Raw genomic sequence first — 288358 nt, 5'->3', positions numbered from 1 at the left:
TTGCTAACTGGGCTGCGGATTTCCCAGATCCCAATCTAACAGACAAGATCCTGTCTGGTCTGCAGAAAGTTCTCCAATTAACACCCAACAAAATTTGTAGAGAAACTCAACTCAAAATCGCCCACCGGGCTTATATCCCTTTCCTCTCCCCCAAATCCAATGAGGATGGAGCCTCTTGCCCTCTATGTAAGGTCTCCAAACTTCCTCTTTCTCACCGTTTTTGGTCCTGTTCCTTCATCTCTTCATTTTGGGACCAAGTTATATCCTTCGTCTTCAAGACCACTTTGCTGAAACTGCCCAAAGACCCTCTACTCCTCATCTTTGGTTATTGGGACCCTCTACTGCTGCCCTGGTCTCTGTCCCCGCTGCTTCAACCTTCTCCGGGACTACCAAACACCCTTCCTCAAAAGACTAGATTTTGATATGACTGCTTATCGCAAGGAGACTCATTCTTAGGCACTGGATTTCACCTCAAGGCCCTTCTATCATTCAACTTAAAAAGGACTGCCTTAACCTTTTGTATAGAGAACATTTCTCACAGACTTCAAAGAACCCAGATCTAGAAATCCTTCATCTCTTCGGCCCTCTCAACAGCTGATCAAGTGGCTCTGAACAAACTTTCATTCTCCTATGATGAGCCACTCTCAAAGGAACTGCGAAAGGCACTGGCACTTCCCAGACTCTGCTTCCCTATTGGAACTACCATGGCTGTTCGCCCTCTGGATCCACCATATTTTGGAACTTATAATGGGCACTGATAGGTGGCACTGCTGGGCACTGGTAGATGACACTGATGGGCACTGATATGTGGCACTGAGGTGCAGCACTGTTGAGGCAGATTGTGGGCACTTATAGGTGGCACTGTGGGTACTGATGGGTGGCACTGTGGGCACTGATGGGTGACACTGATAGGTGGCACTGATGGGTGGCACTTTTTTAATATTTAGGTGCCACTGGTAGGGGGCAGGTGGGCACTGATGAGCTGGGCGTGATCGGGACTGAAGTCCCTCTCACGGCCGCCGGTGATCGGCTTTTCTTTTTCTCCTCATGCTGTCAGCACGAGGAGAAAAAATAGCCAATTACCGGTTCTGTTGTGCCACATGATCAGCTGTCATTGGCTGACAGCTGATCACGTGGTAATGGGTCGGGATCGACCCCTTGCTCCGATCCATGATCAGGCGAGTCTCATAGACTCACTGATGACAGGGCACACAGGCCGCTCGTGCACGGGATGACGTCAATAGACGTAGTCCTGGCAAAGCAGGTCCGCGCTGTAGCCATCATTCGGCTATAGCGCGGATCTCCAGTGGTTAAACTAAAACAATAAAAGTATAATATTCCTTTCAATTTTGTACCTGGGGGGTGTCTGTAGTATGCCTGTAAAGTGGTACATGTTTCCAGTGTTTAAAACAGTCTGAGAGAAAAATTTAATTTCTAAAGGAAAAAAAGGAATTTAAAACTACTTGCGGCTATAATAAATGGTCAGTCCCGGAAATACACATAAAAGTTCATAAATAAAAATGCCATGGGATTCCCCAATAGGGTGACCCCATCCCCTTTGAGAACAGTCTATAGTCTACATAGTCAGAACTAAGAGGTGGAGAGTAGTAGTTAGTTACTGTGTGTGTACTTTGTTAGACATACAGCACAGAGTCATACAAACAAGAATCAGAGTCCTCATCTTGAGAAAGTTACCATGGTAATGAAACATGAAGGAGGTGGAGCGACATTGCTGGGAGGAAGCAACCCGCGCCAGAATTTAGGAGCTGCTACATACATGGAGCAGCTATCTTTCCAACCCAATTGTGTTCCAGCAGTGGGGGGTCAACAGTACAGTGATAATATACTTTTTATGTCACCAGCACACAAAAGATCTCCAGAATGAGTCCAAAGCTTTATTCAGTGATCACATCGTTACAGCAGATAGCAATGTTTTGGCGCCACATAGGACCTTTTCATCAGACATATGGCCATAGGTCCTGCGTGGCTCGTAAATGTTGCTATCTGCTGTAGGGATGTGATTGCTGAATAAAGCTTTGGACTCATTCTGGAGATCCTTGGTGAGCTGGTGACATTCTCTTGATCTTACTATACATGGGTCCAGCTGGTGGTCGCTTCTGCACCCAATTATATGCACAGCCATTTTCAAAGAAAGGTGTGCATTGGGAATAGTCTGTTGGTGTCAGAAACCATGAATCAGACTGAGACAGACGTACAGTTAAATCACACTTGTTTATTAATAATAATAATAATAATAATAATAAAAAGGTAAACATAGTCAAAACATAGCCAGGAACCAGAGGGAACCGGAATGGATAGTGAGACAAGCCAAAATGTCAGGGAGCCAGAGATGAGCATAGTAGAACAGCCAGCGGGATCTGGAGCCAGAAGACATGTCAGTCAAGCAAGTCTTTAACAGGAACACAGGAGAGCGTCTCTAGAGATGTGACCAAGGCGAAGGCAGAGATCATCTGGGCTGGATGGCTTAAGTAGGCAGGATTGACGAGCAGGATCATCAACAGGTGAGTCACTGTGGAGAGAAAGGAGGTGGCAATTAGCCGACAGCTGAGTGACCAGCTTTGAGAAGGAAGGGCTGAGCCCAGCCCTTACAGCTGATCTCTTTCTGGTGGGGGGTTTTACCATCTCAAGATCCTGGAGCAGACTGAACATGTGCCTGGCAGCAATTTAAGCCCTTTTGCCCTTCCTGAACAAGACAAGCATTCTGAAGTGAACAAGTGCTGGGTGGAAAATACTTAGTATTTATTGTCACTGAGAGAATTAAATGGACAATGCAGCTGTTACTATTTAATGCCACTGAGAGATTTAAATGGACGATGTGGATGTTTATTGACACTTTAATTAGGTTTATCAAAGAGAATGTAGTTAAAGTGTTACTAAATCCACAACCGTAAAATCATATGCAGTAAAGCATGCTTGTTATACTCACTGAGGAACCTAAGGTGTTAATCCTCTGCATTGTGTAAAAAGGCTGCTTGATCCTGCTCTTCTTCCACAGACTCCAAAAGATGTCCTGATAAGACAGAGCCTTTGGATTCAGGCTGCACATGTGGTGTGTTTTGCTAGAGAGTTTTTCTTGGGAGGATGCATTTGATCAGCACAGGGCCAATCAGCACTGTCGAGACATGTCCAGATAGAGGGTTAGGAGCCCTGCAGCCTCATAGGACAGCTTAGTGAATTATGAAAACTCCTCCTACAAGCTTCACCAGGAACTGATAGAAATCACAAGACTATATATTCCTGATGATAAAAGGTATTTAGCAGTTTATATTTACTAAAATAATTGCATTTCCATGTTCTGTGTACTGTGACCAGCTATAGTGAATGCAGGGTCCTGGGTTTAGCGTTTCATGTAGTCACTGTATAGAGTTGTTATTTATCTATTTGTTTGTTTGCTTATCACTGATTACACTCACTTATTACTGATGAGCAATCCACTTTTTCTTTTTTTTTTTTTCATTACTGTTTCTATTGCTTTGAGGAAGATTCAAATTCTTGGGCACTGGGCTGGATGAAGTAGATACTGGCTTCATTGGTGTATTATAAACCATTTGAAAGGCTTACAAGCTTTTTTTTTTTGTAGTTCAAATAGCTTGTAAACCAGGAGCAACCTGACGGCTCTTGCACCTGTGATATTCAAACAATTACATTTTCAAAAATGTAACATATGTTATAAATGCACCAGTGACCTCATTTTCTGATATTTTTTTATAGATTGTTTTGGAAACATAAGATTGTTATGCCAATACATTGTTTCTACTGGCACGATAATTCATCCATCTAAACGGAATACAATTTGTGTTATATATGAGGAAAATGGTGTGCTGTATTCATGTCTCTGTATAATCATCACTATTGATGGCTGATATTGCAAACTCAACAACAAATATGGCTTGAAAATCCTATAAATACAGCTCTCTATATACATTTTTTTTGTATACAGTAACAAATGTATGTCTATTCCTTGACTGTATTATTCAGAAAGCTAGTATTAATCAAAATATCAAAAAAATAGACATTAGACACAGCACTGGGAGGATTGCAACCCATTGGTACAGGGAATGATAACAAATGTATGTCTCTTCAAAGAAAAAAAAGGAATTATTAAAATAGGCTCCATTTTAGAGACCTGTATTGTAAAGACTACAAATATATGTTTAATATAATAATATGTTTGTTTATATACTTTATTTTTACTTTGAAATCTTGTGAATAACAAACTTCCTGTCCCTTCTTGTCTACACTTCTTTTTTCTTGCATCTCGCATTAAACCTCGTACACAAGATTGTATTTTCCGCAGACAAAACGTCAGACTTTTGTCCAAAAGGGTGTTGGCCATGAACTGTCTTGCATACAAACGGCACACAATTGTCAGCCAAGAAACATGAATGTAGTGACGCACTACGTGGCTTTTCAGCTCTTTAGTGCCACCCTTTGGGCACCTTCTGCTAATAATGTGTTTGGTGAGCATTGATTCGAAGCATGCATGTTTGTATTTTGAACTTTTGTCTGATGTACTTGTGTACACACGATTGAAAAAATTTGTACGTGGAAAATTTATAAGCCTGCCATCCAACATTTGTCTGTGGAAAATCCAACAAAAATTGTCCGATGGATGGTCGGATTTTAGGCCAACAGTCTGTCATCACACAATTCCTGGCAGAAAATGTGATTGTGTGTATGAGGCTTAAGAGGTCAACTATGCTTGTCACACACCCAGGACTTCAAACATATCTGACTTAGTTAATCTCCATGATATGAGGAACTCGTTTAACAATAAAGATAAGGTGTTTGTGCTTTCTGTAAATTTTTCTGTAAACCTCACAGGAAGTTACAAGGACAGATTACTGGTAGGATCAATGGGTGATTTCTGAATTTGCTGATAATGTTCTTAGCTTAAAAAAATTAAAAAGGACAAGTTCACCTTTATGACCCCCCCCCCCCATTATGACAGTGGGGTGGGGATCTTCTCCCTGCACCTGCTGTCACAATTTGAAAAGAACGCAGCTGTGCAGGGCTTCGCCCACACAGCCACATCATTCATTCCCAGAGATCTGTGAATGAATGAACTACAAGGACTGACAGCCTTTGCAACTGCCAGCTAGTAGTTCTCAATTAACTACTGTACCAGGGTGCTAGTGAGCACTCTAGGTAGTTCATTGGGTTTTCCTGTCATTGTGTATCTGCCTGCCTATACGTGCAGACAGATACACTAACAGTTTGCAGGAGCCTGAGATTGCACCCATGATCTGCTGATCGGGGGGGGGGGGGGGGGGGGATGCTTTACAGGCTAAAGAAAAAAATTATAATTTTTATAATTTTTTATAATTTTATCATTTTTAATTATATAATAATTTTTTTACCTGCACAGAAAGCTGAACATATTCTTTAAATGGCTGCACCCAAGACATTTAAGCTCTGGCAAGTTGCAATATATACATGTTGGTTTTGGGTTTGTTCTAGGATTCCAGTTCTAAAGACCATGAAATAGGAGAAGGCAGTAGTCAGTTTCATAGACCACTAACATACAGTGAGCACTTTCAATAATATTTACAGTGCAAGGGTATTTTCTATATTTCTATCATTCACAAATTGCTTGCTTACCTTGTGCATTATATCTATGCTTCTGAGTTTAAACCAAAGAGAGGTCAACATTAATCATAATGTAAGGGTGTATGTACATAAATGCTTCCATTTGTGCATGATGTGTTTGTAAAGCAGTATGAAAGGATTTAAAGTCTAATTTAGATCATACACTTTTTGCTGTATTTGCTTTACAATTCTGTAAACACAGCATTTTCTATTTTGCTGCATTTGAACCTATTTTTTTTTACCATATAACTAAATAAGAAGTGCAAACAAAAACAAAACAAAACCATCTCAAACACAAATATAATACAGGGATTTTTTCCTGAAAACATGACTCCCACATGCACTTGGCTAATATAGACACCAAATGGTTTAAAAGAAAGATTTATTTTGAGTTAATCTAACAATTATTATTTATACATGGAATGTGCATTTCCTGTAACTGGAAGCATCATTTTTATATTATCTGGCTTAATCACATGTTTTTTTGTTAATAAACAAGGTTTTCAATAGATTATATTATCAGGCTCCATGCACACTAAACACTTAAAAAAACGCCGGGTAAAAAAACGCAAATATTTAGCGTTGTTTGCCATTGTTTAGGAGCATTTTCAACCATGTTTAGGATCGGTAGCGTTCTTTTGATAAGAATCGGGCGGATATGTGAAGACTAGCTGGTTGGTAAAGAGTTGGCTGGGAAGCCAGCTGCCACATCCTTAACAATTGGTGACTCATCAGCTGTCAGCGAGCTTCCCTACTGACAGCTGATTGTAAACACACACAAACACAAGGAAAAAACAGCGTGGGGGTCCCCTCCCCCCAATCCATACCAGGCCCTTTCAGGTCTGGTAAGGATTTTAGGGAAACCCCATGCTAAAAATAAAAAAATGGTGTGGGGTCCCCCCAAATCCATACCAGAAGTCTGGTGTGATTTTTGAGGGGAACCCCCACACCAATATGTTTTAAAAACGAGGTCCCTCCCAAAATCCATACCAGACTCTTATCCGAGCATGTAACCTTGAAGGCCAAAAAGGGGGAGGACGAGTGCACTCCCCCCACCCCCTCCTGAACCCTGCCCTCAACATGGGGGGGTGCTGGGGCATGCTGGGTGGCCTCGCCTCATTGTTTATTTCGCTGCGGGAGGCGGTAGAGCTGTCAAACGTCTGTAGCTTCGTCTGGTGTGGACCTTTTTTCAGTTTGGTCAGTGTTCATCGTGATTGATGATAGATCTACACTGGGGGACATTGTTTTTTTTATATATACATATATAAAGAACTTGTATGTTTGTATTGACACTTTTTGGTGAATGCGTAATGCACCCCCTTCTCATTCACATAGGGTGGGTAGGATCTGGGGACCCCCTTATTAAAGGGTTTTTCCAGATTCTGATAAGTCACCCCCCCAAAACCACCGGGCCATGGTTGTGGGAAAGAGACCCCATGTTGAGGGCATGTGGCCTGGTATGGTTCAGGGGGATGCTCACCTTTTCCTGGTCTGACAGGCTGCATGCTTAGACAAGGGTCTGGTATGCAGTCTGCCAGGTTGAGTGCTCAGATAAGGGTCTGCTTTGGATTTTGGGGGGACCCCCACACCATTTTTTTTATTTTGGCACGGGGTTCTCCTTAATATTTATGCCAGACCCAAAGGGCCTGGTAATAGACTGGGGGGAACCCAGGTCATTTTTTTTAGAGCCTGCAATCCGCACAAAAACAGCTGCACAATTGTCTGTAGTGTGAAAGCCTGAGCGCTTTGACACTGCAGCGGTGTGCTGGCAGGACGTCAGGAAAAGTCCTGCCAGCAGCTTCTTTGGAGTGGTGAAGGACCGGTGTGTTTACCGCTGCTCCCCATTGAAATCAATGGGGCAGCGCGGTAATACCGCTGGCAAAATGCCGCTATTGCGGCGTATTGCCATGGGTTTTAACCCTTTCTCAGCCGCCAGTGGGGGTAAAAGCGCCCCGCTAGTGGCCGAAATGCACCGCAAATCCAATGGTAAAACGCTGCTAAAAATAGCGGCGTTTTACCGCCAACGCTATGGACGGCGTGGTGTGAAAGGGGTCTTAATTGTTTGTTTATGTATATTTCCGGGAACCGGCACTACATTACAGCCGTGAGCAATTTTAAATTACATTTTTCCTTTAGAAATGTAATTTTGCTGCAGGACTGTTATGAACATGAGTAAAATGCGCTACTTTACAGGCAGACTAAGGAGACGCCCCCAGGCACGATATTTAAAGGAATATTTCATTTTTATTGTTTCACTTTAAGCATTAATAAAATCACTGCTCCTGAAAAAACTGCCATTTTTAAAACTTTTTTTGTCCCCTGGGGCAGGACTCAGGTCCCCAGACACTTTTTATGGCAATAACTTGCATATAAGCCGTTAAAATGAGCACTTTTGATTTTTCACGTTTGTGTCCTATAGACTTTAAGCCCTTGTACACACGGTCGGACATTCCGACAAACAAATCCGTCGGATTTTGTCCGACGGATTTTGTCCAAAACTGTTGCATACACACAGTCGGACAAAGTTGTCAGAAAATCCGATCGTACTTAACGTAATGACGTTATTTCATTAGGACGGGACTACGTTCAGGCTAGTAGCCAATAGCTTTGGTCTAGGAATTTGATCTGAGCATGCGTGGTACTTTGTCTGATCGGAATTCTCTACACATGATCGGACAAAGTCCGAACGGATCATGTTGTCGGAAAATTTTATAGCCCAGCTGGAAAACTTGGTCCGTCGGATACTCCAATGGAAACAGTCTGATGGAGCCCACACACTGTCGGATTATCCGACAACACGGTCCTATCGGACATTGTCCATCGGAATGTCCGGCGTGTGTACAAGGGCTAACAGTGTTTGCATGTTCGCACAAATTATTTGTCTGTTCGCATGTTCTGTTTTGCATTATTTCTTCTAAATTTGCACCTGTTTGGTAAACTGAAAATCACACTCTGATCATTCAGCTGAATGCTTAATTTGTTCTACTTCATGAGGTAAGATAATATTGATTTGAGAAAGATGAAATAGAGAATAGAGATCTTCACTAATCAGTGTCCTTCACAACCTCCAGCATTAATCCACCTGATATTCCTTACATACTTTCTGGATGTGCACTGTGGCTATATAAAGTGACATCATTTCCTTCTTAACCACTTCAGCCACGGAAGGATTTACCCACTTCTTGACCAGGCCATTTTTTATGATACTGCACCGCGTCACTTTAACTGACAGTTGCGTGGTCGTGCAATGGTATTTGATCACCTCTGCAGTTTTCATTGTTTATACACCAGGGCCACCCTGCCACAGTAAATGTACATAGGGCGGTGTGGAAAAGGTTAAAAGGGTTGTGAACCTTATTTTTTTTGTTATTTAAGTAATAAATAGGTTTATACTTACCTGCTCAGTGCAATGTTATAGCACAAAGCCGCTGGCACTCTAGGTTCCTCCTCTTCTTTGTGTACCACCATAGGAATCCGCTTTCTCTGATGGCACATATGTGGGTGCACTTCAGAGCCCTGCTATGTGTGTTCATAGACACACACAGCACAGCTCTGTTCTCTATTTGATTGACGACAGCAGGAACCAATGCCTCCCACTGCTGCTTTTCTGTCCTATGAGAGAAGAAAGCTCCTGCAGACAGTAAGTATTTAAGGGATGAGGGGGGCAATACAATTACTGGAACTTTTTACCTTAAAGCGGGATTCCGCTGCTTTTTTTTTTTTTCTTACCTGTGTCACAGATGGGCGATTGCTACCGTCGGTTAGCATCCACGATCGGCGTGTTTTTGACCCCCGGCGCGACGATTCTTTTGCTTCGGATAAGTTTAAAAAAAGTACTCAGGCGTTTTCCATTTTAAGTGTGGGCGTCTGAAGCCCACAGGCATTTACTTCCTCTATTCTATGACGCTCGGCTCCCAGCATGCTCCAGTGGTAATGGCAGATACAGCTGCCTGCCCACTTTAAAAATGGCAATTTCGAATACGCCCTCGTCACGTGACCGGCGTCCTCCCGAAATCTCACGAGATTTCGCAATTTCATTGTCCCCCATGGATTCTTGGGAAATAGCTTAGAAATTTCCCAGGGACCATTGCGAGGATGATAACCACGCCTACTCCCACGGGAGGACAGCCCGGAAGTCAGCACAAACATCTGAAATATAAGGTAAGTAATGAATATTTTTTTTTCAGGGTTCATTTAGGTAAGTATGCTATCATGTGCTTTTAATAATATGAAGTTACATTTTTAGGTACAAAACCGCTTTAATGCAGGGAAAGCATTAGGGCTGGTTCACACCATAAAAACACACTCCATTCCGGATGTGTTTCTGCATGCACATGTTTTCAATGCGTATCAGGTGATTTTTTTCTACTTTTCTCTGGGGGGGGGGGGGGTTTCTTGGGAGAGTGCATATGATCAGCACATGGCCAATCAGCACTGTCCATAAAGAGGGTCGGGGGTCCTACAGCCTCATAGAATAATGAGAGGAAAATGAAAACTCTCCCTACAAGCTTTAACCAGTGCTCAGCTAGACACTGATAAAAGTCACAAAACTGCTCTAACTGCTGATGAGAAAAGGTATTTAGCAGTTTATATTTACTAAAACTATTGCATTTCCATGTCCTGTGTACTGTGGTTGACCAGATATAGTGAATGCAAAGTCCTAGGTTTAGTAAAACTTTAAGATATCTAAATTGGAATTAGTTTAAAGCGGTTCTGCACTCACTTTTAAAAGTTGATGCCACTGCCTTTTAAATCCTCCAAATAGTGCTCTATGGACTTTTTTTATTTATTTTTTAAATCGTCCGTGCAATCGGTGGCCCTGTATTTGTCCACATTCTCCTGTCTCTGTGGCTGTGGGCAGGGATTTTGCGGGGATCTACATAATTTCCTGGGATTGCCGCACTGTCTCCTGGGATCTGGTGTTATTCATCCCAGGAGTCAGTGCGGTAGAGCCGTCGCGAAATATAGCGTGATTTCACAGACCACATCCCAGCGGGGACGGGAACTTCCGAATACGCCGCCCATTGTGATGGCAACATTTGTGTTGAGCCGCTCGCCACTGAGCATGCGCGGGAACCAGCAAGGAATGCTGGTACTTCCAATGTAGGGGAACTAGGAATTGATTGCTTGTGGGCTTCAAATGCCCACAAGCAAAATGAAAATCGCTATATAAGATTTTTAAAACTGGTGATTTCAGATTAAAACTGACATGAATACCGGAAAGCCACGTTAAAAGTGAGTAGAAGGTTATTATACTAGTAATTTGAAAGTTAAAAAATAAAAATAAAAAATTACTTGTGTGCAGATCCGCTTTAATTCCCTTGTAATCACCTGTACAGCAGCATGCAGACTATCAGAAGGAGAGATAGGACCATTCATATATCCTGTATTTACAGAGAGAGAGATAATATGCTTTTAAAAGAGAAGTATGGGAAAAATATTTTTTTAAGAATTATACTTATCTAGTGCAGCATCAGTCCCATACTATATCTGTCCCCTGCGAGCTCTAAGTCTGAGAACAGAGCGATCAAACACTGCTCCCTAAGCAGTCACCCCTCTCTGCTCTGCCCCCCTACACACCCCCCCCCCCCCCCCCCCCCCACGCTCACTGGAGTTCTGGGCTGTGGAGAGGGCAGGTGTGGCAGGCTCAGTCTCTGAGTGGCTCGCTGAGAGGCTGAGCTGGGTGCCGGTTCAGGCATGTGGGTGGATCCCAACCATATTGTCACGATCTTCCCCTAGCCAGGACGGAATCTGTGACATCAGCCGACAGGGCTTCAGCCTCCTGTCAGCTGAAAACAGGTTACAGGAGTGCAGAACAAACTGCACTTCTGTGAGCCACAGAAGTATAGACAAATGGGCTTTGGCTGTACTTCTCCTTTACATCTACTGATAGTGCTTCATTGTCTAATTACAGGCTGGGAGGTGACAAGCTGTATTGTTTAACTGCAGCAGAAAAATGTAAGATCGCCAGGCTGCCTGTGCTGTCTATAAGAGCTGTTTAAATTCTAAGGAGTGTAAAAAAAAAAATCCTTTGATACGTAAAACAGCTCCCATATATGTATTTCAATGGTGCATTTAGCAGCTGCTTGCCTAATTTAAACAGAAAAGGACTTCACACATACACATTCATGGCAAATATTTCTCTTGCAATGTAATGACTGAGAACTCTTGCATTAAACGTGTGAATGAACTCTTACGTCTTTCTTCATTTTCCTCCAACTACCAACCATTATTTGCGTGTGAAATATCTCTAGCTTTGGATGACCCCACTTGTATATGTTTCTCTTTGCCGTCCAGCATTTTGTTAGCAGTATTTAGCTGCTGACCCTTGTTCTGTCTGCTCCAAGAAATAATCAGCTATACAGTGAAATATTCATGGCACTGCTGTAATCCAACATAATAATAATGAAATTCAGTAGATAATTATAAAACTGACTGCATTATCTGACTCACATGAAAATATACTGTAACACACTTGCATTAAATAACCTGAATATAAATGAAAATCTGGTTAGTTAAGATGTTCTTACTGTGGAATAAAGAAAACATTAGTGGCTTAAGATCTCCACCTACTGTTAGTGAGTCCGCACTTCAACACTTCATAAAGTCGGTAAGAATTTCACACCATTAATAGGTTACAGAAGAATGCTTTGAATGGTGATACAAAGAATACTGTGGATGTGATACTTTTTAAAGGCTAATTAAAAAAAAATGTATAAAGCAAGATTTTAAAAATCGATGGCTCTTGGTAAGACATCCAGGATTTAAGTCCGTTTAATGTCAGTATATTATTAATAGTTCTGATAAAGAGACTTGTGTTTCTTACAATATTATATCATTTTTTTTCAGTCATTGTGCCTGGGTTCACACATGCATTATGCCACGCGCTAATATGTGTTTCGCAAATGTAGTCCATTCATTTGAATGAGCTGCCTACTGCAGCAAAATGCATCAAAAATGTCTGCATAATGCAACGCACAGTAGTGCTTTAACATGCATAGTGCTAATTCACATGTTGCTGCATAGTGAACCCAACCTAAAGGTTATGACTTTGATCTGACTTTGCCTGCTCTTAACTGAGGAGTATTTTTCACCATATATCAGTTTTTTCTTCACACAGTACAACATTCTTGTAATTATAAAATATTGATTTGCTAGTTTATTGAAATGTACCCAAGATTTAGTTGGCTAACCTGTTAAATATATCCAAAATCATACAAAAATAAAATTATACCTTTTTGACAAAACATACTCTTCATACGCGGATTGTCACATTGCCACCATTTGCCATGTCTCCTGCCACTATTTGCAGATTGCCACGTTAACTGCCACCATTTGCAGGTTGTCACTTTCCATGTCACCTGACACTAGATCTGGGTTGTCACTTGCTAGTCGCCTGGCACCAGATGTGGATTGTCACTTGCCAACTGATGTGGATTGTAACTTGCCATGCCAGCCAGTGCCACCAAATGTGCATTGTTGCTGCATTGTGGCAGGCTGGCAGTACTGGTCCATTTAGTGAGGGCAGGAGAGCAGTGATTGAAGAGGCCCGGGTGTGAAGAGCACTGATGTGGAGCGGAGAGAGGTGATGTCATCTCTGCTCATCTGCCCACGCTCATTCGGGGCTATGGAGCAAATAGCCACCCCCTAGCGATGCCTCTGCTGACCAACATATCAGTCTGGATGTTACACAACTTCCTCAATCTCAATCTATCTAAAAGAGATATCACCCAAGTGTCCCTTCCCCTGACTGCTCCGTCAAGATCAATCACATAACCATCAACTCATTCCCCCATGCCAGAGTGCTAGGTGTAATCCTGGACTCTGAACTCTCCTTTCCGCCCCACATCCAATCACTGCCCAAACCTTGAGGCCCCTCAACATTTCCAAATTACACCCCTTCCTAACAAACAACACCACAACGCTTCTACTTCACTCTCTGGTGATCTCTCGCCTTGACTACTGCAACTCCCTCCTCATTGGATTACCTTTACATAGCCTATCCCCCCTTCAGTCCATCATGGATGCTGATGCCAAACTCATCCACCTTATCAACCATTCAGTGTCTGATACTCCTCTCTGCCAATCCCTCTATTGACTGCCACTCATCCAACAAATTAAAGTCAAAATACTAACAAGAATTTAAAGCGGGGTTCCACCCTAAAGTGGAACTTCCGCTGATCGGAACCCTCCCCCCCTCCGGTGTCACAATTGGCACCTTTCAGGGGGGAGGGGGGTGCAGATACCTGTCAAAGACAGGTATTTACACCCACTTCCGGGCATAGACTCCCGTAGGAGTACATATAAAATACAATATCTTCTTATATGATAAACAGAGCTTATTGACCAAACAAATCATCAGATGTCATCCATCATTAGCAGCGCTCCTGTCATTCCTATAATGACCAGGTTAAATTAATGTCCAATATAACAGCAAGGATATTAATTATATTGAAACTGAACACTCAGCACTAGACAGCAGTTTCAAATGGTGATAAAATAAGAAGAAAGAGAGTCCAGACACAGATGGTGATTTTTATCTGTTAGTTGTGAACCCTTCCACCAGATTCCTCCACACCTGCGTCACACTCCCCTCTGGGGTTCAAACTCACCACAATTCCGAAATTATCAAGCCTCACTTTAGATATCCCGGAACTCTGCTTCCTTGTGCCTTTAATACATCCCAGCTTCCAAATGGTTCATCCAAAACCACCATATGGAAAAGAAGAAAAGCTCCACATAGTCCAGTTCCGTTTACAACTTTTATTAAAATTCCACGATGTATCAGATAAAATAAAATAAAATAAACTTGTCCTCTTTAAAACATTGCCATAGTCCTTGTTCAGATTTGGCCAAATACCTTGTTGTCATATAGTATTTAATCGCCACTCGCTGAGAAAGCAGAAGGGTAATCGTGCAAACAGCTATAGGTACAGTTCACCTCTCCCCACGCCGTCCGATACCACTTCCGGTTATTTTCCTCAGTAATTTAGAACGCAGGGTGTCTGGGTGTCACTTCCGGTTGTCGCTAGGTCACGCCCCAAGGGCGTGATGATTTTTTTGGTCAATAAGCTCTGTTTATCATATAAGAAGATAATGGGTTGGCATACATAAAAATTCTCAAAAATATAGGCATCCGTACTGTGTAATGGAAGCAGGGAGCCGGTGAATGTCAGCATGCGTACCACCTACACTGGAGGTTATGCACCATGCATTCCAACTTGAAGCATTTCGTCACCACGTAACGTCTTCAGAAGTTGGGGGTCACGGTACGTTCCCCATTAATATACACAGACCCTGCTGCCCAGTATTGTGCCCATTCCCCCGTACATAAAAAGCATGATGTACAAATTAAATGGTGATATCGGAAGTCTTTAACTTATACAAAATGTGGGGGATCAATTTCAAAGTTTATAAAGATATATTATACAGGCTTTTGTGTTTCCCTTGACAACCCTGTCAGAAACCATGAAACAGACTGAGACAGAAGTACAATCAAATCACTCTTGTTTATTAATAAAAATAAAAAGGTAAATAGAAAAAAGCGTAGTCAAGCATAGCCAGAGTCCTGTAGCCAGATCGGGTAGTCAGCCAGTCCAAAGTTCATAAATCAGATCGGGTAATCAGCCAGGCCGGAAGTCAGGGATCCAAGGAGAGCAACCGCAAGCAGGATAAGAAACCAGGTGGGATGTCAGCAAGCCAGTCTCGAAACAAACAGCAGGAGATGGTTCCCTGTGATGTGACCAACACGAAGGCAAATGAAAGAGTGAGCTGGAAGGCTTTACATAGGCAGGTCAGATGAGCATCATCGTGAACAGCTGGTGACTGTGGAGAGAGAAGAGAGCTGGCAATTAGCCGACAGCTGAGCGGCCAGCCCAGAGGAGGAAGGGCTAAGCCAGCCCTGACAAACCCTTAGTGCTAGCCCAATTTTGTGGTTGGGAAGAATAATACGTATGTAGCCTCTCCAGGCCTAATGGTGACCTCCAGAGTTACGGAAACATGACAGCCTTCTGTGTAGAGTGGGTTACGAGGAATGGTGGGTGCAATGTATCATAGATTAATGGCGCGCCAGACACTTCTTGAATGCAAAGAGATTTATTGTCTCTTAAACAGATCTGTGGGAGAGAGGGTTTAGGGCCAGGACACCCTTTAGTAGTTGCAATGTTAATTAGCAGACGCCAAGAATTCTATAGGCAGACAGCCATGCAGGGAAAGGCACCCATCTGCATGTGTAGACACGTCTCTTATAGCAATCTTGAACAGTTTCTAACAAAGGTTGCAATGAACTCTCTAACTTTTTAGACAATCTCCTCTTTCGATCTTCACTCAACTGAGCTCCCAGTCTATCACCTAGACCCGCTGATCCACTTCCATTGGATCTCCTGAGCTCTTCCAATCCTCTCACAGAGTATCTTCCTCAATCGCCATCCCCATGTCCCTGCTGGGTCCCTAGCTTGGCACTCACAGCTTGGCACTCACAGATACTCCTCCAGGGCCACCCCACTGGCCTGCTTGGTCCCTGGCTTGGCACACAAGACTGCTCTGCAAGCATCACCTTCGCTGGCTGGGTCCCTGGCTTGACACCTGCTGAAGCTTCCCAATGGTGTAGTGGCGGCACAGTGGTGTAGTGGTTAGCACTCTCACCTAGCAACAAGAAGCGTCACTGGTTCAAATCCCAACCACGACGCTACCTGCCTGGAGTTTGCATGTTCTCCCTGTGCCTGCGTGGGTTTCCTCCGAGTACTTCGGTTTCCCACAAACCAAAGACATGCAGGTAGATTAATTGGCTTCTGTCCAAAATTGGCCCTACTATATGAATGGGGACCTTGGATTGTGGGTTTTCTTGAGGGTAGGGACCAATGTGAATGTGTAATGTACAGGGATAGGGACAATTGTAGACACTCACTCAGGTTGAACTGGATGGACTGGTGTCTTTATTCAACCTTAATAACTATGAAACTATGAATTCTGTACAGGGTAGTTTGTTCACCTGGAGCTGTCTAATAAATTATTTTAAAAACTTTTTTCACCAGGTGAATGGGTAGGGGTACATCGTACCCCATACTCATTCACATAGGGTGGGGGGCCGGTATCTGGGGGGCCCTTATTAAAGGGGTCTCCCGGATTCCGATAAGCCCCCCGCCCGCAGACCCCGACAACCAATGGCCAGGGTTGTCGGGAAGAGGCCCTTGTCCTCTTCAACATGGAGACAAGGTGCTTCGGGGTGGGGGGCCGCAGCTCGCTCGTCCCCACCCCCTTTCCTGACTGATCGGCTGCGTGCTCGGATAAGGGTCTGGGTTTTTTCGGCATAGGGCTTCCCCTTTAAATCCATACCAGGTGACGGGGCTAGCGAGGTGTCAATCTCGTCGATGGAGGCGGCGACATTCACTTCCTTCGCAAGTCCTGGAGCTACGTTCAAAATGAACAGACTTTTCTCGATGTGTGGGCAAGTCCGTTCATTTCAAAAGTACGACTCCCGCCATAGTCCGGCGGAAATCGAAGGAAAAGGTAAGTGAACCAAAAATGCACTAGCTTAAAGGAATCTAATTAGAAAATAAAAAACAAACCTTTACAACCTCTTTAATAGCAGCCTATACACATATTGTTTAGGAGTTGATTGACGGGGTGCTAGTTTGAAATGTATGCTCTGACCCGTATGACTATGATACTATGCTATAAAAATGGATTAAAATTGGATTGAAATAAAATTGAAACTAATAATTAAAAATGTATAAAACTAATTAAAAAGGACCCTATGCGGGTGCCATACCAAGATGTATGGCTCTAATCTCGACACCCACATTTCTCCCATGAAGTGCTATATGCAATGTATAAACCCAAGAGATAGCTTTATAAATAAATGAAGCCTGTGTAACAGCTACATACTACTTATTACAGTATGACATGATCCACATGGGAAAAATAACAACTCCTGATATGCCATATAATCTGTACAGTACATAAGTAATTTGGTATTAAGCAGTTAATGTCTAAATCAATGTTCATACCCTGAGTGCACATAGTACATAACTCATATATCCAGTGTGTCTCGTTTTGCAACACTTTTGTATCACTTGACCTTCTTTTTTAGATTGTAAGCTCTAACAAGCAGGGCCCTCTGATTCCTCCTGTATTGAGTTGTATTGGAACTGTGCTGTCTGCCTTCATGTTGTAAAGCGCTGTTCAAACTGTTGGCATTATATAAATCCTGTATAATATTAATAATACATTTTAAAAAGCCCATGAATACTATTGGGATATATGACATTAGTTTGGCCTAGGCCAGAAAACATGAAGCAACTAAGGAAATATAAAAAAAAAGTTTACAAGTAAATATAATATATTATCCCATCTATCCATTAAAGCTAGCAGCAGGATTAGAAATAGTTAAAGGAGTTGTCAAGTCAGAAGTTTTTTTTGCATTAAGATAAAAAAAATTCTGTGTGTAGCAGCCCCCCTAACACTTACCTAAGCCCCATCTCTGTCCAGCGATGTCAAAGTCAGCCAGCCAATCAGGATTGAGCGGGGGAGGGGTTGGGCCACAGCTCTGTGTCTGCATGAACACAGAGAGCTGTGACTCGGGTGCCCCCATAGCAAGCTTCTTGCTGTGGGGGCACTCGACAGGAGGGAGGGGCCAGGAGCACAGAAGGGGGACCCAAGAAGAGGAGGACCGGGCTGCTCTGTGCAAATCCACTGCAACAGAGCAGATAAGTATAACATGTTTGTTATTTTTGTAAAAAAAAAAAAATGAGACTTTGCAATCACTTTAAATATGATTGAGAGAGTTTAGTTCAACTTTAACGGATATACACACACATAAACACACACTGTTACATTATATATCAGTAAATTGTCATGCCAACATTTTAAAAAAAATTGCATTTAAACTTTTTGAACCAAAACCTCACTAGTATTTTATTTTTTTTGTCTATACCTCTTTCCATGCAGTTTTATATGAGGTTCTACTTGACATGTAGTCAACTTAAAAAAATAGGCATGGTAAACTGTTTAAGCCAACTTAAAATAATTGAAATCTAAACTTATTTGTGGGAGGAGAACATGGCATCTCATAAAGCCTACATACCCTGTACCTCTGAGGTTTGGCACTTTTTCCCCATACCATACTGATATCCAATTTTTGTTTGTCTGTAGGCCCCCAATGACAAAAAAGCAATATAATAAGTGATGAGCTCCAGAAACACAAAATTTGAATAGCACAAAACTCTCAAAACTATGTTCACTCATTAAAATTAGAAGAAAAGAGGTTTAACCTTAAACTACGTAGAGGGTTTTTTACTGTAAGAGCGGCAAGGATGTGAAATTCCGTTCAACAGGTGGTGGTCTCAGCGGGGAGCATCAATAGTTTCAAGAAAGGTAATACTGACATATAATCACACACACAGGTTGGACTTGATGGACTTGTGTCTTTTTTTCGACCTCACCTACTATGTTCAAACAACACAGAGACAAGCCTCAAACCCTCTGGCACAAATTCATTTGAAGTGATGAGACCAAAATTTTGCTTTTTGGCCACAACCATCAACACCACATTTGGAGAGGAGTCAACAAGGCCTATGATGAAAGGTACACCATTCCTACTGTGAAACATGGAGGTGGATCCCTGATATTTTGGGGATGTGTGAGCTACAAAGGTACAGGAAATTTGGTCAAAATTGATGGCAAGATGAATGCAGTATGTTATCAAAAAATACTGGAGGAATATTTGTATTCATCAGCCAGGAAGCTACGCATGGGACATACTTGGACATTCCAACATGACAATGATTCAAAACACAAGGCCAAGTCAACCTGTCATTGGCTACAACAGAATAAAGTGAAGGTTCTGGAGTGGCCATCTCAGTCTCCTGACCTTAATATCATTGAGCCACTCTGGGGAGATATCAAATGTGCAGTTCATGCAAGACAGCCCAAGAATTTACAGGAATGGAGGCCTTTTGCCAAGAGGAATGGGCAGCTTTACCATCTGAGAAGACAAAGAGCCACATCCACAAATACCACAAAAGACTTCAAGCTGTCATTGATGTTAAAGGGGGGTAATACACGATATTAAGAACTGGGGTATGTAAACTTTTGATCAGGCTCATTTGGGTAGTTTCTGTTGTGATTATGATTTAAAAAGAGTAAACACAGTTGATTGATAATAAATGGCTTCAGCAAAACACTAACCATGAGTGAAAGAAAAGTTTTTGTCTTATCATTCATATTCTGTGAAAAATGGTCAAGAAATAAATTCTGCTAGGGTATGTAAACTTATGAGCATAACTGTATATTTATACAAGTTTATGGTTGATATTTGATTTTGAGTAAACATAGTTTAAAGAGAGAGGGGGGGGAGAAAATGGGTTTTTTTATTTTTATTTCCCATGTACGTCCAAATGAGGAATAGTTTATCCAGATATGTTTATATTTTTGCTTTCATATTCATTCATTCTTTGTTTGGTATGTTGTACATTGATAGTATATATTCTGATGACACTATTTCCCATATTAGATTTCTTGTACAGTGAGGGAAAAAAATATTTGATCCCCTGCTGATTTTGTACGTTTGCCCACTGACAAAGAAATGATCAGTCTATAATTGAATGGTAGGTTTATTTTAACAATGAGAAACAAAAAAAATCCAGAAAAATAGGATTTTTTGTACTCACCGTAAAATCCTTTTTTCTGTAATTCACTGACTGACACAGCTTCTCTCTTTAGACCATTGGGTTGTTATGCCATCTTCAGGAGAGGACTAGGCATTAAATGTTAACATGTGATAATAAAACTAGAACTTTCTAGTTCTGCCCAAGGGGCGGTCCCTTAGGTAACAACCCGTCAGCATGCTACTGCAGCCTCAGTACATCAACAAGCAGTATAATGTAAAGAAAAATATGAGGGGCGAGTGCTGTGTCAGTCAGTGAATTACAGAGAAAAGTATTTTACGGTGAGTACAAAAAATCCTATTTCTCTCATATTCACCGACTGACACAGCTTCTCTCTTTAGACCATTGGGACGTCCCCAAGCAGTGCCAAAACGAGGGGTGGGAAAACAGCAAAAAACTTCATCCACCATGGCATGTGGGAGCTAGTACAAACTTTACCCACAAAAAAACTACAGTGTGTCAAAAAACCCCACAAAAAACAACAGAGTGCTCCTCAACAGAGAAGCAATACCCTCAAACCAAAACTGCGGCAACAAATGCAACAGTGCATTAACTTAAAGGTACTACGTTTTTAAAAAAAACAGGAAAAAAATTGTAAGTGCAATTGCAATTATACAGCCGCCTGCAAAACTTTGCGGCCAAAACAGGCCTCAGCCGATGCACTGACATCTACCTTGTAGAATTTTGTAAAAGTGTAGACAGACGACCAAGTCGCCACTTTACACACTTGAGCAACAAACGCTTGATGTCAGAAGGCCCAAGACGTTCCGATTTTCCTTGTAGCGTGGGCTGTGACCGGAAAGCGGGCACCTGCCCCTTCAAGGCGTAAGCCTGTACAACAATGTGTCTAATCCACCTGGAAAAGGTGGCCGACAAGACCACCGTGCCTTTTTTCGGACCAGCCACCAAAACAAACAAGGAGTCTGACTTCCAGAAGGGAGCCGTGACAGAAAAATACCCCACAGAGCCCACACCACATCCAGGGAATGGAGGGCCACCTCCTTAGGATGTGTTGACTTAGGACACAGAGATGGTAACACAATGACTTCATTGATGTGGAATGCCAAAAACACCTTCAACAGAAAAGAAGGTTGCGGACGCAACACCACCCTATCCTGTGGATAACCAGATAGGGTGACTTGCAAGACAAGGCCGCCAGTTCCAAAACCCTCCTGGCCAAGTGATGGCCACTAGAAAGACCACTTTCTGTGAAAGAGTCAACAGGGGAAGCTCTCTGATATATTCAAATGGCAGTTTCTGAAGCACCACTAACACCAGATTCAGACCCCAAAGGGGTAACGGTGGATGCACTGGAGGAACTACACGCCGGATCCCTTGAACAAAAGTGCTCACTAGAGAGTGAGACACCAGGGGTCGCTGAAAAAAGACAGCCAAAGCTGATATTTGTCTTAATGGTGCTTAAAACCAATTTCTGGACATAAAGAGCTGGGGAAATGGCTGCCGGACTACAGGCACACATGCTGTCTCTAGAGAATGCTGAAAAAACTTGCTCAGGCTTCAAGAAAATGGCCACCAGGCGTCCAGTATAAAGGACAAAACCACAGGGAAAATGGCCGCAGAGAAACAGGAGAGCATGCTGTCCCTTGCCCATACCTAAGATGACCGCTGACACTGAAAAATCATGAGGTACAGTAACTGAAAATGGCGGTGATCAGCGCTACAGAGATCACAGACGCAGCCTCAGAGGCACCTCCAGGGAAATAAAAAAACATATCACAGGACACAGCCAGCCATCGCAGCCCCCCCCCACAGATGAGAGCCCCCCCGGAGAGCCCCTGTGCAGACACACACACTGCTCAGCACCCACATGCAGCATCCCCCACAGGGAGGGGAGGGAAGATAGGGACAGGGAGAGAAGAGAGGGAGGTGAGGGACCCCCTAATAGACTTCCTAGGGAATGCCCAGCTGCTCAGCCCCACCGAGGCAGGGAGAGCTGTACTTACCAGTCCTGAAGTGCTGGGAGACATTCCATCACAGAGCCACTCTCTGATTAGTACAGGGTGGCTGCTGGCCTCGGCACAGTGTGATGCAGACATCAGTAGCCCGGTCATATGTGCGCCCCGGAGCATAAAAGCTCACCTACCACCTCTGGAGCTAAGGTACGTCGTGGCCGGCCTAGCGCATAGCTGCTACCTGCACACGCTCGCTGGCCAGGCTCGGGAGACTACAAGGATAAGGGTATCCAGCCTGTAACCCAGCCGGCTGTTGATAGCAGATCACAGGATCATTCATCTTGCGCAAAAAGCTGTCAGGTCACCTAGAGGCCAGGTGACAGATGCACACCATAGGGATCAGGAGTGCACCGCAAGGTTGTGGACCCTACGGCTGACTGTTGCGGATGGGAGTCAAGGTGATAAGGAAGGCAGGGCCACCAGAACACCAAGACAGATCCCACCGGGGTTAGAGAGTAAGATTCCCTGGGGCGCGGAGTCTAAGAGCCAGCAGGTGTTCACCAGGGCCTCTAGTGGTGAGGATGGACTGGGCTGCAACTGGCTTCAGCTTGCGACCCCCTGGGTCCCCCAGCTCACACCCACAGTAGGCAACAGGAGGATAGGAACAGTGAGGGATAAAGCCAAGGGCGGGGCCACAAGCAGACAGGGATAGTTAAGGACACGCCAAAAGGTCAGGATCACAGGCAAACAGGGATAGTCAGGGACACGCCAAAGTCGGTAACAGAACAACAGAAGAGCACACGGCAGGTAACAGGAAGCCAAACACACAAAGGTTGATCAGCAGGGTTGGCCTGCAGTGCACAGGTTAATATAGATTTCTCTGATAGGAGTTAGGGTGGAGCCATGCCAGAGGATGGATTACAAAAGCAGTCAGGTGAGAGTCGGCTGGTCTCTAGAGATGAACACATGGAGACAGGTAAGCATACAAACTCTATTGCATAACAAAAGCAAAGCTTCTGCAGAAAAATCCACGGACCAATGGGCCCCTCAGGGTTCCTAGGTCCTTCTCCTTCACTAGGCAAAATAAAACTGAGGCTGCAGAAGCATGCTGAGGGGTTGTTACTTAACCAGTTGCCGACCGCCGCACGACGATGTACGTCGATAGCATGGCACGGGCAGGCATATTGGCGTACATGTACGTCCCTTGCCTCCCGCGGGTCGGGGGCCCGATCGGGCCCCCGCCCGGTGCCTGCGGCGGTCGGTATTCGTGCGGGAGCGATCCCGGACGAGGGGACGGCCATTCGTTCATGGCCACCCCCTCGCGATCGCTCCCGACGAATAGGAATCCCCCGTGACATCACTTCCTCTCCTGTAATGTAAACACAGGAGAGGAAGTGATGTATTCTCTCCTCCGTGTCGGTATTTTTCGTTCCGACACGGAGGAGAGCGGATCGGTGAGTTGCACCAACACTCTACACACACAGTAGAACATGCCAGGCACACTCACACCCCCCCTTTACCCCCCGATCACCCCCCCAATTACCCCTGCCCCCCAGTCACAGTGACACCAATGTCATTTTTTTTTTTTTTTTTTTTTTTTGCATTGGTGTCATTTGTGACTGTAATAACTGTTAGGGCAGTTAGAGTTAGCCCCCTTTAGTTCTAATGTACCCCCCTAACCCCCCCAATAAAGGTTTAACCCCGTGATCACCCCCCGTCGCCAGTGTCACTAAGGCTGGGTTCACATTGCAGCGGTTTATGAGAACGAATGTGATTCGCACCGCACTGCAGTGCAAATCACATCCGATCTCTGTGCGATTCGAGTTCAGCCATTCGCCGCACCCGCCACACCCGCCGCACCCACCGCAAATTCGCACGGGACCCTTTTTTTGGCCCGCAGCAGAATCGGATCGCATGGGTGTTCACACCATGCGATCCGAGTTTGCAGATCGCACTGCGATATGCGAACTGATCTGGGGGTGTCAGTAACATTTCACTGACACTCCCAGCAGTTCGCATAGGGCAGTGTGAACTGCCGCCGGGAGGCATGCGATGCGGGAACCCGCCGCGGATTTGCGGCGTTTCCGCATCGCTCCAGTGTGAACCCAGCCTAATAAGCGATCATTTTTCTGATCGCCGTATTAGTGTCACAGGTGACGCTAGTTAGGCAGGTAGGTATTTAGGTTCGCCGCAGCTTTTTATAGCGCCAGGGACCCCCATATACTACCGCATAAAGCCCCCTGATTGCCCCCTAGTTAACCCTTTCACCAGTGATCACCATATAACTGTTACAGGTGACGCTGGTTGGTTAGTTATTTTTTATAGTTTCAGGGCACCCGCCATTTATTACCTAATAAAGGTTTAACCCCCTGATCACCCGGCGGGTGTCATTTGTGACTAATAACTGTTAGGGCAGTTAGGGTTAGCCCCCTTTAGTTCTAAGGTACCCCCCTAACCCCCCCAATAAAGGTTTAACCCCGTGATCACCCCCCGTCGCCAGTGTCACTAAGGCTGGGTTCACATTGCAGCGGTTTATGAGAACGGATGTGATTCGCACCGCACTGCAGTGCAAATCACATCCGATCTCTGTGCGATTCGAGTTCAGCCATTCGCCGCACCCGCCGCACCCGCCACACCCGCCGCACCCGCCGCAAATTCGCACGGGACCCTTTTTTTGGCCCGCAGCAGAATCGGATCGCATGGGTGTTCACACCATGCGATCCGAGTTTGCAGATCGCACTGCGATATGCGAACTGATCTGGGGGTGTCAGTAACATTTCACTGACACTCCCAGCAGTTCGCATAGGGCAGTGTGAACTGCCGCCGGGAGGCATGCGATGCGGGAACCCGCCGCGCATTCGTGGCGTTCCCGCATCGCTCCAGTGTGAACCCAGCCTAATAAGCGATCGTTTTTCTGATCGCTGTATTAGTGTCACAGGTGACGCTAGTTAGGCAGGTAGGTATTTAGGTTCGCCGCAGCTTTTTATAGCGCCAGGGACCCCCATATACTACCGCATAAAGCCCCCTGATTGCCCCCTAGTTAACCCTTTCACCAGTGATCACCATATAACTGTTACAGGTGACGCTGGTTGGTTAGTTATTTTTTTATAGTTTCAGGGCACCCGCCATTTATTACCTAGTCTCACTAGTGTACCCCTAAATTTAGGGGTGTCTACTTTCCAAAATGGGGTCATTTGGGGGGGGTTTGTGCCATCTTGGCATTTTATGGCCTTCAAAACTGTAACGCCCTTAGAAAGCCTGAAGGCGGTGCTTGGTTTTCGGGGCCCCGTACGCGGCTAGGCTCCCAAAAAGTCCCACATATGTGGTATCCCCGTACTCAGGAGAAGCAGCAGAATTTATTTTGGGGTGTCATTTCACATATGCCCATGGCATGCGTGAGCAATATATCATTTAGTGACAACTTTGTGAAAAAAAAAAAAAAAAAAGTTTGTAATTTTCCCGCAACTTGTGGCAAAATATAAAATATTCCATGGACTCAACATGCCTCTCAGCAAATAGCTTGGGGTGTCTACTTTCTAAAATGGGGTCATTTGTGGGGGTTTTGTGCCATCTTGGCATTTTATGGCCTTCAAAACTGTAATAGGTAGTGAGAAGTGAACTCAAAAATTTACGCCCTTAGAAAGCCTGAAGGCGGTGCTTGGTTTTCGGGGCCCCGTACGCGGCTAGGCTCCCAAAAAGTCCCACATATGTGGTATCCCCGTACTCAGGAGAAGCAGCAGAATTTATTTTGGGGTGTCATTTCACATATGCCCATGGCATGTGTGAGCAATATATCATTTAGTGACAACTTTGTGAAAAAAAAAAAAAAAAAAAAAAAGTTTGTAATTTTCCCGCAACTTGTGGCAAAATATAAAATATTCCATGAACTCAACATGCCTCTCAGCAAATAGCTTGGGGTGTCTACTTTCTAAAATGGGGTCATTTGTGGGGGTTTTGTGCCATCTTGGCATTTTATGGCCTTCAAAACTGTAATAGGTAGTGAGAAGTGAACTCAAAAATGTACGCCCTTAGAAAGCCTGAAGGCGGTGCTTGGTTTTCGGGGCCCCGTACGCGGCTAGGCTCCCAAAAAGTCCCACATATGTGGTATCCCCGTACTCAGGAGAAGCAGCAGAATTTATTTTGGGGTGTTATTTCACATACGCCCATAGCATGTGTGAGCAATATATCATTTAGTGACAACTTTGTGTAAAAAAAAAAAAAATTTTTTTTTTTGTCATTATTCAATCGCTTGAGGCAAAAAAATAAAATATTCAATGGGCTCAACATGCCTCTTATCAATTTCCTTAGGGGGTCTACTTTCCAAAATGGGGTCATTTGGGGGGGTTTTGTACTGCCCTGCCATTTTAGCACCTCAAGAAATGAGATAGGCAGTCGTAAACTAAAAGCTGCGTAAATTGCAGAAAACGTACCTTAGTTTGTAGATGTGACAACTTTTGCGCAAACCAATAAATATACAATTATTGACTTTTTTTTTACCAAAGACATGTGGCTGAATACATTTTGGCCTAAATGTATGACTAAAATTGAGTTTATTGGATTTTTCTAATAACAAAAAGTAGAAAATATCATTTTTTTTCAAAATTTGCGGTCTTTTTACATTTATATCGCAAAAAATAAAAATCGCAGAGGCAATCAAATACCATCAAAAGAAAGCTCTATTTGTGGGAAGAAAAGGACGCAAATTTTGTTTGGGTACAACATTGCATGACCGCGCAATTACCAGTTAAAGCAGCGCAGTGCCAAAGTGTAAAAAGACCTCTGGTCATTTACCAGCAAAATGGTCCGGTCTGAAAGTGGTTAAGAGAACGCCCCTTGGGCGGAACTAGAAAGTTCTAGTTTTATTATCACATGTTAACATGTAATGCCTAGTCCTCTCCTGAAGGTGGCATAACAAACCAATGGTCTAAAGAGAGAAGCTGTGTAAGTCGGTGAATATATGAGAAAAAACACATTTCAAAAAAGTTATGAATTGATTTGCATTTTAATGAGTGAAATAAGTATTTGACCCCTATTCAAAACATGACTAAGTACTTGGTGGCAAAAACCCAGTTGGCAATCACAGAGGTCAGATGTTTCTTGTAGTTGACACATCTCAGGACATTTTTTGTCCCGCTCCTCTTTGTAGATCCTCTCCAAGTCATTAAGGTTTAAGGCTGACGTTGGGTAACTCAAACTTTCAGCTACCTCCATATATTTTCTATGGGATTAAGGTCTGGAGACTGGCTTGAGCCAACAGATATAGACATGGGAGTCCCGCTCAAAGTATAGATCAGTGTAGTACTCACCTAGTAATACTAGGAGGATGTTGTCTAAATATAGTAACAGCAAAAAAAAACACAAAAACAAAAAAACGGGAAAGACTCAACAGACCCAATCAGAGGAAACTAACACAAAATGTAATGAACATCAATTGAAAAAACATGAATCAGCATAGGAACACCAAGCAAATCCCCCCAAAACATGCAAAACTCCACATCCCCACCTTGCATAAAATTTTTCCCTAAAACACCCTCCCCAAAACCCACCCCCAACTAGAACCACCCCTCATCAATGTAAAAGGGAGGAGGTAGAGGATGCAGCCCCACAAGGGAGCTGGGCCTACCCTCCCCAACAAATAAGCCCCCCAACAAAATGGACTCTACCAACCACTCAACCAGGGACCAGAAGTCTGGTCTAAACCCTGCTGTGGATAGTGCTACACCACTTAAGGACCGAGCCTCTTTTTGAGATGTGTTTACAAGTTAAAAACATTTTTTTTTTGCTAGAAAATTACTTCAAACCACCAAACATTATACATTTCTTTTATAACACCCTACAGAATAAAATTGCAGTCGTTGCAAAACTTTCTGTCACACCCTATTTGCACAGCGGTTTTACAAGCGCACTTTTTTTGGAAAAAATAAATGTTTTAATTAAAAAATAAGACAACAGTAATTTTTTTTATATTGTGAAAGATAATGTTACGCCGAGTAAATTGATACCCAACATGTCACACTTCAAAATTGCGCCCACTCGTGGAATGGCGACATACTTTTACCCTTAGAAATCTCCATAGGCGACGTTTAAAAGATTCTACAGGTTGCATGTTTTAAGTTACAGAGAAGGTCTAGTGCTAGAATTATTGCTCTCTCTCTCTAACGATCGCGGCAATACCTCACATGTGTGGTTTGAACACTGTTTTCATATGCGGGCACTACTCACGTATGCGTTTGCTTCTGCACGCAAGCTCGGCGGGATGGGGCACGTTTTAAAAAAAAATGTTTTTTCTTATTTATTTTACCTTTTATTTTTACACAGTTTTTTTTTTTTTTAATTATGTTACTTTTATTTATATTACAGGGAATGTAAACATCCCTTGTAATAGAAAAAAGCATGACCTCAGATCTCATATTTACACTTAACCTCTTCCCGCCCGCCCTATAGCCGAATGACGGCTATAGAGCAGGCGCTTTCGTCCGGGAGGCCGTCCCTGGACGTCCTGTTGCTTACTTCCTCAATGCACGCTGCCGCGGGCACGCATCGGGGAAGTTCTTGTTTGCCGTGTCCCCCGGAGACAGGCAAACACAGATCGCTGTAAACGGCCAATCACAGCGCCCGTTAACAGTGCGATCGGCGTGTCCAATGTGAGATGATCTCATATGTAAACATATGAGATAATCTCTCAGCGCCGCTCTCCCTCTTCACACAGACAGCGTGTGAGAGGGGAGAGATGAACGGCTGCAGCGGCCGTAAGTGTAAAAAAAAAAAAGTTAAAAAAAGTGCCATCCGCCCCAGTGCCATCCTCCCCCAGGGCCATCCTGCCCCAGTGCCATCCTGCCCCAGTGCCATCCACCCAAGTGCCATCCGCCCCAGTGCCATCCGCCCCAGTGCCATCCACCCCAGTGCTACCTGCCCCCAGTGCCACCTGTTAGTGCTATCTGTCCCCAGTGCCACCTGTTAGTGCTATCTGTCCCCAGTGCCACCTGTTGTCAGTGCCATTTGTCCCCAGTGCCATCTGTCATCAGTGCCACGTATAAGTGCCATCTGTCATCAGTGCCATGTGTCATCAGTGCCACATAGTGCCATCTGTCATCAGTGCCACATATTAGTGCCATCTGTCATCAGTGCCATGTATCAGTGCCATTTGTCATCAGTGCCACCTGTCAGTGTCACGTGCCATCTGTTGTCAGTGTCACGTGTCATCAATGCAACTTATCAGTACCATCTGTCACGCGTCATCGGTGCCACGTATTAGTGCCATCTGCCATCGGTGGCACGTATTAGTGGCACGTATTAGTGCCATCTGTCATCAATGCCACGTATTAGTGCCATGTCTCATCAGTGCCACGTATTAGTGCCACGTGTCATCAGTGCAACGTATAAGTGCCACGTGTCATCAGTGCCACGTATAAGTGCCATCTGTCATCAGTGCCACGTATTAGTGTCATCTGTCATCAGTGCCACGTGTCATCAGTGCCACGTATAAGTGTCATCATTGCAACGTATCAGTGCCATCTATCATCAGTGTCACATGTTATTGTCCTGGTGCTCCAGGGCCTTCAAATGTGTAATAGGTAGTCAACAAGTTAGATGTGTAGTAATTTATACTCCTAGAACACGTGATGGCGCTCCCTGCATGTTGGGCCTCTCTATGTGGCCAGGCTGTGAAAAAGTCCCCCACATGTGGTATTGTAATACTCAGGAGGACTAGCAGAATTTTTTTGGGGTGTCATTTGTGGTATACACATGCCACGCGAGAGAAATAACCTATTACAATGACAATTTTGTGGGGAAAAAAATGAAAAATCTTAATTTTGCAAAGAATTGTGGGAAAAAAATGACAACATCAAAAAGCTCACCATGCATCTTACTAAATACCTTGGAATGTCTACTTTCCAAAAAGGGGTCATTTGGGGGGTATTTGTACTTTCCTGACTTGTTCGGGTCACAAGAAGTGAGATGGACCACCAGTACATCAGATGTGATCAATTTTGTGCGATTCGCACCACAGCTTGTAGACTCTCTAACTTTCACAAAGACCAAATAATATCCACTAATTTGGGTTATTTTTACCAAAGATATGTAGCAGTATAAATTGTGGCCAAAATTTATGAAGAAAAATTAATAATTTGCATAATTCTGTCACAGAAACAAAGAAATATGCGTTTTTTTTCAAAATTTTCGGTCTTTTTTCATTTATAGCGCAAAAAATAAAAACCCCAGAGGTGATCAAATACCACCAAAAGAAAGCTCTATTTGTGGGGGGAAAAAAGACAAATAATTCATTTGGGTACAGTGTTGCATGACTGAGTAATTGTCATTCAAAGTGTGAGAGGACCGAAAGCTGAAAATTGGTCTGGGCATGAAGGGTGTTTAAGTGCCCAGTAAGCAAGTGGTTAAATGCAATAAAAAAATAAATAAAAAAATTGTCATTTAAAAGAAATAAAATAAAAAAATGGCCCTTTAAGCGCTATTGGCGGAAGTGACATTTTCACGTTGCTTCCGCCCTGCACTGTTATGGGGACAGGTGGGGGGAATCTTCTCCTCACTTGTCTCCATGCCCAGCAAGAGTGAAGGTCCAATTGTCTCTGCTGCTGCCGACGGCTCCAGTAAGCGGTGGAAGGCACCAGAGCCCGGTGGGAGGGGGCCCCTCTCCCGCCGCCGATAAAAGTGATCTTGGGGCAAATCCCCACAGAGACCACTCTTATTGGAAACTGGACCGCTGGCTGAAGAAGAGGATACCAGGATTATGGCAGCTAGCTGCTGCCATAACAACGATATCACCCTTCAAAGTAAGGACGTACATTGTCGTGTGCCGGTCCGAAAGTGGTTAAAGCCACAATTGGCGAATGGGGCAACTCACCAAAGCGCGGCACCAACCCACAAAACCAGCCTGTCTCAGCCTGGTTTAATCCAAAAACGAAATAACAGAGGACCAAGTAATGTCAGTCAAATGATCAGCCATAAGGTGTTCGTCTGTGACATATTACCCTAAATGAACCAGTAAGGTATAGTCAAATTTGCCTCATAGGGGAAGGTAAGTGCTGCTAGTCTGTGCTGGGGCATGCGATAAAAAAAAAAACACATGCAGACACATGCTGAGAGCTGGACTGTCCATCCGTAATGTAATGTGACCAGCAACAAATGCAAATAGGCAGTGATTGACAAGATTCTCCCGTGTTGGGCTGATTCTTCACCGTTCTCATGGTCACTGAAACTCCACGAGGTGAGATCTTGCATGTAGCCCCAGACCAAGGGAGATTGACAGTTATTTTGTTTCTTCCATTTGTGAATAATCACACCAACTGCTGTCACCCTCTCACCAAGCTGCTTGGTGATGGTTTTTCAGCCCATTCCAGCCTTGTGTATGTCTACAATCTTGTCCCTGACATCCTTGGACAGCTTATAAGGGCAACACAGTAGTATAGTGGTTAGCACTATCACCTATCAGTAAAAGAGTCACAACACTACGTGCCTGGAGTTTCCATGTTCTCCCTGTGCCTGTGTGGGTTTCCTCCCACACTCCAAAGACATGCTGGTAGGTTAATTGGATCCTGTCTAAATTGGCCCTAGTATGTGTGGATGTGAGTTAGGGACATTAGATTTTAAGCTCCCTGAGGGCAGGAACTGATGTAAATGTACAATGTATATGTAAAGCAAAATTGATGGTGCTATATACCTATAATAAATTAATATACAGACTGATTTTATTGTTGTGGGTTTAGTAACACTTTAAAGTGGTAGTAAACCCACTGATATGTTTTTTGTTTTTTTTTCACACCTGCAAGGCAAAAGGCATAATGAGCTAGTATGCACCACATACTAGCTCATTATGAAATACTTACCTTAGAACGAGCCCCCAAAATCTCAATACACGCCGAGGGAGTTGACATGTTCCCTCGGCGTGTCTTCCAGATATCGCGGCTCCGGCGATGTGAGTGGCTGGAGCAGCAATATTGTCACTCCCGTGTATGCGCACGGGAGATTTCTTTCCGGAAGGGTCTGGCGTCTGCCGGGCTTCAAGCCGAGAATCCCCTGTGCGCATGCACCGCTGCAGTCAGCGGCGCATTGCCAGGGGAATATCTCCTAAACCATACAGGTTTAAGAGATATTTTTTTTTTTACCTACAGGTAAGCCTTATTATAGGTTTACCTGTAGGTAAAAGTTCAAATTAAGACTATACAACCGCTTTAATATGTTGGGTCCCCTGGATAACATTTTCTTTTGCATCAAACACACACATAAATGAGTCCAAAGTCATTTACATTTTCAACCATAACAAACCTGTGAAATGTCACTGTCAAGCAAATTTCTTAACGTGCAGAACAGCTTGATTTTATTGTAGTGTTAGTTTAACAATTTACACAAACAGGTTTCGTATTTGCTATTTTAGATTTAAATGTGTACTGTGTGGATATAAGGAGTCAGGGAAGATGCTGGGGAGAAAACACCTCAAATGCAAACATTCTAGAAGAGCACTGGCTTATCAAAAAGAAAAAAAAACGCTTGTACTATTTTTTTCTATAATGCTAATAAATAATAATACCACATTTACCATAACAAACATATTGTTCAGCCCTCCAGACATTTTATGGACTGCATTTGAGGCCTTCTATACAGTATTTATTCAGTTGATCACCACTGGTTTAAATAGAATGCAAATAAAATAACACAATAACACCAAATGGACACTAGATGTCAATATTGTACTTTGCTATTACCTATTGTCTGTGATCCCAAATGTCAAGCAATGGCTAGGAATCTACTCCAAAGAATCATATCAGCATAATGTTTGATTTAGGCAATAAATTGCTTGTTTATGTTAATCAAACTAAAATTTTGATCCAAAAAGTCTATTGCTTACAAATTCATTTATATTACCTTTTTTTCTAGTTCCTAGCATTGCTTTATGTTTGTGATTGTAATGTAAATTACCAATCAGTGTCCTAAAATAACATTGAAAGAGAAAAGAGAAGTGATTTCTATAGATCTAGAGATCCTTCAAAATGTATGAAAACAAAAATATTTAATTATTTGCTCAGATCTTGCAGTCTTAACACCACAAGCACCTATCTATAGGAAAATAAAGGCTCTGATTAAATTCTAATAACATTGTAAACGCATATATATATATATATATATATATATATATATATATATATATATATATATATATATATATATATATATATATATATATATACACATGCTCAGTTGAGCTGAGCTCATACGTTTACATACCCTGGCAGAATTTATGATTTCTTGGCCATTTTTCAGAGAATATAAATGATAACACAAAAAACTTTTCTTTCACTCATGGTTAGTGTTTGGCCGAAGTCAATTATCAATCAACTGTCCTTAATCTTTTTAAATCATAATGGCAACAGAAACTACCCAAATGACCCTGATCAAAAGTTTGCATACCCCAGTTTTTCATACCGTGTATTTCCCTCTTTAACATCAATGACAGCCTGAAGTCTTTTGTGGTATTTGTGGATGAGGCTCTTTATCTTCTCAGATGGTAAAGCTGCCCATTCCTTTTGGCAAAAAGCCTCCAGTTCCTGTGAATTCTTGGGCTGTCTTGCATGAACTGCACGTTTGAGATCTCCCCAGAGTGGTTCAATGATATTGAGGTCAGGAGACTGAGATGGCCACTCCAGAACCTTCACTTTATTCTGTTGTAGCCAATGACAGGTCAACTTGGCTTTGTGTTTCCGATCATTGTCATGTTGGAATGTCCAAGTGTGTCCCATGTGCAGCTTCCTGGCTAATGAATGCAAATGTTCCAGCAGTATTTTTTGATAACATACTGCATTCATCTTGCCAACAATTTTGATCAAATTTCCAGTGCCTTTGTAGCTCACACATCCCCAAAACATCAGTGATCACTTTTTTAAACGCTTTCTTTAAAATTGTACATGACTATCTCCTGTCCAGTAATCTATCCCTCAAGGCATCAACCTCCTGCTTAAAATGTTCCTTACTTGAGCAAATGCTGTACACCCACATGAAGTATGGTGTTTCCCACAGTCAGTTTATGGTAGAGTGTAGTGCTGATTATACCACCCTCCTGTATAAAAATTTGTATATCCAGGAAGGATATCTGTCTGACATTATATTGCATGGCGAATTTCGAATTAAACTCGTTTGTACTCAAAGCAGTCATAAATTTTGAAAGTTTCTGTACAGTCCCTGTCTAAAACAAAATTACATCATCAATTTAACAATGCCATAACAAAATACATGTCCAAGTTCTTGCATATTGATAATCCAAGAAAAGAAAGCACCCCCAGGTACTGACTGGCGAGCAAGGGCACACAGCATGTGCCCATCACAACATCCTGTACCTGGAGATAGTGGGGGCCATCAAAAATAAACACATTTCTGGAAAAAGTGCCAAAACAAATTGGCTGTAATTCATGGGGCCTTAGTTACTCAATGAACAATGAATAAACATTACCACCAATCAATGTAGCAGAGGTGTACAAACAGCTGGGTGACCAGATTCATAAATAACAAATGGCAAACAGAAACAAATTACCTTACTAGGTGGAACAAAGACATATTCACATAGTTTGGGTGCAATAACAACCTCAAAATGAATATCCTTTCAACCTATCTTTTTCAAATCATGTCTGTATGTCTGTTTACCTGCCACCATGTTTCCTTACAGACCTATGCACTTCTTCCCTACAATCCCTATGGGCAGGAGAGAGAGTGAGACTTTAATGTAGTTGTAAACCCTTACAGACCACTTTTACCTACAGGTAAGCCTAGATTAAAGCTTACCTGTAGGTGCAAGAAATATCTCCTAAACCTACACGGTTTAGGAAATATTTGCAAAAGACAGGCAGCGCCGTGCAGGCGAACTGAGCGTGCAGCTGCTAACTGCGATCATGCCGTTAGTGGCGGCTCCCGCACGCATGCATTGCAGCTCCGGCCAATCACAGCGCCGGAGCCACGATACCTGAAAGGAAGATGGACGTTTCGTGGAAGAGGGGACAGCAGTGACATCGCTGGCTCCTGTGTCAGGTAAGTGTCAGGTAAGCAATGCATAGTAGCCCATTATGCTTTACCTTTGCAGGGAAACAAAGAGGAAGTAAAACCCATCCTCTTTAAGCTCAACTACTTAATTTTTCCACACAAAGTGGTGGGATCAGTTTACCAGATTCTTGCCACTATTATTACCACACTTTGCATCTTATGAAGATCATGTATTGGTGGTCCTCCTATTCTCATAAACCCTGGGTTAAGCTCAGACAGGACCTTTACCCCTCAAGCCCTCTTTGAGTATCTGCCCAACTCTCCTCAGAAATTAGACAGCACCCCTTGATGGAACCCACTAGTGCAGCAGCCGGGAACATTTTTCATACAGCAAAAACATCCTCAATTACAGCCCTTCTCACTCCTCAGGCTTTCCCTGGGTTATTCGGTATTCATGTAAAGTTTCTCAGTCTTGCTCAGACTGGGACATTCCTGGGAATTACACAGGGAGTGGGCTTGCCTCCTCTATCCTCAAAGACTCCAAGCTTAACTTGGATCAACTCTAGGGGCCTGGTGAATGCTCCAACTATCTAATTTTCTCCATTCCATGCTGTCAGGACTGGGCTCAGGCCTTCCTTCTCAGAGATGGCCACTTATTAGCCTGTCGGCTAATTGCCAGCTCCTATTTCTCCACAGTTACTCAGCTGTTGATGACATCCTGCTTGTCAGTCCTGCCTACTTAACCACTTGCCGACCGCCGCACGACGATATACGTCGGCAGAATGGCACATGCCAGGCACACTCACACCCCCCCTTTACCCCCCGATCACCCCCCCAATTACCCCTGCCCCCCCAGTCACAGTGACACCAATTGCTTTTTTTTTTTTTTTTTTTTTTTTTTTGCATTGGTGTCATTTGTGACTGTAATAACTGTTAGGGCAGTTAGGGTTAGCCCCCTTTAGTTCTAAGGTACCCCCCTAACCCCCCCAATAAAGGTTTAACCCCGTGATCACCCCCCGTCGCCAGTGTCACTAAGGCTGGGTTCACATTGCAGCGGTTTGAGAACGGATGTGATTCACACCGCACTGCAGTGCAAATCACATCCGATCTCTGTGCGATTCGAGTTCAGCCATACAGATAGTATGGCTGAATTCGTGTCGCACCCGCCGCACCCGCCGCAAACTCGCACGGGACCCTTTTTTTGGTCCTCAGCAGAATCGGATCGCATGGGTGTTCACACCATGCGATCCGAGTTTGCAGATCGCACTGCGATATGCGAACTGATCTGGGGGTGTCATTAACATTTCACTGACACTCCCAGCAGTTCGCATAGGGCAGTGTGAACTGCCGCCGGGAGGCATGCGATGCGGGAACCCGCCGCGGATTCGTGGCGTTCCCGCATCGCTCCAGTGTGAACCCAGCCTAATAAGCGATCATTTTTCTGATCGCTGTATTAGTGTCACAGGTGACGCTAGTTAGGCAGGTAGGTATTTAGGTTCGCCGCAACTTTTTATAGCGCCAGGGACCCCCATATACTACCGCATAAAGCCCCCTGATTGCCCCCTAGTTAACCCTTTCACCAGTGATCACCATATAACTGTTACAGGTGACGCTGGTTGGTTAGTTATTTTTTTATAGTTTCAGGGCACCCGCCATTTATTACCTAATAAAGGTTTAACCCCCTGATCACCCGGCGGGTGTCATTTGTGACTGTAATAACTGTTAGGGCAGTTAGGGTTAGCCCCCTTTAGTTCTAAGGTACCCCCCTAACCCCCCCAATAAAGGTTTAACCCCGTGATCACCCCCCGTCGCCAGTGTCACTAAGGCTGGGTTCACATTGCAGCGGTTTGAGAACGGATGTGATTCGCACCGCACTGCAGTGCAAATCACATCCGATCTCTGTGCGATTCGAGTTCAGCCATACAGATAGTATGGCTGAATTCGTGTCGCACCCGCCGCACCCGCCGCAAACTCGCACGGGACCCTTTTTTTGGTCCGCAGCAGAATCGGATCGCATGGGTGTTCACACCATGCGATTCGAGTTTGCAGATCGCACTGCGATATGCGAACTGATCTGGGGGTGTCATTAACATTTCACTGACACTCCCAGCAGTTCGCATAGGGCAGTGTGAACTGCCGCCGGGAGGCATGCGATGCGGGAACCCGCCGCGGATTCGTGGCGTTCCCGCATCGCTCCAGTGTGAACCCAGCCTAATAAGCGATCGTTTTTCTGATCGCTGTATTAGTGTCACAGGTGACGCTAGTTAGGCAGGTAGGTATTTAGGTTCGCCGCAGCTTTTTATAGCGCCAGGGACCCCCATATACTACCGCATAAAGCCCCCTGATTGCCCCCTAGTTAACCCTTTCACCAGTGATCACCATATAACTGTTACAGGTGACGCTGGTTGGTTAGTTATTTTTTTATAGTTTCAGGGCACCCGCCATTTATTACCTAGTCTCACTAGTGTACCCCTAAATTTAGGGGTGTCTACTTTCCAAAATGGGGTCATTTGGGGGGGTTTGTGCCATCTTGGCATTTTATGGCCTTCAAAACTGTAACGCCCTTAGAAAGCCTGAAGGCGGTGCTTGGTTTTCGGGGCCCCGTGCGCGGCTAGGCTCCCAAAAAGTCCCACATATGTGGTATCCCCGTACTCAGGAGAAGCAGCAGAATTTATTTTGGGGTGTCATTTCACATATGCCCATGGCATGCGTGAGCAATATATCATTTAGTGACAACTTTGTGAAAAAAAATAAAAAAAAAAAGTTTGTAATTTTCCCGCAACTTGTGGCAAAATATAAAATATTCCATGGACTCAACATGCCTCTCAGCAAATAGCTTGGGGTGTCTACTTTCTAAAATGGGGTCATTTGTGGGGGTTTTGTGCCATCTTGGCATTTTATGGCCTTCAAAACTGTAATAGGTAGTGAGGAGTGAAGTCAAATATTTACGCCCTTAGAAAACCTGAAGGCGGTTCTTGGCTTTCGGGGCCCCGTACGCGGCTAGGCTCCCAAAAAATCCCACACATGTGGTATCTCCGTACTCAGGAGAAGCAGCAGAATTTATTTTGGGGTGTCATTTCACATATGCCCATGGCATGTGTGAGCAATATATCACTTAGTGACAACTTTGTGAAAAAAAAAAAAAAAAATTAAAGTTTGTAATTTTCCCGCAACTTGTGGCAAAATATAAAATATTCCATGGACTCAACATGCCTCTCAGCAAATAGCTTGGGGTGTCTACTTTCTAAAATGGGGTCATTTGTGGGGGTTTTGTGCCATCTTGGCATTTTATGGCCTTCAAAACTGTAATAGGTAGTGAGGAGTGAAGTCAAATATTTACGCCCTTAGAAAACCTGAAGGCGGTTCTTGGCTTTCGGGGCCCCGTACGCGGCTAGGCTCCCAAAAAATCCCACACGTGTGGTATCCCCGTACTCAGGAGAAGCAGCAGAATTTATTTTGGGGTGTCATTTCACATATGCCCATAGCATGTGTGAGCAATATATCATTTAGTGAAAACTTTGTGTAAAAAAAAAAAAAAATTATTTTTTTGTCATTATTCAATCGCTTGAGGCAAAAAAATAAAATATTCGATGGGCTCAACATGCCACTTATCAATTTCCTTAGGGGGTCTACTTTCCAAAATAGGGTCATTTGGGGGGGTTTTGTACTGCCCTGCCATTTTAGCACCTCAAGAACTGAGATAGGCAGTCGTAAACTAAAAGCTGCGTAAATTCCAGAAAACGTACCTTAGTTTGTAGATGTGACAACTTTTGCGCAAACCAATAAATATACAGTTATTGACTTTTTTTTTACCAAAGACATGTGGCTGAATACATTTTGGCCTAAATGTATGACTAAAATTGAATTTATTGGATTTTTCTAATAACAAAAAGTAGAAAATATCATTTTTTTTCAAAATTTGCGGTCTTTTTCCATTTATATCGCAAAAAATAAAAATCGCAGAGGCAATCAAATAGCATCAAAAGAAAGCTCTATTTGTGGGAAGAAAAGGATGCAAATTTTGTTTGGGTACAACATTGCATGACCGCGCAATTACCAGTTAAAGCAGCGCAGTGCCAAATTGTAAAAAGACCTCTGGTCATTTACCAGCAAAATGGTCCGGTCTGAAAGTGGTTAAGCCGTCCAGCCCAAAGGATCTCTGCCTTCTGACTCCAGATCCTGCTTGCTGTTCCACTACATTGATCCCTGACTTCTGGCTTGGGTGACTATCCGTTCTGGTTACTGAACTTTGTCTATGTTTTGACTATGTTTGTTCTTTTTACTTGTATTATTAAACAAGTGTGATTTAACTGTACTTCTGTCTCTGTCTGATTTCATGGTTTCTGACACATGCCCAGGGATAGAGGATTTTTTTTTAGAAGCATCACCCCCTTCTTGAAGTTATGCTTATCTTCTACCCCTCACAGACATACTTTTTCTTTAGCCTGCTCTAATGTGAGCTCACCCCCATCTTATATCACAGCATGGGGAAAAGAACTGGACTCCCCATTACAGAAGCACAAACAGAGTATATTCTCATCTTAGCACAGAAGGCATTCATATACAACAAAATTCCAGAAGTGGGTCACAAGCTGCTCACGAGATGGTACAGGATCCCTGACAGCCTACACAAAATATATCACCAGAGATACCTGTTGGAGTTGTTTTCAGCATAGGGGTACACTTCCTTTATGCTGGGACTGCCAGGTGCGTGACACTTTTTGCTCTGCTTTCAAATCAATATGGCACAAATTGACTGAGGTGCCCCTCGATAATGTTCCCCTGGCCTTCCTGCTACATCTTAACCATCTCTCTAATAAATGGTATAAAAATTCAGTTTTAAATGCCTGGTGTGCACCCCTGCCCTTTGGAAGCAGACCCCTCTACCAACTCTGTCTGAATGGTTCACCTGTGAGAACAAAATCATCCAGATGGAGGACCTGACAACCTCCTTGTAACACATAACACAGCGAAGAAAGCTAAAAAAACTGGTTTTGTTGGTGAGATTTTTGCACTACACCAGATTATAGTTTACCTCTCCTACAAGACATTGATTAGAATGTCATTGTCTCATTTTCTCTTTCTGCTACAGCTCTGTCTTGTAATTATCTGTAATGTTATGTTCCAGTTCCCCTCTAGCTGCAAGCTATAGGGGATCTTTGCCAACCTCCTCCCCCCAATTTACCTTTTTTTTCCTTTTCCTTTCACCTCTTTTTCTGCCCCCTACTCTACCCCATCCCTTCCCTGTACCCCACTGTTTGTCATTCCTCATTAATATTATTGATAAAATGAAGATTCTCAGTCATCAGTACCCTCAAGGGCCTTTACTGGACTGTTTGGAATAACGGGAAAACTGTTTTTCTTTCTTTTTTTTTTTTTTTTGAAAAAGCCCATGGCGTGCAAACACACCCAAAAAACTTCCACCCGGTGCATAAAAAAAGTGCACACACATAAAGAGTGACACACTAAAAAGTGCAGACGGGTGCCTGATGTCCTCCAAAAGAAGGACCATACCCTGATCCCCCGGGGCGTTAGGCTCCAGACAGGGACTGAGGTACCAGACTCAACAAAGTGGGACCCGGACGAAACCGGAATCCCTCCTTTCCCCGGGAGGACTGCCGAAACAGAACCTCCTAGGTACTTGGTACTGTAGGGGGCTTCCCCGAAGGTAGGCCCCCCCTCATGGAGATTGGACCAAGCCAGAAGGCCTATGTCCGCTCTCCCACAAGACGTTCAGGATTGGTCCGAGGACCGACACCCTACTAATCAAACGTGAAGTGACACACAGTGACAAACACACAAAGATAAAATAAATAAAAAGTGGGGAAGGGATAGTGAAGAGGAGAGTGAAAAGTGACCATTGTGAGATACAATGGCCGGCCCTCCGGCCAGGAATCAAAAATTCCTCTGGTCCTAGCCAAAAGGCCGGGCCCTAGAGGCAGGTGTAAAAAAAGCGTGTAATGGTGACGTGACCTAGGTGCCTAAATCAAAGTGCTGACGCACAGTGAAAGAAGGCACCCCTGGACTGCCACTCCAGGGGCACATCACCATGGGCTTTCCAACAAAAGCATCCCCGACAGCCCAGCCCAGACCACAACAGCCCCCACCCCTATCAGGAAGGCATGGAGATCAAGGAGCTTAGTGAGACCCTTTACCATCAGGTCCCACCCTCACTCCCGTCACTCCCACCTAATTACATCCAGGACGTACTGACCGTTCCCCCCTCCAGGCTAAAGGGGAACAAGCGTTCCAATCCCGAAAAACTGACTGGGGCTAAAGCTGCCACAATCCAAGCCGGTCTGCCAGGGTCCCCTCCCCTGGCTTCGACCCAGTGTTTCTCCGCCCTCACCAGGTGCATCCTTCCAGATGGCTCAGACTCGACCATGCATCGGCCCCCAGTTTACTGTCGGGCGGCACGACGTGGCCCCTACCGAAACCATCCTTCGGGATGCAAATTACACCATCGGAGAGCGCCGCCCAAACCCTCTATAGGGATGGACCAGCGCCTCCTTTGGCAACTGATAAGAACAGATACTACACTTGATCTTAGCTCTTTATCTACAATTAGGTGACCTATATGCAGGTCACTGTTTATGCAATTGTCTTCATTTGATTGGCAGCCTTGTGACTGCATTGTATTCAGGTTACAGTGATTTACAGTACATCTTGTCTGACACATGTTAATTTGCTGAACCAATATATATATTTATTTTCCATTGTCTCTGTAAAAGAAATTTCTTAAAATAAAGAGCATAATAAAAACAAACAACAAAAAAAAACAACATCTCTATGTGCAGAATGATTAAAGTGGTTGTATAGTCTTTTTTTTTACCTTTTACCTACAGGTAAGCCTATAATAAGGCTTACCTGTAGGTAAAAAAAAAATCTCCTAAACCTGTATGGTTTAAGAGATATTCCCCTCGCAATGAGCCGCTGACTGCAGCGGCGCATGCGCACAGGGGATTCTCGGCTGAAAGGCCAGCAGACGCCGGACCCTGCCAGGAAGAAATATCCCGTGCACATACGCGGCAGTGACGATATCGCGGCTCCAGCCACTCACAGCGCCAGAGCCGCGATAGCCGGAAGACACGCTGAGGGAACATGTCAACTCCCTCTGCGTGGATCGGGTGAGATGTCGGGGCCTCGTTCTAAGGTAAGTATTTCATAATGAGCTAGTATGTGTTGCATACTAGCGCATTATACCTTTTCCCTTGCAGGTCTGAAAGAAAAAGAAAATGTCAGCGGGTTTACTCCCACTTTAAGCACTCATTTTAAAAGCAATAAAGATGCTCATGGCTGGCTAATGCATTCCTTGCTGTTTAACAGTCCTGATGACAAGAGGCTTTCACATACTTTTATTATCTCTAGAAGTCACTGGAGAAATGCAGTCCTGATCCCATGTTCTTCTAGAACAGAGAGACTTCATAAAATCAACAGTCTGTCCCAGGCTCAGAGTTACTTGTTTATGTTTGACATACAAACACCAGTTTTGATATTTATGCACAGACTATAGCTGAGTATACCCGTTCAGTTTTTTTTTTTCATTCCAGCAAGACCCTTGGACAGAAGGTGGTCAGAATTTGACCAGCTTCTTTTGAACAAACAGCAGTAAACACATACGAAAATCATCCTGAAGCAGGCAACTTTCGGTACGTGTCAAGCTTAGACTCCATGCACACTAGCATTTTTTTAAGCTCCTAGAAGCTGTTATTAGCATTTTTTTCTACTCCTAGAAGCTAAATAGTGTTATCCAATGTGTCCATGCACACTACTTTAGGCTACGAGATTGCATGCCACAGCCTTCCCAAAAACGCTTCTTTCCCCAGATACAATATATAAAATAAATCCAAAAGATACCAAATTTTTGGCCAAATAAAATTGCCACGGCACTTTATTGGTTTTTCACATAAAATACATACATACATACATACATACATACAAGACATCTTGAATTCAAATAAACCTCAATTCTCGCTGCTCAGTTTTTAGAACTCGAGCAGCAGTACCACATATTTTTTTACATAGAAAATAAACAGTTCCCCCCACATTCCAGGGTGACCCAACCACATAAAGTGCTCACGACTGGGGAGGGAGGGAGCTTTCTTCTTCCATTCTTGCCGCCAGCAAAGAGGGAGAACTCTATCTCCCAGCCCTTTAACAAACTTTCCCAAGTTTTCCAGAATATTCCCTGGCTTCCCATTGGTCCGCTAACCTGGACCTTAAAGGGGACAGCACCCTAATCACCTGCTGGTCTGAATGCTGTAATCCCAATATATATATATGAAATAATGGGACAGGGTGGCCACAATCTCAAGCAAGTGGGCCCATATTGAGCCCCCTTTATACATTAGCGTTTTTTGCACTTCAGAGTATAGGAGCAGAAAAAAAAGTTTCTTGGAGAGTTTTTCTTAATGTACTGCAAAAACAATAATAATAAAATCTACTAAAATGCTCCCAGAAGCTGACACAAAAAAAATAGTGTGCATGGAGCCTTAAAGCGAAAGGTACTGGATGAGATTTGCAAAATTGTGCGTGAAGATACAGATGAGGGGGCCTCAATAGGAATGCTGTTGAGGAAACAAACGCAGAAAATCAGTGTGCATATAAGGCTACCACAGATCGAAAACAGCCTGTCTGTGATTTGTCTAATGTGTCTCGCAAGAGATATATGTAAGACACACAGGATGAGTGTTTGGGATCACGCTGCCTGCTAGTCTAAAACGCCCTTGCTTCCTGCATATGTGAGTAGATTTATTGCTTTCAGAGGTTCTGGCCATCCTGGTAAGCTCTTTGTTATTATTTCTGTAAAGCTAACAGTCTTCTTAAGGCTAAAACATCCCAGATAATCTCTTAAGATAAAAAGGGTACCAGAAAGAGCCTCTGTTATGGATTCTTACAGAAAACCCCCAAATTTTTTTTTGTGGGCTCACTCTTATAGTCCATGTAGACCAGGGGTGCCCAACCTTTTAAAGAGCGAGGGCCACTTAAGCGTCTTGGTAATTGATCATGGGCTACAATGAGCGTAGGGGGCAGATGACAGGTCCGTGCCAAATCTGCTTATGTAGAGCAGACACAGACATGGACAGAGTCTGCTCTACTTTACTCTATTGACCCTTCGATCCACCCATACAGAAGGGGATGGATCCCCTTCTGTTTTTTTTTCAGCTGATCAGATTGGAGGTAGGCAGGTGTAAATGGACACAAGTCCGTTTAGATCTTCTGCTCCATAGAGATAATTGAAGGGTCCGATTGGGTTGAACTGATCATGTGAAAGGAGCCTAAGCCCTTGTACACATGGTCGGAGAATCCGTCGGAATGTGTCCTATCGGACCGTGTCGTCGGATAATCCGACTGTGTGTTATATGCATCGGACTGATTCTGTCCGAATATCCATCGGACCCAATTTTCCAACATGTTGGAAATATTTCCCGACCAACTGGTTTGATCGGACATACTCCGATCATGCGTAGCGAATTTTGATCGGACCAAGTGCCACGCATGCTCAGATCAAATTCCTACATCAAAGCTATTGGCTACTAGCCTGAATGTAGTCCCATCGTAACGAAATTACGTCATCACGTTCTGAAAGATCAGATTTTTCGAAAACTTGGTCCGACCGTGTGTATGCAACAGTTTCGGACACAATCCGTTGGACTAAATCCGACGGACAAAATCCGACGGATTTGGTTGGCAGAATCTCCGACCATGTGTACAGGGGCTTAGGCTGCTTTCACACTGATGCTCTGTGGTTTACCCACACCGAGGGTACAGCGCAGTGCACTTGTGGCTTTCCTGCAGGTTAGCTGCACTTTGCCATCGACTTCTATTATATCCTGCAAGTGCAATGCACTTTCTGAAAGTGTACTAAACCTGCAGGTAATAACAGAATGCATTTGGTATCACTCCAATTGTAACAGAAGCCTGTGCTATACAGGAAGCGTCAGCTTATGTGGCTCTGTTGTGCAGCCGCTTGCTTTCTTTACCGCTGACTTTATTCACAACACTGATGCTCTGGGATGGCAGGTCACCAACCGTGATCTGGGCTTGCCAACCCACCATCCCAGAGAAGGAGGTCCTGAGCCACATCAGAGGACTCATTGAGCCACATGGTTGGGCATCCCGGATGTAGACCCTTATCTATGATATGGGTGTGGTATGGATATTGAGACAAAGGTCAGCCACTTTGCTTATGTAGCAGCCATAACCCGTTGCAAGGCGGCCTTGACTGAATGGGCTTACCACTTACCTTCTTCTGACCTGCTCCTCCACGTCTAGGGGTTCCCAGGGTTGATACCCAATGACTTGTACACTGACACAGATAAAGTCCTTTCAAAAGGTTTTATTTTGCAGTAGAACTTTCACAAAACACAGTCTCTTAGGGAACAGAGGGCACGGGTGAAGAACTCAGGTACCTTGAACTGTAGGTTTAACAAGTCTCTACTTCCACCCAGAGAGTAGCCACTCGCAGCTGGGCACTTCAAGGCTGAACAGACCTCTAGCCAGAGATCATGGCAGTCAGCACATTGAGTCAAAACTCAAACAATCAACTGAAGATGAACAGGAACCTTTTTCCAACCGTACCTGGAACATTTCCCACTTCCTCTGAGGTACTGGAAAAGTGTGAACTCATCAATGTCCTTCCTAATTCAGTAACCAGGCACTTCTCAGGATACCACTTGTCGGCCCTCCTCCGAAGAGTCCTCCCCCGGTCACTTCCAGGAGCTGTGGTGCCCCTCCAAGCCGAGAGGACACCCGGACACTTTGAATCCTCCCTCAGTTACAGCTCCTCGGACCAGCAGGTTCCAAGACTCTGGAACAGACGGATCCCTACCCCAGACCAGGCAGGTCTATCAGGGGCCACTGACAGGAACATGCTGCGGGATGTCGAACACCCCGTGACCAGGACCCCTCACGGGGATACCCTGGTCCTGGAACCAGAACAGACCACACAGGTCTCACAAACAACTCCGTAACCCCGAACACGTGACCCACACCTGTTTAAGTACCCCCTCCCAGACTCCTCAGCGAGCCCGGCACTCCCACTGATTGGCTCCAAGAGGGCCAAACCCAAACATCCAACCAGGCCAGGTTCTAGCCTGTCATGTGCACCTCATCGCTCACATGACCGGGCAGAACTTCAAACATGGCCTGGCCAGACTGGTGTTAAGGCCTACCTACACAATTAACCCTCAGAACTGTAGGGTCCTGAGGCAAAGACTAAATTTAAACTACACTTACAAACAGAAAAAAAAAGGAAATGTCTCTTAGTGGCAATTGAAATTGTATTTTTTTCTTTGTAAATACCACTTTCACTTTAGTACATTGCACAGGTACACCACTTCACAAGCAGGTTTAGAGCTTCCCCCAATGATATTTAAAGGCCTTGTATATTTTTAATATTGTCCTTGTATATTTTTAATATTAAGCCTTATATAAATGTGCTCTCCCAACTGAACAGTATTTTAGTTATTGGTATTTAGTTAGTATTTATTTATCGGTACATGTCCTCCAGGGCAGTTCACATATCCCTATCCTCTTTGTTTCACAATTCCTTGCCTTTTAGCCTCGAACATGGCTTTGTTTACAAAAAGAAGGAGGCAGGACAGGATTTTTTTTTTTTTCTAAATGTCACTTTTGTTTTACAATATTCTGCTACTTCGCAGGTAGGTTTAAAGCTAGAGCACATTTTTTACTGGCAACCTGAAAAATTACAGAACTCAAAAGTTTTTAAAAACTAAGACTATCAATATTTAAACAGTATAAACACAATATGGAAACACTGGCAATACACATAAGTCATTTGCATGGTTTACACTTAAAAAGTCAACACAGCATGACAAATTATCAGCCCCTGATATTTACAGACTGTTGTAAAAATAAAATCACATATTTTTACAAACTGTCCGAAAATTTACTGAAGATTGGCAACCCTGACTTAGAGTGTTAGAATAGATTTAAAAAAACACTGTACTCCCCTTTGAGCACTACGAGGTAAAACAGATATGTTGCAATTTTAGGAACTTATTTACTGCCAATCTTGGGGCACTGAAAGCTGCACTTTCTTGGAGAAAAAAGGAGGACTGTTTTTATAAACGATGCTATCGTTTAAGTCCTATGAGCCGCCCTTTTTGGAGAAGTTATAGAAAATGAGAAATTTGATAAGGGTAAAACAAATGAGGAGGAGGTACAACAAATTGCACACAAAAAAAGGGGGAAAGGCAAAGAGGTTTCCTGAAGTGGTTGCCTCTGGCACTAATCCTACAGCTATTAAGGGTTTATGTTGATGGGCGTTCTAGGCAAGCATTGTGTTTTCAATTCAAATGCATGCAGCTGCTCTGACCCTTCATGTGTACTGCTCAATTAAAGTCAATAAGATACCTGGAAATATGATAAGGTATGGGCTCCTTGGCCCTCCACCTGAGACCATTAACTGTTACTTTACACAATATTGCCCTATGCATAATGTCTAAGTTGCATATTTGGGCTCTTTATTTCCCCAACCCCTATTTCTTTTTGCATCACTCCTCTTCCCCCCCCCCCTTTTTCCCTCCACGCCACCCCTATGTAACCCCCTCCCGCCCTCTCCCGTTTCTTTCTCCTTTTTTATTGCCTCACCTTCTCTGCTCCCCCAGGAGTTGATTGATTTACTGGTTGCACTGCCCTTCGTGTTCAACTGTCAATAGTATCTTGATCGCCAATATAAGCTTTTTCTGTATGTGTGTGATTACTTTGTCTGTTTTAATTGCTGTACGATACATCAAGCATTGTATTATGTCATTTTGTATACTTGATATTATCTGTTGAGATACCAATAAAGCACCTTTGTTTTGTAAAGAAAAAGTCAATGGGATTTTTGCTAATCTGCCTTTAGCATGCATTCCAAATATAGGTCAAATGCAGAAAAATAATACCCGTCAACATGAGCACTAAAGATCGTGGTTGTGCATGTAAATGTAAAGATTTTAAAGCAAGACTACAGCCAATTATAATAACATAAAATGTACCAATGTAAAGATAAAATAAACGTTTGCTGTAATACTCACCTTCAACCCAGAGCTGTTCTCCACGTTACTTCTCTCCATAATTTATGTTGAATGATGGCCACCATCATTCCACCCACTTCCTCTGAGCTCAGGTCATTTTGGGCCCACACCAGCCTGGGACTAGGCAGTGAAGCAGAAACAACACAGTGATCCCTTTGCCACCCTGCATTCTCTTATTACCATGCTTTTGAAAGCACATGAACTGATTCGTTATTTTGCTGTTGCTTCCTTTCCTATTCAGTTCTGCTGTATAGTATACTGCTGATACCAAGCCAAACTCACAATACACTGCTTGCCTTTGAAAAAAACACATTTACTGATGTACTAATTTCTACATTAATTTGTGTCTTTTATATCTACCTAAAGTTTTACTTTCACTTTTTTTATGTTTCAGTGGGAGACAGCTCTGTCGCTGTTTGCAAGTGAAGTTTAGTCATGTATCTGATGAGGCAATTTTTACATTTTTCATACACTGCAATTTTGATAAAACATTACCTTAAAAGAGAAATACGGGATTTTTTTTTATTTCAAATCCTACTTACCTAGGTGGATGTAGCATCAGTCTGATGCTGCTTCCCAAACCAGTTTTAAGGCTGAGAACTGAGTGATCAAACACTGCCAATCGCTTGGTTCTCAGAGCTCCATGAGCACAGAGCTGGTGACTGTCAATAACCGCTGTCTGCTCTGCCCCTCCAGCACTCACTGGAGTGCTGGGCTGTGGAGGGGGTAAGATTGGCCAGGTCAGGCTCTCAGCGGCTCGCTGAGAGGCTGAGCCAAGTGCCAGTCCAGGCATGTGGGCAGATGCTGACCATGCGCTCGCGATTTTTCCCACGACTGGACCGGCTTTGTGAAAAAGGATCGCAGGAGTGCAGAAAAAACTGCTTTGCTTTAAATTTCAAAAATGAATTAAATAGTTTTTAGTCTGTGGTGCTCAGATGCAGTATAGTTCTGCTTTAAATTTGCATGCTGTGTCAGAGTACCTGTATATCATGTAATGTAGTTTATTCTTGCACTGATGTCTGAAACAAATTTAATATGCATAATTGAATATGAACTGATTGCCTATAATGTGGTCTTCATTGCCTCATGCTGCGGAAACTTTTCCTTCAATTACTTGTTCTCAGTACTCTTTGGCTTCCCCTGTTAGACCCTCATACAGTGTATATAATGTGACTCCTATCTATGGTCCATACACCTGCATCGGCAGTCCAATTATGCTTTCAGGTGTCCTGCATACCTACAGGAATGTGTGCGGTGCAAGCATATTTTATATCACCTATGTTTTTTTCACTTGTTTGTCCTGACCTCACTTAGCCTTTACCTGCTTTAAACTCCTGCATTATTTCTGCTCTCTGTGCTTCTTTTTGCAACATTTAATTCAGGTTATCACTGTCAATGACTCCTAGCTACACTTCCTAGTTACATTTTGCCTAAGCAGCCTTTCTCAAACTTTTTTGTAGGAACACTTGAAATTCTTTTTTAGATTTATGGAACCCCTGCTAATAAGTATTAAATTTACAGCTCACAGTACAATAGTGTGATTGTCAGTGTGAATAATGCTCCTTACATTTTTGGTCAATGGGAAGAATTCAACCCTAACAGATAGGATGAAAAGATCATTGATATCAGCGGTTACTCATCTGAGAGGTAGAAATCACTTATTACCCAAGGAACTCCAACTTCTGAAGGACCCCTAGGGTTTCATGGACCCCTGGTTGAGACACCCTGGTCCAAACCTTTGATACGATCACCACCAGTCTGGATACTACGTTAGACCTGACCACAAATGTGAATTTGCTTAATGAATGGTGCTCTGCCTACTTCTATAGAGTTACTACTAGGTACTTTCAGTGCTTACACCCTAAAGAGCCTGGTCCGGAGCCAGCTGAGACCATCTGAATGCCTACTAGAGTGTGATTGGACAGGTCTGGTGTGTGTCGTGTGATGTCATTGTAAAACGGAGCCCAGCAGAGCAGCCAGGGACTCGTGTGCAGGTCTGTGTTATGGGAGCAAGGCAGGCTAGGACCGTCAGTGCTGTTTAGACTGGAGTAGACTGGATAGATCACTTGGCTTGGAGAGAGACTGTCACTGTGACAGGATGAGACGGGTCAGTGAGGTCTCATTATCATCTGTGCTACTGCACACTGCTGCCAGTGTCACTGTGAGAGTCAATTTTATGTGTGTGTGCCGCCCATTATACCTACTTAGTATAATCAAAAATAAAATAACAAATATGTATTTTGCCTTATTATCTACCTTAAATAATATTGCTAGTTGTATATTGTATTTGTTTGTAGTCTAAATACTCAAATTTGCACTTAAAACTGTAATTTTTTTTTTTTACTTTTGGAAATACCAGTAAAAACTTGGCTGTGACAGTAAATTTCAATCTGGTAGGTTGGTAACACTGCATAAAATTCATAGGAAAAAACAGACAAAATTTATTGAGAACGTCTCTTATAAATTCATCTTCACCAGCCACACTCATATATTTTCTTTATGGGCAGTCTGCTTTGTTGGAGGTGGGGGGGTTAGAGAAAGTTGAACATAACCTGTACATCATGCTTGATGCCCAATGAAAGACATAGATGTTCCTCCTTTGAACCCCCCTCTCACACCATCAGGGACAACTAGAACTACCGTGTTTCCCCAAAAAATAAGACATATCGTGATTGTCGGTGATGGCTGCAATATAAGCCCTACCCCCCAAATAAGCCCTAGTTAAAGTCCTTGTAGGACTTATTTTCAGGGCAGAGCTTATTTTCGAGGGAAACAAGGTAGGGTTTATTTGGGGGGTAGGGCTTATATTGCAGCCATCACTGACAATCACGCTAGGTCTTATTTTCAGGGAAACAGGGTATGTGTATAAAGCTAACATTGTTTATAGCACAGGAAGGCAGGCTACGTTACATAAAGGAAGTGAAATATAATACACATGCAGATTTTTTTCATTCTATACAATCTAGCACAGTCTATCTTAGAAAAAAAAAAGGAAAAAATAAAAAGGAAAACTATTGACCAAACATTTCATTTGGAATAAAAGCTGGCACAAAATTTAAATCAATAACCATATCCCCTTGATTTGTTTGTTTGGGTGACATTGTACAAACAGTCCAAGTGAATTAATAATAACCAAACCCTTTTTTTCTGTAAAATACCAAAACATGTAACAGTACAATACTGCTATCAACATTAGGACAAACTGTGCTTTGGCAGCTTGTCTGTGTTTTAAGAATGATGACCTCAAATGAAATCTGTATCATTTGCAATACTTACAAGTTACTTATTAACATGTACAGAAACTGGACTGACTTGTATTCAAGCCAGTAGCATATACTGTTTCCGGGGCTGTAAAAGTTACTGCTCCACGGCATTCCTCACTGCAGCATACTCTCAGCTTTTAACCTTGTTAACTGCTTTCTCTGGTGTTTTTATACGTCCGCATCAAGTGCTATTGCTGGTGTTTTTATACATACAAAAAAAAAAAAGATGAACAAAATGGAAGATTCTGTTTTCTTAGATGATACTCTAGCAAATATTCCGAGCTCAAGCGATTGCTCTCCTCTGAGTCCTACAGACAGCATTGGCTCAGTCTTCTTAAAGTGAGTAATGTTTTATTGATTATAAGCATTCTGCACCTAAAGCTCTTAGAAGAGTCTAATAGCAACAATATTATTTAAGCCTGTGATACGTCCCAATAGAGCAAACTACAAGCACTAGCAAGTGAAACCGTTGAATGATTATGCTAATCAAAATAGTACTTTTATTCATGATAAACTAGCTGCTTTGGATCGGTTATTTTCTACTTGAATGTCTTGTTTGAGTTTTAAAGTTTTAAATGTAAGTGTACTCCGAAGCTTGTAATCAAATGTACACTATAGTTAACTAGTAAGATTACATAATATTCAGATTACGTGTTATTCTTACATAAGCATATTGTAGTTTAAAATCTAAAATTATTTCCCTAATCTCTCTAATAAAGTTCAATATGCATGCAAATTCCACAATGCTATAAGTCGTTTTAATTACATGTATACAATTTCTAAACTGTAATTAAGGATAATGATCTGGTTCACAACTACCAAGGGTTTCAGATGAGTCTTGCAGGTTTTGCTGTCCCTGTGGATTTATGTTCAGATTTGACCAGGAGAATTTTTTTTTAACTATAATGCATGTCATGGCCTTTGAACCATGACCAGCAGGCTTAAAAGGGCCAAAAAGGGAAGCTTTTGAATAAGCCAGCTTCCTCGCTATAAAATATGGAGGCAAGAATCATTCACTGAATCTGTTGTACGGAATGCTGGCAGAGAATAAAGTCATTTAAGAAACTTTATTTTCATTGCGATTCCTAGCAATTTGGCAATTAACCCCATTAATGCTTTCTGTTTTTTATCATATTATTACAGTGCCTTTGAAAAAGTATTCATACCCATTGAAATTTTCCACATTTTGTCATGTTACAACCAAAAATGTAAATGTATTTTATTAGGATTTTATGTGATAGACCAACACAAAGTGGCACATAATTGTGAAGTGGAGGGAAAATGATAAATGGTTTTCAACATTTTTTCAAATAAATATGTGAAAAGTGTGGTGTGCATTTGTATTCAGCATCCCAGAGTAAATACTTTTCTTAATCATACATCACGGGACACAGGAGCTCATTACATAGTGGGTTGTATAGTCACCTCTGGTGATTGGACACTGGTTAACCCCAATTAAGGAGACTTTCTCCCCTATATAACCCCTCCCATATGGGAGGCATCTCAGTTTTTTCGCCAGTGTCTATGGTGGTTGGTCACTTAAAACATGTGCTATGAAGAAAGCTCTGTGCAGGTCCCTGCGGGGGCCTAAGGGCTACAACAAACCGGATCCATATCTTGGGCCGATATTTGACTCCCAAGATGGTATGGTACCCAGGCCTCGTCAGCCGAAGAAGCGAGGTTTGGCCTGTAAGTCCTCTCCTATTGGAAGACTGGGCTCTGGGAAAAACAGACTTGGTGTACTGTTTACACAGAGCGCACAAAAGTTTCTGGCAGAGTCTTTTACAAGGTCCAGGTAGGAGGCTCTTCTGAGAAAGAGCCCCAGATAAACCTGAAGGTTGGCTAACACTGCCCGCCGTGATGGGTGAAGGCTGGAATTTGTCTGTTTCAGCAATTCCTGCGGCGAGGACAGGTAAGGGAAGTTAATCCTATATATAATTATATGATGGATTTCTTCATTTTGAGTAGTTGTATGTCTTACCTGGTTTCCACCACTAGAGGGAGTAAGAGCAGCCTGATGCATACTTACATGCCTTTCAGTACACACGCTCAGTGAAGCCTGGTTCTCCAGAGGTCTCACGTCTCCACTGCAGTCCCTGCCACAACAAGGTAATACAGAGGTCCCTCGTAGTCTGGGGGTCCCACGCTGCTCTGATGAGACTCATTTTCCCCCCTGGATTCCAGCGGTCCTCGTGCACGCGCGCGGGCGCGTGCACGCGTGCCGCGCGCGCTTCCGGGCTAATGGAGGGGGGGGAGTGTGGTTGTGAGCCATGCACGTTGGTGTGCACGGCGCTGTACTGTGCAGGCGCCAGGCGGCAGTTTTAAAAGCCCAGAGCATCAGGGGACTGTAAGTGAGAGACACAGGAGCTGTGGGCAGTAAGCATCCCAGGGGATTGGATCCAGGCAAACCTTAGATACCTACTCAGCATCAGGTTGTGCAGTATTAAGCATATATATGTTATTGTGAGACTTTTAGCACAACAGTGATTGCACTTTGTACTAGTACCTCTGCTTTGTAGCTTAGGACTATGTCTCCTCGTAAGAGGGTCTCAGGGGGAGGTAACAAGGGCACTGGTAAATCACCGCCTAGGTCCAGGGGTTCTAAAAATGCCTGTAAGTTACCATCCCCCCCTGCAAGACTGGAGCCAGCCTCACAGGACGAGTCAGTGCCCCTGTCAGGTTTTGCAGCCTCTCCTAATGTCCCAGCCCCGGTATATGTCACTGAGGACTCCCTTAGGGCTACATTGGAGGGTTTTGAAGGGAGAATCATGAATTTTATTTCTGCTTCCCTGAAAGATAGCAGGAAAAGGGGTAGATCCCCTCCCTCTGCTGAGATTCCTCTCTCAGATGATTCTTCTGACAATGAGGGGAGATCCCTATCTTGGGACAGGGATCTTGAGCAGTCGGAGGAATCAGAGGAAGAGGAGAGAGTCCCCTCCTCCCAGGCGCTCAGAAAACAGGTGCAGTATTATACTGAATTGAAGTCACTACATCCTCTGTTTCTTCCCTAGGAGTCAGGAAAATCCCACAGACTGCTTTTTCCTTCCCAATTCACCCCTTAATGGATAAATTGATGTATGAGGATTGGGGGCATCCTGATAAACTGTTTACTCCTCCTAAAAGGTTTTCTATGCATTATCCTCTGGAGGAAAGTTTCACCAAGAAATGGGGGGTCCCATCTGTCGATGCGGCTGTTTCTTGTGTGAATAAAAACCTGACCTGTCCATTGGATAATGCTCAGGTATTTAAAGATCCAACTGATAAGAGGTTGCAAACATTATTAAAAGCCTCCTTTTCCATGACTGGCGCTGTAGTGCAAACCACAGTCACAGCCGTGGGGTTGTGTCAGTTCCTCAAGGAACAGGTTAAGCGGATGCTTGGCCTCCTTCCCAGTGCGGAAGTGGAGAATTATGCAGAAATACCTCAAATTCTGTGTTTCATGATTGATGCGATTTTGGATTCTGTCCAACAAGCATCTCGTTTATCTCTCCTGTTGGTACACATGCGAAGGGTCCTATGGCTAAAGAATTGGGCAGCTGAGCTATCGTGCTGTCCTCCTTCCAGTCAAAAAGAGCAAACGTCCGTCATTTAGGCGTTCTCTCTCTCCCGGAGCATCAAGCTCTAAGCAGTGGCGACGGCCCTCTCAAACCTCCTCTACAGGAAAGGCTCAGGGCCGGGCCCAAGGGCAGAAAAAGACTTGGGGGCGGAAGCCTGCCAAGCAAAGCCCGAAAGCTTCCTTGTGAAGGGACGCCCCCGCTCGGCCGAGTGGGGGGAAGGCTTCGGCAGTTCGCGAAAGCCTGGCGGGAAGAGATCCGGGACAAGTGGGTGATCTCTTTGGTGTCTCTGGGCTACAAGCTAGAGTTTCAGGAGATTCCACCTTCTCGCTTTCTAAGGTCAAGGATCCCCAGGGATCCAGTAAAGCAAAAACCTCTATTTCTGGCCTTGGATCACTTACTATCCCAAGGGGTGATAGTAGAAGTGGACCCAAAAGAACAGGGTTCAGGGTTTTACTCGAATCTCTTCACCATTCCGAAGCCAAATGGAAGTGTCAGACCTATCCTGGATCTGAAGGATCTGAACCGGTTTTTACGCATCCGGTCCTTCCGAATGCAGTCAATTCGCACTGTGGTCTCCTCCCTGCAAGGGGGAGAGTTTATGGCATCAATAGACATCAAGGATGCATATCTCCATGTGCCAATTTTTCCCACACACCAAAGGTATCTAAGGTTTGCGGTAGAGCGGCGCCATTTTCAATTTGTGACCTTGCCGTTTGGGCTCGCTACGGCCCCTCGAGTCTTCACAAAGATTCTGCACCCTCTCTTGGCAAACCTAAGAGCTCAGGGTATAGCCGTCATGGCTTATCTAGACGACTTGCTTCTCATGGAGAAAACAGTAGCGTTCCTGAACCACAGTGTTTCCAGAACACTAGAACACCTGGAACGCCTAGGTTGGATTATAAGCCTAGAAAAGTCGTCCTTACAGCCTGCTACCAGGTTGGAATACCTGGGTATGTTTATCGACACCGCTCAGGGCAAGGTGTTTCTTTCAAGGCCAAAAACCTTGGCCATCGGGGATCTGGTGCGCCTAATTCTGGGCAGGAGATCTTCCCCCATTCGGTTATGCATGAGACTGTTAGGGAAAATGGTCGCCTCCTTCGAGGCCGTTCCAGTTGCCCAGTTCCACTCAAGGCCTCTGCAAAGATGCATCCTTGCGGCCTGGAACAGGAAGCCCCAATCCTTGGATCTTACTATGCGTCTATCCCCAGGGACACGCAGGAGTCTCGTCTGGTGGTTACAAACTGAGAATTTGCTGAAAGGCCAAACCTTTCTTCCTCTTCCATGGAAGGTTATTACGACAGATGCCAGCCTGATAGGCTGGGGAGCAGTGTTAGAGGAGTCATGCTCGCAGGGGAAATGGCCTGCGATCGAGAGGCTATTGCCCATAAATGTCTTGGAGATCCGGGCAGTTTATATGGCTCTCATAAGGTGGTCTTCCAGAATACGGGGTCTTCCTGTTCAGGTTCAGTCCGACAATGCCACAGCAGTGTCCTATATCAATCACCAGGGCGGTACCAGGAGTCTGGCAGCGCAAAAAGAGGTGAATCGCATACTGGTCTGGGCAGAAAAGCATGTTCCATGCCTTTCTGCTGTCTTCATTCCAGGAGTGGAAAATTGGCAGGCGGATTTTCTGAGCCGCCAGCAGTTGTGCCCAGGAGAATGGGCTCTGCACCCCGACGTGTTTTTGGACATATGTCGCAGATGGGGTACTCCAGACATAGATCTGTTTGCGTCCAGGTTCAACAGAAAACTGGACAAATTTGTGTCAAGAACAAGAGATACACTTGCTCAGGGGTCAGATGCTCTGACAGTTCCCTGGGATCAGTACAATCTGATTCATGCTTTCCCCCCGTGCCCGCTTTTGTCGCGGTTCCTGGGAAGAGTCAAGAGGGAAACAAAGTCGGTCCTTTTGGTAGCCCCGGCTTGGCCCAGGCGACCGTGGTACGCAGAGATCATGAAGTTGGCCATAGGCAGGCCATGGATCCTCCCTCTCCGGCCAGATCTGCTCTCACAGAGTCCAATCTACCATCCTGCTTTACACAGTCTGAATTTGATGGTTTGGCTGCTGAGACCCACATTCTGAGAGACCGTGGGCTTTCGGGGCCAGTCCTTTCTACTCTGGTTAATGCCAGAAAGCCGGCCTCCAGGCTTATTTACTACAAAATCTGGAGGGCATATGTTTCCTGGTGGGAACTCAGGGGATGGCATCCTAGAAGGTATGTCATTAGCAGGATCTTGGCCTTTCTCCAGTCAGGCCTAGAAATGAATTTGGCCGTAAGCACTATCAAGGTGCAGATTTTGGCCTTGTCAGTATTTTTTCAGAAGCCACTTGCATCGCATTCCCTGGTGCAGGCTTTCATCCAGGGGGCTATGCGGATAAGGCCGCCAGTCAAACCTCCGGTATGCCCATGGGATCTAAATTTGGTTCTCTCGGCTTTGCAGGGGCAATCTTTTGAACCTTTGCATCTGGCTTCATTAGTTCTTTTGACCAAAAAATTGGTTTTCTTGGTAGCCATTTCCACGGCTAGAAGAGTGTCAGAACTAGCAGCTCTCTCCAGCAAAGAGCCGTATCTAATTGTTTATAAGGACCGGGTGGTCATGCGCCCCAACAGGTGGTTTCGGGATTCCATTTGAATCAAGATGTAATCCTACCATCCTTTTTTCCGGACCCACAGTCCGCAGAAGAAGAATCCTTGCACACTTTGGATGTGGTTAGGGCAATCAGTATCTATCTTCAAGCAACGGCTCAGATAAGGAAAACTGATTGCTTATTGATTTTGCCGGAAGGCCCTAGAAAGGGCCAGGCGGCATCAAAATCCACTCTCTCAAGGTGGATCAGACAGATTATTTCTCAGGCCCTATAGTGTTAGAGGGAAAATCCCTCCTTTTCAAGTGAAAGCGCACTCTACTAGGGCTGTAAGTGCTTCTTGGGCAGTGCATCACCAGGCCTCCCTGGCTCAGATCTGTAAGGCTGCAACTTGGTCATCAGTCCACACATTCACCAGATTCTATCAGGTGGATGTCAGAGGGCAAGAGGATATCGCCTTTGGGCGCAGTGTACTGCAGGCTGCAGTTTAGGTCCTCCGGCCCATGGCGGTCTATAATTATGATCTGTGTCTCCCTCCCCTCAATCTGAGCATTGCTTTGGGACATCCCACTATGTAATGAGCTCCTGTGTCCCGTGATGTATGATCAAGAAAATAGGATTTTTATATACAGCTTACCTGTAAAATCCTTTTCTTGAGAGTACATCACGGGACACAGGGCTCCCGCCCCTCTTGGGTTTTACGTGGTTTCCTATTGCTTTGATACAAAACTGAGGTGCCTCCCATATGGGAGGGGTTATATAGGGGAGGAATTCTCCTTAATTTGGGTTAACCAGTGTCCAATCACCAGAGATGACTATATAACCCACTATGTAATGACCTGTGTCCCGTGATGTACTCTCAAGAAAAGGATTTTACAGGTAAGCTGTATATAAAAATCCTATTTTTAGAACAACATTTTGCTGCAATTAGTGCTGCAAGTCTTTTGGTGAGGTCTCTACCAGCTTTGCACATCTAGAGAGTGACATTTTTGCCCATTCTTCTTTGCAAAATAGCTCAAGCTCTGTCAGATTGGATGGAGAGAATCTGTGAACAGCAATTTTCAAGTCTTGTGACAGATTCTCAATTGGATTTAGGTCGGGCTTTGACTGGGCCATTCTAACACCTGAATATGCTTTGATCTAAACCATTCCATGATAGCTCTGGCTGTATTTTTAGGGTCGTTGTCCTGTTGGAAGGCAAACCTCCACCCCAGTATCAAGTCTTTTGCAGACTCTTCCAAGATTGCCCTGAATTTGGCTCCATCCATCTCCCCATCTACTCTGACCAGCTTCCCCATCTCTGCTGAAGAAAAGCATCCCCACAACATCTGATCAGAGCACCTTCTTCCACATATTTGCTCTGTCCTCCACATGGCTTCTTGCAAACTGCAAACTTCTTATGGCTTTCTTTCAACAATGGCTTTCTTCTTGCCACTCTTCCATAAAGGGCAGATTTTTGGAGTGCATGACTAATAGTTGTCCTGTGGACAGATTCTCCCATCTTAGCTGTGGATCTCTGCAGCTTCTCCAGAGCTACCATGGGCCTCTTGGCTGCTTCTCTGATGAATGTTCTGCTTGCCTGTGCCTATCAGTTTAGGTGAACGGCCATGTCTTGGTAGGTTTGCAGTTGTGCCATACTGTTACCTTTTTCGGAAGATGGATTGAACAGTGCTGCATGAGATATTCAAAGCTTGTGATATTTTTTTACAGCCTAATGCCACGTACACACGAGCGGAATGTCTGACAGAAAAAGTCAGACGGGAAGCTTTTTATTGTATATTCCAATCGTGTGTATGCCCCATCAGACTTTTTTTTTTCGAAAATTCTGACGGACCTAGAAATAGAACATGTTCCAAATATTTCTGACAGAACCAATTCCTATCGGGAAAACCGCTCGCCTGTATGCTGTTCCAACGGACCAAAAACGACGCATGCTCTGAAGCAAGTATGACACGGAAGCTATTGGCTACTGACTATTAAACTTCCTTTTTCTAGTCCCATCATGCGTGCTGTATGTCACTGCGTTCTTGACGATCGGACTTTGGTGTGATCATGTGTACACAAGACAGTTTCAGCAGAATTCTGTTGGAACTCAGTCGGAAAAACCTTCAGAGTTTATTCCCGTCGGGAAACGGGTCATGTGTACAGGGCCTTACTCTGCTTTAAACTTCTCCACAACTTTATCCCTGACCTGTCTGGTGTGTTCCTTGGCCTTCATAATACGGTTTGTTCACTAAGGTTCCCTAAGAAACCTCTGAGGGCTTCACAGAACAGCTGTATTTATACTGAGATTAAATTACACACAGGTGGACTCTATTTACTAATTAGATGACTTCTGAAGGCAATTAGTTCCACTAGATTTAAGTGGGCTGAATACAAATGCACTGCCCACTTTTCACATATTTAATTGAAAAAAAATTGTAAAACCGTTTATCATGTTCCTTCCACTTTACAATTATGTGACATTTTGTGTTGGTCTATCACATAAAATCCCAATAAAATACATGACATTAATTGCATTTTTGGTTGTAACATGGCAAAATGTGGAAAATTGCAAGGGGTATTAGTACTTTGTCAAGGCAATGCATTATTATTATTAGCTTTTTTTCTTTAAAGTGGTAGTAAAGTCATTACAAAAGAAAACTCCGGTCCCCCTGCAAGGCAATATCATAATGTGCTAGAATGCACCGCATACTAGCACATTATGAAAGACACCTTAAAACTGCTGACAGGGCTTCTATCTTTACCCAGTCTTCCTTCCAGGTTTGTGGGCTACAGCCATTTGAATGGGTGAGCCATGATGGCATCACTTCTGCACATGCATGTGGGAGTCACAGCTGCAGCACAGGGCTCTGAAGGAACGGTATGCCATTTCTTCAAAGCACATGCATCAGTGGCATTAAAACAAGGGATTATCTCCTAAATGGTGCACGTTTAGGAGATATTGATTTTACCTACAAGGGACCTTTATTACAAGCTTACCTGTAGGTAAAAGTCACATCGTGGAGTTTACCACTGCTTAAAATTTGTTTTGTGGTTTAGTTGAGGTCAGTGTCCTCTTTTAGTTGCAGTCTCATCCTAAGCAACCATTTTTTTGCTACCAGGTTTCTCTTCTAGAATAAAATTGTGCTTTTTTAGGGGTAGTATTTTGGGGTTTTAATCTCCTTTTTAATTTTGAAGTGTTCAAGGTATTCACTTGTTACTGACCTTCTGTTCTTGAAGCTGCCTTTTGCCCATTGCAGCATAATTTAAAAGAAATAAATATAAAGGAGAAGTACACCCAAAGCTCATTTGGCTGTACTTTTGGGGATCACAAAAGTACAAAAGTACAATTCGTTCTGCGCTCCTGTGACCCATTTTCGAAGCCCGCTGTCGGCTGATGTCACATAGCTGGTCCAGGCTTGGGCAAGATCACGACAATGGAGTCGGGATCTGCCCACATACCTGGACCAGCACCTGGCTCAGCCTCTCAACGAGCCAAGCACTTCAGTGACTGTGGGGGGGGGGGGGGGGGGGCAGAGCAGAGAGCTGCTGACTGAATGGAGTCTCACAGAGCTGTGAGAAATTAGTCTCATGAAGATGTGAGAAACGAGCGATTGCCTGTGTTTGCTCGCTCAGTTCACAGTGCTAGAGACAGATGCAGCATCGGTCCACCTAGGTAAGTATGATTATAAACAAGAACCCATATATCTCTTTTAAAGCAAAAACAGAGTGCACCTAAACTACCTCACATTATAACATTCACATTCACATTCACTGCACCCCCACATCCCCATAAATAAAATTAATGTTAGGCATACACTGGTTAGGCTCATTATCAATGAATATACTGTACGTGAATGTAACAATAAAGTATGTGGGATTTTATGGGCAGAAAAACTATAACCTCACAAGTGTCATTGCTTAAATAAATATATTCTTATTAACAAATCATATTAACAGTACAAGTTTAACCCTAGCATTATTTTACAGCGAATCCTGTATATTTTAATATACTTCATACAGCAATGAGTTGTCAACACGTTTTATGTACCAAGGGTCCAATTCATCAGGAGAATGCAGAAAGTAAAGATTTGAACATGATGTTAAAACACACATTTAGGCTCCATGCACACTGAAGCTCAAAAAAGCTATTTCTGGACGCCAGATTGCTGGCAGAAAACGCTGGTTGAAAAACCTGCTTTTAACAGCGTTTTATACTAGCGTTAATGAGCGTTAATGAGCGTTTTACAGCGTTAGCGTTAATGGGCGTTTTTTATAAAAATACACAGAGGACACTCCAAAAATCCCACAATGCATTGAAAAATAGAATGCCGAACACTAATAAACGAGCGTTAATGAGCGTTAATGAGCGTTTGTCGTTTTTTGCCGCTGAAAAACGGCACTTTGAACGCAAATTTCTGGCGTTCAGAAAAAAGCCCATAAACTCCACTGCTCATTAAAGCTGAAAAACGTCCATGTGTGCATGGACACATAGGCTAACATAGAGTGGAGTTTATGGGCTTTTACAAAAAACGCCCAAACTCCAATAAACTGCAGTTTATCAGCTTCAGTGTGCATGGAGCCTCAGGAGGAGCACAAGCAGGATTTAATGGATACCATTCAGCCCTTTTTTCATTAAACATTGCTGTTTTGCACACAGACATCAGCAGCCTATGTTGTGCACATGCATGATGTCACACTAGGGGAGTCATCCACCTTGAAATCCAAATGGTGGAATATTGGGGAATGTAAGGGGGTCACTAACTGTATGCTCCTGTATACTGTGGGTGACTCTATCTATGTGAATTGGCTGCTACCACCTGGATACTTGACCTGTGACTACAAAAATAGGTAGTAAGGAAACTTTTCCTTAGCATTTTTCTCAAGGAGAAAGATGTTTTAGAGGTTGGATCTATTTAATAATTATATATTTTTGTAGAATGATACAAGTCATGTCTTCCCACCTTAAAGCAGAGTTCCTTACAAAAGGGGAAGCTCCGCTTGTTTGCACCCCCCCCCCCTCCACTGCCACATTTGGCACTTTTTGGGGGGGGGAGGGTGGAGTAGGTACCTGGTTTTGACAGGTACCTGCTCCCACCTCCTGCTCAGATTGCTGTTATGATCTATGATGATGTCCAGGCTCTCTTCCTCCCCCACAGCCTTCTCGGACACCCACCTTTCCCAAAAGACTGTGGGACCCTTTATAAAGCGTAGTGTGACACGTGCATGTGCAGTAAGAAACCATCTGTGAAACCAGAAGGCTTCACTGACAGTTCACTTTACCTAAGATCCTCGGCCCCTGCACCCAAACACAATTGAAAAATCACCCTGGGTGCCAACATTGCTGGATCTCTGGATAGGTAGGTGTCCTTATATTAAAAGTCAGCATCCTAAATGAGCTCCTCTTTAATGAGATGTTATTGGAACCAAAATGCCCCACTATTGGTCCATAATTTCGGAAGGAATTTCGAACTTTATTCCTCCTTGGATTTGAGATAGTGTGGACACTTAAGGTTCATTTAACAAAGGTAAATAGACTGCTGACTTCGCATTGAATTCTCACTTTGAAGGGACTCTCCCTGAGCTTATTGAATTATTATTATACAGGATTTATATACCGTATATACTCGAGTATAGGCCGACCCGAATATAAGCCGAGGCCCCCAATTTACCCCAAAAAAACTGGGAAACTTATTGACTCGTGTATAAGCCGAGGGTGAGACATGCCTGTCCATCCCTGTGTGTCCGTCCATCCCTGTGTGTGTGTCCGTCCATCCCTGTGTGTGTGTCCATCCATCCCTGTGTGTGTGTCTATCCATCCCTGTGTGTGTGTCCATCCATCCCTGTGTGTGTGTCCATCCATCCCTGTGTGTGTGTCCATCCATCCCTGTGTGTGTGTCCATCCATCCCTGTGTGTGTGTCCATCCATGCCTGTGTGTGTGTCCATCCATGCCTGTGTGTGTGTCCATCCATGCCTGTGTGTGTGTCCATCCATCCCTGTGTGTGTGTCCATCCATGCCTGTGTGTGTGTCCATCCATGCCTGTGTGTGTGTCCATCCATGCCTGTGTGTGTGTCCGTGCAGCCTTGTGTGTCCAGCCTACCTGTGTCCCGAGCCTCCGTCCCGTCCCGAGCCTCCGTCCCATCCCGAGCCGAGCCTCCGTCCCGTCCCGAGCCGAGCCGAGCCTCCGTCCCGTCCCGAGCCGAGCCTCCGTCCTTCTGCCATGCCAGGATCGCCGCTCTTCGTCGGCGCCTCGGCGGCCATTCCACTGTTCAAAAGCCGCGCCTCCGTCTGTGATAGGCGGAACACTCAATTTCCCAGCAGTCTGTGTTCCGCCTATCACGGACATCCTCTCATCCTCGTCCGTAGTATGAGGATGAGCGGATGTCCGTGATAGGCGGACCACTGACTGCTGGGAAATTGAGTGTTCCGCCTATTACAGATGGAGGCGCGGCTTTTGAATAGTAGAATGGCCGCCGTCTGTCTACTCGACACGCTGATCGGGCAGGCAGACGGCGATGACTCGAGTATAAGCCGAGGGGGGCACTTTCAGCCTCAAAAAAGAGGCTGAAAATCTCGGCTTATACTCGAGTATATACGGTAGCGCCAACAGTTTGCACAGTGCTTTACAATGTAGAGAGACACTACACCAACAGTACAATTCAAAACAGGAGGGTTAGAGGAGTCCTGCTCCTGCAAGATTACAATATAAGAGGGAGGGGCTGGTGAAACAAAAGGTAGGGACTGTGTGGGATGATCTGATGAGGGGAGCAGAATATTCGGTTGTTAGCTGGAGGAAGGATAGGTCACCCTGAAGAGATGAGTTTGCAGGGATCACCTAAAAGTGGACAGAGTAGGAGATAGCCGGACGGATTGGGGTAGTGAGTTACAGAGGATGTGAATGAGTTCAAGCTTTGCTGACTTCCTTCATCCACACATGTGCAAGCAAAATACTGTATTTTTTATTTTAATTGCATGTGACTGTGTACTGACTATAATTTTTACCACATTCACCCAGCTAAAGAAAATTCCCTTGAACATTTACTTGCAAAGTCAACAGTAAATAGTAAATAGTAAATCAACCCCTTTGTGTTTTTTAAAGGATATATTTACCTATATGGTTTAGAATTAGATTGTATTACCTGGAACATTAGGGCTTGAACTGATCCTTTCTGGGTTCCCCTCCATGTTGGTGGAGACAGCTTACAAGTTAAATGGACTTTTGTTTGTACTCATTTGCCTTATATTGGTATGTCTTGGGGATAGATTAATATGCTTTGGATACATTTCATTGGCTATAATTTTTACATAGAATATTGAGTGGGATACTCTTTACTGGGGCCAGTAGAGTTCATCACCTCAGATCTCTTCAATCAGACAAGCAATGTTGGTTAATATTGGTGTTGGTTACTGCCTTGCTGGTCACTTGTATCGAAAGTGGTCTCACAGTTCTCCGTGAGAGTATTTTCAGCGGCTGTTGTGTGCAGAAGGAGCTCAGGGGAACTGCTAGAGCAATCAGAAATGACAGGAAATAATAACAGTTTTGGTAACTGTAACAGGGAAGTGTGTAAACCCATGTTGAAAGTTGTCTCACAGTGTGCTAGGTTGCTTCCTACCGATGCTGTGTATGAGAAGCACTCCAGAAGACAGTTTGACTGGTATTGGCTGAAGTACTAATTGAAACATAAATGGTTAAAGCGACTTGTGTACAAAAATGTGTTGAAAAAGGTTGTTTGGTAGAACAGTTGCTTATGGAGTGTTGGACAACAGGGGGCGATGTGAAACTGTGGGAAGCTCCCATGGGGAGTAACTGTTTGCCTGTAGGTGGTCCCTTCTCCTAGCAGACAATGGGACAAGTGGACATTGACAATTAAGTGTGTAATTCATGGTGAAATGTGCTGTTAATATCAGATGGTTTGGTTGCCCAGGGTAGCCACACAGGCATTAGTAGGATCCCGAGACCAGAAGATAAAAGGGATAGTAGAGATTGCTTGTGGAAGCACACCTGGAAAAACATGTGGGTGGAGTCCCCCTTTAAAAAGAAGGTTGGACATGCTAGGACTCCTGTTGAGGATAGTTGGCACAGAGGTGCCAGGTTAAAGTGATTGGGAAAACATACCTGGAAAAAGAGTTGGGCCTACGCAGCTAATGGCTGGCACAGAGGTGTCCCAACTACGCTGACAGGTTTATTTGTGTCAGAAACCATGAAATCAGACCGAGACAGAAGTACAGTTAAATCACACTTGTTTAAACATAAAAGTAAAAAGAACAAACGTGGTCAAAACATAACCAAAGTTCAGTAACCGAAACAGATAGTTAGCCAAGCCAGAAGTCAGGGATCAAAGTAGTGGAACAGCAAGTAAGATCTGGAGCCAGAAGGGATGTCAGGAAAGCCAGTCTTTAAACAGGAACATAGGAGATGTTTCTTGTGATGTTGACCAAGGCTAAGGCAGAGACCCTCTGGACTGGATGGCTTAAGTAGGCAGGACTGACGAGCAGGTTATGAACAACAGCTGAGTAACTGTGGAGAGAGATGGGAGCTGGCAATTAGCTGACAGCTGAGTGGCCAGCTCAGAGAAGGAAGGGCTGAGCCCAGCCCTGACAGTACCCCCCTCCTCATTGACCCCTCCCCCTCGGAGGACCGCCAGGCTTGAGGGGAAAAAATCGAGGAAAATAATGGAGGAGGACAGGGGCATGTACGTCCGAGGATGAGACCCAAGAGCGTTCCTCAGGACTGTACCCCTTCCAATGCACCAGGCAATGTATGCACCCACAGAACCTATGGGAGTCAACAATGGACTGTACTTTATACTCCTCATGCTTCTCAACCTGTACAGGGTGAGGATGTGGCACCAAGGTGGTAAAGCGGCTGCAGACCAAAGGTTTTAATAAGGAGACATGAAATACATTCGAAATACGCATATGGAGGTTGCGAGATGACAGCCAGACCCTGTCCCCAACTTGGTAGGAAGGCGCATGCAGGCTGCGGTCAGCATGGAATCTGTACATATCATTAGCATGATGCAAAGCCTCCTGGACTTTTGCCAAGTGGAACGAAGACCACAGTTATGCTCCTCTAATGCAGTAATACCCTGCGGAAAACAAACGAGTCAGGCAACATGGAAGGTTGGAAACCATAATTCGCCAAAAACAGGGATAATCGGGAAGCAGAATTCAAGGCATTGTTGTGAGCAAACTCTGCCCATGGTAAGAGGTCAGACCAGTTGTTGTGATGGTCAGAAATATAGCAACGTAGGAATTGCTCCAAGCACTTATTGGCTCATTCTGTGCCCCCATTAGACTGCGGATGATATGCAGAGGAGAAAGCAAGCTGAATTCCCAACTGTTCACAAAAGGCTCGCCTTGAGTAGCCCATGTAAGTGAAAGATCTCCCGAGCAAAAATGGAGGCCAGTTCCTTAGAAGTGGGCAACTTCTTAAGTATAATACAACGACACATCTTTGAGAAACGGTCAACCACCATAAGGATAACTGTGTTGCCCAATCAAATCCATAGACAGGTGGGTCCAGGGGCTCTCTCCATTGGGTATGGGTTGTAGGAGGCCCTCTGGAAGGTGTAGTGGAGTCTTACTCTGAGCACACATGGAACAGGCAGCTACAAAGGCAATTACATCAGCACGTAGACTAGGCCACCAGAATTGTTGTAAAATGGCCCAAACAAGTTGATTCCTCCCAGGGTGGCCAGCAGCCTTGGGAAAAGTCTGGAGCACGGCAGTATGGAGACTCTCTGGGACAAAGCTCTGGTCACAAGGTTTCTCAGGAGGAGCATGGACCCGAGCAGCAAGAATTTTGTCACCCAAAGGAGAAGTGAGACTGGTGCGAACCGTAGCCAGAATACGATCAGGAGGAATCACAGGAACCGGAACCGACTCCAACTTGGAAGTAGAGGAAAATTGTCGGCCTTACATTCTTAGTACAGGGTAAGAATGAGACAATGTAATTGAAACTTGACAAGAAAAAGAGCTCATCGCGCCCTTCTGGCAGAGAGGCATTTAGCCTCACACAAGAGATTCTTATGATCAGTAAGAATGAGAACTAGTGGTACCTTCAAGGAGATATTTTTATTCTTTCAGGGTTAAATTGATCGCCAAAAGCTCTCTGTCACCAATCTCGTAATTGCACGCCGCAGGTGACAATTTCTTGGAAAAGTAGCCACAAGGATGCATAGCACTCTCAGAGGTAGGACTTTGAGACAGAAGGGCGCAAACACCAGTCTCAGAAGCATCAACCAAGAGTTAGAATTTCAGTTGTTTGCTTTTTTTACATCAACTTCCTTTAATTTTTAATTGTCTGCATATCCATTAAAAATACTGTTTAGGCTATACAGTCCCTTTTCAATGGTTTTGACTTTTGAAAAAAGATATTGCATATAAACATAGTGGCATATCATTCCTGTTTAAAGTGGAGGCCACCCTGAAAAAAAAAAAAATACATTAAAATTTTTTTAAAAATCTGAAAAAAAAATGTTTTTTTTTTTTTAACTTACCAGAAATGCCTGTTGCTAGGCACATCGTCCTAATCTGCCTCTTCCTCCTCCGCAGAGATCTTCTGTCTTCTCTCCTCCGTGCGGCGTCTTCTGGGTAATGGGTCGCGCTGTGTTCTGGGAACTGTGTGTCCCAGAACACAGCGCGCCCCATTCACAAAGCGCTGCATGCGCAGTAGGAAACGGGCAGTGAAGCCGCAAGGCTCCACTGCCTGTTTCCCTTAGCCAAAATGGCGGCGCCGGGACCCGAGAGCCGAGGGACGGGTCAGCCTCGGGCGGCCGACATCGCGGGCGCCCTGGACAGGTAAGTGTGCTTATTAAAAGTCAGCAGCTACAGTGTTTGCAGCTGCTGACTTTTACATTTTTTTTTTTTAAAACCGCCCCTCCTCTTTAAGCACCGCCGTACACAGTGTTGTAGTGTGCCAAAAACAGTATAGTAATAAAGAACATCCTACTTGTTTTCACGTCAGTTGTGTGAACTGAACACATGGCACACAAAGCAAATTGCCCTGTCTATCCGCTACACATCACAGCTCAATGCAGGGTGGTGTGGATGGGCACTATGGTTGGCACTAATGCTTGCATGGGTGCCTCTCTGCATGCTCTTGCGCATAGGACAGCCCATTCATTTTAATGCACTCCTACATGTGAAAAACACAGAAAAGAAGTCCCCAGTCTTTTCTAAAAACATGCTGCATAGAACCGCATTCTGCTGCAGCACCATTCAGTTTAGGATGTGTGCTTGCAGATGCATGGGGGGGGTGCCATTGACAATTAGTGCCCCCACCCCCCCTCTCAAGTGCAGTGCATTTCCCTGTGTGTTGGGAAAGCATGCAATTTTGTGGGCTTTCCCAGCACACATAGATGCCACTGTTATTGAACCATCACCTGTTCATATTCTCCTGACAGGGTATGAGTATTAGTGTCATGGTTGCCAAACAATCCAGAATAGGCTGTCGATAAAAAAGAGAAAAAAAAAAACCTTATTTACCCAAATTAAATAAAAAGTTGAATGCTTTTAGATTTTAAGCTCTTCTGAGCAGGGCCCTCCTAATCCTCTTGTATGCTATTGTATTATAACTGTATTGTCTCCCTTTTATTTTCTAAAGTGCTGTGTAAACTATTGGTGCTATATAAATTCTGTATAATAATAATAATAATAATAATAATAATAATTATAATTATAATAAATGTTCTAGTACAGGGGTAGGCAACGTTTTGAGCACAGTGTGCCTAAAAATGTTTTCAAAGAAATTAAGAGTGCCGATTTTATAACAAAAAAATGTCAACTTCACACTCTCAATCACAAAAGGATTTTTTATAAAGTAAATGCTGTAAATTACTTTAGTGGTGAGAAGTTAACATCCTGCACTCTCACACCTCAGATCAGCCCCAATACATGCATCTCCACACCTCAGATCACTGTACCCCCTGCTCATCTGCCCCACCACTGTAACCCCCTGCTCATCAGCCCCACCACTGTAACCCCCTGCTCATCTGCCCCACCACTGTAACCCCCTGCTCATATGCCCCACCACTGTAACCCCTGCTCATCTGCCCCACCACTATAACCCCCTGCTCATCTGCCCCACCACTGTAACCCCCTGATCGTGTGTTCCACTGATGTAGCTCCTTTCTCCTCTGCCCCACCGATGTAACTCCCTGCTTTCTGTCCCACCGCTAAATCCCCTTCTCATCCCTTCCACCACTGTACCTCCTGCACATTTGTCCCACCACTGCAACCCCCCTGCTCATCTGCGCCATCAATTTACCCCTTTTTTCATCTGCCCCACCACTTTACCTCCCTGCACATCTGCTCCACCGCCTTATCTCCATGCTCTTCTTTTTCACTACTGAATCACCTTTTCATCTGTCTTAACAATGAACCCATCTGCCCCACCAATGTAACCCGCTTTCTCATCTGCCCCACCAATACACCTCTTTTCACATCTGCCCCACTGCTTTACACCCCCTGATTTTCTTCCCCAACACTGTACCTCCTGCATGTATGTCTCACCTCTGTACCCCCCTGGTCTTCAGCTCCACCTCTGTACCCCCTGGTCTTCAGCCCCACCTCTGTACCCCCCTGGTCTTCTGCCCCACCTCTGTAAAGCATGCTGGGACTTGTAGCCCTATCACAGGCTGTAATGCTCCTGCAGAGCATAGTGGAACTTTTAGTTCTATCATAGGCTGCAATGAAAGTGCAGAGCATGCTAACACTTGTAGTTCTATCATAGGCTGCAAGAGAGGTGCAGAGCATGCTGGGACATGTAGTTCTATCATAGGCTGCAAGAGAGGTGCAGAGCATGCTGGGACATGTAGTTCTATCATAGGCTGCAAGAGAGGTGCAGAGCATACTGGGACTTGTAGTTCTATTACAGGCTGCAAGAGAAGTGCAGAGCATGTTGGGACTTGTGGTTCTATCATAGGCTGCAAGAGAGATGCAGAGCATGCTGGGACTTGTAGTTCTAGCCCAGACACACAGGAACCTAGGCTACAATGATATTGCAGATCATTCATGCTGGGACCTGTAGCTCTATCACAGGCCGCAATAGAGGAGCAAGGCATGCTAAAACTTCTAGTCCTATTACAGGCTGCAAGGAAGGTGCACAACATGCTGAGACCTGTAGTTCTATCACAGGTTGCCATGGAGGTGCACAACATGCTGGGACCTGTAGTTCTATCCCAGGCTGCACTGTATGTACAGGCTGTACATTGTTTTAGTTTCCTCCTTCCCAATCCCAGCCACTCTCTCCCCCTCCTCCCTGTCTATCTATAAAGCATAGAAAAGTTTGTACAGAGCTGAAGTCAGCGTGTGTTCCTGCTCCCCCTCCTCTTGTGTGTATACAGAGTTGAATGAGAAGAGGGAGGGGGAGGGGGAGGAGCAGAGCTTCATTCTGCTGTGTGTGTGTGAGGCTGCAGGGATGGGAGACATGCATCTGAAGTGTCTGAGGTGATATGAAGGCGGGCTGTGTGTGTGAGAACAAGTTAGAAGAGCAGTAGAACACTGCCAATATGCACCCCCCCCCCCTCGGCCTGCTCCCCTGGCGGGCGCCAGTCTGGACATCCTCTTTATACAACCCTGCGTAGGATCAGGTTGTACCAACACAGGGGCAGAAACAGAGGCAGCCTTGAGTCTCTCAAAGAGCTTAATGGACTCTGGAGACCAACTCTGTGGGTTACTGTCCTTTCTGGTCATATCAGTCAGGGGCTTGACCAGAGACGAGAAACTAGTTGGTAAAGCCCAGAAAATGCTGCAGAGGATGTAAATCCCTGGGTCGGGGCCACTGTAGGGCTGCCGAAAATTTCTCTGGGTCCATTAAAAACCAGCAGTGGAAATTACATAACCCAGGAATTTTACCTGTTCAGGATGGAACTCACACTTCTCCAGTTTACAATAGAGATTGTTCACTCTTAGTTTCTGAAGCATACAACAGACATCTGTATGGTGGCTCTCCAGGGACTTGGAAAATATGAGGATATCAACGAGATAAACCACCACACATAACTGCAACAAATCTCGGAGGAAATCGTTAATTCCTGGAAAACTGCTGGGGCATTACAAAGGCCAAAAGGCATTATGAGGTACTCATAATCTCCTCTTCTGGTATTAAACACAGTTTTCCACTCGTTGCCCTCCTTAATTCTCACGAGAGGTGGTCAAATAACTCCTATAATCCCCTATAATCAATACAAGGTCTCAGTTCACCACTCTTCTTCTTCACAAAGAAGGAACCAGTAGGAGACAAAGATTTGCTGATGAAACCTCAAGAAAGTGCGTCTGCAACATACTCCTCCATGACCTTATCCTTCAAGACCGACAAAGGGTAAACCCGGCCACGAGGGGGTATGGCCCCAGGTTGAAGGTCAATTTCACAATCATATGGCCGTTGTGGAGGCAAACTACTGGCTTGACCTTTGTCAAAGCCATCGCTAAAATCACGGTACGCCTCTGGCAGGGAGGAGACTGAAGAGGTGCTCAGAACCTTGGCTACCTTCTGGAAGCTATGTCTTGCTGCATTGTGGTGAGCAGGACAGAACCTCAGCACGGAGCCAATCAAAAGATTGGTTGTGCCTCTATAACCAAGAATAACCAAAAACCAGTGGAAACTTGGATGAGAAAATAACTTGGAATTGGATATATCTCATGGTGAAAAGCCCCTATGGCCATGGACAATGGAACAGTCTCATGAGTAACATGGGCAGGCTATAAAGGTGTCCCATCAAGAGCCTTAATGGCAAGTGAAGTGTCACGCAGCTGCAGTGGAATTGAGTGCTTCAATACAAAGGCAGCATCAATTAACAGTCCTGCAGCCCCAGAGTTGATTAGAGCCTGCATCTCGATGGATGACTCAGCCCAAGAAAGGGTAACAGAAACCAGGGGCTTATCCTACTGGATAACTGGGAACGAAAAAATGCCACCTAAAGTACTGCCCCAGTCATTTCCCATGGACAGAAGCAAAGTAGGTTTCCTGATATCTTTGCTTTCTGAGAGAGCCTTGGCCTGGGCAAAACCTCTATGGGAGACGCAAAAACCTGTTGTCTTGAACTACCCTGAGTTTGTGTCTTCGTTTAAAAGGGTATTTGATGTTCCCACACACTCCTCTTCTGCTGCCAAGTGCCGCATGTCCATTGAACAGAGTACAAAAACTGTTGCCGACTACGCCATTGAATTCCGTGCTCTGGCAGGAACAATGAGGCCCTCGTGGCTGCTTTTTCTCATGGTCTCTCGGATACCATCAAGGATGAGATAGCAGCCCGAGATATACCCACTGAGCTGGAGAAGTTGATCACACTTGCCATCCTCATTGACTCCAGACTTAGAGAAAGACTCTCTTTTAAGGAGCACTTGCGGAAGCCTCCTGTCTCCGAGCTTTGCAGTCCCAGACAAAAAGATGTTTAAGATATGCTTAAATAAAGCTGTCCCACTGCGGACCCATTTTACACTGCTGTATCTTAGTTCTTGTAAGTTTTTTGGCATTGGTACATGCTCCCATGGCACTGCCCAGCTTCCCTTGCCTTTTTTTAACAGTACCTATTAGCGATGAAATAGACAGAATTAATCAACACAATGCAATAAACTTCAATGGGGATTGCCTCTAAATTCAGGTTCACCAAATTTGAAAAATTTCTCCGGATCTATGGTGAACCAAACCCAGGCAGATTCAGCTATCACTGAGGGCCCTTTCACACTGATACGTTTTTCCTATGTTTTTACCTTGCAAGAAAAATGCAGGAAAAATATTTCCCTTTAAATTTAATGGGACTTTTCACACCACTGCGCTGTGGGTGCAGTCTGTTTTGAAAAGTCCTGCATTCTGCATCTTTGGTGCAGTTTTGAAAACCACACCAAAAACACAGCTTTCCATTGAAATGAATGGAAATCGCTGTAAAATTGCAGTAAAACAACACACCTGTAGTCATATGCCCATCTTGTTTAGTTTATCTTGTTATCACAGTCAATTTTTATTCTACGTACAAAGATCATTATGTGTGCAGACTTGAATTTATAATATGGGTCTGGGCCTAACAAAATACAGAGATTCAGGTATGTGGCTTTTGCATGAGAACAGTATAATAGCTGCAAACAGCAAAAGGGAGACATATTGTTCACAATAATAAAGCATGGACTAGAACACTAGTGTGTGTATAGTTGTCAATATATCATGGTAATAATAGCCCTCTGTCAAAGTGCAAAACAAATTAGCATGCCTTACTTATGCTCTACATTAATAACTTTCAATCATATTGTTGACACCCAGAAGTTTTAATGTGAGACTAAAATATTTTTTCATGCTGTATCTAGCTGGTAAAAAGGGTTGATTTCTGGGCATGGCAGCTGATGGCAAGATTCCATTCTATTTTCACGCACTGGGTTTTGGCTGTCAAGCATCTGACAAGATAGATAACGGCCAACATGTGTTCTTCCTATCTCAAGTGATGTGGCTTCTCAGGGTCACAGACTGCATCAAACCCAAAGACATCAGAACTCCAGGCCTGCAAGTGACTGTTCGGTCCTTCACTTTTTAGAGGAGAAAGTTATACCGATAATAACATTTTTACACTCTATTTAATAAAATATAATTTAAAAAGTACAATTTTTATTCCTGTTTTCTGAATGATGACAAGCCATTTTGTTTTCTTCTTTATGGTTAGTTAAAAAAAATATTGTTTATTACATATAAAATTACATACAGAATTAATTTTAAAAGCAAAATTTAAATAATCATTAAACAAATACTCAGGGTTCCCCCAAAAGATATCTGTTGATGAAGTGTATCTCAAAAATGTATCTTTCCTCTACTAGTTTTGCGGTACATAGACTGCTTCCTCAGGAGGAATAATCTATAAGACATATAATAGAATAAAGCACAAATAAGATAAATTGCATTTGAAAAAATGTATACAATTATAATTCAGCAATAATGTATACAGGAGATGAGTAGCTCACCCGACGGGTCAGTGACCAAGTGTGAAACCATGCAGCTCAAAAACAATTCCCCCTGCGGCGGGCAAGGGGGATTGTGCGAGAAGCGTTCTAAATAACAGGGAGTAATAATAATAGCGAGGCATATAATACAGAGTCACTCCACATTGAGTGAGGATAAGAAGGGAGGGGAAAAAGGGGAAGGGTAAGGGAGGGGAAAAAGGGGAAGGAAGGGAGGGGGAAAATGGAAAGGGAAAAAAGGGGGGCGGGGAATGGGAAAGTAGGAAAAAAGCATAGGGGAAGAAGGAGGGGGAAGAAGGACAAGGGGGGGCACAAGTGGGGGGGAGGAGGAGGAGAGGGAAACGGGGGGAGAGAGGGAAGGGAAGGAGAGAGGGAAAGGAGGGAGAGAAAAGGGGAAGGGGAGGGGAAAAGGATCATCTGGGAGAAAAGGGTAAGGGATGAGGGGAAAAGGAGAAGTGGGAGAGGGAAAAAGGGGGAAGGGGGGCGAAAGAAAGGGGGGAGGGGAAGGGGAGAAAAAGGCAGAGGGGGGGTACAAAAGGAAAAGGCCAGGGAAAGGGAGGAGAGAAGGGAGTAGTAAGAAGGGGGACAAGAATGTGGGGGTGACTGTGAGGCACGTCAGGGAGTGACATAACTCACCTAGAAACAGTAATGCCTGTAGAATTATTTTAAAACTCCTGTATACATTATTGCTGAATTATTATTGTATAAGTTTTTCAAATGCAAATTATCTTATTTGTGCTTTATCCATTTATATGTTCTATAGATTATTCCTCCTAAAGAAGCGGTGTATGTACCACAAAACTAGTGGAGGAAAGATCAATCTTTGAGATACACTTCATCAACAGATATCTCTAGGGAGAACCCTGAGTATTTGTTTATTGATTTTTTTCAATGTTGCTTTTAAAATTAATTCTGTATGTCAATTTATGTGTAATAAACAATATTTTTTTATTTAAGAAACACATTGTCTTCTATCAATATCGAGATAGTCCACTAAAAACATTAGTATTGGGCTTCAGCAACTGCCCGACTCACCCACCCCTCCGCCTCTTTCAATATATCAATTTGGATGATGATACTTTGTTACAATTAACAAATTTTTATTATTTGAGTCTATACTCAAAATTAAATTCTTTATGGTTAGGATTATTGTGGCCTCAATTTTTTTGTTTTTTCGTGTAATTTACAAAGTCTCAGAATTGGAAGTGGAAATATTCCTGTTCTTGTAGTTGTAGGGTAAAAGAAAATCCTAAACGAAGGTGCCCTAAAATAGAAGAGCTTGTATACTCACCTCTTCAGTGACCATGGTCTCCTAACCTCATTTCAGTGCTGCAGCCTCCATAATAATCTGCAGCATTCTCCACCAGGGTCGCTGATAGGGCAGTATAACTGGCCCTGTTGAACCAGGTCTGGCCCCATCAGCTTCACAAGGGGCCCAGTCAGCATTACAGTTATTTCTGCATGTTAAAAAAAAGGACTTTCTATATTTTTCCATGACTTTTACTGGGCCCCATCAGGTCAACAGAGGGGCCCAGGAGGTGAGCGTAGTGGAGGGACTTCTTAATTTTTGGTGGCGCATGTGTACATCGGCTGCCATACAGTCAGTGGACTTTGAGCTTTAATGTAAAAGCGATCTGCTCGGCTATGGACTGGCATGTGTTGCCAAATAAGCTACTCTACCTCATCACTTATTTTGCACATAAAACTGGGACTTAAATTGTGTTTGTGTGCACTAAAATTTATTTGAGTTTGTTTTTTTCTGAACATATTGATTGTAAAAACAGTTGCAACAGTGAAAAAAAAAATGCAAAATGCAACTACCAAATTAGTATTCTATGGGGCCTCTACTTTCAGGAAACATATGGGTTTTTTTTGTGGGGGGGGGGGTCTAAAGCAGGCTTAAATTCTTCTGTTCCCTCTCCCTGCTGCACTGATAGCAGTAGGTGCCATTGTGCCATTGGCATTGCTGAGAGGGAGAGGAGGGAGCAGGAGGCATGGCCAAGCTGCATTGTGTGCGTCTATGAAAGCACACAGTCCAGCTCAGCATGGGAGCACACCCACATGTGAGCCTCCATACGAAGAGGCTTGCTATGGGGCCACATGCAGAATAGGAGGAGTGGATATATTAAAAAGAAAAGAAAAAACGTTTACTATTACTAAAGTAGATGTAAACACTCTCCTATACCCAGAGAAGTGAACAGCCTCAGATGATATACAGAGATTAAACAAATCTCCCTACCTGTTTACATGTATATCTGCTGTATTTCCCTTTGTACACTTTTTGGAAAGTGCACATCATGTTACAAATCGTTCTTCCTGTTTCAGCAGTGGGTGTGGAGATTCTGGGTATACACTTTGTGAAAGCTGATTGGAAGAAAAGCCTCCCCCCCCCCCCCAATACATAGGCAGAGGAATGAAGAAACTTACAGAGCTGAAGTCTGAATAGACCAGCTCTCTGCTTATCTATCTCTAAGTTCCCTTCCAGACACAAATTTCCAGCTGCTTTTATCTCCTGTGTCAGAGAGCTTGTCAGAAGTTATGCTGATAACAGAGGAACGGAGCAGCAGAAAGACACAGGACTTAGACCCCATACACACTATTACATTTTATGCAGATTTTTGTCTTCAGTTTTACCAAAACCATGTAGTGCAAGGGCCTGCCTGATTGCATACACATTTAAATTCTAAAGGTTTGACCTTATATTATATGGTATCTGTAAATCCGAAGACAAAAATCTGCAGTAAAATCGAATAGTATGTATGGGGTCTTAGAGCTTTGGGGAGAGATAAGTAAACACTATAGATATGTGCCCAGTCTTCGTGAATGGGGTTTACAATCATTTTAAGTAATTGTATACTCACAAATGCAGACTTTAACACAGGTGTGATCTTTTTTTAAATTGCTCTAGAGAGTATTTGGTTAGTGTATCTAAAAGGGCAACATTAAAAATACACAATTGCTTCACCTCTCCAGCCTTTTGGAAATGTCTATAATGTGCAAAGTTTGAAAAAATGAAAACAAACTCATTTATAAACGTATTATTTATTTATTATTGTATTATTTATTTTTAATTATGTATCCCTTGCTCATTTGCATGGGGGTGGATATCTTGGGCCTCTTTATTTTAAAAGTGGACTTCTAGTTTCTGAAAGTCCCCTTACAAACCACAACTACTAGCATGCCAGGAATGTAAGGAAATGTCCTTTATCCCTATCAACATGTGGACAATGTACTTTGCCAGTAGCTCCTCCTTGGCAAGGTTTTTTCCCCATTTTGAGGGCATGTGGCCTGATATGGTTCAAGCAGGAGCTGTACATTTGCTGCATGCTTGAATATGGGTTTGGATGGTTTGAAAGGGGGGAACACCATGGTGTGTTTTAATTTTGTTTTCAGTGAATGTGGCTTGGTAAGGTTTAGGAGTGGGGGGAGTGAATGCTTGCCATGTCCCCCACCCACTCCCCCTTTCCAATTTGCCCATACTAGTATGGATTTTGAAGGGGGCATGCAGCAACAAAAAAAAATTGTAAACGGTGATATGGGTCTGGTATGGAGTTTGAGAAAGTTTTCTACCAAACAGCTGGCTTGAGGTCCTCATAAAAGTCCAGATCCTTTTGGGATATACTACAGATCACTGTTATATGATGAATCTGCTGACTCTCCTGTTAAAAACATTGCACTATGATTTAAAACCCAAATATAGCTTGTTAATAGACCAGTGGAGAGTGCATAAAAACAACATTTTAAGGCTGGCCTCACATCTATGAATTACCGTAATGCACAGTAGGGCACATAGGTGTGTAGGCAAGTTGTGGTACCACATCCCAACTTCATCTCAACAATGAACCTGAGTTGAAGCACACTTCAATGTATGCCCTTGTACACATGGTCGGACATTCCGACAACCAAATCCGTTGGATTTTGTCAGACGGATTTTGTCCGAAACTGTTGCATACACACGGTCGGACAAAGTTGTCGGAAAATCCGATCGTTCAGAACGTGATGACGTTATTTCGTTACGACGGGACTACGTTCAGACTAGTAGCCAATAGCTTTGGTCTAGGAATTTGATCTGAGCATGCGTAGCACTTTGTCCGATCGGAATTCTCTACAAACGATAGGGCAAAGTCCCATCGGACCATGTTGTTGGAAAATTTTATAGCCCAGCTGTATTATTATCCGACAACATGGTCCGATCGGACATTTTCCGTCGGAATGTCCGACCGTGTGTACAAGGGCTACAGGAAATCACTGCTGTGGGTTTCAGTATGCTGCATTGAAAAAATACTGCAGGTAGTTTTTTGTTCTTTTTTAACTATACCTCAGCCCTGACCCAAATTTTCAAATTTTTAGCAGGCTAAATATAAAGGCTATTGCTCCCTTAATGGGAGCAGAGGTCTACCTCCAGTGGCTCAATGCTATTTCTGCATAATCATCTAATGCTCTTCAATCAGCAGGAAGTATGAGCACTGCTTGCCCCAGTGGGAATGAGAACTAATATTTCAACTGCATTAATACATGTTTTTAACAAACTGATTTATCAGCAGTATGCAAATGAGTATGTGTTTGGGGATACCACAAAAACATGATTTGTCTAGTAAGGTTTACTTTTTTGCTAGATATCCTAACATGGCATTAAGAGAAGTATGGAATATGGGGGTAGAATATGGAGTTCTAATTTATCTTACAATCTTGTGTGTATATATACAGTATATACAGTGCCCTGAAAAAGCAATCACACCCCTTGATATTTTCCACATTTTGTCATGTTACAACCAAAAACGTAAATGTATTTTATTGGGCTTTTATGTGATAGACCAACACAAAGTGGCACATCATTGTGAAGTGGAAGCAAAATTATACATTTTCTTTCAAAATTGTTTACAAATAAATATCTGAAAAGTGTGGCATGCATTTGTGTTCAGCCCCTTTACTCGGATACTCCTAACTAAAATCTAGTGGAACCCATTGCATTCAGAAGTCACCTAATTAGTAAATAGTGTCCACCTGTGTGTAATTTAATCTCAGTATAAATACAGCTGTTCTGTGAAGCCCTCAGTGGTTTGTTAGAAAACCTTAGTGAACAATCAGCATCATGAAGGTCAAGGAACATACCAGACAGGTCAGGATTAAAGCTGTGGAGAAGTTTAAATCAGGGTTAGGTTATATAAAAAATATATACCAATCTTTGAATATCTCACAGAGTACTGTTCAATCCATCATCCAAAAATAGAAAGAGTATGGCACAACTACAAACCTACCGAGACATGGCCGTCCACCTAAACTGACAGGCCGGGCAAGGAGAACATTAATAAGGGAAGCAGCCAAGAGGCCCATGTTAATTCTGGAGGAGCTGCAGAGATCCACAGCTCCAGTGGGAGAATCTGGATGAACTTTTAGTCGTACACTCCACAGATCTAGCCCTTATGGAAGAGTGGCAAGATGAAAGCCATTGTTGAAAGAAAGCCATAAGAAATCCCATTTACAGTTTGCAAGAAGCCATGTGGGGGACACAGCACACATGTGCAAGAAGGTGCTCTGGTCGGATCAGAACAAAATGTAACTTTTTGGCTTAAAAGAAAATGATATGTGTGGCAGAAAATGAACACCGCGCATCATCTTAAACACACCATCCCCACCATGAAACATGGTGGTGGCAGCATCATGTTGTGGGGATGCTTTTCATCAGCAGGGGCAGGGAAGCTGGTCAGAGTTGATGGGAAGATGGATGGAGCCAAAAACAGGGCAATCTTAGAAGAAAACCTGTAATGCCCTGTAAGCACTTCCGGGCTTTTCAACAGCAAAGTTGCGACGGAACAAATCCGTCAGACAATTCGGTCGTTTGTGTGGGCTTCATCTGACCTTTTCTGACAAAAATCTTTCCGCCTGAACCAGTTCCTATCGAGAAAACTGCTCATCTGTATGCAGGTTCGACGGACCAACAATAACGCAAGGATAGCTATTGGCTACTGGCTATTGAACTTCCTTTTTCTAGTCCCGTCAAACGTCATTGCGTTAAGCGATCAGACTTTGGAGAGATCGTGTGTAGGCAAGTCCGTTTCAGCAGAACTCTGTCGGAACTCCGTCAAAAAGTCAGTCGAAATGTCCATCAGAGTTCATTCAGATGGAAAGTCCGGTCGTGTGTACGTGGCATTAGAGTCTGCAAAAGACTTGAGACTGGGGCGGAGGTTTGTCTTTCAGCAGGACAACAACCCTAAACATACAGCCAGAGCTTCAATGGAATGGTTTAGATCAAAGCATATTCAGGATTTAGAATAGCCCAGTCAAAGTCCAGCCTAAGTCCAATTGAGAATCTGTAGCAAAAGTTGAAAATTGCTGTTCACAGACGCTCTCTATCCAATATGACAAAGCTTGAGCTATTTTGCAAAGAAAAATGGACAGAAAATGTCACTCTCTAGATGTGCAATGCTGGTAGAGACATCCCCAAAAAGACCTGCAGCTGTAATTGCAGCAAAAGGTGGTTCTATAAAGTATTGACTCTGGGATGCTGAATACAAATGCATGTCACACTTTTTAGATATTTATTTGTAAAAAATGTTGAAACCCATTTATAATTTTCCTTCCACTTCACAATTATGTGCCAGTTTGTCTTGGTCTATCACAAAAAAATCCCAATAAAATAAATGTATGTTTTTAGTTGTAACATGACACAATGTGGAAAATTTCAAGGGGTATGAATTCTTTTTCAAGGCACTGTATATAATCCAGTGGTTGCCACTGCACATCAAAGAGAAAATGGGTCCGGGGCACTGCAAAGTCTATAGTACATACAGTCCAAAAGAGAGAGTGGCACTCATGGGTCTTGGGAGGTGAATAAATAAAACACAGTGAAGATTTAATTTAAAAGTCTCGAGGAGGCACAAGTTCCTGAGGAAGGTGCTGAGAAAGACGAGCTTGTGCATCTTCAAAACATCAAAAATGTAATCTTCACAGTGTGTCAACCTCTTAAGACATAGAGTTAACTTTTTAAAGTTGTACCAGTAGCATGTCTAATATTTGTTGGCCTTATACATACTGTATATGAAATTATGTAAATATGCAGAACCTTGTTTTATCCTTTTATGAAGGTGACATTTGAATACTGTATGTTTGTAATAAAGTAGACTTTTTACTAGTTTAGAGAATAGAATGAGGTGGAGTGGAAAAAATTGAGTTTTATAATGGTTTTAAATGGTCCTCCTAAATAAGGATTAAAGTGTTTGTTAACCCATACATAAAAAAAAAAACACAGGCAGCCCCTCTATTATAGGCTGGCATATTACACTGTACATGACTTTTATAAAAACGAGGTATGTAAATATTCATTTAGAGCGATCTTCAGGCCCGTCATGTGACTCGCGGCCACTGTACAGCTCAGATACATGGCTTCTGCGGAGGGGGGGGGCAAGATCTCCCTCTAATGTCAGCCGGGGAGGTCACATGGCCGCTCAGCCTCTCCTACAGTAGCCCTGGAAACAGGCTGAGAGTCACATGACCGGCCTGAAGATCGCTCTAAAAAGATATTTACATGCCTCATTTTTATAAAAGACTAATACAGTATTTATACTAATACTAATATAGACAATCTATAATAGAGGGGCTGGCAGGGACTATTTAGAATTTTTTATTTGTACTAATAGCGGCAGGGGGAAGGGGGGAGTGGAGAGAGAGACACATAACATGGAGCTGACAGGCAAGGAGGGAGGGGGTGAGGGGGAGAGAGGAGAGCAGAGCAGGGCTGTGGATGATGAAGGGATGTACGCTGACCACGGTGGTCAGGGCTCAGCAGCCCTAATTTTCGTGGTCAGGGCAGAGAGGGGGATACAGGAAGTTGCAGGATTAGCCAGGTTTTTTACCGTTTAGAGGGGGGCAGATTACACAGCACAAGCACTGTGCTGTTTAATCTGCTTTAAGGCACCAGGATCTCTTTTTTTTGGGTTAACAAACACTTTAATGTTACTTGCAATCTATTTTAGTAAAAAGAATGTCACAATACACTATTCTCATTGTGAATCCGAATGCTTGCTATCTCTAGTTCAAAGTCCAGTTTTCACCTGCACTAATCTTATGCCTTTATCCCTATCATGACAAACCTAGGTTAACAAGGATACTGGCTAGCAATGTGTAAGTGAGGAGGAAAGCTATGAACAAATTGATTTCGTCACACACAGATCATATTACTGTGTACACACAGAGATACAAAGAAGACAGCAGAGTTCTGGGAATTCCAAACCCAATATCAAATGAATGCACTTCTAGCCTGGAACATGAGTCTTGGTTTGTCAGCTTCATTCTCATTATCATTCACCATCAGTAATGAATATCCTAAGTAAAAATACCAGTAACAGAATCTAAAGGTGTATGCACGTGGCCTACTTGAATTTGAGCTACTGCAGCTGATGTTTAAGCATTTGCTATAACTTACAAAACTAGGCAGTTTAACTGAGCATAGAAGGCTGCTAATTACTTTAAAAGGATAACTGTACTTTTCTGTACATTTTTACAGCTACCCTTTACATTTATTACCTGCAAAAAAACAGATCCCCATAGTTTTATACTGACCTGTGCATGCTCCTGATAGATATGCGTGTGGAGTCCATACAGCTATAGAGTGGCCATTTATTATTCATCCCAACTTGTCCATAGGAATGAATGGTATTTTTCTATGTATACTTAGAAAAAATGAGGGACCATATGTTTTTTTTTTTAGCAGCAGCTGTATGGCTCCTCATGGACCATGATCATTTAATGCCCTGTACACACGACCGTTTTTTGTCCGTCAGAATAAACTCCGACTGGTTTTTCTGAAGGAGTTCCGCTGAAAAGGACTTGCCTACACACAATCACACCAAAGTCAGATAGTTTAGAATGCAGTGACATGCAACACGTATGACGGGACTAGAAAAAGGAAGTTCAGTAGCCAATAGCTGCCCTAGAGTTGTTTTTGGTCCATCGGAACAGCATACAGAGGAGCGGTTCTCCCGGAAATTGATTCCGTCAGAAAGATTTAACACATGTTCTATTTTTATGTCCATCAGAATTTCGAAAAAAAAAGTCAGCTGAAGCCTACACATGATCGGAATATCCGATGAAATTATTCCGTCTGACTTTTTCTGCCAGAAAGTCTGACGGTGTGTACACGGCATGTCAAACTGTGTTAGAATTTAAACACTGTGTCCCTGTGATGGATGTATCTTGAAACCGAGTGCTGGAACGCTTGTTCCAGCATCAGCCCCAGGTCTATGCAGTCATTGTTAGATGGGGTAATCTTCCACCAAATGCAGTGATATGAGACAAGGATATCTTTAAGGGTACTGCACAATGAGCATCAATATATGCTTTTTTTTTTTACAGTCAATGATCACCAAAGCTTTATTTTGGAGAAACAATAACCACAGACCACAAATAATGTTGGGGGTGGATTTTTTTTAATACCATTAACCAAAAATGTTGGAGGAAGGGGGATTTTTTTGCCAGTGACCACCAATGATTGGAATGGGAAAATACGTTTTACTGCTACTGACCATCATTGTTGAGCGAAGAAGGATCTTATTACCACTGACAACCAACGATTGGATTAAAGCCAATGACCACCTATTTTTTTTAGAAGGAGGGGATCGTTTTGCAACTCACTACCATTAACTGGAGGAAGGGGGTACAGTTTTTACTGCCACTGACCATCAACATTGAGGGGAGAGGGATCACATTACTTCTGCCATCATTGTTGAGCGAAGAAGGATCTTATTACCACTGACAACCAACGATTGGATTAAAGCCACTGACCACCTATTTTTTAGAAGGGTGGATCCTTTTGCAACTCACCACCAATAACTGGAGGGCGGGATACAGTTTTTACTGCCGTTGATCATCAACATTGAGGGGAGAGGGATCACATTACTTCTGACAACCAATGATTTCAGGGGCATATTTTTTTACTGCCACTGACCACCAATATTTTGGAAGGGGATCTTATTGGTACTGAGTAGCAATGGTTGGACGAGGGGGGGTATACTTTTTACTGTCATTCACCATCAATGGGGAGAGGAATTGTATTACCACTGACAATCACTGATCTTTAAGGAGCGAGTACAAGGACAGCATGATATTTGCTGACTCTGTTTAACTATGCTTCATTAAACCACAAGAAATAATGAGAAGCTGATTTGTATAGGTTACTACAAAGCATTAACCTTTACTCTACGTGCCAAAGACAAGATGTCAATAACCTGAACCAGCTGATTTTAGCTAGCTGGAACAAAGATCTCTTGATAATGTCATGTCTGTACTGTATAAGAGGCAGAATCCTAGAGCTCTAAGAAAAGAGTGGATCAAACAGGCTAGAGAAATGCCTCCACTGTTTAAACATGTACATGTGTCCAACCTTGGCATGGAGCTATGATAGATAGACATACTGGGGGTTATTTACTAAAACTGGAGTGTGCAAAATCTGGTGCAACTATGCATAGAAACCAATCAGCCTCCAGGTTTTTGTCAAAGCTTAGATGAACGAGCTGAAGTTAGAAGCTGATTGGCTACCATGCACAACTGCAGCAGGTTCCAAATGCTCCAGTTTTAGTAAATCAACCTCACTGAATCTCCAGAGCTGAAGTTAGGATCGGGTGTGCCCCTCCGGGCTTCTCCATTGGTTATATAGGCTTCTTAATACAGTAGTGGACAATTAAGACCTTTTAAGAAAAATCCCTAAATATAAGGACAACAGTGGGACTTTTAAAGCGAACAAAAAGTTTATTATAAAATAATATTTATTAAAAAAAGATTTTTTAAACACAACATATAAATAGACATAATAATCCATACAGAATCTCAATGCATGGATACATAAATATACAGTCTTAACAGATTGATTATATAATTACCATATTTCCTGGGGTAAAAGGAGACCGGGCATATAAGACGACCCCCTAATCTTACAGTTTTTTAAGCGTTTTTTTCCTGTACTTACCATATAAGACGACCCCCCCTTCCAAGGCTTCTGATGCTTCATATTTCTTCCTTCTTGCTGGAGCTGGAGCCATATCCTTCTTCCTGCTTTTGCTGAAGCCAATCACGGCGAGCGATGTATTCTATTAATGAATACAAAGCCTGCTTGGATTGGCAGAGGCTGTAACATCATCAGCCCACGCCTCTCTGACTCTCAAAGCTCTGTAGCCTGCTCGGATTGGCAGAGGTTGTTACTCCAATCCGAGCAGGCTCTGTATTCATTTGAATACATCGCTCACCGGGATTGGCTCAGCGGTATATACTATATACAGCCGAAGCTACATACAGTATTACTGAACACCCAGAAGGCATTCACGGGGCTGACCCGGCGTATAAGGCGACCCCTGCTTTTTGGTCAGTTTTTTTAGGTGTAAAAGGTCGTCTTAATAAAAAAAAACAGTATATACATATACTCCATGAGCCTGACATGTTTCAGGAAGAAATTCCCTTCTTCAGAGACATATTTGTAGGAGAGGGGATATAACTATAATCGCTGTTAATTTGTACAAATAAATTATACAATTGTTTTCCTCAAAGTTTGGGGGTATTGTTTTGCTGCCAGAATTCCCAACAAGGTGGTGGGTCACCGTCCAGACACAGGCCAGCCCACACCAAGGAGCCAAAGAGGACGAAAAAAGCCACACAAGTATAGAGATCTCAAATTTGGCTGATATGTTACTGATTAAATTAGAAACAAAGGCGTTCCCCAGGTGTAATATCGATCAGGCAACAATTGCCAATTAAGACCTGGGAGTAAAAGGGAGCTTTAACCACTTGCTTGCTGGGCACTTAACCCTTTCATGACTAAGCCTATTTTTGGCATTTGGTGTTTACAAGTTAAAATCCATATTTTTTGCTAGAAAATTACTTGGAACCCCCAAACATTATATATATTTTTTTAGCAGAGACTCTAGAGAATAAAACGGCGATTGTTGCAATATGTTATGTATTTGCGCAGCGGTGTTTTAAACGCAACTTTTTGGGAAAAGGGACACTTTCATGAATTAAAAAAAAAAACAGTAAAATTAGCCCAATTTTTTTGCATAATGTGAAAGATAATGTTACACCGAGTAAATAGATACCAAACATGTCACACTTTATAATCGCACGCACTTGTGGATTGATGACAAAGTACGGTACCTAAAAATCTCAATAGGCGACGCTTTAATTTTTTTTTACAGTTACCAGTTTAGCTTTACAGAGGAGGTCCAGTGCTAGAATTATTGCTCTCGCTCTGACGATCGCGGTGATACCTCACATGTGTGATTTGAACACCGTTTACATACGCGGGGCGCGACTTCCGTATGCGTTTTCTTTGCTTCGCAAGCTCACGGGGACGACGGGCGCTTTAAAAAAAATTTATATTTTTTTATTTATTTTATTTATTTTATATTTTTATATTTTTTTATTTTATTTTATTTATTTATTTTAAAATGACTAAATAGTTAAAAAAAAAAATGTGATCACTTTTATTGCTGTCACAAGGAAAACATCCCTTGTGACAGTAATAGGTGGTGACAGGTACTCTTTTCTTTTCAAATGTTTTTATTGAGATTTTTAGCAGAGTTAGTTACAACAAGGGTTACAAAACAAAAAAAAATAATATATAGTAATAAAAGTAACATAACACAGTATAATGTAGTGACAGGGTTTTCTCAGCATAATATAGCATAGAAACAAATAATCCACAATAAAGAATAAAGTAGTATTCCTAAGTATCTAATATTCATAGTAATAAAGGGACTCGAACAAGAGTAAGTCTCTTAGAATTTGTATAATAAAGTCCGTAATATAATTACTGTAAGAATGGCCACTTCTGGACCCCAAGACACCCCTCACAGGGATCTATCTGTGTCTTGGAGTACCTAGGCCAACATCCTAAAGGAAATTCAAACACAGTAGTTATCTTTTATGAAGGAAAATAAAGATCTATTCTTACTCCGCAGCTCAATTCAGATAAACAAATATGTGATATATTTGTCACTTTGCTATGAAATTATTTTTAAAGCCATCCAAAAAAAAAATATTAAAACGCACAGGAGTTCTTTCTTCTATATGATTAAAGAATCAGCATTATCTAAATTGTGGAAGTATAATTTTTGTACCATGTACTCCAAGGTTCCCATAGTTGTTGTTCCTTAATATATAGGGATTTGTCATTAGGAAATAACAATTCATAGGAGTGGTGGAGTTGGGTTAATTCTATAACTTCTGTCATAGTAGGAAGAGAGTCAGTTTTCCATTTTCTAGTTATGGATAGTCTCGCTGCTAAAAGTATATGTGTTACTACTTTACGATATTGTTTGGGAATCGTATGTAAATTCATATTCAGAATGGCTAGTTCTGGTGAAAGTTGAAGGACAATACCTGTTACGGAAGTGAGTAAATGGGAGATTGCCTGCCAGTAGTTATGTAAGCTTGGGCAGTCCCACATAATATGAAATAGGGTCCCCAATTGGGTACAATTTCTCCAGCAATTAGGTGACGAGTTCCCCTTGAATTTTGCTAGGATATGTGGAGTCAGGTATTGTCTTTGAACAATTTTTTGTGCCAGTTCCCATAGTGTAACACATGCAGTGGCCCTATATATGCTTCGTAGGGAAGCCATCCATTGTTTAATTGAAAAGTCTTGCCCCAAATCTTGTTCCCATTTAAGGAAGGAAGGTAGTTTGCTGGGTATGTTTTTTTCCCCTAGAATTGGGTATATTGTAGCTACTCCTTTCTGTGAGGTGGCATGGTTATTGAGGAAAGACCATATTTTAACCGGGATTGAAGCTCTGAGTTGTGGATTGTGTAGCAGACACTTTTCTATTTGAATATATGTAGATCGCTCAGAATTCGGAAGCTGTAATTCATTACTTAACTGAGAAAAAGACTTTAATGAGCCCTGTTGGAAGAAGGAACCAAGTTTGATATCCCCACCCAAATTCCAGTCGTGTATTTGTACGCCAGGAATTAATGTTGGTATAATTGTTAGAGGAGGGTTTAATACCGTGATTGGAGTTTTATCCCATTTGTATGTGATGATTCTCTGCCAAGAGTGTAGCATCGCTTTCACCGTTGGTGGGTATTGAGCTGTAATTGTGGACTTAATTTTCCTACTAAGTAACCAGAATTGCATATTAGGCTGTCGTGTGATGTCGTTCTCAATTTGTCCCCATAAAGTTTTAGGAGTAGGCAAGAACCATTCTTGCAATTGGGTCAAAAGAGTTGCGTCATAATAATCCTGTAGATCAGGTACGGTCGCACCACCTATATTTCTATGTTTAATTAGTATATGGTATGCGCAACGGGATTTTTTGCCATTCCATAGATATTTTCCCAAACTGCTTTGTAAGGATTTAAAGTAGTATTTAGGGATACATATTGGAAGGGACCTGAGTTGATATAATAATTTTGGTAAGGTCATCATTTTGAAAGCTGCCAGGCGACCAGCCCATGTAAATTCGAATTTACTAAGTGTTGTCAGATCTGTTTCAAAATGTTTCTTAAATGGTAAAAAGTTTGTTTTAAATAACTGTTTTGTTTTGTTAGTGAGAGTGATTCCTAAGTAAGAAATCCCCTCGTCTTTCCAGTGGTAGGGGTATTTATTAGACAATAACTGCCTGGTTGTGTTATCTAATCCTAGGTCTAAAATATTGGACTTAGTTTCATTGATTTTATAATATGATGCTGCTCCAAATGTCGTTAGTATATTTTGGAGATTCGGGAGAGATGAAATAGGATCAGACACTATAAGCACTATGTCATCTGCGAACAGACTTATTTTATTATCTATTTGCCCAATTTTTATACCAGATAGTTTTGTGTCAGATCGTATACGTTCTGCTAGAGGTTCGATGGCTAAATTAAATATTAAAGGAGATAAGGGGCAACCTTGTCGTGTTCCATTCGAGATGCCAAAGGGCCTAGACATCATATCATTTGTGTATACTCTCGCTGAGGGGCCCTTATACAGTGCAAAAATTGCCGATAAAATATTTCCATGAAAGCCGAATTTTAAAAGCACTGACTGTAAATAGCCCCAATGGACCCTATCAAACGCCTTCTCTGCATCCAAAGAAAGGAGCAGAGAAGGCGTTTGATGTCTCTCAGTGAAGTGTATAATATCAATCAGACGTCTTGTTGCATCTGAAGATTGTCGACCTTTAGTAAAGCCAGATTGATCTTTGTGAATGAGGTCTGGTATGTAGTTCATCAGTCGATTCGCTATTGCTTTGGCGTATATTTTGATGTCAATGTTCAATAATGAAATCGGTCTGAAATTTTGGGGAGCATTGGGATCTTTGCCTGGTTTCGGCAGTGTTATGATCAAGGCCTGAAGCATCTCAGCCGGAAATTCTGATTTGGATGCCGCTTCGTTAAAAAGTGAGCATAAGTGGGGAGCCAGTATATCTCGAAGTAATTTATAGTATTCTCCTATCATTCCATCTGGGCCCGGAGATTTATTGTTGGGCAGGGAGTCTATAGTTCTAGCAATTTCTTCCACTGAAAATGGGACGTTAAGATCAGAGATTTGATCAGTAGTTAATGATGGGAGACTAATAGTATCTAAGAAATCACGTATTATCTTTGGGGTAGGTGTGGGAGTTTGAGAATCATCTTTAAGATTGTAAAGGGAGCTATAATAACAGCTAAATGCATTCGCTATGTCTTGGGGGTCTTGCAATTTTTCTCTAGTAATAGGGTGGTATAGATATGGAATCTTTGATTTGGAATATCTGCCTTTGATCCGAAGTGCCATGTTTTTTCCTGCTTTGTTGCTAGTATGGTAATATTTAGCTTTAAGTTTTCTAGTATGTTTTTCAAATGTATCCAATAAAGTCGTTCTGAGTTCCTGTCGTAATATTTGTAGTTTAGTTTTCAGTTGTTGTGATGGGTGAGATTGGTTTTGGGAATCTAATGTTTTAATGTCAGCAGTAAGTTTCTCAATGAGTTTCGTTTTATTTTTCCTGAATTGAGCATTCAGTTGCATTAGGATTCCCCTACTAAATGCTTTATGAGCACCCCATAGGGTGGCGGAGTCTGACACCGATCCCACATTATATTTAAAGAATTCAGTTATCTGGTTTTGTATAGCTGTAGCATAGGTAGGCATTTTGATAAGATATGCATTTGTTCTCCATAGAAAATGGGTCGTTTGAGAGTGTTTAGGTAGAATAGTCATACTAATTGGGGCATGATCAGTCCAAGTGATGGGTGCAATGTCAGACTCCCTCACCCGCTGCAATAACCACTTATCCGTAAAAATATAATCAATACGAGTATAGGTATTATGTACCAGGGAATGATATGTGTATTCACGATCTCCAGGATGATGGCATCTCCATACATCATAGAGATCGCTTTTATTCAAAAAAAATTTAAGTGCACAGTTGGTTCTGGTTTTGGGATTAGAAGTGTCTAGTTCTTGTTCATGTATTGTGTTGAAGTCTGCTAACGGCGATATTCCGTTAGTGGCGGCTCCCGTGCGCATGCGCGGGAGTGACGTCATTTCTGCTCCGGCGCTGTGAGTGACCGGAGCAGCAATACCCAGAAGAAGGTGGATGCTCCGGACTACAGGGGACAACGGTGACATTGCTGGCTCCTGTGTCAGGTAAGTGACACATAATGGGCTACTATGGGATGCATAGTAGCCCATTATGCTTTACCTTCAGGGTTTACTTCCTCTTTAAGCTAATTCTATGCCTGTTTCACACTGAAGCTTGTGTGTGCATTACCATTGTCTTTATACATTTTTATATAAATAAAATCTTACTGCACTATTGGCAGTCCAGCGTCTCTCCTCTTCGCTTACTAAAAAAAACTCTCACTCACATTGTAGTTTCGTTTTTGTTCATTGACAAAAATCAGCATTGATTTCATAAGGGACAGTGTAAAAATAAAAAAAATTCAAAATTTAAAGCGCCCCATCCCTCTGTGCTCTCGTGCAGAAGCAACGTATACATAAGTCACACCCACAAATGTAAACAGTGTTCAAACCACACATGTGTGGTATTGTCACAATCAGTGAACAAGAGAAATAATTCTAGCGCAAGACCTCCTCTGTAACTCTAAACTGGGTAACCTGTAGACATTTTTAAAGCTTTGTTTCTGGAGATTTTTTAAGTACTGTAGTTTGTCGCTGTTCCATGAGTGTGCACAGATTTAAAGCATGACATGTTAGATATCTATTTACTTGGCATAGCATCTTTCACATTATACAAAAAATTGGGCTAGCTTTATTGTTTTTTTTTTGTTTTTTTTATTCATGAAAGTGTATTTCTTCCAAAAAAAATTGCATTTGAAAGACTGCTGCATGAATACAGTGTGACATAAAATATTGCAACGATCGCCATTTTATTCTCCAGGGTCTCTGCTATAAAAAACAGTATATATATATATATATATATATATATATATATATATATATACATACATATACACACACATATACAGTAACTCGCAAAAATGAGTACACCCCTCACAATTTTGTAAATATTTTATTATATCTTTTCATGTGACAACACTGAAGAAATTACACTTTGCTACAATGTAATGTAGTGAGTGTACAGCTTGTGTAAATTTGCTATCCCCTCAAAATAACTCAACACACAGCCATTAATGCCCAAGCCCAAGCCACTAGCAGCAAAAGTGAGTACACCCCTAAGTGAAAATGGCCAAATTAGGCTCAATTAGCCATTTTCCCTCCATGGTGTCATGTGACTCATTAGTGTTACAAGGTCTCAGGTGTGAATGGGGAGCAGGCGTGTTAAATTTGGTGTTATTGATCTCACTCTCTCATACTGGTCACTGAAAGTTCAACACAGCACCTCATGGCAAAGAACTCTCTGAGAATCTGAAAAAAAGAAATGTTGCTCTACATGAAGATGGCCTAGGCTATAAGAAGATTGCCAAGACCCTGAAACTGAGCTGCAGCACGGTGGCCAAGACTATATAGCAGTTTAACAGGACAGGTTCCACTCAGAATAAGCCTCGCCATGGTCAACCAAACAAGCTGAGTGCACGTGCTCAGCGTCATATCCAGAGGTTGTCTTTGGGAAATAGATGTATGAGTGCTGCTAGCATTGCTGCAGAGGTTGAATGGGCATGATCCCCTCCCTTTGGAGACTGGGCCGCAGGGCAGTATTCCAACATAATAGCGACCCCAAACACACCTCCATGACAACCACTGCTTGCTAGGGTAAAGGTAATGGACTGGCCAAGCATGTCTCCAGACCTCAAGCATCTGTGGGGCATCCTCAAACAGAAGGTGGAGGATCGCAAGGTCTCTACCATCCACCAGCTCCGTGATGTCATCATGGAGGAGTGGAAGAGGACTCCAGTGGCAACCAGTGAAGCTCTGGTGAACTCCATTCCAAAGAGGGTTAAGGCAACTTTTGTTTGACCATGGCGAGGCCTGTTCTGAGTGGAACCTGTCCCGTTAAACCACTGTATGGTCTTGGCCACCATGCTGCAGCTCAGTTTCAGGGTCTTGGCAATCTTCTTATAGCCTAGGTCATCATTATGTAGAGCAACAATTCTTTTTTTCAGATCCTCAGAGAGTTCTTTGCCATGAGGTACCATGTTGAACTTTCAGTGACCAGTATGAGAGAGTGAGAGCGATAATACCAAATTTAACACACCTGCTCCCTATTCACACCTGAGACCTTGTAATACTAACAAGTCACATGACACAGGGGAGGGAAAATGGCTAACTGGGCACAATTTGGACAATTTCACTTAGGGATGTACTCACTTTTGTTGCTAGTAGTTTAGACATTAATGGCTGTGTGTTGAGTTATTTTGAGGCAAATTTACACGGTTATACAAGCTGTACACTCACTACTTTACATTGTAGCAAAGTGTACTTTCTTCAGTGTTGTCACATGAAAAGATATAATACAATATTTATTAAAAAAAAATTGTGAGATACTGTATATATATATATATATATATATATATATATATATATATATATATAATGTTTGGGGATTCTAAGTACCATATTTATTGGCATATAACACGTGCCGGCGTATAATACCCACCCCAAGTTTAGGAGGGAAGTTTAAAGGAAAAAAACTAACATTTTTAAATGCCCATCAATGCAGCCTTATCAGTGTCCATCTGCAGCCTTGCACAATGTCCATCTGCAGCCTTGCCCGAAATTGCAGCATGATGGGTTTTTAAATTTAGCTCTGCCGAGATACACAGATGTTGTGTGTATTCGGCTCCTCTCAGCTCCTCCCCGCTGTCTCTAAGGGCAATAGGAGCGCCATCGACATATACCAAGCTGAGCCGAGTGTACTGTGTACTCGGCTACTCGGCTTGGCAGTCATGCCCCGTCCTGCCCCTTGGCCCGGGTGCTATGATGGACACAACACTGGTCCAATGGCAGGACATAAAGGCTAGGAGCGTGGGACTGGGCGTGACTGCGAGCAGAGCAGAGTGGAGCCGAGGCTAGCCGAGTACAGAGTACACTCAGCTCGGCTCGGTCAATGTTGGCGGCGCTCCTCTTGCCCTAACAGGCAGCGGGGATCAGCGTATAACACGCACCCATGATTTTCCCCTGATTTTAAGGGGAAAAAAGTGTGTGTTATACACCGATAAATATGGTAATTTTCTAGCAAAAAATACTGATTTTAACTTGTAAGCAACAAGTGCCAGAAAAAGGCTTAGGCATGAAGGGGTTAATCTGGCAGCAGAATAAATAGAATATAAAATTTGCATGGATTTTCAAAGTCTGACACAGTTTCAGTCTTACCTGGATAGAATGCACATTACATATGGATATAATTTGTTGCCTGTAGCTACTAGGCAACTAGGACATGTATCAAGCAAGTTAGTGACAAAATTAGATGCACATCAGCTCGCTTATTAGTTAGTCAAGTCACAGCAACAGATTTTAAATGTATTTGTGATTAGGGTCGGCTCATGCATTGTGGGCACATGGGTGCTGCCCCCCCCACCCATCCATGTGCCCGGCCCCTTTCAGAATGCCGCATCCTACGGCAGGGGCAGGAGGGGGTGGTACTTTTTGAAGCACCTGAATAAAGCTCTAATAGGTTTCAAAATAAGGTGGGCTTGAGGTGCAGAGAGTGTGCCCTGATCCCACCCCACCCACCAATTGTGTGACGATAGCGAATTCATTTTAGCAATTTTTACACTAACCTTCCTCCCCACCAATCAGGAGGCAGGGTGTCAGACCTGTTTCCTGCTTGGCCAAAGCGCCATACCCCCCTATAGGATGCCTGGCGATTAGGAAGAGGAGCGGAGGAGACACACGGCTCTGGTGCACTTGGAGGGAAGCTGCTGCCTGGTGGTAAGTGCCAGGAGGTCTGTCAGAGCCGCGCACGGGGGGGGGCGGAGGTTGAGGGTGCTGCCAGAGGCGTGAGCCCCCCCGAGTGGGGGGGTGTTGGTGGGCACAGTGGCTGCATATGATGGGCACAGTGACTGTATTTGGTGGACACAGCGGCTGCGTATGTTGGGCACAATGGCTGCATATAATGAACTTAGTGACTGTATTTGGTGGGCACAGTGGCTGCATATGATGGGCACAGTGGCTGCATATAATGAACTTAGTGACTGTATTTGGTGGGCACAGTGGCTGCACATGATGGGCACAGTGGCTGCATTTGATGGCACAGTGGCTGCACATGATAGGCACAGTGGCTGCACATGATGGGCACAGTGGTTGCATTTGTTTGTGATTTGGAAAACTATGCAGTCAAATGAGACAGATCCGCATAGGTCTGAGACAGATGTACCATTGATAAGACAGATTGTCACTCCAAACTGATTTTTATCCTTTTAATTAACAGAGTGGTCAGAGACATTTTTTCTTTGTCGCAATGATACTTTAGAGAAAAAGCAGGAGGAATGTATTATTGAAGCTGCAACATTATAATAAAACGGTCTCAAAATCTGTCTCACTGGTCCTGTTTAGCATTGCTTTGCTGCGTGACAGAACTAATAAATGTCAGGAAGTAATACTTCAACTGAATCTCACTGCAGAAAGTGGACTTGGTGCAGCAATCTATATATACATAGTGATGTCACATCGTGTCAAAGTCCTGAGATAAAATAGAGCAATATCTATAGTTTACCTCTACTTATCATATCAGTGAACTTTAGCTTCAACAAGCATGTGTTTTCCTGTTGGTACTGCAAAAAAAAAATTATAATTAATCTGAACTTGTTGGTCCTAGGGGGAAGAGCAGTCAGCCAGGTTTTTTTTTTTTTTTTATTAAATACAGTTTTGCAACATACTCCCACCGGGCACTTTATTAGGTACACCTATTTAACCACTTAAGCCCCCGACCATTAGGCTACCTGAAGACCAGAGGACTTTTTACAATTTGGCACTACGCTGCTTTAACTGGTAATTGCGCGGTCATGCATTGTTGTACCCAAACAAAATTTGCGTCCTTTTTTCCCACAAATAGAGCTTTCTTTTTTATTTGTTGCGATATAAACAGAAAAAGAGCTAAAATTTTAAAAAACAATGATATTTTCTACTTTTTGTTATATGAAAAATCCAATAAACTCAATTTTAGTCATACAAAATGTATTCAGCGTATATTTATTGGTTTGCGCAAAAGTTATAGCGTCTACAAACTAGGGTACATTTTCTGGAATTTACACAGCTTTTAGTTTATGACTGCCTATCTCATTTCATGAGGTGCTAAAATGGCAGGGCAGTACAACCCCCCCCCCCCCCAAATGACCCAATTTTGGAAAGTAGACACCCCAAGGAAATTGCTGAGAGGCATGTTGAATATAAATTTTTTTGTCCCAAGTGATTGAATAATGACAAAAAAAAAGTTGTCACTAAATGATATATTGCTCACACATGCCATGGTTATATGTGGAATTGCATCCCAAAATACATTTTGCTACTTCTCCTGAGTACGGGGATACCTCATGTGTGGGACTTTTTGGGAGCCTAGCCGTGTACGGGGCCCTGAAAACCAATCACCGCCTTCAGGTTTTCTAAGAGCATACATTTTTTTATCTCACTCCTCACTACCTATCACAGTTTTGAAGGCCATAAAATGCCAAGATGGCACAACCCCCCCCCCCCCCCATGAAGCATGTTGAGTCCATGGAATTTTATATTTTGACATAAGTTGCGGGAAAATTACAAACTTTTTTATTTTTGCACAAAGTTGTCACTAAATGATATATTGCTCAAACGTGCTATGGGCATATGTGGAATTATACCCCAATATACATTCTGCTGCTTCTCTTGAGTACAGGGATACCACATGTGTGGGACTTTTTGGGAGCCTAGCTGCGTACAGGGCCCCAAAAACCAACCTTCAGGATTTCTAAGGACTTAAATTTTTGATTTCACTCCTCACTACCTATCACAGTTTTTTGAAGGCCATGAAATGCCAAGATAGCATCCCCCCCCCCCCCCCAATCACCCCATTTTGGAAAGTAGACATTTATAAGCTTATGTCACACATCACCTTCTCTTCTACCCACTTGAAGAAAAAGCCCTTTCTGACACTTTTTGTTTACATGAAATATTTTTTTTTTTTGCAAGAAAATGACTTTGAACCCCCAAACATTATATATTTTTTTTAAAGCAAAGGCCCTACAGATTAAAATGGTGGGTGTTTAATTTTTTTTTTCACGTGGTATTTGCGCAGAAATTTGTCAAATGCTTTTTTTGCAAAAAAACACACTTTTTTTATTTTAATGCACTAAAACACACTATATTGCCCAAATGTTTGACAGAGGAGGTCTACTGCTAAAATGACTGCCCTCAATCTGACCTTCATGGTGATACCTCACATGTATGGTTTCTGTTTATATTTGACGCCAGACCGACGCTTGCATTCGCCTTTGCGCGAGAGCAGGGGGGGGACAGGGGTGCTTTTTTTTTCTTCTTTTTTTTTCTTATTTTTAAACTGTTCCTTTCATTTATTTTTATTTTTTTATTATCTCAGGGAATTTAAATATCCCTTATGATAGCAATAGGTAGTGACAGGTAATCTTTTTTTTTAAAAATGGGGTCTATTAGACCCTAGATCTCTCCTCTACCTTCAAATCATCTGACCATACCAAGATCGGTGTGATAAAATTCTTTCCCAATTTCCCAGTGGCGCTGTTTACATTCGGCAAAATCATGAAATGCTCGTAGCTTCCGGTTTCTTAGGCCATAGAGATGATTGGAGCCATTCTTATCTCTGATCAGCTCTATGGTCAGCTGGCGGAACCACCAGCTGCATTCTCAGGTTCCCTGTTGGGACAGGAGAGCCAGAGAAAACCATGGAAGACATGGAATGTCTCCCCCTCCCACTGCTTGTAAAAGCAGTCTAGATGATAATTAGCAGCTAGCATTGCTTTTACATGAAAGCCGACCTCTGGCTGAAAAGAATAATACCAAGATGATACCTAAACCCACAGGCATCATTCTAGTATTAAAAATATGGGGATCTGGTCACACCATATTGCTATATGGTGCTTAAACCCACTTACTGTGACAAAGTACCACATAATTAGTGGGTCCTACACTATCCATAGATCGGGAGATCCTGCTTCTCTGAACTATGGGAGCTATACTCCTCTATATGGGAGAACATGAGGTCTCCATCCATGACACAGGTGGTCACTAATGAGAGGTACTTACTGAGGGAGTGGGGTGCTCCACACCCAAAAGGATTTGGTCAGAATCCAATCAATAGACAAACAAGATATTTGGGGGGGGGCACACCCAAAAAAATGCATAAAGATGGTGCTGCCATAAGACCATACAACAGAACAAAAATATTACAGCGCACACATGCAAAACTGACATTTACCTCCAGCAAGGCTTTTTTAAAACACCTAGACATTTAAAAAAAACATTATAAAAAAATATGGGGATTTGATCACACCATATTGCTATATGGTGCTTAAGCCCACTTACTGCAAAAAAGTACCCCATAATGTTTTTTGAAAATATCTAGGTGTTTTAAAAAAAGCCTTGCTGGAGGTAAATGTCAGTTTTGCATGTGTGCACTGTAATATTTTTGTTCTGTTGTATGGTCTTATGGCAGCACCATCTTTATGTATTTTTTAGGGTGTGACCCCTAAATATCTTGTTTAATATTCTAGTATAGCCACTCAAAGTCCAGCAACATGCCAGTACGTTGCTGGTCCTTGTTGGGCATATATTGTAATCTTTTGTTTTCATTCAGCCTGTGGGCTGAACGGAAAAAAGAGATTGATCGGTGGGTATGCCTACCATTAGAATACCTCCCTTCATCCACCCACTTCTAATGATGGGCATACATGCACCATTTTGTTTTTAACTGTGGTGGTGAAATCACCTCCGACAGCGCCGGAGTCACGGCTTTATGTATCGTTGGCACAAACGCTGTTGCTGTCAAGATAGATAAATCTGCACTGCAACTGAGTGGTGTAACTGCTAAGTAAATGATTGTTAACAATAAAACAAAGTAACATTACAGTATAACAGTAAAACATTCCATACTTGCAAAATAAATACAAAAAAAGCATAGTAAAAAATAAAACATTTTTTAATGCAATCTGTGCCTAAAATATATATATGCCAAAGCATGGGAGCATCTTCCTGAAAAAGTTAGGAGCAAATCGCTCCTCCACCCCTGCTGCCCCCATGCTCTTTCTTTTAACTGTGGTGGTGAAATCACCTCCTACAGCGCTGGAGTCCCGGCTATATGTATCGTGGGAGCAAACAATGTTGCTGTTAAGATAAATAAATCTGCACTGCAGCTGAATGGTGTACCTGAAAACAAAAAAATGGTTAACAATAAAACACGGTAAACAGTAAAGTATAAAAAAAAAATTACATACCTGAAAAGCAAACATGATAAAACATACAAAACATAATAACAATAAAACATTGCAGAATAGAATACAGTAAAAAAAGAGCAGAGCAATAGAGAGAGAATAGAGAGAGAGAGAGAAAGAACAATAATACAACAACTATTTTTGTTTTCTTTATTTTATTTTTTTCGTGTTTTTTTTTTTTAAGTCTTTTTTTTGTTTACACTTTTTTTTGTAACTGTAACTGTTGTAATTGTAACTGGTTTCAGGTTCGGGTCTCTCAAAATGCGATGGCATCTTGGGAATATTGGGAGACCCTGTGAAAGTGTGTCTAGTCTGTGCAGTGCTGTACCCTAAGCTAATACTCAACTAGTGCGTGGTAGCGTTCAAAACATTCACCAATGCAAAGACCAGGATTGTCAGGACAGGAGTGACAATAATAGAGGGTGTCACACTTATTTCCGCGCTTGCTGCAGACACAACATCTTCTTTGGGGGGCTCATTGGATAGGGGTACTCAGGAGGACATAAGGAAAATGCCTCTCATGCAGTCGGCTTACTGTATTTGGTTGGGGATGGTGAGGTGGAGCACCGTCTGGAAACAGAAGGGCTCTGATGATCTCTTCCTGGAATTTAACCACTTCAATACAGGGCACTTAAACACCTTCCTGCCCAGACCAATTTTGAGCTTTCAGCGCTGTCGCACTTTGAATGACAATTGCGCGGTCATGCTACACTGTACCCAAATGAAATTTTTATCATTTTTTTCCCACAAATAGAGCTTTCTTTTGGTGGTATTTGATCACCTCTACGGTTTTTATTTTTTGCGCTACAAATAAAAAAATACCGAAAATTTTGAAGAAAAAAAATGTTTTTTTTGTTTCAGTTTCAAAACTTTGTAAATAAGTAAGTTTTCTCCTTCACTGATGGGGCTACACTGATGGGCACTGATAAGGCGGCACTGATGGGCACCAATGTGGCACCAATGAAGTGGCACTGATAGGCGGCACTGATGGGCGACACGGATGGGCGACACGGACGGACACTGATAGGTGGCACAAATTGGCACTGATAGCTGGCACGGATGGGCGGCACGGATGGGCACGGATGAGCATGGATAGGCGGCACAGGTGGGCATGGATAGGCGGTACAGGTGGGCATGGATAGGCGGCACAGGTGGGCACTCAGGCGGCACAGGTGGGCACTCAGGCGGCACAGGTGGGCACTCATAGGCAGCATCGGTGTTATACTATAGTAATGGATGCCAATCAGTGCCAAACAATAATGCATGCCAATCAGTGATGCCCATTGTGGGCACTGATTGGCATCCATTATGGGCACTGATTGGCACCCATTGTGCTGACTGGCATCCCTGGTGGTCTAGGGAGGATTATGACCTTTTATTACCTTTTCCCTGGTGGTCTGGTGGCGTCCCTGGTGGTCCAGTGTGGGCATCCTCGGGGGGGCTGTGCTGATAATCGATCAGCACAGACCCCCCCTGTCAGAGGAGCAGCCGATCGGCTCTCCTCTACTCGCGTCTGACAGACGCGAGTGAGGGAAAGCCGATCACCGGCTCTTCCCATTTACACTGTGATCAGCCGTGATTGGACACGGCTGATCACATGGTAAAGAGTCTCCGTCGGAGACTCTTTACCGAGATCGTAGTTGCCGGGTGTCAGACTGACACCCCGCAACAACGATCGCCGCGATGCGCGCCCCCCGGGGGCGCAGCGGCTCATAATCCTGATCACGTCATATGACGTCCGGTCAGGATTATGAAACCACTTTGCCGCCGTCAATTGCCTATAGGGCGGGCGGCAAGTGGTTAAGGAAGGATCCAGTCTGTCCTGAAGCTCTGTATAGCACATGAGCGTTCAGCAAAGCCAATTGAAATAAGTATACAGACTCTTTCTAGTACCAACGTCTGGCCTTACGGGCAGCTAGGTACGGCACCAACAACTGGTCGTTGAGGTCTACCCCTCCCATATTTTGGTTATATTCGTGGACACAGTGGAGTTTCTCCACAACACCAGTCGCCGTAGGAATTTGGACCGTCGTGTCTGCATGAAGGGAGGTAAGAACGAAAACATTCTTATTATCCCTCCACTTCATAGCGAACAAGTTATTACACTTGAAGCAGGCTCTCTCCCCCAGCCTAAAACGGGAATCTACAAGCCGCTGGAGAAAGCCCCGGCGATTAGGTCGCCCGGTGCCACATGCTCCAATCTGCTGATCAAACAAGTGGCACGCTCGTGTAATAATTGTAAACGTACAAGTGGTACCCCTTTCCGAATAAGAGTGACACCAAGTCCCATACAATCTTGCCAGTGCTCCCTATGTAATCTGGGCAGTTCAGCAGCTCTACGTGGCTATCTTTTCTCTCGTAAACCATAAAACTATACGTATAGCCTGTGGCCCTGTCACAGGGCTTATACATTTTGACCCCGTATCTGGCACGCTTGCTGGGAAGGTACTGTTTGAATGACATGTGGCCAGAAAACTTAATCAGGGACTCATCAATGCAGACAACTTCATGGGGAGTAAGCAAGTCTGCAAAACGTTGGTTGAAGTGGTTTATGAGGGCTCGAATTTTGTAGAGCCGATCGTATCCAGGGTCTCCACGAGGATGACAGAGTTCATTTTTGTTGAAATGCATGAACTGCAAGATCTGTTCATATTATGCCCTGGTCATGGAGGCAGAGAACACGGGCATATGGTAAATAGGGTCAGTGGACCAATATGACCGCAACATACTCATTTTAACTACGACCATGTCGAGGGAAAGGCCCAAAAAGATCTTAAATTTCGAAACTGTAATTGGTCTCTAATCTCTGGCAAGGGAGGACTGGGGAATAGCGGTGATGTATTGACCTGCGTACAAATTGCTTTGGTCCACAATAGATCTATATAGATCTTCGGTGAAAAACAGCGAATAAAAATCAAGTGTTTTAAAATCAACTGTTTCCACCTGAATGCCGAGTTGGCCAGTGAATGAGGGAAGTACAGGTGCTGCAGAAGTGGCAGGTTCCCAGTTAGGATTGGTGAATACAGCAGGAAGGGCACTATGTACACAACAGGCCTGTCTTTGTATCTTCGATTTGTTATTTTGGCTCCAAATTTAGTGGTACACTAGTGAGATTCACAGGTAAAAAAGCTCCTGACTGTTAGCGACTGATTCAAGCGCTACCAAAAAAACTGTTCGCAGGGATCAGGCCTGACTTTGCAAACGCTGCAGTTATGTGTGTTTAGTGTTTTGTAAGTGACAGTGATCGATCGATACTGCACTTGGGTGGGCTGAGAGGAGGGGCAAAATGCAGGTACATAACATGCTCCTGATCTCTGCATCGTATACGTAGTGCACTGCTGAACCCTGCAATCTGTACGGAGCACACTCCTGAACTCTGTAAATAGCACACCCTTGAACCCTGTAATCTTACTGTTGCGCATACCTGAACTCTGTACATAGTGCACCTCTACACTCTATACATCACGCACCCCTTTGCACTTTGTACATAGTGCACCCCTGAACTCTGCATTCTGTACACAGACCACCCCTATGCTTCTTTGATAAGAATAAAATATAAAAAATGCATTGAAAAGTTTCTTCTAGATCTTATCTTTCTAACATTTGGTAGTCATATCCCAAAATATTCTAAAAAATAAAAATAAAATATATATATATATATATATATATATATATATATATATATATATATATATATATATATATATCATACAAACATTCCATAAACACATACCACATACACTGCATATATAATTTGAGGAAAATATGCTTAAAAAATACTTTACCATTTGCCAATAAAAAAAAAAGTCCCCAGATTTCATTTTAAAAATCTGGTCACCTTACTTTGGAATGACTTTATGTGACAGGGACACTATAAACTTTAGTACTTTTAGAGATGCATTTCCATAAGTCACCAGCAAGCGTCCTCTTGCAATATTCCTTACTAGAATGTTGTTTCTGGACTATGGGTTCGTTTATACTGGATGCAGTGAAATGCATTTTTAAATGGAGAGCAAATCTAAGTGTAGTGCCACTCCTGAAGGAGCCGCTTGGTAGTTTTGGGTTCTCTGTTCTGCACCTCAACTCCAAGAACAGCCTCAGCCCCTTAGAAACACCTGGCTGAAAAATATCACTGCATGCACAAATGACAACACAGGTCATGGTTGTGGGGTATTGCCAATTGCCAATAAACAAGCTCACACCTGTCTTGTGGTAAATATGCTTAATCTATTTATACTGATTAACATAAGTAATCGATTTATACAAAATTTCACACAGCAGACAAATTTGAACACAGGCTGCTAAACAGGGCAAAAGAAAAAAACATACCCAAATAGAAATGAAATAAATACGGTTTTATATCATTAACCAGAACACAGCAAGGATGAATATAATCCTACACTGTGTTTTGAGTGCACTCAAATGCATAAACAAGGGTATAGCACCACTTTAAAGAGGGATTCCACCAAAAAAAAATATATTAAAAGCCAGCAGCTATAAATACTACAGCTGCTGACTTTTAATAAATGGACACTCACCTGTCCCGGGTTCCAGCGATGCCGGCAGCCGAGGCCGATCGATCGCTTGGCCCTCGGCTGCTGCCGCCACCATTCTAGGTGAGGGAATCAGGAAGTGAAGCGAATTGGCTTCCCTTTCCCGGTTCCCTACTGCGCATGCGCGAGTTGCGCCGCGCAATAGGAAATCTCCGCGCTGTCACTGGGACCCGTGTGTGTCCCAGCAGACAGCACGGCAGGGCAGGAAATGGCGTAGACTCCCACAGGAGTCTATGCCCGGAAGTGGGTGTAAATACCTGTCTTTGACAGGTATCTCCACCCCCCTCCCCCCTGAAAGGTGTCAATTGTGACACCGGAGGGGGGGAGGGATCCGATCAGCGGAGGTTCCACTTTAGGGTGGAATCCCGCTTTAACTAGCAAACAATCAAGGTTCCAGCATAACTATGGTTAGTGGCAGTCTTTAGTTCTAAATTTTTGCTAGCTAAACCGTTGGAGCTCGTTGGCGTGCATCGCAGCCCGCAGTAAAGCCTGTAGGCAGTATTAGTCCCCTTTCGCACGTGCGGACAGTATGTCCATATTTCAGCTATCCGTTTTCAGATGAAATACGGACATACATGCTTTCCTTTGGGATAGTGGAATGAACATCCGCTGACACCCGATATCATCCGTAGTGCAGGGACCGCCCTGTCATCCGCCGGTTCAGAGGGGATCAACTGAGCGATCCCCGCTGAGCAAGCGGATGTTCAGGGGGCGGATCATCACAGATCCGTCCCTTGTGAAAGGACCCTTAGGGTAGAAGGTTAGGCAGTTACTAATGGCTCAGTCTATATGGCTCAGTCTATAGCAGCGATAACAAATAATGAGCACCAGACCCAGCAATAATGATCCCTCTGGCGAGTTGTCCGGGCAAATCCAGTCTGTAGTACAGCATGTTGGTACCCCGATGGTGGTTCAGCCTCTCTCTCTCTGGTGGTGTGGGTCTCTCTTCACTTTCGGGTGTAGACTGTGGTACAGCAAAGGGGCTTCAGTGGCTTCATCCCTCTCTCTCTCTGCTAGTGTTCCCTCAGCCACATTTTAGCCTCCCCTCTCTGGCTCGGCCTCACTTTCTCTCTAATGCCGCATACACACATATCAGACTATCCGGCGAACTTAGTCTGGCGGACAAACCGCCAGACTGTCCGCCGGACTTTCCGAACGAGCTACCTGCCCACACGCGGTACTTTTGCGGGGGACTATCCGTCGTACTTTTGAAATGAACGGACTCGCCCACACACACACAGAGGAAAGTCCGCTCATTTTGAGCGCAGCTCCAGGTAGCCGGGACCAGCAAGGGAGGCGTCGCTACCCCGTCACATGATATGGAGTTAAAGGGGAATCCCTACGCCGAAGAAACGGCGTGGGGGTCCCCCCCAGATCCATATCAGACCCTTATCCGAGCACGCTACCCGGCCGGCCAGGAAAGGGGGTGGGGAACAAGCGAGCGCCCCCCCCCCCCCCCCCCGAGCCGTACCAGACCGTGTGCCCTCAACATGGGGGGGTGCCTTAGGGTAGGGGGGCCGCGTGGCCTCCCCACCCCAAAGCACCTTGTCCCCATGTTGATGAGGACAAGGGCCTCTTCCCGACAACCCTTGGTTGTCGGGGTCTGCAGGCGGGCTTATCGGAATCCGTGAGCCCCCTTTAATCTTCTTGCCAGGCCACCGCACCTTCTTCTTGCTCTTTTATAAGCGGTGGCCCAGTCTTCTGTCGCCGCCGCCACCTTCTGTTCTTCTCTCCTTTTCTAGAGCTGTTGCCTTGTCACTGTCCATTCACAATGACAGGGACGCGGCTTGCGGCGACTTATATAGGGACATCGCCGGATGATGTCCCCACCCATTATGATGTCACAGTCCCAGAGGATATCCCTATATAAGTCGCCGCATGCCGCGTCCCTGTCATTGTGGCCGGAGACAGCGACGAGGCAACAGCTCAAGAAAAGAAGAAGAGGAGAAGAGAAGAACAGAAGGTGGCGGCGGCGACAGAAGACCGGGCCACCGCTTGTAAAAGAGCTAGAAGAAAGTGTGGTGGCCCGGCAAGAAGAACCAAAGATGGGGACAAGACCCCCGAAGAGGGGGACAAGACCCCCGAAGTCAGAAGAAAAGGGCGGTGGTGAAGAAGAAAGCCGGGCTCCTCCGCTAGTAAAAGAGCTAGCAGAAGATAGCGGAGGAGTCCGGTGAGAAGACCCCCGAAGACGGAAGAAGACCCCCGGAGCTGTGCAATAAACTATTTTAACCCTTGTGTGTTTGTTTTTTTTACATTTTTTTCACAGGTGAATGGGTAGGGGTACATTGTACCCCATACTCATTCACATAGGGTGGGGGGGGCTGGTATCCGAGGCCCCCTTATTAAAGGGGCTCCCGGTTTCCGATAAGCCCCCCGCCCGCAGACCCCGACAACCAACGGCCAGGGTTGTCGGGAAGAAGCCCTTGTCCCCATCAACATGGGGACAAGGTGTTTTGGGGTGGGGGGGCCGCACGGCCCCCTTCCCCAAAGCACCCCCCATGTTAAGGGCACGCGACATGGTACGGCTCGGGAGAGGGGGCCGGTCGCTCATCCACACCCCCTTTCCTGGCTGGCCGGGTAGCGTGCTCGGAAAAGGTTGTCATATGGACCTAGGGGGGACCCCCACGCCGTTTTTTCAGCGTAGGTATTCCCCTTTAAGTCCATACCAGGTGACGGGGCCAGCGATGCTTCCTTCGCTGGTCCCGGGTTCCTGGAGCCGTGATCAAAATGAGCAGACTTTTATCCGGGCGGGAAAAGTCCGTTCATTTCAAAAGTACGGCGGACTGGCACACACACAGCCATATTGTCCGCCGAAATGCGAGTCCGGCGGACAGATTGATGTGCAAAACTCCAATCTTAGTCCGCCGGACTTTTGGGTAAAAAAAAGTCCGCCGGAGCATACACAGGGGCGGATTGTTCGGCGGACTTGAGTCCGCCGGACTTTTCCACCGGATTGTTTGATCGTGTGTACGCGGCATAAGATGGCACTTCCCCTCAGCACCCATCCTCTCACTACACTGTGTCATCTGTGTCACTTCCCCGTGTCATCTGTGTCTCTTCATGTTTAGGAAGGAAAGGTCAGCATCTCACTATCTCCATCTTGTGGCCAAAAGGAGAAACTGCATAACAAATAGTCTTACATTACAATCTATGCATTACAAAATGCTTGTTACACAAGAAAAATGTATGTGTTTCAACAAGGCTAATTTACACCATTCTTGTGCTATTTTGTGCATTTTAAAAAAAGGACATCATGCTGCACTTTTCACACATAAACGTGAACACACCACAAACATGTAAATGCAACTCGGTAAAAAATAAATTAAATCTAAAACACACTGCAGATGTGAGGCAAAAGCAACACAAACACATTAGGCATTAAGTCTTTAAATTCCTGTGATACTTTCTATTTATGTCAAGCACTTTAGGACTCTGCCCTTGTTCTCTGTGGAGCCAGGGTATTGCATTTTACCCCAAACCATGAGCCTCTTGCTTTGTATAATGTATTGTGCTTATTTTCTGAGTATGTCTTTCTTTGTACTTATTTTATTTTCCTTTTCCTCTGTACATCATGTTAAAGATCACATTTCCCCTTTATTAGCAAAGGACCTCTATGCGACACTCCCTTAAAAACATATCAATAGGTCTCAGTGAAGAAGGTGCCAGACTAATTACCTGGATATTATAAATCCTGAGAAATAATTGGGATACCATCACCTGTCTATTATGTTTGTTTTGTTTAGTATCTTCCCAGGACTAAAAATGGTTTATAATGTTAAATCTAATCAATGGTCTTGACCTCCATCTAACATCAGAATCTTTTTGTAATAGTGCAGAGTAGAGACTAGAGAGATACACAATCTAACTTAACCCCTTGGCACCTGAGGGTAAAACAAATCTTAATGCCTAAGCCCAATTTTGCAACTTTGAAGTGTGTTAGAGGCAACTATGGACTTTCATGGTACAGCAAAGACTCACATACATAATTATACAAAAATATTAGGGGTGTACCGAATGGAAATTTTGGTGCCGAAATAGAAAATGAAGGCTACACTAGGCTGAAAACTGAAACCGATACAGAAAATGACTTTTTTTTTTTAAATAATTACATTTATGTGATAAATAAAATTCTAAATTGTGTTATATTCGTTATTATTCATATTCGCCTTTTAATTATCATGAATTTTATGAATAAAAAAATAGTACAATCCAGTAATGTAAAATAAATACTTTAATAAAAGTAGCCCACATAAATTGGACACAGAAAATAAAATAAAATACAAAATTAAATAAAGAAAGTAACTTAACTTACTCTAACAGTACATATGCTGCTGCTGCACATTGTACAATAGCAATTAAAAAACAAAATAAAATATTACAAAAACAAAAAACAGGCATAATATAAAAATGCCAAAGACTAATAGCCTCTATGTTTGAGTAGAAGTACGGTATTTGCACTGTTTGCTTTATTGTTCAAAAATAGAAGAACCATAAAACAAGACAGAGGGCCCACGGGCTATTATAGACATCATAGGGCTCAGAGGAGAGACAAGTCCTCAAAACATGTTAGCCTGTTGAGTTTTCCAGTTGTCCTAGGCTATAGGTGATGTGATATGATGTATTGTGGACTGGAAGCTTACTTTGATGACAAGGTTGATAGAGTACACCTGTTGGTTTGTTGTATATTACTTAAGTTACAATATTAACAAAGAGAGGTCTTCCTTAACCCCCCTGACGGTATTCCCGAGTCTGACTCGGGGTGGATTTTTTATACCAAAAGCGGTATCCCCGAGTCAGACTCGGGACAGCGTCGCTGGATCCAGGAGGAGGTTTACTTACCTTCTCCCTCGGATCCAGCGTTGTCTCCCCGCTGTACGAGCGAGCCGTGTCTCGCTCGATGCATTACATCGCCGATCTCCGTGCCCTGCGAGCGTTGCGACGCACGGGCACGGAGATCGGCGCCAAATTCAAAAAGTGAAACAAACAGTATACATACAGTATAATGTAATCTTACAGATTACATTGCTGTATGTAAATATTTCACATCCCCGTTGTCCCTAGTGGTCTGCCCAGTGTCCTGCATGCAGTTTTATATAATAAAAACTGTTCTTTATGCCTGGAAACTGGAGATTGCCCATAGCAACCAAACTGTCACTGTACATCAAAAATGATTTTAGACCAGCTAGAAAACAGCGATATAAAATTAGAATCACTCGCAGAATTAAGCGATAGCGATTTGTGGGGAGATCCGTCATCAAATACTGAAAAGTAATGACAGTGACAATTCTGCAACTCAGCAAATTTCAGTGTTTTTGATTTGATTACATTATTGAATAATTTTTATTATTGTTATATTATTATTTGGTACAATTATTTATAATTATTTATTATATTATAATTTATGATTTAATTTTTCAAACTTTATCATACCCGGGATGTCTGCTAGACTCTGGTTTGGACAGATTTAAGAGAGTTATTCCTAAGAATTGCAGGACTACAATATAAAACGCCAAATTTTCATGCAAAATAATGGTACCGCTTTTAGCACCTAAAATCCGAAATAATCGTACCGCCAGGGAGGTTAATGCACTAGCCCAGGGCGCCCTCTGTCTTGTTTTATTTCAGACAGTGTATCCACTGACTTCCCTAGTCATAGGAGGGCATCAAGGCGAGGCATGTCTAGTGAAGCCAGCAGGGAAAAATGTAGGCAACAATCTGGGGCCAACTTCCAAGTACCAGAGATTGTGGAGTTGATTTACTAAAATTAGAGAGATTGAAAAATTTAGCGCAGTTGAGTACATTAGGCTAGCCAATGACCTTTGAATTTTTTCGGCTTATTCAAAGGTTTGACAAAAAAAACTGAAAGCCGATCGGTTAACCTAACCTTCTACGCAGAGCTGCACTAGATTTTGCACTCCCCAGTTTTAGTAATAGTAAATCAATCAACCTCTGTGTGTTTTCCTATTCACTTCAGTTTCATATCCCTTTAATGGAAAAGTTACTGTGCAAAACAACATGTTATAAAATTAAAGAACAATTACCATAAGAGAAATATGGTATGGAAATATGGTAAAAGGCCGTTATTCTGTTATTCTGTTTCACAGTTTTTCTGATATGATACATTTTTTTTTCAACTTAAATGAGAACTAATTTCCCTAAGTTCTCTCCCTAAGATGGGTGCGGCTGCATGTGCGATAAAACTATATGTATGTATATGTAATATGTAACTATTTGTAGATATCTATCTGTCAGAGATAGGCGGGTTATATACATAGTCATACAGTATACTGCACTGTGTTCCGGGTATGGGCAGGGACTTCCCGGAACACAGACTAGTCTACAGTCTGGTCTACAGCAGCGGCGCTCAACCAGTCACAGCAAGCAATGTAGACTAGTCTGTGTTTCTGGAAGTCTCCGACCATACCCGGAACACAGTGCGGCATACTGTATCTATGTAGCCAGCTACAGATACAGATATACATAAATTTTTTGCACATGTACCGGGCTGACAGTTTAGGGAGAGACATAGTTTGGCCCAACAATAAACTATGCGTGCAGTAGTTTAAAAGCTGGAGTTCTCTTAAATTGACGTGCAAAAAAAAACTGTAGAAGAACTATAACGAACAACCAATGGCACAACTAGGAAGGAAAACATTGTTTGTTGATGTGCCAGTGCTCAAGGGGATTGTCGCTTCTGGCGATAGGCTGTTTAGCTAAATAAATCTCCAGCTGTTGGGTTGCTGCATTTGTTGTGGCACTATTATGGACCAGGGTGTGTTCATGTAAAGTTTCTTCAAACATATCAGATATCAAGGGAGTGCGTTCTTAACTTGTATGCTGCCGTTTCTCTTGTATACTTTCCTCTGTGCTACACCTCGAAACTCCTTCTCCAGATGCCTCCATCACCTCCATTTGTGCTTGTATCATTTTCGCCATATTAAAAAAATAATGCTATTTAAATCAAGGATCTAGAACTGTTGCAATGCAGTACAGAGGGTTGGATTCATTTGTCTTGAAACCAGTTATTAACGGCCTTTTTCACGCCATGTTCTGGTTCTGCCTCTTTTCCTAGCAGACATTTCAATGCAGCAATCAAGGGAAAAACTTCAGAAATGGAAACATTAGCTGAGCTTATTTCTTTTGTTAACTGTTCAAATTAAGATAGAAGATACAAACTATTTTCAACTAACATCCACTGATATGTGCTCAGTGTTGCCAGCAGCTCATAATCTGCAATGTATGCAGCTAAAACGTGTTTTTGTTCGAAAAGACTGCAGCATATATTAGGTGCTCTTCCAACAAGTGGCTACATCTTGCTGCAGTCATTTCGGTGGCACTTCAAACTGTATATGCAAACCTTGTAATCTGCAATAAGCAAGCAGAGAATTCTTAAAGTGACCCACAGTTTTTCTTCCTTTTGTTACGATATCAGATATGGTGTGCCGACTCAGCAATCCCTCATTCACAGCCAGTTGCAGCATGTGTGCCATACACGGTATGCTATTTAAGTTCACTGTCCTCCATTGCCTTTGCCATGTTCCACACATTATCTCGGATCAAATGCACTTTAGACTTCTCAATGTGCCAAGCGTCAAGCATGGTTTTTAAAGTGTCAGATATTGCTGCTACAGTATGTGATCCAACAGACTCATGTGTGTTATGTAGGATGTTTTGCAATTGAAATTTGGAATCTAGCCACTGTGCTGTCAGGCTAAGCATGCTCGTTGGACTGACGTCTGAACTCCAAATGTCGGTAGTAAAACTGATTGCTATGATGTCGGTAGTCATGAGCTCATGAACGTGTTTTCTAACACTGCAAAAAAATTCAGGTAGACAGGTATCTGCAAAGTAGTGTCTGCTTGGGAGTGTGTAACTCGGCTAAATATGTTGCATGAGCCTATGGAATCCAATGTTCTCCACAAAAAATAATGGCTGGTCGTCTAATGCAATAAATTCCATCATTTTATCTGTAATGTTGCAAGCTTTGGGACTGTCACTTGTAAATGTTTTAACCTTTTCAAAGACTGTGGCCACAGATGGTGTTGAGGCTGGCCCTGAGGCATTTTTTGGAAGTGGCACTGTTTTCTTGTATTCTGTATGCTGAACTGAATGACGTGTTTTCAGGTGGAGTATCAAACCTGTTGTTGAAAAATTACTTGGCACTGACATGTCTGCTGAACAAAGACTGCAGATTGCAAATATGGGGTCTTTAGCAGAAACTTTAAAATATTTCCACACTGCAGACATGGTCCACCTTTGCTGGTAGCATAGAAGAATATCATAGAATGATCTATAGTAGGAGTGAAATCTGAGAGGGGAAAAGAAGGACTAAAATCAATCTAAAAACTAAAACCAGGCAGCTGTAAAATGATTTAAAAAAAATAAACCTAACCACCTATCTTTTTTTTTAACAGTGCAGCTCTCTTGCCATGCACTGCAGTACATCTGACTTGTAACAAAGAATATATTGAATTTATTGATTTGATTGCATGCTATTTTTGAGATATAATATTCAGTAGTATATTGCTGCATAGTGCATACTGTCATGTTTCAAAAATGAATGTGCTTGTCAGTGTAGTATTAGTATAACATAAATGAATGCTATCTAACTGACGGCGCTATATAAGTACCTTAAAAATAATAATAATTACTATTATTATAATTACTATATAATAAAATTAATACAATATTACCTGGCCTGTTAGTTTAGTAGAAGAACTAGTAGAACTAACTATAATACTACAAGTACATACAACTGAATATCTCTATTTCACTAGCCAAGTTTGTATTATATGTAGTACTAGATGGATTGTTTGTCAGTAGTTAAAGAGAATGCTCACTGGCGAATAGTAATAGTAGCCATCCAGGAGGGACGGTGCCCACTCTCCAATGCAGCCCTGTATGTAGCCCTGTATGCAGCCATCTCCTGAGTCACAACAGCGTCTCAAGTCTCAACCACGAGGAATGTCCGCGGGGAAAGTGCTCTCAACTCCAGCAAACTCCAGCGTCTCCACCGCAGGGAACATACTCACAAGTTCAGCGTCTTAACCACGAGGAACGTGCGTGACATCACACAACGGTGCGCGCACTGCTACTGCGCATGCGCAATTTTCACTTTCTGCAATTTTTTTCTTTTGGCAATGTGCCGAAAACACAATTTTTGGACGATATATTTTGGCAGCCGAAATTTTCAGTGCATTCCTAAAAAATATAGATTATTTAGAACAAAACATGATTAAAATGGCCCTTTAGAGGAAAGTACAGTACACATCATTTTAAATCTCTGAACGGGAACTGAAAAAATATAAACATATATATCCATCCGTGAAGGGGAGATCAGATAATCGTCCTTAATTAGTTCAGCCTCTACATGTTTTGGGATGAGACCGCTTCTTCAGTAGTATACTTCAGAGTTTTTTGTATGTAGCGCCCACCACTAGGTGGGTGCTAACAGGTTAAGGTCAGGTTAAATTACCAGTGCCTTACTATTCTTTCTGTACAGGCCTGGAGGTTTGGTCTCGGTTAGGGTGGAGTTGTAGGTTAGAGATTGTGTGACCACCTGTTCATCACCCTGGAAAACCCTCCCTTGCTTTTCCAGAGCAATCTTCTGGAAAGGAGGCGGGTCAGGCTCTGAAGGACAGGCCGTGTGTATGGGCCCTTGTCCAATCGTTAGTTTACTTGGTCAGGGCGGGGTTCAGATATATACACTGGGGTCACATGTTCCCTGGGGGAGATGGGACGAGATTTGATCCAGAAAGTGTGCAAAATGTGACCCACAGGAGCAGGGCCGGAAGGCCTGGGGGTGCCTATACCCAGTGCTGGAAAGCCACAGAACTCTGCCGGAAAGTCTGGAGGTTCAGAGACTCCAGTGCTGGAAGGTAGCACCATTTCAGAAGCAAGAAGTATCCACTAACAGGACGGAGTAGACCAGGGTTGCCTGGACTTTTCCTGAGCTGGCATGGGAAGAAATGGTAGGATGCAGGTGAGGCCGGAGACTTCCAGCATTTCAGAGTACCACATGTTTTTCAGAGAGGCATGTGCCAGCTCATCACAGGAAAAGGGTTCTGTTACTCGTGCAGCTCACAAAGAGAGGTAACTTATACTGTCCTGCATCACTCACAGACCACACATCTTGGACTGCAGCATCAAGAATAAAAGCCATTGTTTAATTGTTGAACTGTGTCTGTGATTCTGTAATTTCTACAGCAGGGGTGGAAGAAGCGGGGGTTAGACTAGCCGTACTCTATGAACTATTAGCAGCTCCCAAGGGAGTAGTGCGCTTCATGTATATGTGTAGCTATCTCCATAGAGAACAAATATATTTGTGAGCTAGATCAATAATCTATTTTGTAATAGATCAGCCTGGTTAAAGCAGAGGTCCACCAACCATTTTTTTTGTTCAACCATGTAGACACTGACATACTAGCAATGTAACACTCACTTGAACTATGTCCCCCCATGTGCGGTTTCTAATAAAAAACGTATGTTTAAAATTTGCGGATGGCCGGTTCCATCTTGCTTGTGGGCATGTGAAGCCCACAAGCATTTACTTCCTGGATGCGGTGAATGCTGAGCTACAAGCATTCACCACTCGTTCCCACGCATGCTCAGTGTTAACGGCGCAGAGCACCGTAAACTTCCAGGTTGCCATCCAAACGCACTGACTGCTGGGAATGCAGAAACTTAGCTCCCAGGAGACAGTGTGCCACTCTGCCAGGAAACAGTGCGCAGCGGGGAATAAAGAACATACACGCCTACTCTCACGGGGGACCGAAACAGAAAGTTACAATATAAAGACCAATTACAAGGCAAACAAACAGAAAAAAAATCATTTTTTTTTTTTTTATTTTAACATCTGTTGAATGCCAGGAATGTATTAATATAAACTTTACAATATGTGTGGACCTCCACTTTAAGGAAATCATCATCTGTGGAGCAATTTCTATGTAAAGTAAAGTGTTTAATTTGTTCCGTGAGATCTTTTTCCAATTTCTTCTGATTACGTTTAGAATCAAAAATAAATTTGTAGGTTAGTCTACACGCAAATAGATATACATCTTTTATAGTTTCAGATAGACTGATAAGTTGCGCGGGACAAAACTCAAATTCCAAGCTGTAAAACAGATATTTGTACAGAACTAAATTTAGTGGTGGTTAAACTTATATTTAGCTCGGATTGACTTGTGGAGTCTGTGGATTGCCTGGACGAAGGACAAAAGCGCTCAGATTCTCTTGTTTTTTGGCCTCTAAAAAATCTCCTACAGGTAATGATTTTTTATGGCCCCCAGTATTGGAGGGGCCCTTGAATAAGATATTCTGTAGTATCAGTGTTAACACTTGTAGCCTGCTCCCTCAATTGGGAGGGCACCTCGGGACGTTTTTTGTTTTTCGGATCAGAGTGTGAATTCCCACCACCATGTCGTGTGCACTTAACCGGATGTGATGTCTGTGCTCCCGAGGGACGATTATGCGCCTGCAAAAGAGAAAATATAGATAACGATAAATCTGACTTCATCCATTTGGGATTGTACATGTGTGGTCTGTTTCCTCCCTTGACCTCTTCTCCCCACCCTATTGGTCCACTTATACGCAAAAAGCTAGTTTGTCCAGATACATTTCTTTTGTTTTTTGGTCACAATATCTTTGTTCATAGTCTCCAACCATTCCTTTATCTCCTTCCATTTGTCACTGAAACTGGATATTTCAAAGACATGTTGATACTGCTAATTCAAAGATTCAATTTCTTTATCGAGGAGATTCATATCAACAGTATACTGTTGAACTAGCAGTGTAATAAGTCTTTTACTGCTGGTTGTAAGCACTTCCTCCCAAGATTTCTTTAAATGTTCGATAGGATTTTTGAAAAATTTAGATTTTTGTCAAAAGGTATACAAACAAAGTCCTTGAGGATTAATATTTTCCTAAATATATTTCTGAAAGTAGTCTATGTGCCAATAGAGACCTAAGTTTCAAGAGACCTTGGCTCCTGCCTAAGTAACGAACAGAATCATCTTTTTTGCATCACAACACTTGATTGAATATATATATATATATTGAATAAAGCCTGTCCATGTCGTACCATGAAGGTCCATCCCAATCTAGATGCAGTATACCCAAGGCCTAACCAGATTCAAAACCACTACATTTAATCCACCAAAAGAAAAATGAAAAGAGAAAGGCAGTAGAAAAATGCATGCAATAGGGTTAGCTTTTAAAATGTGAAATAATATGATAAATTTATAAAGAGAAAACATAAATTTATAAGGAGAAAGAGAAAACACCCATAACAGTAGCTTAGAATATGGGTGTGCCTCTGGGTGTGTTATACACCCTAATGTCAAAATTGATTATCACTAATGAAAAAATAGAAATATAATAATGTACTGTCCTACCAATTGAAAAGAAAAGGGGCAGAAAGTTTGAGGCAACTATGGACTTTCATGGTACAGCAAATGTCCCTTTAGAGGAAAGCATAATATACACAGTTTTAAATTTCTGAACGGGCACTGAAAAAATATAAACGTATATACATCCGTGAAGGGGGGGATCAGATAATCGTCCTTAATCAGTTCAGCCTCTACATGTTTCGTGGTGAGACCACTTCTTCAGGAGTAAACTTCAGAGTTTTTTGTAAATGTTTAGATATCTCTATAGAGAACAAACATATTGGTGAGCGAGCCTCAAAACAATAAATTGATATTAATACAGTGAGGGTTGCAGAATTTTGGAAAAAAGTGGAACCCAACTCCATCTGCCACAGAGGTGCACCACTCCAAATGTCCGCAACATAAATCTATGGGATAAAAGTACAATTCTACCCAGTAAATGTGTCCCCAAAAAAAGGAATGAATATACATAGCTTACAAGCACAGAGCTGACACGAACCAAAAATAACTCTCATGCTACGAAGAGGTTTTTATTTGCCCTTCATTTATAGCACAAAAAAATAAAAACCTCAGAGATGATCAAATCCGCCAAAAGAAAGCTCTATTTGTGGGAAAAAAAGGACATCAATTTTGTATGGGTACAGTGCTGCACGGCCGCGCAATTATCAGTTAAAGCGCCACAGTGCCATATCGCAAAAACTACTCTGGTCATTGAGCAGCCAAATCTTCCGGGGTGGTTAACTGGTTGCCGTCCGCCCACCGTCAAATGACGGCGGGGCGGTGTGGCTCTCGTTTTGGGACGATGTCATGTGACGGTGTCCCAGAATATCTGCTCTTGCACGCCTGTAGGGACGTGCAGCGTGGCGATCGCTCCCGCACCGTGTTGCTAGGACACGGCATGACCCCAATCTCTGTAAAGAGTCGCGTCTGTGGCTCTTTAGCCATGTGATCGGCTGTGTCCAATCACAGCCAGTCACATGTAAACAAGGAAGTGCCGGTAATCGGTGCTCCTCGCCTCACACTGACAGATTTTGTGGCGAGGAGGGGGCGATCAGAGGCATCTCTATGAAATAAAATGAATAGGTTATGGCGCTAAACCCACCATATGTATAAATATGTAAATGTGCTCGTAGTGACCTTTCTCCAAACTTAGTGGTATTAAAAGTGCTAATTGAATCCTATAAGGATTAAAGTGCAAATGCGTACTAACTCTGTTTAGTGTCAAAAGTGAAAAATATATATGATCGGTATTTTAAAACAACATATAAGTGCCATATAACAATGAATCAAACTCCAAAAAATTCATATGGGAAGTGTTCATATGGATCATAGTAAATACTGAATCCTTATATAAAAAAGATTTTTTTTTTCCAAAGCCACATAAAGTCACTAAATATGTCCTTCAGTGATATCCTGATTATCCGTGATACAGGATAAAAAGTGATCAGTGGAAATAGGTGCAGAGAAAGTGAAAAAAGAATTAAGTCAAACTTCAATTCAAGAAACAGTCACATGGAAACACATGGAAACACGTTACACGTATCCAATATTGATGTTATCGATGGTAATAATGCCAACACGAGTTACTGGTACAAACAGTGAAAATCTTCAGTGGAAAGGAAAACATTCATCCCCGGTGCGCCACTCAGTGTTATAGTATGTGAATGCTCTCACCAGAACTTATGCCCCTATGGGGCTAGATGGACCTTCACAGTGTGAGCCACTGTGCTGCTGTCTGGCTGATGCTGCTGCTGGTTTCACTGTTCCGTTCATATGAACTCCGATAATGGATATACATAAGGGAAAACACATCCATAGTGTAATATGTTTAGAAGACGTCACTCTGACGAAACGCGTAGGGAGTGGCCACGTTGCGTGCACCCTTTCCATAGACAGAGACGGCCGGCGGAGATTATATGCATTTGTTTTTACTGCTAAATGTGAGTAGTTTTTTATCTAATAAACGAAGGTCTTGTTTAAAACATATTACACTATGGATGTGTTTTCCCTTATGTATATCCATTAACGGAGTCCATACGAACGGAACAGTGAAACTCTCCTCAGTGCACCATATATATTTTTCACTTTTGAAACTAAACAGAGTTAGTACGCATTTGCACTTTAATCCTTATAGGATTCAATTAGCACTTTTAATACCACTAAGTTTGGAGAAAGGTCACTACGAGCACATTTACATATTTATACATATGGTGGGTTTAGCGCCATAACCTATTCATTTTATTTCTTAAACTTCACCTCCCCTCCTAAATTAGGAGGCGGAGGTTCCAGGTAAAGGCAGCTCTAACCCTGTAGACATTTTTTATCACGTTTTGTTTTGCTTTATGGTTTGTTTTTCACACACATAGGGTGAGTAGTCCATAGCGTGACTTTATCTATTTATTTATAGCGGCATCTCTATGCAGGGGGATATCTAGAAATGTAATCAGGCCACTGATCATCAGTGCCCTGATTACAGTATAGCAATACAGTGTCATCATACAGTGCCCACCAATGCCAGCAATCAGTGCCCATCAGTGGCAACAGTGCCCACAAGTGCCACCAATCAGTGCCCATTAGCAATGCCAGTCAGTGCTGGCAATCAGTGCTGCCTATCAGTGTGCCCATCAATGCCCATCACTGCTGTCGATCAATGTGCCCATCAGTGTTGCCCATCAATGCCCATCAGTGCCCATCAGTACCGCATATCCATGCCACCTATCCATGCTGCCTATCAGTGCCCACCAGTGCCACCTATTAGTGCCCATAAGTGCCAACTTTCAGTGTCCATAAGTGTATAGTGCCTCCTCATCAGTGCCCATAAGTGCCCCCTCATCAATGCCCACCAGTTCAGCTTATCAGTACCCATCAGTGCCGCCTCATAAGAGCACATCAGTGAAGGCGAAAAATTACTTAGTTACAAATTTTTATTAACGAAAAAAAGTAAAAAAAAATTTTTTTGCCAAAAAAAAATTTTGTAAAAAATAAAAAACTCAACAGTGATTAAATACCACCAAAAGAAAGCTCTATTTGTGTGAAGAAAATGATAAAATATTCGTTTGGGTACAGTGTAGCATGGCCACGCAATTGTCATTCAAAGTGTTACAGTGCTGAAAGCTAAAAAATGGATGGGCAGGAAGGGGGTGTAAGTGCCTTGTAGGCAAGTGGTTAAAGTACCATGAACTGTATATATATATATATATATATATATATATATATATATATATATATATATATATATATTATTTTAGGGTTTCCCTGAGACCCTGAGACCTGGAAATCATTTTAAGAGTTCCTCCATAGCAAAAATGTTGGGAAAAGCTGAGACACACTGTGTGCGTAAATGCTGGAATAAATCATAGTTTAGTCCACTAGATGGTGCTAGAATGATACAATAGCATAGCACTCCACTAAACATGATCATTATGAACATACATTGTATCTTATTTTACTCAGGATACGTTTGCTTTCTATGCCTTTGAGCAGATTTGTTGTTTGTGACCTTAGAAAGTTGTGTAAATGAATTTTCTTTCATACTAACAATGTAAAAACATCAATGGCACACATTTCCGCATTCATTTGTCTGCATTTTAACCACTTCAGCCCCCAGCACTTTTTACAATTTGGCACTGCTCTGCTTTAACTGGTAATTGCGCGCTCATGCAACGCTGTACCCAAACTAAATTTGCATAATTTTTTTCCCCACAACTAGAGCTTTCTTTTGATGGTATTTGATTGCTTCTGCGATTTTACTTTTTTGCGATATAAATGGAAAAAAAACGAAAATTTTGAAAATACATTAGGCCAAAATGCATTCAGCCACATGTCTTTGGTAAAAAAATGTCAATAAGCGTATATTTATTGGTTTGCGCAAAAGTTATAGCATCTACAAATTAGGGTACATTTTCTGGAATTTACGCAGCTTTTAGTTTATGACTACCTATTTAATTTCTTGAGGGGCTAAAATGGCAGGGCATTACAAACCCCCTCCCCCCAACCCCCAAATGACCCAATTTTGGAAAGTAGGCACCCCAAAGAAATTGCTGAGAGGCATGGTGAGCCCATTGAATATTTATTTATTTTATTTATTTTTGTCACAAGTGATTGAAAAGTGACAAAAAAAAAATTACACAAAGTTTTCACTAAATGATATATTGCTCGCACATTCCATGGCTTTATGTGGAATTACACCACAAAATACATTCTGCTGCTTCTCCTGAGTATGGGGATACCTCATGTGTGAGAATTTTTAGGAGCCTAGCCGCGTACAGGACCCCGAAAACCAAACACCGCCTTTAGGATTTCTAAAGGTGTAAATTTTTGATTTCACTCCTCACTACCTACAGTTTTGAAGGCCATAAAATGCCAAGATAGCACAAAACCCCCCCAAATGACCCACTTTTGGATAGTAGACACCCCAAGCTATTTGCTGATAGGCATGTTGAGTCCATGGAATATTTAATATTTTGCCACACGTTGCAGGAAAATGAAAAATATTTTTTTATTTTTTTTTGCACAAAGTTGTCACTAAATGATCTATTGCTCAAACATGCCATGGGCATTTGTGAATTGACATCCCAAAATACATTCTGCTGCTTCTCCTGAGTACGGGGATACCACACGTGTGAGACTTTTTGGGAGCCTAGCCATGTACAGGCCCCCGAAAACCAATCACCACCTTCAGGCTTTCTAAGGGCATAAGATGGTGACTTCCTCACTACCTATCACATTTTCGGAGGCCATGAAATGACAAGATAGCACAACCCCCCCCCCCCTCCCCCCAAAATGGCCTTTTGGAAAGGAGACACATCAAGCTATTTTGCCACAAGTTTCGGAAAAAATTAAAAAAAAAAATATTTTCTTTTTTTACACAAAGTTGTCACTAAATGATATATTGTTCAAACATGGCATGGTTATATGTGGAATTACACCCCAAAATACATTCTGCTGTTTCTTCTGAGTATGGGGAAACCACATGTGGGACTTTTTTGCAGTCAAACCGCGTACAGGACCCGAAAACCAATCACCGTCTTCAGGATTTCTAAGAGCGTACATTTTTGATATTACTCCTCACTGCCTATCACAGTTTCAGAAGGCCATGAAATGCCCAGATAGCACAAGACTCCCCCCCCCCATGACCCCATTTTGGAAAGTAGACACCCCAAGCTATTTTCTGAGAGGCCTATTGAGTATTTTTCAAATATCGCTTTTTGTCACAAAGTTTTGAAAATTTTAAAAAGAAAAAATAAATATTTTCTTTTCTTTCTTCATTTTAAAAAAATACATGAGATCTGCAAAATACTCACCATGCCTCTTAACAAATACCTTGGGGTGTCTACTTTCCAAAATGGGGTCATTTGGGGGGGTTTGTACTATCTGGACATTTCAGGGCCTCTGTAACTGTAATAGGTAGTGAGGAGTAAAATCACAATTTTACGCCTTTAGAAAGGCTGAACTTGGTGCTTGGTTTTTGGGGTCCTGTACGCGGTTAGGCTCCCAAAAAGTCTCACACATGTGTTATCCCCATACACAGGAGAAGCAGCAGAATGTATTTTGGGGTGTAATTCCACATATAACCATGCTATGTTTGAAAAATATATAATTTAGTGAGAACTTTGTGTAAAAAAATAAAAATTAATTTTCCCGAAACTTGTGGCAAAATATCAAATATTCCATGGACACGACATGCCTCTCAGCAAAAATCTTGAAGTGTCTTCTTTCCAAAATGGGGTAATTTGTGGGGGTTTTCTTGACATTTCAGGGCCTCTGAAACTGTGATAGGTGGTGAGGAAGTGTAATTACCATTTTACGCCCTTAGAAAGCCTGAAGGCGGTGATTGGTTTTCGGGGGCCTGTACATGGCTAGGCTCCCAAAAAGTCTCACATGTGGTGTCCCCGTACTCAAGAAAAGCAGCCGAATGTATTTTGGTAAATCATTTCACATATGCCTATGGCATGTTTGAGCAATAGATCATTTAGTGACAACTTTGTGCAAAAAAGATAAAAAATAAAATTTTCCTGCAACCTGTGGCAAAATATAAAATATTCCATGGACTCAACATGCCTATCAGCAAATAGCTTGGGGTGTCTACTTTCCAAAATGGGGTCATTTGGGGGGGTTTGTGCTATCTTGGTATTTTATGGCCTTCAAAGCTGTAATAGGTAGTGAGGAGGGAAATCAGAAATTTACACCCTTAGAAATTCTGAAGGCGATGATTGGTTTTCGGGTCCTCTACGTGGCTAGGCTCCCAAAAAGTCTCACACATGAAAGAAAGACTTGTATAGCGATGCAACTGCGAACTGAATCGCCTCAAGGCGATACCTCACACATGAGGTATCCCTGTACTCAGGAGAAGCAGCAGAATGTATTTTGGGGTGTTTTAGATTTATAGAGGTGGTTTACTGCTAAAATTACTGCCCTCGATCTGACCTTCGCAGTGATACCTCACATGCATGGTGCAATTGCTGTTTACATATGACACCAGACTGGCAGGCCTTTGCACGTGAACATGGGGACATGGGGGACATGGGGGACAGGGGTGCTTTTTTTTTTTTTTTATTATTATTATTATTATTATTTATTGTTATCTCAGGGAATGTAAATATCCAATAGCTAGTGACAGGTACTCTTTTTTGAAAAAAATGGAGTCTATTAGACCCTAGATCTCTCCTCTGCCCTCAAAGCATCTGACCACACCAAGATCAGTGTGAGAAAATGCTTTGCCAATTTCCCAATGGCACTGTTTATATGTGGTGAAACCATGAAATGCTCGTAGATTCCAGTGTCTTAGGCCATAGAGATGATTGGAGCCATTCTGGTCTCTGATCAGCTCTATGGTCAGCTGGCGGAACCACTGGCTGGATTCTAGGGTTCCCTGTTGGGACAGGAGAGCTAGAGAAAACAATGGAAGATGGTGGGAGGGGGGGACAGACGTTCCCTCCCACCGCTTGTAAAAGCAGTCTAGAGGCTAAATAGCCACTAGGATTGCTTTTACATGAAAGCTGACCGCTGGCTGAAAATAATGATACCAAGATAATACCTAAACCTGCAGTCATCATTCTGGTATAACCACTTAAAATCCAGCAATATACCAGTACGTTGCTAGTCCTTGTTGGGCATACATTGTAATGTTCTTTTTTTCATGCAGACTGTGGGCTGAACGAAAAAAATAGATTGATCGGTGGGTATGCCCACCATTAGAATACCACCCTTCATCTACCCACTTCTAGTGATGGGCATATATGCACCATTTTTTTTTAACTGTGGTGGTGAAATCACCGTCGCTGATTTAATTATCGTGGGAGCAAACGATGTTGCTCTCAAGATAAATAAATCAGTGCTGCAGCTGAATGGCGTACCTGCTAAACAAACGATGGTTAACAATAAAACAAAATAGCATTACAGTATAACAGTAAGACTTACCATACCTGCAAAGCAAATACAATAAAACATAGTAAAAATAAAACATTTTTTAACGCAATCTGTGCCTAAAAAATATATGCCAAAGCATGGGGGCAATTCGCCCCTAATGTTAGGAGCAAATTGCTCCTCCACCCCTGCCCCCATGCTTTGGCATATATGTTCTTTATTTTTAACTGCGGCAGTGAAATCACCTCTGACAGCGCTGGAGTCGCTGAGTTACGCTTCGTGGGAGCAAACGCTGTTGCTGTGAAGATAAATAAATCAGTGCTGCAGCTGAATGGCATACCTGAAAACAAAAAAAGGGTTAACAATAAAACACAGTAAACCTTAAAGTATAAAAGAATTACATATCTGAAAAGCAAACATGATAAAACATAGTAACAATAAAACATTGCATTGTAGAATACAGTAAAAAAGAGGAGAACACGAGAGAAAGAGAGAGAGAGAGAGACGAACAATAAAACGACAACTATTTTTTTTTGTTTTTATTTTGCTTTTTGCTTTTTTTTTTTACACTTTTATTTGTAACGGTTCGGTTCCAGGTTAGGGTCTCCCAAAATGCGATGGCATCTTTGGAGACCCTGTGTAAGTGTGTAAGTGTGTCCTAGTTTGTGCAGTGCTGTACCCTACGCTAAAACTCCACTAGTGTGTGGTAGCGTTCAAAACATTCACCAATACAAAGACCAGGATGGTCAGGACAGGAGGGACAATAATAGCAGGCGTCACACCTATATCTGCGCTTTCTACAGACATGACATTTTCTTTGGGGGGCTCACTGCCGGCTCACTGCATTTGGATTGGGAAGTTTGGCCACAGCACCATCTGGAAACAGAAGGGCTGTGATGTTCTCTTCCTGGAATTTAAGGATCCAGTTCGTCCTGAAGCTTTGTATAGCACATAAGCATTCAGCAGAGCCAATTGAAATAAGTATAGACACTTTTTTGTACCAGTGTCTGGCCTTACGGGCAAATTGGTATGGCGCCAACAACTGGTCTGCTTGAAGGGAGGACAGAACGAAAACATTCTGATTATCCCTCCACTTTGCAGCAAGCAAATTATTACACTTCAAGCAGGCTCTCTCCACCAGCCAAAGACGGGAATCTACAAGCTGCTGGGGCAATCCCCCGTGATTAGATCGCATGGTGCTACATGCGTCAATTCCGTGATCAAACAAGTGACTAAAAAGTGGCACGCTCGTGTAATAATTGTCCACATAAAAGTGGTACTCCTTTCCGAATAATGGTGACAACAAGTCCCACACAATCTTACCAGTTCTCCCTGTGTAATCCGGTCAGTTCTCCGGCTCTACGTGACTATCTCTTCCCTCGTAAACCATAAAACTATATGTATAGCCTGTGGCCCTGTCACAGATCTTATACATCTTGACTCCATATCTGAAACGCTTGCTGGGAAGATACTATTTGAAAGACAAGCGCCCAATAAACTTAATAAGGGACTCATCAATGCAGAAAACTTGATGGGGAGTAAACAAGGCTGCAAACTGTTGGTCGAAGTGGTTTACGAGGGGCCGAATTTTGTAGAGCTGATTGTATCCAGGGTCACCCTGAGGATGACAGAGTTCTTTGTCATTGAAGTGCATGAACCGCAAGATCTGCTCATATTGTGCCCATGGAGGCAGAGAACACGGGCATATAGTGAATTGTGTCAGTGGACCAATATGACCACAACTCACTATTTATTTATTTTTTTGAAAATCTGTTTATTGAGTTTTAAATATTTAACAGAAAAACAACATACATTGGTCATGACAAGAGTTGACTTTGGTACCTACAGAAATATGAGATAAGGCAAACAATTTCATGAAATACAGCAGGGAGCTCAAGACATCACAATGGTCTCAGGTTGGCATTCATGGGTAGGAGGACACCATGGGGCTAGAACGCGTATCTCTGAAACATACATTACATTCACAGTTGAAAATTCCTATTCATTGGCAGAAGATAGTGGGTTAAGAAGGGTGCGAGTCTGAGGCTGTGGAGGAATCTGCCAGCCATTTGGACCAAACCTTATCATATTTTTGAGGTCAACCCCTATTAGCATAACGATCTTTATAAAGAGGCAGGCTATTGTTGACTAATTGTTTCCACAGAGAGAGGAGGAGGAGGAGTAGGCTTACGCCAGCTAAGGGCTATGGCTTTGCCGGCGTAAAAGAGAAGTAGCCCAGCCAGAGTGTGGCTAGCCACAGTGGGAATTAGTTGTTCTATCAGGCCCAATATACATATTGCTATGGAGGGTTGGAGCGATATGGTGGTGACCTGTGTGATGACCTTTAGTACAACGCACTATTTTTAGTTATGCCCATGAGGAGGGATAGGCCTAGAAAGGTCTTAAATTCGGAAACCGTAATAGGTTTCCAATCTCTTGCAAGGGTCAAATGGGGATTAGCGGCGATTAATTAACCAGCATACAAATTGCTTTGGTCCACAATAGATCTATAAATTTTCTGTGAAAAAAAAACAAACAAAAATCAAGTGACGTAAAATCAACTGTTTCCACCCGAATTCCAGTTTGGTCAGTGAATGGGGGAAATATGGGTGCTGCAGAAGTGGTGGGCTCCCAATTAGGATTGGCAAATGCAGCAGGAAGGGCACTATGGGCTTGACAGGTCTGTCTGTCTTCTTGGTGGCCTGCGGGACACTAGTTGTGCTAGCCACCTCACCAGCTTGAACTGCACTTATGGGACTCGCCATGCACTTTTGCTTGTACATGATTGGATGATAAAATCAGCAGAGCTTCCCTCATTTCAGATCTTCCCCCCAGATCTACAGTGACTGCTCTTCCAAGTGCTATTGTAGTGCAAAGTGGATTTGCCTTTAATAAATCAACCCCAATGATCTTATAAGGTACTCCAATATAATATAAAATGGCGTAACACTCCACTACCAAATAATTATGATTACTATAGGCTGTATTTATATTATCAAGGATAAAGTTGAAAGGTTTCTCTTAGTAGCATTGCATAATGCCTGTAAAGTTGAGCTGTTTGGTTGCTCGTCTCACTGCAAGTTGCAGAAATTCCTTCATACATACAGTGTAAAACATCAAAGCACAAAAAATACAGTTGTGTGCATGTTAAAGGTTAACCGAGTTTTAGAGAGTTGAAATAAAAAAAAAAAACTTAAACAAATCATCCTATTCATGTCAAATATTGCTCCATATACTCTTTTTTTTTTTTTTTTTTTATCAATTAACGTTTTATTAGAGTATACAACAACAAAATCAGAAACATTACATGCCGAGGGCACAGCGGCAAGATGGGCATACAAAATAGAACTGTCAGATGTGGACGCTCCATATACTCTTTAAAGCTAAACTCTAGGCACAATTTTTTTCATTTAAAGTGGTTGGAAAGCCACTTGGTGAGGAATATACAATCCCTTCTGTTTAATAACGATATGTGCCCCACAGCATGTGTTTTATAAAAAAATTGCAGATTTCTACCTTATTTCAGAGCGCCTCACGGGGCTCATGTGACCGCTCGCCTCTCTCCTCTCCGTCTGACAGCTATAAGGGGAAGGGCTGAGAACTCCCGCTGATGTTGGGGAGGGGAGGAGAGAAGGAGAGAGGCGAGCAGTCACATGAGCGCTGGGGGGCGCTCTGAAATAAGGTATAAATCTGCATATTTTTTAGAAAACATGTACTGTGGGGCACATATCGTTATTAAAAAGAGGGGATTGTATGAATATATTACAACCATGATAGCAGCAGGAGGGGAAGGGGCAGGGAGCAAAACAGCACTGTCAGGAGCTGACAGGTGGGGGGGAGAAGGACAGAGGAGAGCTGCGGATGACAGAGGCATGCAAACTGACCACGGCATCAGGGCTCAGCAGACACGATGAACCGTGGTCAGTTTACAGGGGGAAGGGTAGAACAAGGCAGGACCAGCCAGGTATTTTAGATGATACAGGGGGCCAAATGACACAGCACAGTGCTATTATACATGCTTTAACCGGTTCCCGGCCAGCTCTCGTATATTTACGGGGGCAGAATGGCTCACCTGCGCGACGGGGTTCCTTTAGGAGCCCCCAGAGGGCGCTACATGGCAGGGGACCCGGTGAGTGTGGTCAGCAGTCGCAATCCTCGCCAGCCACGTGCGATCACGTACATAAGCACCAGCGCAGGGATTTGTGTGTGTAAACACACACATTTCTGTGCTGTCAGTGAAGAGGAGACATGTAGTTTGTTCCTACTAAGTAGGAACAGAGATATGTCTCCTCTTCTTCTCAGTCCTATTTAACCCCTTGATCGCCACCTAGTGTTAATCCCTTCCCTACCAGTGTCATTTACACAGTAATCAGTGCATTTTTATAGCATTGATCGCTGTATAAATGTCAATGGTCCCAAAAATGTGTCAAAAGTGTCCGATCTCTCTGTCGCAATACCGCTAAAAATCACAGATCACCGCCATTACTAATAAAAATAATAATAATAAAAACGCCATAAAAATCCCATAAATCTTTCTCATAGTTTTTAGACACTATAACTTTTGCGCAAGCCACTCAATATACGCTTATTGCAATTTTTTTTTTACCAAAAATATGTAGAAGAATATATATTGGCCTAAACCGATGAAGAAATTTGTTTTTAAAAACATGTTTGCTGATATTTATTATAGCAAAAAGTAAAAAATATTGCTTTATTTTTTCAAAATCTTTTTTTGTGTATAGCACAAAAAATAAAAACCGCAGAGGTGATCAAATAGCACCAAAAAAAAGCTCTATTTGTGGGGAAAAGGGGCACAAATTTTGTTTGGGTACAGCATTGCATGACAGTGCAATTACAATTTAAAAACTGAATTGTGAATTGCCAAATTGTAAAAAATGCTCTAGTCAGGAAGGGGGTAAAACCTTCCGGGGCTGAAGTAGTTAAGGGAACAGGATCCATTTTTTTTCTTTTGAGTAACAAATGCTTTAATTATATTCCTCAGTATTCACTTCATGTGCCCCATATGCCTTTGCAAACACAGATATTACCTTGTAAATGTAGCAGTATCACTGTATTGCATATAGCCTGTGCAGAGAGCAGAGCTGTGTGAGGGACCCAGTAAGCTCCTCCCACTAGAAGCTGTCTGCAGATAACTACAAAAGGGGCAGGAGATAGTGTCAATCACCCTGCACAAGGAGAGAGTGCAGCAGTGCCCAGTCTATATTACATAAGTTTCTGCACAGAGTTAAAGTTTAATGCTGGATGCATAGATTCTGGAGGAAATACACAAAGTACACTGTTCTGTACCCACTACATGTTTCCCTGTGTATCTGGATGTGCATCTAAGCCCTCCTATTCTGCAATAAGCCAGACTGAGTGTCATTTTGAAGCTTTATTAAAAAAACAGGATGGGGTGAAACTATTAAGAAAAAACAAATACATATACATATAATCAGTATATGAAGTATACAGAAATAAAATGAATAAGCTAGACTGCATTTAGAGGATGCAAGCAGATGCAAGTTTTAGTACAACATTTGCTCTGATAGCTGGTTCCTTCTCTCAGTCTCTAAGATGGAGTCTGAGTTCCCAGGATACACCTGTTTCTCTTCCTTAGACGGCTGATGGGAACTTTTATTAAAGGTGAACAGTTTCTAGTTTTTGCAAAAACAATAAAAACACCACTCAATCTTGTGGTCAAATCTGATATTGCAGGGAAAATAACTGTCACTGCAGCAGCACAGTTTGTTCAGTAAGGCTAATTTCAGACTGATGTGGTACAGTTTTATGGCACCGTGGGAGCAGGGCAATGTACCCATGGGTTTGATGTGGTTTAGCTACGAGTTCTATTAGGTCCTGTGGTTTGGTGTGCTTTCTGAAAGCACACCAAAACTCCTGCATGCTGTCTCTTTGGTGCGCTTTCTGAAAGGGGGCAGAGAAGGGAATTTTTATTTTCCATGGGGCTCAAGTAGATTATTACTATGCAGTTATAGTATGGGTCCCTGGGCTCCACTAGTTCAACAGGAGGACCTGGGTCAGAGAGAGGGCCTTTTCTTTATTTTTTTGCTTCCAGGAGCAAGGGAAATAATAACAAGTGACTTGTCTCCTGATAGTCACTCCTGACCCCTGTACTCTGTACGTTACATACACCTGAACCTATACTCTGTATGATACAGGTGAACTCTGTATGATACAAACTCCTGACCCCTGCACTCAGCATGTTACATACTCCTGACACCTGCAGTCTATACAATAGAAACTCCTGAAACCTGCACTCTGTATATAGGCTCAACTTTTAAGCCCCCAATATTGGCACAATTTTGCCAGACCCACAATTCACCGTTATGTTCTTGACATGCTGCTTCATAATTATCCTCTTGATGTTCAAGGGGGCTCTGTCAAGTAGGCTGTATAGGGCCCCATGATTTCTAATGGTGGCCTGAATACAGACATGCATGCAGCTGCTGTGTGTCTTTTGAGCCCGGTTTCAGCCAGCCTTCTACTGTTCTGCCAACAGGAGGATCCACTAGAGAAGCAATAATGGTTGACCTCAGACCATGACATAAAAGCCTCATACTGCATTGATTTTTTTACATGCCACAGTGTACAGCTAAACCCTTTGGCACCCGGTAATGTTTGCCATCATTGCTAGAGTACACGTCTCATAGACTTTACTATGTCAGTTGGAGCACAGTGGTATGCATTAGCATGCAAGCAGTCTGTTGGTCTTTTGTAATATGTGAGCAGTCCCTGATGGTCTTTTCTTACATGTGGGCAGTCTCAGACAGTTTGTTGTCACAACAATGTCTAATGCCGCATACACACGATCAGAATTTTAGCCAGCAAAAGACAGATGAGAGCTTTTCATTGGAAAATGTGACCGTTTGTATGCTCCATCAGAATTTAGCTGCCCGAATTCCCACCAGCAAAAATTTGAGAGCAAGTTCTCAATTTTTCCAACGGAAAAAAACGTTCTATCAGAGAGCCTCATGAGCAAGGCAAGCGGGACTGTCAGTGCTGTTTGGACTGGAGTGGACCGAAGGGACCATCTGTCATGGAGTGAGACTGTCACTGTGACTCATAAGGGGACGTGTCATGTCAGTGAGGTGTCATCATCATCTGTGCCGCTGTCAGTGTCACTATGAGAGTCAATTTCATGCATGTATGACTGCCCATTCAAATTTCTTGTCCTGTCCATGAGCTACTCACTTACTATTTCGAAAATAAAAAAATGAATTTTTCCTTAATATCCTCCTTAAATCACATTTCTAATTGCATATTGTACTTGTTTGTAGTCTAAATACTGAAATTTGCACTTAAAACTGTAATTTTGTAAATTTTGGAAATGTCAGTAAAAAAAATATGTGGCAGTAAATTTTGGGTCTCGTGTCAGTAAATTTCAATCTCGTAGGTTGGCAACATTGGTATCACCCGCAGGGGGTAGTCGGGTGGTCTATTTGTTGCCCCCTGACTGGAGCACCAGCCACCACTACTAAAGCCTCATACACACGATAGGACTTTGTACAAACTTTCCCTTGGATTTTTGTACAAAGGGTGTGTCGGCCCTGAACTTGTATTGCGTACACACAGCAGGACTTTTTCAGCCAACTTTCACCAAATCATGTGGTTTTTCTGCTCTTTACCGCCACCTTTGGTCAACTTCTGTATTGTTGTCTGATCTTTTGCATTGGTTCTGAGCATGCCTGTTTGTACTTTGTACAAAAGTCCTATGGTTTTCTGTACACACGATCAGACTTTGCTCCGTCTGACTTTTGTTGGCAGAAAGTTTGTCCGATGGAGCGTACACACAGTCGGATGTTGCTCCAAAACAGCTAATTTGCATGTTTGTTGTCAAAAAGTCTGATCGTGTGTATGGGCCTTAAGAATAGTCTGTTGCTGGTAAACATGCCTATTTAATCACATCACTCCCAGTAACTACACCTGCTTTCTAGCAGCATCATGCTTTTGTGCTAATTGAACTTATTCCCCTGAGCTCCTTGTACCCTGGTCCACTGGCAGAACCTACTGTACCTCACAATGTAGACATCAGGAGGACATCAAGTACAGTGGATAGCTGGAATCCATTCTATCCTGCCTAATATTAGCCATGCTTCCAGTTGCAACCACATTGTTCCCCCTACTGAGCACACTATATAGCATTTTTCATTTCTCTTCTATAATAAGGGTGTCATCCCATTAAAGGTTCAGTGTCCCACTCTGGTCTGCAGCCATCTCTGGTGCAAAACAGGGCATTATGCTCAGTTCAGAGCTACATAGTATGGACTTCAGAATCAAATTCTAAATATGACAAGTTTTCTAAAGCCTCGTACACACGATGAGAATATCAGACAAATGATTGTCTGTTTTTTTTTTTTTTATTGCATGGTAGTTTCATATCGAAAATGAAGAGGTTAACTACCGTATATACTCGAGTATAGGCCGACCCGAATATAAGCCGAGGCCCCCAATTTACCCCCAAAAAAACTGGCAAACTTATTGACTCGTGTATAAGCCGAGGGTGAGACATGCCTGTCCATCCCTGTGTGTGTGTCCGTCCATCCCTGTGTGTCCGTCCATCCCTGTGTGTCCATCCATCCCTGTGTGTGTGTGTGTCCATCCATCCATCCATCCCTGTGTGTGTGTGTCTCCATCCATCCATCCATCCATCCCTGTGTGTGTGTGTGTCTCCATCCATCCATCCATCCATCCCTGTGTGTGTGTGTCTCCATCCATCCATCCATCCATCCCTGTGTGTGTCTCCATCCATGTGTGTGTGTGTGTGTGTGTGTGTGTGTCCAGCCTACCTTTGTCCCGAGCCTCCGTCCCGTGCCTTGCCTCCTTGCCTCCGTCCCGTGCCGTGCCTTGCCTCCTTGCATCCGTCCCGTGTCGTGCCTTGCCTTGCCCCCGTCCCGTCCCGTGCCGTGCCGTCCCGTGCCCTCTTCGTCGGCGGCCATTGTAAAGTTCAAAAGCTGCGCCGCCGCCTTCGCCTGTGATAGGCGGAACACTGAATTTCCCAGCAGCCTGTGTTCCGCCTATCACAGACGTCGTATCATCCTCGTCCGTAGTACGAGGATGATACGATGTCCGTGATAGGCGGAACACAGGCTGCTGGGAAATTCAGTGTTCCGCCTATCACAGGCGAAGGCGGAGCCGGAGGCGCGGCTTTTGAATAGAATGGCCGCTGTCTGTCTGCTCGACACGCTGATCGAGCGGGCAGACAGCGATGACTCGAGTATAAGCCGAGGGGGGCACTTTCAGCCTCAAAAAAGAGGCTGAAAATCTCGGCTTATACTCGAGTATATACGGTAACAGAAATTCTCGTATGACAGAATACAATTTCAGAACTGATGTAATGTATTGTATTGTATAGTAATGTATTCTTTTGTTTCTGAGCATGCGTGATCTTGCTCTTCTGACTTTTTTGTGGGTGAATACTGTACTGAATAGACAAAAATCATAAGTCTGGTATCGTATGAGAATATTTTTTGTGTTTGCTCCTTCAGATAATTTTGGATGAACGGTCATGATTGGCTCTCAAAAGCTGTGTATTAACGATCAGATTATCATACAATCAGCCAATTTTTTTTATTGCGTTTACTAGGCTTTAGTGGTAAAAAGGCTATTTTGTGTTTCCTCCATACTGGTCTAGTAATTACTACTACTACTACTACTACTATAGTAAATCATTGATTACTCAGCTTGTCATGTCTCTGGTATTGCAATATATGGAAAAGCTGAAATTGTTTGCTTTGTGCTGTTGTCTTTTTCTTACACCTTGTCTGATATCTCAAGGTAACTGCTAAGACAAGACATTAAGTCCACTATTACCATATGATTATCATGTTTTCTTACTGTTATCTTTTGTGTTGAGTTTAAAGTTTCTCAATATTTACTCTACCTTTTCACTACTATTACCCATCATGCAATTCAAGAAATACTAATGCAAAGCCCAGTTCTACACCAGAGGGGGTTATTTACTAAAGGCAACTCCACTTTGCACTGCAAGTACACTTGAAAGTGCCCTGAGAGTGCACTTGGAAGTGCAGTCGCTGTAGATCTGAGAAGGACATACAAGTAAAATAAAAAACAGCATTTTAGCTTGCACATGATTGGATGATAAAATCAGCAGAGCTTCCCCTCATTTCAGATCTACCTCTCAGATTTACAGCGACTTGGAAGTGCACTTGCAGTGCACTTGTAGTGCAAAGTGGATTTGCCTTTCATAAATAACCCCCAAAATTAGCTATTAAAACCGCTTCTGGCTATTGCCAATGTAGACGCATTATTTAACCACTTAAGGACTGGCTCCTGTAGAAATATGTCGGCAGAATGGCATGGCTGGGCAAAGTAACGCACCTGTACATTACATTGAATTTCCCGCCATGCGCTCGAGCGCCTGTTGAGAGCGCACCGACTGTGTCCGCGGGACCCACGGACTCGATGTACGCTGGGTGCCCGCGATCGTCTCACAGAGCTGAAGAATGGGGAGATAAACACAGCATCTCCCCGTTCTGCCTAGTGACAAGACACTGATCGTTTGCTCCTGCCCATCCCCCAGACAGTTAGAATCACTCCGCAGGACACACTTAACCCCTCTCCTGCTCTCTAGTGGTTAACCCCTTCACCAGTGACATTTTTACAGTAATCAACGCAATTTTATAGAATTGATCGCTGTATGAATGCAAATGGTCCCAAAAATGTGTCGAAATTATCCGATGTGTCAGCCATAATGTTGCAGTCACAATAAAAATCGTTGATCGCCCCCATTATTAATTAAAAATAAATAATTAATAATAATATTATAATATAATAATAATATAATATAATAAATAAATTAAATTAATAAAAATGCCACAAAATTATTCCCTATTTTGTAGACGCGATAACTTTTGTGCAAGCCAATCAATAAACGCTTATTGCGGGGGGTTTTTACCAAAAATATGTAGACGAATACGTATCGGCCTAAACTGAGGAAAAAAATGTGTTCTTTTTTATATATTTTTTGGGGATATTTATTATAGCACAAAGTTAAAAATAATGCATTTTTTTTTCAAAATTGTCGCTCTATTTATGTTTATAGCACAAAAAAAAAATGCAGAGGTGATCAAATACCACCAAAAGAAAGCTCTATTTGTGGGGAAAAAAGGACGTCAATTTTGTTTGGGAGACATGTCGCCCAACCACGCAATTGTCAGTTAAAGCGACGCAATGCCGAATCGCAAAAAGTCCCCTGGTCTTTGGCCAGCCAAATAGTCCGGGGCTTAAGTGGTTAAATAACAATTAAAGGAAATACTGCAATGGCTGAGGCAGGGTTCAAACTGATGCTGCCGCAGGTCCCAGAAGGGGTCCAGTGCGTCCCTGTACACTGACTTAGGTGTGAATCTGGTCTGAAATTTTTGCCTGAATATTTGCACCTGAAAGACGCACAGGACCTTGTGCAATGCAGACCGTGGCCACCCCAGAGCTGTGTTGTCTCCATTGAGAGCCGGTCACAGTCTCCTGTCATGCAAATTGGATTACATAAGTTTGAACCTAGCCTAAAGTAAGCACCAGATTTCCCTTACTGTGCATCCTGTATAATTCACTGAAGCCTGATTTAAAACATGTAAGGTAGGTGGACCTGTTTCCAGAAACCTCTCCTGTGAAGCTTCCTCTCTCTAGTTTTAAGTATATCTTTAGACAAACCTTTTTATTTATTTTGGCTATAGCAAGGGGAGGGTTATAACCCCTGTCAGATTTTTTTTTGCCATATGTGTCCCATAGCGGAGATTTCCCATCATTTCCTGAGCCATAGCCAAACAGAAAGTGAGATGATATCCCAGTAAATTAACCACCTGCCGCAAGTTTAAATCAGTATTTTTTGCTAGAAAATTACTTATAATCCCCAAACAGTATACATTTTTTTTAGCAGAGACCCTGGGGAATAAAATGGCAATCATTGCAATTTTTTATGTCACGAGGTATTTGCACAGCGGTTTTGTAAATGCAATTTTTTGGGTAAAAATACATTTTAATGAATAAAGAAAAACGCAATAGTTACCCCAATTTTTTTGTATAATGTAAAAGATGATGTTACGCCAAGTAAATACCTAACATGTCACGCTTTAAAATTGTGCCCGCTCATGGAATTTCGACAAACTACATTGTAAACATCCCTTGTAATAGAAATAAGGATGATAGGTCCTCTTTATAGAGAGATCTGGGGTTAAAAAAGACCCCAAATCTCTTCTTTACTTTAAGAAGAAAAAGATTAAAAAAAAATGTTTTTGATCTTTCACTTACATTTTTTTTCCCAGCCTGGGAAGTGATGTTGTGATGTCACTCTGGTCCTTCAAGGCCATAGAGTCCATCAAAGAGTTTTAACTCTTTGATTGCCTATGGGAGCAGCCGGTCGCACTGTCGAACCGGCAAACCTGCGGAAAAGGTAAGACAAAGAAACACGGGCGAGTGGTGGGGGGGGGGGGGGGGGGGACTGGCCCAGCATCTCATGAGCTGCTTGGACTGCTTTCATAAGAAATTTGTCCGCCTGCTGAAAAAAAGGTACTGGGGTTATATCTTCAGCCATAATCCCAGTAAACCAATTGCAGACATACATGTACGTATTGCAGTCGGCAAGTGGTTAGGGGTATTCCTTGTAGACTCCCAGGTCATCAGAACTACTGTCACCATTAGAAGATCTCTCTGCTGCTATTCCAGGAACAACTCAAAATGTGGGATTTTCTTTTACATTTACTTTCAGTAATAATGGTAAACAGGACAAATAGAAAGGGTGTATCTCCTTAATGGGGACACAGACAGTAATAAAGACTGACAAGCAGTCTAATCCATCTGCACTCTATCCAAAACTAAGAAAAAAAAGTTTTTCCTTTACTTTAGTATGGTCATGGAATATTAGAGGGATTAAGAACTACGAAATGTGCTATGTTTAAAAAGGAAGTAAACCCTGATGGGTTTACTTCCTCTTTGATTCCCTGCAAAGGTAAAGCATAATGGACTACTATGCATCGCATAGTAGTCCATTATGTGTCACTTACCTGACACAGGAGCCAGCAAAGTCACTGCTGTCCCCTGTAGTCCGGAGCATCCATCTTCTCGATGGGTCTCGCTGCTCCGCTGCTGTCATTCGGCGAAGACGCGATGACGTCACTCCCGCGCATGCGCACGGGAGCCGCCACTCGCGGCATATCGCCGTTGACAGTGGTGCGCTCAGTGCGCCTGCGTGCCGCTGTCTACGGTGCATGCGCCGCAGACAGCGGTGCCTGTCTTTTGCCAAATATCTCCTAAACCGTGTAGGTTTAGGAGATATTTATTGGACCATCAGGTAAGCCTTAATCTAGGCTTACCTGTAGGTCAAAGTTGGTTGTAAGGGTTTACAACCACTTTAATAAATTGTCTGAGCATGAACCCCTGATTGTTTGCCTGCAGGAAACACATTCAACTAAGGATACTGTTAGCGTATTACAGAATAAAAGGTACCCTATCCAATATCATTCTGTATACTCAGCGTATGCAAGAGGAGCAAGTGTATTAATTTCTTCAAAGCTTCAGTTTTCCTGCAAGCAAGTAATGCTAGATTCACAGGGCAGGTCTTGTTGGTATGTACGCAATGTATTTTGGGGTATATCTATATCCCTCCACCATATAATAATGAAGTAATGCGACAGATAGGTATGTTAATGGCAAATAACCCAGGGATCCCCTTGCTGATTAGGGAACTTTAATAATGTATGCAATCCCAGTATGGATAGATACCCAGTAGGCCCTAATGTAGATACTACTTTTCATAGTTATATTCAGGAACTGGGACTACAGGATATATGGCTTCTTAAGAACCCATTTTCTAAGGAATATTCCTGTTGTTCTAGCACCTACCAGATCTTATCAATAAAAAATATGTCCCTGGGTACAGATTCAGTTCTTTCCTGGGTCTCTAATATTCAATACTTAACTAGAGGTTTATCAGATCATTCACCTATAGTAGTAATACTATATAAAATAAAGCCCAGAATTAGGACTAGCTTGCAGGTTCCTGCTTTTTGGTTTAAAGTTTCGCCCCAGGGGGACTCAACGAGTCGGGCCTTACTCAAATTTTTACATATAAAAAATAACTCAGCTTCACCTGAGGTGGTATGGGATACCATGAAAGCTCTTATAAGGGGAACTCTGCGTAAAGCCATAAGTGTTTATAAAAAAAATAGTCGGGAATGGGGAATCCCTATTTTGCAGCCGATGTGCAGCAGAAAGAAGCTTAGTATATTAAGGATCCTACCACCTCTAACAGAGGGGTCTGGAAGGATACACAATTATTATATAGACAGGCGATGATGAACAAAGTTGCGCAATCTGGATTTTTGCCCATATGTCGCAGTTTTGAGGAGGGGGAAAGATCAGGTAGAATGCTATCCATAATTGCAAAGTCTCAAGAAAATACTAAATTCATTTCCGCTATTCGTACACCAGGGGGAGATATTTATTATGAACAGAATGATATACTGCAATCTTTTGTTACTTATTATGCCGCGTACACACGATCAGACTATCCGGCGGACCAGAGTCTGGCGGACAATCCGCCCGTGTGTGGGCTCCGGCGGACATTTTTTTCCCAAAAGTCCGGCGGACTTAGAAAGTAGTTTTGACTCAAAATCCGGCCGTCTGGGTGCTAGTCCGCCGAACTTTTGAAATGAACGGACTTTTCCACACACGGAGAAAAGTCAGTTCATTTTGAACGCGGCTCCAGGTAGACGGGACTAGCGAAGGAAGTCAATATCGCCGCCTTCAGCGGCGATATTGACACGTCGCTGGCCCCGTCACCTGGTATGGACTTAAAGGGGAAGCCCTACGGCAAAAAAACAGCGTGGGAGTCCCCCCAAGGTCCATATAAGACCCTTATCCGAGCACGTAACCTGGCCGGTTAGGAAAGGGGTGGGGACAACCGAGCGCCCCCCTCCTGAGCCGTACCAGGCCACGTGCCCTTAACATGGGGGGTGCTTTGGGGAAGGGGGGCCCTGCGCCCCCCCCACCCCAAAGCACCTTGTCCCCATGTTGATGAGGACAAGGGTCTCTTCCTGACAACCCTGGCCGTTGTTTGTCGGGGTCTGCGGGCGCGGGGCTCATCGGAACCCGGGAGCCCCCTTTAATAAGGGGGCCACCAGATACCGGCCCCCCACCCTATGTGAATGAGTATGGGGTACAATGTACCCCTACCCATTCACCTGGTGCAATTTTTTTTAATAAAACACAACACAAGGTTTTAAAATAATTTATTGCACAGCTCCGGGGGTCTTCTACCGTCTTGGGGGGTCTTCTCACCGGACTCCTCCGCTATCTTCTGTTCTTTTGCTAACTCTTTTACTAGCGGAGGAGCCCGGCTTTCTTCTTCGTCACCGTCCGGGGGTCTTCTTCCGACTTGGGGGGTCTTGTCCCCCTCTTCAGGGGTCCTGTCCCGCTCTTCGGTTCTTCTTGCCGGGCCTCCGCTTTCTTCCTATAGCTCTTTTACTAGCGGTGGCCCGGTCTTCTGTCGTCGTTGCCGTCGCCGCCACTGCCTTCTCTTTTCTTTTTCTTCCTCTTCTTCCTTGAGATGTTGACTCGACGCTGTCTCTGGCTGTAACGACAGGGACGCATTGTGTGGCGACTTATATAGGGACAATGGACAGGGTTACCAGGTGATGTCCCCGTCCCTTATGATGTCACAGTCCCAGCATCCTCCCGCCATAGTCCTAGAGGAAAAGTCCGGTTCTGTGTGGGCAGGTCCGCTCGTTCGGAATGTCCAGCGGGCTTTGCGGCGGTTTGTCCACCAGACTAAGTCCGCCGGGTAGTCTGATCGTGTGTATGCGGCATTATAGTAATTTATATCAAAATAAAGTTAAATAATCTAAGGCCGCGTACACACGCGCGGACTGTTCGCCCAACCTTGTCCGCTGAACAGTGTTTGGGCGGACAGTCCGCTCGTGTGTGGGGCTTCAGCGGACAGTTTCAGCGGACAGTTGGCCGAACAAGGTCTTACGGAAATTCCGAAAAACTGTCCGCTGAAACCTTGCTCGTGTGTAGGCTTGTTCGGCCAACTAAGTCTCGCGCATGCTCAGAAAGGATTTCCACATTGGAAGGTTGCATTGCAGTGTATAGGACGTCGTATTTTTCGTCCCGTCGTACGTGCCGTTCACGTCATCGCGCACGGTTTCAGCAAACTGTTCGTCCGTCGTGTGTGGCCATGTCCGTCCATGCTAAGTTTGAGCGGACTGTTCGCTAAAACTGTTGGACGGACAAAGTTGTGCCAACAGTCCGCGCGTGTGTACGCGGCCTAAGGCAAGTCTTAAGGAATTTTTAGACCCTCTAAAACTCCCCTCTCTCTCTGTAACATATAGACAGGAACTTAACACCCCATTGACATTAGAGGAACTTGTCAAGGCAGTGGCAAAACCCCCAGGTACTGAAGTATACAAACAACATGGAGAGGTCTTGCTTCCAAAATTGTTGAATGTCCTTAACCAGGCCTTAGAATCATTTAAGCTTCCAGATTCTATGAGGGATGCCTGTATCATTGTGATACTAAAACCTGGAAAGGATCCCTTGGCTCCAGAATCTTACCGCCTGATATCATTACTGAACTCAGACGCTAAGATTCTGGCCAGGGTCCTCTCAGCAAGACTAAGCAGATATATGCAGAGCTTGATTCACCAAGATCAGTTGGTTTTATCCAGGGGCGGACTGACAACTCATGGGGCACCCGGGCAATAGGAGATTATAGGGCCCCCGGGCAATAGAATATTATGGAGCCCCCGGGCAATAGGAGATTATGGGGCCCCCGGCCAATAGAATATTATAAGGCCCCAGGCAATAGGAGATTATGGGGCCCCAGGCAATAGATTATGGGGCCACACAGTATATACACACACACATACAGTATACACACACAGACACACAATATACACACACAGGATACACACATTGAAAAGGTACTGGAGAGGCGGGAAAGGTATAATCTTTTTTTTTAAAACACAGATTTTTACATACTGTCCCTGGTTTTATTGAGGCTGGCAACCCTGATGGGGCCCCTTAGTGGCATGGGGCCCTCGGGCAGTGCCCTAGTGCTCGAATTGTCAGTCTGCCCCTGGTTTCATCCCTACAAGGTCTACAGCTATTAATTAAATTTTTTTGAATATGCAATTACCATCTGATGACCCTGGGAAGAGAGCAATTCTGTCAAGTGGACTTATCTGTGGGAGGTGATGGGTTTATTTGGCCTTCGGGATAATTTTATACAGTGAGTTGTTGTACTCTGCACCAAGGGCCTGTATGCAAATAAATGGTGTGGATTCAGATTTTTTTCATTATATAGAGGTACTGGACAGTGGTGTCCCCTGTCCCCTTTGTTATTTGCATTGGCCCTCGAACCACTGGCTAAAGCCATCCGACAATCAGAATTTATTTGTGGATTTTGTAGAGGATTGAGGAATGAAAAAATCTCATTACATGCATATGACGCTCTGCTGTTTCTTGGGGATACAGATAACTATTTAACCACTTGCCGACCACCTCACGCCGATATACATCAGCAGAAGGGTTCGTACAGGCAAACGAACCTACCTGTACGTGGCCCTTCAAGAGGCGGCCAGCGGGCATGTGCGTGCAGGTGGCACAAGCATGCCCACGGCAAGCTCTGTGAGTCGGGTCGCGGGTCCCGCGGACTCAATCGCCACAGGGATATCCGTAATCGCCCCACGGAGAGGAAGAACGGGGAGATGCTAATGTAAACAAGCATCTCCCTGTTCTGCCTAGTGACAGTGTCACTGATCTCTGCTCCCTGTGATCGGGAGCAGAGATCAGTGACGTGTCACACGTAGCCACGCCCCCCCACCCACAGTTAGAAACACTCCCCAGGACACACTTAACCCTTACACTGCCCCCTAGTGGTTAATTCCTTCACTGCCAGTGTCATTTACACAGGAATCAGTGCATTTGTATAGCACTGATTGCTGTTTAAATGACAATGGTCCCAAAAATGTGTCAAAAATGTCCGATGTGTCCGCCATAATGTCGCAGTCATGATAAAAATCGCTGATTGCCGCCATTACTAGTAAAAAATAATGAATTAATAAAACGAATAAAAATGGTATAAAACTATCCCCTATTTTGTAAATGCTATAACTTTTGCGCAAACCAATCAATAAACGCTTATTGCGATTTTTTTTTACCAAAAATATGTAGAAGAATACGGCCTAAACTGAGGGAAAAAAATGTTTTTTTTATATATTTTTGGGGGATATTTATTATAGCAAAATATTTAAAAAAAATTGTTTTTTCAAAATTGTCACTCTTTTTTTGTTTATAAAAATCGCTGGTGTGATCAAATACCACGAAAAGAAAGCTCTATTTGTGGGGAAAAAAGGACTTAAATTTTGTTTTGGAGCCACGTCACATGACAGCGCAATTGTCAGTTAAAGCCACGCAGTGCCGAAACGCAAAAAGTGCTCTGGTGGGGAAGGGGGTAAATTCTTTTGGGGCCAAAGTGGTTAAGTTCTTTAGTGTCACTTATACAAAAGTTTGGTTCATTCTCTGGTTATGTTATTAATTGGGATAAATCCATTATACTTCCTTTAGATAATCCTAGTTTTCTTATATTAAAAGAGGCTCTGCAAGTTAAAATTGTATCTTCATTTAAATATTTGGGAATAACGATACATTCAAGGGTAAAAGACTATTTGATAGATAGCTTATCTCCTATTATCACTAAATTCCATCTTAAGAACACGGCGTGGACCAAATTGCCGTTATCAGTGGTGGGCCAAGCAAACCTTATATAATAGATCTGGGCCCCTCAATTATTATACGTTCTTCACAATTCACCGAAATGGACACCTCTCAAATGGTTCAAAAAAATAGAATCAATATTTCAAAGGTTACTATGGAAAGGAAAAAAATCCCAGGATAAAGCTATCAATCCTCCAGCGAGCTAGGGATGGGGGTGGACGGGCGGTGCCTCAGCCAAGACTTTATTTTATACCCTCTCAAATTCAGCATTTTGCCAGTTGGGGTGCTGTGAATTAGGAGGATCCCATACAGGCTCTATTGCTAGATAATAGTTATAGTTACAATCTGGCTCAGCTGGAATCTGGAGCCTTGGCCGATACCTGTAAAGGTCCAATACTCTCACTTATGAATAGAGTCTGGAAGGAATAATGAAATATGAATGGGCCTCGGAGTATTCTCCACTTTGGGGGAATAGGCATTATAAAGAACTAGGTAAATTGGAGGGATTTGAACGCTGGCACGCCAAAGGGCTTCAATATATAGATCAGCTTTACTCACATAATGTTCTACGTTCCTTTCAGGATTTGCAAGAATCTTTTCAACTGCCTCATAGTAATTTTATTAAATCCTTACAATTACGACATGCGCTACAATGTCAGTTTAAGGGGGGGAAAGATAGTGGTAAAACCAATGCCACTCTTAACCTCAGCAGTGGCGACTGAGAAAAAAGGCATAAATTCATCGCTATATGGCCAACGCCAGCGGCCATATCAAGATGATGGTGTCAGCCCGGGTAGAAGAGGGTGAGAGTTAGACCTAAGGGTTATTTCAGATAATACCTGGCAAACAATTTTAGGAAGGGTACCTTTAGTCTCATTATCACCGGTACAATGTTTGACACAATTATTTATAATATACAGGGTAAATATAACACCGGTAAAGTTATTTAAATGGGGAAGGCGTGATTCCCCCGAATTGTCCAAGATGGCAAAAATCCCCCGCTGATTTAATACATATGATGTGGAAATGTCCTAAATTGGCTACTGGTGAGAGGTGGTGTTTACAATTAAAGTGGAGGGCCACCCTGAAAAAAAAAATACATTAAAAATTAGAAAAAAATCTGAAAAAAAAATGACATTTTTTTTTTTTAACTTACCAGAAATGCCTGTTGCTAGGCACATCATCCTAATCTGCCTCTTCCTCCTCCGCGGAGATCTTCTGTCTTCTCTCCTCTTCTGGGTAATGGGTCGCGCTGTGTTCTGGGAACTGTGTGTCCCAGAACACAGCACGCCCCTTTCACAAAGCGATGCGCGACTCGCGCATGCGCAGTAGGAAACGGGCAGTAAAGCCGCAAGGCTCCACTGCCTGTTTCTCTTAGCCAAAATGGCGGTGCTGAGACCCGAGAGCCGAGGGACAGGTCAGCCTCAGGCGGCCGACATCGCGGGCGCCCTGGACAGGTAAGTTTGCTTATTAAAAGTCAGCAGCTACAGTGTTTGCAGCTGCTGACTTTTAAAAAAAAATGTTTAAAACCGGCCCTCCTCTTTAATGAGTCTTTTAACAGACATATCAATTTTGATCCTAAGCCCTTGTACACACGGTCGGACATTCCGACAACAAAATCCATCGGATTTTGTCCGACTGATTTTGTCCGAAACTTGTGTTGCATACACATGGTCGGACAAAGTTGTCGGAAAAATCCGATCGTACGTAACGTGACGACATTATTTTGTTGCGACGGGACTACGTTCAGGCTAGTAGCCAATAGCTTTGGTCTAGTAATTTGATCTGAGCATGCGTGGCACTTTGTCCGATAGGAATTTTCTACACACAATCGGACAAAGTCCGATTGGATCATGTTGTCGGAAAGTTTTATAGCCCAGCTCTAAAACTTTGTCCGTCGGATATTCCAACGGAAACAGTTCAATAGAGCCCACACACAGTCGGATTATCTGACGACGCGGTCCGATCGGACATTTTCCGTCGGAATGTCCGACCGTGTGTACAAGGGCTAAGACGTGCTAACTGGGCTATTTCGATGAAGAGTTTTTGACCATTGAGATATTGATATCAGCTAGTAGATTATTGTTTATAGCATGAAAGCTAATTGCCCTGAAGTGGTTATCCCTGAGTGTATCCTCATTTGACGAATGGCGCCATCAAGTAATTGACAACCTTCTGAAGGAACAACAAATCTATTGTAATAGGGGAATACCTAATAATTTAATTAAACTGAAACTTAAAAAAAGTTTTACATTTAGTTATACTTTTAAAAAAAAAATTGACACCCTTATAGATCAGGCTTTTGTTTGGGAGAGACAGCTTGTTGTCTAGAGCAACCTTTTTAACCTTTTAACACAGAGGAACCCCTAAAATAGCTTTTATCTATCTACAACTCATGATAAATTAGGGTTCTGACAGTGTTAGAAATTACATTAATTCCTAAATCAAATGATAAATGGAAACAAAATTGTGAAGTATTTTCAAATGCTTTATCCAGCTCCATTTTTAACCACCTCAATACAAGCATGTTTTTTCATTTCCAGAAAAATAGTGGTAAAAAAGTTGATCACCTTGGGGTGTATATTGTCAAAATAGGGGTCATTTTGGGAATGTTCGTGCTGTGCTGGAATTTGAATGTGGTATGTTTTAACAGAAAGTAAGGGAATCAGGTTTTTCTTTTTTACTATTTTTCTTCTCTATCTTTCATATAGTTAGAAAAAACAAGTGGTTATTATCTACTTTACAATTCGTGACCAGGGCATTTTTTGCTATTCCACACTGTGCTATTTTGGCTGGCAATTGCTCGGTCATGGAACACTGTACGCAAAATAAATTTATAACATTTTTCACACAAATAGAGCTTTCTTTTGGTGGTATTTAGTCACCACTGGATTTTTATTTTTTTGCTATATACTGTAAACTAAAAAATACAGAAAATTTTGAAGAAAAAAAAACAAATTTTTCTTAGTTTCTGCAAACAAATAATCTTTCTTCATGAATGTAGGACAAAATGTAGTCCTTTACATTTCTTTGGTAAAAATAACCCAAATCAGTGTATATTATTTAGTCTGTGTAAAAGTCTACAAAATATGACATACAGTATATTTGAAAACGGGTCAATCCGGGAATTTTGACATCTTATTTATTGAGGCCCTAAAATGCCAGGACAGTACAAATATGCCCCCAAATGATAGCTTTTTGCAAAGTAGACAGTCCAAGGTATTTAGTAAGAGGCATGGCGAGTTTTTTTAATTTTTTTGGTCACAATTCTTTAGAAGATGAAGATTTAAAAAAAAACATTTTTATCAAGTTTTTTTTTTTTTTTTTACATACTGTCACCAGTGCAGTACAGCATCATCCTTGGACTGGTGTAGCAGTGATCAGGGATTCTGACTGGTGAAAGTATGTAATAAAAAAAAAAAACACATTTCCTTTTCAACTTTTTTCTTTTTTTACTATTTTTATTTTACATCCTGTCATCAGAGTAGTTTAGTGCAGTGCCAACATAGTAACACTGTACTACTCTGCGGGGGGTGGGGGGGGGGTTGCTCAGTGATTTTCTTTTTCTTTTTACACTGTTGTTGCTTTTAACAACGATGATCACTGTTATAAGCAATTCTTTCATTCATGACAGCTTGCTTACTATTGTGATCTGTGATTGGCTACAGCTAATTACATGGTACAGGGTGCTGTGGTTGGCCCGGGTACCATGTGATAGCTGTGGGCCAATAATCACAGCATCATAATAGTAAGCAAAGCAGTCATGAATGGAAGCAGTTCATGATTGTTTTGTTTCCAATGTAACCATGTGATCGCTATTACCAATGATATCGATCACATGCTACCCAAGTCAATTACAATGATTGCAGTGATTCAGTGGACATGGCGGTCATGGGTTTTCACCACTACGTAACATAGGGGTTGTGCCAATGCACATGTGTTCACTGGCATACCAGTACATCGCTGAGCCTGCAGCTGCCTCCTGCTAGCAGTAAATCTACAGTTAGCAGATGGCAAGTGGTTAAATACCACCACCAAAGATGTAAAATGTATTTTGGTACAATTAATTCTTAGTCGAACTATCACAGAACTGTAAATTGAAAAGAAGCCTAAAAAGAAGGGGTAATACGGGCGAATGCTAGTTCACTGCTGTCTGATATTTATTTTCTCCTGTCCCAGAGACACAACCAGGATTTGAGAGGAGGTCTCTCTAAAGTGAAACTCCTGTTCTGGTAACAACTGTAAAATCTTGGTTGTTTTCTCACTTCCTATCCCCGTGACAATAATCACCAGGACAAATAAAGAGGGTAAATTGCCTCAACAGTCATAACCAAAGTACTTGTGGCACGTCAGTGGATGCACAGATTATTCAGAGCAATTCCTGGCCCAAAATCTGCTTAGCTTGCATTCTAAAACTTTCACCACAGTGGAACCAATTTGTTTGGCCTGTTAACATGTTAACATGTCCTGTTGCTTAAAGTGCAGGCCTGCAAATACTCTGTTAGATACAGTCCAGAAATACACCATTCATTATATGGAAAAAAAATTCTCATCTGCACAGTATGAAAGAAAAATACTTTACCAGTCAGAGTATGAGATTTGCTTTTACTCTCAAAACTATAGTAAGAAGAGCCGGTAAGACTTTAATCCTTGAAGTGTCATTTATTGGTACATCAGAGTGACAATAAAATAATTGTTGTAAAATAATTATTTTATTGTCACACTGATGTACCAATATATAACACTTCAAGGATTACAGTCTTCTTGCTATTGTTGCATTGAAGTATGTTGGGATACATCGAGCTTCTGCACCTGTGAGTGGACCTGGTGTATGGATTACATAGTTACATCCAGTCCAACCACAAAAAAAAAATAATAATAATAATATCAAATTGGATTGGGTTGACCTGTAGAGAACAGAAATTTTGTTCAAAGTCTTGCCACAGATTCTCAATTGGATTTAGGTCTGGGCTTTGATTGGGCAATTCTAACACATGAATATGCTTTGATCTAAACCATTTCATTGTAGCTCTGGCTGTATGTTTAGGGTCATTGCCCTGCTGGAAAGTAAACCTTCACCCCAGTCTGGTTTTCTTGTAAGATTGCCCTGTATTTGGCTCCATCCATCTTCCCATCAACTCTGACCCGCTTCCCTATCCCTGCTGAAGAAAAACATCCCCACAACATGATTCTGCCATCACCATGTTTCACAAAGGGGATGGTGATTAGGAGCCAGTGCATAGAGGTTAGGGGGGCATAGCCTGTTATGGATGGGCGACCACTGATCCAGAGGAGTCATCTTGTCTATTAGCACGCCTTTCCTTATAATACTATTCATTTATTGGATTCTGCACTTACTATTCAATACCTTGTTGATTGCATGAGTAAAAGACTTCATTTACAGAGTATCGCTTTTTAGAGGGCCATTAATAGGCACTTTTGAGGTAACATGTGGCCTCCCTGTTGCCCACTGAAAGTCCACTACACCACACTGCAACCATATAGTGCATCGTATCGGTGCAGTTCTCCATTCACTTAAATAGGCTATGTATGGTGGCATTACTGCCTTTTGAATGCATCATGTAGTATCATTTTTGCAGCAGCATGTGTACCACCCCCTCTAGCCTACTGTGGTTTGTAAAGACTAGTTGAAATGTCTATTTTTACCAAGCAAGCCCGCCTTTCCGCATCAGCTGCTAATTTAAACAAGGCCATATGCATCTAGCTAGTAGTAGGCTGTTCCATTCAAATTAATTTATTCTGTAACAACGTGTCTAGTAGGTAGTACTAAAATTATTATAATGATTTCAGACATCTCCAGTAACTTGTTCGATGGGATTATTGCACGTATATATGTTCAAAAAGTGACATTTGGAAACAACATTGATTTAAAAAAAAAAAATATTTTGTATATGTAACCCTAAGAACTTCTGTAAACCTCCTTAACACTTGTTTTGAACTAGAGTTCGGATAGTATTTGCCTACAGTGCATCTTTTTCCTTTTGAAGGTACGGTATGTTGACAGAATTCTCCTCTAACCCCCATGGTTGCGATAAAGTAAGAAAAAGCATAATTTGTATAATCTATGTTCTTCCTGTGGGATATAATAAGAATCTCACTGCTTGGATATTCTAGATGTGTAAAAAAAAAACCTACACAAAGTATTAATTTTTGGTTTTCATTGAATAAGAGAGCATCTACTGGTTAACAATTGACAAATTACCTAGCCACCTTTGCAATTGCAAATAGTTATTTCCTAAATCAATCTATGAGTAATCTGAGAACTAGCTAATCTCTTTTGGCAAATCTGTTTAGAATTACAGCAGCTACAGCAAATTTATATGTGGTACATTACCTAATATTGCACAATTAGACAATACTATTGTGCTGTGATTGGTTAGCAGTATCTTTAATCACTTTTTTATTATATTCCAAACTATCGGTCACCATGGCCTTGCATTTTTCCCCAACATTCACCACTATTCTTCTACTTTATACAACAACTTTAAGCTTTTTTTTTTCTTTGTCAATAATAAAGAAAAAAAGACACTGAAAAGTACTAAATTTTTCCCTGGAAGCTATTCTGTCACTTTAATGTTGAGTGTAAATCACTTGGGAGTAAAAGTTCAAAGCAATTCAGTAATGAGGCAGCCATGGCTTGTATGCTGTTTCCAGGTACTACGAAGTCCAAACACCAGATAACATTTTCAGATCACATGAGTATGATCATGTGCATGATGGTCATACAGTATGTCTCTGTATAACAGATGCTAATTTACCACTTGGAAAAGTGTGCAAATAAAACACCTCATCAGTAATTTAGCCTACAAAATTCTATTGGCTTGAACGAAGGAAATTGTTATTTTCCTCAAATAAGAGTCAGTATAATCATGTGACATGCGTGCGTGACATGACACTAGAAACCATCCAAATCACCTGACCATTCATGGTAAGAATAATTTACAGTACATTTAAATAATCTCCAGGGAGAGGAAATTTTCCATGTGTTTGCTTGTCTGAAAGCAAAAGGGAGATGTTATATTCCCAGTAGTGATGAGCCAAATATTCCTGAGTTTGGTTTGCAGGACGTTTGCCAAACCGCTTCTAAGTTCAAATGTTAATTAATGTTAATCAAAATCCCATTGAAGTCAAAATGAGCCAAATCTTAAAGTTAATTCTGGAAATGTTCAAGGCTAATAGGCAAGGGATTGTCAAACAAAGAGCATGGGGAACTGGGTACTGCTCAGAGGGACATGTACCAATGCAAAAAAGAGAGAAGTTCCCTGCTTACCGCTAATCATATTATTTATAGAAAAAATCATGAAAAAGAGGGAAGATCCAAAGGTTGGCTAGCTACACCACAAAACCAAATTTGTATAGCCTAGTTTTTTAACAGCAGCCAAACAGGTAAATACAGTGAAACCCATAGCATTGCCAGAGTCATTCTTCACAGTTGTTATGAGGCTTTTCTCCTGAAATGTTGTCTTCACTTAGTCCCAAGCAGGACCGTCTTTAGCGCAGGGCAAACGGGGCGCCTGCCCTGGGCCCAATGTTTGCACTGTCTGCTACCCGCGAATTGTGGCCCCAATGAAGGTTTTGCAGAGTGCACAGAGGACACGGGAGGCTGTATTCCTGTGCTAGCCAGCTGAGAGGGGGCAGGGCCGGGAGCTCCACTGACGCGCTGACCCCGCCCCCATGTAGCCTGTATGCTTGGAACAGCGCGGCTGTAGTGAGAGCCAGTGATCGGAGTGGGAGCGCCAGTGGAGCTCCCGGCCCCGCCCCGGACCTCTGTATTCCCCAGCCAGTATAGAGGGGGCGGGGCCGGGAGCTCCACTGACGCTTCCAATCCGAGCACTGGCTCTCACTACAGCCACTCTGTTCCAAGCATATAGGCTGCACGAGGGCGGGGTCAGAGCATCAGTGGAGTTCCAGGCCCCGCCCCTCTCAGCTGGCTAGCGCGGGAATACCACCTCCAGTCCTCTTGTCCTCTGTGCACTCTGCAAAACCTTCATTGGGGCCCCAATTCACGGGTAACGGGGCCCCCCTACAAAGCATCAGTGGAGCCCCCGGCTGTTGTAGTGAGATCAGAGAATGGAATCCCTCTAAATGTATGTAGTGAGTTTGGCTGGCCAGGTATGTCCTTCCACCCATAAAATGCCTGACTGCTTAAACCCTGAGCTGTGTTATTCAACTGTCAAGCTGTGCATTGCTGAAAATTCTCTGACCATCTCCTGTAGCATGTCCGCAGTCTCTGATTGTCTCCTGCAGTATGTCGCCAGTCTCTGATTGTCTCCTGCAGTATGTCCGCAGTCTCTGATTGTCTCCTGCAGTATGTCCGCAGTCTCTGATTGTCTCCTGCAGTATGTCGCCAGTCTCTGATTGTCTCCTGCAGTATGTCGCCAGTCTCTGATTGTCTCCTGCAGTATGTCCGCAGTCTCTGATTGTCTCCTGTAGTATGTCCGCAGTCTCTGATTGTCTCCTGCAGTATGTCGCCAGTCTCTGATTGTCTCCTGCAGTATGTCGCCAGTCTCTGATTGTCTCCTGCAGTATGTTGCCAGTCTCTGATTGTCTCCTGCAGTATGTCGCCAGTCTCTGATTGTCTCCTGCAGTATGTCCGCAGTCTTTGATTGTCTCCTGCAGTATGTCCGCAGTCTCTGATTGTCTCCTGCAGTATGTCAGCAGTCTCTAATTGTCTCCTGCAGTATGTCCGCAGTCTTTGATTGTCTCCTGCAGTATGTCCGCAGTCTCTTATTGTCTCCTGTAGTATTTCCGCAGTCTCTTATTGTCTCCTGCATTATATCGCCAGTCTCTGATTGTCTCCTGCAGTATGTCCCCAGTCTTTGGTAATCTCCTGCAGTATGTCCGCAGTCTCTGATTGTCTCTTGTAGTATGTCCCCAGTCTCTGATTGTCTCCTGTAGTATGTCTGCAGTCTCTGAACCTCTCCTGTAATATGTCTGCACTCTCTGACACTCTCCTGTAGTATGTGTGTGTATTAATGTGCCCCTTTACTTGCTCAATTATTTAGGATTGCTCCACTGCTCAGTGAGAGGTAATGATGTGCATTAACCTGTAGCAACCAATCAGCTAACAGTAGTGATCTGCTTTAATCTCTAGTAGCCAATCAGTAAGTGGTAATGATGTGCATTAACCTCTAGCAACCAATCGGCAAGCAGAAATTATGTGTTGTAACCTCTAGCAACTAGCCAGCGAGCAGTAAGGATAGGCTGTAACCTCTGGCAAACAATTGCAATCACTGCGTGATCTGCTGCAGTAAACAGATTTTTAGTCTACCTGCTATTTTTTGTATGCCTCAGAATGGAGGGGGGTGGGCCCCAAGAAAATGTTTGCCCAGGGCCCAATCCAAATTAAAGACGGCCCTGGTCCCAAGCATGTCTACTGTTACTATGACCAAACATACTATGTTTGACCAGTCTTTAGCACATGGCTCCAAAAAGCCTGGTCTTTGTCTATACGTTCAATGGCAAACTATAATCTGGTCTTTAATGTTCTTTAAGGACAGCAAAGGCATATTCTTAAATTCAAACTAAACTCCAGAAAATACTAATTACCACCTTCCAGCAATGCAGAAGTTGCATCCCTGGTCATCTTCTCCTCGGTTATTTCAGAGTGCTGAGTTTTTGGCCACTTGATTGAGGAATGGGGAAAACAATGGTATCCTGCGCATGTGCATGAGGGTGAGTCATGCCAGTAGTGTTACCACATGCACAGCTTAGTGTACATTCAATAGAAGACTATGGGCAGGGAGTTAAATATGTGTTATTGAGAAAAGACATACAGTATCTCACAAAAGTGATTACACCCCTCACATTTTTGTAAATATTTAATTATATCTTTTCATGTGACAACACTGAAGAAATTACACTTTTTACAGTGTAAAGTAGTGAGTGTACCACTTGTATAACAGTGTAAATTTGCCATCCCACATCATTAATATCTAAACTACTGGCAACAAAAGCGAGTACAACCCTAAGTGAAAATGTCCAAATTGGGCCCAATTAGCCATTTTCCCTCCCTAGTGTCATGTGTTACAAGGTCTCAGGTATGAATGGGGAGCAGGTGTGTTAAATTTGGTGTTATCGCCTTCACTCTCTCATACTGGTCAATGGAAGTTTAACATGACACCTCATGGCAAAGAACTCTCTGCGGAACTGAAAAAAAGAATTGTTGCTCTACATAAAGATGGCCTAGGCTATAAGAAGATTGCCAAGACCCTGAAACTGAGCTGCAGCATGGTGGCCAAAACCATACAGCGGTTTAACAGGACAGGTTCCACTCAGAAAAGGCCTTGCCATGGTTGACCAAAGAAGTTGAGTGCACATGTTCAGCATCATATCCAGAGGTTGTCTTTGGGAAATAGAGTTATGAGTGCTGCCAGCGTTGCTACAGAGGTTGGGGGGGGGGGGGGGGTCAGCCTGTCAATGCTCAGACCATATGCTGCACACTGCATCAAATTGGTCTGCATGGCTGCCGTCCCAGAGGGAAGCCTATTCTAAAGATGATGCACAAGAAAGCCTGCAAACAGTTTGCTGAAGACAAGCAGACTAAGGACATGGATTACTGGAACCACGTCCTGTGGTCTGATGAGACCAAGATAAACTTATTTGGTTCAGAGGGTGTCAAGCGTGTGTGTCACATACCTAGTAGATGAGACCAATATGCAGAGAAAGGCCTCTCTTACGCCCGGACTCTCTGCCCCCTATAGAGTGAACAGGAGGCGCAGGAGTACAGGGTAGCATGAGTGTCTGGCAGGATCAACAGTTGGGAAGTAGGTCTGGAGTTCCAGATGATGATGTGGCTGGGAGTCAGACTGGAGACAGCAGATTTAGCTGAAGACTGGAACAGGCTCATTTCAGGAAGCCACTCACAGGATACAGCGAGGAGGTTCCAGGGACTGTAACACAGGCAGGTCAGGCAGGCTGGGTCATACACAGACAGACAGTACTGGAACAGATGCAGGAGACAGGAGCAGAGTCACTGGACAAGCCAGGTCAGTAACAGGCAGGCACAGATGAACCAGTGGATAAGGCAGGTGCAAGGTCGTGGACAGATCGGGGTCAGATGCAGGCGGATAGGAGCGGTAGTCACAGCGCAAGCTGGGTATTCACAGGAACAGATCAGGTACTCTCCTTAATTTACATTGTAACAAAGTGTAATTTCTTCAGTGTTGTCACGTGGAAAGATATATATATATATATATATATATATATATATATATATATATATATATATATATATATATATGTGTGTGTCTCTTCTACAATAAAGAGCTGCCTGCTTGTAGTCTTTTGAAAATTAGGTTTAGTTCCACTTTAATACACCTCTAGACCTCTTCATGTCTAACTAGAGGAGCACATGCCAACTCAGGCACAGGGAATCTCACTGAATATATGAGACAAAAGTTTTAGAACAACAGACTTGAACATTGATTTTGATGTATATTGTTTTATCTTAGATCGTTGAGCGTATGTTAACTGGTTCCCGACCGATGCACGGCAATGTATGTCGGCAGAATGGCAGGGACAGGTAAATGGGCGTACGCGTACGTCCCTTTAAATTTGCCACCGTGCCATCGCGTGGATGCTGCTGGAGGCGCGTGCACCGGTCAGGACCTCCGTGTCTGCCATAATGTCGCAGTCACAATAAAAATCGCAGATCACCGCCATTACTAGTAAAAAAACAATATACAAGAGTGTACTAAAAATTACTATAAATGCCTGCCTAATTAGTACACCACACTGCGCTTTAGGAAACCAATATGCAAGCTAAAAGAATAATATGATATACAGATTGTAATTTTTTTTAAAAATACTTTTTTTTAAAAAACTCCTTTAAAAATATACTCTACTGGCGTAAAATCTCCTTTCTTTAGCTGCTGCTTTAAAACACAGAAATATAAACAATATACAAAAAATTGTAACTTTTTAAAGAAGTCCACTTTTTCATATATAGCAGCGCATATACACTCTTAAAAGATTTTTTATATATAAAGTGAGTTCATTGAAATTTTGATCCGTGTCCAGGATAGAAGGTGCTTATTTTATCTGTTCACTGTTGTGATTAAACTGTAGCTTCCACCATAAAATTCACCACTTGTGGGGCACACACGATCCCCCTTTGGGGATGCACTCACCGAACAGCAAGATCAAAAACGCCTTTAAACTGCCAATCAACAATGCTTCTTATGGCCACTAGATGTCTCTCTTGTTGGAATCCAGTTTTCTCATATAAAAAAGCAAAGATGCCCAAACATAGTGTGATATTGTTTAACACTATTTATTTAGACAAAACGAAACCCAACATATATATGCGTACCAAATAAACAAAGTATTTAAGCATTGAAAAAGTACTGTGCCTTATCCCATTGGTTCAGCTATGATCGAGGAGGAACGAACGTTTTCGCTGTCTCGTGCCTTACTACCACTTGCTGAAACGCAGGGATTGAGGCGCACTCGTCACTTCCGGTATAGTTACGCACTGACGCGTTTCGTCATATCCGACTTCATCTGAGGGCGTCAAAAAAACAATTATTAATAAAAATGCCATAAAACTAACCCCTATTTTGTAAACGCTATAACTTTTGCGCAAACCAATCAATAAACGCTTACTGCATTTTTTTTTACCAAAAATATGTAGAAGAATAAGCATCAGACTAAACAGAGAAAATTTTTTTATATATATATATTTTTGGGGGATATTTATTATAGCAAAATGTAAAAAATATTTTTTTTCAAAATAGTCGCTCTTTTTTGGTTTATAGAGCAAAAAATAAAAACCACAGGAGGTGATCAAATACCACCAAAAGAAAGCTCTATTTGTGGGAAAAAAAGGACATCAATTTTATTTGGGAGCCACGTCGGACGTCCGCGCAATTGTCAGTTAAAACGATGTAGTGCTGAATCGCAAAAAGTGCTCTAGTCAGGAAGGGGGTAAAATCTTCCAGCGCTGAAGCTGTTAACATGTAAATACGTGTATTTATGAGGATCAATGATGCACAATTATAATGGAGGATTATTATTTTTTTAATGTTCCAATTAGTTGTATGACAGAATTTTTATCTTTTTATTAATGTGTGCTTCTATGTCCACTTAAAGACATGAATTATAGTGCATTATTTTGTCCTCACTTTAGGTTTTGATAACCATCTGAGAGGTACCTTTGTTCCGTCTGAATGGACCTGGCAATATACACTTGTTTTACCTTGACAGATATATTTGCCACGGACCTTTTGTTTTCATCTGACTATGTTGGGTCATTTTCGGGTCGTGCTTGGGAGACAGCAGGGTTTCCATGGTTATTCATCATGTGTAATACTTCTAATGGCCTTAGGTGTCAGCTCACGTTGTATAAAGCGGGTGTCTCATGTCATTCCGTCACGGCTGATGAAGTCCCGCTTCCTGGGACACAACGCATACAGAACCACATGACTAGCATGATGTCACCCACATCTTACCGTTGATTCTCGTAAGAATGTTTTTATTATTTGCCATATTGCCTTACACTAAGGTACAGTGCCATATTTGTAAGTGCAAATCTTTTTATCTTTATGAAATTATTTTATATCAAACGGAGAGCACTATATTCTACTGCTTTCATTCTATGTATGAATGAACCGGAGTCTATGGTCAGAACACAGGAGATCCCATACTCGTAATATGCACTCTCCTCCAGCGTTCATCACATCCAGTGATGCAGCTATCATGCCCGTGTGAGGGAACTGTCTGTGTGACCTGTCTGATTTATTCAGAGGTCCACACTTTGAGGTGAGTGGCGACTTGAAGTCAGATCCAAAGTTGCCCCTGTGTGAATGGACTCTTAAGAGCTGCCTGCGTGTAGTCTTTTGCAAATTAGGTTTAGTTCCACTTTAATACACCTCTTATGCAGGTTACATCAGTGCAATATCTTTCTGATTGTATATGCTAGCACTTTGACCCCAACTCTTGCAATGAATTTGCTGCACAGTCCTGGATAAATTGGAATTTGTTAAAAATCTACGGCAACTGCCATTATTTCCTTTTTCCTTACAATGGCATGACTGATTTCAAATCATTTGCTGATGTTTTTAAATCTCTTTCCAGACTCATAAGCATTCACAACTTTCTTTTTTTCCTCTTCTTCTGATGTAAAGTAGGGAAATTTGTAGGGACAAATTTAGGTATCTCTGTTCAGACATCTCCAGAAAAATGTGTAATGGAAGTATTCTACTTATCTGTTCAAAAAGTGACATTTGGAAACTACATTGATGTAAAAAATTATTTTGCAAATGTAACCCTATGAACTTCTGTAAATCTCCCTACATTTGCTTTGAACTAGAGTTCAGACAGAAGTTGCCTGCCCTGCAGCTTTTTCTTTTTGAAGGTATATTGACAGAATTCTCCTCCAACACCCATGGTTAAGTAAAGTAAGAAAAAAAACTAAGATAACTTGTAAAATATATGCTTTTGTTGTGGGACATCATTAGAATCTTACTGCTTGAGTATTCTAAAAAAACAGCGTACACATTTAATTGAAAATGTTAATTCTTGGTTCACCAGTCATTTTATGTAATGGTAGAACATCTACTGGTAAACAATTGACCTGGCCACCTTTGCAGTAAATAGTTATTGCCTAAATCAATCTATGAGTTATCTGAGAACTAGCTAACCTCTTTGGCAAATTTGCTCAGAATTACAGCAGCTATTGCAAATACATCATGCATGGTACATTATCTAATATTGCATAATTAGACAATAACATTGTGTTTGTGATCGGTTAGCAGTATCTTTAAACACATGTATTATGTTCCAAAACTATTGGTCACCATAGCTTTGTATTTTCCCTCTACATTCACCATGATCCTTCTACTTTATACAACAATCCTATTTTTTTTTTTATTTCTTTATCAATTATAAAGGAAAAAGGATAAAAAAAAAGAAAAAAAGAAAAGTACTACATTTGCCCTGGAAGCAATTCTGTAACTTTAATGTGCAGTGTAAATCCTTAGGGAAAAGTTCAAAACAATTCAGTAATTGAAAACTGGGGACTTGTGTGGCAGCAATCATGAACACTGCTGCCTACTTACATTGGTCAGGTGACACTAGGACTGGTGTAGCGACAATTAGGAACACCATTGCTTGCTTATACTGATGTGGTGACACTGAAATTGGTGTGGCAGTGATCAGGGACAATATGATTGGTGTAGCGATGATCAGGGACACTGTAACGGGTGTGGAGCTGATTAGGTGATATGACTGTTGTGGGGTTGATTAGGGACAATATGACTAGTGTTGCAGTAATCGGGAACACTGTAACTGATGTGGCGGTAATTAGGGGAAAAATTACTTGTGTGGCGGTGATCAGGAACACTGGGACCATTTTGGCAGTAATCAGGGACACTGTAGCTGGTGTGGTGGTGATCAGGGACCATATCACTGGTATGGCGGTGATCAGGGACACTGTTAGTGGTTAGTGGTGTGGTGGTAGAAAGGAACACTGTGAATGGGTGGCGATGATTGGGGAACACTGACTGGTGTAGAGGTGATTATGGAAACTAACTGACAGCACTAGTCTGGTGCCCTTGTACTGCTGTGGCAGTGATCAGAGACAATGGCTGGTGGCACTTCCTTACAGTGATATCAGAGCAGCCAGTCATTGTACATGATCACCACCACAATGGTACAATGTCACCACAGTGACAATGCACTTGCTCTGGTGAAAAAAAAAAAAAAAAAAAAAATATATATATATATATATATATATATATATATATATATATATATATATATATGTATATATATATATATATTTTTTTTTTTATTACAGTCTGTCACCAGAGCAGTGCAGTGCTACCAGAGTGACACTGCACTACTCTAAGAAAGTAGTAGGTATTTTTTTTTTCACTTTGATTGCTTTTACTTTTGGGGGCTGTATAAGGAATCATTTCTGACAGTTCTCAGCTATATTCCTGTAGCCATTGAGAACTACTATGATAGTTATGATTGGTTACAGCTATCACATGGTACAAGGAGGCAGTGCTTTGGTCCTGTATCATGTGATCATTGTGACCAATTACATTAGAAAGCTGTGACCTGAGAAAAGTGTGTGGGCCACTCAGGCTCGATAGGGAGGGGACATGTGGACAGTGCATCTGCAGCTGCTGCTAGAGTGCCGACAGGGGGTGGCTCCTGCAAAGGTTCAAGGAAGGAAGGGTGACCCCTGGAAGTCGCACATCTACGATGTCCTGGTGCAATGAATAGAGTGGCAACCTCAGCTTGGACTCCGACCAGGCCATGGCCCCAATGTGTTTCACTCTGCCCCTGCAGCTTAGTCATGGGGGTACATAGATCATAGTAGTACTCAATGGCAGAATGAATTGAAGTAATGTTTACGATTGGACAAGTGATCATTGTGATTGGTTACAGCAATCACATTGTACCAGGGTAGAGCACCGCCGTTCAGTACATGGATTGTTGATCCAATGTGTCTGGAGGAAATAGCAGTCACAGGATCGCACCAATAGGTGCCCCTGGAGGCATGCATGAGGCTCAAATCTGGGAGGATGTATGGCTACAGCCTCCCAGATCAATGCTTGTCCCGCTCGCCTGTTTATATGCAGTTGTGGTTAATGAAGGGAATGTATTTTTAAAGTAAAAAACTTTTTGCCTTTTTACCTTTAACACTTTAAACTGTATACATTAAAGCGGTAATAAACCCGCAAATTATTATTATTTTTTTTTAAACCTGCAAAGCAAAAGGCATAATGAGCTAGTATGCACCGCATACTAGCTCATTATGAAATACTTACCTTAGAACGAGGCCCCGACATTTGGCACGATCCACGCCAAGGGAGCTGACATGCTCCCTCTGCGTTTCTTCCGGGTATCGCGGCTCCGGCGCTGTGAGTGGCCGGAGCCGCGATATAGTCACTCCCGCGCATGCTCGCGGGAGATTTCATTCCGGCCGGTCGGCCACTGCCGGTGTTCTGCCTAATAGAGTCGGGCCATCAAATAGTGTCCGCTCCGTACTGCGCATGCGCAGTACGGAGCAGACGAAGCTTCGGAAAATCTCCGAAGCTGAACGGCGCCTGCGCCGTGAGTGGAGGTGGTAGCCACACCATCCAAGCAGACATAGGGTTGTGAATTTTAGAGGGCCCCTCGCGGGCGAGCTTCGCTCGCCACGCTTCGGGCTCGGCCTCGCTGCGCTCGGCTCCTTTTTTATTCTAACTCTATGTCCACTTGGATAGTGGGGATAGAACCTGGACTCACGGCGCAGGCGCCGTTCATCCTCGGCAATTTTCAGAATCTGTGTTCCTGTGTACTGCGCATGCGCAGTACGCAGCGGACACTATCCGATGGAGGACAAGACACCGGATTTTCAGGCCAAGAACCCCCTTGTGCGCATGCGCCGCTGCAGTCAGCGGCGCATACCGAGGGAAATATCTCCTAAACCGTACAGGTTTAGGAGATATTTTTTTTACCTACAGGTAAGCCTTATTATAGGCTTTCCTGTAGGTAAAAGTTAAAAAATTGAGCATACAACCACTTTAAAGATAACCATTGTAAGCACAGCAGTGTTATATGGTTGGTCCATACCCCTGTAGCCAAGGCTGGGCGGTGTGGTATGGGTGAAAATGTGGAAAAATATAAATAAAGGCATTAAAAAAGGAATTCATATTTTGAAGATTATTGTTACAGGTATCAACCATATATAGTTAGGCATTAAACATTTTGTTTGAGCAGTTTGAATAATAAGGATTACCTGTAGGCATAGTAATTATCTCCTCAAGGTGCACTCACAATTTTTGATCAATGGGAAAAAAAAAAAACTTAACTACTAGAAGCCAGTATAAAGTGCATGGTTGAGCATCAGGGCTCTAATAAAACAGAATACTAATGTTTTTTTAGACAAACTTTAGGACAACTTTACTGACTCTGTAGAATTTCCCTTCACCTTTTGTCACAGTGACACCTGCCACCAAGCCAGAATAGGAGAGGAAATCCCCACAAAAGTCTGTGCATTTATCAAAAAAAGAAGACGTGCAAGCTAGAGGATGTCATATAATCCACTGTTTATGATGTGTGTATAACTGGCACATGACTGGTGTCAGACGGTGAACAAGGGAGTGTTTTAAAATAGAATATATTCAGAAGGTGGATCACATTGCAATATAGTATGCATTGCTAATGTTTGAAAAAGTAATGTATATTAATCTTTTACATTTTCCTGCTTCGCATAATGTGACTGAGTTTTACAGGTTGACATATATAATGACTATTGGGAAATCACTGTTCCTTGGGTATGGCTCCTCTCAAATAAGGGTAGAAGGTTTCAATAAACATTTAGGTAATATACTGAATAATGGGGACTTCCATGTATGGGTATAATTTAATGGACAAGACATGCCCGTTAGGTAGAAAGGAAAAAAATCTGTCAAAAAATCTTGACCATGTTGGAAGTAGGAAGAAACTTGGTGAACAAAATGGTGGTTTTGCACGTACTATATTTGAAGCTTGCCAACACAGTACCTCTACAAATTCTAATATCTATTGGTGTATAAAATACAATGTGGAAATAGAAAGAAAACTGGATTAAAGACCTCATCCAGTTCTGATCCTTACTTGATCCTCTTCTAGAGTGCCCTCTTAGATGATTCTCCTGCACTGTGCCCTCTTAGACTATCCTCCTTCAGAGTTCCCCTTCCAGAGTACTCCTTAGATGATCCTGCTCCAGAGAACCCCCTTAGAAGATTCTCCTCCAGAGTGCCCCCCTTGGAAGATCCTTCTCCAGAGTGTCCTCTTCGAAGATCCTTCTACAGAGGACCTTCACCAGTGGTGGGGCGCAAGTGGCTTATTGAATGCTTTTCAAAAAATCCCTGTTGTAGGCTCTGAACTGCGCATGTGCAGTCAGCTAATTTGTGAACTGCTGAGCTCAGCCGCAACTTGTGCGGTGGAGCATATGAATATACGATACACCCGATGAGTGACATGATGCCCCTGTGAAGGTGTGTGACCACCCCGCTACTCGATCCAAGACAGAGCCTGGTAGTTCTATAATTGGTTGGCTCCAGAACTGCTCATGCACAGTTCAGAGTGGCCTACAAGGAGATTTTTTGGCAGCCACTTTTGTCCTGTCTACAGACATTTACTGACAGAAGAAAAGTGCCTGTTTTTTACAAGTCGTCCCTAAATTTACAGATGGTTGGCAACACTGAACAGACAAAACACTAGTTCACTAAACATAGAAGGAATAATGGCTGGGCATACCTGAAAGCTTGGTACAGGCACAGTTTTCCTTAACATAACTTGGTGCTAATGCTGGCTGACCACGGTCCCTCTTCCTGTTGCTCCATTCTCATAAACATGAACACAGGGTATGCTTAGATAATCTGAAGATGAATGTTTATGTAAAAAAATGTGTGCAGGAACTCACTTTAAGGCTGGGTTCACACCGCAGCCTGAGGCGGCTCACAGCAGGGGTCTGGTGGGTCTCTGTTGACCATTTCAGGTCCAATTTCAGCCCGAATTTTGGGCTGATTTCGGACCTGAAATGGACCAGAAGACACACAGGACATTTGTGTAATTCGCACCAGAGCCGCTCCTGAGATGTGTGAACTGGCTCCATACATGCAAATTGGATGAGGGAAAAAAAACAACATGCAGTTAGTGTGAACCCAATGTAAAGGTCTATGGGGATATCACTAATATGCAAGTGTTCTGCATTAGAGGCTGTTTCACTAGTTTACCATCTACAAAACTGGTAAAATGGGTTTTACTAAATTACAAAAAATAAAATAAAGCTACAAAATATTGTCATCGTCACATTAATTATTTTGCCCTCTTTATTTTTAATGGAATAAGGGAAAAATCCCTGTTTTGTCTTTAAGGTCCAAAGATGCGATACATACAAAAGCACAGTACAAAACTGCTCCTGCACTGGAGCGAAGGAATACCTGGCCGGAATACCATTTAAACAGGTTGGTATTTCACTAGCTTGAAGACCATCAGCTGATAGTGTTTGTGGAGCTTTAAAATTGGGCCACTTTTTCAAAATGGTAGCTTGTTGATGACAAGCACCAAGCTCTTCTACAACAGAAAGTGGTGCAGTAACTGAAGGGTTTTAGATGTGGGGTGGAGGGAGGCCACGTTGCTACTTTACCCCCAATAAACTGTTTCAGCAAGTTGTTTTTTTAAGATCCATAATGCTGCATACATGTGACCTTTTTTTGTTTCAATATTTTTATTAACTTTTACAAAAGCAAATTACATGTAGAGAAATGCAATACATAAACATTGTTAATAATGTAGCAAGTTATAGTGGTACAACAGTCTGAAGAGTACATTCCCGGAGTTACAACCCAGTGGAAATGCAGTTGCAAGGTTATCACAATAAGATCTAGATCTTAAGGGGGTGTTCCCCCACTCCAGGTACCCCGAATGGGAGCACGCTGTACCCAAGAGCGTGGAAACCTCCCCCCAACTTGAGTAACGATGACTGTCACTACTGTAAGATCTCTGGTACTTGCTAAACACATTTATGAGGAAAAAAACGGTATAGAATTAGATAACATGAAGCAACGGAATAAAAACCAAAGGGGTATTATGAAACTGGGTGATCAGTAACAAGTAACAATCCCTCAGCTAGGATGTAGGTTTCATAGATAGGGAAGGAAAAAAAAAAACAGGGGGGGGGGGGGGGGGACAGGTGAGAACATACTAGATGTGTGGCCTTCTTTGGTTAGGCTGAATGTTCAGAGAAATATGGGTTTGGTTGTTGTGAACCATTCTAACCAGGCCTCCCAGCGGTGTGTCACCTTAGGTAGAGAACCTTCCGCTGAGCCATACATGCGTTCATATAGTCCATGTAGGTGTGTTACTCTTATAACTTCTGTTATGTATATGTGTGATGGTGGATCTGGAGATTTCCAGCTACGTGCAATGGTCAGTCTGGCTGCCAGACATATATGTGTGACTATGCATTGGAGATTATGTGGGTAGTTTTCAATGCCAATGTTGAGGAGTGCTAGTTCCGGGGCTGGTGGAGATGCAATGTGTGTGACTTCTGTGATGAGGTGAAAAATAGCTGACCAGAATGGGGTTAGTTTAGGGCAGGTCCAGAGGGTGTGATACAGGGTACCTGGAAGATCGCAAAGTCTCCAACAGGAGGTATCTGTGTTGGGGCTATATCTGCGGATCTGTGTTGGGGTGAGGTACCAGCGAAGGTTCAGTTTGTACATAAGTTCCCAAAGATTAGCTGATTTGGTTGCCATATGAGTGGATTTTAGTGCATGGTGCCATTGTTGCGGACAGTAAGAGGTGCCTATATCGTGTTCCCATTTTAGCATAGGGGGTAGTTTCTCGAAGGTGGTTTTACCTTGTAACAAGGCGTAGAAGAGGGAGATACCTTTGGCTGAAGTCGTATCGCCTGACAAGTATTGCCAAGCTGCCGGCTGAATTTTGCGGTGGAGAGATGGAGTGTGAATTAGGCAATGAGATATTTGAGCATATTTAAAGTAGTCTGTAATAGGTAACGAAAATTTGCTCTGTAAGGAGGTGAAGGGAAGTATATATTCATTAGTATACAAGCCTGCGATGTGAGTAATGCCCTTTGCTTTCCAAGAGGAGAGCTGTATATCCCGAATCAGAAGAGTAAGCGCTTCTATGGGGAGGGGAATTTCGTCGGTAAGAGCTGTGGTATGCGAGTGTGCGAATAGGTAAGCAAAGGCCGCCAATGTCACTTTTATGGTTGGAGACAGCTGTTGATTTTTGTTCGCAATTTTGGGTGTAGACAGTAGCCAATTCTTGAGATTTTTGCCTAGGACCTGGGAGGCTTCTATGTGACTCCAGTGATTGTGCTTATCAGGAGTGAACCACGTTCTAAGTTGGGCTAGGGTGGCCGCATTATAGTAATCTCTAATATTAATATAACCCATGCCACCTACTCTTCTATGCTTCGTGAGGATATGTTGTGCTATTCTGCTTTTTTTACCTTGCCATACGAAGTTCCTAAGCATGGATTGGACCCGTGTAAAAAAGGATGCCGGTATAGGTATGGGTAGAGCTCTAAAGAGGTAGAGCAGTTGGGGAAGTTTAAGCATTTTGAAAGCTGCAAGTCTGCCCAAACTGGAGAGCGTAAGTTTGGAAATATGTTCCAGATCTTTAGGGAGCGTGTCTAGAAAGGGGATGAAATTCGATTTGTATAGAGCTGTGGTGGTATTAGTGAGGGTAGTACCTAGGTAGGTTAGGGAATCTGCGGACCATGCATATTGATATTGGTTGCGTAGGTGTTGTTGTGGCATTGCTAAAGGTAGTATATAAGACTTGTTCACATTAATTCTATAATAGGATACACGACTAAATTCATCTAGTAACAATTGTACCGAAGCCAGGGAAGAGGAAGGGTCGGACAAGGAGAATATTACATCATCAGCAAAGAGACTGATTTTGTGCTCTTTTTCTCCAATCTTGATGCTTGAAATGAGCACTTGGGATCTAACCTTAGCAGCAAGAGTTTCGATTAGCAGGTCAAAGATTAAAGGAGAGAGGGGCAGCCCTGCCGTGTACCATTTGTTATATTAAACTCAGTAGATAGCATGGACGAGCAATAAACTTGCGCTGAGGGAGATGAGTATAAGGCTAAGATTGCTAATAGGATATGACCTTGGAAACCAAATTTTTCTAGGGTATGTTTTAGATACTGCCAGTGAACCCTATCAAATGCCTTCTCTGCATCCAAAGAGAGAAGCAGATGATGAATGATGTTAATCATTCTGCGAGTCGCATCAGAAGTTTGGCGTCCTTTAATAAAGCCTGACTGGTCAGGATGAATTAGTGTCGGCATCAAGTCGGTCAGTCTATTTACGAGTACTTTGGCATATAGTTTTACACCATGATTGAGTAGTGAGATGGGACGGAAATTTTGCGGTAGGGTAGGCTCCTTCCCTGGCTTCGGTTTTCGTAATAATTAAGGCCTTCAACATTTCCTGGGGGAAAGAGGCAGAGGAGGCAGCAGAATTGAACACCGGGGTAATATGTTTGATGAGTATGTGACTAAATTGTTTGTAATATTCGCCCACAAAACCATCAGGTCCTGGTGCTTTGTTATTGGGTAGTGATTGTATGGCGCAGTTAATTTCTTCCTCTGTGAAAGGTGCATTAAGTTCGTCTAGTTGAAGGGGGTTCAAGCTAGGTAGGCTGATCGATTCCAAGAATGTCTTTATTTGCATGGGCGTGGGTTGGGATTGAGCTGGGTCCTCTTTCAGATTATATAGATTACTATAGTAAGCACTAAATGCATTGGCAATGTCTTGCGGGTTAGTTAATTTAATGTTAGAATTTGGATGATATATGTAGGGGATTGGGGATTTGGTAACATGGCCTTTGATTTGGTGGCAGAGTAATTTACGTGGTTTATTGTCCTCGGCATAGAACCTCATTCTCAGCCGTTTCTGATATTTATCATGGGTTTCTAATAACAAAGCTCTGAGGTCTAGTCTAAGTGCTATCAATTTTGATTTACGTGTTGGAGTAGGGTGTTGTTTGTTAAGTGTGTCAGTGGATTGAATATCTGCTAAGAGCTTGTCCATTCACTGCCTCCTTTGCCTCCTATCTCTGGCCCCCAGTTGAATAAAGAGCCCACGCATAAAGGCTTTATGCGCAGCCCATAAAACATGCGGGTCTTCAACTGAGTCCTTATTTTGCTCAAAGAAAGACTTTAGATTGTCCTGTAAGGTCTGGGCATATGGCAAGGATTGTAGTATCCTGGTGTTTAGATGCCAGAGGTAAGCCGGGGCGTGATGATTAGTTTCTTCTAAGGTTATACTCACGGGAGAATGATCTGACCAAGAGGTTAGATGAATAGTAGAGGAGGAGACTCTTTGTAAAGTCCACTGGTCCGTTAGGAAGAGGTCAATACGTGAATATGAGTTATGGCACAGGGAAAAAAGTAAAGTCCTTTTCATCCGTGTGTGTACACCTCCAAACATCGTACAGTCCCAAATCATGTAGGAGGGAGTTTAACTCTGGACGTCCACGTTTGGAACGGGAAGACGAGTCTAGGTCCGGGTCAGGGGTGCAGTTGAAGTCACCACACCAGACAACTGCACCATGTTGTAATGTTGCAATTTTCTTGTGTAGTTTCCGAAGGAATCGGAGCTGATGGTTGTTTGGGACATAGACATTGATAATGGTATAAGGGGCGTTGTTGGTGTGGCATTTTAAGATTATATAGCGCCCTTCCAGATCTGAGATGCATTCATCGAGTGTAAAGGTCAAGGACTTATTAAGAGCAATTAGGACCCCCTTCTTCTTCTGGGTCGCATTAGCTGTGAAAACAGTACTAAAGTGTTTGTTAGCACAGGAGGGAGGGTTTCTAGCAAGGAAGTGCGTTTCTTGTACGCAGATGATGTCCCATTTAGTTTGTTTGGCCAAAGCCCATAAAGAGGCTCTTTTCGCAGGGTGATTCAGGCCCTTGGGCCACTTTTTCAAAATGGTAGCTTGTTGATGACAAGCACCAAGCTCTTCTACAACAGAAAGTGGTGCAGTAACTGAAGGGTTTTAGATGTGGGGTGGAGGGAGGCCACGTTGCTACTTTACCCCCAATAAACTGTTTCAGCAAGTTGTTTTTTTAAGATCCATAATGCTGCATACATGTGACCTTTTTTTTTTTCAATATTTTTATTAACTTTTACAAAAGCAAATTACATGTAGAGAAATGCAATACATAAACATTGTTAATAATGTAGCAAGTTATAGTGGTACAACAGTCTGAAGAGTACATTCCCGGAGTTACAACCCAGTGGAAATGCAGTTGCAAGGTTATCACAATAAGATCTAGATCTTAAGGGGGTGTTCCCCCACTCCAGGTACCCCGAATGGGAGCACGCTGTACCCAAGAGCGTGGAAACCTCCCCCCAACTTGAGTAACGATGACTGTCACTACTGTAAGATCTCTGGTACTTGCTACACACATTTATGAGGAAAAAAACGGTATAGAATTAGATAACATGAAGCAACGGAATAAAAACCAAAGGGGTATTATTTCCGTCCCATCAATTATATCATTGATAGTGCTGGCCATAGTTCCCGCATTTGTTTCCAAATGTGCGATTTTGTCATCTATCACCCCTATTTTGTTGCCAAAGCCTTGCATAAAGGAGAGTATATCTGACTGCAAGGAGCTCCTGAGGGACATGAGCATTTCTTTGAGTGTAGTATCCATAACAGCCTGCCCTATGGCGGGGAAAGAAGCTATGGCGTCTGGCTGAGGGCTCTGTTGTGGGAAGACATAAGACATCCCCCCTGTGTTGTCCCACTCCCTGGTTGTCCCTGTGTCATCAAGTCTCATCTTGCTTTTCGCTGGGCTGTGAGTTGTTGGCGTCCCAGGAGGGGAATGAAGAGGATCCCCAGAGTTATAGGCACTTACCAGTGCAGCGTCCGGTGAACAAGAGACTCCCTCTCTGTGTGGAGAAGCTGCGGCCTCCGCCTGTGTGTTCCGTTCGTTCATTGCGGCCCGCGGATGGCTGATACATAAAAGCCGTTAGTTTGCGGGGCAGCCTGGTGTCCTTTCTCTTCAGTGACATCGCCCCAAAGTGGTACGGGTGATATCGCCGATCGGCAGGGGTCCGTTGGTGGCTGGGGTGTGCTGATAGTCGCTGAAGTATGCCGTGGATGTGAGGAGCTCAGAGCCTAAGCGGCCATTCCAGTCACGCGCCGGCCACGCCCCCCCTACGTGTGACCTTTTTAATGATAGGTATAGGAATCACAGCCTTTGAAGGTTTATCAGCAGGTGTTCTAAGGCTACATGCTCCTTACTCTCCTCCATATCTTATGTGGATATCACCAATTCTAGTGCTCTTCTGCTGGATTTTGTGAGCTCACCTTGCAACTTTTCATGTAAATGTGGTTACCACTTTCTAATGCAAGCCAAACATGAATTAACCTTACTGCCAGGAATTAGGAATAGCCGTGGTGGGAAAGCTGTGAGGACTGGAAAGTTTTGTTCCATTGAGTGCCATCTCAGCCCTTATCCTTTCTGTCACTCTAATGAATCCCACATAAATCTTTATACTTTTTCACCTCAGTGTCTAGGCTTATACTGCAGCCATCAGTAGCTAAGTACCTCATCTCTTCAGAAAAAAAGCAGTGTTGACCACCAACAGAATGCAAGAAAAACGTATATATTTACGAATATAGCAAAATCATGCTAAGAGGGCCAAACCTACTTAGTCATCTTTCCTATCCATAGATCAGGAAAATAATTAAACAAAAGATATTCCCTGTATTTACCAAGTGTTTTTTTTTTTTTTTAAACAGTCATGCTAGCAGTACATTTCACAAGTTTGTTGTGGTTAGATTGTTTTGTAATAATTAAGTAAATCATTGATTTATACAAGTTAAAGCAAATTTACAATCATATGAGGAACAGTAAATATGTTGCAAAGTTCTGATAACTATGGACTAAACTATAGAAATTAAGACAAAGTTGCTATGTTGTTAGGTACATTTATAGGTGGATCATTTACTGGTTTACATAGCTAAAATAAACCTTCGAGTTAGTTTACCTGTACTGTTTGTATTGGAGTGTTGGTCTGCTTACCGATGCTTTACAAACACCTATACCAACTGCTCATTTTCAAAACAAATAAATTATATTTTTTTCCTCTTATGCCGTGTACACACGATTGAAAATCCCACCAAAAGCAAAAGTCCAATGTAAGGTTTTGGTCGGAAAATGCGACCGTGTGTATGCTCCATCGGACTTTTGCTGGCAGGCTTCCAGCCAGCAAAAGATTGAGAGCAGGTTCTCTATTTTTCGGTCTGAAAAAGTTTAGATCAGAAATTCCCACACATGCTCCGAAACAATTTGACGCATGCTCTGAAGAATTTAACTTAATTTTCTCGGCTCGTCGTAGTGTTGTATGTCACCGCATTCTTGAAGGTCGAAAGTTCAGAGAACTTTTGTGTGACTGTGTGTATGCAAGCCAAGCTTGAACGGAATTCCGTCGGAAAAAACATCCAAGTTTTTTCAGACGGAAAATCCACTCGTGTGTATGGAACATAAGACATTTTTCAAGGCATCTGGACTGTCCACTGATTGACAAATCTGAAGGGGTGCTTACAATTGCAGCACTCACCCTGAATTAGCTGATGAAATATTCACCAGGCCCTCCTAGCTTTCCTTAAGGCAAAGCACTCTGTAGTTGCACCTAGACACTCAGTGACCCACTAACAGACAAATGGATATTTTGTATCCTTCAATCTCCTTTTACGCAATTTTATTAGAGGGTTAGGGATACAGAATATGCTGCATCCATCTGCATGAATTCTATAAGCCTAGCAGACAACTATTTTCTAGACCTCTACTACAGGCCAGTGTAGAGTCTGTTTACCCAGATGCTTTTTAGTTTCTTCAACCTCTGCTGTAGGCCATCTTAAAACTTTTTAGGCCTCTCTCATAGGCCAGTTTGTATACTGTAGGCCTATTCAGCAGGATAAGGAACATATCCCTTCTTCTTTGTCATTGCATCCCAAGCAAAGGCCTGGGAGGCAATAAATGGACCTCTATACTTACATTCTCACCAGGTAGAGTATGGAAGGCATAGATCTTACCAAATATTTATCCTCTTCCTCAGCCCACATCTTCAGTTTTCCTGACAGCTCCATGTCAGCACAGACAGTAGTAGGCTGACATGGACGTCATGAAAGGAAAATTGCAGTAAGTATTTGATATTCAATTTTCTGTTTTAATTAAACTGTATTATCTAAAACAAACCCCCCAATCCATCCATACCTCCATTCTTTAATTTTCTTTATTTTATTTTTCTGGCCATGGCCATCTTAAGTAAGGGCAGATGATTCATGTAACATTTACTCACTGGAATCCATCTGCCCTTAGATTAGCCATTCAGGCAGAAGGGTGTGCTTAGCTAAGAAAAAACCTCTTTTCTTCTTGAAGGTACTTGGGATGTATCACCAGGAAGTAACTGAAGAAATGTAAAAAAAAAGTTTAAAACAAGTAAATATATTATACTTTCCTATCTATTTACTGATGCTAGCAACATAAGCATGAAAAATTATGAATGTTGACAGAGAGAATAAAGTTCCACTTTAAGGCAGAGTCCCTATACTATGATAATCTTTTATTCCAATGGTTTAATTTTATTTATTTTTTTATAAACGGATGCTGTATTTAGGTGTTTGTATAGCCAAAACCTTTTTTTTTTTGTTTTAGAGTGAATAAAGTTTTTTTTTTTTTTTTTTTGTTGTTTATGTTCTGAGAATTGCCTTTACTTCCTGTCTTGGAGACACCAAAGAGAGGAAATCTTCCCAACGTGAAGGGAATTCCCATCTTAGACAGTTGTCACCAGAACTCTTGCTCTGTTGACACCTCTGAAATTTTGGATCTTACCCCACTTTCTGTGTCCAGAACAATGATCACCAGGATAAACAAAGAAGTCAAACTTCCTAGAGGGGATACAGACAACAATAAAGACCCACCATAGTATCTAACTCTTCTGTATCCAAAACAAAAAAGTTTGCTTTACATACAATTTAATGATTGGTTGATTGAGATTTTTGGATATCATTACAGTTTCCACCATAAATAAAACGTATTATTTTAATAGTCTAGTTACTGTTATCATCTTCATTGTTTTATATATAAACTTAGGTATGCTGCAGATATTTACCTCTGTAGCATTATTCACTTTAACATGCCTTTCCCTGGATCTAGCATCACTTTTCTAGGAAGTTAGACAATGGCAGCTCCCAGTCCCGGGTGGAGGCCTCAGATGTTTCAGGTAACAGCTCTAAAGATAGCTTGTCAAGTATAAATGAATTGGCCACACACTGATGCTATCACCAATGTAAACCAGCTTTAGAGGATTCACAACATATAGTCTTGACTGTCCATCTCCCACTCCAATGTGTTTCGCCCACAAAGTGCTTAATTGTTGTCTCCATCTCTTTGTAACGTGAAACGCATTTGAACGTGACTCTATGTTGTGCATCCTCTATTACAGGGGTTTCCCTCCAGTTGTTCAGGAACTACAATTCCCATCATGCCTAGTCGTGTCTGTGAATGTCAGAGTTTTACAATGCCTCATGGGACGTGTAGTTCTGCAACAGCTAGGGGGCTGTAGTTTGGAGATCCCTGCTCTATTATATTGACTGCTTGCCGTCTGCCCACCGTCAAATGATGGAGGAGCGGTGCGGCTGTCGTTCTGGGTGGACATCATATGACGTCACCCCCTGAACGGCCGGTCTCAGGCAACCGCAGAGGCGCGGTGGCTGCAGCCACACCGTGTCCTAGGCCATGATCCTATGACCCTGATTTCTGTAAAAAGCCAATGACGCAGCTCTTTAACCATGTGATCGGCTGTGTCCAATCACAGCCGATCACATGTAAATGCAGAAGTGCCAGTAATTGGCACTCTGACAGTGTGAGGCGACGGGAGCGATCAGCTGCATCTCCTCACAGGGGACACCCGGACAGGTAATCAAGGCACTGATCATCAGTGCCCTGATTACAGTAAAGCCCCCCAGTGCCACCAATCAGTACCCATCAATACCACCAATCACTGCCCATCAGTGACACCAATCAGTGCTGCCTTTCAGTGCCCATCAGTGACTGCTCATCAGTGCTACCCATCAATGCCCATCAGTGCCGCCTATCCATGCCACTTATCAGTGCCCACCAGTGGCTCCTATCAGTGTCCATCAGTGCCACCTATCAGTGCTCATCAGTGCCACATAACAGTGAAACCTATCAGTGCGGCATATTAGTGCCTCCTCATCAGTGCCCATAAGTGCTGACTCATCAGTACAGTCTATCAGTACAAATCAGTGCTGCCTCATTAGCGCACATCCGTGAAGGAAAAAGTTTAGTAAAAAAAAAAAAAAAGCCCAGCAGTGACTAAAGCTCTATTTGTGTGAAGAAAATGATTAAAAATGTATTTGGGTACAGTGCTGCATGACCGCGCAATTGTCATTCAAAGTGTGACAGCGCTGAAAGCTGAAAAATGGCCTGGGCAGGAAGGGGGCGAAAATGCCCTGTATTGAAGTGGTTAAAGATGGTCTTTGGTTGGTTATGGCATCAGTGTGCAATACTTTAATTTATACTTGACAAATGGTACAGCTGAGCAGGGATATGCTCTTGGGCATTTACCTCATAGGAGCTCAGGCTACAAGAGAAGAGGCAAGTTTAAACTGGCATACAATGCCCTGAAAAAGTATTCATACCCCTTGAAGTTTTCTACATTTTGCCATGTTACAACCAAAATGTACTTTATTGGGATTGTATGTGATAGGCTAACACAAAGTGGCACATAATTGTGAAGTGGACAGAAAATGATAAATGGTTTTAATTTTTTTTTTTTACATATAAATATGTTAAAAGTGTGACGTGCATTTGTATTGAGCCCCCTTTACTCTGATACCCCTTACTAAAATCTAGTGGAACCAATTGCCTTCAGAAGTCACCTAATTAATAAATAGAGTCCTTCTGTGTGTTATTTAATCTCAGTACATATACAGCTGTTCTATGAAGCCCTCAGAGGTTTGTTAGAAAACCTTAGTGAGCGAACAGCATCAGGAAGACAAAGGAACACACCAGACAGGTCAGGCATAACGTCAGGAAGCAGATTAAATTAGGGTTAGGTTATAAAAAAAAAATCCCAAGCTTTGAACATCTCATGGAGCACTGTTCAATCCATCATCTGAAAATGGAAGAGTATGGCACAACTGCAAACCTACCAAGACATGGCTGTCCACCTAAATTGACAGGCTAGGCAAGGAGAGCATTAATCAGACAAGCAGCCAACATGCCCATGGTAACTCGGGAGGAACTGTAGAGATTCACAGCTCAGGTGGGAGTATCTGTCCACAGGACAACAATTATTCGTGCATGCCACAAATCTGGCCTTTATGGAAGAGTGGCAAGAAGAAAGCCATGGTTGAAAGAAAGCCATAAGAAGTCCCGTTTGCAGTTTGCAAGAAGCCATGTGGGGAACACAGCAAACATGTGGAAGAAGGTGCTCTGATCACTTTTCACTGACTAAAAGAAAAATGCTATGTGTGGCAAAAAACTAATGCTGTATATAACCCTGAACCCATGAAACATGGTGGTGGCAGCATCATGTTGTGGGGATACTTTTCTTCAGCAGGGACACGGTAGCTAGTCAGATTTGATGGGAAGATGGATGGAGCCAAATACTGGGCAATCTTAGAAGAAAACCTGTAGGATCTGCAAAAGACCTGGGGCAGAGGTTCACCTTCCAGCAGGCCAATGACACTAAACATACAGCCAGAGCTACAATGGAATGGTTTAGATCAAAGCATATTCATGTGTTAGAATAGCTCAGTCAAAGTCCAGACCTAAATGCAATTGAAAATCTGTGGCAAGACTTGAAAATTAGACAGAGGGATATAGAAAGATTTGAAAATTGCTGTTCATAGATTCTCTCTACCCAATCTGACAGAGCTTGAGCTATTTTGCAAAGAAGAATGGGCAAAATGTCACTCTAGATGTGCAAAGTTGGTAAAGACATCCTCAAAAAGAGTTGCAGCTGTAATTACAGGGAAAGGTGGTTCTACAAAGTATCGACTCAGTGGAGCAGAATAAAAATGCATGCCACACTTTTCAGATATTTATTTGTAAAACATTTTCAAAAACCATTTATCATTTTCCTTCCGCTTTATAATTATGTGCCACTTTGTGTTGGTCTATCACATAAAATCCCAATAAAATACATTTATGTTTTTGGTTGTAACATGACAAAATGTGGAAAATTTCTAGGGGTATGAATACATTTTCAAGGCATTGATTACATAAACTGTGAGCTCTCCAAACATGTTCAAAAAATAATATATTTTTTAACGAATTTCATATATGACAGACTTTCCTGATAATGTAGTCTGCTCCAATCATGAACATGAATGCAAAGATTTTATAGTATGCAAGTACAAGCAATTTCATTAACTAAGAACTAAAACAGCCTTTTCTGTGTTCAGTGATCAAGGCCAGCAAATTCTTTACTGGGGACTAATGTTCAATTTTACAGATCAGGTGTTGTTATCAGTTTATGGTATAATTGGAATATTGACTTTAGCATAATAGCTGTCATATGCCTGCTATAATCATTGATGTTATCTTTCTTACTAACAGCAGCATGTGTAGGTCAGTGTCCTTCCCTCTTTGATCACTTCTGTGTGATTGCTTTTGAGACTCTTTAGGAATTAGGTAATCAGCAAATCTTCAGCAAACAAGTCACATGATAGCTTATCAAAAGCAGAAAGTTAAAAATGTAACTTTCTTTGTGCATATGAAAACATCAACAGTACACCTCTTCAAAGCAAATCTATACTAATGCCGTGTACACACAGCCAGACTTTTCGACAGCAAAGGTCCGATGGAACGAATCCACGTGTGGGCTTCATCGGACCTTTGTTGTCGAAAAATCAGACGGACTTTAGATTTAGAACATGTTTCAAACCTTTCCAGTCGAAAAATCCATTCGTCTGTATGATAGTCCGACAGACGAAAACCGGTGCTAGGGCAGCTACTGGCTATGAACTTCCTTATTCTAGTCCGGTCATACGTCATCACGTTCAAATCAGTTGGACTTTGGTGTGATTGTGTGTGGCCAAGTCCGTTCGTTCGGAAAGTCCATCGGAAGTCTGGCGAAAGTCCATCGGGAAGACCGTCGGACCTTGTCTGCCGAAAAGTCCAGTCATGTGTACACGGCATAAGAGAAAAAAGGGGGCTACCATTGCTGACCCCTCATTCTGCCCATTGTCTAGCTGTAAAAGTTATCAAGTGGTTCCAAGTCACTAACCTGAAACACAGCACAGATCAGTTGCTCAGACTTCACTTTAATTTATTTTGCTGAATGCGTAGTCCAGCTCAGTAAAATGGGACAGTTGGGTAACTAGCATTTTTAAAAAGAGATCAGCAATCATATACCCCTGCATGGTCTCAACTGTAGGTTTACCTTTACAAGGTTAAAGAGGAAGTAAACCCTGATGAGTTTACTTCCTCTTTTTTTCCCTGCAAAGGTAAAGCATAATGGACTACTATGCGCATAGTAGGCCCATTATGTGTCACTTACCTGACACAGGAGCCAGCGAAGTCGCGCTGTCCCCTGTAGTCCGCCGCATCCATCTTGCTTGTGGCGTCTCGCAGCTCCGCCGCTGTCATTCGGCGAAGCCGCGATGACGTCACTCCCGCGCATGCGCACAGGAGTCGACAAATGCGGCAGCTCCATTTTTGGAACTGCCGCGTTCAGTGCGCCTGCGCGCCGCTGTCTACGGCGAATGCACCGTAGACAGCGGTGCCCGTTTTCGGGCAAATATCTCCTAAACCATATAGATTTAGGAGATATTGCTTGGACCTACAGGTAAGCCTTAATCTAGGCTTACCTGTAGGTCAAAGTGGTTTGTAAGGGTTTACAACCACTTTAATTATACTCTTTCACTATTCATGTGTATGTACATCTTATCTGTGCGTGTTATTTTTTAGGAAATCTTGTTTTAATTTATAGATTAAAAATACATATGTTCATGAAGCAGTCATAGTTGCTATTGTGTATGCACACCTGTATTCTTTAGCAATTCTGCACAGCAATTCTGCTTTACTCTTTCATTTACAATAAAGTGAAATGATTGACAAACAGCTGAATGCACAGTTAAATACATACAGTATATGTTTACTACTTTACCAACTAAAGGCTTTGCAATTCTGTAAAGCCAATCTTGTGATTCATGCACTTTTGCCACACTGCACAGTCCAACACTTGACACCCTAATTTCCAACATCAGCATTTCAGCTTCTTGGGAGAGAAATACAGCATCTTCTTTCCCTTCAAGCTGACCATACATGGATTGAAAGTCAGCTGGTTCAGCAGGGACTGGTTGAATTTCAATCCATGTATGGGCACTGTGGTTGTACAAATGTTGATCTACCAATCAAATTTCTGTACAACTGCCTTGTTGAATTTTTCCCACTCCATCAGAGCCGCAGGCTGCAGACTGCAGCGCTGATCAATAGCTCAGCGGATGGATTCCCCCATCCACCTGGAATCAGGTACGTTTTTTTTTTTATTCAATCTGCTGGTTGAACGAAAAAAACCGGACTAATTGTCAGAGAAGTTACCTGGTTGGTCACAGTGCTGCCCGTGCTGGTGAGCGCCGTTGTGTGGAGGTGCTTGCTGGTGTGCGTGTTCCTGTGCACGCTGGGGTGCGCGCTCCTGCGGGCGCTGGTGCGCGCCGGTGTGCGCCCATGCGCGCTGTTGTGTGCGCTTCGGGTGACGCTGGTGTGTGTGCTGGCGCTCGGCGCGCGCACATGCACGGTGCTTGGCGCCAATCGGCCTATTTAGGTCTGCCGCATATTCCACTCAGGTGCTGCCTGATCATCAAGCCCCCCGGTTCCTGTTCCGTTGCCTGTATCTGCGTTTCTGCTTCCCGATCTCCTGACGACCCGGCTTTCTCCTGGACACCCGTGACCTCTGCCTGCACCTGACCTCGGCCTGTTCTGACCTCACTCCTGCCTACTCCTACTGTACCGTTGCTGCCCGCCTGTTGCTGAACCCTGCCTGTACCCGGACCTGCCTGCTCAGTTCCTGCTCCGCACCTAGTTTGCTTGTGTCCTGCCTAAATACCTGCTGCTTCGGAGTTCCTAGTGTTTCCTGCTCCTGGATCCACACCACAGGCTCTCTTACCACTCCGCACTCTCAGCCACCTGTCTACTCTATCAGGGGTTGTAAGTCGGACACGTACGGGAGACCACCCTCTGCCCAAGCGGACTCACCGGTATGGTAAGTGGTAGTTTGACAGTATCAGGCAGCCATGACTGAGTCCGGGCAGGGGGCCTCCCCCATGGACGAACTATGCAGACATCTGGCTGGTCTGACCCAAGCCGTAAAGAATCTCCAGGAAGGTTACTCAAGGTTGGAGGAGCAAGTTCCTCCTCATCTAATCCTCAAGGAACTTCTTCCACCGGCCTTTCATCTGCACCCTCCGTAGTGATGCTTCCTCCTGAGCCACGAGTACCTACGCCTGAAAGATTTTCCGGTGATCGTACTAAGTACCGTGCATTCCGCAATTTTTGCAAGCTTTACTTCGCCACCTATAGCCAAGCAGAACACGGTGCAATTCAGCTAGACTGGTACTGAGACCATAATTTGGTGTAATTGAACCCAAAACCAAACTGCGGTTCCAGGAATGTTAAATAAGAAAAACACATAGCGCGTGCTCTTCAGGAGCCGGCGCTACACGGCTATTTACATATGGATGCTGGTAATTTACATGTAAACACAGGGTCTGCAGGTGAGTCATCTGTACACAACCATAGGGCAGAGCTGGGCAGCATTAGTACCAGCACTTCACACTGAGATATGAGGACACAGCAAGGGACTAAAACTTCAAGGAACAAGGGAATTTAAACTGGAATAGTTGTCAATTATGAGACAGCTGCTTTGGGCCCCACAACAATGACAGGGCCCAGGGCAGCTGCCCCTTTTGCGTGTAGTGCAAGGGCCTGCCTGATTGCATACAAATTGAAACTCTTAAGGTTTGACCTCATAATATGTTTTTGGTAAACCTGAAGACAAAAAGCTGCAGAAAATCTAATACTGTGTATAGGGTCTAATGCTCTATGTTTTTATTGTCATTTGTAATGTGGCTTTTACATTTTTTTTTCCTACATATTCTATATCAAATTTGTTGTAAATTATAAAACATTCAGATTTGTAGCCTTGCACCTAGAGTGAGATCTGCTTTAAAATGTGGTAAAATAAAATAGATTTGACTTCCACAAGCCACACCTGAAACACTCAGAAAAATGCATGAAACGCACTGACCTTCTTACCAGTGATCTACATTGCTGTATTCATAATTATTGTTATTACTATGGATATTTGATTATCTGTAATGTATATGTAGAGTTTCCGGTTTCTATAGCAGAGTACTTAATCTTTGACCCTGCTGTTTAGGTCACTGAGAGTAGTTCTTTTTATATTTGTTTACCTGCGTACTTTTAATATGTTTAATAAAGCTTATGATATTTTATAAATATTGGTTGTCTCCCATGCTGAGCCAATAAAGTCTGGTGCTTTTTTATGTTGGGCTTGCGCAATCCAGTCCACAATTTTTTCTTTGCATAAAATGTAAATCACCCAGCCTCCCTGATTAACAACTCTAAAGATGAGACAACAGTCATAAAGGCAGTGCTCTGTTTTTAGAGAATCAGGCCCAGTAGAGACTTGAATAAGGCGAAAACCCCAAGGTGCCCGTAGGCAATAATGGGCATTCAGATGAGTAACTATGATCCAAACGTCCTTATGCCCAATGTCTGCTAGTTGTCACATCCAATACAAATGCTACGCTTGAATCATTGTATGTGTTTATACATAGCTCCCAACTGTCCCTGATTTCGAGGGACTGTCTCTGATTTGGAGCAATGTCCCTCTGTCCCTCACTTCTTCTCATTTGTCCCTCGTTTTGGTCTGATTTATATAGATGTATATAAAATGCACTTTTTATCTATCAAAAAGTGTTTTTCAGCACTAAACCTTTCATCTGATATCTAAATTGCTGCATTTGTAAATTCCAAAAGCCAATATAAAGGAATAGTAGCGGTAAAAAAAAAAACACTTGTGGGTTTAACCAATCTTGTATTTTTGTACAATTCTCCTTTAAAGAGGAAGTAAACTCTGATGAGTTTACTTCCTCTTTCATTCCCTGTAAAGGCAAAGCATAATGGACTACTATGCATCGCATAGTATTCCATTATGTGTCACTTACCTGACACAGGAGCCAGCGAAGTCACCGCTGTCCCCTGTAGTTCCGAGCATCCATCTTCTTGGTGGGTCTCCGTGGGTCTCGCTGCTCCGGTGCTGTGATTCGCCGGAGCAGCGTTGACGTCACTCCCGCGCATGCGCATGGGAGCCGAGACTCGCGGCATTGCCGTCATCGACAATGCCCCGCTCAGTGCGCCTGCGCGCCGCTGTCTACGGCGCATGCGCCGTAGATAGAGGTGCCCGTCTTCGGGCAAATATCTCCTAAACCGTATAGGTTTGGGAGATATTTCTTGGACCTACAGGTAAGCCTTAATCTAGGCTTACCTGTAGGTCAAAGTGGTTTGTAAGGGTTTACAACCACTTTAAGGGGCATGGCTAGGGCTGTGTCCTATGCCTGCATACTTTTGCTGATAGGTGTCCCTTATTTCCATCTCAAAAAGTTGGGAGGTATGGTTTATACAATGTCGATAGGCAAGGCAGACACACACATACACTTCCAGTGCCAGCTTATCTTTAAAGAGTAGAAATCAGACAAGGCATTCTAACGTGCAATTTCTCTGAATCCCACAACGTTTTAGCTTGCTTATTTTTTTTTTATAAATTTTATTTAGTGTTCAAGGAATCCCACAATTTATCCCACAATTTAAATATAAAACGGAATGAAAAGAATATTTGACAGCTCCATATAATCAAGTAAGACCAGGCATTACAGAACACAACTAAGATTGCAGAGCATACACAAACAAAAGGGCAGGCTATGCAACCCGTATGAATGTGGCTGAAAGTGACCAGGAGCTGGGAACATTCATCGATAAGGACTCATGCACGCACACTGCAGCTAAAAGCTTTTATTTCAGCTTGCAGAAGCTTGTGTTTTTTTTTTGTGCTCTTGTGCATGTTTTTTTGAGCTTCTTCAAGCTTCTTCAAACTCCTTTAAGCTTTTTTGAGCATAAGGCTCCATGCACACTGTAGCTCATAAACGTCAGTTTTTTGAAGTTTGGGCATTTTTTTTAAAAAGCCCATAAACTCTACTCTATGTTATCCTATGTGTCCATGCACACATGGACGTTGTTGGGCATTTATCAGCAGTGGAGTTTATGGGCTGTTTTCTGAACGCCATAAAATTGTGTTCAGGAGCAGTACTGGAAATGCCAGACACCGGTAAAAGGTGTTAAATGAGTAAAAAGAGCGTTAAGCCTTATTCTGCGTTTTTCTGCCTCTATTCAAAATCAATGGTTCCCTGTGGGAGCCCACTGATTTGAATAGAAGTCACACCAGAAGTCGGATCATCATGATCTGACATGCGGTGCAACTTGTGTGCTGAGGATGAAGGGGAACCCCCGTCAAAATAAAAAATAAAAAATTGGCGCGGGGTTCCCCCCTCAGACGATACCAGACCCTTCGATCTGGTAGGGTTTTTAAGGGGAATCCTCTTTGGTGAAAAAACAGCGTGGGGTCCCCCAAAAATCCATACCAAACCCTTAACCAAGCACGCAGCCCGGCCGGTCAGGAAAGGGGGTGGGGACGAGATCCCAGCCCCCCACCCTATGTGAATGAGTATAAGGTACATTGTACCCCTACCCATTCACCTAGAAAAGTGTCAAAAATAAAAACCTACACAGGTTTTTAAAATAATTTATTAGGCAGCTCCAGGTGTCTCTACCGACTTCGGGGATCTCTTCCTTCTTCTCCGTGCTCTCCGGCCTCTTCTGACAGGCTCCTCTGCTATCTTCTGCTCTTTTGCCTGCTCTTTTGCTCGTGGTGGCCCAGTCTTCTACATTGTCTTCTTCCGATGTTGACACAACGCTCTCTCCCGCTGAAATGCCGGGTGCGCGGTGCGCAACGACTTATATTGGCATGGGGCGTGGTCAACGGTTGATGTCATCCGGGGACCCCGTCCCCTTATGACGTCACCACATGGGGCATGATGGGATGGTGACGTCATAAGGGGGCGGGGTCACCGGATGAAATCACCCGGTGACCACGCCCCATGCCAATATAAGTCGTTGCGCACCGCGCACCCGGCATTTCAGCGGGAGAGAGCGTCGTGTCAACATCGGTAGAAGAGAAGAAGGAAGAAGGCAACGGAGAAGACCGGGCTCCGCTAGCAAAAGAGCAGAAAATAGCGGAGGAGCCTGGCAGAAGAGGCCCGGAGAGCGTGAAGAGAACAGAGAGCGCGGAGAAGATGCCGGAGAGCACAGAGAAGAAGGAAGAGATCCCTGAAATCGGAGCTGCCTAATAAATTACTATGTAGTAATCTGTGAAGTGTGTTTTCTTTTTGACACTTTTCAAGGTGAATGGGTAGGGGTACAATGTACTCCATACTCATTCACATAGGGTGGAGGGCCGGGATCTGGGGGCCCCCTTATTAAAGGGGGCTCCCAGATTCCCATAAGTCCCCTGCCTGCAGACTCTGACAACCAATGGCCAGGGTTGTTGGTAAGAGGCTCTTCTCCTCATCAACATGGGGACAAGGTGCTTTGGGGCTGGTCAAAAGCACTTACCCCCCCATGTTGAGGGCATGCGGCCCTCATGAGGGGGGGGCGCTCTGTCATCCCCTCCCCTTTCCTGACCGGCCGGGCTGCGTGCTGGGATAAGGGTTTGGTATGGATTTTTGGGGGACCCCTTAAAATTCATACCAGACCCAAGGGTCTGGTATCATTCGAGGGGGAACCCCAGCCAATTTTTTTTTCTTTTGGCGGGGGTTCTCCTTCATCCTCAGCACACAAGTCACACCACATGTCGGATCATGATGATCCGACTTCTGGTGCGACTTCTATTCAAATCAATGGGCTCCCATAGGGAACCATTGATTTTGAATAGTGGCAGAGAAACGCTGCTAAAAACTAGCGCCGCTTAACATGCATTAACGGCAATGCAAAACGCTGATAAAATCATGTTTTTCAACCAGCGTTTTCTGACAGTTATCTGGCGTCCAGAAACAGCTTTTTTGAGCTCCAGTGTGCATGGAGCCTAAGCGTTTTTTTCACAAACCCTCCTAGATAGTATTTTCTGAACCACAGTATAAACAAAAGTTTGGTGGTGTTGCTTTCTGCCTGTAGGAGCATATGCCTGAAAACGCCTGAAAAAGCCATAGTGTGCATGGACACACTGGCTAACATGGAGGGGAGCTTCCATGCAGAAAAAATAAGAGCTCAAAAGCCTGTAGGAGCCACTTCTTTGAGCTCCTTTGAGATGCAGTGTGCATGAGCCCAGAGTCAAATTCTGAGAACATGCTTACATTTATGTAAATAGATCACACAACAGAAAAGACTAACAAAATGGAGGGGGGGGATCAAAGAGAGCAAAATAAAAAGGGGGAGGGGGTAAGAAGAGGAGAGTGGAATGGCAATAAAAAGGGGATGAATAAAATTAAATAAAAGCAAAATGTCTCCCTCTCAGACAATGCCACGTATCAGGTTAAGAAATCCAGATACTTGGGAGAGTGCATGTGATCAGCACAGGGCCAATCAGCACTGTCCAGACAGAGTGTCAGGTGACCTGCATCCTTATAGGACAGCCAGTGTAGTATGAAAACTCCTACAAGCTGTAACCAGGCACTGATAGAAATCACAAGACTGCTATATACTGCTGATGAGAAAAGGTATTTAGCAGCTTATATTTACTATAATTATTGCATTTCCATGTTCTGTGTACTGTGGGAGACCAGATATAGTGAATGCACGGTCCTGGCTTTAGAAACACTTAAGGGTCCTTTCACACGGGGCGGATCAGTTCTGATCCGCCCCGTGGATGTCCGTTTGCTCAGCGGGGATCACTCCGCCGATCCCCGCTGAGCAGGGAGATGACAGCTCCGTCTCTGCACACTGCGCAGGGACGGACCTGTCACAGCGCCGCTCTCCCCTATGGGAGATCGGATGACGACGGACCGCAGTGCCCGTCGTCACCCGATCCGATCTGCAGACGGATGGAAAAATAGCTTTTTCCTCCGTCACACTTTTTCGGATCGGAGCGGGTCGGATGTCAGCGGACATGTCACCGCTGACATCCGACGCTCCATAGACCTCTATGGAGCACCCGTTCAGGTCCGCCTGAAAAACTGACAGGCGGGCCTGAACGGGACGTTAGTGTGAAAGAGGCCTTAAAGTGATTGTAAAGTCTCTTTTTTTTCTTCAATAAAAATAACAAACATGTTATACTTACCTGCTCTGTTGCAGTGGATTTGAACAGAGCAGCCTGGATCCTCCTCTTCTCGGGTCCCTCTTCGCCTCTCCTGGTCCCTCCCTCCAGTTGAGTGCCCCCACAGCAAGCAACATGCTATGTGGGCACCTGAGTCACAGCTCCTTATGCTCATTCAGACACAGAGCTGATTGACAGCAGTGGGAGCCAATGGTGCCGCTGCTGTGTTTTAGCCCACCAGGAGGGAGAGTCTTGGACAGTTAATACACTTGTTGACATCACAGAACAGAGAGGGACCTCAGGAAAGTGTTAGGGTGTGCTGGGGTGCCTTCTGCACACAGAAGGTGTTTCATCTTAATGCATAGTATGCATTAAAAAATAACCTTCTAACTTTGCAACTCTTTAAGGGCCGGCTAGTAGCTCAGGACTTGAAATTTTGAGCCCTGGTTTAGTGCGATGTCACGTGTGGTAAATACATGCATTTTACTGTGCATGACTGCAACACACTGGCGTGCATGGGTCTTAATTGAAATATGATTTTCTGGTGAACTGGCGCTATAAACAAGTTGACTATACAATATTAGTATTTCTGTTCTGAATTTTAAACACTTTGTAAAAACTTACTAAAGAAGCACGGCAGTATAAGAGGTAGAGAATCAGGGAACATGTAAGGCCTTCAAAAGCACGAAGATCTTTTGAAATGCATAATGACAAGGCAAGATTCCAGACTAGATTTTCTGGAGTCCCTGCTTGATGTAGACAGTTCTTATACACTGAAATGCATTCCTTTGTTTGAAAGCCTGCCAGTCCAGTGCATAGTTAGTTCCTGGAAGAAGAATTTACAGGTATTTGTTTTGTGATCTAGTCATGATGATTGCCAGTTTTGGAAAGTGTGGTGGAAGGTTAGAAAGCCTGTCCAATTACTACTACTGTTTGCTGGTGAGTAGGGATGGGCCGAACACCCCCCTGTTCGGTTCGCCCAAAAACATGCGAACAGGCAAAAAATTTGTTCCAACACGCGAACACCGTTAAAGTCTATGGGACATGAACAGGAAAAATCAAAAGTGATCATTTTAAAGGCTTATATGCATGGTATTGTCCTAAAAAGTGTTTGGGGATCTGAGTCCTGCCCCAGGGGACATGTATCAATGCAAAAAAAAGTTTTAAAAACGGCCGTTTTTTCGGGAGCAGTGATTTTAATAATGCTTAAAGTGAAACAATAAAAATGTAATATTTCTTTAAATTTCACACCTGGGGGGTGTCTATAGTATGCCTGTAAAGTGGCACATGTTTCCCGTGTTTAGAACAGTCTGACAGCAAAATGGCATTTCTAAATGAAAAAAAAGTAATTTAAACTACTGGTGGCTATAATGAATTGTCGGTCCAGCAATACACATAAAAGTTCATTTTGAAGTTCAAAACTGGGGTTTTTCTCCAGCCATAAAACACTGATAACAGCCTATGTGTGCATGGATACATAGGATAACATGCTGGGGAGTTTACTGGCTGCAGAAAAAAACATCTGAAGCCAACAGCAGCTTTAAAAACATCCAGTGTGCATGATATGATGCAAAAAATGCAAATCGCTGCACACGTGAAGCTAAATACCGTCATTATGGCAGCAGATTTGTGCCATAACCCTGGTATTTTCGGGAACTGCATACGTTTCTCTTTGAAATAAAGGTGTTCTCTGTGGTGGATTCACAGCAAGATCACTTTCATTGATGGCCACCCCCTCCCACCATGCTTTGGTCGCTTCCTCTGCTTAACGGAGCCGTCAGTAGCGGCGGAGACGATCAAGTCCGCTCCCCTCACTACCTGGATGCCGAGTGAGGGGAAGATGGCCCCTGCTCGGCTCCATAGCATTGGAGGGTGGAAGCGACGTCAAGCATCACTTACGCCCAATGCCCTTGAAGGAGCATTTTTTATTGAATTTTAGTCTAAATATGAGATCTGAGGTCTTTTTGACCCCAGATCTCATATTTAAGAGGTCCTGTCATGCTTTTTTTTTTCTATTACAAGGGATGTTTACATTCCTTGCAATAGGAATAAAAGTGACCCAAATATTTTTTTTTTTTTTAAATAAGACAATGTCAAAATAAAAAATAAAAAGTAAAATAAATAAGAAAAAAAATGTAAAGCGTCCCATCCGGGTGAGTTTGCGCGCAGAAGCGACCGCAAACGTGAGTAGCGCCCGCATATGAAAATGGTGTTCAAACCACACATGTAAGGTATCGCCGTGATTGTTAGATATTTTTAGCCCTAATAATTCTAGCCCTAGACCTCCTCTGTAACTGATGTGGAAATGTGAGGCCTATGATTTTTACCTTCAATTATAATCAGTATTAATAAATGGACATACAATATGGCTTAAACAGTGGGGGTTATTTACGATAGGCAAATCCACTTTGCACTGCAAGTGCACTTCCAAGTGTACTTTCAAGTGCACTTGCAGTGCATAGTGGATTTTCCTTTAGTAAATAACCCCCAGTGTGTCAGAAAACTGTCTGGACCTTCTGAGCTGACATCATAAAACAGCTCTGGTATGTTATCTAGAAAGTTCCACTATACTACCTGGTTTATAGATGTACCTAACTAAGACAATCCCTTGCCTGGAGGGAATCACTTAGGGGCTGTGAGGATGACCTCTTGCTGAGAGAGGTGTTACCAAACATGTTTTACTTAAATGGGGTTGGGCAGAGAGGGGATATAGAAGTGAGCCAAGCTCGTGGTTTTTTATAATGTTTGGGGGTTCTAAGTAATTTTCTAGCGAAAAAGAAAAAATGATTCTCATTTGTAAACACCAAGTCTAAAAAATAGGGTCGGTCCTGGGAGTATAGATTTACTGGTGTTTTTCTGGCATTTTTAAAGCTTTTTTAAAGCGTATTAAAAATGTATTAAAAGTGTTTTACAGCTTCAGGCGTTTTTCCAATAGAAAGCACTAGATGGAGGGGAGGGAGAGTGTTTTTTCTATTCAAGTCAGTTGTTTCTATTCAAGTGTATGGGGCCAAAAACGCCTGTATACTTTTTTGAGCTTCAGGCATTTTGTTCAGGTGACAAAACACTCATATGCGAACAGGGGTCATCGAAATTAATGGTATTTTGGAACTTCTGAACTGAGCGTTTTACAAGCTGAAAAATTGAGAATCGCAATTTTTTTGCTTAGAATAAAAATCACGATTCTCGCGACGTAAAATCTTTCACATTATACAAAAAAAAATTGGGCTAACTGGTTTGTTTGTTTTTTTTTTTTTATTATTCATTAAAGTATTTTTTCCCAAAAAAATTGCATTTGAAAGACTGTTGTGCAAATGCTATGTGACATGAAATATTGCAACAACCACCATTTTATTCTCTAGGGCAGAGATGGTGAACCCCAGATGTTTTGGAAATACATTTCCCATGATGCTCATGCACTCTGCAGTGCATTTGAGCATCATGGGAAATGAAGTTCCAAAACATCTGGGGTGCCAAGGTTTGCCATCACTGCTCTAGGGTCTCTACTAAAAAAAAATATATATAATGTTTGGGGGTTCTAAGTAGTTTTCTAGCAAAAAAAAAATATTTGAACTTAAAACCAACAAATATCAGAAAAAGGTTTAGATTAAGGCTTACTTGTAGGTCCAAGAAATATCTCCTAAACCTATACGGTTTAGGAGATATTTACCCGAAGACAGCCACCGCTGTCTACGGCATACGAGCTCATTATGCCTTTGCCTTGCAGGGTGTGTTTTTTTGTTTTGTTTTTTTTTAGCCTTTACTTCCTCTTTAAGTGGTTAAACTTTCCTCACACACAAAGTCTATTCCTTTGACAAACTGATACAATGTTTAGACCTAGTTCCACTGCTAAAAAATGTTGTGATTCTTGGCAGACTGTCCAGTTTTTTTCTTCCTTTCTTTTGAAGGTTGTTCAGAAGAGCAGAGAGAATTCTTTTCATAGACAGAATCATGAAACACTCTTGTCAAGGTCACAATGGGAAAAAAGCGTGATAACGATTCTTGACGATTAATCGTGCAGCTCTAGTAGTTACAAATACTGCAGCTGCTGACTTTTAAAATAAGGACACTTACCTGTCCAGGTAGCCCGCAATGTTGGAACCCAAAGCCGACCTGTCTATTGGCTCTAGGTGCAGGCGGGGCATTCTTAATAAGGGAAACAGCCTGTTTCCTACTGTGGGAGTCGTGCAAGTCGCTTTCTGAATGGTCCCGTCGTCTTCTGGGACACACACAGGTCCCAGAAGGCGACAGGGGAAAGGAGAAGGGCACAAAAAAAAAGAACCGCAGAAGTGACGTACCTCGCTGCGGAGCCATGGGACAGAAGTCCAGAAGAAAATATATGTAAAAAATGTTTAAAGAAAAAACTCTGCTTTAGACCCCATTCACACCTGAGCGTTTTGTAGCTTGACGCCTGAAGCTACAAAACGCTGGAGGGGAAAAAATCCATTATTCTCAATGGAGATGGTTCACATCTCCACTCCAAGTCGCCTGAAGCCCTACGCCTGAGGCTGGGTTCACACCGCTGTGGCTGGGAGACCCGGATGTGATTCGCACCGCACTGCAGTGCAAATCACATCCGATCTCTGTGCGATGCGAGTTCAGCCATACAGATAGTATGGCTGAATTTGCATCGCACCCGCTCCAAACTCGCACAGGACCCTTTTTTTGGTCCGCAGCAGAATCGGATCGCATGGGTGTTCACACCATGCGATCCGATTCCTGTCCGAGTTTGCAGATCGCACTGCGATATGCGAACTGATCTGGGGGTGTCATTAAGGTTTCACTGACACTCCCAGCAGTCCGCATAGGGCAGTGTGAACTGCCGGCGGGAGGCATGCGATGCGGGAACCCGCCGCGGATTTGCGCCGTTCTCGCATCGCTTCAGTGTGAACCCAGCCTGAAGCTCAAACAAGTTCCGGACCCTTTTTTGTCACGCGAATCGGGCTGATTTGGGCGTTTTTCTTCTTTTAACATTGATGACCTTTTGCCCTGCACAAATTCGCGGCAAATCGCGGTAAAAAACACCGCGAATCGCGGTAAAAAACGCTGCAAAAAACGCTTGAAAACGCTATGCTCAGGTGTGAATGCAGCCTTGAGGCTGGGTTCACACTGAAGCGATGCGGGAACGCCGCAAATCCGCGGCGGGTTCCCGCATCGCATGCCTCCCTCCGGCAGTTCACACTGCCCTATGCGAACTGCTGGGAGTGTCAGTGAAACGTTAATGACACCCCCAGATCAGTTTGCATATCGCAGTGCGATCTGCAAACTCGGACAGGAATCGGATCGCATGGTGTGAACACTCATGCGATCCGATTCTGCTGCGGACCAAAAAAAGGGTCCTGTGCGAGTTTGGAGCGGGTGCGATGCGAATTCAGCCATACTATCTGTATGGCTGAACTCGCATCGCACAGAGATCGGATGTGATTTGCACTGCAGTGCGGTGCGAATCACATCCGGGTCTCCTAGCCGCAGCAGTGTGAACCCAGCCTAAAGCAGGAGTAAACCCGCTGACTTTTTTTTTTTTTTTACACCTGTAAAAGAAAAGGCATAATGGCCTAGTATGCACCGCATACTAGCTCATTATGAAATACTTACCTTAGAATGAGGCGATGACAACTCAGTCCACACCGAGGGAGCTGACATGTTCCCTCAGTGTGTCTTCCGGGTATCACGGCTTCGGCGCTGTGATTGACCGAAGCCGTGATGCCGTCACTCCCACGAGCGGGAGTTTTCTTTACGGCAGGGTCTGACGTCTGCCGGACTTTCAGCCGAGAATCCCCTGTGCACATGCGTTGCTGAAGTCAGCGGCTCATTCCGAGGGGAATATGGTTTTGGAGATATTCTTTTTACCTACAGGTATGCCTTATTATGGGCTTACCAGTAGATAAAAGTTACAAAAAGGACTGTACAAACGCTTTAAGACACTAAAGCCTGGCAAACACGATCAGATTATCAGATGAATGTTCCTCAGTTTTTTGTATGCTGCCAGTCTCATATCACAAGTGAAGAGGTTACTCAACATATGAAAATTCTAGTATGACAGAATTTAACTTCAGAAGTGATGTAATGTGTTGAATTGTTTGTATGTTTTCTTTAGTTTCTTAGCATGCGTAGTCTTGCTCTATTTTTTCCAGATGAAAACTGTACTAACTCAACGAAAATCGAATGTTGTGTTCACATAGGACAAACATTTTATAGTCTGCACATCCAGTTTTTGTCGCCTGAAAATTCCGAATCGGCTGTCGAAAGCACCGTACTAACAATCTGAAAATCGACAGATCGTTCATCGGACTTCATTTTACTTTTGATTTTCTGATTGCGTGTACGGGCCTTTACCTGTCCACAAATCCAGCAGTGTCTTCACCCCAGCCGATTTTTCAATCCACTCTCTGGTGTTGCTGCCGCCATTTTTTGTAAGGGACGCCGGCAGTGATGCCTTGCTGGGAAGGAGGAGGGAGGTCAAACTTCCCGGTGACTTTGTCACGGCTAAATCACTCAGAATTGGGAGCTGGTAACTGTCAAACCCAGGTACCTGCCCCCCCCCGAAAGGTGCCAATTGTGGCAGCAGAGGGGAGGCAAACAAGCAGAGCTTCCAGGTTTGGGTGGAGCTCCACTTTAGACCCCTTTCACACTGAGGAGTAAGGATGAGCTCCGGCGTGTTCGCACAGCCCACTTGCAGAGCCCGCCAGGAAGTATGCAGTGTGCTAATCACATGCAGTGAGACATTTCCCGATCTCTGCAGCCCCGCATCGGGACAATGTCTCACCGCCTGTGATTAGCGCAGTGCCGACTTCCTGGCGGGCTCTGTAAGTGGCGTGTGCGAACATGCTGGAGCTCATCCTTGCTGAGGGGCTTTTCAGGCATTTTAACGCTAAAAATAGCACCTGAAAACTTCCTCCCATGCCGCCTGATTGTGAAATGTGGTGGGGCGGTGCGCTTGCAGGACGAAAAAGTCCTGCAAGCAGCATCTTTGGGGGGTTTTGGGAGCGCAGTATTTAGCGCTCCCAAAACACCCCTTCCTGCTGCAATAAATGGCCACATGAAAAGTGCTTCCGAATCGCCACAACACTGGCATTTTTAAACCTCTTCTTTGGGGTGAAATGAGCCCCGCTGGGGCCAAAAAGCGCGACTAAAACCAGCAACGTTTTTACCGCTAACGCATGGGCTTCCCAGTATGAACGGGGTCTTAAAGCTTGGTTCACGTTTCCCGTTAGCCAGCCCTGGCCATATCTATTATAGATGAAGAGTCTATAAACTGCAGAAATCAATGGCAGTTCCTGATAAAGCTGATTTTAGAGTAATAAAGCGGGAATGTAGGATTGTGATGTGCCAGGCTCTGCAGAACATTGTGAGGTGTAGTGCTCTGTGACTAGGCCAGGTTACCTCAGACCCCCCTCCGGGTCCTCCTCACTCATCTTCTAGTGAAACATTTAAGCAGAGCCATTGTGAAAACCCCAGCCCATGAATAATTTACACCGTGTACGGAGCCCTGAACTTCTCCTCACAAGCCATGATATATAAAATGGAAAGATTCGGGAAACAATTACGGTAATAAGCCGGGGCTGGGTTATAAAAGTGCAATCAGCTGCTGTGCTAATCAGCTTTCCCGCTCTGAGACAGGACTGGAAGAACGAGTTCTCTGAACTACAAGTGCTGGAGTTGTGTAAAGCGACTGACTGCTCGTGTGAGAGAAGGAGGAGGCCGAGCCGCTTCGGGGCGCCGAGTACAGAGATCTGAGGGAAGGACCCGGAGAGGGAGGCGGCTGTGTGTGTGCAGGAGGAGTTCAGTCCTCGGGACACTCAGGAAATGGTGATCATGACAGACCCGTCCTGGCAGCCTGACGAGCCGAGCAGGACCCCGAGAAAGGATTATAAAGGAGCGCCGTCTTTGTGAGTATATAGTCCGTGTGTGGAGGAGGTGTGTGAGGGGTGGCGGCGGCTCTGTGGTGTTTTTAGGCCGGCCGTGTCCTCTGTGTACGGGACGTTTGTGTGAGGGGAATGGGCGCTCCTCTATACACAGTACTGGACGGGGACTCGCGCTTTTACAGCATTTCTGTGTACTACGCAGTCAGCCATGTCCTGGAGGGGGGGACTCCAGCTCCCACAGGCATGTCCTGGAGGGGGGGACTCCAGCTCCCACAGGCATGTCCCCTGCTGGCCTGTGGGATAGATATAACCAAGGCACTCCGAGCAGCTGCTCGCTTTGCCAGGAAAGTTTACTCCAAGTGAATGAGGTGGCGTTTACCTTACAGAGAGTACCCAATCACATGCAAGGAAAAACAAAAAAAAGTTTTTGTTGCTCCCACCTGATTGGATGATGGAAATCAGCAGAGTTTCACCTCATTCCTCCCAGCTCTAAACATTCTTGCAGATGTTATAAGTCCCAGCCTGAGCCTGGGGGAGTAACTGCTGACTTTTTTTAATAGGACACTTACCTGTCCAGGGATAAGGATGAGCTCAGGTGGGTTTTGCAAGCTGCACGTGCAGAGCCCGCCAGGAAGTCAGCACAGCGCTAATCGCAAGCAGTGACCGATGCGTGCCTGCAGAGATCAGGAAATGTCTCATTGCTTGTGATTGGTGCTGTGCAGTGGTGACTTCCTGGTATGTGTGGCGTGCGCACACGCCTGAGCTCATCCTTATCCGGGGATGTTGGCCGGTGTCCTATCATATACTGTCCTCCATCGGATAGTGTCTGCTGTGTACTGCCCATGCGCAGTACACAGCACACACACACACACACATTCCGATAATACCCGAAGATGAACAGCGCCTGCGCTGTGCGTCCAGGTTCTATCCCCACCATCCAAGTGGACATAGTCTGAATATAAAAGAGCTGAGTGCAGCGAGGTCGAGCCCGAAGTGTGGCCTCGCAAAGCAAGCCTGCGAGGGGCCCTCTAATTTTCCAAACCCTATGTCCGCTTGGGTGGTGGGGCTACCACCTCCACTCACGGTGCAGGCGCTGTCCATCTTTGGAGATTTTCCGAAGCTTCTGCTCCGTACTGCGCATGCGCAGTACGGGGCGGACACTATATGATGGCAGGAGACTATCTGCCAGAACACCGGCACCCCATGCTGATACCTCTTTTGGTTTCAGGTGCTGGTGTTGCAAGTAAGGGAAGGCTTCAGAGCAGTTTTCCTACCGTGCATGCGGGAGCTGCTTTCTAAATGGTTCTGCCATCTTCTGGGATGCACATGGGTCCCAGAAGGCAGCGGAGGCATGCAGGTGGGTCGGATGCAACCATGGAAGTGACGTACCTCACTGCGACGACATAGGACGGAAGTTCCAAAGACAAAAAAAGGAAAAGTTTGAGACAAAGTTATTTTGCCTGGCACGCTGCTTTAGGGCCGGTTCACACTGCGGGCGATGCGAGGCGACACGACTTGCCTCGCCGCGATCTGACAAGTCGCCCCCGTTCTGTACAATGGAACCGTTCTGAGGAGCGACTCGAGTCGCTCCGACTCAGAAAAAAGGTTCCTGTACTACTTTCGGGTGACCTCGGGGCGACTTGCATTGACTTCTATACAGAAGTCATTTGCAAGTTGCCGCTGAGGTCGTGGCGAGGCAAGTCGGTGTCGCCTCGCATCGCCCGCAGTGTGAACCGGCCCTAAGGGCTCCATTCACTCTTTGCGTGACTTGTCATGCAACTCTGGCCACTAAAGTCAAGAGATGTTGCACTCCATGTTTTTCAATGACAACTGTTCAGATATGTGCGACTTGGTCACAGCAATTTTAAAAAGGTTCCTGCGCTACTTTGGTTTAACTTTCATGCAACTTGAGTGCCATAGACTGCAATGTAAGCCCTCAAAAGTTGCATCTGAATGTTGTGCAACAGCTGTCTATTATTGTTCAATCCCAAAGTCTCATAAGTGTGAAGATATTCATGTGCATTGGGGGGGGGGGGGGTGTGGTTAAAATCAGCCATTGAGCTGCATTTTAACCGCTTAACCTCCTACCCCCAATTCCCCCACCCCTTAAGCCACACTAGGTGGTGGACACAGCTGTTTACATAATTACTAAAGAGACCATACTGTTACTTTTGGTCAAGTATCTGCCGATGCTGAGTACCGATATCTTGCTGTGCGATTTACATCCATACAAAATGAATGGGGGGGGGGGGGCGCAAATCACATTGCATAGAATTGCATGCAATTGTGAACAGGAATGTGGTGCGATTCCTGTTCACATCACATGCAGTTTCCTCACCACTTCTGTCGACCCAGGCTTGTCGGTAATTTTCAGCGTGGGTTTACACAGGAGCAGTTGGGAAACCATGTGTAAGCCAGGAGCTTGGGCACAGGACCTGAAATGATTGGGCTGTGTGCACAGAGCAGGCAAGTATGAGGTTTAGTATTTTAATGAAGGGCAACAAAGAAAAAAAAAACACTTTGCAATCAATAAGGCCCCTTTCACACTGGGGCGGTGTGGGTGTCAGTGGTAAAGCGGCCAGAAAAGGGTTAAAAGCGCTGCTTTGCCAGCGGCATAGCCACGCTGCCCATTGCTTACCATCCTGCTAGCGCACTGCTCCAGTGTGAAAGCCCTCCGGCTTTCAGACTGGAGTGAAAAGAGCCACTTTTTTCAGGTGCTATTTTTAGAGCTGTAGCGCCAGAAAAATGCCTGTGTGAAAGGGGCCTAAGTGGACTTTAAAGCACAGCCAAGGCTCGTTTGGCTGTAATTCTGTGGTTCACAGTGCGTTCTGCACTCCTGTAACCTGTTTTCAGCAGACAGCGGGCTGACGTCACAGCCAGGCCACACAGGCACGATTGCATACATATGGTTGGGATCCACCCACATGCCTGGACTAGCACCCGGCTCAGCCTCAGCAAGCTGTTGAGTCGTGGAGCTGGGAGAACTGAGTGGCAGTGTTTAAAGAGGAAGTAATCCCCTGATGAGTTTACTTCCTCTTTCATTCCCTGCAAAGGCAAAGCATAATGGACTACTATGCATCGCATAGTAGTCCATTATGTGTCACTTACCTGACACAGGAGCCAGCGAAGTCACCGCTGTCCCCTGTAGACCAGCGCATCCATCTTCTCGGTGGGGTCTGGCAGCTCCGCCGCTGTCATTCGGCGAAGCCACGATGATGTCACTCCCACGCACGGGAGCCAACATGCGCGGCAGCTCCGTTGTTGGAAATGCCGCGCTCAGTGCGCCTGCGCGCCGCTGTCTACAGCGCATTCGCCGTAGACAGCGGTGCCTGTCTTCGGGCAAATATCTCCTGAACCGTGTAGGTTTAGGAGATATTTCTTGGACCTACAGGTAAGCCTTAATCTAGGCTTACCTGTAGGTCAAAGTGGTTTGTAAGGGTTTACAACCACTTTAATGGCTTGGTTTTTCAGTGTTGGTGCTGGCAGGGTACAGATGCAGCATTGGACCAATGCTGCATCCACCTAGGTAAGTATGATATAAAAAAAATTCTTGTAAATCTTAATGCCCACAAAACAGCATGGCTTATCTATCATGTGACTGCTGTGATTGGCTTTCACATTGGTCATGGTTGGGAGCCTGTCCTGCTGGATTCTAATGAGAAACTGAGAGCTGTCACTGACGACTGTCAGTTTGCTTGAGTGCTTTCTCAGCATGCAGCCTCAGGCTGCTGCCAACACATGCTGGGTTGTGTAGTTGGCAAGAGGTTAAAACGCACCTGGCTCAGTGCCAAAACTTGCTACATGAGTTTCTTTGGAGCAGAGGGAGACGCATTCAACATGAATGGTGCCACCACAAACTCAATGCTGAAATGTCATTGGATATTGCCCGAATATGAATGGGGGCCTAATTGACTAGATACACATTGACTTGCACAGCTGAGTCTGATGGGTGCGTAGAGCCTGACTCAGAGCCCATGCATCCAGGTTATGCACCCATCCCTGTATACCTGTCAAACTCAGCCTGTGGGTGGTTCTATACATCCATTTCAGCTCCAGGCCATTTCTGGCACTTTTTTGTTTACATGTAACAATCAGTATTTCTTGCTAGAAAATGACTTCAGACCCCCTAACATTGTGTGTGTGTGTGTTGCAATTTTATTTACATTACACAATATTTGAGCAGCAGTTTTTCAAATGCAATTTTTAGGGGGAAAATACACTTTTTTGCATTAACGAAAATACATAACCTGTTTAAAATTTTGCACACCCATGCAACGGCAACAAATGCCAATATGCCATACATTTTATGATCTATAGGTGACATTTTAAAAGCCTTTTACATGTTACCACTGTAGATTTACAGAGGTCTAGTGCTATAATTACTGCCCATAACCTGATGTTCAGTGTGTTGGGGGGGGGGGGGGGGGGGGGGGGGAGCTACCGGGGCAATGCCTGACTGACACCACAAAGCAACTTATTCACTCCTTGATTATTTCCTGCCTTGACTACTGCAACTCTCTTCTTAATGGCCTACCCTTATGCAGGCTATCCCCCCTTCAGTCTATTATCAATTCTGCTGCTAGACTAATATGCCTCACTAACTGATCACTGCTGCTCCTCTCTGCTAATCCTTTCACTGGCTTCCCCTACCCCACCATATAAGGTTAAAAATGCTAACCATAACATACAAGGCCTCCACAACCTCTCCCCATCTACATCAAAATTGTCCACTCCTCCCAGGACCTCCTGCTCTCTAGCTCCCTTGTTACCTCCTCTCATGCTCTCCTTCAGGACTTCGCCAGAGCCTCTCCCATCCTCTGGAACTCCCTACCCCAGTATATCTAATCAGCCCCTACCCTGTCCACCTTTTTTAGGAAATCCCTGAAAACTCATTTATTCAGGGTAGCCTATCCCACACCCACCTAACTGTCCCTGAGCCACCCCCATCATATTCTCTGCAGCTATTACCTTTTGTACCACCAGCACCCCCTCCCTTTAGAATGTAAGCTCTGGGCAGGGCCCTCCTGTACCTTTTTTGTATTGTAATTGTGTTGTCCCCCTATACATTGTAAAGCGCTGCATAAACTGTTGGTGCTATATAAATCATGAATAACTGCAGGCATCATCACAGTACAACCACTTGAAGTCAAGTGATGTATGGGTACAATTGGTGGCATATTTGTATCTATTCACTTGTAATGAGCTGTGTGCAGGCAGCTTATACAAGTGCAAATAAAATAAACAAAGGGCTCTTCACACTTTACAGGGCTGAGTACCTGATGTGACATGAGCCCTTTTACTGGACTGTTACTCCAGATTGTACAGCAGTGTTCTCTACTCAAACATGGAACTGTGACTCCAGCTTATCACTCTGTATTAAGGAATGAGGTCAGGTTGTTGGCATTCCTGGCATTACTGTGAGATGATTTTGTTTGGAGTTGGTGCATGTACAATCCATGGCTGAGATTTCACCTATAAAGTGTCATCTTGATTGTCTGTGTGCTAAATTTAGACTAGTGTTTCTCAACTTGGGGATCATGCACATGAAATCCTTCAGTCATATTCCAAGAATTTGGTGTTTCCATGCCCTGAAGTCACAGGTGTTGGTGCACAGTTGTGACCAGCAGCCCTTACTAATCAATGGTAGGCTGACAGATGCCATGGCTGTACACTTTTTATTTTTTATTTTTTTAACTGGTTGGCCCTGGATGCAAATCGTGTGGCCAGGGCTGTTCCTCCATTCCTGTACATGTGTAACCACTTGGATGTGCGGGTACAGGGTTATAGCAGGGATGTCTGGTAGTCTGTAACTCCTGCAGGCTGGTGACCATAGCTTTTCATGGACACCTAAGCCCATCATTTACCAACATTTTTATTCAGCTAAAGTCAGCACTCAATTTTACAACAATGAAGATTTTGTCACTTTGGTTTTGGATCTTTGTTTACTGGCCAATTTCAGCCAGTGAAGCAGTCCATTAGACTGATCTTGGTTTGATTGACCGCTTTGGAGACAGAGGAATCAGCGTCTAATTAGACCCCAGATCTCTCCATAAAGAGGACCTGTTGCTGCCCCAGCTGTCAATCAAAGTTGTGTTAAAAAAATAAATAAATAAATAAATTAGTACAACTAGATTAAAATTAAGCACGTAGGTCCCACCTGCCCGTGTATACGGTAACTGCACCACAAATGTGAGAGATCACCCTGAACAGAGTGGGAGCAATAATTCTAGCACCATAGCTCATGTTTAACTCTAAACTGGTGACCTATAAAGGCTTTTAAAGCTTCAAGCAAAGTATGAAGCCACACATCAATGCTGACCCACTGGTATGGGAATGAATGACATTCTTGGGCTCCTAGCAGGCTATGCTCCAATGCGTTCCACTCCGCCCCCTCAGCTCTTGATCATGGGGTATCAGTTTAAAGTGTTACCTATAGAGGTTTTTTTATTTATTTTTTTTGGTACCATAGTTTGTTGCCATTTCACAGGCTTGCAAAATTTAAAATCTTGACACATTTGGTATCCATTTACTCAGCGCAATATCTTATGTTTTACTAAAATGCATTTAAGTTTTTATTTTTCTCCTGAATTTGTTTGATAAACCGCAGCGAAAATATCCGACTTGTATTGCAACTACCATTTTATAATCCAGGGCCTCTGATTTCATAAAATGTTTGAATATAAAAATATATTTAAAATGTTTTTGAGATGTCAAAATTGGCTGTAGTTAACTGCTGCAAATCTACGTGCAATGGCTGCATTGCATTTCTCAGGGTGGCTTTCCTGATGGTGACAGCAGTGGACTATGGTTGTATGTGTACTAAAACAGTTGAGTGTAGTCTCCATCTGAAGTCCAAGTGACAGTGACAACATAGTATTTTGAGAGGCGGGGACAGAGTATTGTTGCCTCATAACAGGAAGTGCTTGAACAAGGACTTTCATGGCAGTATCGCCAGATTTAAAAATATTAAATTAAGTTAATACATTTTAACATGATGGTGTGTGGTTTATATGCCATCTGTGTCCCATTGAGAAGATTAACCTTCTTGTAGAAGTGAGAGGAAATTGTTCTGAGGGCAATGTGAAAGTAGTCTAATCGTTCCTGTTTTAGATTTCCTTTGCTTGAAATTGGGTGCATTATTCCAACCCTTTCCTATTCTATACAAAAATGAACACTATATACTTTGCTTCTGGAGTACTATTCTGACACTTGTCGCTAAACTAAGTTTTTGATGTAATAACCTATAGAACCAGCTGATGCTGGCCTGACTTCAGCTCTACATGGCCTCCTAAGGGATTCATTGTTGCAAGGGGGAAGTGTTACAATATCATCCTTATCATATTATCATATTTTTTTTTCTTCTGTTTTGATGTAAACTGAATTAGTACATCATTCAGGGCATTCTTGGATGCCATTTAGAATTCCAGAATGGTCACATGTCTCCATGACAAATGTCTGTCCAAGCAACAGATTTATGTATTGAATTAAATAATTTTGGGCAAGCCCTGTGTGCTGAGGCTAGAGGGTCCATATGGACACCCTGTCCTCTGTGCAGTTGCTTGCCCTCCCACCATTGCAGATGTCGTGCAGCAGGTGAGGCATTTTTTGCAGCTGGATAGGCAGGGCCTATTGGGTGTTCACTGATACTAGTTCCCCACCAAGTCTGCTCCCCTTGTGATTTGACAGGAGGCAGAGCCATAGCCAATAGGCTGCTATTGGCTATAGATCCTGCCTGCTGTCAGTGAGCAGACCTGATGGGAAATGTCTGGGCTTCCCCCACCAGGCTCTGCTTGCTGTCACAGGTTGCTAACAGCCTGTCAACTGGAGCTGGCCATGTCAACAACTGGTGACCGGTGGGGTGGAGGAGATGGCAACAAACATGCTGCTCGCTACACAGCATACAGAGATGGGCACTCTGTCTATACTGCAGATTAGCATTGATCTTTGCCTCCAGATCACATAACTTTGAGGAAAGCCATTAATCTTGGTGCAGTAATGGCACTGAAGTGGTCAGCAGGGATTTTTTTTTTTTTTTTTTTATTGTATGAAGTTTTAAGGGGCAACATTGCCCCGTTGCCTTGTCTGTGCCGAGACTGATGCATGAATAATGTGCATTTCTGTGCTGCTGATGAATGTACATGGGGTGTTTTTTTTTTTTTTTTTTTTTTTTTTCTGGCTTTGCCTAATTGTATTTATTATGTGCAGTCTGACTGGCAGAAATGCTGAGACCTTTGATGTTGAAGCTGTAGACTTGAGTCTTGTACACACAATCGGATTGTTGGCTAACAAAGCGTCAGACTATTGTCCGAAGGGTGTGTGCCAGGAACTTGGCTTGCAGACAAACGGTATGCAATTGTCAGCCAACAAACATGAACGTAATGTCATACGAGGAATTTCAGCTCTTGAGTGCCACCCTTTGGGCACCTTCTGCTGATTTCGTATTTGGTGAGCATTGATTCTTGGCATGCATGTTTGTACTTTCAACTTTTGTGACAGACTTGTGTGCAGACAATGGGTAAATTGGACAACGGACTGCTGTGCCAAAAATTTACTAGCCTGCAGTCCAACATTTGTTGGAAAGTTGGACAATTGTAATGGTCGGATTTTAGGCAAACAGTCTATCATTACACAATTCACTGCTGAAAATCCAATGCTCTGTACAAGGCTTTGTCAGATTGCCTGACCTTGGATTTGGGGTAACTGGCAGTGCACTAAATGAGGGCTCACCTCAGACCTTTTGTGTTCTACAGTGATTTTTAACTATGGCTTTTTACTCTACTGAAATAGGAGAAATACATTTTATATCTAAGTAGATTCTTCTAAATAGTGATGGCAGACCTGTCAAGTCTTGCTGTGTATGATCACATGCTGGAGTTTTGTGTCCTGAGATAAAGCTCAGGTGCTGATTGTAGCAGCTAATATAAATTGATGGCAGTTGTAAAGGTGTATATGAGATCATATGAATTCCTTTACATGTAATGAGCATAGCTGTACTATATGTGGACTTTACAGTCCACCGTTTTTAAATGTATAATTTTTTGGCTTGTAAGTGTACAATTGTATCTTATTTTGACACATACTATGGGCGTTATCCTTCAAACATTTATAGCTTTAACCCATAAAGCAGCAGTGATTAACTTGGTAGTTATATGGGGCCTTAATTGTGGCCCCCAACATGGCCGTGCCATAGCATTCCTAAATAAACTGAGGCAGAACAGCTGGTAAACTGTACCTGTTCCACAGCCAAATCATGCTGCTCCTTTGCAGATGCATAAGGCTGCTATTCATTCATAATGGCACCACCACACATCTGAAACTGGTGCATGTTTTCAGTTGTGGAAAATCTCATTTACTTGCCAGTGCTTGTTTCTCTTGCCTGCTATTGGTTGCTAGACCCTGAGCACTGTCACATGGGTGGGTGTTGCATGCTCCACATCTAAAGCAAATGGCTTTTGCACTTTGTGTAATCACTGTGCATGGCTGCTTGTGCTTCTGATCAGTAAATGGACAGTAACTTATTACATATTTATATTCCTAGGGGGGGGGGGGGGGGGCGTTATTACTAAAGCTGTGCATACACTGAAAGTCAGCAGACTTAGCTGGACTTGGTGGGTGTGGCGTTGAGTGATTATGCTGCGAAAACAACATTCAATAAGTGCTTATAGACAACTTTGCAGACCCCAGAATGTTGGAATACAATGGAACTGCAGGAGAGCACTGCATTCACATCACATGTGTTGATGAAGGGCCTGTGCCTTGTTTTTCTGTTCAGCCTGTTAAACAAAAAACCCAAACTTGCATGTATACCCAGCCTAGAGGGAGTCTTTTGCAATACATCTTGGACATGCAGAGTTTCTAATGACTTCTGATTTTTAAAGTCAAATTCTTTGGTATGTGTTTTTTGCCTGTACCTCTTAGTGCTGCATAATTTTTTTTTTTTTTTTTTTTTTGTCTTGTAAGAAACTATCACAAACCATGTTCATTTTTAGGAGCGTCTAAAGACTTGTCATGTATTTGTTACAGAAGTGTGATCCTGCACAAAGTTCAGTTGAGTCTCACATGATCCTTGTTCAGCAGGTGAGATGCAACTTGGTTGAACTTTGTCTGTTCTACTTCAGCAACTTCAAACTTTTGTGTTCTAAGGAACTTGTTTACATATCTAGTCAGATTCCATACTAGTAACTTATCAAGAGGTAAACAACAAATTTGAGATTTATTTATTTTCTCTTTACTAGTCCTTATTTAACTGGAAATAAATATAAAATTAGTAGCTGCTGGCATCTTTGGTGCGGTGTATACACTGCTCCTGCCCACCCTTTCTTGGCCGCTAGCGAGGAGGTAGAAGCGGGCGAATAGTGCTATGAAATTGGCGCTTAAAAAAAAAAAAAGCAGTGTTTTATTGCCAACTTGGGCCCTGGCATGTTTACTTTGGGAAGCTGGCTGTGACGTGTGGCTTGCCAGCCTCTCTCCTGCACACAGATGAGCCACACTGCTTTTTCAGTAGTCCCGCCGTTCTCCTTGGAACACTTTGGGGGGGTCACAAAACAAGCAGACAAGTTGAACTGGGTGAAGCTGCAAGTGCACTGAGCATTTAGCTCTGGTGCAGGTGAAAGGTATAGGTGTACTGTCCAGCCCCACTGCTGGCAGCCTATCATTCTGAGATGTTGACCACTGGCTGGACAGTACTTGCATTTAATGCAGTATGTGCCCATGGATGACTGTCCAGAAGTTCTACTTCACCATTCCACACTGCAGCTGATAGTTTGAAAGGCTGTCGGTAGCAGGGCTGAATAGTGCACCTTTACCTTCCCCAAAATGTCCAGTGTTCACAAGGCCTAAAGCTGAACTTCAGGAATTTACATTGGTCCAGGTTGGTTACATAAAATTCTTTCTTGTATATGGAGATGGATATATTCCCTGTAGTAGTCTGTTACAATCAAAGCTGGTTTCTGTATGCTGCTTGAGCAACTTGCTATCTGTACTGAGCTTGTGGTCACTCACCTGAAACCTCCGCCTCTTTCAGAGACTCTGGTATTCATAGGAAAAAGGGGCCATGCAAACTAAATATCCCTTCAACTTCTGATGTAAGATATGAAGAATTGGCTGTAACAAAGCTAGACCTATGTAACAAGTCTGTATGCAGATGCCGGTGAACCCTGCTTGCCCCAAGACCTGTAGTACCAGGGACACAGTGGGCTCAACCACCTGGATGGCCTACAACACTGGCTCAGCTGTAGAGTACCATGTAGAACAAGAAAAGTCTCTCCGTGTTCACCCCTTTTGAGGAGTGTCTAATATGAATTCTGACTAAATGTAACACTTGGGCCTCATACACACTGGACGTTTAAAATGTAAAAATTTCAGTAGCTTTGCAGTGAGTTTTTTTATCAATGGCGTTTTTAGCATTTTTCCACATTGGCTTAACTTTTTCAATGGATCAAAAACAAGCGCTGGTGAGCGACATTTCTGAGTGTTTATCAGTGGAGCGTTTTTACAGCTGAAGTCTCTCGGAACCCACTAGTTTTTGGGTGGTGTGTTTTTTGAGCACAATAAAAGCCACTGCCCAAAACTTAACAGCCTATGTGTGCATGGCCAAAGGATAACATGCAGGTGGAGGAAAGTTTAATGATTGTAGAAAGTCTACAGTCAAAAAAAGCTGCTGTAAAAACAACCAGTATGCACAAGGCCTTATAAATTCTCCAGTGTACAGGTTTTATAACTGGGGCAGGCAGAGTTCAGCTCAGTTGACTCGCACCTGTATAGGTGGAGTAAAGTTCATAGAAGTCTCTACAAATCTCGTAGAAAGCTTGATTATTCAGGTATTCGTATAGTGCTGTCAATTTACACAGCGCTTTAACTGTAATGAGGACCTAAAACAATGGGGCAACGGCAAAGTATGGGTTATGCTAACCACAATTTGGTGTGGGTTTTAAATGCTGTTAGTCCTTTAGGAACTTGTGCTTTGCCTTCTGTTGCCTTATCAGGACAGAAAGTGAGGGAAAGGTTAGGGTAGGGCTTGGTGCATAAGCAGCATTTTGTTAAAGGCATATTTGTCTGTTCTGTAAACATTTCAGTACCAATTTTATGGACCGCAGTGCTTCGGTAGACCTAAACTCTTCATGCATGGTGTATTATACAGCATTAAATTGTGTAATTGCAACCGAAATGGCATGTACTGTATCTGAATGAGTCATGAATGTACCAGGTGTACAAAATGGGTAGGTAGTACATACTGTTTTCATATCATGGGAGATATGAAAGATGGTGTTGGTGAATTTTGAAGTTTTGGGCATGCTATTTGTGATGTGTGTTTAAAAATAAAAAATTCTACTTGCCTGCTCTGTGTAATAGTTTTGAGAATTGGGCTCATGTAAGTATTTAGTGGGAGCAGCTGGGGGAGAGCGGCACCCAAAAAAACTTTACCTTTTTTAAAGGATTCACTTCAAAGTAAATGCGCTTTTTTATTTTATTTTTTTGCAGGCAAAATGTACATTTATCTTGGAGCCTATAAAGCATTGCACCAGTAGTCAGCAGATCTCAGTGTATCTGTAAATCACGTACAGGCAAGCAGGATTTGTATAGGGCTAGCAGTTTGCACAGCACTTTACAACATGAGGGCAGACATTGCGGTTACAGTTCAAGTCAGGGGATTAAAAGTAGTTGAAGCAAGATGGGCTTCTGTAAAGATGAGTGTTTTCAAAGATCACCTGAAAGTAGTGGGGTAGATTGGGGTAGGAAGTTTGAGAGGGTGGGAGTGACTCTGGAGACATCCTGGAGGGGACAAGGAAGCTAGAGAGCAGGGGAATGTATGGACTTCTCTTGTTTAGCCTGCTAAATTAAACAATTTGACAACTTCCCGGCCTATAGCAAAGACGGCTGGGTGGTGGTTCAGTTATCCTGACGGGGTCATATGACATCCTTCAAGATAACAGCCGGGCACACATCGTGGCGATTGGTGTCAGTCTGACACACCGCTACACTGATCTCAGTAAAAAGCCTCCAACAGTGACTCTTTACCACGTGATCAGCCGATCTTGTAAACAGGAAAAGCCGTTGATCAGCTTTTCCTCACTCACGCCTGACAGACATGCATAGAGCCAAACGGCGGCTCTCCTGGCGGGTTTGCTTATAGTTTATCAGCGCAGCCCCCCCCACTGGACCACCAGAGAAGTAGGCAACATGTGGATGGCTAGGTATGTACCCTATGGCAGTCCACATGTGCCCACAAATGGCACTGACTGGCACCATAAAGTAACAGATACAATGACTAATGTCCATCAGTGCTGCCTTATCAGTGCCTGCCATTGAAGAAGAAAACTTATTCACAAAAATTTAACAAACTTTTTTTATTTATTTTTTTGTTGCTCAAAAAATAAATTGCAGAGGTAATCAAATACCACCCAAAAGAGCTCTATTTGTGGGAACAAATTATAAAAATTAGTTGGGTACAGTGTAGCATGACCGCATTGTCATTCAAATTGCAACAGTGCTGAGAGCTGAAAATTGGCTTGGGCGGGAAGATGTATAAGTGCCTGGCATTGAAGTGGGCAAAACGCCTGAAGTAGGCTTTGCTGTTGCTCTCCTAGCAACAGGAGCCCCAGGCATATCTGCTCTGCAAATGTTGACAGTAAGACATGGCTGAGCCCTAGTACCCACCAAAAATATGGATATGCTCCAAGACCTGGTTAAGTGTGTGAACAGATGGATCTTTCATCTAGGTGGGAGTGACCAACTCACCAGCAACATGGTGGGTGACTGACTATAAGGTATATTAAGCTGTATCTAAGCCTGGTGGGATCCTGCAACACTTAGAATACTAGCCTAAAGGGCTTGTAGGAAAAGACGTGGAGGAACTTGTCTACTAGCATGAGAGCTTCAAGATTACAAGAGATTTAGTCAAAATTGTTTTGCCTTTATTGCAGAAAATTCTGCCTAGATTGTTTGTTTATCAAAGCTACAGTAAACTTTTAATTGGATCTCAATGGGTGCAATGTCAGGATCCTGCAGACACAATCCTCAGCTTTATGCCTGTACCTCTGTTTGGCCTTTCATTTAGAAAGCTGGAGGACTGTGAATGGACTATGAACATGCTGATCAGTGCACTTGTAGTCCACTGAACTATAAGCAGGGTCTCAAGTGTGAACTTGGCCTAATTCTGGATGAATTTCCCCTTGGACCCCTTTCACACCGAGGGCATTTTGTAGGCGCTATAGCGTTAGAAATCGTGCCTGCAATCCTTCCTCAAACTGCTGCTCCTTTGCCTTTCACACTGAGGGCTTTCACACTGGAGCGGTGTGGTGGCAAGTCCTGCCAGCAGCTTCTTTGGAGCAGTGAAGGAGCAGTGTGTTTACTGCTCCCCATTGATTTCAATGGGGCAGCGCTGCAATACCACCACTATTGTGGGCAGTTTTAACCATTTCTCAGCCACTAGCAGGGGTAAAAGCACCCTGATAGCAGCCAAAATGCACTGCAAATCTGACACTCCGCTAAAAATAGTAGCGTTTTACCACACATGCTATGGCCAGTGTGAAAGCCCTCTTATAGCTTTTTATTTTTCTTTTTTCCCTGGAAGTCTAATCAGTTATAATTGTCACAGCTGGTTGGTTAAAGGCATTTGGCCCCTTTTTACACAGGACGGATCAGTAAGGATCGCTCCGTTGTCCCCGCTGAGCCGGTGGATAACAGGGCGGTCTCTGCACACTGTGCAGGGACCGCCCTGTCAGCTCTCCACTCTCCTCTATGGGGGATCGGATGAGCACGGACAGTCTGTCCGTGTTCATCCAATCCACTCTGCAGACGGATAGAGAAATAGGATTTTCCTCCGTCTGCAGAATCGGACAATTGCGGAGGCTGACGATATCTGGTGTCTGCGGATGTTCATCTGCAGACACCCGCTATCCCATAGGAATAAATGTATGTCTGTATTTCATCCGCAAAGGGATGGATGAAATACGGACATTCGTTCCGCATGTGTGAAAGGGGCCTTTATCACTTTTAGGAAAGGTGTGGTGTCGGCTTTTTCAGAAGCTGGGTTCTGTGGGCAAATTGTCCTTTGATTTGTTTTAACCCCTTCCTGACCGCCTCATGCAGATACTGCGGCAGAAGAGCACATACAGGCAGATTAACATACCTGTACGTTGCCCTTTAAGAGGTGGCTTGTGGGTGCACGCACCCGCTGGGAGCTCCATGGGTCCCGTGGACTCTGTCTTTTGGGATACCCACAATCATCTCACGGTGAGGAAGAACGGGGAGATGCTAATGTAAACGGGCATCTCCCCGTTCTGCCTAATGACACTGCCACTGACCAGCTCTCCCTGTAATCGGGTGCGCTGATCAGTGGCAGTGTCCCCCACAGTTGGAATCACTCCCTAGGACACACTTAACCCCTACAAATCCACCTAGTGGTTAACCCCGTTCACTGCCAGTGACATTTTTACAGTAATCAATGCAATATTTTTTAGCATTGATTGCTGTATTAATGCCAATGGTCCCAAAAATATTAATTGTCGGATGTTATGTTGCAGTTATTACTAGTAAAAAAAATAAAAAAAAATGCCATAAAACAATCCCAAATTTTGTAGACTAACTTTTGCGCAAACCAAACACTTATTGTGGCTCGCGCAGTGCATGCCTAGTCATGAAGCCGAAAACTGTCATAGCCGGGTGCCCACAGAGGCTAATGACAGTGCGGTGGACAGGAGCATGGTTCTATTTGGCCGCATCGCTAGCTCGTGGGACAGGTGAGTGTCAAAAGTCAGCAGCTACCCTTTTAGTTTATTTAAAGTGTGAAGCGCCACTTTTTTTTAATTTGCAAACAAATTGAAGGTTTCCTATTTGAAATAGCGATGTTACTAACCCAACAGCTTATCGGGACTAATTCAATCAAAGTTTGTAGTGTACTTAGCGTTGCAAAACAATGGGATAAAAAGTATTCCTGGACTTTGTTTTATCTCATGGTTACTGTGAAACTGACTGCAGTGCACGTTGATGCATTCTGAATCTCAGATTGCAGAGCTTGTATTTATTGAATGAGTTTACCAAAAATGTAAATATTGCATTAAATGCAGCCTCATGCTACATAATGAAGCTCTTTCATGCTGAATAAATTAATGCATCTTAAATATCTTTAGTGTGGGTGGGTTTTTTCAAAGCATTTTATTTAAAAAAAAAATAAAAAAATTGATGGCAAAATCTTTTTGAATTGGGTTTTTAATTTTTTTTGTCCTACTGCCCCTGAACACTTATGCCTCCAAATGCCTCTGACAGTTTGTGTGCATGGACACACCGTTATTTGCTGAAGGCAAATCCACTTTATAAAAGTGAGGTCACTGTAGATCTGAGGGGGCCATGCAAGTAAAACGGTGTTTTTTACATTGCAGATGATTGGATATCAGCAGAGCTTCCCCCCATTTCAGATCTACCCCTCAGATTTGCAGTGCAAAGTGAATTTGCCTTTCGTAAATAACCCCCATAGGCTAACATGGAAGGGCTTTTAGAGGCAGTTTAAAAAAAAAAGGTCAAACGCCCCTAACAGCAGATGTAAAAACGTCCTCTGTGCATGAGCACTTAGACTTAGGGGGTGACTACAATAAACCTTTTAAAATATCTCTAACAAGCGTATCCACTATATTTGAGAACAGTTTTGTGCTTTAGTCTTATTGGTCCTTTTATTGAGTCATACATGCATATCTGTACTGTAACACACCAGCCTCCTCCAGGTTGCTCTAGGTGTTAAGTCTGCTAATCATGACATTTGGCCTTCATGTGAATCATGATCACACTTCAGTAGACCAAGGAGGCATTGAGAAATTAAGACCTAATTAAAGCCTGTTATCACAAAGGATTCAGCTTGGAAGGTGTGTGTGTGTTCCTGATTCATTGGCATGAGTTCTTTTAACCAGATTTTTGTAGCAGTCTCTCTCCAGGGGTCAATAGATTAGTATATTCCTACTGTGCACCATGACTGAGGGTCTGTAGCGCTCAACTATCATTGTAAAGAACACGAATGGAATATTTCACCATGCTCCTTTCAAGTGTTCAGTAGCATGATGCAAATCGCACAATAGTGTTGTAATTTCTTGGACCCTTGTAATATTTCTCTATGAAGTCTGGGGTGTGAACTTTTGTGAGAATTTGTCAGCAGAATTGTTGCTGGGGAGAGGCAAACTCTTTTACAGGTATTGCAGTGTAGCTATTGGATGTAACAGTCTGAGGATCAAGGAACATCCATTATAATTTACACGGTTTAGTAATTCTAGGAAATTGTGATCCTCTTTTAAATCTGCCACATGGTAATAGTATGGTGCTTGTAATTGGATAACACCACAAATTTATTGGGATTTTTAAGGCAATATAAAAGAAAATATATACTAAAATATATAAACTTTTATTACAACTATCAAATATCACAAAACCACAATGATCCATAAAATAACAGTGTTGTGCTAACATGTGTATGGCATAGAATGTTACTACATGCGTAGACTCTATCCAGCAAAACAGGCAGCTCTTTTCCTACACGTTTCGAAAAATGTGCATTAACAATTTCTTCTTCAGGGAAGCCACTGTCTGCAAGCACACAACAAGCAATGAATATTACAGAAATTATATGTACAAATGACATGATACATTAAAACCCAATGCTTGAATACTCACATGCTATTTCTGTACCAAAAGTAGGCACTATCTCCTCTTTAGGCGACCGTTCCAGAAACGGAAAGACAAGCCACGAGAGGAGGGGATTGAGCCACAAATGTGGAGATGGTAAGGATAGTATGGATCTGTTGCAAGGTCACCACATTCAAAGCCCTGGAGTCCAAATGAACTCAACAAAGGATGGGAATAAAAGATTCCTAGTTTTATATGAATATCACCGACTCTGGATGCCCCAGAGTTGGTGATATTCGTATAAAACTAGGAAACGATTGAACCTCGTTATGGCGGTAAGCTACACTTTGGGAATCCCTATCCTATGTTGGATGTAAGGCTAGGGAGTAGACTAAAATGTTTCTTGGTTCTTTTTGTTGTAGGTCTTTTAGACAAGATTGAGGTTCATACAACATAACATCTTCCTATTTGGGCCATTGGACATTTGTGCAAAGGAATCTTTTATTCCCATCCTTGAGTTCATTTGGACTCCAGGGCTTTGAATGCGGTGACCTTGCAACAGATCCATACTATCCTTACCATCTCCACGTTTGTGGCTCAATTCCCTCCGCTCGTGGCTTGTCTTTCCGTTTCTGGAATGGTCACCTAAAGAGGAGATAGTGCCTACTTTTGGTACAGAAATAGCATGTGAGTATTCAAGTATTGGGTTTTAATGTATCATGTCATTTGTACATATGTAATTTCTGTGATATTCATTGCTTGTTGTGTGCTTGCAGACAGTGGCTTCCCTGAAGAAGAAATTATTAATGCACATTTTTCAAAACGTGTAGGAAAAGAGCTGCCCGTTTTGCTGGATAGTCTACGCATGTAGTAACATTCTATGCCATACACATATGTTGGCACAATACTGTTTTATGGATCATTGTGGTTTTGTAATATTTTTTGATAGTTGTAATAAAAATTTATATATTTTTTCATTTTCTTTATATTGCCTTAAAAATCCCAATAAATTTGAGGTGTTATCCAATTATATGTATCATTTTCGGGATGATGGCAATAACATGCCATAGCTCATGAGTCAAATCATTTTTACTAACATAGTATGGTGCTTGACCCCAATTGGCCATAATTTTAAGGTCTCATTCAGTTTTGACAGATTACTTTTTCTTTTTTTTTAATGGTGAAATCGAGCATCAAAATGTGTTTGGCTCACATTGCAATATACTTTGCATCAGTGCATATGAGCTTTATTCACGTGCGTTTCCACTGATTCTGTAAAAAATGCATCTGCCAAAACTGGACAAGTTGTTATATGTGACAGACTATAGTAATACATCTGCATTTGTGGGCAAGAAGTAAGGTGTCAATCTCCCCTTATCAGAGTAAATATTGATTGGGAAGGAGGTAGTTATTTGCATTCCACATATGAGACTAATTAAGATTGTAATACAGGTTTGGATAACCTTTAAGAGTAATTTTATTGACAGAGCAAAACCATTTAGATCTGTGGATATGATTGCTGCAAGTTTTTTATTTTGTCTTTATAATGGCTGGGGACCAGAGTGCTGAACACCAACAGTTTTCCATATCTCTTGCTAAGCACAAATCATAAGATTAATGTTGTGCAAATCCTGGACAGACTAACTCTTATTGACATGTTTGATCATCTGAAAAATATCTAATTTGGGGGCCAGTTATCAAAACTATAGCGGACTACCTGCCGTCTTCAACTGGTACAATTGGCGTTAATTAAGGCTTAATGTACACTGCTGCTGGCAAGAAAGTTTAGGAGCAGCGTGTGTGTTTTTTTTTTTTTGTTTTGTTTTTAGCTGCCCCTGAACTCCCCTGTTATCTTATTAGTACATATACACAGGGTTGTCTTTCAAATAGTTCCTAAGCGGTCCAGTTTAGAAGATTTTTTAGGAAAGCAACGGCATTCAGGCCCTGTCCGGAGGCATTTGAAATGGCTAACGCCTGCTTGTAACTTGTGTTTTTAGCCATGCTTCAGTTAGAGGTGGTTGTTAATTTTTGACTATTTGGAAAAAAAATGCATGTAAACACTGCAAAAAGACTTATTTTTTTTTTTTTTTTTTTTTACATTTACAATTTTTGCAGGCTCTTGCCCCTATTAAATTTAGTGGGCTGAAATCGGCCCCAAGTCAGACCAAGTAGTGCAGAAACAGTTTCTAAAACTGAACCAGTTAAAGCAGAGTTTTTTGCCTGGGGTGAAAAGACAGCAGCTACAAATACTGCAGCTGTTGACTTTTAATATATGGACACTTGCCTGTCCAGAGAGCCCATAGCTCAGGGTGCAGGTGCTGCCACCCTTACAACAGGAAGTGAAGCCTAATGGCTTTACAGCCTGTTTCCTACTGTGCGAGTCACGCTACACTTTCTGAATGGTCCCTGCTGTCTTCTGAGACCTGTCTCCCAGAAGGCAATGTGGGGGGGCGTAGATTGCGGCAATCTTTCCCCAGAAGTGGGATCAGATACCTTGGTTTGGCAATGGGCAAGGAATCGGATCCACTTAAGTGCCATTTCTAGGTGGAACTCTGCTTTAAGACCGTTCTCATAGGAAAACATTTTTTATTTTTTATTTTTTTTACTTGTCATGTGACTTGTCTCAAAGCGATTATCGCACCCATGTAAACCAGGCTTGGACAGCTGCAGCTGGGATTGGTGCCGCAGCCACCTAGATAAGCTTGTATGTGGGGGTATTTATTTATTTTTCATACTAAATTTACGTCCTAGTAACACCAGGATGAAGATCAATTTTTCAGTCCAATAAGATCTGGAAACGAGTCAAATGACTGAAATGAAGATCATCTTATTCTAAAGCAAGGCTAATGAAGGCCTGATGAGGGCATGGCCAGGGCATGACGAGGTGACTGAGGGGTCACCAAGGATTGGTTGGGGGGGGGGGGGGAGATGGGCTGGGCCTGAGCTCTGTAAAAGTGATGCCCCAGGGCATTCTGGGCCTTGTTGTAAGAGCTGACCCTGTCCCCCAGCCATGGACTCCAAGCTCCTGTTGGCCAAGGTCCACAAATTGGCTCTGCAAGGTCAGGCTAACTGGCTCTTTGCTCTCCTCTCCCCAGAGACAGCTTTCCCTACCCCCCCTCCACCTGCGGACTCTGCTGTGGGGCCCAGGGCTCAAAGGCAGGCCCACCAGCTTTCTCTTCTGAGCCCCAGTCCTTCCAGGGCCTCCTACAGGCATTCCTGCTCCCCTTGAGTCTGGCCAGGCTGGAGCTGCAGCGCTCCCTGTCCCTATTTCGCACGAGATGTCTGTCATACCTGAGCCCACCCCTGCTCTCCCAGCATATGGGGGAGTGGCGGCTGGCGGGGGTCTGCCCGTTTGTCCTCTGCCAAGTCTGGCCAAAGCAGTCTCTTCGTTGTCTGCTGCCGCCCACTCTAACTCTAACTTCCCTGCTGGCAGTTCCACTGAGGTCCATGTCAGCTGCTTCCCCCAGTGGATCCTTCTCTCCCTGTGCCCAGCTGGGCGGGAGATCTAAATGTGGCTCTAAACTCAGCTCAGTATGCAATGCTTATGCAGAATCCCACTGTGCCCTGCAGGATGGGAGATTTAAATATGCCACTGACCTCCACTCTGCAAGGGTCCAGAATCCTCCTGCACTCAGCTGAATGGGGATCGGTATTTCCCCAGGTTGCCCACACTTCGCTTTTAACTCCTGACGGCCATTGTCTCCCTGCACCCAGCTGGGCTTGAGATGGCCATTCCACACCTGCAATCCACCCACTACAGTTGAATCGTGCCCACCAACACCTCCCTGCGGCCGGCATGGCAGGTGATGGTTGTGCTGCTCCGACCTCCCTCCCCTTACCTCAGACACTGGTATACCTGGGCGAGAGGTCCCCGCAGGCCGTCTGCCACTACAACCCAGCCTTGTTTCCCTGCGCCTGGCAGGGCGGGAGACTCCTCTTGGGCTGGCGGCTGTACCCGCCCTGGGTCATCCACCTGGAGTCAATGGGTGCTCTTCTCGTTGCTCAGCCACTGTGCTTGGTCAGACTCCTCAGTCAGACCCCCTCCCTTGGACCTCTCCGTCAATCATCAGTCCTGCCCCACCATTCCTCCAGGTGATGGTCGTTCCTGCCCTGGATGTTCCACCAGAACCTGCTGCTGGAATGCATATCTTTGGTCATCAAATCAGTTCTGTCCAGTATGGGGGGTTATCTGGTCTGGCGGCTAGCCCCCCCCCCGGTCTCTGGTGGTGCTTTGTGGGCGGTTTCACTGACTGGCACATACTTGACAGAGGTAAAGGGCAACATATGGCATTACAAATTAGTTGACCTCGCTCTTGTACCACGCACTTCAGTTGGTTAGGGCTGCCGTTCAGTCGGCTTTGCTGGCAAAGGTGAACATTGAGTCTACCTTCCGCCTCCTCCCAGTCCACCCGGAGTGTTTCAACCTCCTGGGCTGTGTTTTATTTTTATTTATTTTTTCTCTCTCGGCGTGTTATTTCTTTGAGCACTTCAGCAGCTTCCTTGAATGGGTAGTCGCCCAGGAGGTTGGTTTTCAGTCCATACTGCACTAGCTAGAGGACTTCCTCTTCGTATGCCCAGCGGACAGTGGTCGGTGCCAGCATCTCCTGTTTATCAGAACACCTGCTGATGGTTCGCCATTCCACTGTCTGCTGACAAGACCGAGGGCCCTGTGACAGCTTTTTGGCTGCCTAGCAACAAGCTGGCCAGGCTCCTGTCACTGGTCTGCTTGCCAAAGGGGGCCAAGAAGCTACAGCTAAAACTTCAGTCTTTTCTGGGTCACTTGGTCTTTGCCTGCAGATTCATATGCTTGGGAAGAGCTTTCTGCAGGCGCTTGGCGTGGGCCATGAAAGGGGTAGCTGCCGATCACGAAGCCTATGTGTGACTACTTGTCTTGGCTGTGAGGAGGTACCAAACTCTGCAGATGGAGCTATACACCAATGCAACAGGCTCCTGTGGCTTCAGCGCCTTCCAAGGGGAGTAGTCTGCCAAGTGTTGGGCGGCCTCACGGGCCCACATGAATTTGTTGTACAGCCTCACCCTGCTGGAGCTCTTTTCCAACGTTGTCGCCATTGAGCTTTGGAGCAAACTCGTTAAAAAGGGTTTAATAGCACTCACTAAGAATTAACGCTCCTTACCGAATCAAGTTGTCTAGTAAAGCAGTAACCACAAGGAATGAGATTTATTTAAAAGATTGCGAGAGGATTTAAAACGGTGTTTTGAAAATTGTTTGTATAGGTGAACAAGAAGAAAAATCTAGTGCAACTGCACCGACATCTTTTACAAGTAACATTTTGCCTACATGCATCTTGTTTGAAGACACTAGGAAATGATTAGACAGCCTAGCAAAGTAACCATTCAATGCAAGACATTCATGATTGTCCACATTGCTAGTATGCATCAAGAGAAAAATTAAATTGAACAGATGTGCTCAAGACTTATCTGCATTTATTCTGCAGATTATGGTTGTCCTTTTACAGACTATCAAACATGCATTAATTCAGTCATGACAACTGTGTACATGACTGCTGAGGTGCAATGAGCCCAGGTACCATTAAAGAGGAAGTAAACCCTGATGAGTTTACTTCCTTTCATTCCCTGCAAAGGTAAAGCATAATGGGCTACTATGCATCACATAGTAGTCAATTATGTGTCGCTTACCTGACACAGGAGCCAGTGAAGTCACTGCTGTCCCCTGTAGTTCTGAGCGTCCATCTTCTCTGTGGGTCTTGCTGCTCTGCATCTGTCATTTGGCAAAGCCGTGATGTCACTCCCGCGCACGTAAGCCGCCACTTGCACCATATCGCCGTAGACAGCGGTGCCTGTCTTTTGGTGAATCTCTCCTAAACCGTATAGGTTTAGGAGATATTTCTTGGACCTACAGGTAAGCCTTAATCTATAAGATGTGGAGGTTGTAGGGTTTTAAGACTGGATAAATCAGGAGAAAAATCGGGGGATAGAAGGGGAGGTGGGAGTAAAATGTATACATTAAATGTAATTGCGATGGAATCTGTGTAATTTTGTTTATATAATATAAACCATAATAAGACGCATTGCAGTTAGAATTGTGGTAAATTAGAATTTACCATATTAGACCTGAAGCTGTTCAGAAATGATGAGCTCAGTGTTGTGCCGGGACAAGGTTGTCTAGAGCCCAGGGCAAACATGTCAAACTGCCCCCCACCCCCCATTTCTCCACCTAGCACAAATACCCCTCATTCATCCCTCCTAGCACAATTCTCCTCCCCTTTTCACATCGCCGCCTCTTCTATCTCAAATCCTTCCCAACAGATTAGCCTAAATCACTGTTCCTACTAAATTTACCCTCCTAGAACACTTTACACCCCCCTCCCACCCTCTCATATATTTCCTCCTTCCAACACAAATCTCTTCCCTCCTCCCTCTCCCCTTCTTCCTTCTCCTCCGGCTCTCAACTGTCCATGATTTGGAACAAAGTCCCTTTGGGGGGGCATGCTAACATCAGTGTTCAAGGCAGCCACCCCTTCCCCCCAGCCTAGTGGCCAGTGCAGGTGCATGATGGGGCTACCCTTCATGCTGCATATTACAATTGTGAATGGGTAGAACTCTGCTTTAAAGGTCTCCAAAATCTTTACAAGTCGGCAGCTGCTTTGCCCCCCCCCCCCCCCCAACAATGACATGTCAAATGTGGCATGTCAGGGGGTCACTTAAAATGAGAGGTTTTTTTGGGAGGAACTCTGGTTTAAACCCAGAACAGACCAGGTTCTCTTCTCATATAAAGTGTATTGATATAAAATTCTATCGGCACAAGATGTCCCTGCAAATGTTTGTTTCAGTGGGAACATTTAGTGTAGCTGTATTATGAGTGTATAGCATACCTGACTGTCCTGGCTCTAATGTACTAGACATTATATTCTTGTAAAGGGTTCCGAGTTGAGTGCATCATGGGTTCAATTTGTACTCTGAACCTACCTCCTGTATGCCGGACAGCATTTTTGTCAGGTGATTTGCAAACACGTGAAAAAAGGCGTTGGGATCTTGTGAGTCATTTACTGTACGGCAACTTCCTCTTATGTCATCACTTGTGGATATAGCTGACAGACATCAGGTACTTCATTGCTGAATTTCTGTAAGGCAAGCCAAGCTTGAAGGTAAGGCGGCAGCTGCTCCGTGTATTCTGGTGATCTTTGTATTTGGCATGCATAGTCGGAACTTTAAGTAAAGGCAACACTAAGCTGTTTGTGTGTGCATTTAAGTGTGAAGTCTTAATTCTTCCACTTTTGATCCTAACTAGACAGTACGTACATCTTACTAGCTAAATCAAAACATGTCTTGGCAACAAAAAATAGATTTAATCTAGACTGTAGTTTTACAGATTTTTAACCTTTTTTACTTGCTAGCATTTTTATATTTGGTTCATAGATGCTCTTTTTAGTTTAGAACAGGTGTATGTTGACCTTGGTGTATTTATGTATTTTTTTTGGATGGCTGGATGTTGTAATGAAGTGGTTGTCCGTAGGTGAGATACTTCTGAAAGCCATTAAATTTGTACTTGAGTGTACAGCTGTTCTTTGAAGCATATCAACCATCTGTACGCCCAACCTCTGCTATCCATGCTGCAAATGTGGAGCAATTGTAATGGACTGCCACCAACACACGGTGGGTACACACTGAAATACCTTTTATCAACAGTTTTTTTTTTTTTTGGTTCTGTTTTATAGCTTTAAAGTCTATTGCAGCTATTCAATAAACTGCAAGGTATGCAGATTCTAGAATCGGGTAATGTAAGGATACTATTAATGCCGCTAATGGTACGGCTCCATTTCAAAGATGAGATCAAAGAACACTATACTGTGGATAAGGGTTTGATAGTGTAGTGTTGGTCTTCTGATGAGATATGCATACCACACAATGTACTTGCTGGCAAACCATTCCTGTTTTCAAGACCAGTGGTACTCGAGCAAGTTGCAAGGTTTGTCTGTGTTTGTGTTTTTTTTTTTTATTTTTTTTTTTGTGTGTGAACTGGCCCATGATTATTTTTGAATTTCATCAGAAGGTAAAATAAGTGTGTATAGTACAAGATCTGCATTTTTGTGTGCACATAATCAGGGCTGCAACTAATCTATTGGCTTTTTTATTTTTTTTATATTGGTTTAATAACCTTAAAGGCAACTTTATTCTTAAATCTATGCAATGGTAAATATAACTAACTATATGGATTGGGGAGCAAAATGTCTCTGAGAATAATAAACAAATGTACCGTATATAGATAAAAAATTTAAAGCGTCTTCCTTCAAAAGTAAATTTAGGAAACGTTCATTAGATTTTTCTAATCGTTAGTGGGGTCAAATTGAAGTTCATTTTCAACCACAGTGACAAGAAAATTTGGAAAAGAATTTTCAGACTTTTTTTTTTTTTTTTTTTTTTTTTTTGTTCAGAATTTACACGGTTTTAAAATGTTAAACAAGTGAATTTCAAACTACATTTGCTGACGATATACAAAGATTTCTTATTTTTTGGTCTGAATATCCTCGTCTGAAAATTGATCTGTGGCCAGCATAAGGCTTGGTACACCCCTATGCAGTTTGCTCTTGATGGTTTTTCTACAGTGCTCTTTTGCTGTGAGTTTTGATTTTTGCGCACATGAGTGAGTTTGCTGTGATTTGTTTGGGTTTTTATTTTATTTTTCTCCTTCACCCTACAAGTTGTATGTTAGAAGTCAGCAGAGCATCACCTCATCCCCTAAGCTCTGGTGCAGTTTCTTTGCAAAGTAAATAAGCAGTAGCCTATTTTGCCTTTTTTTAACCACTTCAATACCACCCATAGTCATATGACATCCTTGACTTTGTGCATACAGGCATCATTCAGATATCATTCTTTCCAGCTGGTGATTCTGTGCACGATAAGAACGATCATAGCGGCAGTTCCGCCACTTGATTAATCTTATAGGTGATGGGATGTCAACCTCGGTGTTTAGATGGTCACCAGTCACCTGGGTTCCCAGATGTAAACAATGCCGCAATCGTGGCTGTCAGCGCCCCCCCCCCCAAAATATCATGCTTTCCAGCCTGGAGGAGAGATGCGGGTTCTTGTTGACCCTGCATATCTCTCTCTAAATGGGACCTGTCACAATAGATTCCTATTACAAGGAATGTAATCACAAAATAGTGTATTTATTTATTTTTACGCTCCTAAACGCCCGCACAAGTCTCGCCCGCATATGTGGGGTATCTCCACTTGGGTTGGAGCGTGTTGTGCAACAATTCTAGCACTAGACCTCCAACTCTAAACTGGTAACCTGTAAAAAAAAAAATGTCAGTGTCGACTATGGAGATTTTAAGTACCAAAGTTTGGCGCCATTCCATGAGTGCGCAATTTTAAAGCGTGACATATTGGGTATCTATTTACTCAGCGTAACATCAGCTTTCACATACAAAAATTGGGATAACTTTAGAGTTTTAATTCATGACACTGTTTTTCTTTTCAAAAAAGCATTTGAAAAATTTGCCAATACCATGCGAGATAAAGTTGCAATGATCGTGGTTTTATTCCCTAGGGTGTCTGCAAAAAAATGTGGTGTTCTGAGTAATTTTCTACCAAAAGATTTTTACATGTAGGAGAGAAGTGCCAGAATAGGCCCAGTATTGAAGTGGTTAATTAACCTTGTCTCCGGCAACAGAACTAGTCTATTTCACGGTTTGTGCAACCATCAAAACATATTTACCTTCCATAGATGCCCATCTATGTATCTTCTCTTGCCAGTAAATACACTTTTTTGATGTACAAAATCACTGCTAGCCAACCAGCAGTGAAATTGGAGACTTCAATTCCCCCCCAATTTTGCTATGCATTCAGCAGTAGTAATCTAAAACAAATAAAAAAAAATCCGTGATGCCTGTTACAACCCCAACTTTATTTTGTCAGATTTAACTCTTGAAATCATTCATGACTAGGATGGATGTAAGAGTTAACCATTATGGTGAGGTCTGAAGTATGGAGTAAGTGGCAATTGGTGCACTTGTAGAGTGGATCTCCTTACTACTTCAGTGGGGTGTGTTTGTCTGCATGTTTGGGGAGATTTCCTTAATTCCTTCTCAGGTATGTTTCAGAAAAATCTCTGCAAAGTTAAAAAAAAATTTTTTTTTGTCCCCACTGGAGATGGTAATGCAACATCCACATTTTGTCACCAGAACAAGAGGTAAGGCACTTGCCTCCTTGTTCTGGTGATGACTATACAACACTTTTTCTGTATTAGACAAGTGGAGAGGATGTGTCTAGATATCGGGGACATGGAGCAATAAAAACCTGACGTGGGTTGTAAACCTTGTAAAATCTCCAAACCTTTGAGATTATCATGTCATATGTAATGGACCATTGCTTGGTCATGTTGGTAACTAGACTGATTGATTTTTAATTCTTGTTTTGTAGCTCTGAAACAGAGAATGGGGCTGAGGAAAAGAGAGCAGCAAAGCCATATGCCGCCCCTCAAGTCCTGATTAGTGAGGCTGAAGAGATTGAAATCCGGCAAAAACCTCACCTGACCAGGTAAACTGCTGCTGGTTTTTGAGTTCTCCTGTAATTGACATTTGCTAAGCATTTTTTCATGTTTAAAGTGGTTCTCCATCCTAAAGTGAAAGTTCTGCTAATCTGATCTCCTCCCCCCCCCCCCCCCCTTTCCGGTGTCACAATCGGCACCTTTCAGGGGGTAGGGGGGTGCAGTTACCTAAATCCAGGTATCTGCACCCACTTCTGGGACAGACCGCCGCAGATGCCACGCCCCCCGTTGTGTTCTGGGAAACGCGGGGATCAGCAGAGATGCGCCGTGCGACTCACGCATGCGCAGTAGGGAACCGATCAGTGAAGCCATAACGCTTCACTTCCCGATTCCCTGACAGCGAATGGCGGCGGGGGCAGCAGAGACGAGCGATCGCTCATCTGCCGCCGACATCGCTGGACCCTGGGACAGGTAAGTGTCAATTTATTAAGTCAGCAGCTGCAATATTTGTAGCTGCTGGCTTTTAATAATTTTTAAATATTAAAGGTGCAGAACCGCTTTAAGCATTAACTTGGATGGCAACCTGCTACCATAACTAACCTTAATATAATACTTTTGGTCAGTTATTAAAGTAGTTGCCTTTTTCTATACAAATGAGGGACATTTTTTGTTCTGTCGCACTTCGTGCCGGTTCACACTACTGCGATGCAAGAATCCTGCGAATCAACTGCAGGTTCCCGTATCGCACTCGACACGCACGGCAGTTCACTGCCATATGCAAACTGCTGGGAGTGTCATGTTAACGACACCCCAATTTCAGCTGGCATATCGCACTGTGAACTGACAGTTCGGACGTGAATCAGATTGCATGTGTATGAACACGCATGCGATCCGATTCTGGTCTGAACAGAAAAAAGGGTCCTGTGCGCGTTTGGACCGAATGCGGTGCGATATCTACCATACTATCTGTATGGCTGACATTGCACCCGCACAGACATTGCATGTAATGTGAACAGCAGTGCGCTGCAAATTACATGCGATGTCTGGCATCTCACTAGTGTGAACCGGCAACACTGAACAAAAGACAGAAATTATACAGCCTCATTCATCAAGGTGTTCTGTGTTTTTTAGGCAGACATGCCTGAACACAGTACTCTAAATGCAATTAACACTCCATGCCATGTCCCAGCTACAGTCTATTTCAGCTTGTTGTAGACTGATGGGCTGCAGGCAACACTGCTTCCCAGGCTCACAAATGCCAGAATTGATGCACATCGTGCATGTAGCCAAATTGTGCTTCTGTTTGAAGAGAATCGGTTTGTCTCACTCTAATTTGCTTGATAAATCACTTGAAGTTTGTTGTGCTCGCCAAAGTGAACATTACTATACAGATGCTGTCAGGAACTGTTGCATATGCTTTGGAAAGTGTATAATTGGGTGTTATGCTGTCCACACATGCTGCAAGTTGGGGGGGGGGGGGGGGGGGAGAGGAAATTCTACATGATGCACATTCTGATTACCCACTTGAGGAATAATGGCCTGTAATATCACTGCATTACCAAGTAGTTTTAAGCTTTCAGTGCTGTAAAGGTGTGACTTGACTAATGGTCATGCAATACTGTACCCAAATGTTTCTTCTGGGATAGAACTTTATTTCAGTGACTTTTTTTTTTTAAAACGTTGGCTTTTTATTTTCTCCGCTCATGGCAGAATGTTTTGTTTGTCTTGCTAAACTCTTAATTTATTTGACTGCTTTTACATAACCATTTTAGTCTTTTTGAACAAACTGACACTTCTTCCATTTGCTGCAGATCAATCTAGTTAGCTGAAAAATTGCACACCTTTTTGGATCTGCAGATCGCAAACATGCACAGCTGTCTTTTCAGCTTTCTCCAGAAGTAAGCACAATTGCACACTTGCATCCACATTCTGCACTGCTCTAACGGTAGTATATGCTTGCTGCTTTGCACAGCTGTACTCTATTGCTCTATTCAGGGCTGCTATGATCTCTGGTGGGGGGGGGTGGCTTTTGTACAGTTACAATTGGATTCCCTTTTGAGAGAAACTTTGCAAACATACAAAGTTGATTAAGGTTTTAATGTGGCCAGTGTCACTGTAAGAACCATTTGTCACAATTGATCCATAGACTACCTTTAGTGTGATTGGCTGCTTGATGTCCTTGACCCTGTTCTTGCCATCGCTTAACCGTCGCCTGTGGTCAAGGTCATGGGTGTCTTGTTAACTGTGGTGTTGGGGCAAGACTGTACAACTTGTTTTTTGGGGGTTTGTGGCTGGAAGCCATCCAGGTTCTTTCAAGGTATGTGTGGTGTTTTTTTTTTTGTTTGTTTGTTTGTTTTTTCCTCCCCTCTTGAGTAGAACAGTCAGTTTATATAATCACTTCCCACAAATCAGACACTTGGTTACAAAAAAAACAGGTGTCTAACTGTCTATTACAAGAAAAATAGTCTCAAGTGATGTCATCTTTCAGATCCTCCCCCTCTGGGCCAGCTGTTTTCTAAGTGGCTCACATAGATTGGTCTAATATGTTGTACAATCAGTTTGTCTATGAAATATTGATGTGCTTAAGGATGTGAATGTTTCCTCTGTTAAAGGTCAAAGACTTATGATTCCACGTTAGCTCTCGACATGAAGAACGATGCGAAACGTGAGCGTAAAAAATCTACTTCAAATCAGGTAAGACTTGGCTTGGTTCTAAGATTCCTCACTCTGCAATAGACATATGTTGACACAATGGAAAAACTAATGGAAATGTCGGATGACAAGAGCAAATGTTTGTCTTTTAATCTTGTTTGCTGTCCCCCTCCTGTCAGACATGTTCTGTGTTGTAAAGCTGAGCTTCATCTTAAAGATTTATCCTTTTATCAGTGATCATCTTTTACCATTTCTTTATTTGGCAATCATTCTGGACGTGAAACATATGTACAAATTATACAGCAAGTGTTTTTTGTTTGTATTGAAAGCTGCTGCCTATGCATTAAATTGGTTGCAGGTTGGTGTGGGGGTTTCTTCTTCTGCCACCCCCCCCCCCCCATGCTTATGGGGGGGATGCACAGGCATACTTTTTTTCATAAAAAACAAACCCTCCCTGCTGCACTACTGAATTCTGATGGCAGGGAACCCCTCCCCCCCCCCCCCCCCCCAAAAAAAATTTCAATCCATATCTATGGCCAGCTTTAGCACTGATCAAACATATCTAGAAGTGTCAGTGTGATTACACAGCGCACGTAACACTACCTTGTGCGTTATTGACTTCTGAATTTTCACAGTATTGTATTACACAGAAATTTCGCTTGCATACGTTCTGATTTTAGCACAACTCTTTGCAGGCAAGCATTAGTTGGTTTTAATGCCCATACACTCACGTTTTCTGTTGCTCTTCCCCCCCCCCCCCCTTCAGGTTTACCAAAACCATGTAGTACAAGGGCCTGCCTGATTGCATACAAATTGAAACTCCTAAGGTTTGACCTCATATTATATGGTTTTGGTAAATCTGAAGGGGGCAAAAACTGATGGTGTGTTTGGGGCTTATTGTTTACATTTCTTCAGTCTCTTCTTGAAACCTCCTAAAAATGTAGCTATATTTGACATGAATGTAGTTTCATATAGAAGAGAATTGGGAGATGCCTTTCTTGTAAATTCAGTTCACTTTGGTTGAATGTAGCTGTGGATAGCCGCTTGATTGTGGAAACACTGCCCTTGTGATAAAACAAAGTATAACTAAAGGAAAACCTTTTTTGTCAGGCTTATTGTGGTCTGCACCCCTATTATGGAAGTTGCCTTCTGTCCTGTTTACTGTTCTCATCAAAATAATAAAAGAATTGCCTACATTTTGTGCTGTCCCCAGACCAGTAATAGAGTGGAATCTTCCTGTGGGGACACGGGTTCTGGTGGCAATCGTGAATTCCATCACTTCAAAGGTATTTCTGTACTGCCTGTTTTTGGCTTTGGGACATCTCCCTAGTTTGGGACGTTGAATTGGTTTGGAAATCAAGCAGATCTGCAGTATTTTCCATTCTGAATAAATACACATGCATGTTTATCCAGTTTGCAACTACTACTACCACCACCTCTACCTCTCAGGACGGATCTGCATGGAAATGATTATAGATTAATGGTAAAGCTCCTGGTAATCTCTAAACCTCAATATGAGGCATAAGCGCTTTGTTTTTAAGCTGAAGTTTAACCATTATAAAATAAAACTTTAAAAATCATCACTTCAGTGAGCTAACCTGTCTGTAATGAAGGATGTCACCATGCAGGCGGCTAGATCTAGAGAAACACTGCACGGAAGCTTCCTGTTTCTGAGCTTTTGGCACTGGGGGGGGGGGGGGGGGCGCGGTCCCTTATCGGGGACATCAGACTTCAGCAGCTTGACAGATGACCCAAAGTGAATAATCCCCACAGTGCCAGAAGTTCATAGAGGAATAACCCTGCTTTAACACTTGCAATTGGAAGCCGTAAACAGGCGATTGCATTTATACCACTCACTTCAAGCTGCAAAGGCAGCTGCATGGGGGTATGCTCAGGCTGTGGTCATGTTTTGCATAGCGATGAGGTCCCCCATCTTAGGACGTCAGTACTGGCAGGCTGTTAAGTGAATGGGGGTATCTACTTTCAGGGGTTAACAGGTGGCAAGGAGGTGACCTGTTTTTATCACTGCCTGTCAGATGCCCTCTGAAAAGTCTACTGCAGATCCCTCTTCAAAGTGTGACATGTAAATGAGCTTTAACATGCCTTTATGGAATGTGGAATATTTTGGTGTTGCAATTTTACATATGTTGAGTGTAATTGGCAATTGTATTGTCTTGGTGATTTTTGTCATGTTAGTCTAACTGTAATTTTGTAAGGCAGACAGGCCTTGTCCATCAAACATGGTTGTCATTTGTTACTGCTAGGTTTCTTGGTGCCAACAGGGCTGAGATGAGAGACATGCTGTCTTAATTTCATGCTTTATATTATCAAAGGTTAACTTTCAGCTTTAGGGAGAGGTAAAATGTTGTTGCTATATAGGAAATTGTATGCTTGTGATACTTCACAAACTCCACTCTGAACTGATTTTAGTGTCATTGTCCTCCCTGATCAGACTGGAATTGTACATATAGTTAAAATGAACAAAACTGGACTGCTGAGCACATTCTGTAGCCAAAAGATAAAATGCTGATGTACTCACTGGCCACTTTAGTACACCTGTTCAAGTGCTGAAGTTCAAAGAAAGCATCAGACTAAAGAAGAAAGGGAATTTACCGTAAGTAACTTCAAACATGGCATGGATGTTGGTGCCAGACAGATTGGTCTTAGTATTTCAAGAACTGCTGATCTATTGGTATATTCATGCACAACCATCTGAAAGAGCAATATCCAGTGAGTGGCAGTTGTGTGGCCGAAAATGTCTTGTCAGAGGCAACAATGCAAATAGCCACTTGTCACAACCAAGGCATGCAGAATACCCTCAACACACATGTCAAACCTTCAAGCAGATGGGCAGCAGCAGAATACCACACTGGGTTCCACTCCTGTCTGAAACTGAGGCTACGACTTCCACAGGCTCCCCAAAATTATTGGAGAAATGTTGCCTGTTCTGAGTCCCAATTTTAGCTGCAGCATTCAAATGGTAGGGTCAGATTTTGGTGTATTTGTAAGAATGGCACAATCCTGCCATATATCAACAGTTCAGGGTGGTATAATGGTGAGAGATTTTCTTGGCACACTTTGGGCCCCTTGGTACCAATTGAGCATGGTTTAAACACCACGGCCTACCTGAGTATTGTTGCCAACAATGTCCATCCCTTTGACTACAGTGTACCCATCTTCTGATGGCTACTTCCACCAGGCTAATTCACCATGTTCACTGCACTCCAATGGCCTCCAGTCACCAGATCTCAATCCAATAGAGCACCTTTGGGATGTGGTGGAACGGGAGTCACATGTCTGCCGCCGACAAATCTGCAGCAACTATGAGGCCATCATGTCAATATGGGCCAAAGACTCTAAAGTTTCCAACACCTTGTTGAATCGATGCCAGGTGTAAATAAAGTGGCTGGTGTGTATAGATACTGCAAAGGCTTTGGAGAATAAAATGGCGATTGTTGCAATATATTATGTCACCTGTATTTGTGCAGCAGTCTTTCAAACGCAATTTTGGGGGAAAAATACTTCAATGAATTTTTTTGGGGGGGGGGGGGGGAAGCCCACTTTTTTTTTTTTTTTTTTTTTTTTTTTTTATATCTGAAAGATAAAATGCAGCTAGAATTTGTGATATTTAGTCTAAGCAAAAAATGGATTCTCATTAAGATTTGTGTATGTCAGACCAGCTGCTATACACACCACCCGCTATTCGGCCCCTGTGTATAGCCCTTTAGTCTGGTCACAAAGGTTTTGGTTTTCCCCTGGAAATGGTTAAATCACTTTAGTTGCATAATAAAGCAACTGCATGTATATCAATACTTTTTTTTTAATTTATATTTTTTCTATTTTAATCTCTTCCTTTAGTTCTTGAAGGCAAATGCGCACTTCCACAAGCTGTTCAAGGATGTTCCAAAGGATGAGTTGATAAAAGAAAGTAAGCAAAAAACACAATAGTATATCTTATCTGCTTGCAATTAAAAAAAAAAAGTATAATTTAGATCTTAAAACCTAGGCCCCTTTCACGAAGGCACCGCCGCCTGACGAATTCTGCTTGCTCAGCATAGGCTTGTTTTTCCGATTTACCACTGAGCAGGCAGATGACATGTTTGTCTCTGCCCACCTGTGAGTGGACCCAGTCCCACTCTCCTGTATGGGGAAATCTGATTGTGTGTCCATTTTTCACACAAACTTATCTGATCTGCCAGATGGAAGGACAATGGGACCACCATCGGTCTGGATTTGGCAGACCAGATCAGAGGGCACTGCTGATATCTGCTCAATAGAGGTGAAAAGGGGGTCCGATCAGGTCTGCCTGAAACTGACAGGCGGACCTGATCAGATGGCCCATGTGAAAGGGGCCTAAAGTGTTGGTTTATGTTTACAAACAAGCCTTTAATGTCTGGACAGTTTTGACACTTTGGCAAGTTAAACTACATACCCAGTGTATCATGGCTTTAAGATCTTGTGATGCTTGATGGTGGCGGATAAAGGGGTTATGTCCATACTCTAGGTAATTCGGGTCAGCTATTTAAAAAACGCACAAAATGGTGGCAAGTAAAATGTCCATCCAAAAAGTAAACAAGATTGTATGTCAGTGTAACCTTCACTTAAAATGCCTCATTGGTGGATCAATTCATATTACTAACTTCTATAGCCCAGATCCATTGGAGACAATACATCACGTTTTGTGCTTGCCAAGATTTATAGTCCCCCCCCCCCCCCCCCCCCCCAAATCAAACGGCATGTATAAAGCGTCTCAGGCTGGATGAATCTCACGCCATGCACAGCTCACTCCCCACCAGTCTTCTTCCAAAGGAGACCCAGTACTGCCAATATAAAGCAGAACTGTGTCACAATATACATGAAAAGCTTGGTGTAGTATGTAACAGGTTTTTTTTTTTTTTTTTTTTTTTTTTTTTTTATTAAAAGCATACAAAAGCCAGCAATACTTGCAGAAACACCTATGCCTATCTTGGCAACAGGGTGAGGTCAACATGCACCAACTCTGCCCTAAATGTATTTCGTCCAATGGGACATCAGGGGCTGCTTCAATAATTGACGTCATTGCCCAAAACTAGACTACAGCAATGGGTGGAGAAAGCATGTTGCTTGATTTGTTGCTTTTTGACAGTCCCTTTGAACCAAAGTCTTTACTTTCTCTAGTATAGGGCTGCTGGTGTTGCAGCTGACATACAAAGCCATGAATGTACAAAATTATAGTATATAATCCTGCTCTGAAATGTTACTGAACACTTTTTTTTTTTTTTTTTTTTTTTTTAAGCTTTTACGTGTGCATTACAGAAAGAGATTTTATACCAGGGGAAGTTATACATTTCAGAAAACTGGATTTGTTTCCATTCAAAGGTGTTTGGGAAAGACACAAAGGTTGGTGGAAAATCGGTGGTTTGTATGATTCTTTTAGTAGAGCAAATACTAGAAAGGGGTGCATGATGGTTGGGGCAGACCTTACCCCAAACAAGGCGTTGCATTGCCCTGTGTGTGATGGGATCCTCCTCCTCCTAGCTTCTGCATGTGTAGATGTGCCATAGGGCTTTAGATCCCAAGCGAGCCCTGGGGCACATGTGGGTTTCCTGGACATTGGGCAGGGGAAGCCACGCATGCACAAAAATAGATAATATGGCACTTCCAAAGCTTTGCAGCTGCTGGGCTTGCACAGGGAAGTCTCCTGTGTGCTAAAATGTGGTGAAGGGCTTTGCCAGGACCTGCAGGCCAGGCACAGGTGTTTGGCACATCTGTCCACAACGACTGTGCTGGAGGGGACGAAGCCACTGAGAAGGGACTAAAGGTCTACTTTTAAAGCCTTTGATAGGCCAACACAGTTCCACACAGATGTGGATTTTTGTTTTCACTAATTTACTAGAACTTGCAGCTGCTGGAGTGCTTTACCTCTCCAACAGCTGACGGTTCCGGGCTGCAGTGTGGTACATGATTCAGCACTTTTTTTTTTTTTTTTTTGTGCAAACAAAAGTACACTTCATGGCACTGTGCAGTGTGCTGCGACATGTCTGCATTTTATTGCAGTGTGGCTTGGGGCTGCATTGCAGTGTGAATGGAACACAACAAATTTGTGACATTTTTACAAGCGGTAAAACGCTTGTCACTGCACTGACTTTGTCCTTTTTAGATTTGCATTTTCTTTATCGTACATCATAGGACACAGCCTCAGGTATTTACTTAGTGGGTTATGGGCCTACCTTCAGGTGTTGACACTGGTATAACCAATACAGGAAGTTGACTCTCGTATATAACCCCCTCCTCCTTCCAGGAGTACCTCCAGTTTTTTTTTCGCCAGTGTCTAAAAGTTGTTGGTCATGAGTGAAGATGTGCTCTGAGGAGTTCCAGGGAGGGATACACGCTGCATTTAAAAAAAAAAAAAACCTCCAACAGGATCCATCCTCTCGACTGAGGCCATAGGATGGTACCTGGACCTCGATTCAAGAACAAGGTTTTGCCTGTAAGCTTCTGAGACCTGGACCTTAGGTGTACAGGGGGCCCCCAGGTTACAAACCCGTTAGGCACTGTCCTGTTTGTAATTTGGAAATGTTCGTAAGTCGGCCGCGCATGTGCAGAACAATTATGGCAATTTCCGGTGTCCCGTCGAATGCCCCTCTGCGCATGCATGGCAAATTACGGACATTTCCAGTGTTTTCTGAGGCTCCGTCTGACCGCATGCGCAGAACAGCCGACTTCCATGCAAAATGAGGGTCCCCACATCACCAGGTTTGTAAGTCGGGGACCCCCTGTATGCCTTTTAATGTCTCTAGAAGGAGTAAGTTACATACCTTAATGTGATGCCTCAGCAGCTCTGTCTCGCTATAAATGACCATGTGTGGTCCCAGCAGCCACAGGGGGGTTCTCAGTGAACCAAGGCCCCTTCTAGAGGAATCTAGGGAATACAGCAGTACAGAAGCAGCATTTCACAAGTTAAAGTACTTTGGCAGCTATGCAGCCTTAGACTTCCTGAAGGCATGGGATTTTTTTTTCCACTAGTTCAAATTTAGTTTCTGCTTCATATAAGCCATAATTGTGTATAATAAAGAGCTACTATTATAAAGCTATACATCTGATAAATTCCCCTCCCATTGGGAGGCACGGTGGCCATTCGAGTTTTTAATATATAAAACTTGCCCTCATGTACTTGGCTTTGCTGTGAGGTTTTTTTTTACTTTTTATTTATCCCTAGACTGTTAGACATAACTTTGAAGTATTCAGGCTGTGCCAGATGCTCGTCGGCAACGCCGCCTCCTCCCCTTGTGTCTTTTAGATAAGAAGAAACTGCGCGTGCACACCGACTGTTATGCTGAGGGGGCAGGTTTGCTAGGGCTGTCTTCCTACAGTCAGGCAGCAATATGTGTAGGACGTAAAAATGTCCACACAGCTTAACAGGCTGGAAACACAAGATGCTAAGGGCGGAGGATGCCAATCAGTTTTTTCACCTGATGCTTGTAACACAAACGTTTAGTATGCAACGCTAGACTGAAGAAAGGAGCCTGTTACAACCTATGGCTATTTCACACTAAGGAAACATGGCAGTGCTGGGCATGTAAGGGGTGTAAAGTGGGCATTTCCAGTATGGGAAACACTTGTCACCATAGAATCAGTTTTAAAATCTTATTTTCTTAAAACTGTTGTCAAAGCAAATTTTCCCAAGTGTTCTTCCAGGACAGCCCTTGAGAGATGGAGCTCCTCCCATCGACACAGGAAACACATTGCCACAGTTCAAAAGGCGGTCCCTCAGGTCCCTGGTCAGTCATTTGTGTTTCCTCCGTCGGAGGAACATGTTGCCAGGAACCTGGAGGCCCCTCTCAGGGGCTGCCTGAGAACCTGCAAGCCTAAGGGACCGGGTCCTGGTTTATGGCTGCAGTTTGGGTCCATACCTTTTTTTCTTTGGCTCGGGTACCGTCCAGCTGAACCGGAGCAGACCCGTTACCCTCCTCCTTCCAGTGCCGAGGTGGCCAGGGGCAGAATGACGCCGGTTTCCCCCAGGAGTGGTGAGTGGAACCTTCCATCTTCCCTCCTCGTTGCAGGGGGTCGGAGACGCCGAGCGTTCACTTCCGGCGGAACCGCGTCATCACTGCGTGCCGAGACTTCCGGTTCCGGGTCTCTAAGGGTACAAGGAGGAGAGGGAGAGCCAGCGCTGTGCCTGTAAAGCCCGACCAGCGTCCAGCTATACCGGATTAGCGGCGGGATTCGGAGCATCAGAGGGGGACCATGGAGGCTATTCCCCAGGATACTCCGGCGGAGACAGGCACCAGCCAAACCCAGGTAGGCTGCTGGGCATGCTATTACTCTGGTGGAGTGGTGGTGTTTGTAGGCTGGGCCCTGTAGTACCCCACGGTGGCGGTTTACTCACAGTGAGGTTGTTTGTTAGTGGTGATTCTAAGAGGGACATGGTGCTGACGCTAAGAAATCCTTTGTCTTATTTTCAGGCTAAAGAGATGCCAAGTGAAGACAAGACAGGCCGCAAAAAGTGTCCTAATTGTGGGAATAGGTTGTCCTCTGGCTCTAACAAAGCCCTATGCAAGCAATGCATTGCAAGCTTGCTTAAATCTGAGGCAGATTCCCCTTTAGCAAAGTTTTTGGGCTCCTTTAAAGAGGAAATGGCGTCGACCTTTAAGTCCCTCCGGGAGTTAATCACTGACGTGGGATCAGCTGCAGCTGCCTCCACGAGTAAAACAACTATAATCTCATCCTCACCATGCCTTACAACACCCAGCTCAGGGGAGCCCCGTATGGTCAGGGAGCCTAGCCCCACGTTGATTAGCCCCGAATCCTCTGACACTGACTCGGGTCAGGAAGAGGATCAAGCAGCATCTAAAGCCTCAAAATATAGATTATCTCTCGAGGAAGTAGATGAGCTAATGGGGGCTATCTATGATACGCTGGAAATTGAGGAGGAAGAAACTCAGTTATCCAGACATGATCAAATGTATGAGGCTCTGGGGAAAAAGAAAGCAAGGGTTTTTCCTATACATAAGGTGCTTTCTGACCTTGTCCTTAAGGAGTGGTCTGAACCAGACAAGAAGGTTTTCTTTCCTAAATCCCTTAAGAGAAGGTTCCCTTTTGATGAGAGCCTAGAGGCGGTCTGGAATAAAAATCCAAAACTAGACGCCCCTCTGTCCAAAATCTCAAAGCAGGCTGATCTGGCCTTTGAGGATATGGGCCACCTGAAAGATCCCATGGACAGGAGAACAGACATTGTCTTAAAGAGGGCCTGGGATGCCTCTATGGCAGGCTTAAAACCAGCTCTAGCCACTTCCTGTGTAGCTAGAAACCTGGAGTTCTGGTTATCGCAACTACAAGAACACTTAAAGGCAGGCACTCCTAGGGGGGAGCTTTTGAAATCCTTCCCTATGCTTTTTAAGGCCACCAGTTTCATCTGACGCCTCCACGGACTCCGTTAAATTTACGGCTAAATCTGCAGCACTTTCAGTGGCAGCAAGGAGGTCAGTATGGATGAAAACCTGGGGGGGAGACACGGCGTCTAAAACCCGCCTGTGCAGCGTCCCTTTTACAGGAGACTTAGTCTTCGGGCCTGAATTAGACTCCGCCTTAGAAAGGACGGCGGACAAAAAGAAAACCTTTCCCACAAAAAAAGAAAAATTTTCAAAGAAATTTTTCGTCCCTTTAAGGAACCCTCTAAATCAGAGAAGAGTTCAACCCCCAAAAAACATTGGTCGGGACATAAAGGGAAAGGAAAAGGGGGCATACTGTTTAGCCGCCCCAATCAGGATCCCAAACCCCAGTGACGTCAGGGTTCCTGTGGGAGGAAGATTAAGCAAATTTCTTCCTCAATGGGAAGAGACAACCTCGAACGAGTTTGTCTTAAACATAATAAAAAGGGGTCATGCGCTGGAATTTCACAGCAACCCTCCTTCCAAGTTTCTGGTGACAAAGCTTCCAAGTCACTCAGAAAAGGCCAGGGCCTTACCTTTACTAATAGGGGAAATAGTAGATCAAGAAGTATTGACACCAGTCCCTATTCAGGAACAAGGGGACGGTTTTTACTCGCACATCTTTGTGGTAAGAAAACCGTCAGGGAGATTCAGACTAATTATGAACCTCCGTCCACTGAATCGCTCCATCCGTTACAAGAGATTTCGGATGGAGTCCATTTATTCCATAAAGAATCTCCTGCAGAAAGAGACATTTATGGCAACCCTGGACCTAAGGGATGCTTATCTGCACATTCCAATAAGGGAGGAATGCCAGAAATTCCTTCGGATGGCAGTGCAGATAGACACAAAGGTTTACCACTTTCAGTGCAGAGCACTTCCCTTCGGTCTATCATCCTCTCCGAGAATCTTTACCAAGGTTCTCGGAGAGGCTTTAGTTCCTCTGAGGCTTCAATCAGTCTCAATTATCCCCTACCTAGACGATCTGCTCCTAACAGCCCACTCAGAGAGTCGTCTTTCTCGGGACCTAGAATTGACTCAACTCAGTCTGAGTCGATTAGGGTGGATTGTCAGTCAGGAGAAATCCAAGACAACCCCAACACAGGAGATCCTGTATCTGGGGTACTGGATCAAGTCTGTAGATCAGAAAATTATACTGCCGGAAGAAAAGATTTTGAATCTGTGGCAGAGAATATCTTTTCTTCAATGCAGCCCCAAGTGTACGGTGAGGGAAGTAATGTCGGTCTTAGGTCTTATGACGGCAGCCATTCCAGCCGTACAATGGGCCAGGTTCCATCAAAGAACTTCAGGGTTTTCTGTTAGAACAATTAAAAGGCAGAGATCTGGAGGAGGAGGTATCGATCCCCTCAAGGGTAAAACGCTCCCTCTGGTGGTGGAAGGACAGGGAGAACCTAAACAAAGGGGTTCATTGGGTCCTTCCTATCACTTCAACACTAACAACGGATGCGAGCAGTTGGGGCTGGGGAGCCCACCTAGGCTCAAGCTGGGTCCAGGACAAGTGGACCCCGGAGGAGAAATGTTTCTCTTCCAATTGGAAAGAACTAACAGCAATCCTGAGAGCTGTTCTAGCTTTCCACCCCGCAATACAGGGTCACCATCTACAAGTCCGTTCAGACAATACGACGGCTGTAGCATACATAAACAAACAAGGAGGAACCAGAAGTCCTCGTTTGATGTTGGTAGCCAGACGCATTCTCCAGTGGGCAGAAGCCAATCTGGAATCCATTTCTGCAGTTCACCTGAAAGGGGAGCTGAACAACAAGGCGGACTTGAGTCGACAGAGGATTTCGAACCAAGAATGGTCCTTACACCCAGAGGCATTCAATCTCATAACAGCTCACTGGGGAGAACCAGAGGTAGACCTTTTTGCGAGCAAGAAAAATGCAAAGGTTCCCAATTTTTTCTCGCTAAACCCAGGAGATCAACCCCTGGCGGTAGATGCCTTGCAAACTCCATGGACTTTCAGTCTGGCGTATGCATTTCCCCCTCTTCATCTCATTCCGAGGGTCCTAGCAAGATTCCTCAAGGAAAAAACCTGTTTGATTCTAGTAGCACCTTTTTGGCCCAGGAGACCGTGGTTCACAACGTTGCTACAATTGACAGACTGTCCGCCTCTAAGGCTTCCCTACAGACAGGACCTCCTGTCGCAGGGACCTCTTTACCATCTGCAGGTCGCCACACTGAAGCTGTCAGCGTGGTTACTGAGGAGGAAATCTTAAGGAGTAAGGGCCTGTCAGACGAGGTAATTGCGACCTTACTACAGAGTCGCAAACCAGTCACGAGAGCTATTTACAAAAAAGTCTGGAAAAAATTCAATAGCTGGCTGAATGGCCGGGACATAAATACGGCTAATATTCTACAGTTTTTACAGGAAGGTGTAAACAAGGGTTTAACCCTAAGTACTATTAAAGTACAGATAGCTGCCTTAAGTGTATACCTAGATGAACGCTTACAGGAAAATCCTTTTGTCGCTAGATTCTGTAAGGCAGTCGCTAGACGCCAGCCAGTCAGAATCACAAAAGTCCCATCCTGGGATTTAGCAGTTGTGCTAAAAGCTTTCTTGGGGTCACCCTTTGAGCCTATCTCAGAGGCCTCCCTAAGGCTTATTACCTTTAAGACAGTTCTCCTGGTGGCAATCACTTCAGCCCGTAGGGTCAGTGAAATCCAAGCACTTTCCATCAGGGAACCATTCCTACAGATCCTAGAAGACAGAGTCATTCTAAAGACAGACCCTGGGTTCTTACCAAAGGTAGCATCTAGCTTCCATAGGTCCCAAGATATTGTCCTCCCTTCATTTTGTCAAAATGCAGCAAATGAGAAAGAGGAACGTTTTCATTTATTGGATGTGAGGAGGTGTATTCTAGAATATCTTAAAATAACAAATCCCATTCAGAATCTCAGACTCCCTTTTTGTCCTTTTTTCCGGACAGCGTAGGGGACAGAAAGCTTCAAAAGTAACCATAGCTAGATGGATTAGGCTAGCTATAGCAGAGGGGTATAAGGCCTTGAATAGAGATCCTCCTGAGGGTGTTAAAGCTCACTCCACAAGAGCGTTGTCTGCATCCTGGGCAGAAAGAGCTGGTGCCACCCCGGAGCAGGTATGTAAAGCAGCCACATGGTCAAGCTTTTCCACCTTTACAAGGCATTACCGACTGGACTTAATGTCTAGTCAGGATCAGGCCTTTGGGAGGAAAGTCCTCCAGGCCGTGGTCCCCCCCTAATCTGGTAAGTACTTGGGGATCCTCTCAAGGGCTGTCCTGGAAGAACACTTGGGAAAACTGGAGTTAGTACTTACCGGTAACTCCTTTTCCGGTGGTCTTCCAGGACAGCACGATCCCACCCTTTATTTGATTGTAGTGATGTACTAATGTTATTACCTGTTATGGTTTATATGTTTTTCAGTTCCATCCTTCGGTTCTTGGTGAATGACTGACCAGGGACCTGAGGGACCGCCTTTTGAACTGTGGCAATGTGTTTCCTGTGTCGATGGGAGGAGCTCCATCTCTCAAGGGCTGTCCTGGAAGACCACCGGAAAAGGAGTTACCGGTAAGTACTAACTCCAGTTTTTACCTCCTGCTTTTGTGCTTTTGCACTATGACTTCCAAAGGTACCTAAGCCACCGCCAGGTGCTGGAAATCCCAGTCATGCTGCCAGACTATCACCCTCTCCAGAGATACCAGACGTGGCAAGCCAGGGTGGTGCAACTGCTTTACACACTTCAGCCCCTGTATGTGACTGAAGATGCATTTTCCTCAGCCCTGCAGGGCTTAGAAGGAAGATTAGCGGCTTTAATCACATCCTAGATCCCCCCCCCCCCCCCCACCTTAATTTCTTTAGACAGTGGAGGGGCCAAGACAATTGTGGGAACAAGCTGAGGTATTGCCCTCCGATAATCCAGAGGAAAGACAAGCCGGCTATTCCTCTGCAAAGGAAACAATACTTGCTGTTTTTGCTTTACAAACTGAAGTTCAGAGCCTTACTGAAATGGTTTGCTCTGCTTTCATGCTACCCCTAACAGTCGGCTGAAGGTCCAGTCTCCTCGAGTTCCCTGAAAACTTTAAGCCTTTGCATGCGTTTCCCATCCACACATTACTAGAAAAGCTTATTTATACCCAATGGGATCATCTGGAAAAGCATTCCCCCCCCCCCCCCTCCAAATATTCTTAAGTCTCTATCCTATGGAGGAAAATTCACAAAAAGATGGCAAGTTCCAGCAGTTGACGCTGCGATTTCCAATGTAAATAAGTTTAACTTGTCCAGTGGACAATGTGCATATGCCTAAAGATCCAACAGATAAGAAATTGGAAGGTCTGTTAAAATCCTTTCTTTAGCAGGGGCCATAACTCTGCCTACAATTGCAGCTATTGTCATCTGTCAGTCCTTAGACCAGTTTACAATGCTCTTAACGAGCTCCCTCCACAACAGGCCCAGGAGTTAGCTGAGCTACCAAAAGCATTGTTTTGCCATAGATGCTATGAAGGATTCTATTCATCAGGCTTTGCGCCTTGCACTTGTACTAATACACATGCGAAGGACCCTCCTTTTTTTTTTTTTTGATCAGCTGAAACGCTGTGTAAGAACATTCTAACTAGGTTCCCATTTAAGGGAGAACTACTATTTGGCGATAGTTTGGGTAAATGCATCCAAAGTGTCATTCTTAAACTTTTTTTTTTCCCCCACGCCAGGGGCATCCACCTCTAGGCAGGGGCGACTGCCTCTGCTGTCAGACTCTAGGGGAACATCCCAGGTTCAAACCCAGGCACAGAGGAAGACCTGGGCCTGCAAATCTGCAAAGCAGAATACTAAAGCCTTATGAGGCATCTCCCCTTACAAAGGTGGGGGAAGACTTCTGGGGTACTTGGAAGTCTGGAAAGAGATTCAGGACACATGGACTCTCTCCACAGTAACCCTAGGATACAAGCTAGAATTTTGTGAATTCCCACCATCTTGTTTTCTGAGATCAAACATTCCCAAAGATCCAGGGAAAGACAATCCCTATTACAAGCATTAGACTGATTTTATTGGCTGAAAAGGAGCGGATCTTCAGGAACCAATTTTGATCTGATTTTGTATGGAGTCTATAAAGTCAGTTTCCATCCTACAGGGAGAACTTCTGGCATCCATAGACATCAGACGCATATTTGCATGTCCCTAGATTTCCTGCTGACCAGCGGTTTTTGCAGTTTCAAATAGAACAACATTTTCAGTTTGTAGCCTAGCTACAGCACCTCGGGTGTTCACAAATGTATTGGCCCCCTCCTAGCCAGGTTAAGGGCACAGGGCATGACAGTCTTGGCATATTTGGACGATCTATTGATAGACCAGTCAGTGGCTCATTTGGAGCAAAGTGTACACATTACAAGTAGTTACCTGAAAGACCTGGCTTGGATTCTCAAACTAAAGAAATCATCCTTAAAGCCGCTAAGACTGCTGAAGTATTTGGGCCTGATTCTAGACACAGCCCAGGAAAGGGTGTTTTTTTTTTTTTTTTTTTTTTTGCCTCCCGCAGAGATTGGCTCCATACAAGAGCTGGTGCGGACAGTCGGGTCGAAGAGATCCTTCAATCTGCCTTTTTGTATGAGGTTATTGGGAAAGACTAGCTTCATTCAAAGCAGTTCCCAATGCAATTTGAGATGGACCTCCCAAGTTAACAGATTGTCCTGTTAGGATCTAATCCAACAATGCCATGGTTGTGGCATATATCAATCACCAAGGGGGCACAAGAGTCTCAGCTCAGAGGTGAACCAGATTCTAACTTGGGCAGAAAATGTCCCAATGCTTATCAGCAGTTTTCATCCTCTGAGTAGAGACTTGGCAGGTGGACTACTTGAGTTGCCAGTAGTTCTTCCCAGGGGAATGGTCTCTCCAGCCCAAATTTTTTTGGGCTATTTGTCAAAGATGGGGTGTCTTTGGACATAGACTTTCTAGCGTCTGGGTTCAACATGAAGCTAGTCAACTTTGTGCCCAGGACAAGGGACCCACTCACAGATGTGTTGGTGAGTCAGTTATCTCTACTTTGATGCTAGGAAGCCAGCTTCTAGAGCAGGGATATGCAATTAGCAGACCTCCAGCTGTTGCTAAACTACAAGTCCCATCATGCCTCAGCCTCTGGCCGTCATGCTTGTGGCTCTAAGTCTCGCTATGCCTCATGGGAATTGTAGTTCTGCAGAAGCTGGAGGTCCGCTAATTGCATATCCCTGTTCTAGAGCTATATATTGGTCTGGAAAGCTTACGTTTTCCCGGTGTGAATCCAAGAGTTGGCACCCTCGGAGATATATCATAGGCAGAATTCTTGCCTTTCTACAATTGGGTGTAGAGTTGAAGTTGGCCCTGAGTACTATTGAGGGCTAAGTCTCAGCCTTATCAATTTTATTTCAAAGACTGCTTGCTTGCTGCGCATTTTTTAGTCCGAGGGTTTCATGCAAGGAGTGATGCAGATTAATCTGCCAGTTAAATTGCCTTTTAAGCCCTTGGGACTTGAATTTAGTTTTGGTGTTACAAAAACAGCCATTTGAACAGACAGCATATTCCTTTAGTTCTCTTTGACAAGTAAGCTGGTATTTTCGTTTGCTGTATCCTCAGCAAGGAGGGTTTCAGAATTGGCTGCTCTTTCCTGTAAAGAGCCATATTCCCTTATCCATGAGGACTGGGTGGTGTTGCGCCCTTGTCCAGGTTTTGCGAAAAGTGGTTTCAGGTTTTCATCTGAAGATATTGTCCTATCATTTTTCCCAAGACCATGTTCCAGGGAAGAAAAGCCACTACATCAGGGATAGGCAATTAGCAGACCTCCAGCTGTTGGAATACTACAAGTCCCATCATGCCTATAGGTATCGTGCTTGAGGCTGTCAGTCTTGCTATGCCTCATGGGACTTGTAGACCTGCAACAGCTGGAGGTCCAGTAATTGCATATCCCTGCACTACATTGTCTTGATGGTAGTGAGGGCAGTGAAAATCTAGTTGGAGATGCTCAGATTCGTAAGACTGACTTATTTATTCTGCCAGAGGGTCCTAAAAGGACAAGCAGTGTTGATGAATCCACTTAGCAACAGTGTATTTCAAGTTATAATTCAAACATGATTTTAAAAGGAAAGATTCCCCCTTTTTCAAGTGAAGGCACACTCTATCAGAGTGGTTGGTGCTTCTTGGGCAGTGCCACCAGGTCTCCATGTCTCAGATATGCAAGGCCACAACTTGGGTTTTCAGTACATTTTACAAAAGTTTATCCAGTGCATGTAAAATGGAAAGAAGGCATCTCCTTCAGGTGCAGTGTGCTGCAGCAGTATAAAGTCCTCAGGTCTGGGGTTGCCCTACGGGTTGTCTCCCTCTAGCATTGCTATGGGACATCCCACTAAATACTTGAGGCTCTGTGTCTTAACGTACAATAAAGAAAATGGGATTTTTAAAATGGCTTAGCTGTAAAATCCTTTTCTTGGAGTACATAATAGGATACGGAGTTCCTGCCCCTCAGTTTTTGTAGCCAAGCAATACACTCACCCCATAAAAACAGAGGTACTCCTGGAAGGAGGAGGAATTGTATAGGAGTCAAATTCCTGTATTGGCTATGCCAGTTTCAACACCCGAAGGTAGGCCCATAACCCAATAAATACTTGAGGCACTGTCTTGTGATCTCCAAGAAAAGTAATCTAAAGGCAAGCTGTTTTAAAAAATCCTATTTCTCTCTTTCTGGTGCTTTATAAACTGATCCAAATGTGATTATTTTGCAGATTGTAATTCCAGCAATTGCGGTAACTGTGTTAAAGAAAACCAAAACCGCCTTACTTGTGCCAAATGCGCTTGTTGTTGCTACAGTCACTGATCGGGTGAGTAAATCCTTAATGTGTGTGTGTGTGGTTATTCCAGGACTAAGAATCAGACAAAAGCAGCTCTATTGCCATGATTTACTAAAGATGAGATCTGTAAGATCTTGTGCAGCTCTGTGTGGTAGCCAAGCTGCTTCTAACTTCAACTTGTTTTAATTTTAAAAGGAGCTGTAAACCTCAGTCTTTCACTTTAATGCATTAAGGTGAAAAACTTGTGCTGCAGCTCTCCCCTCCTCCAGCCGCAGAGGAGCCAGTAACACTGCCAGGACACCCCAGAAAAGGAGGATCGGGCTGCTCTCTGCAAAAACCTTGCACAGAGCAGGAAAGTATTTATTTAAAAAAAAAGAGCGATCTGTCCTCTCCCCCTGCAGTCCCATTCCAACTTCAGTTAGAACACATGAGGACACTTGACCCCTTCACAGCCAGATATTTTTAGAGTAATCAATGCAATTTTATAGCATTGATCGTTGTAAAAATGCCAATGGTCCCAAAAATGTGTGAAAATTGTTTGTGTCCAAACAGATGTAGATGTTCCCCAAAATTGAAATTTTATTTTTTGCTTATAGCACAAAGAAAAACCAAAGGTGATCAATTGCCACCAAAAAGCTCTATTTGTGGGAAGGAAAGGGCATCAATTTTTTGTTTGGTGCAACATTGCACGACCATGCAATTATCGGTTAAAGTGACGCAGTGCCAAATCGCCAAGTGCTCTGGTCAGGAAGGGGATAAAATAATCTGGGGCTGATGCGGTTAAGCTTTGTCAAACAACCCTGGAAGCTGATTTGTTTCTATGCAGAGCTGCACCAGGTTTTGCACTCTAGTTTTACTAAATCTGTGTGAGAACAGTTAGAACCTATTCACGTGGCATTTAAAGATGAGTAGAAGAATCAAAAATGGGGAAAAAAAGGGGAAAAACCACGCTTGTTAAATAAGAATTTACAAAATTAAGCAGCAACCCAAATGTTATACTACATTTGAATACAGGAAGAAAAAAGGAGTGGGCTGCGCTAAAAAAATAATAAAATTAATTATAAACGGAAAAAATCCTAAAGTGAGAAACTCTAGGAAGTTACTGCTTAGTTACTCCCAACTGTGCCAGAAAAATAAAATTTATTTTAAATGTAAATAACAAATATACATCAATATTGCCAGTGAAGACACCATAAATAATTATCCTAATGTGAACATTCAACTGAAGGAAAAAAGCAATGTGACATCAAATGACCAATTGCCTTAAATTAGTAAAACGTCAATATATGTGAAAAAAATGAATAACATTAAATATCAGTGTCCATAGAGTCCATAAGAAATATCTATTTTCAAAATATTCCACGGTGATATGGTGACACTAAAAATATCCAGAACGAACGTGAACCGTGCACAACCTCCACCACAGATATTACTGCCGCTTACCGAAGGTGTATGGTTCCTTATTGTAGAGAACCATGCAGAGCGGATGACTGATTCCCCCAGTCCAGGGTTTTCACAAATGGATGAACACTAACTCTGGAACCCGTTCGCCTCCAAGTACACTCCCTCTCACCAGTTTACATAAAAGGTAATAAAACTCACAATAGTGTAAAACCCAAGTAAATTTTAATCGAACGTGAGAGACAAATGCGCACTTACAGATATGTCTAAAACGATCGTTCAGCAAATTCGAGCCGGCCGGTCTCGATTAGCGCCCAATACTTCCGCAAACAAACACGAGATGGTGGCGTCAGGACGTCACTCCTCCTCCCTACGCGTTTCGTCACTATGGGACGTGGTCACGGGGTGACTAAGCAGTAACTTCCTAGAGTTTCTCACTTTAGGATTTTTTCCGTTTAGAAGAATCAAATACCCACCACATCCCAATTAATGTAAAAAGTAGGGCTAGAGGTCACAAACCTTGGACTTTAGAGGTGTTATCTAATGGAAATATTGGTATGAATACACAAATGGCATGTTTTTATATATAAAAAATGTACAACATTTTTATTGCATAATTAAAAACATGAACAGCTTTGTATTTTAAAATTTGATGTTTTACTTTCTCTACATGTTTCGCTCGGCAGAGCTTTAGGAGCTTTTTATGTGGCAACTGTTGAACAAGATAATGCAATAAGTACTTGTATTCAGTTCAAATAAGAATATACATAACATAACCGTATTCAAGATCTCAAAAAAATCTGAAAAAAGGACGTAGGGATGCATGTGCGTATTTCATCCGCAAACGGATGGATGAAATACGGACATACTGTCCGCATGTGTGAAAGGGGCCTAAGGAGGTCACTGGTATCTTGCACATAAGATGCTAAACCTTCAGCATGGGGTCTCAAAGTCATCAATTGACTTTCTTTCTCTGTCAGCCATTCCCTGACACTGAGACCTGGGGGCTCTTTAGGAGCCTTGTGAATTTTTGGGAGGGCATACAGGGTAGGAATTCTTGGAAAGGGAACATTTGTGGAATTCCCAAGTTTTTTTTTTTTTTTTTTTTGTGGGAGAATGGATCTTGGGTGGGAGTTCCCACACTTTTTTTTTTTTTCACAGGACTTGACCCCTGCTCTTACCAGAAGTGTTGGACACAATACCTTACAGCAAATGTGTCATTCAAGCTTATAGAGACTCCACCTGTCTCAACAGCTGTATTAGTTGCCTGTAAGGCCCCTTTCACACTGGGGCGGGAGCGGCGTCGGCGGTAAAGCGCCGCTATTTTCAGCGGCGGTCTGCGGGCGCTAGCGGGGTGGTTTTAACCCCCGCTAGCGGCCGAAAAAGGGTTAAAACCACCCGCAAGGCGGCGGTATTGCCGCGCTGTCCCATTGATTTCAATGGGTAGGAGCGGTGAATACACCGCTCCTTCACCGCTCCAAAGATGCGGCTAGCAGGACTTTTTTCACTGTCCTGCCAGCGCACCGCTTCAGTGTGAAAGCCCTCCGGCTTTCACACTGGAGTGACAGGGGCCGGTTTTTTCAGGCGCTACACAGGTGCTATTTTTAGCGCTGTAACGCCTGAATACCGCCCCAGTGTGAAAGGGGCCTAACAGATTTTCGTGTAATTTACACGACTCTGGTACCTTTTCTGTACCAATCTTGATTCTGCAGCAGTCAAATGGCCATCGACTCATATTGTTTTCCATGATTATAAGGATTGGGGGGACCCTTGTCCAAGGGTGTTATAATCAGGCATTTGTCTGCTTTTTAACCAGTTGCCGACCGCCGCACGCCGATGTACGTCGGTACAATGGCACGGGCAGGCATAAGGACATACATGTACGTCCCTTGCCTCCCGCGGGTCGGGGGCCCGATCGGGCCCCCGCCCGGTGCCTGCGGCGGTCGGTATTCGTTCGGGAGCGATCCCGGACGAGGGGACGGCCATTCATTCATGGCCACCCCCTCGCGATCGCTCCCGACGAATAGAAATCCCCGGTGACATCACTTCCTCTCCTGTAATGTAAACACAGGAGAGGAAGTGATGTATTCTCTCCTCCGTGTCGGTATTTTTCGTTCCGACACGGAGGAGAGCGGATCAGTAAGTTGCACCAACACTCACACACACAGTAGAACATGCCAGGCACACTCACACCCCCCCTTTACCCCCCGATCACCCCCCCAATTACCCCTGCCCCCCAGTCACAGTGACACCAATGTCATTTTTTTTTTTTTTTTTTTTTTGCATTGGTGTCATTTGTGACTGTAATAACTGTTAGGGCAGTTAGAGTTAGCCCCCTTTAGTTCTAATGTACCCCCCTAACCCCCCCAATAAAGGTTTAACCCCGTGATCACCCCCCGTCGCCAGTGTCACTAAGGCTGGGTTCACATTGCAGCGGTTTATGAGAACGAATGTGATTCGCACCGCACTGCAGTGCAAATCACATCCGATCTCTGTGCGATTCGAGTTCAGCCATTCGCCGCACCCGCCACACCCGCCGCACCCGCCGCAAATTCGCACGGGACCCTTTTTTTGGCCCGCAGCAGAATCGGATCGCATGGGTGTTCACACCATGCGATCCGAGTTTGCAGATCGCACTGCGATATGCGAACTGATCTGGGGGTGTCAGTAACATTTCACTGACACTCCCAGCAGTTCGCATAGGGCAGTGTGAACTGCCGCCGGGAGGCATGCGATGCGGGAACCCGCCGCGCATTCGTGGCGTTCCCGCATCGCTCCAGTGTGAACCCAGCCTAATAAGCGATCGTTTTTCTGATCGCTGTATTAGTGTCACAGGTGACGCTAGTTAGGCAGGTAGGTATTTAGGTTCGCTGCAGCTTTTTATAGCGCCAGGGACCCCCATATACTACCGCATAAAGCCCCCTAATTGCCCCCTAGTTAACCCTTTCACCAGTGATCACCATATAACTGTTACAGGTGACGCTGGTTGGTTAGTTATTTTTTTTATAGTTTCAGGGCACCCGCCATTTATTACCTAGTCTCACTAGTGTACCCCTAAATTTAGGGGTGTCTACTTTCCAAAATGGGGTCATTTGGGGGGGGTTTGTGCCATCTTGGCATTTTATGGCCTTCAAAACTGTAACGCCCTTAGAAAGCCTGAAGGCGGTGCTTGGTTTTCGGGGCCCCGTACGCGGCTAGGCTCCCAAAAAGTCCCACATATGTGGTATCCCCGTACTCAGGAGAAGCAGCAGAATTTATTTTGGGGTGTCATTTCACATATGCCCATGGCATGCGTGAGCAATATATCATTTAGTGACAACTTTGTGAAAAAAAAAAAAAAAAAAAAAAAAGTTTGTAATTTTCCCGCAACTTGTGGCAAAATATAAAATATTCCATGGACTCAACATGCCTCTCAGCAAATAGCTTGGGGTGTCTACTTTCTAAAATGGGGTCATTTGTGGGGGTTTTGTGCCATCTTGGCATTTTATGGCCTTCAAAACTGTAATAGGTAGTGAGGAGTGAAATCAAAAAATTACGCCCTTAGAAAGCCTGAAGGCGGTGCTTGGTTTTCGGGGCCCCGTACGCGGCTAGGCTCCCAAAAAGTCCCACATATGTGGTATCCCCGTACTCAGGAGAAGCAGCAGAATTTATTTTGGGGTATCATTTCACATATGCCCATGGCATGCGTGAGCAATATATCATTTAGTGACAACTTTGTGAAAAAAAAAAAAAAAAAAAAAAAGTTTGTAATTTTCCCGCAACTTGTGGCAAAATATAAAATATTCCATGAACTCAACATGCCTCTCAGCAAATAGCTTGGGGTGTCTACTTTCTAAAATGGGGTCATTTGTGGGGGTTTTGTGCCATCTTGGCATTTTATGGCCTTCAAAACTGTAATAGGTAGTGAGAAGTGAACTCAAAAATTTACGCCCTTAGAAAGCCTGAAGGCGGTGCTTGGTTTTCGGGGCCCCGTACGCGGCTAGGCTCCCAAAAAGTCCCACATATGTGGTATCCCCGTACTCAGGAGAAGCAGCAGAATTTATTTTGGGGTGTCATTTCACATACGCCCATAGCATGTGTGAGCAATATATCATTTAGTGACAACTTTGTGTAAAAAAAAAAAAAAATTTTTTTTTTTGTCATTATTCAATCGCTTAAGGCAAAAAAATAAAATATTCAATGGGCTCAACATGCCTCTTATCAATTTCCTTAGGGGGTCTACTTTCCAAAATGGGGTCATTTGGGGGGGTTTTGTACTGCCCTGCCATTTTAGCACCTCAAGAAATGAGATAGGCAGTCGTAAACTAAAAGCTGCGTAAATTCCAGAAAACGTACCTTAGTTTGTAGATGTGACAACTTTTGCGCAAACCAATAAATATACAATTATTGACTTTTTTTTTACCAAAGACATGTGGCTGAATACATTTTGGCCTAAATGTATGACTAAAATTGAGTTTATTGGATTTTTCTAATAACAAAAAGTAGAAAATATCATTTTTTTTCAAAATTTGCGGTCTTTTTACGTTTATATCGCAAAAAATAAAAATCGCAGAGGCAATCAAATACCATCAAAAGAAAGCTCTATTTGTGGGAAGAAAAGGACGCAAATTTTGTTTGGGTACAACATTGCATGACCGCGCAATTACCAGTTAAAGCAGCGCAGTGCCAAAGTGTAAAAAGACCTCTGGTCATTTACCAGCAAAATGGTCCGGTCTGAAAGTGGTTAAAGAGGCCAAAGCCTCTTTATGTGAAGTTATTAGATTGAATTAATCCTTTCTAACTTCTTCCTAACTTAATAGTTCATGTTTGATATTAAAGATATTTTTCCCATGTCGTTTTCTTTCAGATTTATTGATATCTTGAAAGATATTGTTACATTATGTATTTTGAACTGAATGAGTACTTATTGAATTATCTTGTTCAACAGTTGCCACGTAAAAAATCTGAGCAAAACATGTTGAGTGGTATCTGTGCATTTTAAAATTTGATGTACTTGAGTATTTGAACAAAGTGTTTATGTATTAATAGCATTTTTTTAAATATAAAAACACAAGTTTTATTTGTGTATTCATACCAATATTTCCATTGGATAACGCCTCGTCCTGAGGTTTGTGACCTCTAGCCCTATTCACACGGCAGTTTAAAAACAAAACTGAACTTCACCATTGAAAAACAGGTGCAAAAAAACTTGATCGATCTGTAACACAAAATCCAAAAATTCTCCTAAGGCATGTTTATACACATACCACTGAAAAGACAATTTGAGCATTAAACGCATCTATTCAGGCAGAATTTTTTTTTTTTGTTACTTGCCTAATTGGTAACCTTTTTACAGCTATGGCCTTGTGAATGTAGCCTTATTCCTGCAAAAGGCTTAATGTCAGGTGCACACAATGAGATTTTAGGACAAATTAGTTTTTGTTTTGTTTTTTTTCATGCTAATCTCCATATCTAAGGAGTTTTTTTACCAAGTTACAAAGTCTCATCCAACAGCATAAAAATTTACAAGTGATAGTACAGTTGTCTGAAAATACAGATACACTACACTAAACAAATTGTACGGTCTGTTATCGTACGAAGGACAAGCACAGCTTTTCCCATCGGATGAACTGTTGCGCAGGGCTCTTGAAAGCTCTGTACTAACAATAACAAGGTTATTGTATGATCGCTTTGAAAGTGATATTTTTTTTTTGTTAGATTTTCTGATCGTGTGTGGACCTTAGAATTCCTTTTGGCTAGCGTCATATTCCAACAGCCACACTCCATACTCTGCCTGTGATATCACTACTGAATATAAATAAAAGCGGAATGCATGCTTCTCTTCTCTCCTGTTGATGAATAACAACCTTTTCTGTCTTCATACAGTTCATATTTGTGTCCTTATTATCGCGCGATTCCACCTACAAGTTATTGAGATCTGTCTGCAGCCACCTTGATGTAAGTATTCAGACAACTGGTGTCCCTGTATTTGCTGCATCTGGTAAAAGAGGCATATTTATAAAGCGGTGAATCTGACATTTACTGCTTGAAAGGGTAATTTGTGTTTAAATGTATTGTCTTTATCTGTAGGCACTTTTTGAATCAATATATGTTTACCCATTCAAATAGGAGTCCATTATTTCCATGGGGAGAATTTAGTCACATGACTGTATCCTCTTCAACTTGCTCTTGTGCTGCAGACAGGAAACTGCTTTTTGGTGTAAATCTGCTATATATAGTCTAGATTTTTAGTATGCAGAGCAGTGAAAATAACCACAATTGTCATGCACTGCTCATTCAAAATGTTTGGGCAAAGGGTTCACTTTACAAGGAAACGGGTATTTTTGGAGATAAGGATGTAGTTTAATGTCACTGTTCTCTTTTGCAGATGGAGGCTAACCTGCTTTCAGTTGAATACCACTGTTTAGCTGTAGGCCTAGTCTGGGTGGATAGCACTCATTACTATAGCACTGGGGTTATGAATTTACTTTCCATTAGAAACCCACCATTTTTGAGCTCTAGCCAGGAGCTTTTGTTTCCTCCCAAATCCAATATGGAAATGGAAGATTAAGGCGGTATTAAACCTAACGGCAAACATATTTTTATTATATTCCAGCTTGCTAGTTTTTGGATGTGGTGGCTGCAGACTTTTTTTTTTTTATTTTTTTTTTTTATTTTTTATGCAACTGCCTACTCAAACTTTTTTTTGAATTAAAACACATAGCCAAGTATTCTCCACTTCTCTTTTTTATGCACAAGACTCTATCTGCCAATAGAACTTAACCAAAACCGTGCATACAGAAAATATACCTTATTCAACCAAAAATGTCAAAGCAATAACTCGTTATCTCCTCCAATTCCACAACATGTCTGGTTGACAAAAGGCTGTTCAGAAACTAAACGAAAAGCACAAAATTGCCAGAAGGAGCCCAAAGGGTGGCGCTAAAGAGCTGAAAAACCATGTCATAACATGTTAATGCACCAGCCCCTCCGCTTTCACAGCTAGCGGGGATCTTCTCCCCTGGTAGCTGTTACAAAAAAGTGTCTAGAGTAAAACCTGACAGCCTTAGCAGCTGTTGACTTGTAGTTCTCAACAAACACGGTGCTGTGAGCGATGTGGTAGGTCATTCTTCCTGTCGGCATGTATCACCTTGCTCGTACAAGCAAGCAGATGCACTGACAGATCTCCGGGAGACCTGCATGGCATCAGTTGACCTTAGAGCAGTGGTGCACAACCCCAGGTCTTCAGGCCAGCAAATGTTGCATATTTTCCCAGCTTTCTGATACAATCACAATTTGTTAGTGACCTACAAAGACTAAATCTCACGTTTAAATCTGAGGGGAGCTGAAAAACATGCACCATTATGGAAAGGGTGTGTGGGGGAGGCCTTAAGTCTGGAGTTGCGCTGCCCTAGATTGTTCAATTGTTTACAGAACATTCAGAAGTGGGTATTGATGATCTCTGTAGAATGTGCCAGCAAAACAAAATGGTCTGTTGCAGTGATTTTTGTGTTCTTGTTTTCTGCGATCATCATCGTTTTTTGTTTATCTTCTAGAACACAAGTGTTGGAAATAGTCCAAACCCTTCTGCAGAACACATTGACAGAGCTGACCATGCTACCTCATTTCCACTTGTAAGTGAAATACAATATTCCAGTTATATCTGACTAGATATTCCGCACAGGATCATGTATAATATATCTGTATTGTTATATCCATGTTTGCTATTTTTTTTGCATTTTGGGTAAACTCATTGGTCCGCAGGAACTTTCAGTATTGGAGGTTATATTGGCCTCTGCAGTTGTGGGTATTTTGTATATTGATTATAAGAATTTTAGGACTGTAATGGTCTTTGAGGCATCTTTCCTGTAAAAGCTGGTATATTGATTTTTTATTTTTTTTATTTTTTTTTATTTAGGATTTCAGTGTAGACTTTTCAGAGATTGACGGTTTGGTTCGACAACGAAGAAAAGACATAGAAGAATACAGTAGCACAGGCTCTCAAACACCAGAATCTGAAAACTCTCAAGGTTAGCCCATGTTCTGTTCTCTTAAAGCAATGAAAGTGTAACTACCTACCCCCCTTTCCAGTGACCATTTTTAGCAGCATCAACAGGCAATTTTTCCACTTCCTGTGATGGGGTAACAGTGCTGATTGTTTTGCATCAAAAGGCATTGTCAGCCTTTGGGACAGTATAGTCTCAAATGGGTATGTAGTTTTAAATGGATGAGGAGCCTTAGTCAGGTTTGAAAAATTAAGTTGGCATCTACAAATGGTGAAGCTGCTGTCTTTTTAATGACACTTGCCAGCCCAGGTACCAGCACTGTCTCTCTGTCCCTCAGCATTGGCTTGAATACTGCTTTAAAGTCCAACTCGGATACAGAATTAAAAACATTTTCACAGTAGCAGTAAGGCTCCATGAACACTGGGCTTAAAGTCTATTCTTTAGAGTAAATGCTCGTATAGAACTTTTTTTATTTTATTTTTTTTCTTCTCTGAATGTTGAGCTCTAAAATTTGCTTATAATAGTGCTACTGTGCATGGACACGTATGATAACATTGAGCTGCATCTACAGGCAGAGCACAAGTCCTGTAGAAGCATTTTTTAAGCGAGTGTGCATGGAGCCTTAAAGCTGATTGTAAGCATGCCTTTTCAGTGTTACGGCTTGTCCCCAGCCCCTATAACTTTTTTAGATTGGCCTTTTGAGCAAATTTAAAAGATCCACTAGCAGGGACAGAAAATGTTAACGGGTTCAGGGGAAAAATCAACTGCTGTGTAAATGCTATTGATAGATTGCATTGTCATTTATTTTGCCATTAGTTGTAGTTGGTGTTACTATACCAAAAATGGAAAAATCAGTCTGTATAAGCAGTAAAGCATGCTTGTTATACTCTGTGGAGCCTAGGGGTTTATTCGTCTGCATTGTGTAAAAAGGTTGTTTTTAATCCTGTATGTAAAGATCCTCCCCTTCTTGCTTTGCCCCAAAACGTATTCAGATAAGACGGTTACTGGCGTCAGGCTGCACATGCTCAGTTCGGTGTGTATTGTTGGGCTTTTTGGGGGTGGGGGGTTCGTAGGAGGATGGCCCTCTACTGATCACATGCAATCAGCACTGTCCAGACAAAGGGTCTGGGGTCCTGCATCCTGATAGGACAGCCAAGTGCAGTATGAAAACTCCTCCTCCTACAAGCTTTAACCAGGCACTGATAGAAGTCACAAGATTGCTATATACTGGAGAGAAGGTATTTGGCAGCTTATATTTAACCACTTGCGGACCACCGCATGCTGCTATACGTTCTAAGTTTGAAGAGGAATATTATGGCAGCAGCTAGCTGCTGGTATCCTGTTCGGCAGTCTGCATGTCCTATAAGAGCGGTCTCTGTGATGGATTTGCCACGAGATCCCTTTTTAGCAGAGGCGATCGGATCTTCACCCTTGCTAGGTATGGGGACAGGTGGGGGCCATCTTACCATCACTCGTCTCCATAACATTGCAGGGTGGAATCAACATCAAGATATCACTTCCACCCATTACTCTTAAAGGTGTGTGTGTGTGTTATCGCTGCAATTGGTAGAGCGAGAGCAATAATTCTAGCCCTAGACCTCTAACCCAAAACAAGCAACCTGTAGGGTTTTTTTTTTTTTTTTTTTTTTTTGGGTAAGATTCTCCATTCCATGAGTGGGCACAACTTTGAAGCGTGACATGTTGGGTATCAATTTACTCGGCGTAACATCTTTCACAAAAAATTGGGCTAACTTTACTGTTTTATTTTCAATTCAAAATTTTTTTTGTTTTCAAAAGTGCGCTTGTAAGCCTGCTGTGCAAATAGTGACAACGTTTTGCAACGACCACCATTTTGTTCTCTAGTTGCAGGAAAGTGTGTTGGGGGTTACAAGTAATTTTCTAACAAAGTCAAGGGTAGAGGTCGACCAATATATCTGCCGATATTTGGCAGTTATGAAATCTGCATCGGCCCATTGTGCAAACCATGCCGATTCGCGGGTAACACTGTACCCGACCGCCTGCAGTACAGACCTGCGTCCCTGCTGCATGTAAAATGAATCCTCAATCCTTCACCTGTGTGGCCGGCCACTATAGAAGAAAAGGAGTTTCAATGGCACCGCCCCGCACAGGCTGTAGCAGAGGAACATCATTCTTTAGCATATCACAAGCCTCCGCTGGAGATCGTGGCCAGCACTAGCTAAGCTCCTTCCTTCCCTGCTGAGGTGGAGCCTGCTGGCTGCTTCTATCTCACTTGATATGTAATTGGCTTGATGTAAAACTTGTGGGGTTTTTTTGTTTGTTTTTCTTGCACAATGTGTTGCCATTGATAAACAATTTTTAAATGACTTTCAGTCAGTTTGCAATGCAAGTTATCAAGCAGATCAGTACAACCAGATTAGTAAAACCATCACCCTTCCTACCATATACATGAACTGTGTGTGGGGGGTTTTTTTGTTTTTGTTTTTTCTCCTTTCAATTGACAGCTTTTTCAAAAATGGCAGAAAATTGTGGATAACCATGTGTAGTTGCAGACCTTTGCTTGCTTCTGCTACTAATTTAGTATTCTTTGGTCCACTGAGTATAACCACATCCACTGACCTTAACATTTTGTTTTACGTCTAGAATTCCAGGATCAAGACAAAAACATTGCAAAGTCTCTCAACCCTTTAGTTGTGGAGAGTCAGAAGATCCCTGAAAGAAGTAAATTGATTCAACAAAAGACAGGCAAGTCATCCATTATAATATTTTTTTTTTTTTTTTTTTTTTTTTTTTTTATGCAAGCCTACATCTGAGCAAAGTACATTGTTTACTGTATGTTCTTATCTTACAGATCACAATGGCTTGTTTAAGAGACCAAACATTTCACAGATTGCCTCCTTGAATGGCTTGCTTTTCTTCTATGCAGTTCTGTAAGTAGACTTTTTTTTTTTGTTTTTTTTTTTTTCTTCATGGCATACATTTATATCATGGGTCTTCAAACTATGGCCCTCCAGTTCAGGAACTAAAATTCCCATCATGCCTAGTCATGTCTGTGAATGTCAGTTTTACAATGCCTGATGGGATGTGTAGTTTTGCAACAGCTGGAGGGCCGTAGTTTGAGGATCCCTGATTTATATCAATGCTTGTGTTTCTTAAAATTCTGGTTACAATGTAAGATGCCAAACATTCCTGAACCCTATAAAGCAAAATTTTTGCATCACTTTATAATGCTTCTACTGTGGCAAAAATAATATTTGATTTTATTGGTACTTCAGCTGAGCTGTAAAAAATGAAAATGTATTACACTGCTTTACAGCAATGAAATTGGGTACATCAGTTGGCACCCATGAAGATGCCTAAAATTGAATGCTCGAGCCAGTTTAGTCAGACATCTGTCAACCTACCAGTATGTTCTTGGGTGGGCTTTCTATTAGCCTTTTGTGTCTAATAGAAAGCCTCTGATGGAAACCCCTATAATTGGCTCAAAATATGAAACACAAATTTACTTTCCTCACATGGGCAGGATAAGAGGTGAGGGATTAATTCTACAGGTCACTAGAGACTGCATTATGGATATTATGTGTAGGTAAGGAAGAGGACAGGAAACTGTTAAACGTGATTGCTATGACAACCAGTCACAGTAAATCACCTGGTACCCAGCTGTCTAATAGTGGGGTATATAGTGGTCACCTGACAAGTTGGCTACCCAACAGCTATGTATCCAGATCTGCTGTACAATGGCACACAAGTGTTGAGGCTGTCACAAATTCATAACTTGTGTAAAATACATTTAAACATTCAAAAAATATGCTTGCATAATTCACTATTAAAGTGTAAATTAAACAATATGCTTAAAGTTTTTGTACGAGTCACCTTGTTCTAACACTTTGATGATAGATTTTTGTCAATTAGTTGAAATTTGATTTTCTAGGTTTTTTTTTTTTTTTATTTTTTTTTTACATGGACTTCTGTATTATTATATCAATAATGACTAGATGCTAGGTGTCCTGGATTTTAGACTTTCACGGTGGCGGGTGTAAACAATTTTTAAAGTGGAACTTGTGTAAAACTGGCCTAAATTACACATTTACTTGGGTCTGCTGGTCCCATGAGGAAAGTCGGCTCTGAAAAACATCCTGAAAGGAGTCTTCAGTGAATGACTGGCAACTGCTCCTCTGCAGCTTCTGTTTGTCTGCCATGGACAAATGGGTGGGTTAAGTGTGCCCAACAGGGTTGAATATTAAACCCACTTACCAGTAACAAGTAGGCACATGCGTGCTTGTGTTGATGCATAGTTTCTGACTGATGGGGGGGGGGGGGAAAAGGTGCTACGCTGGTATGCAGCCAAGGCATAGGAAAAAGGGTTGAAGTTTTAGTTGCACTCCATTTGAAGTGCTCTTGATACCGGACCTTACAAATATAAAATGATGTGCGCATTGAGCTTTGTGTATTCAAAGCAGTTCATTATTTTGGATGTTTAAGGGTTGCAGCCTGTCAGCTTTTTATTGAAGTCCCTTTCCCCTCTGTCTTGTTGACCAGTTGTCATTGGAATAGTCCAGTGGGTTATGTGTTCCAGTCACAGCTGTCTGAGAGGAATTCCTTATTTAGAGAGATCTACTCTTATGAACAGGAAGTGAAGGAAGATCCTCCCCAGTAGAATACAGTAAACATTCTCAGGTTTCAACCTTCCCTACACTATCCAAAGCTTTAACAATTGGCTTTAGATATAGGTTAAAGGCAATTATTATATGTATTATAACCTGATTAGAGCTATGCAATGAGGTTCAGATGGTAGAATTAACCTTGGCTCATAGTAAAGGAAACGAAACCGCATTTGTTTTTGCTGAAAATATGCTGTATAGTGTACATGTTTATGATGCTGGTCTCTTTACAGTGTCTGTCTGCTGATAGTCTCCACATTAATTATGCAGTCAAGGATTGTCTATCTAGAGGAACAACTTGGTTCTTTCCAGCCTGGGTAAGTATGTATTCTGGAGGGAAGGGTTCTGGTTAACAGTGACGTCTTCAGAGAACTTGAGAACCAGTCAGGCATGAGAATGTGTGGGAATTTTTATCTGCCCTCCCAAGTCCATCTTTTGTGCTGTTTCTTGGTTTTTCTAGTCAGGAAGGCAACAGGTCATACAATATGGAGGTTCTTGAAGTTGACAATTCTGCCCTGAGTTACAGCGTTTGTTACCCTAAACCTTTTTTAATGCATTTTATACAGTGCTTTGCTATGTAATTTAGCCCTTTGTACCACCTGAAATACCTGGTTGATCCTGCCTGGTTCTGCCCTCCCCCTGTAAACTGACCAGTTTAATATGGCTGCTGAGCCCTGACTGGTCAGTTTACATGTCTCCATCCACAGCTCTCCTGTCAAACCCCCCCCCCCCCCCACCCCCTCAGCTCCTGACAGTGCCTGCACCCTCCCCTCCTGATGAAATTACTTTTACATTTTCATACAATCCTTTTGATGCCCAGTGTGTGCTTTAAAAAAAAATATGCCATTCTATACCTAATTTCAGAGCAGCGCTCACAAGACTGCTTGCCTCTCTCCTCCCTACTGATGTCAGTGGGGGAATTCTCCCCCAGCTGTAGCTCCCAGATCAAGAGGAGAGAAGCAGCCAGTCACGTGAGCTGGCGCTGTAAAATACCAATGTTCTAGCTTCAGAAGGAAGGGGCAATTAACATAACATATCTTAATTTTCTTGCATGTAATTCTGGCAGCACCTTTGGCATATAACCATGTGTTATAAGCACTGAGTACAGGCAGGAGATAAGATGGTCTTGTATCCCTGCAATCTGCTGAGATGAAAAAGCATGCAAACCCTGAATGTCAGCAATTCAGAGTATAGCAACTGTGGTATCGGAAGTGTGAGCATTTCTGATACTGGCACCATGTATTGTGGAAGTCTATTAGATCTCCCCTTTTTTCTGTACAGTGAGCTTGGTGGATAGATTAACGCAATTCACTGCAAAAGTACAATCTCCTGACTTTTAAAACTACTAGTCACAAGAGAAGTGGCATGGTTTATTTTGTAAGGCTGCTATTGAGGCTACCTCTCAGGGGAACAAGGGTGAGGCCTACTTTACTCCTACAGGAAGTTTGATCCTAGCAGGTGACATTTTGTAAATGGAGCAGAGGAAAGATGGGTTTTTTTGGGGGGGGGGCGGGGTTTGCCTAAACTTCTTTGTTAACTAGTAAATTGCTGACAATCCACTTCTTTCAGATGTTCCACAGGGCAAGGCATAAGCAGTTGGCACATTAACGCAAACTTAATATGTGAAGAATTGACAGCCAACCTGGAAAAACTTGACAAGGTAGCCTCTTGCTGAGAGATTTATTACAGCAAAGTGCAAAATATTGTGGGGCGTGCTTTCTAAAATTATAGCTTTTATTTATAGTGAATAAACCACAGATCAAATTCCACCAAAAAGAACATCAATTTTGTTTGGGTACAGCATTACGCAATTTTCAGTTAAAGTGACTCAGTCGAATTGCAAAAAATTATCTGGTTATTGAGCAGCCAAATCTTCCGGGGCTGAAGTGGTTAAAGGCCAGTGAGTGGAGGACAAGGCAGTCTAACTCTGGCATGGTTCGGTTCAGCCATGCCCAGTGTGGCCTGCACCCTTATAATTGACCTGGGACTACAAAAAAGGGTGCCTTCCCATAGTTGTTGCACACCACTAATCACAGATGTATCCATGGCTTCAGCATATCAATCGATGGGGGATCCCCTTCAACGCATTTCACCCAATTTGGGGCTTAATTGCAGAGGCCTCTAAGACATGAGTCCCAAATCGGGTGAAAGGATTTAGAGGGGGGTTCTCCCATGGCCAGATATCGGGCTGGAGCAACTTTTAATACTATACACCACTGGTCTCAAATGTACCTGAGGAGATACCATTTTCTTGCAGTCCTAGGGTTAAGCTTGACAAGCTTTTACAAAGCCCCTGATTGCTGGCATTAAGCCGGCCAGAGCAATACTCTGGAACATCTCAAGCAGTACTGCTGTTTCCCTATGGACTTGGCCTAAATTATTTTAAGCGGCAGAAGTGTTTAATTGGCAGAGATGGAACAACCCTGCCATCAAATGGTTCCTCAAACAGACATACCAGTAAAATGACTGAGTTTTCTACTGCCAAATTTACTTTGTTCAGTAGAAATTCTCCTTTTGACTTTTTGGGAATGCCAGTCTCTGGTTCCTGCCCCACAGGTGCCACTAGTTCCTTATGCAGACCTCAGTGTTGGCAGCATTGTTAATGCCGTACACTTAAAGATTTTTAGTCAAGACTATGACAAACTGAATTGAAATTTGATGTCCAAATGAACACTGCACGCATAAGATTACGACACATCTGAAGGAAAAAAGTTTATTTTCTTAATATTGATAACGTATGCAATGATTGCATTACAGCCAATAGAGTACCGGTTTTTTTTTTTATTTATTTTTGCTGTTCACTTTTCATGAACTTTTTTTTTATTTTTTCCCCAGTCTTTACACAAACTGTTTTTAAACGTGTCTTGCAGATTCAGAGAAGTTTGCAGAGGCTACTGGAAGATGCAGAATAAAACACATGTTTACAATGATGGTACACCGGTCTCTGCTGGACAGAGGAATTTTATTGCGGAATCTGATCGCTGAACTGCATGTAAAGCCAGAAATTTCACCTCAGGAAAGCATTTTCTAGTTCTTTCTACTTGTTTTCCTCTTAACGTGAGCAATGTGGTTAAAGCCTTCTCACATTTCTTACTTCTGACTTTTGAGAATTCTTACATTTCACTGTGAAAGACTTTTGTTTGTTTTTTGTTTGTTTTTTTTTGCACATGTTTCTGTAAATGTATATTTGAAGCGCTCCTTTACGGTCTTATTTATATCAAGGGCTTTGTTTGCTGGAACCATAAACCAGCCTGGTGGAAACTTGATGTTTGCAACAGAATGCTGCCACTTTAAATCAAGTTACTGTGATAATGAGAATGGTATTAGGGCCTTCTAGCCAAGAAACTATGGAGAAAGTGGCAATCTTAATGCCCATGCTGTCCACTGTGTAATCATTCAGGAACTAGGCTACCTTGCCAATAATGAATACATTTTGTGCTATTGTACAGATGCTGCATCCTGTCCTCCTGAAATGTGCCTGTAGCAGTCTGAGACCGCACAATTTTGTAGGTGTTAGGAAGGGCACCAATTTTGTCTTGATACAAAATTTTAAGTGGTTTATGCAGGTATGGTTGTTAGCAGTTATGTTTTAAAGTGAACTTGTCTGCCGTTTGGCCATAATTTTATTGACCTGAAAACCCTTCTGTCTGATTTAGGTTTTTTAATTCATTAGGGGCTGACTTCTTGGCTAAGCTTTACGCTCCTGAGTGCCCCTTGTCCAACAAGCATGCCCTTAATGCCCACCAAAACTGTCATTTGGGGGGGAATGGTGGCTGATCAATGCTTGGGTCAGAAGTCTGGCCTCTAGCCAAAAAGTGTGCAGAGGATAGTTTTTCTGGATAATAAAGGTAATGCCTTGCAGCATCTGCTGAGACTGATCTTAGCGGTACATGACTAAAATGGTCGACAGGTTTTAGGAGTACATCTTTATAGACTTGAGTCCTCACAAAGCACCCACAGATAACTACAGGTTAGGCTGGCTACATGATTCTTGAATTTTTTATTTTTTTCCTCTCAACCAGTGGGATAATCTTAAACAAAAATGCAGATTCTTCCATCTATACATTCAAGGTGGATGGAAGGAGAATCTCTCCCTCTGTGGTATTTGTAGTCTAACAGCAGGGAGCCTCTCCTTCCACCAGAGTACGATTGGTGTTGCCAGCTATAGCCGGTGGCACGGTTTGCACCGGCTGGTTGTATAAGACTTGTAATACAAGCAAGCAACCAGCCCATTCATGAATTGATATTCGTCAATGCTGAACTGGCAGAATTTTGATCAATGTATGGTTGACCTAACTTTCCTGAGTCACTGTCCTTTTTTTTTTTTTTTTTTTTGTTTGTATTTTTTTAAGATTACTTGACCTGAATGTTTTCACATGGTAGTGCTGACCATACTATATAGTCATCCAAGCATAAAAACATTGGTATGGTCAGAGCTCCTACTATATAAAAAAATGCAAATGGTTATTACCTGTCAACACTTTGTGATTGCACTGATGGGGGGGGGGGGGGGGGGGGGAGGGGTGGTGTGAGAGAGAGAAACACATGGGTACTTAAAATGCTGTCATTGTCAAACCCACACAAGTGATCGCTGTTTCATAATCTAATTCCCACACATGAATTGACTCATGCATTATCATCCTTTGGCTAATATATCGGCACACAAAATCATAAAAATTAAATGAATCCCCAGCCGGTATACAGGCTTTCATCTCAATTTGGTTCTCATCATAAAATACAATGAGAGATTGTTTTAGCATTTCATTTAAGGCACTGTTGCTCATTTATTTATTTAAATCAATTCGGCTAATCGGGTCTATTGTGTGGATTTTTCAGTTTTGTGGGAGGGCTTATACTTTGAACCAGTCACTAACACTTTACCTGATATTGGCCAGAATTTTCTAAAGAGCAGAGCTGGACCAAAGTACTTGTGGAATCGTTTGCAGCCGATGTCTATGTAGCAGTTCTGCTGTGGTGTGCATTGTTTGACGTTTGTACCTATGCTTGAAAGTTTTTGCCCTTTACTGAATTTCAGTCATTGGGGTTGATTTACTAAAACTGGAGTGAAAAATCTGGCACAGCTCTGCATACAAACTAATCGGCTTCCAGATTTTTTTTTTTTTTTGTCAAAACTTAATTGAGCAAACTGAAGTTAAAAGCTGGCTTCCATGCACAGCTGCATCAAATCTTGCACTTCCCAGTTTTAGTAAATCAACTCCAATGTTTCAGGACTTCTGTGAGAAATTCAATATATGGAGAATTTTTGTGGGGTTATTTGTATGTTGCATCAGTTATGCCATAACATTTAACACTAGTCTTACAAAACGGGTTTGAATATTTTTGGATACCTGACCTTGTTCTGCATCTGTTTTATATGGTATAACTATGTATGTTAACTGTTTTTAATCATTTCTATGAAATGTTTTCATATTGCTAAAGTATTAAATAAAAGTATGCCTTGCACCAGGAGGAAATGTGTCTGTGGGTTTTATTTTTTATTTTTTCTGAAAAGTAAAATGGTAAATTTGCAGAGAAAAATCCCTTAGATAAAATGCAGTGTGGTGAGGATTTTGCTTCTGATCTTTTCTGGAGCTGCTTATAAATTGCTTTGTGCTTGCATAACTTAACTGCCTTGTGGGGATATTCCCTGTATGGATGGGAAAATTTTAAGATGCCAAAACTGCTAATGTACACTTGTTAGGACTGTACCAATATTTATCGTACATCATAGGACACAGTCGCAAGTAATTACTTGGTGCGTTATAGGCCTACCTTCAGGTGTTGACACTGATATAACCAATAGAGGAAGCTGACTCCCCTATATAACCCCTCCTCCCAGGAGCACTCGGTTTTCTTGCCAGTGTCTAAGGTGTTGGTCACAAGTGAAGATGTGCTCTGCGGAGCTCCAGGAGGGATCCATGCTGGTTTTAAAGAAACCTCCACAATCAGATCCATCCTCGCCACTAAGGCCATAGGATGGTACCTGGACCTCGATGCAAGAACAAGGTTTTGCCCGTAATGCTTCTTTGAGAGCTGGACCCTAGGAACAGGACTCTTTTTTTGGTCTGGCTACATTTCCGAAGTTGTCCTGAGGGGTGCTATACAAGGCCCAAAGGAGCGGAACCCCTTTTAAAAAGAGCCCTAGTCTTTGAGCGTGTTTAAACGCAGCCCGCCGTGATGGGTGAAAGTTGGATCTGTCTGTTAAATCAGCAGTATCCTGCAGTCAGGACAAGGTAAGGGAAGCTTTGCTTTTTCCTTCAATATACCTTGTATGCCTTATAAATGTCTCCTCTATAAGGAGTAACTTACACTACCTATGATGTGTCTTAGTGCAGCTTGGTCTCAAAACATGTGTGGTGGCAGAGGGGGTTCTTAAATAAATCTTGTGAGATTTGGTAAAAAGTACAGCAGTTGCTAATAGAGATGTGTATAAACATTGGGAAACAGCCTATGTTTCTGTGGTTTTAAAAACTATAAATCTGCTGACAGAACCCTTCCCCTCCCCCCCTTGTAGAGGTGTATAGTACGTTCACCTTTGTGTTGGCAATTCGGGTCCCTAGCAGGGCCTGAGAACAGAGGGGCATGTCCGCAAGGTCACATGGCGCTGTGTATGGATGTAACATCCACACACAGCACTCGCCGCATAGCTGAGGGGAAGCGCTGAGGATGCCAATCAGGTTCCACCTGAGGCTTTATCAGACGCTCTCATTTCAGAAAGACTTTTACTGAAGAGAGGCAGTCTGTCACACTAAGACACCAGAGAGCTGGGCACATAAGGGTATAAACAGGCATTTCCAGACAAGAAAAACTATTGTTTCATAGTAGCAAAAGAACTGTTTTATATTGTGTGTACCTCTTCTTGTGCTTTGCACTGTCTTCCAGACCTACCGTAAAGGTACCTAAGGTGTCACACCCCCCCCCCCCCCCCGCCCTGAATCCCAGTTATGCCTCCATACTGTCTTCCCCTTTGGAGAGATCAGACATGGCAAGCCAGGGTGAGTCATTGGAAGCTAGCAGTGGTGCAACTGCTTCACACTTCAGCACCTGTAGAGGTAACTAAAGATGCATTTTCCTCTGCCTTGCAAGGCTTAGAAGGAAGATTAGCAGCTTTAATCGCATCCTCCATCCAGTGTATTGCCCTCAGATGATCGGAAGGAAAGACATGCGATTATTTCTCTGCGGCGGAAACAATACTTGAAGTTCCCAAGGATCACTACTTCACAATCTGAAGTAGAGGCTTGCAAATATGGTTCGCTCTACTTGCATGCTACCCCTAACAGAGTTAGCTGAAAGGCCGGTCTATTCCTTGGGTTCTTTGAAGCCTTTGCATGCGTTTCCTGTCCACTCATTACTAAAGCTTATTTATACCGAAAAGGATCATCCGGATAAGCATTTTTCCCCTTCCAAAGTGACTCGCAAAGCTCTATCCTATGGAAGAAAATCACTAAAAGATGGAAAATTCCAGCAGTTGACGCTGTGATGTGAATTCCCCCCCCCCCCCCCCCAGTGGACAATGCGCTTATGCTTAAAGATCCAACAGATAAGTTGGAAGGTCTGTTAAAATCCTTTTTCTTAGCAGGTACTGTTGCTCAGCCTGCAATTGCAGCTATAGGCATCTGTCAGTCCTTAAAGAGGAAGTAAACCCTGATGCGTTTACTTCCTCTTTCATTCCCTGCAAAGGCAAAGCATAATGGACTACTATGCATCGCATAATAGTCCATTATGTGTCACTTACCTGACACAGGAGCCAGCAATGTCACCGCTGTCCCTTGTAGTTCGACGCATCCGTCATTCGGCGAAGACGTCACTCCCGCGCATGCGCACGGGAGTTGACACGCGCGGCATCTCCGTCGGTGCCGCGCTCCGCTGTCTACGGCGCATGCGCTGTAGATAGCAGTGCCTGTCTTCGTGCAAATATCTCCTAAACCTATATGGTTTAGGAGATATTTCTTGGACCTATGGGTAAGCCTTAATCTAAGCTTACCTGTAGGTCAAAGTGTTGTAAGGGTTTACAACCAGGTTTAGGAGATTTCTTGGACCTATGGGTAAGCCTTAATCTAGGCTTACCTGTAGGTCAAAGTGTTGTAAGGGTTTACAACCAGGTTTAGGAGATTTCTTGGACCTATGGGTAAGCCTTAATCTAGGCTTACCTGTAGGTCAAAGTGTTGTAAGGGTTTACAACCACTTTAAAGGACCAGTTCAGATGCTCTCAGATGAGCTCCCTGCACAACAAGCACAGGAACTGGCCAAGCTACCTAAAGCATTATGCTTTGCTGTAGACGCTATGAAGGATTCTATTCACCAGGCATCACGCCTTGCGTTTTTGTACTTGTACATATGCGAAGGACCCTTTGGTTAAAGGGTTGGTCAGCTGAGACGCCTTGTAAGAACCTTCTAGTTTCCCCTTTAAGGGAGAAAGATTATTTGACGATGGTTTGGATAAATACATTCAATTTCCAGCGGAAATGGTACTCTTTTGCCAGTCAAAAGAAAATATAAGCGTCTTGCATTTAAACTGTTCGCCCTCTGCCATCAGACCAGGCATAAAGGAAGACCTTGGGCTACAAGTCTGCAAAGCAGAATACAAGACCTCCTTATGAAGAGGCATCTCCCCTCACCAAGTTGGGGGGGGGGGGGGGGGGGGGGGGGGGGGGGGAGGAGATTTCTGATGTACACAGAAGTCTGGCAAAGGGAGATTCAGGACAAATGGACTCTCTCCAGTGTCTCTAGGATACAAGCTAGAGCTTTGAGAGTTTCCACCATCTCGTTTTCTGAGATCAAACATTCCCAAGGATCCAGGGAAAAGGCAATCCCTGTTGCAAGCATTAGACTGATTATTGGCTCAAGGGGTGATCAGGCAGACTCCCAAACAAGAGCAAGGTTTGAGGTTTTACACAAACCTAATTACGGTGCCAAAGCCAAATGGGGATATCAGACCAAGTCTAGATCTACGTAATCTAAATCTGTTCCTGAAAATCCGCTCCATTTGCATGGAGTCAATCAAGTCAGTCGTTTCCATCCTGCAAGCAGAGACTAAGATTGGGTTTTTATCTCTGAAAAATTGTGTTGTCATGTCTGTCACCACTAGAGGCTGTATTGAGTAGTCACCATTGTGACGCTGGAAACAGCAGAACCTTGACTCTTCTCTGCATTCAAGCCAGCTCAGAACCTTGGGTATGAAGGGGGGGGGGGGGGGGGGTCTGATCACTTCCTGGGCCCCTAGATTGGCGATTTTTGTCTGATTGAATGCCAGCCAGCTGCCTTTTTTTTTTTTTTTTTTTTTTTTTTTTTTTTTTTTTTTGACAAGCCGTGGCTGCTCTGGGCGGAGGATTTACCCGCCCGCTATGCCAGCGCTCACACGGGAGATTCAACGTCCTCTTTCAAACAGGGAAGGCATTTCCGCACGGGGGTTTGGCTAAGCGGCGTCATACGCCCGCCACGCGTGTAGGAAGTAGTTTAGAGCTCTGCAAGAGAAGCTGCTGCCTGGCGGTGGAGAGACAGAGCAGAGTGGTTGCTGGTCAGGTTGGTGACACAGGCATTTCCCCTTTGACAACATTGTACTGTACTGGCTAGTATAGCAGTTATTGTACTGTACTATAGCCTAGCAAGTGAAACATTCTTTTGCTGGTACTGCCTCTGCTTTGTACTGTAAGCTATGAGTGACAAAGGGACCAGGAACTCTTCTGTGTTCTAAGGGGTTAATGGTATTCAACACTAAAAACCCTTCCAAAAGAATGTCTTCCTCCCCTGAGAGGTAAAAACAAAAATATGGCCAGTCAGATGAGCCGTCAAGGGTAGAACACTTCTGTCCCTGTGTATTTCATACAAACAGGTTTTTTCTTCTACCATTTAAAAGATTATTGCTATGTCTCTCCATAGTAGGGCTAAACATAGCAGATTCCCATCTAGTCCTCTTGGTCCTTTTGTTGCAGGAGGCTGGGGATCAGGTAGATCTTCCCAAATATTGGAAGATGCTTATATTTCCTCTTAGGAGGATCCTAACAAAGGGAGTAGCTGCACAAGTCAGGTAATTGTCTACTCTTGAGATCTACCTCTAATGGGGTTCATTCGAACCTCCCCCACCTGGGGATGTTTTTCCTATACATGCATAGCTATGTATTCTGAATGAGAACATTTCTATGATAGAAATGGGGGGGGGGGGGGTGTTCCAGCTATTAATGCTGCAATCACCTCAGTGACCAGTCTCGCATGTCCAGTGGATAATGCACTGATGTTAAAGGATCCAGCAAGTAAAGGTTGGATTTTCCTTTTAAAGACGAGATGTGTCTTGCAGTTCTGGCTGCAATTTGAGTAGCTCAGTCCATTAACCCTTTAATGTCTGCTCCACTATTTTGGTGGAGCACATTTTGAGTCGTGCCAATGCATTGGAATGTGGACTCCAAGGGGTTAAGGAACAGGTGTGATACCTGAAAGTTCTGCCTGATCAGCAGGCCCGGCAAGGGGCTGGTGTATTTTAAACACGCTGTCTCACAGATGCTATGAAAGACTAGATCGTTTAAGCCCTATAGCTTATACTTGGACTAGTGCATTTTTGCAGAGGTCTATGGCTGAAATATTGGTCAACCGAAGCACTAGGTGAAAACCCTTAGCCAGTCTGTGTCCCTTCCGGGGTATGACTATTTAGAGTGGATAAGTACATCCAAAGGGGTAAAGCTCTTTACCAGTAAAAGGAGGTTCAAACAGTTCTCCTTTAATTGTGCAGCCTCTCCTATGCCTGGGGTATCTGCCTTTAGGCAGTCTCGACGATCAGGTTCAGGGGAGAGGTCCCAGGGGCAGCAGCACCAGGATCTTGGGGGCAGAAAGCCCATAAAGCCGAATGCTAAGGCCTTCTCATTGTACTGCCCTGCCATTTTAGCACCTCAAGAAATGAGATGGGCAGTTGTAAATTAAAAGCTGTGTAAATTCCAGAAAATGTACTTTAGTTTGTAGACGCTATAACTTTTGCGCAAACCAATAAATATATGCTTATTGACATTTTTTTTTTTTTTTTTTTACTAAAGACATGTGGCTGAATAAATTTTGCCCTAAATGTATGACTAAATTGAGTTTATTCGATTTTTTTTTCTTATAACAAAAAGTAGAAAATATATTTCTCAATTTTCAGTCTTTTTCAAATTATATCACAAAAAATAAAAATCGCAGAGGCAATCAAATACCATTAAGAGAGCTCCATTTGTGGGAAGAAAAGGACGCAAATTTCGTTTGGGTACAACATTGCATGACCGCGCAATTACCTGTTAAAGCAGTGCAGTGCGAAATTGTAAAGACCTCTGGTCCTTGGGCTGAAAATTGGTCCGGGGCTGAAGTGGTTAAGAGCAGAGGCTTTTTTTTTTTTTTTTCTCTAGGTTACATCTAGTGTCAAGAGCCCAGATGGCCCAGTCGGCTTTTGATCTCAGGGTCTGGGTCCTGTTTGGGTGCTGCCTGTGGGGTCCTTGGGGCTGCTGATGCGGCAGTCTTTATGCAAGAGTGTCCGTCTCCTCAAAGAATGCTCCTAAGGTTCCAGAGAGTCTTTCTGGCCTGGATCAGTTGATATCCCAGTCGGTGATATCAGAGATTCCCTTGGTGGAACAAGCTTTTTTGGCTCAAAGCTTTTGAGATCCCAGAGCCAAACAGAAGTAAGACCCATTCTAGATCTCGGAGATCTGAATCGGCACTTAAACATCTGATCCTTTCATAATTCGATCGGCTGTGTCCATCCTGCAAGGAGGGGAGTTGCATATTTCCATGTGCCAAAGTTTCCCGCTTACCAGAAATTTCTGCGGTTTGAAATATAAAAATTTTTTCAATCGTGGCGCTGCCATTCGGCTTGGCCACAGCACCATGAGTGTTCTGAAAGATTCTGGCACTTCCTTTAGCCAGGTTAAGGGCTCAAGGCATAATGGTCCTAGCCTATTAGATCTACTTTTAATAGATCATTCAGTCTCTGGTCTAAAACCAGAGTCTGATCTCGGCTGTAAATATCTGAAATCTCTAGGTTGGATTCTCGGCCTAGGAAGATGTTGGATACCATACCGAAGAAGGTATTCTTACCCCAGTTATGAATCAGTTCCATTGTAGGACTACTTCAACTTATCAGGATTAAGGAAAATTCCTTCAATCGGCTGCAGGAGATTTTTAGGGGAAATGTTTGTCTCCTTCAGGGCTATCCCTTACGCGCAGCTTTATTCAAAGACTGCTTCAGGACACCATCCTATCGGTCTAGAATAAAGAGGATTCAGGCCTTGTTTTTTATTTTTTATCTTTTTCCCAACACGCACGGTTCCTGACATAGGTCAGAGCCTAAATTGGTTATCTAGCAGGAGGGAAAACTTTATCCTGCAAGGTGTTAACAGATGCCAGCCTTCTAGGCTGGGGAGCAGCCCTGGAAGAAGATTCTGTCTAGGAGATGGTCCAGGTTAGAGGACCTTGCCTATCAACATTGTTGGAAGTTTCAGGCAGTACATCTGGCCATAGAATCTTGGCGGTCAGATTACAGGACTGTCCTGACAGGATTCAGTCTGACAGAGCCACGGCGGTGGCTTGCATCAATCACCAGGGGAGGCATGAGAAGTCGTGCAGCCCAAAAAGAGGTGAATAATGCTCTAGCTTTGGCAGAACACAACACTCTTTGCCTATCGGCTAATTTAATATTTCAGGCTTAATACTTTTTATTTTCATTTTCCATCTTTCAATAAAAATAATCAACATCTTACATTACATTCAATCTTTAATAAAAAAAAAAAAAAAAAAAAAAAACCTTGGCCCCCATCCACCCTTTTCTAGTCTATGCTTAGTAACACTCGTGCCTATTTCCCTTTCCCATTTCTTGACATATGGAGGGACCTCTTCCTCCAAGAGGATTTTATATACTCGGGCAATGCTATTTTTTGACTTTCCCTTCATCACCAGGGTTTCCATCTTTGTATAATCTTCCTCAGATCAAATTGAATCTGGTAATTTCTCCAGTTTTTCAACTGGTTGTACCTCCATATGTCAATTTTCCACCGCTCTATATCTAATTGCGTGCAAATTTTACCTTTTTAACTGTTCTTTCACTTAAACATCACTTTTTTTTTTTTTTTTAAATTCCCACCCACCTCTCTTCGGTGCAAAAAATCATTATCCTTTAAATAAATCAACTGAGAATTATATTTCCCTTTTTTTGTTGTGCATATACTCTATCCCATATTTTAACTGTAGTGCAAGTGATGTGTCTCCTGTCCTAATTTCCTATATTGTGGTGGGTTCCATATCGTGTGGCCCACGTGTCATTCACTCATGGTGAATTCAATATTCCTCCATCTTTTCCTCCATCTTTTCTCACTATTCTCCTTTGTCCATTCCAGTAACCGTGATAGTGCAATCGCATAGTTTTTTTTTGTAGTCAGGCACCGTAAGGCTGTGTTTTTTCCCTTCATGTAATACTATAGCTGAAATACAAGGTCTTTTGTTATGCCATATAAAACTAGAAAAAATACTTTTAGGGTTCTAAAAAACATTTGAGGTATTGATAGTGGGAGCATTTGAAATTTATAAAATATTTTGGGGGTTATTTTTATCGCATTTATTCGCCCAAACCATGATAGGGAGCCAGTTGACATTTTTTTTCGTTTCCCTTATCTCGTCTAGTAAAGGAATATAGTTTGAGGTAGATTTTCCTCAGTGTCAATCTAATTCCCAAATACTTAAAGCGGTAGTAAACCCGCACTTTTTTTTTTTAACCTGCAAAGCAAAAGGCATAATGAGCTAGTATGCACCGCATACTAGCTCATTATGAAATACTTACCTTAGAACGAGGCCCCGACATCTGGCCCGATCCACGCCGAGGGAGCTGACATGCTCCCTCTGCGTTTCTTCCGGGTATCGTGGCTCCGGCGCTGTGAGTGGCCGGAGCCGCGATATCGTCACTCCCGCGCGTGGGAGATTTCATTCCGGCCGAGAATCCCCTTGTGTGCATGCGCCGCTGCAGTCAGCGGCGCATACCGAGGGGAATATCTCCTAAACCGTACAGGTTTAGGAGATTTTTTTTTACCTACAGGTAAGCCTTATTATAGGCTTTCCTGTAGGTAAAAGTAAAAAAATTGAGTATACAACCACTTTAATGTCGTGTTTTTTTTTGTTTTTGTTTTTGTTTTTGTTTTTGTTTTTTTTTGTTTTTTTTTCCCCCCATGAAAAACAATTCTTTTACGAGCCTTCTTTCCTCCGACTTATTTATATTTAGTATTTCCGAATTGTTGGGGTTTATTTTAAGATTAGAGAATTCTCCATACTTTTTCAAAACGCCCAGCAAGTTGGGAATCGTTGTCCTGGGGTTTGATATGAAGAGCACATATCGGCAAAAGCTGCTTTCTTATGCTCCTCCTCCTCACCCACCCTTATCCCCCTAATGTCCACACTGTTCCTAATGTAAGCCAATAAAGGCTCCAATGTCAGTATGAACAGTGGGGGGGGGGGGGGGGGGAAGACAGTGGACAACCCTGCCTAGTTCCGTTTTATCATTGGAAAAGGACGAGATGAAAATCCATTCACCCTAACCGACATTTGGGGTCCTTGTACAATACCTTGATCCAATTGATCATCCTAGGGCTTATCCCCATGATCTCCAGGACTTTAAACATATAACCCCAGTCTACCCTGTCGAAGGCCTTTTCGACATCAATCTACAGGAGTAAACTGGGGTCCCCTCCATTCCTGGCAGCCTGTAAAAGCATTAAAGCCCGGACCCCATTATCCCTTCCTTCCCTGCCAGATATAAATCCGACCTGTTTGGAATGGACCAACTTGGTCATCTTCTCCTTTAATCTATTTGCCAATATACTAGCATAGAGTTTAGTATCCGCATTCAGAGCGATTGGTCTATAACTAGTGCATAGTTTATTATCCTTACCTTTTAATATCAATGTAATAGAGGCTGACAACACATCTCTCCCCATATCATTCTCTACCCAATTGATTCCAATACTGGCATAATTTGGGTACTAAAATATCTTTAAACTTTTTAAGATACAGCGACTTATACCCATCTGGCCCCCGGGCTTTTGCCCGAGGGAATTTTTCAAAGCTTCATATATTTCTTTCTCAGTTATTGATCTATCCATAAAGTCCCTCTCATTCTCTGATAGTGAAGTTAGTGCACTGTGATCACAAAATTCTTGGATCCTTCCTCTTCTTGCCCATCCTGAAGTTTCTTCTTAACTACATAAGGAGCCTCATAACTCCTAAACTCCTGTGCTATCTCATTTGTAGTATAGACAGTTTCTCCAGCTTTATTTTGGATTTTTTTCAATAAAATTTACCTTTTCTTTTTGACCAACCTGGATAAGTGTTTACTTGATTTATTTCCCCATAAATACTGATCCCGTGTTATACTATTAATCTCCTTCCTAGATTCTAATTCCATAATGTCATTTAATTCTTCCCTTTTTATTAACCAAAGCATGAAAAATCTCCTGAAGTTGTCCACTCTGGTTTTTATGTTCTAATCTAGAGATTTCCTCTTTAAGCTTCTTAATTTTCTTTTTTTCCTTGCCCCTATGAAGGGAAGTATCCCTCTAATATACGCCTTATGCACTTCCTAAAGTGTAGCGGCCACAATTTCCCCACCATCATTGTTCAAGAAATAAAACTCAATTTCTTTCCGAACTTGTGCTACTATCTTTGTCCTGTAACAAACTTTAGATTAACCGCTATATAAACAGCACCCTTTGAATACCGTGGGATCCTTATCTTCATAGGGACCGGGGCGTGGTATGATATTTGGATCTTATCCAACAGTCTATGGTCCACCCAAAAAAAAAATCTAGTCTTGAGTAGGTCCCGTGCACATGGGGGAAGGTATAGTCTTTATCACTATCATGTTTTACCCTCCAAACATCCATCAGTTGGATTTGATGAAGCTTTAATTTTATCACTTTTAATTGAACCTTACTCATCCCCTGTACACGACGTGTACTGTCCATCGGAGGATCCAAGCCAAAGTTGAGGTTCCCTGCCAGGACACCACCCCTGCCTTGAAACTCTCTAATAGGTTCAACACCTTCTTCAAGAATTTTATAGGGCTCTTATTTGGGCAGTATACATTAACCAGGGTATAGATCTCCTCTCCAAGTTTACCCTTGATGAAGATATACTGCCCCTCCGGGTCAGACACTCTATCATCTTAAATTTTACTTTCTCTGAAAACCCAACTGCCACCCCCTTTGCTCCTCGGATTGGGGAGTCACTATAGAACCAGGTAGGATTATCTTTTGAATACATTTTCATATTCGTTTCCTGAGTTGTCTCTTGGATAAATATAACATCCACCGACCGTTTATTTCTCTAAGGATCCTAAGTCTTACCATTGGAATTTAGTCCCCTAACATTGTATGTCATAAAGTTTAGCTCTATCGTCTACCTGGTTTTATAGTAGGTCCGCTCACTTTTATATTGGGTCCAATCATCCTTTATGAACTTCTGAGTATTTACTTGATAAGTGCACCCCCCACCTCCCGGCCTTTTCGGCCCAGTGTCCAACGTTGGATAATTTCACTGAGGCCAACGAGGCCACCTTCACCTGAGGGTGATTCTCAGGCCATGCTGGCATAAATCCGGTTAGTGAGGGGGGGCCGGAGTGACTGCAACAAAACCGGCCCTTACCCGCCCAATGCCCTCTCCTTATATCTCCCCACCCCCCAAATAAACTGGGGAGGAAAGGGAGGGCAAAACCCCTCTTCACTCTTAATGGGGGTCTACCCACCTAAACCACTTTAGATTAATATTGAGTGGACCTAAATTAACCTCTCCCGCCACCACACCCCACTTTCTTCCCTCATCTGGGGATAGTAGGAACCGGGATATCCAAATTTTTACAAAACTCTGGCAACTCGTCCAAAAACTTAAATCCGACCTCCCTTTATAAACCACTAACACTGGCGGAAACCCCCAGCTATACTTCAAGTTAGCTGTCCTTAATAAGTCTAAGAGGTTTTAGTTTTCTTCTCCATGCGAGAGTCTCTGCTGAAAGGTCGGAGAAAACCTGAATCTCAGTTCCTTCATATTGTAGAGGAGGGATTCCTCTAAGCTTGGTCCATATCTTATTTTTGTCTTACGCATGAAACTTAACAATTACATGTGGGGTCTCCTCTCAATCCCGGCGGTTTCCTGATTCTATGGACACGATTTATTTTAAAGTCCTATCCCAATAATGGGATGGAAAATATTTTTCACTTTTTCCGTCAGGTCCTCCCCTTGCTGTTCTTGGAGGGATCTGATGCGTAGATTTTGACGCCTACTTTGATATGATATCTCTTTGCTTAATTTGTAAAGCCTCTATTTTAACTTTAAGACTTCTTAATTCCTGCGCTTGCTTTCCCGAGCTCTCCTCCACCCTCCTTAATAAATGGGACATATCCATCCTTACGTTGTTGATTTCAGACTTAATAGAGGATTGAAGGTTACTGAACATTTCCAACATTTCTAATTTTGTCGGTATTTGTGTCATATCTCCTTGCTCTCCTGGGTCCTCCAGCTCGATTAATGCTCCTGCCCCTTCCAAGCCTGTTTGCTTCATGGATTTATTTTCCTCTTTTGCCCTTTGTTTCTCTAGCTCAGCCTTTCTCAACCTTTTTACCCCAGGAGAACCCTTAAAATTTTTGGGTCTTGGGGAACCCCTAATAAACTCATTCATTGGGGGTCAGTGGGAACAATTCCCCTTACTTTGGTCAGTGAGATAAATGCTCTTTTTTTTTTTTTATAGTGGTGGTAAGAATGGCCCTCTTACAGAGAGCTATAAAGATTATTGTTGTCATACCACTGGCTCCGGAAAGTGTCATTGGCTCAAATATGTAGGCACCATCAAACGGGGTAAAACAGCCACAGCTCAAGGAACCCCTGGCCACCTCTGGAGGAACCCTGGTTGAGAATGGCTGCTCTAGCTCCTTTTCCTTAGCTGTGACTTCTTCTTTTTTTTTTTTTTTTTCTCTCCCATCCCTGGGCTCTTTAAATTTCCATCCTTGAGATATTTCTGTATTGAGCTGGTGTTTAGGATCTCCCTCGCACTCCTAGGGTCCGTCCCTCTCTGGGTGCGTCCTTTCATAGTGCTTTCCAATTCCTTGTACTACAGATCATTATTTTTTCTCCCCCTACCCCCTTTCTTGGAGGAGGTGACTGACTTTCCCTTCCGGGTAAACTTAAGTAGTTGACATACAGTCCACCTTCAAAAAGAATACAGTATATAATGATCTCAGTCCCATAAGCCTTATAGCACCAGAGGGGGAGGTAGCTGGTCTTTATAGTTAAGCTTCGCCATATATTATCATATATATGCTCTTCCAGTTTTGCTAAGCCAGGCAGCGTGGTTGTGAAAGGAGCATCAGCAAAACAAACGCACATGTCTTATCTCCAGCATGTGGTATAAGATACCCCTGCAGTTATCCAAGCATAGGCCCAATGAGAGCTTCTGTCCATACCGCAGCCACTAAGTCTGCTCCAATATCAAATTTTCTCGCTTAGACTTCACTTTTTCCTAGGTCCCCATTCAAGTCCTTAATTGAACCCCCAGCATCTAAAAAATGTTAAGGTCCCTTTAAGGCTCTTGCTGTAGGGTATCAAGTAGGGGCATCCCTTATATCTAAAAAAAAAATCTTACTAGAAAGTCAATTCAACTGCAGCCCTGAGCACAGGATTTCTTACCCAACCAAGATGGATGGGATACGCGGGGTGGATGGGCTCAACATCTCTCTCCCCTGCAAACAGCTCCAGGTGTCGTCCTCGCTTCCACTCAGGGTGGGCAAGATCACTTGACCCCATCAGGTCCAAAGCCTTTATAATCTCCTTCGCCGGTCCCTGGCAGGCCGGGGAGGGGAGGGTGGGGGGTGCTATCATGCGGGCGGAGAGCACATCCGGGGGGCTATCCTGGGCTCTCACCCTGTACAGCCTCCCTGCTGATTCGGCGGGTCACTCTCTGGAGCGTCTCCTCTGCTCCCTCACTTGTGCAATCAAGCAGCTGATATCGTCTGGCCCCTCCCCTTTACCTCCGGCATATAACGTCAGGTCTGCAAGCTGTCGAACGCTAAGGCTTACTACTTGAGACGCCAACAATTATTTCCGGGAGAATGATCTCTTTATCCTGACCTTCCTAGCAATATGTCAGAGGGGGGTGCACCGGACATGGACCTATTCACGTCCAGATTCATTAATAAGGTCGACAACTTTATGTCAAACCAGGGGTCCGCTAGCAGGCGGAACAGACACATTAGTCTTCCCAGGGGATCAGTTTTCATTGATCTATGCATTTCCTCCAGCTCTGCTGCTTCCACTCTTTCTCCTCAGGATTAAGCAGGAACAGAAGGGGGTGATTCTGGTGGCCCCAGCCGGGTCCCAGAAGATCTTAATTTATCGATCATAAAGATGACAGTGGGAGTCCTTTGGACTCTGCCATTATAGCCAGACCTTCTTGTCCGTGAGGCAGGATGAAATACTGGCAAGGAGTTTTACAGGTTTGACAGTTGAATCCCACTCTCTAAAAGATTGTGGGTGATCTCCTTTAATAGTATCTACTTGACTGACGTTGGTGATTCTGGAAGCCGGCTTCCTGGCATTAGTCTGGAAGGCATAGGTTTCTTGGTGTGGATCTGGGGGTTAGCACCCTAGGAAGTATGTCAATAGGCAGGATTCTGGATTCCTGCATATGGGATCTGAAATGAAGCTGGCCTTGACTTCTATCAAGAGCCAGATCCAGGCCTTGTCGGTGTCTTTTCCTATGCCCTCTTGCTTCCCACTCTGGGTGCGTAGCTTATTCAGGGGTTAACACTGTTTATTCCCCCTATCAGGGCACTTCTAAATCCTTGGAATTTAAAATTGGTCTTATCGGCTTTGCTAGATCAGATGTTTGATCCTTATGAGAAATTCCCATGGTTCTTTGACGAGAAAGATAATCTTTCTGCTTGCCATTTCTTCTGCTAGAGTATCGAACTAACGGCTCTGTCTTATAAGGGCCATATATTATCATGCATAAGGATGAGGTGGTTTTATGTCCTCATCCTGAATTCTTACCAAAAGTGGTAACAGATATTCATTTAAACCAAGATATTCTTCCTCCTTTTTCCCCAGAGCCTTATCTGGGGAAGAGAGAGCACTACATTCTCGATGTAGTCAGAGCGATCAGTCTATCTAATGGCGACCGCTCAGGTTCGCAAAACACAGGTTTTGTTTGTACTACCAAAGGGTCCAAGATATGGACAGGCAACGTCAAGATCCACTGTTTTCCAAATGGATTTTTCAAGTGATTGTTCAAGCTTCAGCTTGAAGAAAATTCTTCCTTCTCAGATTAAGAGCACACTCATCCAGGGCAATTAGTGCCTCTTGGGTGGTGCATCACCAGGCCTCTATGGCTCAGATCTGTAAGGCCGCGACTTGGTCTTTGGTTCAGACGTTTATCCGATTTTATCATAACGATATTAAAGGTCATGAGGATATTTATAACAGCTTACCTGTAAAAATCCTTTTCTTTGATGTATATCGGGGGGGACACAGAGGTTCCTCCCTTCTTGTACACTTTGGCTACAAAACTGAGGACTCCCAGTAGTGGGAGGGGTTATATGGGGGAAGTTCACGCCTTAAGGGGCGTGCCAGTGTCCAGCACCTGATGGCCCGATATAACCCACATAGTTATTACTATGGCTGTGTCCCCTGATGTAAATCAAAGAAAATTAATTTTAAAGGTAAGCTGTTATAAAAATCTATTTTTTTGTTTGTTTTTAGCGCAAAAAATAACCATAGAGGTGATCAAATGCTACCAAAAAGTTTTATATGTGGGAAAAAGATATCAATTTTGGGTACAATGTCACACTACCGCGCAATTGTCAGTTAAAGTGATGCAGTGCCGAGTCACAAAATATGCTCTGGTCATTGAAGGGGTAAAACCTTTTGGGGCTGAAGTGGTTAATGGACACTATTATATGAAAACCAAGTCACTAAATTGTATTGTTTTCACTTTATCACTGTATTCATGTTTAAATCCATTCTTGCTTATTTGCATTATTTGCCACACTGGTGTTTTTTGGCTAAACTACCCAGTAGGGGTCTCATTTTAATGTTTGATTGTGAGAAAACCTAAGAATATTTTAATTTGCCTTATTTTACACACCTTGATGAAAAGTTTGTTGCAGCACTGGCACTTTGAGTACAAACTCAGTAGATTATTCATATTATGAAATGTCTACCTTGAGAGATCAGACGCATGTAATTCTTTATGTAGTTTTAGCTAATTTGTTTGCTCTCCTCATATGCTTTTACCATCAAGCCTAGGCAATCTGAATATCTAGTCTAAGCCCTTGTACACACGGTCGGACATCCCGACGGAAAATGTCAGATCGGACCATGTTGTCGGATAATCCGACTGTGTGTGTGTGGGCTCCATCGGACTGTTTCCATCGGACAGTTTTAGAGCTGGGCTAAAACTTTCTGACAACATGATCCGATCGGACTTTGTCCGATTGTGTGTAGAGAATTCCGATCGGACAAAGTGCCACGCATGCTCAGATCAAATTCCTAGACCAAAGCTATTGTCTACTAGCCTGAACATAGTCACGTTGTAATGAAATAACGTCGTCGCGTACGATCGGATTTTCCGACAACTTTGCCGACCGTGTGTATGCAACACAAGTTTCGGACAAAATCCGACGGATTTTGTTGTCGGAATGTCCGACCGTGTGTACAAGTGCTAAGATGTAGTCCTAGGACCTAGATTATAGTATCCAGACATGGATTGGTAGCTTTAAGACAAACTACTCTCAAAACATTCACCGATTTTTATTTTTTTAGCATCTAGAATTGTGGCTTTCCTATCACTGAATACCATGCCAGGTCTTGCCTGTAGTTTATTTTAAAGTGTCACTAAACACACCGTAACAACTTCAGCAACGGAAGGATTTGCCCCCTTCCTGACCAGGCCATTTTTTGCAATACGGCACTGCGTCGCTTTAAGTGATAATTGCACAGTTGTGCGATGTTGTACCAAAACAAAATTTGTCCTTTTTTTTTTTTTTTTTCCCCACAAATAGAGCTTTCTTTTGGTGGTAATTGGTCACCTACGGTTTTTATTTTTTGCACTATAAACAGAGTGACAATTTTGAAAAACACAATATTTTGACGTTTTTGCTATAATATCCCAATTTTTTTTTAAACAAATTTTTTTCCTCAGTATTCTACATATTTTTGGTAAAAAAAAATCGCAATAAGCGTATATTGGTTTGCGCAAAAATTTGTGTCTACAAAATAGGGGATAGATTTGTCATTATTTTCTTCACTAGTAATGGCGGCAATCTGCGATTTTTATTAGGACTGCAGCGGACAGATCTCACACTTTTACACTATTTTGGGACCATTGACATTTATACATTGATCAGAACTAAAAATAGCCACTGATTACTGTATAAATGTCACTGACAGGGAAGGGGTTAACACTAGGGGGTGTTCACTCGGTGTTCACTCCTCTCCCCTGAGAGAACCGGGATTTGTGCGTTTACACACACAGATCCCAGCTATCGCTCTGTCACGAGCGATCGCGGGTGCCTGGCGGTCATCGCGCCCGCTGGGCTTGTGTGTCAGTTCTGCGTGCTCGCCTGCTGTGATACCATGAAGAAGTGTCGTACAGCTACGGCGATTTGCGCAACTGTGCCGTGCAAACTGGTCGGTAGCGGTTAAAAACGATCAATAAATGGTATATTAAATGCTGTTCAATACTCATTTCATCACTATAGGATTTGTTTTCTGTATTATGCAAACTGGATAATCTTGCAGTTCCTTATGTCCCCACTGCAGTTGGGGATTTTGCAGAGCAGTGTTCTCAACTAGTGCACATGCTCAGTTTTTCAGGTGTTTTTTTTTCTAATCCTGAACATCTCCCTATCACAGCTGAGCGTCGCATGTGGGTGTTTGCACAGCCCACTAACTCCCTCCTCCATTCCTGCTAAACACAATGGGGGTGGGATATTACCTCTTGATTGATGGGAGGCATCACCTTCCTGTTCTAAAACACAGGCTGGGAGGTTTAAGACTGGCAAATCTGCCCACACCATATTACAATAATTTAAAAACATTTTGATATTTATTTTTACTCTGTATTCCAAAGGCTTTTTTTTTTTTTTTTTTTTTAACGTGGCCAGTAGCTGACGGCTAGAAGCTCCTACAGCCAGGCAGGGAAAGAGCTGGGTCATGTGACGGCTGTATATCAAATCAGAGCAAAGGTACTTGGATGGTTTTTATTAAAATACTGTAATTACAGTGCCATCATCCACATACTGAAAGAGGCTGTAAATTAACTGCTTGCCTCCCACCAACAGTGTATTTACTGTGGATGGGTGGCACAGCCAGGCTAGGCAACATACTGGTACATTCACACTAGCTTAACCCCCCCCCCCCCCCCCCATTAAATAAATTATTTGTCATGGCCAGATCAAGTGCTTTGACCACTTCAGCCCCGGAAGAATTTACCCCTTCCTGACCAGTGCACTTTTTGTAATTCTGCACTGCATCGCTTTAACTGACAATTGCGGGTCATGCGACGTTGTACCCAAACAAAATTGACATCCTTTTTTTTTTTTTTTTCCCCCCACAAATAGAGCTTTCTTTTGGTGGTATTTGATCGCCTCTACGGTTTTTATTTTTTGCGCTAAAAACAAAAAGCTAAAAACAATTTTGAAAAACGCAATCTTTTTTGCTATAGTAAATATCCTCCAAAAATATATAAAAAATGTTTTTCCCTCATTTTAGGCTGATATGTATTCTACATATTTTTGGTAAAAAAATATCAAACGTATATTCATTGGTTTGCTATTTTTTTTTCTTACTAGTAATGGGCGGCGATCTGCAATTTTTATCGTGACTGCAACATTATGGTGGACACATCGGAAAATTTTGACATATTTTTGGGACCATTGGCATTAATGCAGCGATCAATGCTATAAAATTGCATTGATTACTGTAAAAATTTCACTGGCAGTGAATGGGTTAGCACTAGGGGCACTTGAGGGGTTAACTGTTCCCTGGAAGGTGATTCAAACCGAAAGGGAAGGGGACTGACTGGAGGAAGTGACGGATTGTGGTTCCTAGCTAATAGGAACACACGATCTGTTACTCCTGTCAGAACTGAACAGGGAAGTGTGTGTTTGCACACACTCATCCCTGTTCTTTCTCTCCTGCTCATGATCGCTCGTGGCTGGCGGTTACTGCGACGGTTGGCCACGAGCCCCGGCACCCCCGCTGTGCAGCTACGATGGCTCGCGCAGGGGAGCCAACCTTCCGCACTATAACTGCGGCGGTTGGTCGGGAAGCGATTGATCAAAAACTGTTTTTTTAATTGGTCTTTTGTAAGGCCCACATTGCTGCATCCAAGGCAAAACTTTGTTTAATGTTGCTGTAGAGCGAATTAACATCAATACTCACCAGGATGCAGTCATCTGATACTTCCATATCTTTAACCACTTGAATGAATAATTTGTATAGCGCTCAAAGGGAACTGAATCGCATCAAGGCGCTATGCGGAGCTTTGTTCAGCTTCTAGAAGAGGAAGGTCTTGAGTTTTTTCCTGAAGACCTGGAGGTTTTCTTCCAAGCAGATGTTCCACCTTAGATTTGTACCGAGATTTGGGAACGAGGAGGAGGTTTTGGTTAGAGGATTGAAGACTACGGTTGGGCGTGTAGTGTTTTATTTTCTCAAACAGGTATTGAGGAGCGTCTCCATGCATGCATTTGTGGGTGAGGCAGAGGGTCTTGAATGTGATTCGATTTGACTTTGGTCTTTGACCAGCTAAATGGTCCAGGTGTAGAGGACTTTTTACAATTTGGCACTGCGCTACTTTAACTGGTAATTGCGCGGTCATGCAGTGTTGTACCTAAACGAAATTTGCATCCTTTTTTCCCACAAATAAAGCTTTCTTTTAAAGGTATTTCATTGCCTCTGCGTTTTTTTTTTATTTATTTTTTTTTTGCTATATAAACATAAAGCCAGAAAATTTTGAAGAAAAAAGATATTTTCTACTTTTTGTTATAAGAAAAATCCAATAAACTCCTCTCCGAAAATCCCCGCAAACCAAGCACCGCCTTCAGGATTTCTAAGGGCATACATTTTTGATTTCACTCCTCACTACATATCAGTTTTGAAGGCCATAAAATGCCAATATGGCACAAAAAACAGCCAAATGACCCCATTTTGGAAAGTAGACACCCCAAGCTACTTGCTGAGAGGCATGTTGAGTCCATGGAATATTTTACATTTTGCCACAAGTTGCTGGAAAATGACACTTTTTTTTTTCCCCCAAAGTTGTCACTAAATGATATATTGCTCACACATGCCATGGGCGTATGTGGAATTACATCCCAAAATAAATTCTGCTGCTTCTCCTGAGTACAGGAATACCACATGTGTTTGACTTTTGGGAGCCTAGCCACGTACGGGGCCCCGAAAACCAATCACCGCCTTCAGGATTTCTAAGGGCGTAAATTTTTGATTTCACACCTCACTACCTATTATGCTGCGTACACACGATCAGACTATCCAGCGGAGGTCCGCCGGACTTTCTGAACGAGCGGACTTGACCACACACGAACTGACTTTTCCAGCGGACCTGGTAGGTCCGGGAGACAATCCGCTGGACTTTTGGCAGAGGTCCGCCGGACTTTACTCCATGTGTGGGCAAGTCCGTTCATTTGGAACGTGACTTCGGGTACGACGGGACTAGCGAATTAAGTCAATATTGCCGCCTCCATCGGCGAGATTGACACCTTGCTAACCCCGTCACCTGGTATGGATTTTAAGGGGAACCCCTACTCTGAAAAAAAACGGCGTGGGGGTCCTCCCAAAGTCCATACCAGACCCTTATCCGAGCATGCAGCCTGACTGGTCAGGAAAGGGGGTGGGGACAAGTGAGTGCCCCCTCCCCTGAACCGTACCAGGCCACGTGCCCTCAACATGGGGGGGTGGGTGCTTTGGGGGAAGGGGGTGCCCTGTGGGCCCCCCACCCAAAGCACCTTGTGCCCATGTTGATGAGGACAAGGGCCTCTTCCCGACAACCCTTGCCGTTGGTTGTCGGGGTGCGCAGGCAGGGGGCTTATCGGAATCTGGAAGCCCACTTTAATAAGGGGGCCCCCAGATTTCAGCCCCCCACCATATGTGAATGACTATGGGGTACCCCTACCCATTCACCTGGGGGAAAAAAGTGTAAATAAAAAGGTTTTTAAAGTAGTTTATTAGGCAGCTCCGGGGGTGGTCTTCCGATTTCGAGGGTCTTCTCGCCGGGCTCCTCCAATATCTTCTGCTCTTTTGCAGCTCTTTTGCTAGCGGAGGAGCCTGGCTTTCTCCTTTGTCGCCGTCGCTGTCCGGGGGTCTTCTTCCGACTTCGTGGGTCTTTCCGGCTCTTCTCCTGCTCTTCGGTTCTTCTTCTCGCTCTTTACTAGCATTGACCCGGTCTTCTCTTTCTCCTCCCTCCTCCTCCTCCCTTCTTCTCCCCCTTCTCCTCCCTTCTCCTCCCTTCTTCTCCCTACTCCCTCCCTCCCTTCTTCTCCCTCCTCCTCCCTTCTCCCTCCCTCCTCCCTCCTCCCTCCCTCCTCCCTCCTCCCTCCCCCTCCCTCCTCCCTCCTCCTCCCTCCCTTTTTCTCCCTCCCTCCCTCCCTTCTTCTCCCTCCCTCCCTTTCTCCCTCCCTCCCTCCCTCCCTTCTTCTCCCTCCCTCCCTCCCTCCCTCCCTTCTTCTCCCTCCCTCCCTCCCTCCTCCCTTCTTCTCCCTCCTCCCTCCCTCCCTCCTCCCTTCTTCTCCCTCCTCCCCTCCCTCCCTCCTCCCTCCCTCCCTCCCTCCCTCCCTCCCTTCTTCTCCCTCCCTCCCTCCCTTCTTCTCCCTCCCTCCCTCCCTCCCTCCTCCCTTCTTCTCCCTCCTCCCTCCCTCCCTCCTCCCTTCTTCTCCCTCCTCCCTCCCTCCCTCCCTTCTTCTCCCTCCCTCCCTCCCTCCCTCCCTCCCTCCCTCCTCCCTTCTTCTCCCTCCCTCCCTCCCTCCCTTCCTTCTTCTCCCTCCCTCCTCCCTCCCTCCCTCCCTCCCTTCCTTCTCCCTCCCTCCTCCCTCCTCCCTCCCTCCCTTCCTTCTCCCTCCCTCCCTCCCTCCCTTCCTTCTCCCTCCCTCCCTTCCTCCCTTCCTTCCTTCTCCCTCCCTCCCTCCCTCCTCCCTCCCTCCCTTCCTTCTTCTCCCTCCCTCCTTCCTCCAATAAACTACTTTAACCACTTGACAACTGGGCACTTAAACACCCCTCGTGACCAGACCAATTTTCAGCTTTCGGTGTTCTCACACTTTGACAATTACTCAGTCATGTAACGCTGTACCCAAATGAATTTTGTCCTTTTTTTTCCCACAAATAGAGCTTTCTTTTGGTGGTATTTGATCACCTCTGGGTTTTTTATTTTTTGCGCTATAAATAAAAAAAGATTGAAAATTTAGAAAAAAAAACAAATTTTTATTTTTCTGTGATAAAAGTTTGCAAATTATTATTTTTTTTCATGAATTTTGGGCACAATTTATACTGCTACATATCTTTGGTAAAAATAACCCAAATTAGTGAATATTATTTGGTCTTTGTGAAAGAGTCTACAAGCTATGGTGCAAATCATACAAAATTGATCACATCTGATGTACTGGTGGCCGATCTCATTTCTTGCGACCCGAACAAGCCAGGAAAGTACAAATACCCCCAAATGACCTCCTTTTTTAAAGTAGACTTTCCGAGGTATTTAGTAAGAGGCATGGTGAGCTTTTTGGTGTTGTCATTTTTTTTCCCACAATTCTTTGCATAATTTTTTTTTTTTTCACAAAATTGTCATTGTAATAGGTTATTTCTCTCACATGGCATGTGTATACCACAACTAATGCCCCAAAATAAATTCTGCTACTCCTCGTGAGTATTATGATACCACATGTGTGGGACTTTTCCACAGCCTGGCCACATAGAGAGGCCCAACATGCAGGGAGCGCCATCAGGTGTTCTAGGAGCATAAATTACACATCTAACTTGTTGATTAACTTTTACACTTTTGAAGGCCCTGGGGCAAATGGAACTGGGGGACAGATGGCAATGACAGGTGGCACACTGGGGACAGATGGCAATGACAGGTGGCACACTGGGGAGATATTTTACTTACGGCCGCTGCAGCTGTTCATCTCTGCCTCCTTGTATGTTTTCATATGAGATCATCTCTCATTGGGCACTCCGATCGCGCTGTAAGTGGCCACTGTGATTGGCCGTTTACAGCGAACTGTGACTGGCTGTGTCTGGGGGACATGGCCAGCACAGAACTTCCCCGATGCGCGCTCGCGGGAACCAAGGTTGTCTTGAAGGGGCCCTTGTCCTCATCAACATGGGGACAAAGCAACCAACCCCCATGTTGAGGGCACGCGGCCTGGCACGGCTCAGGAGGGGGGGGTATCACCACCCCTTTTCCTGACCGGTCAGGCTGCATGCTCGGATAAGGGTCTGGTATGGACTTTGGGGGGACCCCCACGCCATTTTTCGGCATAGGGGTTACCCTTAATACCCATACCAGGCAACAGGGCTCGTGAGGTGTCAATCTCGCTAGTCGCGTCGTACCTGAAGTCATGTTCAAAATTAACAGACTTTAGTCTGTGTGGGGGCTAGTCCGTTCATTTGGAAAGTCCGGCGGACTAGCACACAGATGAGCGGATTGTCCGCCGGAAAGCCGAGTCCGGTGGACAGTTTTGAGTCAAGACTTCTTTCAAAGTCCACACGTAACGCAAGCCCTACGCGTTACGGCGAGGTGCCTTCATCTGGGGGCAGGTGAAGGCACCTCGCCGTAACGCGTAGGGATTGGCTGAGACAGACATGTGTCAAACAGGACATGTGAGAAGGCGCTCAGAACGCCGACCTGTTACTATTTTTTTTACTCTGCTTGCATTTTATTGCTACAATGTAAGAGACCACCCTTAGTTGTTTAATAAACTTCCACATTTTGGTTTAATATACTACACTAGTGGAGGCTTCTTTCTTTCTCTTTTCCTTCCCTGGCGCATTATGGAGTAATACAGATCGTCCATGTGGAGGAACAGAAAGAGGCGCACCACCTAGAAACTAATCTATACTTCAGGGCCATTATACAGCAACCCATAGAAGTGTCAAACCAATTGATGGTTTTGTGAATATACTACATAGTAAGAAGGTGAGAGTCCAGAAGTAACACGGGAAGATTGTTTATGAACACCTTATGAACTCTAAGCCCTTGTACACACGGTCGGAGATTCCGACAGAATGTGTCCTATCGGACCATTTTGTCAGATATTCCGACTGTGTGTGGTCTCCATCGGACTGTTTCCGTCGGAATATCCGACGGACCAACTTTTCCAACTTGCCGATCGGACATACTCCGATCATGTGTAGCCTACTCCGACGGACAAAGTGCCACGCATGCTCAGATCAAATTCCTAGACCAAAGCTATTGGCTACTAGCCTTAGTCGTAACGAAATAACGTCATCACGTTATGTACAATCGGATTTTCCGACAACTTTGTCCGACCGTGTGTATGCAACACCTCTTCCGGAATTAATCAGTCGGAATTACTCCGACGGATTTGGTTGTTGGAATCTCTGACCGTGTGTACAGGGGCTAACAGTTTATGAACTTTACCATCGATTCACTTCACGTTCATTGCTATTAATTCTATATTTATTTATTGTAATTCTGTTCATTGATGCTCTTTTTTTTTTTTTTTTTTTTTTCAACTGTGGTGGTCAAATCACCTCTGACAGCACTGGAGTTATGGCTTTATGTATCGTGGGAGCCAACACTGTAGCTGTCAAGATAAATAAATCCACGCTACAGCTGAATGGCGTACCTGTAAACAAAAATATGATTAACAATAAAACACAATAAACAGTAAAGTATAAAAAATTGCATACCTGAAAGGCAAACATGGTAAAACAAAATAACAATAAAACATTGCAGAATAGAATACAGTAAAAAAGAGCAGAGAATAGAGAGAACAATAAAACGACAACTATTTTTTTTTATATATATTTTTTATATTTTTTTTGTAACTGTAATGGCTGTAACTGTTGTAACGGTTCCAGAGGTTTGGGTCTCTGAAAAGGCGATGGTATCTTGGAAGACCCTGTGAAAGTGTGCCTAGTCTGTGCAATGCTGTACCCTACACTAATACTCAACTAGTGTATGGTAGCATTCAAAACATTCACCAATACAAAGACCAGGATTGTCAGGACAGCGGGGACAATAACGGGTGTCACACCTATATCCACGCTTTCTGCAGACACAACATTTTCTTTGGGGGGCTCGTTGGGTAGGGGGTAATCGGGAGGACATAAGGAAAATGCCTCTCATGCAGCCGGCTTACTGAATTTGGTTGGGGAAGGTGAGGTGGAGCACTGTCTGGAAACAGAAGGGCTCTGACATTCTCCTCCTGGAATTTAAGGAAGGATCCAGTCTGTCCTGAAGCTCTGTATAGCACATGAGCGTTCAGCAAAGCCAATTGAAATAAACAGACACTTTTTTGTACCAGCGTCTGGCCTTACGGGCAACTAGGTATGGCGCCAACAACTGGTCGTTGAGTTCCACCCCTCCCATATTTTGGTTATATTCATGGACACAGGGGTTTCTCCACACCACCAGTTGCCGTAGTAATTTGGACCATCGGGTCTGCATGAAGGGAGCTAAGAATGAAAATATTCTTCTTATCCCTCCACTTCATAATAATTGTTCACATACAAGTGGTACCCCTTTCTGAATAAGGGTGACATCAAGTCCCACACAATCTTGTCAGCGCTTCCTATGTAGTCAGGGCAGTTTGTTAGCTCTACGTGACTATCTTTGCCTTCGTAAACCATAAAACTACATGTATAGCCTGTGGCCCTGTCACAGAGCTTATACATTTTGACCTGTATCTGGCACGCTTGCTGGGAAGGTACTGTTTGAATGACAAGCGGCCAGAAAACGTAATCAGGGACTCATCAACGCAGACAACTTGATGGGGAGGGTTTACGAGGGGCCGAATTTTGTAGAGCTGATCGTATTCAGGGTCTCCACGAGGATGACAGAGTTCATTGTCATTGAAGTGCATGAACCGCAAAATCTGCTTGTATCTTTCCCTGGCCATGGAAGCAGAGAACACGGGTATATGGTACATTGGGTCAGTGGGCCAATATGACCACAACACACTCATTTTAACTATGCCCATGTCGAGGGAAAGGCCCAGAAAGATCTTAAATTCAGAGACCGTAATTGGTCTCCAATCTCTGGCAAGGGAGGACTGGGGAATAGTGGCGATGTGTTGACCAGCGTACAAAGTGCTTTGGTCCACAATAGAGCTATAGAGATCTTTGGTGAAAAACAATGATCGATCGATCGATACTGCGCTGGGCTGGGCTGCGCTGAGGGGCAAAACACAGGTGCTAGCAGGTATCTGGGCTGATCCCGCTAACACTGCATTTTTTGTAACCCTAAACTGCTGGGGACGCTTTCAGATTCCATTCCATTCAGATACTATACCACTAAGGGAGGTGTATGCTGCGTGCGTGGATGTTAGCGGTACTGTTACTAACCTGACGCTGCCTGGGGTGACGCAGACCCTAAATCCTACCTGATATCACCCGCCGGGTGATTACGGGGTTAAACCTTTATTAGGTAATAAACGGCGGGTGCCCTGACACTATAAAAAACAAACTAACCAGCGTCACCCGTAACAGTTATACAGTGATCACTGGTGAAAGGGTTAACTAGGGGCAATCAGGAGGTTAAAACCTTTATTAGGTAGTATATGGGGGTACCTGACGCTATAAATAGCTGACGGCGAACCTAAATACTTGCCTAACTAGCATCACCTGTGACACTAATACAGCGAACAGAAAAACGTTTGCTTACTGACACTGGCGACGGGGGGTGATCATGGGGTTAAACCTTTATTGGGGGGGGTTAGGGGGGTACCCTAGACCTAAAGGGGGGGTAACCCTAACTGCCCTAACCGTTATTGCAGTCACAAATTACACCAATGCAATAATCAATAAAAAAAACTGCTATTGGTGTCACTGTGACAGGGGGTGCAGGGGGATGATTGGGGGGGTGTAAAGTGTGCCTGCGTGTTCTACTGTATGTCTTGTGTTGGTGCAACTCACACAGGTCTTCTCTCTTCGGTGCCAGAATGAAAAAGACCGACGCGAGGAGAGATTACATCAGTTCCGCTGCTTCTTTTTACATAACAGCGATCGCGAGGGGGTGGTCATGAAAGAATGGCCTCCCCCTCATCACCGATTGCTCCTGAATGGATTCCGACAGGCACCGGGGGTGGGGGGGGGGTCAGTACACCAATATGCCTGCCCGTGCCATTCTGCCGACTTACATCATCGTGCAGCGGTCGGCAACTGGTTACCCACCTCAATACAGTGCACTTACACCCCCTTCCTGCCCAGACCAATTTTCAGCTTTCAGCGCTCTCACAGTTTGAATGACAATTACTCAGTCATGCAACACTGTAACCATATGAAACTTGCATCCTTTTTTCACACAAATAGAGCTTTATTTTGGTGGTATTTAATCACTAGTGGCTTTTTATTTTTTGTGCTATAAATAAAAAAACACCGTCAATTTTGTGAAAAAAAAATCTTTTTCTTTTTTTCTGTCATAAAATGTTGCTAATGTAGTATTTTGTCTACATAAATTTTGGCCAAAATTTATACTGCTACATCTCTTTGGTAAAAATAACCCAAATTAGTGTATATTATTTGTTCTTTGTAAAAGGTATAGAGTCTACAAACTATGGTGCCAATCACTGAAAATTGATCACATCTGATCAGGCATTCAGTATATAATTCTCATTCCTTGAGACACTAACAAGTCTGGAAAGCACAAATGTCCCCCAAATTACCCCTTTTTCGAAAGTTAGACATTCCAAGGTATTAAGTAAGTAGCATGGGGATTTTTTTTAAGTTGTCATTTTTTCCCACAATTCTTTGCAAAATAAACATTTTTTTATAGATTTTTTTTATTTTACAAAATTGTCATATCAGGTTGCGATACTACATGTGTGAGACTTTTACACAGCCTTGCCACATATAAAGGACCAACATTTAAGTAGCTCCTTCAGGCATTCAACGAGCATAAATAACACATCTCATTTCTCAACCACCACTTTTGAAGGCACTGGAGCACCAGGACAAAGGAATTGCCCACACAATGACCCCATTTTGGAAAGCAAACACCCCAACGTATAATCTGAGGCATAATGAGTCTTTTAAACAGTTCATTTTTGTTGTGTCAATTTATAGATATTTCTAACACGTTGCATATATATAACAAAAATTACACCCCAAAACACATTTTGCTACTCTTCCCCAGTATGGCGTTACCACATGTGTGAGACTTTTGCACAGCCTGGCCACATACAGAGGTCCAAAATAGTAGTAACTTCAGGCGTTCTAAGAGCATAAATTACACATCTCATTTCATTCCTACCTATCACACTTTTGAAGGTCCTGGAGCACTAGTACAGTGAAATTACCCACAAAATGACCCGATTTTTGGAAAGCAAACACCCCAGCGTATTTTCTATGAGGCACGGGCTGCAAGTAGGTACTCGTGTACTCTGGGCTGCAGACAGATACTCGGGTAACTTGATGAGCTGCAGACAGGTACTCGGGTACTCTGATGGCCTGGTGACAGGTACTCGGGTACTCTGATGGCCTGGTGACAGGTACTCGGGTACTCTGATGGCCTTGTGACAGGTACTTGGGTACTCTGATGGCCTGCTGACAGGTACTTGGGTACTCTGATGGCCTGCTGACAGGTACTTGGGTACTCTGATGGCCTGCTGACAGGTACTCGGGTACTCTGATGGCCTGCTGACAGGTACTCGGGTACTCTGATGGCCTGGTGACTGGTATTCGGGTACTTTGAAGGGCGGTAACAGATACTCAGGTACTTGGTATTCTGATGGACTGTGACAGGTACTCGGGTACTCAGGTCGACTGTGATGGGTACTCAGATGGACTGTGACAGGTACTCTGATGGGCTGCAGACAGGTACTCCGGTAACTTGATGAGCTGCAGACTGGTACTCGGGTACTCTGACGTCCTGGTGACAGGTACTCAGATACTCTGATGGCCTGGTGACTGGTATTCGGGTACTCTGAAGGACGTTGACAGATACTCAGGTACTTGGTATTCTGATGGACTGTGACAGGTACTCGGATGGACTGTGACAAGTACTCGGGTACTCAGATGGACTGTGACAGGTACTTGGGCACTCAGATGGACTGTGACAGGTACTCTGATGAGCTTCAGACAGGTACTCGGGTAACTTGATGAGCTGCAGACTGGTACTCGGGTACTCTGATGGCCTGGTGACAGGTACTCAGGTAATTTGATGAGCTGCAGACTGGTACTCTGGTACTCTGGTACTCTGATGGGCTGGTGACAGGTACTCGGGTACTCTGATGGCCTGGTGACATGTACTCGGTACTCTGAGGGCCAGGGGACAGGTACTCGGGTACTCTGATGGCCTGGTGACAGGTGCTCGGGTACTCTGATGGCCTGGTGACAGGTACTCGGGTACTCTGAAGGACAGTCACAGATACGCAGGTACTTGGTATTCTGATGGACTGTGACAGGTACTCAGATGGACTGTGACAGGTACTCAGATGAACTGTGACAGTTACTCGGGTACTCGGATGGACTGTGACAAGTACTCGGGTACTTAGATGGACTGTGACAGGTACTTGGGTACTCTGATGGACTGTAATGGGTACTCTAATGGACTGTGACGGGTACTCTGATGAGCTTCAGACAGGTACTCGGGTAACTTGATGAGCTGCAGACTGGCACTCGGGTACTCTGATGGCCTGGTGACAGGTACTCGGGTACTCTGATGGCCTGGTGACAGGTACTCGGGTACTCTGATGGCCTGGTGACAGGTACTCGGGTACTCTGATGGCCTGGTGACAGGTACTCGGGTAACTTGATGAGCTTCAGACTGGTACTCGGGTACACTGATGGCCTGGTGACAGGTACACGGGTACTCTGATGGGCTGGTGACATGTACTCGGTTACTCTGATGGGCTGGTGACATGTACTCAGTTACTCTGATGGCCTGGTGACAGGTACTCGGTTACTCTGATGGCCTGGTGACAGGTACTCGGGTACTCTGGCCTGG

General features: G+C 43.2%; 1 protein-coding gene across 5 annotated transcripts; it reads left to right on the top strand.

Moving 5' to 3' along the window:
* The first annotated feature begins 51587 nt into the window (after nucleotides 1–51587).
* GRAMD2B (GRAM domain containing 2B) lies at nucleotides 51588–258647 on the top strand. 5 transcript variants are annotated; one of them, XM_077462168.1, is made up of 15 exons: nucleotides 51588–51818; nucleotides 162287–162376; nucleotides 219208–219324; nucleotides 221887–221968; nucleotides 225785–225854; nucleotides 227202–227305; nucleotides 239082–239177; nucleotides 246414–246485; nucleotides 248084–248161; nucleotides 248446–248557; nucleotides 251156–251257; nucleotides 251364–251442; nucleotides 253407–253490; nucleotides 254743–254833; nucleotides 256044–258647. In XM_077462168.1, the coding sequence occupies exons 1-15, from the start codon at nucleotides 51706–51708 to the stop codon at nucleotides 256083–256085; spliced, it is 1332 nt and encodes a 443-aa protein (XP_077318294.1). In that variant the 5' UTR covers nucleotides 51588–51705; the 3' UTR covers nucleotides 256086–258647. The 5 variants fall into 5 exon arrangements, with proteins under 5 accessions (XP_077318294.1, XP_077318295.1, XP_077318296.1 ...); XM_077462171.1 differs by lacking the exons at nucleotides 51588–51818; nucleotides 162287–162376 and adding exons at nucleotides 215830–215930; nucleotides 221086–221172; XM_077462172.1 differs by lacking the exons at nucleotides 51588–51818; nucleotides 162287–162376 and adding exons at nucleotides 216299–216438; nucleotides 221086–221172.
* Nucleotides 258648–288358: the final 29711 nt, after the last annotated feature.

Source organism: Lithobates pipiens, unplaced genomic scaffold (genome assembly GCF_037356315.1).
Source record: "Lithobates pipiens isolate NorthernLeopardFrog02 unplaced genomic scaffold, aLitPip1_a1.2 Scaffold_3, whole genome shotgun sequence".
In the NCBI taxonomy this organism is placed as follows: Eukaryota; Metazoa; Chordata; class Amphibia; order Anura; family Ranidae; genus Lithobates; species Lithobates pipiens.
The sequence above is the reverse complement of the archived record's forward strand: the minus strand, read 5'-3'. Positions and strand labels throughout refer to the sequence as shown.

Bases quoted from the DNA above. Each gene is read 5' to 3' on its own strand.
- GRAMD2B (XM_077462168.1), top strand. From the start codon at position 51,706: ATGAACAAAATGGAAGATTCTGTTTTCTTAGATGATACTCTAGCAAAT. The intron at 219,325-221,886 runs GTAAACTGCTGC...CCTCTGTTAAAG, and splicing joins CAAAAACCTCACCTGACCAG to GTCAAAGACTTATGATTCCA. The intron at 225,855-227,201 runs GTAAGCAAAAAA...TTTTTTTTTAAG, and splicing joins GGATGAGTTGATAAAAGAAA to CTTTTACGTGTGCATTACAG.